Raw genomic sequence first — 288,358 nt, forward strand, 5'->3', positions numbered from 1 at the left:
AGAAGATTAAAGAAAGATTGTTCAGTCACTGTGCTACTTTCTCCTTGTGTAGAGGATCTAGGAAAGTGTTTCTTTTGTGATTTGTGTGCTAATAAAGTTTGCCTTTCGATGAGAGTAAGTCTTTGCCCTGACTTTTGTTTATCCTCTAATGCTTGTATGGTGACTTCCTCAGCTGGTGTTGTATTTCCTAAAGAGTCTGCTCCTGATGATAGGTTAGTTTTTGGATGGGGGGTTTTTATGAATCTACCTTGATTATCCCTAGATCTAGGCATAAGTGAACATGATTTCTAAATCTATGTTTTTGCTTGTTTTTGTTTATAATTTTTTTTCAAATCCTTTAACTACACCTCCCCGGCAACGGCGCCAAAATGTAGTGTCCCATCTAGGGTGCTAGATTAGTCTATATTTATTATCGACCAAGATAAGTAAACTTCGAGGCATGCGTCTACAATCTATAGACATAAAGGATTCCTAACTAAGTGTTCATGATGGTAGGTTATAAAACTTCTTTACGGAAGGTTGAGGTATGCTCCCTATCACCTGGACACTCAGGTCACTCAATTGATCTACCTATTCTTAAAACATTGTGTATTACTTAAACCAAGATTTCAATCCCCTTACGAGGATGCTGTGCATGAAACCTCTGTTCAGTGAACACTCAGCATTCAATGTTTAACATTCATGAAAGATTGAAACATACTAAAATCATAAGCATACTTAAAATTCAAATACATGAGAGACAGGGTTCATGAAGATGCTTTTAAAAATAACGAAAGATCAGATCCCTTACAGGATACAGTTCAACGATCTCAGCGATGAATCCTTCAAGCCACCATCATAAAATTCACTCATATGAATTGCTAATTAAATCAATGAAAGCATAAACCAAACTCTAATCACTGTGCATACAGAAGTTCCTAATAAAATAAAATGGCAGCATACCCGTTTCACGTAGGGCCCATCCGCGTTTCAAAGGTATACTGGACTGCGCTCAAGCAACTATAAAATCAATGCAATAACGAAATCGTGACTGCAACTGAGTTCTGGTATTAAGTTCAAAAGCTCTGTTTTTCAAAATGATACACAGATAACCGCTAACCAACCACACATAACTGTGTTTACATATGTCTTTTAAAAAAACTAACACTGTTTACATTTCGGAACAATTGTACATTCATTATGTGGCTATTGCCACTTTTGTTATGGAATAGTTTTAATTTGTTTCCATTCTGAACCGATTTCAAAAAGGAACAAAACTAAATCGGTTTAGAACCCTATGCTATTGCTGCTTTTGTCGCCAACATGCTGTGCTTTGACCATTATTGACCGCGCATTCAGGAGTGTTAGTTCTGATGTAGGATAGGTGTTCGTCCATGCTTGTACATTCTATTTTTCATCCCTACCCTTTGCTTTAGCTTAGCTGTCATGCCATATGTCAAACAATAAACCAATTACAGGATGTTGTAACTTCCTGTAGTCTTTTTATCAAAAATCCCTAATTCTTTAACATAAAACTCATAAATCAATTTTAATGCATCTAACAACTATAATATTGTTAACTAATCAATTTCAAGGGGTCTAAGAGATGTATGAAGGAAAAAGATAGGCAAACGATGTGTTTCAAGAGGAAAAAGGAGGTCATGGAATGGTACCAACAGCCCAATAACTTATAAGGCCTAAGTATTAAAACCCCTTCATCAACATTCACCCCCTCCATGATTCATTCATTTCCCTCAAAAAACCCTTTTCACTATTTGCCTAGGAAAAGTAATCACCCCCATATAAAAACCAACAAATATACTTAATGCCTAAGCTGTGATGTTCGAATGAGGAAATGTCAATATATTTCAAAACACGTTTTACTAAGTGCATCTTTCTTTTCATTTTCCATTTCATGTTAACATCTAACATTAATTTATTATATATAACTCCTTGAAAATACACCCCTTTTTCCCGTATATATTATTAAAATTCCCTGTCTTAATATCCCGCCCTAATGGTTTAAAATATAAACCTTAATAATGAAATAATTAGATGGATTAATTAATCAATAGATTAATTAATCTATTTGCAATTACTTAAGACCTATAACCCTTCGATGCATTAAAAAAGAATTAATTAATCAACTTGTGATTAATTAATAACGTCCTCTAATCAAATCATCCCCGACATCAATAAATATCCTTAATCCACAATTATTATCCCAATGGGCCCCTCCATTAACTCCCGATCAAATCACTACCCTGATCACCATACGATCTAACCCCTTCAGATCTAATGGTTGACGCTCATATCGGGCACCTCCAATGCTGAACTTTACCCACCCGATGTGAGCGGTTTTAGTATTCACCCCGCCGCTATGTGTCACCCAATGAATGGCATCAGGCGAACCTCTCCCAATACCGCCAAGCCCTCAAAAGCGGTGCAATAGATTCTGCTTACCGCCTCTACTTACCACCCTCGCTAAACGACAAAACGTCACCTCCGTTAGCTAGCACCAACTGTCGCTTTCCAATTATACCCGCCAAAAGCATTGACTTTGCAAATAAAACCAAAAATACTAATTTTTTTTTTTTTACCAAGAAAAGAACCTCCTGTTCCCCATGCACATGCAGAGTATGTTCAAACTGTCAACTTGTTTCCAACCATCAACCTCTAGAAGCCGCTTAACTCCAGATTACCATTGTAGACCCTTGCGCTCCCTGCGAACAATACACCAGTGCCATTTATCCCTTCATACAACCATGACTAGGTATTTACCCATTTTCAATAGAGAAACCCTATCTTTCATACTGAACCTGAACTAAAAATTAAGTAATTTAGTGAAATTAAGCTGTTCGATAGTCTTGAGACTCTCTGAGACAACCCATTTTTCCATAGTTCCCTGAAATTCTCTGCCCTCGTCCTTGAATCCACAATAACCAAGGATGGACACCCCAGTCACCTTAAATATCATACCAGTTTACCACTCTCCACAGATATTTGAACCATCTTCCCTTGGCTGACAAAGATTTTCAGATAAAGGACCTCACCTTTGATGAAACCCCTTTGAAATTGCATTGCAAATACTGAGATAACTACTTGAACCATGCAGATAATATAGGCCTCTGGGAATCAAAATTTCCAAAGTATCAATTTCCCAGTGTTCGTGTCTTCCCGGAAATCATTCACTACTGCCATGCAAACTATGACCCTATTATGAGAGCTGTAATGTCCCTAGACTAGAAAATCCTATTCACCATTACAGCTAAATCCATAAACGTTATGTTACAGCTACAGCCCGGTCAAAACCTCACCCCCCTTTCCATTGCTGATTTGCTTGAAAGATCCTCTAAGCTATCTAGTTCCAGAAGTACCCAAATCCTCCAGACTTTCATTGTTGAAGAAAAGTACATGCCAAAAGACCCCCCTCCTTATTTGTTAACCCTCTTTTCTGACCTGGGAAAAGATATCATCACAATGATAACATGTATTTTAGGTTTTTCTACTAATGAGTATGTAGATGAGATGACTTTTGCCTACATGTCTATTTTTACCCCTGGTCAACCCCCTGCAGTCAAGTTTGACTATGCCAAGTTCATTGTAGATAAAATGCATGATCAGTTTATGAGACTTGAAAATGAGAGAGTGTTCAAGTATTCATCAGTCTTGTATCATTTGTTTCTCTACTACCAAACTGATAATTTTCCCTTCTCTATCCAAAAGCTTGATCCTAGAGTGAATCCTAGATCTGTCATCTTCTGGACCCCTCTATTCCACAAGTCTAGTTCTTCTCCCTATCCATATACAGATTTTATTGACCTATTTGTACATCCAGTGACTACAAATTTATTAGGAAGTCCCCCTCCCAGGATCAGTGCAGACATTAAGAGGGTTCTACAACTATCCAAACAATATAAAGTAGGGGATTCGTACTTGTACCAAAACCATACTGAAATCAGGATTTATGGGTGTGAGCTGCCTCCTTACAAATCACTTAGATATATCCCCATGCGATTATTTTCTCTGGAATACTACAGGCAAATGATCAATTCTTATGAGATTCACTTTGTCAAAACCAAGAATAAGGCCCAGCTAAGAATAAAAGATCATCTAGGCCCATTTATTTGCAATAATAGAGAAGCAAGAAAGGAGGCTGATCAAATCCTCCAAAGATTGAAATTAAAACAAAGTTTCATCTGGGCCTATGATCCTCATAGCTTCATTTGTAGCCGAAAGCAAAAACATAAGGTATCTCCTTATATCCACCATAGGATCCCAGAAATTGAACAATATGCCAATCAATATGAATGGGTGGAAGGCACTCTAATAGATCAAGATAATGCACAAGTGGAAGTTGAAAATGTTTTGGTGGATTTAGAAAGAAGGCTTGATGAAGACTCATTTGTACAGGTGCCAGGAGAAGCTTCATCACAAAGGCAGTCATAGGAACCTAGTACACAGCCATCAGAACAAGCAGAATATTCAGAGCAACAAAATTCCTCAAAACAGGCAGAGCCATCAAAACAACAGGAGCATTCAGGACAACAAGAAGAATCCAAGCAACCTGAAATCTCAGAGGAGCTTGCTCGACCTGAACAAATCATGAGCAACCCTCCTGTTTTATAGACTCCTCTCAATGAAGAAAGAAATCTTAAAAGAGATAGAGAAGAGGCCACTCCTTCTAGCAGGCCTATTGATCAAACCTTTGCTAAAAGGCAAAGGTTAAATCCCTATGCAAAAGAAGAGTATACTGAGGAGACCACAGGAAAAACAATGGCAGAAAGAACAGATAGTATGCAGACTATTCCAATTGGTGGGACACCATCTACTTCACATATATATGCATTGGAAAGACAGCAAATCACAGAGGTGTCTTATTTTAGGGCTACCTCTAAATAGAACCTAGACATTGAAGGAAATTGTAAAGAGATTAAAGCGAGGAATGAGAAACTAAAATCTAAAACCTATGCTCACTACCTCAAAATGGCTCCAACGAACTAGACTAGGCTTATGTCATCTTTTGACATAAAGGAAGGAAAAATGCAGATGAGATTCCTCAAGCCAATTGTGCAATAGCCAAGATCCATGGATGATTAATTAAATATTGATTTTGAAGTTTTGGCAAAGGATACCCATCCTATTGACCAAATAGAACTGCACAAACAAACTAGTGCGATGGTCTATTCCACCTTGACTAATAAGGCCATCACAAAACATCAATTGCAAAACTCATTGCACAAAACCATGACATAACTGCAATTGGAAAAGGCCTCCTCTCAGGCTAAAGACACCAGGATAAAAACTCTAGAAGACTTGGTGATAGAATTGGGACATGATCCCAAAGATGTCAAAGTAGCTAAACAATTGATTAAAAAGAAAAATGATGATATAGTTGCGCTGAAGAAGCAACTCAAGATCCCTCCTCTCCACCATCCTCAAACTAGAGAAGTCACAAAGAGACAAAAGGAGGAAGAACTTATGTACCTAGTCCTTAAGTTAAATGATCAGTTAAAAGAAACAAAGAAGGAATTGGAGAATGCTATACAGTCTAAGAATAGTGAGCTGGCCATCGCTCCAGAGACTGTCATACCCATAGTTTCTACAGTAGTACCCTCCTCTCTGGCAGCTTCTTTGGCACCAACACTTCCACCAGTGACAACATTGCCAGTAGTAGGGACTACTTCAACTACAGGTACATCAACCATTGCAGGGATAAGAGCAGAAAAAATAGATGAAGTGATCAAAGCCATGGAACAAATGAGTATCCAGGCTACAGAAATGAAAAATCTCAAGGAACAAATGTCAAGTTTGGAAACAAACTATGAGCTAGCACAGATTCAAAATAAAGAAGAAGAAAGAAAAAAAAAAGGATGGAGGAAAGAATCAGAGTCCCAGAGAAGGATTTGACATTAGAAAGACCATTGAGAGATATGAAAGATATTCTGTGGGCCAATATCATTGATTCCATCAATGATATTTGGCCTTCAATTTAGGTTATTTTTGAACAGACAGAATTGATCAAAGTAGCTATGGAAGCTATACATATAACTAAAGAAGAACTTTGAGATAAGCCTGAAGAGGCAAATCAGTTGATTGATTTCTTGAATAGCAGGAACAGGTACCAGCTAGATGAGTTAGAGATTGAGGATAGAACAACCACTATTATTGAAATAAAGAAAGTTCTTACTAAAAGTAACTTAATGATTAATCTAGAGAAAAGGTGTCAAATTATTCAGGCAGACATAGATAGCTTCATGTTGAAATATGGCATTTTGAGAGAAAAAGGCCTTCCTAGCCCACTAGTTATCCATGACAAGTTAATGACACAGGAAGACTACATTGACAGATTGCACAAACAGTCCAAGAGCCAAGCAAGTTCTTTAGGAGTGAAAGCATTACCTACAGGAAAGGTACTTTATGATGGCTTGGAAAATCTATTTTACATAGAACATGAAGTAAAACATCTATTCACCAGCAAACCCAATTTTGCTAAGTACATAGAAGCTGATGAAGTATAAAAGAAGATGATCAGGATGAAATTACCAGATAAAAAATGGTGGACCAGTTTGACTGATTTACTATAATTTTACTGTAGTAAATCTGTGGAGTAAAAGATGTTTACCATGATAAATCTGGTAATACAGGATGAAAGGATGAAACAACATAGGTAAAGAGTATCAGTAGGTGAAGATAAGAGTGAAGTCCAGCACATAAATACCAAGGCAACTACAAGAACCTAATCTGAGTTCCAGTATCCAACACACTCACAAATAAAGGGACAAAAAACAAACTGTTTTCCATCTATCTCTATATTCATGTGGAAGATAACTTTTGTTTCCTAGAATAAATCTCATATAGTTATGAGATAATTTCTATTAATTTTTGTATAAATACTTCACAAAATGAAACTGTAATTATGGGAGACAAAAAAGCATTTCTGTAGACTTGTTTTGAGCTAAAGGAGTTGTTGCAATCAAGGCTGGACTGGTTTGCTGGATTAAATAAAGATGAGGACATTTCACTCGATTCATGTGCACTGTGGGAAACAAATAAGTATCACTTCTCTGAGTTTGAATATTGTTTTCCTTTATGTTATGAAATATCATATGTGTTTCTTATAATTCTTAAAAGCAAACAAGGAGTAATATCATCAGAATTAGCTTAAGTGCTCTCTATTTTAACTGTTTGCATATTTAATGTTTTCTACTAAATTGCTTGAGTTTGGGAATTCTTAGTTGCTCTCTTACTTATGTAATTCATTCCCTCTATTGGCCCTTAGTACAGGATTTTTAATTTCCCTTGCTATTTTCCAAATCTCCCTTCTTGATCTTAATCCCTGTTAAGGATTCTTCATTGCTCTTGGCCCTGGTTAAGATTTTCATCCATTGAAACCTTTCAGATTTGTCCTTGCTATGCTATCTTGCCTTGTGAACTCTTACCTCGGTGATTAATCAAATCCTAATAAACCTTCCTACTTGACTCCATAGCTCAATGGCCTAAATACCTACTCTACCCATCTGTTTCCTTAATTCCACCAAACAAATCAAAACAAATTCCTTAAGCATTAATAACTAGCCTAATATCATATCAAAACAATGCTAAATCATAAAGAGAGAGCCCTCTCTGAGTGTAGATTGGCTAGGATCTATACTTAAAAGATTGGTTTGTAGTTACCTTGTATCCTTTCCTTATTTTAAATAACTTCTAAGGAAAATCTGAGCGATAACATAGTGGTGACCATACTAGGGAATGAACAAATCCTCAGTTGAAGTAAACCTTTGAGAAATATAAAGTCTAATTTTGAAGCATCTTAAAGGATTATTAGAAGTTATTTTGAACATCCATAAAAGAAAGCATTTATAAAACTCTAAATCTGGCTTCAAGGAGAACTCATTACACTAGGGCTAACCCTGATCCAAATCCTCCCCTTATGTTTGAAAATCCCAACCTGATTTCGAGAATCATCAGAAGACAAGAATGTTTAGTCAGCCCTAGACCTTTGTTTAGATCACATTCATGACCTGTTGAGTGGTGTTTCTTAGAAGACCTTACTTTTGACGAATACTTTGAAACTTCTCTGTTTAGAACCACATCTGATAGTGAACTATTGGACTTAGTCCAAGATCCAGAGTTCATCAGAGAACTTGAAATCCAACGAGCCAACTTGTCAATTGATCGACATCTATTGAACTCCCCTCAGTCATCCCTTACCACTGATAGAGTCCCTGAAATTTTTGAAACAACGTCACTTTCTTTTAGTTCATCATTATTCCCTCCCCTTTCTAAAGACCAATCTACCCCTCCATTCATTCCTTCACTTCCTCTTCAGCCAATCACTACTCAACACCCCACCACCACCTCTAATTCTTCCTCCATAACCCAAACACCCCCTGTTACCCCAACTCCACTTCTCACCCCTACCCAACCTAGAATCATGGCCAATAGATATGCTCCCATTGTGATGTTTTCTCCCCAAGGTGCCATGCCATAGGACTATCAGAGTAAAATTGTTACTTTTGATGGCACTAGAACATACATAGCACAACAGCACACTAGGAAAATGATAGACTACTTTGAACTTCATGAGATTGACATAGTAGATGTCCAAATGAGAATTTTCATCCAATGTCTGGCTGGGGAAGTGAGAACATGGTTTAAATCTTTAACCCCTTAGAGCATAGATAGTCTAAGAGTCCTTTGCCAACAATTCTTGAATAGGTGGGAGAAGAATAAGGACCCCCTCCAAATTTTATCTGAATATGAAAACCTTAAAAGGGGGCCAAATGAAACTGTTCAGGAATATTGCACCAGGTTTAGTAATGTATATAATGCCATTCCACTTGAACTTAGACCTCCACCTGGCTTAGCACTAACAAAATTTCTGGATGGATTTGATACATATATGGCCTTTTAATTAAGAGAAAGAAATCCCCCTAGTCTAGAAGAAATGCAGAGTGTAGTAGTAAGCGTTGAAGCCAACCTGGTTGCTAAAAGAGTCAGAGATGGAAGTGAGAGAAGAATACCTTTGAAAGAGGAAACTTCACCCTTTGACCTAAAAATGGATGCTTTAGCCAAAGGAATGGAGAGATTGATGGATAGAATCGAAAACATTGAAAGAAAGCCTCATTGGGATAACTAGTAGGCTCCTCCAACAATAAATCTGAACTTTAGGAAAAACTAGATCCAAAATGCTGGAAAGAATATTCTTGATCAGAATATCAAACCACCTTTCCAAGAAAACTATGCAGAGGCCTCGCATTTAGAAGATCCCTAACAAGACACTCAGATTAATTTGATGGGTCTAGATGATGAGGAAAACATTTTCCTAACTTAGGATGACCAAGAATCACATATGCTCCAACAATTCCAAACCCAAACAGGAGAATCATTTGATTTCAAGCAGGGGTATGACTCTGCTATTTTTGAGGTACATAAACAGTACAATTTAAGAAGCAGAAGAAATACTGATGCCCCAGAACAAAACCAAAAAACAGTTCCTAATCAGTCTAAGAAAATCAAAACAACTCCAGTGACAAAAACTCTTCAAATCCTTTCTAGATCAAATCAAAACCCCCCCAGCCCCACCATTGAAGATGTAACCGATAACCATCCTTCTAATGAACAACCTTCCACTTCATCTCCCCCCAAGGAAACAGTGGAAAAGTCTCCAAATATTATATTAGAAAACCCAACAAAAAATGCTCCAAACCTTGAAAAAGAAGAAAACACTGCTGCCAAAGTTTCAAACGCTCCAACAAATAAAGCAACTTTGTCTTTTAATCTGGGGGCAGAGGTGGCCAAGCTCAAAATCTCAGTTCCTTTTGTGAATCTATTTGATGATCAACCTAAGTTAATTTTTGGCCTAGATGTAAATGGGAAACCAATGGAAGGAGGGGTACCACCCTTCTATATCAGCCTCAACATTCATGAAAAAATCCTACATAACGCCATGCTTGACTCCCGTGCTTCACATAATCTCATGCCCAAGTCTGTTATGGAGAAACTTAACTTAGACATCACTAGGCCTTATAGAGATTTATTTTCCTTTGATTCAAGTCTGCTTAGGTGCTTAGGGCTTATAAAAGATTTGTGTGTTTCTATGGTTCAGTACCCTGCCAAAACTATACTCATGGATATTGTTGTTGTTGATATACCACCCAAGTATGGCACGACGTTATCTAGATCCTAGGGTGCTAAACTCCAAGTATCTCTGCAATTGGATATGTCTTATGCTACCATTTCAGCCTTTGGACATCCCAAGAAATTGTATAGAGAAACTTTGATGAAGTATGTAGTGAGTGGTCAAGAAAAGCCTCAAAACTTTCCTATATATTCAGTACATTTTGACATGGATTCTTTTATTCTTTACAATGCTGAAACTAGTCGAGAAGATACTTCAAGTGGCATAATAGCAAAACCAAAAGAAATTGCAATATTAAAGGGAAATCAAAATATCCAAATTCATGAAACATCAGATAACAAAGAAAATATAGATACCTTGGTCAAGAATGATTCCACTACCCCAGATGAAAATTATGAACATGAAATCTTATAGCATTTGGAATTTGATGGTTCGGTAAACACGCTAGGTGCAAGAGCAGGCATATGGATTTATAACTTAGAAAATGATCATGCAGAAGGTCATGCCTATAGGTTAAACTTCAAATAGACAAACAATATGGTAGAATATGAAGCGCTCTTGTTAGGTATTAAACTGGTTAAAGGATTAGGAGGTATAAGGGTATCAATTATGGGAGATTCTTAATTGATAGTTAAACAAATTAATGGTGTTTACTTGACTAGAGATCCTAGACTAGGATTTTATAAAAGTACAGTTGTAGAAATCCTTAACAATTTTTTAGAAACCAAGCTTGTTGCTATCCCCAGAAAACATAACATGCAAGCTCACAGTTTGGCTATGTTTGCTAGTACTTATAAGTTTCCCTTTCAGCCCAACCATCAGTACACTGCTGAGGTTAGGCACATACCAACTATTACTGATAACTTAAAGAACTTGCAAGTATTTGAAAATGATAAACAGATTAATTTTTTTTTAACTTTAGATAACGAATTTGTAAATACCAACATACACACTGACATAACAATAGATTTTGATTTCTCTAATGAAGTAGAAATTAACAAACTAGAAAAAAATCAAATAGACAGACTTCATCCTACAGAATTCACTAAATCAGATATTCGAGATTTAAAACAAATGGAAATTGATGATGAAATTGAAGTCATAAACCTCAAAGATAATTTCTTACCCAAGGGATTAACTCCTTTGGAGGACTTATTCGACTCCAATGATATTCCTAAAAAACCTAAAATGGAACCTTTGAAATCAGACATTGAGGAATGTAATATAGGATCTGAAGAGAATCCCAAACTAATAAAACTATCCAAATCATTACCTCGCAATGAAAAACTGAAATATATTGAACTTATGAAGGAATTCCAGGATGTTTTTTCCTGGAGTTATGAGGACTTAAAATCCTATGATACTAGAATTATACAACACACTATCCCTTTAAAAGAAGATCAGAAGCCCTTTAGATAGAAGCTTAGAAGAATTAACCTTGTTTTACTACCTTCTATCGAAAAGGAAATCAAACGAATGTATGGAGCTAAGATCATTGCACCCATTAGGTCTTCAGATTGGGTATCCAATATTGTCCCTACAAGAAAGAAAACTGGAGAAATAAGACTATGTGTGGATCTTAGGAATTTAAACAAAGTTTCACTCAAAGATAACTATCCCTTACCTAAAATTGATCACGTATTGCAAAGGGTAGTAGTTTTCAAAAGGATATCACTATTAGATGGCTTCTCTGGTTACAACCAAATACTAGTCCATCCAGATGATCAAGAAAATACTGTTGTCACTACCGCATGGGTACCTTTATGTATGTTAAAATGCCTTTTGGACTGAAAAATGCAGGGGTTACCTTTCAAAGAGCAATGGATATTGCCTTTTCTAAGGAAATCCATGATTTCCTAGTTATATACCTTGATGATATCACAGTGTTTTCCAAATCAGATCAACAACACCTGGATCATCTTAGGCAGGTCTTTATTAAATGCAGGAAATATGGCATCTCTCTGAATCCAAAAAAGTCTTTATTTGGTTTGGAAGAAGGCAAATTACTAGGCCACATTATCTCTAAAGATGGGATCCGGATTGACCTAGACAGGATTGAAGTTATTTTACAAATACCCCACCCCAGAAACATCAAAGAAGTTCAAGCATTTTTAGGAAAAATAAACTTTTAAGAAGATTTATATCTAACCTAGCTGAACTAATTAGACTATTAAATAACGTGTTGAAGAAAGATTCAGATATTAAATGGACCATGGAGGCTAAAAATTCATTCGAAGATATAAAATTAGCCTTGACTCGAACACCAGTCCTCATAAGTCCAATGTTTGACAGAGAATTTATCATTTTTTCCTTTGCATCAGAACATACCATTGTTGTCGTTTTACTACAGAAGAATGATCAGGGATTTGAACAACCAATAGCCTTCTTTAGTAAATCTCTAAGGGATGCACCATTAAAGTATACCATAATGGAAAAACAGGCTTTTGCTTTGGTAAAAGCTATCAAATATTTCAGAGTCTATATCTTGTACTCTCACATAGTAGCTTATGTTCCCAATGCTGTAGTCAAAGACATTCTTACACAGAATGGAGTTGATGGCAAAAGGGGAAAGTGGATAGCTACCATATTAGAGTATGACATAGAGATTAAACCTAAAAAATTAATCAAAGGTTAGGGGTTGGCCAAACTTATGATTGAAGAAAATTCCCTAGATATAAACTTCATTGCAGAACTAGATAACGAAGAGGAGATGGTGACTCCACAGTTCAACGAGGCCTTTTGAGATTCACCTTGGTATGCTGATATAATCTACATTCTACAAAATTTACAAGCTCCTCCAGGGTTGTCCAGAACCAAGAGCGGGTTTTTGAAAATGAAATCTTTGAAATTCTGCATAATTGATGATACTTTATTTTGGAAAAATCATGAAGGAATTCTATTGAATTGTTTATTAAAGGAAGAATCTAACAAAGTACTCCAAGAATTTCATGCAGGCAATTGTGAAGGACACCTCTATTGGAAGACAACAGCTGATAAAATCCTCAGAGCTGGATTTTACTGGAAAACCTTGTTTTCTGATGTAAACAAGTTTGTAACCTCTTGCCACAAGTTTCAGATCTTTGAAGGGAAAAGAAAACTTCTACCTTTACCTTTGAAACTCATTTCTACTAAAAAACCCTTTCAACAGTGGGGTCTAGACTTCATTGGTGAAATTCACCCCCCTTATTCTGCTCAACATAGGTGGATCTTAACTGCCAAAGATTACTTTACAAAATGGATAGAAGCCATTCCCTCTAGACAAGCCACTGATACTATCATCATAGGTTTTCTGGAGGCCAATATTCTGTCTAGATTTGGTTGTCCCAACAAAATTATCATAGACAATGCTGCAGCCTTTAAATCAAAGAGGATGACTGATTTCTGCCATAAATACCATATAACCCTTGGTCACTCTATAGCTTACTATCCCCAAGGGAATGGACTTGCAAAATCCTCCAACAAAAGCCTAATGAATATTATTAAAAAATTGTTGGAAGACAATAAGAAAACATGGAACAAGAAACTGATCAATGCTTTGTGGGCAGACAGAATTACAACTAAGAAATCTATTGGTACCAGTCCCTATCAGTTAGTCTATGGGATGGAAGCAGTTTTCCCTTCATCATTAGGAATCCTAGTGATGAAACTACTCCAGGAATCCCAAGTTGAGCCAAATGATATTCAGAGGAGAATCAATCAGACCATTCATTTGCAGCAAACCAAGGAGGAAGTATACATCAGAGCCCAAGTACTGCAGGAAAAACTCAAGAAAGTTTTCAATAAAAGAACCAAGGCGGAAGACTTCTATCTTGGTGATAAAGTTTTGAAGTGGGACTCCAGAAGAGAAGACAAAGGGAAACATGGGAAGTTTGATTTCCTATGGAAAGGTCCATACATTATATATGCCTTTAGAGGTAATAATGCTTACTTTCTCAAAGAATTGAATGGTGCAGAGGTAGAAGGAGGACCAGTCAATGGTCGAATGTTGAAGCACTATATTGATCCAAGTTACTAATTTTACTAGTTTCAATTGTACATACTATATCCTTCAGAAAGTTTAGTTTGGATTGGATGGTAAAGTTTTGGAGTTGAAGCCCGAAGAGAAGGCCCTAAGCTTCAAAAGTGTCACTATCATAAATATCAATAAAGCAGCAAAATTAAGGAAAAATTGCAGAATAAAATCACAGTCTTTCAGAAGGCCATTGATCTATAGTTCTTGACTTTCCACCAGGGAAAGCCATCCCCAAGTGGAGCCACCATTATGTTCCTATACCAATAGGTGTCATAATTTATGATTGACTTAGTTTATCTATGTAATATGTACATACCTTTGCTTTCTGCAAATGTTTTCCATAAAGAGGGTATGTCGTAAAAAAAAAATAAAAGGACAAAAAGAATAAAAAGGTCAAAAAAGATGAAAGAATATGAACCCCAAAAACAAAAAGACCGTGAAAGTGTGCAAGCCCAAATGCCAGTACTATTTACTTTTCTGCATAATAATGATTGTGTGAAACTTGTTATTCATGCCACAATCCATGGTAATCAAATAGTTTAATCTTGGTTATTCCATGTTTTGAACTTCATGTTTATAGATAGAGAATGAAAATCTGACCAAACTGTTTAACCTTGGCAGATAATTAGATTAGGTAGAGTGAATAAAAGGAGCTCAATTGTTTAATCTGAGCCCTTGGATGTAATAAGGTTAGACTTAGTTAGAATACCATTGTAAAAGAAAAGAAAAATGTTTTGATAAGGGTTTGCCAGCTTAAGTGCACCCTAATAAAAAGTAGAAAAAATGGTAGGATGACTAGATGGGTAAGTAGTTGAATGGTTGCAGAATTGTGATGATTGTTTAGATAAGATCATATCATTTACTTTCATCATCAAGTTGCTAAAGTATGGATAACAAGAAAAAAGTTACAAATTCAAGTGTTTAATTCCCTCATTCATTTTACACCTTATTTCACTAATTTACCACAAATAACGATCAAAATACCTAAAACCTTAAGTTAAAGGGGATCATAGCATTTCTCTGACTTCTAGAGGGATCGGACCCTCGACCCAATAACTTATAAGGTCTAAGTACTAAAACCCCTTCATCAACATTCACCCCCTCCATGATTCCTTCATTTCCCTCAAAAAACCCCTTTTCCTAAGGTAAAATCACTATTTGCCTAGGAAAAGTAATCACCCCCATATAAAAACCCACAAATATACTTAAAGCCTAAGTTGTGATGTTCGAATGCGAAAATGTCAATATATTTCAAAAAACATTTTACTTAGCACATCTTTCATTTCCTTTTCCATTTCATATTAACATCTAACATTAGTTTATTATATTTAACTCCTTGAAAATACACCCCTTTTTCCCGTATATATTATTAAAATTTCATGTGTTAATATCTCGCCCAAATGGTTTGAAATATAAACCTTAATAATGAAACAATTAAATGGATTGATTAATCGATAGATTAATTAATCTATTTGTGTTTAATTAAGACCTATAACCCTCTGCCGCATTAAAAAGGAATTAATTAATCAACTTGTGATTAATTAATAACTGTCCTCCAATCAAATCATCCCCGACATCATTAAATATCCTTAATCCGCAATTATTATCTCGTTGGGCCCCTCCATTAACTCCCGATCAAATCACTGCCCCAATCACCGTACGATCTGACCCCTTCAGATCTAACGACTAACGCTCATATCGGGCGGCCTCCGATGCCGAACTTTACCTGCCCGATGTGAGTAGTTTTACTGTTCACCTCGCTGCTACGTGTTGCCTGATGAATGGCATCGGGCGAACCTCTCCCAATACCGCCAAGCCCTCAAAAGTGGTGCAATAGATTCCGCTTACCACCTCCACTTACCACCCTCACTAAATGACAAAATGTCACCTCTGTTAGTTGGCATCAACTGTCACTTTCCCATTATACCCGCCAAAAGAATTGACTTTGCAAATAAAACCAAAAATGCTCATTATTTTTGTTTTACCAAGAAAAGAACCTCATGTTCCCCATGCACACGTAGAGTACGTTCGAATTATCAACCTGTTTCCAACCATCAACCTCCAGAAGCCATTGAACTCCAGATTACCGTTGCAGACCCTTGCGCTCCCTATGAATAGTACACCAGTTCCATTTATCCCTTCATACAACCATAACCAAGTATTTACCCATTTTCAACAGAGAAACCCTGTCTTTCATACTAAACCTGAACTAAATTGTTGTAGAAATTAAGTAATTTAGTGAAATGAAGTTGTTTGATAGTCTTGAGACTCTCTGAGACAACCAATTTTTCCATAGTTCCCTAAAATTCTCTGCCCTCATCCTTGAATCCACAAGAACCAAGGATGGATTCCCCAGTTGCCTCAAATATCATACTAGTTACCACTCCGCACAGAGATTTGGGCCATCTTCCCCTGGCTGACAAAGATTTTCAGATAAAGGAGCTCACCTTTAATGAAACCCCTTTGAAATTGCACTGCAAATACTAAGATAACTACTTGAACCATGCAGATAAGATAGGTCTCTCGGAATCAAACCTACCCAAGTATCAATTTCCAAATGTTCATGTCTTCCTGAAAATCATTCACTACTGCCATGCAAACTATGACCCTATTATGAGAGCTATAATGTCCCCAGACCAGAAAATCCTATTCACCATTACATCTGAATCCGTAAATGAGATGTTACAGTTGCAGCCCGGTCAAAACCTCACCCCCCTTTCTATTGTTGATTTGCTTGAAAGATCCTCTAAGCTATCTAGTTCTAGAAGTACCCAAATCCTCCAGACTTTCATTGTTGAAGAAAAGTACATGCCAAAAGACCCCACTCCTTATGTGTCAGTCATCTTTTCTGACCTGGGAAAAGATATCACCACAATGATAACATGTATTTTAGGTTTTTCTACTAATCAGTATGTAGATGAGATGACTTTTTCCTACATGTCTATTTTTACTTAAGAGGGTTCTCCAGCTGTCCAAACAATACAACGTAGGGGATTGATACTTGTACCAAAACCATACTGAAATCAGGATTTATGGGTGTGAGCTGCCTCCTTACAAATTACCTAGATATCTCCCCATGCGATTATTTTCTCTGGAGTACTACAGGCAAATGATCAATTCTTATGAGATTCACTTTGTCAAAATAAAGAAGAAGGCCCAGCTAAGAATAAATGATCATCTAGGCCCATTTATTGCAATAATAGAGAAGAAGGAAAGGAGGCCGATCAAATCCTCCAAAGATTGAAATTAAAATAGAGTTTCATCTGGGCCTGTGACCCTCATAGCTTAATTTGTAGCAGAAGGCAGAAACATAAGCTATCTCCTTATATCCACCATAGGATCCCAGAAATTGAACAATATGCCAATCAATATGAATGGGTGGAAGGCACTCTAATAGATCAAGATAGCACACAAGTGGAAGTTGACAATGTTTTGGTTGATTTAGAAAGAAGGCTTGATGAAGACTCATTTGTACAGGTTCCAGGAGAAGCTTCATCACAAAGGCAGTCACAGGAACCCAGTACATAGCCATCAGAACAAGAAGAAGATTCAGAGCAACAAAAGTCCTCAGAACAGGCAGAGCCATCAAAACGACATGAGAATTCAGGACAACAAGAAGAATTCGAGCAGCGTGAAATCTCAGAGGAGCTTGCTCGACTTGAACAAATCATGAGCAACCCTCATGTTTTGTAGACTCCTCTCAATGAAGAAAGAAATCTTAAAAGAGACAGAGAAGAGGCCACTCCTTCTAGCATGCCTATTGATCAAACCTTTGCTAAAAGGCAAAGGTTAAACCCCTATGCAGAAGAAGAGTATACTGAGGAGACCACAGGCAACACAATGGCAGAAAGGACAGATAGTATGCAGACTATTCCAACTGGTGGGACACCATCTACTTCACATATATAGGCATTGGAAAGATAGCAAAGCATAAAGGTGTCTTCTTTTAGGGCTCCCTCTGAACAGAGCCTGGACATTAAAGGAAAGTATAAAGAGATTAAAGTAAGGAATGAGAAACTAAAAGCTCAAACCTATGCTCACTACCTCAAAATGGCTCCAACTAACCAGACCAGGCTTATGTCAGCTTTTGACATAAAGGAAGGAAAAATGCAGATGAGCTTCCTCAAGCCAACTGTGCAATAGCCAAGATCCATGGCTGATTATTTAAAGACTGATTTTGAAGTTTTGGCAAAGGATATCCATCCTATTGACCAAATAGAACTGCACAAACAAACTGGTGAGATGGTCTATTCCACCTTGACTAATAAGGCCATAAAATCACATCAATTGCAAAACTTATTGCACAACACCACGACATAGCTGCAATTGGAAAAGGCATCCTCTCAGGCTAAAGAAACCAGGATAAAAACTCTAGAAGACTTGGTGATAGAATTGGGACATGATCCCAAAGATGTCAAAGCAGCTGAAAAATTGATTAAAAAGAAAAATGATGATCTAGCTACACTGAAGAAGCAGCTCAAGATCCCTCCTCTCCACCATCCTCAAATTGTAGAAGTCATAGAGAGACAAAAGGAGGGAGAACTTATGGAACTATTCCTTAAGTTAAATGATTAGTTAAAAGAAACTGAGAAGGAATTGGAGAATGCTATATAGTCTAAGCAGAGTGAGCTGGCCACCACTCCTCAGACTGTCATACCCATAGTTTCTACAGCAGTACCCTCCACTCTGGCAGCTTCTTTGGCACCAACACTTCCACCAGTGACAACATTTCTAGTAGCAGGGACTACTTCAACTATAGGTACATCAACCAGTGCAGGGAAAACAACAGAAAAAATAGATGAAGTGATCAAAGCCATGGAACAAATGAGTATCCAGGCTACAAAACTGAAAAAGCTCAAGGAACAAATGTCAAGTTTGGAAACAAACTATGAGCTAGCACGAATTCAAAATAAAGAAGAAGAAAGAAAAAAAAAAGGATGGAGGAAAGAATCAGAGTCCCAAAGAAGGATTTGACATTAGAAAGACCATTGAGAGATATGAAAGATATTCTGTGGGCCAATGTCATTGATTCCATCAATGATATTTGGCCTTCAATTCAGGTTATTTTTGAACGGACAGAATTGATCAAGCTATGGAATCTATACAGAAAACTAAAGAATAACTTGGAGATAAGCCTGAAGAGGCAAATCAGATGATTGATTTCTTGAATAGCAGGAACAGGTACCAGCTAGACAAGTTAGAGATTAAGGATAGAACAACCACTATTATTGAAATAAATAAAGTTCTTAATAAAAGGAACTTAATTCTTAATCTAGAGAAAAGGTGTCAAAGTATTCAGGAGCACATAAATAGCTTCATGTTGAAATATGGCATTTTGAGAGAAAAAGGCCTTCCTAGCCCATTGGTTATCCATGACAAGTTAATGACACGGGAAGACTACATTGATAGATTGCACAAATGGTCCAAGAGCCAAGCAAATTCTTCAAGAGTGAAAGCATTACCTATAAGAAAGGTACTTTATGATGGCATGGAAAATCTATTTTACATAGAACATGAAGTAGAACATCTATTCACTAGCAAATTCAATTTTTCTAAGTACACAGAAGCTGATGAAGTATACAGGAAGATGATCAGGATGAAATTACTGGATAACGAATGGTGGAACAGTTTGACTGATTTGTTAGAGTCGGTCTGGTCAGCCCTCCATCAGAGATCAAAACTCTTTGCGCATTTCAATTTTAGGTGTCCCACTCCATTCACTCAGCTGCATTTCGCTAGGAACATGCCATGATCTGACGGAGAAAGTCATGCTAGTCATTTTCCCTCATCTCTGGCTCCTGCTGGCTCAGGTCTTTGTCCATAACCACCGAAGTTCATGACAGTCAAGGTCTGGTCCTTTACAGGACAGACTCATTTTCTATGTTTGGGTCTAGGAATTCATCAATTTGGTCTTTGAAACATGTCCAGAACAAGCCATGCAGGCCAGAGGGAGGCCTTATATAGCTATGGTTCAGAAAGCTTCATCCTCACCTGGAGAGACTTCGACTCTTCTTCAAAAATCTGTTTTGAAGAAAAGTCAAACAAGGTCATTTATGACAAAATGTTCCAAAAATCACCAGTTGACTTTTCAGATGCAGTTATGTTTTACATGGCCAAATGCTCTGTCATACAGTCCTTGCAAAGAGGTGCCGAAAATTTCATCGTTTGAGCCAAAATGTCAAAGGAAAAGTGAAAATCAGTTTGTTTAAAAGTCAATGAAAAAGTGCAAAACACAACATTAGGAAAATGGGTTTTCAAAGAGGCAAAATTCAAACCCATCTCCTCCAAGGCTATAAATACATGTTTTGACCCAAACCAAAAGCATTGTGCTCTTGCAAGCTTTGGAGAGACATTGCAAAAGTGAGAAAGCGAAATTGTGAGCGTTTGAGTGAGGGAGAGTTGGATTTCGAGGGCGTGGCGCATACACCAAGGAGTTCGGCGCACACGCAACCAGCCGATGGTGGGAAATTTACAAGGGTAGGACGCACACCCAGTGCACAGCGCACTGGGCTTGGCGCGCTATACACACAGCTAGGGGCATAAAAAATTGCCAAACCACTTCAAGTCTTGGTGAAGGCTATAATAACAAGAGGTAGGCCCTGTGGACACCTCTTCTCCATCAATTTTGTCATTGATATGGTGTTTATGAGATGTTTAAATGTCACCCAAAAGCATAAGGTCAACCATAAAAAAAAATCACCAAGAAAACGATGGCTGGGGTTGCAAAAATGTGATGATAGCACCAAGGTTTCACTCCACTCCCCCTGTCCCCTCACCTATCATCTTTCTTATCTCCCCTTGACCATTTTTCCTAATAACCCCACCCTAAAACCACTACATAACCCTTTCCCTATCCCTGCAAGCAATTCATGGTGAAATTCTGAGCACGCGGCAGACACACTGTTGGCATTATGGTTCAAGTGTTGTCCTTGATGGCAACTCACTCAGTGGATGGTACAGGTGCTCAAAGGTTAGTACAGGTGATGGCAACTCAATCAGAAGACAGATCTCAGTACAGCATGGCAAGAAAGCTCATACACGCTCTTTCGTTAAGCCCAAGTCGCGTGTACACGCAAGTTAGATTCAGAAAAAGCGCGTGTATGTGGAAAGGTTCCTTTGGTTCATGGTGGTTAGACCTTGGAAGTTGTGCCTATGATTTCGGACCATTATGTCTCGACGGGCGTGTCGATCCCTAGTTTTAAAGTTGATGGTATTGTGTTACTATGGTTTTGGCTCTTGGTATTGAGAAAGGCCTAAGGCTATATAAGGAGAAGAAGATCATTATGCAAACATCTTTTTCGACAAGGCATGAATATCTAAGAGAGAAAGAGATCTGATATGCAGGTTCTGAGTTGGTTGATCTGAGCTAAGGAGAGATCTCATCGGGTGATGGTGAACTAGATCTAAGGAGAGATCGGGATCAAATGGTTTGAAATGCACTATCATGTTGATTATGCGTATTTCTAGATCTGCATATTGTCGCAATGTTACGTTCTGAGTCTAACTAATATCTGGTACAGCTGCAAGTTGAGAAAGTTTATTTTTAGATCTGTACGCAGGTTGGCTTCGGTAAAAGCGCGTGTATACGCGGTTTCTGCTCATTAAAGTAGCGTATATCTTTTGAAGCTTGATTTGGGTTTACAGTGGGATCTGACTGTTATTACAGAGTTCTGTAGTCTGCTCTGTGTTCTGGTAACTGGTGATTGACAGGGTTCAGTGGTTCAGTGATTCAAAGTTGGTTGTTTTATGCTTCAATGATCTGTTGTGAAAATTGAATGAATTGTGGTCTTCAGATTGTAATGTTGTGCTTCAGGAATATCCAAGTCTGAAAATGTATGAAAAGTGATACCTGGAAGAAGTAAGATTGTAGGTCAGCACCTACATACTAGTATTTTGGCTAGTACAAAAGAAAAGGGGGTTGGAGCTCCCTTCCAAGGAAGTTTGGAGAACGAGAGAAGGTTGAAGCCTTCTGCAGGTTGTAGCCTGCGTACTGGTATAAGGCTGCACCAGTACAAAAGATTGTAAACTGAAGTTTCATATTAAGAAAGATAGAGACAACTTGCAGCAGGTGGTTTTCACCCACATTGGGTTTCCACCTTATATCTTGGTGTTCATGTGTGTGGCTTTTTATCTGTTCTGTTATACTGCACATGTTTACTGTTAATATGATGAATAATGTCCTGATGCACTTAATTGAAGAATAAGCCAACTAAATTGTGAGTTTTCTGCTTATACGCTGTTTTACTTCGTCACAGTAGCGTGTACACGCTGGTTCACTTAGCTGAAGTAGCGTATATGTTTTGGGCATTTGAAAAGTTTGATTAATCTGATAATACTGATTCACCCCCCCCTCTCAGTATTATTTCCAACAATTGGTATCAGAGCAGGTCCTTCAGAGAAGCTTGATCGCTTGAAGGAAGATCATTCATCATGAGCAACTACGAGAAAGAAGCATCAATCAGGCCACCGGTTTTTGATGGAACAAATTTCAATTATTGGAAGGTAAGAGTTACTGCATATCTTCAATCTCTTGGTACAGAAGTTTGGGACATTGTAGAAAAAGGTTATGCTTTTCCTTCATCTACTCCTACAGATCCAGATGGAAAAAAGGCATATGAAACAAATGCAAAAGCAGTTGCTACCCTATTAGGAAGTATATCTCAAACAGAATTCATGAAGGTCATGCACTTCAAATCAGCAAAAGAAATATGGGACAAAATGATCACTAGCTATGAAGGAGATGAACAGGTAAAGGAAGCTAAACTTCAAACACTCAGGATTCAATATGAGACTCTCAGGATGTATAATGATGAAAGTGTGGCTAATTATTTTCTCCGGGTAGATGAGATTGTTAATTGTATGAAAAACTTGGGTGAAGAAATAAGAGAAACTATAGTAGTTCAAAAGGTTCTAAGATCTTTATCCCCCAAGTTTGAATCTAAAGTATCTGCAATAGAAGAAAAAGAAAATCTCCGTGTTCTCACTATGTCTCAGCTACATGGAATTCTAACCGCTTATGAAATGAGAAAGGGAGGTCCATCTGACAGAAGGGAAGCTGCTTTTAAGGCATCAGGAAAAGAAGATTACTATGAAGCAAGCCATGTTCCAGAAGAAGAGGAAGAAGAATCAAATTTTGTCAGAAATCTTCAAAGGGGTTCTGGAAGGTTCAGAGGTAAGCTCCCTTTCAAATGTTTTGCTTGTGGGAAAGTAGGTCATTATGCTGCAAAATGTCCTTATAAGGATAAAGGAAAAGAACCTGCTAGATGGAACAAGAAACAAAGTGCAAATAGGAAAAGCTACTACACCCATGAAGACAGTGATGGCTTATCAAACAGTGATGAAGATGAACAAGGTAATAAATATAAGCTGTTAATGGCATTTGAAGATGATGATTATGAGGATGCTATAGATGTGGATAATCTCTATAATGAAATCACTAGACTCAAGAGAAGCATAGAAGAAAGGAATGTGATTATTGATACTTTGCAATTTCAAATTGATGAAAAGGAAAAACATCTTGAAAAACTAGAAGGTGAAATTGTTGGTCTCAGAAAAGAAATTGAGAAAACAAAAACTATTAATCTTAAATTTGTCAAAGGATCTGAAACCTTGGATGAGATTATTAGTGTGCAGCGGTCTCCTCTAAACAAAACAGGTTTGGGCTATAATGGAGAAACCTCTCAAGCATCCACCTCAAAAAGTTATCTTGATGCAGCAAAAGGAAATGAGCGGAAGAACAATGAAGATAATCAGGTAAAGCAGGGACGAGTTACAAACAGAAACTATCAGGGACAATCCTCCTTAAGGATGAACAAAAGCTACAACCAACCACAGGTAAAATCTTCTCAGTTTGGCTCAAGAATAGATGAAAATAGAAATTACAATCAGTTGGCTGGTAGATTCAATAACCGCAGAAGCTTCTTCAATGGACAATGCTTTTCTTGCCACAACTTTGGTCACAGAGCAGCTCAATGTGTTGCATATAAAACAATCATGACTAGGGAAGCTCAAAAACAAAGAAGTATGACAGGGATTACAAAAAGGACCTATAACAACTTTTCGGTGCTTGAAAATGAAGTTGAATGTTCTATTTGCAATAATTTTGGTCATAAAGACTCTGAATGCAGGAGCAGGTTTCAGGAGAAAAAGGAACAAGCCACAAGCACCAAAACATGGAGAATAAAGGAACCTCAAACAGAAAGATGTGGGATAGCATTTTATGCAGAAGGACAGGAAAATCTATGGTACATTGACAGTGGATGTTCGAAACATATGACAGGTGATAAAGAAAAACTTGAATCTTATTCTACTTTAGAAAAGGGAAAGAAAGTCTCTTTTGGAAATGATACTCCTGCTACTATAAAAGGAAAAGGTATTGCTCCTTTAAAAGAAAAGGTCAAGGCTGGAAATGTTTTGTATGTTGATGGATTGAAACATAATCTTCTAAGTGTCAGCCAGATGTGTGATCAAAAAACAGAGGTTATTTTCAGATCGAATGGATGTCTTGTTCGTGATCTTGATACAGGTAAAACAGTTCTCAAAGGCAAAAGAACTCCAAATAATCTGTACATATTTGAAGAAGAACAACAACAATGCTATCTTAGCAAGGATGAAGAGCACTGGTTATGGCATCGAAGGTTGGGACATCTAAGCTTCTCACAAATAAGGAAAGCATGCAAATATCAGGCAGTTCGCGATCTTCCAGATATCAAAATTCCAGACAACACCATATGCAAATCTTGTCAGTTTGGAAAACAGACCAGAACTAACTTTCCAGAGAAGGAAGGGTCAGCTAGCTTGCCTCTTGAGCTAGTCCATACAGATGTATGTGGTCCATTTAGGAAAAGGTCACCTCGAGGAGAAGAATATCTGATATTATTCATTGATGATTTCTCAAGGTTTGTTTGGTTAGGGCTTATGAAGCACAAAGATGAAGCATTCAAAAAATTCAAATCCTTCAAAGCATTGGCCGAAAATGAATCAGGACACAAAATCAAGTGCCTCAGATCTGACAGAGGTGGGGAGTTCACATCAAATGAATTTTTTGATTTCTGCGATGAACATGGGATAAGAAGAGAATTCTCTACAGCTAGAACTCCTCAGCAAAATGGGGTTGTGGAAAGAATGAACAGAACTATCCAACAAATGGCTCGTGCTATGCTCGATGAATCAGGTACTCCTGCAACCTTCTGGGGAGAAGCCGCACATGCTGCTGTTATCATTCTTAACAAAACAAATGTCCGAGTAAATAGCACTCAAACACCTCATGAGCTTTGGAGTGGTAAAACTCCTTCCGTGAAGCATTTCAAAATCTTTGGGAGCAAATGTTATATTAAGAACACTGATGAGCAACTTGGCAAACTTGAACCTAGAGCAGATGAGGGCATTCTTCTTGGTTATTCTCCACATAGCAAAGCATACAAGTGCTACAATAAAAGACTTGGCAGAATTGTTGACAGTATTGATATAGTGGTTGATGAGAAGGGATATATTCCTAGGCAAGTTCATCATGAAGAAGATGAAGGTTACTCTCAAAGGCGAAATGATGAAGAAGAAGAACCTCAAGAAGGAGAAGAATCTCAAGAAGAACCAGAGGAGCAGACAAGAATATAAGAGAAGACTCCATCCAGATATGTCCAAAAGAATCATCCAGAAACTCAGATTGTGGGGCAGAAAGAAGCAGGAGTACAAACAAGAAGGACACTTGCAGAAGCTTCAAGCTACTTGGCTCTACTTTCCTCCATTGAACCACAAAATGTGAAAGAAGCATGCAAAGATGAATGTTGGGTCAAAGCAATGGATGAAGAACTTGAGCAAATCGAAAGGAACAACACTTGGGAATTGGTTCCTAGACCAAAAGATAAGAATGTAATAGGAACAAAATGGGTCTTCAAGAATAAGTTAAATGAAAATGGAGAAGTAATTAGAAACAAGGACAGACTTGTTTGTAAAGGGTATGCACAGCAAGAAGGAATAGATTTTGAAGAGACCTTTGCTCCTGTGGCAAGACTAGAGGCCATCCGAATGTTCCTTGCTCTCTCAAGCTTTCAAAACTTCAAGGTATTTCAAATGGACGTGAAATCAGCCTTCCTGAATGGAGACTTAAAAGAAGAAGTATATATTGAGCAGCCAGATGGGTTCATTCTTGGGAATGATCCAAACCTTGTATGCAGACTGAAAAAGGCTCTTTATGGGCTCAAACAAGCCCCAAGGGCTTGGTACTATCGGTTGGACAAATATCTTCACCAACAAGGCTTTTCAAAAGGATCAGCAGATAGCAATCTCTATATAAAAATTGAAAATAACAAATTGCTAATTCTTGTTGTTTATGTAGATGATATTATTTTTGGCAGCAATGAAGAGACTATGAGTCAAAACTTTGCCTTGGTTATGCAGAAAGAATTCGAAATGTCACTTCTTGGAGAATTGACATATTTTCTTGGATTGCAAATCCAACAAAATGAAGGAGGTATCTTCTTGTCTCAAACCAAATACCTCAAGCAGATCTTGAAGAAGTATGGCATGGAAGAGTCAAAACCAGTATGTACACCCATGGTTACAGGATGCAGCCTCAGTGCAAATGATGAATCAGCAGCAGTCCACCAACCCACTTATAGATCCATGATTGGGAGTTTGCTTTATTTGACAGGTACTCGACCAGATATTACACATGCAGTAGGAATGGTTGGAAGATTTCAAGCCAACCCAAAGGAAACTCATCTTCAGGCAGTCAAAAGAATCTTCAAATATCTTCAAGGGACCCAAAACTATGGCTTATGGTATCCTAGAAATACTGATCTCACTCTTCATGCTTACACAGATGCAGATTGGGCTGGAAGTGTGGATGATAGGAAAAGCACAAGTGGAGGTGCTTTCTTCATGGGTTCCAGATTAGTATCTTGGTTCAGCAAGAAACAAAGTTCGATTGCCTTATCTACAGCTGAAGCAGAATATGTAGCTGCAGCATCTTGTTGTACACAACTTCTTTGGATGATGCAGACCTTGCAGGACTTTCAAATCACTTGCACTCCACCTGTCTCTATCTTATGTGATAATACAAGTGCAATCAGCATTTCAAAGAATCCAGTCATGCACTCAAAGACCAAGCACATACCAATCAAGTACCATTTTCTTCGGGAACAAGTGCTTGAACAGAAGGTCAAGTTGGAGTATGTTCCTTCTAAGGAACAAGTTGCTGATATTCTCACAAAACCACTGCCCAGGGAAACTTTTGAATATCTCAGACAAAAGCTGGGAGTAGTTAATGCTTCATCCTGTTGTTGAAATTTGTTTGTTCTACAGAAAAGTTGGTATACGCAGGTTACGGGAGTAATAGGAGCGTATACACGCGGATTCATGGTGGGAAAGTCGCGTGTATGCTGGACGCTTGTTGCAGAAAGAATATCCGCGTACATACGCTGTTTTATACAGGAGAAAACGCGTATGTAAAGTTCTGAACAGCAAGGGAAAACTCTGAAGTTCTGAACAGTAATAGGAATGTCAGAATTATTCAGGCACAGTTTCAGGGAGTGCAACAGGCACAGGTTCAGGGGGAGCAGCTCAAAAGTCTCATAAAGCATTGTTGGCATTCAGATGTTTTTGGTTGTTGGTTTCAGGAGAAGGAGCTCAGAAAGAAATTCTAGTTGCTGATCTAACAAGATGTTTATCAGATGCTGCTGATGTCTTTCCTAAGTCTTGGTCTAGATCTGTTGTCTCTATGTCATGTATCTCTCTTGTCTCTTTTATGGTGTCAAGGTCATGTAACGGCCTTTGTTGGTTTCCCCACTATGCCTGGGATGAATGATGAAATGTTCATGTATTATCATGGTTAGGTGGATGAGTCAATATTGATGTATCCCCACTTGGTTGGGTGGATGAGTCATTTTTTTTGTATATCCTCACTTAGTTGAGAAATGGATGTATGTATGAGTCTTTGGTGATAGGAAGGTCTTTTATGATGTATAGAGTCATGTTCTTCTTGAAGAACATCTTTTGCAGATCTTGCCTACAGCCAAGGGGAGCATGAACAGCACTTGGTGAGCAGGATGGATAGATTGGTACTCTTTGGCATTCACAAAGGGGGAGCACACTTGGAGATTTCAGCATGTACTCAGGGGGAGTATGGACAGCAGTATGGACAGCAGAAGGATTACCAAGGAAGAGAATATCTTGGTCCTCCCTTTGCCCTTGATGTCAAAGGGGGAGAGTGACACTTGGTGTGGTGTGTGGTGGTTGCCATCAAGTCCAAAGGGGGAGATTGTTGGCATTATGGTTCAAGTGTTGTCCTTGATGGCAACTCACTCAGTGGATGGTACAGGTGCTCAAAGGTTAGTACAGGTGATGGCAACTCAATCAGAAGACAGATCTCAGTACAGCATGGCAAGAAAGCTCATACACGCTCTTTCGTTAAGCCCAAGTCGCGTGTACACGCAAGTTAGATTCAGAAAAAGCGCGTGTATGTGGAAAGGTTCCTTTGGTTCATGGTGGTTAGACCTTGGAAGTTGTGCCTATGATTTCGGACCATTATGTCTCGACGGGCGTGTCGATCCCTAGTTTTAAAGTTGATGGTATTGTGTTACTATGGTTTTGGCTCTTGGTATTGAGAAAGGCCTAAGGCTATATAAGGAGAAGAAGATCATTAGGCAAACATCTTTTTCGACAAGGCATGAATATCTAAGAGAGAAAGAGATCTGATATGCAGGTTCTGAGTTGGTTGATCTGAGCTAAGGAGAGATCTCATCGGGTGATGGTGAACTAGATCTAAGGAGAGATCAGGATCAAATGGTTTGAAATGCACTATCATGTTGATTATGCGTATTTCTAGATCTGCATATTGTCGCAATGTTACGTTCTGAGTCTAACTAATATCTGGTACAGCTGCAAGTTGAGAAAGTTTATTTTTAGATCTGTACGCAGGTTGGCTTCGGTAAAAGCGCGTGTATACGCGGTTTCTGCTCATTAAAGTAGCGTATATCTTTTGAAGCTTGATTTGGGTTTACAGTGGGATCTGACTGTTATTACAGAGTTCTGTAGTCTGCTCTGTGTTCTGGTAACTGGTGATTGACAGGGTTCAGTGGTTCAGTGATTCAAAGTTGGTTGTTTTATGCTTCAATGATCTGTTGTGAAAATTGAATGAATTGTGGTCTTCAGATTGTAATGTTGTGCTTCAGGAATATCCAAGTCTGAAAATGTATGAAAAGTGATACCTGGAAGAAGTAAGATTGTAGGTCAGCACCTACATACTAGTATTTTGGCTAGTACAAAAGAAAAGGGGGTTGGAGCTCCCTTCCAAGGAAGTTTGGAGAACGAGAGAAGGTTGAAGCCTTCTGCAGGTTGTAGCCTGCGTACTGGTATAAGGCTGCACCAGTACAAAAGATTGTAAACTGAAGTTTCATATTAAGAAAGATAGAGACAACTTGCAGCAGGTGGTTTTCACCCACATTGGGTTTCCACCTTATATCTTGGTGTTCATGTGTGTGGCTTTTTATCTGTTCTGTTATACTGCACATGTTTACTGTTAATATGATGAATAATGTCCTGATGCACTTAATTGAAGAATAAGCCAACTAAATTGTGAGTTTTCTGCTTATACGCTGTTTTACTTCGTCACAGTAGCGTGTACACGCTGGTTCACTTAGCTGAAGTAGCGTATATGTTTTGGGCATTTGAAAAGTTTGATTAATCTGATAATACTGATTCACCCCCCCCTCTCAGTATTATTTCCAACACACACAAGGAGGCGCGGCGCACTAGGAGCCGGTTCACAGTGTAAAAATGCCACTGGCGCGGCGCACTCAGAGCACGCGGCACACTGGGCAGTGCGCGTGGTGCACAAAGATATAAGCCCAGAAAACCACCAATTTGCCTAAAAATTTTGTGAATGCCTATCAAACTTGAGAGGTAGACCAACTACCTTCACTCTTGGCATTAAACTTGAGAAGAATACCATGATTTTGATGAGTATAAATCTAATGCCAAAATTTTAGTAAAGCAAACAAAGGGGGAACAAAGAAATCATTGATCCTAGGGTTTATGCTACAGTGACAAGGTTGCCAATATGTTTCAAACCCTACCCCATCAACCCTACCCAAACTACTCCCAAATCCATGTTAAATCTCTCCCTTTAAACCCCTATCCTTATTTCATCATTCCAATCTTAATACTCCCTGTTTTATTGTCCCCTTGGTGGCAGATTTTCAGGACAACTACCAACTTCATTGGAATTCAAGGGTAACATAAAATTCAGGGTACAAACAGCAATAATGGCATCAGAAGTTTCATCAGAGTATGAGGAGGAGACCCACAGTGACACAGCTTCGGGAGAAAGGGCCCAAAGGAGACATCACCGGAGTGGCAGACATCTTAGAGACGAGCCAAACACACTCACCGAGTTGCAGGCATGCCCTCTTGCTATGTCTTGTTTCTAGCACTTAGCATGTTTCGAATTTTGTCAGAGGGTGGAGAATGTCAGAGTTCATCATGAGTTGGCCCGACTTTTTGCACTTCACCTACATGGAGGACAGTCTATCTTGGCTGGGGTCACTTTCACATTGACACCCGAGACCATATCAGTGGCAACAGGCATACCAAACATTGGAGAGCAGTGGCACAAGAAAAAGAAGGTAGAGAGACATCATTATTAGCCTTACATCAAAGATAGTTGTTTGAGCCACCTCACGAGAGTTTTTCCATTCAGATTTCTGAAAGATGAGTATGCCCCGGTTATGAAATTGATCACGAAGTACTTCAGTTGCGAGGGGAGGTTTTCTCGCCTTTATGCCTATCACATCAGGTTTCTCATGCACTTTACCAGGGTGCGGATGATGAACCTACCATTTTTCATCTGCGAGAACATAGAGAGGATGAGGAATTTCATGCAGCACAAGACCCCTCGACAGCAACGCAATAGTGTGTATCACTTTGCCCTTATCTGGATTTTGGTGGACCATCAGTTGGAATTGCAGGGTATTTCTTGGGAGGACTTCATCTCCCATGACTTCTTCAGCACTCCATAGGTGGTTTCAGAGGTAGAGCACAAGATAGGTGGTCCTTCTCATCAGCATGAGCACCATGAGACCACTATGGTGCCAGTTTTCATCACATATCAGAGAGGCTATCCAAAAGGCACCAGACCTTTCTTTGCAGTAGCAAAGCGAGTGTTATCTCCACCCAAGGTGGAAGGGGCCTCGCTTCCTCCATCAGCATCACAGGAACAGGATAGAGGCAAGGAGCCAATGCAGGATGAGGGGCCTTCAGGTGAGCCATCAGGTGAACGAGAGACCGAATTCGTTCTCCTCCAGGATGATGAGACAGATGCAGAACCAACAAATGTAGAGCTTATAGAGATCACCCATCAGCAGCAATCAGAGATTGAAGACTTTTCCATTGATTTAGAAAGGGCCAAGTGGAACATGGGGTACCTGGAGCAAAGAAACAAGCATATTGAGGACCAACAAACGATTATGGAGCTTCAAAACATTCGTGACCATCGCCAAGCTGCTCAAAGGAGAAGAGTTCAGCCCACATCACTGGAACAAGTGATCAATGAGGATCGGGAGGCCTATCTCGAGATCAGTAACATGCAGTTGGAGAGGATGATGGACAAAGCCGATCAGAAGCTTGGTCTACTGAGACACATGACTTTCCGTTACAGGGTGCGATACATGAGTGCACAAGCCTGGATAAGGAACTTGAAAGCAAAATTGAGGAAAGCAACAAGAAGGGAAAAATGGGAAAAAGAGCAAGATAGGCTTAGAATCTTGGCTGAGGCTTCCTTGCCTCAACATGGTACCCCATAGAGAAACTCCAGCCCAAATTTCAAGAAATTTGGGGAATTTTTGGTCACATGGAAATTTTTTTGGGTAAAAAACAGGGATTTTCTCCGTGTGCGCCGCGCCACTGGCGCAACCCTAAAATTCTAGGGCTCCAATTGAGAAATGGCTTGCAGATTTGGATTCAAAATTGAAAATTATGACTACTGGTGTCTGGGCAAGAGATTTGGGCAAGATCTGGGTCTCCTAAAGGTCAAAAAACACCCAAAAATGGCCTCTCTGCCACTTTTTTGACACATAAAAAGCAGTCTTTGGAGAATGGAGATTTGGAGGGGCAAATGAGCACCAAATTTGAAAATTTTAGTTGGGTTAGAAAGTAGATAGGATAGGCTTTCCAACAAGCCCACTTGGACACATTTTGGACACCTACAAGTGCCCAAAAACAGGCCCCAAATTAGCACGATGCACAGAGAAAATGGCACGACGCACAAAGGAAAAAATTGCCAGTTTGCTTTCGTTTCGCGAAATTTCGGTTCGCGACTTCTCCAAGTGGGCCTGCTCATCTACACTTCAGTTTTTTGGCACCAAAGGTGGCATTTAAAGAGTTTTCTCTCCAGATTGGCTTCTATCCAAGTGGCGAAGGAAGGAAAATGGTCACCCAAGCCAAATGTCATGTTTGTGGTGCTGCACCTGTAGCGGATGGTTGGCTCTTCATCTCCATTTTGTAATGATTCGAGTAACTCCCCAACCCCTGGGTGTTCTATCTCTTCCTCACACATTCTATATATTGTATGAAAGTTATTTGCAAAGGGTTGGTTAGCTTGTAACTTCTTGGAGACTGTGGGAAAGAAACTTTGTTTCTTCACTGTGTATTTTTGATAGAGAATTAATGAAAGGCAGTGGCTCTGTTTCATGAGATTCTTGTGGTTGTGAGTGTAGCAAATGTGTCTCTTATGTTTTCATATGTATTCTGTTATGTTTCACAATTTGATTAATGTTCATTTCCAGTGAAATTTTCTGAGTGAGATTAGGTAGAATTCAATTTTATTGCTCTGCCTGTGGGAAAATTTCATGTTCAGTGTTATTCTTCTGTTGAAAAGGATTCATGTCACTATGCCCTTTTCACTTTCTTTAGCAATCTCTTCATGCTGCGGCACCTTGTTATAGGGAAACGTATCCGACTCGGATGACCCTAACCCACTCTAAGGGTGACAGTTCCTTAGCAACAACTGTAAGACAAACTACTTAAGGTTTACTTCTTTATGAAAGCAAAAGAGAATGGAGGAAGCACTAACCGTTGCCTTGCACTTAATGTCAAATCCAAACTCTTCTCTTTGGCCGCTTGCTCCTAGCTCTTTGTCCTTCTGCTCGCCCAGCTACAATGAGATCCTGCAAAACAACAAAGAAGGAAACTACAAGAGGCATGCAATCATAACTGGTTTATGGATTAGTGTAAACCAAACATGTAATCATCACAATATATAATTGAAACAAGAGCACATAGAAGAACCTCAATAGCTTTTATTAATGCAGAAGAAAAGGTTCTGAGAGTATTACAACCATTGCAGGCTCCAACCCAGCAACACCTCCCAGCAGAAAGAATTGCTCTTCTTCACCTCTCTCAAACAATCACCCAATAACTCAAGAATGAAACCAACAGCATATCATTACTTTGCACAAAATTCCAGCCTCCTGAGCTCATAGGAGAGAGCTCAATATATAGATGAATTGAGAAAGGATGAGTCAGCTTGCAACTGATGTGTAGCTGCCTTGTGTCCTCTCTCTCTTCAGTTAATCTTTAGTTGATCTTCAGTTCTTGAGTCCACTTGGTGAACCTTGCTTCCACTTGGAGAAACAAAGCCTCTGACTCATCACAAGGCGAAATACCTGATCCAAGTGTCATTTTTGGAAGATTCCAAAGCAATGACTCACTGTGCCACATGTCCAAACTCGCCCAACGTAGGTGGGCTTTGTTCTACCTGCTTTGCAACGCAGGTACACCATGGAGCAGTTGTGTTTCAGCGCAGAAGCCTAGTGGAGCACCTGCTTTGATTTCAGGATTGCTTGTTTTTGAGTGTTTTTAGGTGGAGAACTGATCTGAGAGCTGTTGGTTTGCTGACCTTGTTCCTCTAGGGGTAGGAACATCATGTTTAGGGAACTTTGGATCCCTTGGATTATTGACAATTCATGCTTGTTGCTGTAAGGCACAAAATTGTCTATAACAGATGCCCCCTAAAGTATGAGGTCGTTTATCGGGTGAAATGCTTTATTGAGAGGATCCGAAGTTCATTCAATCTGCTGAGAAGTGTCCTGTAATAAGATACAATACAATACATTATTTTTCATACATTTTTCATGATCTGGCTGAGGCGGGCATTCCCATGCTCAGCTTTATAAATACATTTTGGTACATAGAACAGACGATCGTCTGATATAGACTGATAATTCTCTGCCAACATTATCATCCTTTGAGAAGGATGATCATCTGTTGTAATGATGTACATATCAAATGTATTTATGTCCTGAATATATATCGCAGCCCGGATGGATGAAACTAGATCCGGGGTCTTCAATCTCTTCCGATCTTCACTCGATGTACAAGTCGATCCATGTGAGAATTTCTTGAAGTCGAACATGGAAAGACATCGCTTGATTACCGGTCAATGATGTAAACCGTTAACAAGCGCGAGAGGAATCACCGATAAGGATGATGACCCTCAAGGTACGGCAGTACAATCCACATGGTGGGAATAAAGGACTTGGCGTCGACCACCATGCAAAATCTTCTGGTCGAAGGTCATTGATGTATACCTGTCGCCGGAAGTGAGAAACTTGCCATTGAGGCATGCAAGCTTCAAAGTACTGAGGGGGGTGTTCCTAGATCAACTCCTTGGATAATGAGCTGATGTCGACAAGGAGCGATCCGTCAAAGGAGGGCCTTAATGAATCCCACATCAGTGACACGGAACGGAGCTAGTGATTGTGATGAGGTGAAAACAAACTGTGATGTATGATTCAGGGTGGCGGTCATGAAGTGGATGAAGGATAATGTATGGCAGTGGGTGGAACATGGTTGACTCTTTACAGAACCACATCTCTTGAACATATAATGACACTAATGCGATGGATTGGTAGCATTACCCCAATTGTGGATGGTGTGGCGAGGACCATGATTCTGCGACCGGTGAATGAAACAACCCAACCCGATGCGGTACGGAGGACAAAGTGTCATGTTCAAGAGCGACTTGCTACCATTAATGCTGTGAGGTTCTCCCAATTTTTCCCCAGTCATTGCTGACCAGTACCTCTTTATTTTTGTCAAGCTTGAGGAGGATAACATATCCTTGTTCTATAACCTGCCCTTCGGGCAAGCCCATCGCTATGTTTTAACGATCCTAGCGATAGGGAAACTCGTTCTCGTCTAAAGACAAGTTTATCGCTATTTAATCATTTTAACGAGTCTAACGACAAAGAAAACTCGGTTCTTTTCATTTTTAGAGAGTCTGAAAAGGTACGAAAAGTTAACTCCACAATTCTTTTTTCGTCTTCTAATCCCTTAAGTCCGAAAAAGTATAAAACAATACAGAAGGGATGAATTTTCGATTGATTTAACGAGCCGAAAAAAACAAGCGCTCGATCTTTTTGTGCAATAATCCCTCAGGTCCAAAAAGATTAAAATCTAGAGGAGGGATAGCTTTCCGGTCGCTTTAACGAGCTGGAAGGCCAAAACTCGGCAAAATTTTCATATTTTATGAGTCAGTGAAAAGAGCTCAAAGAAGACTCGTCTTTTGAGGAACGAGTGATGAACAGGGATAGCAGCAGATTCCAGGTACAGGTTGGAATTCTCCAATCACGGCAGTGTCACAAGGATGGCTAAGTGAAATCACTCTTCGCAGCTGTTCCTCAAAATGGGTAAACACACATATGGAGGTGAACGATTGGCCAAATGAACGGATGGAGGTGATGGCATATAAACACGACCAAGGGTTTTTTAATATGGCTTTCAAAGGTTACATTTCTCGAGGTTGTTTACCGGTTCATTTTTCTGGGTGAGCTTGAACTGTTAGGGAAAGATTGCTCACAATTTATGTTTATTTTTTAACGAGCATGAACTCAACACAAAAACTGCTCGATTCTTGCGTTTATTTTTTAACGAGCATGAACACTGCTAAAACTGCTCGATTTATACCAGTCTTAATACAAGGAATGCTTTAGGTGAGGTAATCTTATTTAAGGAGCGATACCTCACTAATTACTCCAATTTGGCAGGTTTTAACTTTTGCCCTTCATCCTTTCTTTATGCAAGCTGGAAACAGCTAATCCTACGAGTTTAACGGGTTAGACCTACAGGTTTAAAGGGAGGACCTAAAAATTTAAAAAATAAATAGTCGTCTCGTGCTTGCACTCCAAAAGGTTTGCATGCCCCCAAGTATAAAGTATAATTTCTAGAGACTGCCCTCTTACTTATTATCCAAAAAATGGTTTTGTTTTCTGCCACAAACTAAACTCTCTTTTCGACGATGTCTATCATTAGGTTGCTAAGGATGGTGACTACTTGTTACAGCAATTTCCTCTCTTTCTTTGAAGACTGCCCCTACTTCTCCTTTAAAACATGTTGTTTTAATGGGTGAGGCTTGAAATTCAAAGATGGTGCCTTCTTGCTGTCACAAATAGACCCCCTCCTTAGGAGAGCCCACTTCTTTAGACAAAGGGAGCGATTCTTCCGCTTCAACATAACTTTGACAAAAGAATTTTATCCTAGAACAACCCTCTCTTCCTCTGCCGGACGGGGTACGGACTAGTCCATCCTTCTGCGGAAATTAACTTTATACCTAAGGTTTTCTCTGCCCGAGGCAGGCCAGGGTGCATGCTCCCTGGGTCCCCATTCTTTTCTTCTCGAATTACTCGCATTCATCGGGAAGTAGAACCGGGGGAGGTGGCATTCCTTGAGTGAATAAACCGTTAAGGGATGGTATTTGACTATTTGCAATGCGTGATCCTGGAAATGAAAGTTGGTCTATGAGCTTGACCATTCTTCCTTCGTGCGGAAAACACATGACTCTAAAGAGCGAGGACACTATTACCTCCATGCAATATATATATAGTCTCGTCCAAGGAGTAAGTTATATGCCAAGGGTCCCTGGACGACCATGATGTTCATGCGAATTGTCTTCCCTTTCAATGTAACTGGAACATTGGGGAGAATCCCTAACGGGTGACTGGTTCCTTTATCAAAACCTGATAGATTTCTCATCTCAGGTAAAAGCGCCGGGCAACCCAGTGCTTTCCAAGCAACAGAGGAAAGGATACTCACAGATGCCCCTTCATCAATGATAGTTCCAGCCATCACCATTCTGTAGATTTGGACTATGATTCTGAATGGGATACTGGCTGGTAACCGGGGTCTGCCTAGTTGATTCCAATCAAAGGATACAACTAGGTTGCTTGGTGGTGGGACCGAATATACGGCCGGATACGACTCTGACGATGTTCCTTCCTGCGATAAAGGAGTGGGCGCATTGCCCTGATGCTCATCAGAGTCTGTGTTGATGAAAAGAATATGGACGGTGTCATCCTTATCCTCTTCAGTGAGGGTGTCATTTGAAGATGGGTCTTCAATGACGGAGTCATTGGACGATGATACCTCTGAAGGAAGAACCGGGTCAACTGCTGTTTCGACCCTTAGACTTTTGTCTGGTCTGGATTCAGCAGGTTCATTCTCAATGACCGACACTTCAGCTGACCACTTGAGCAGGTCAGCTGGATTTTCAACTATCGAGGGATTAGGCGCGAGTTTTTGGTATCCAGGAGGAAGTCGTAACGGTGAAACCAGGCGATCTTCCAAAACTTTCTTTGCCTCATCTAAGAATGGACATCGGTGGATGGCATGCTCGCCTTCACACAATGTACAGGGTGATCTTGGTCTCCCTCTTCGTCCTTCACTCTCGCTAGTTGACGGACTGCAATCAACATGACTACCAGAGGTTGATGCTACCGGATTGTGCAACCTTGGGGACCAGTCCCTTAGTATCCGGGGAATACAAGGACAATCACGATGGAAGTGGGTCCCTTTGCAAATGACACATGTCGATTTAGGCCCGGTCGGTGCAGTGTGTGGGTTTTTGTCAGCTGTCTTTTGCTTGCCCCCAGTTGCCTTCGCCATAGGCTCCTTCTGCTTCTTTTCTCTCTTCTTCTTTTCCTTCTTCTCCATGGGAGGCTGACTTTTGCCGGCTCTACCTTGTGAAGATGAAGGATGAGAGGAAGAATTGTAAGAAGTGGAAGGCTGGTGGGTAGCTCTAGGTTGGTCTGACTGTTGATTCGACTGCTCAGGATTAGTGGCGATCTGGACTACATTAGTTGAAAAGAGCCATACAGGTAGGCCAATTGTCAATCCTGGAAGTGACAATGTTGCCATATGAGGCGCACCAACATCTCCCCAAGAGGAGAAGGGATTTGGACTTCCTCCAAGGTTGCTTCCTTGGTTGGTGGGCTCCATACTTTTCAACTGGAAGATCAACGTGGGAATAACAGGTGATTATGTTCCGCTTAAAATAAATTTTATTAACGACGCTTTTAGACACAAACTTGCTTTTTCATGTTTTAAGAGTCGAGAAAAAGCTAAAGATGACTCTAGTCGCCTTCGATGTTTTAACGAGCCCGAAGTGACAAATGCTCGGATGGACTTTTTCAGTTATAGAGTTTGAAAAAGGCCAAAAGAAACTGCTCTGGAGTTCTAGGCAGAGGGTGTGCCAAACTTTTCGCGAAACCACAGAATACGTTTTACGGTACGGGTGGTCGATCTTCGTGAATGCTGTGTTCACTGCATCGCGATCAGTAGGGCGGTCGACACGGCTTCCTATGGATAAAGGATAATTGCCTATAGGGGTCTCCCAATATATACGCGACGGTACGTGGGAGCACAAGTCCGTATTAGTGCCACCGACTCTCAGGAGGAATCACCCACCTTCGTAGAGATCGACAGTCACTATGTTTAACGACGCCGGAACACGTCTCTACCTAGACCTCTAGATGTTTGCGTTATGTTACAAAGCGTTGTTATGTAAATTGGATTTATTTTAATGTTGATCTTGCTTAACAGTTTGCCTTTAAGGATCACCACGAGATGTATATGACAAATTCCTGAATGCAATCTAAGATGAGAAGCAAACTTTTCAATCTTTCAACTTTGAAAACCTTAACTACTGAGGGAAAAGAAAGGCAAATCTTTTCACACAGATCATAGAGCACACACTTAATGCAAATTTTTCCTAAATCGTCAAGCACACGGTCAAATGCAAAATGCACAATGCATGTATTTTCTTTTCCCTTTCTTAATGTGGATGGATACAAAAAGAAAGTGGTTATATAACTTTGATTTCGATTTAAAGCGAAAGTAAACAAGTTTGTCCAACAATCAAAAGACACCTTAAGATTCACTTGCTTAATCACTGGAAATACATGAAATCAAACCATGCTAACGAAAGTAAAATGACTAACCAGCTATGGACAACAAACAAGCTAACTCTTTAGACCAGCAAAATGCCTAACACAGGTTCAGATCTAAGAGGCCAAAAGCATGACTAGTTTACTCTTCGTTATGGGAAATTGTAAATGAGTAAGAAATACAAAGAACAAGTACAATTTCGTTATATAACAGAGGCAGAATGATGGCAAGTAATATTGGTTTCAAAACAAGTACAAGACTGACACTTAGCAGCAAATCTAAGTGAAAACAGGCAAGAGAAAGGAGGAAACCCCAAATGCACTAGGCAAATTTGGGCCAACGCAGGCTCTGCACAGCCAAACTGGCTCTCAGCGCAGGTAGCCCCTTCGGGACCTGCGTTGCAAAGCAGGTAGCCTGTGTACTACCTGCTTTGGAAAACGAGAATTGCGTTTTCACAGTTTCCGGGTCATAATTTTCTCAAAAATGCACGGTTTTTGCTCAAATCAGAGACATTCAGTCAAGCACACTCAAAGGGATGATCAAGAAGGTGCAAAGCTATCACTAAGAGCTTACAAGGATCTTTGTAGATCAGCTCTTCAAATCATGAACTTGCTCAGAAATGAGCCAGAGTAGCTGCCCCTCTACTTCGCTTTTGATATAGTCAAAAGCTTTTCGATTTGGTACTCTTTGGTTCAGGAAATGAATAGCAAAAATACTACAAACACAATCAAATGGATACGATCCCCAGTGGAGTCGCCAGTTTGTTGTAGGGAAAAGTATCCGACTCGGATGACCCTAACCAACTCTAAGGGTGACAGTTCCTTAGCAACAACTGTAAGACAAACTACTTAAGGTTTACTTCTTTATGAAAGCAAAAGAGAATGGAGGAAGCACTAACCGTTGCCTTGCGCTTAATGTTGAATCCAAACTCTTCTCTTTGGCCGCTTGCTCCTAGCTCTTTGTCCTTCTGCTCGCCCAGCTACAATGAGATCCTGCAAAACAACAAAGAAGGAAACTACAAGAGGCATGCAATCATAACTGGTTTATGGATTAGTGTAAACCAAACATGCAATCATCACAATATATAATTGAAACAAGAGCACATAGAAGAACCTCAATAGCTTTTATTAATGGAGAAGAAAAGGTTCTGAGAGTATTACAACCATTGCAGGCTCCAACCCAGCAACACCTCCCAGCAGAAAGAATTGCTCTTCTTCACCTCTCTCAAACAATCACCCAATAACTCAAGAATGAAACCAACAGCATATCATTACTTTGCACAAAATTCCAGCCTCCTGAGCTCATAGGAGAGAGCTCAATATATAGATGAATTGAGAAAGGATGAGTCAGCTTGCAACTGATGTGTAGCTGCCTTGTGTCCTCTCTCTCTTCAGTTAATCTTTAGTTGATCTTCAGTTCTTGAGTCCACTTGGTGAACCTTGCTTCCACTTGGAGAAACAAAGCCTCTGACTCATCACAAGGCGAAATACCTGATCCAAGTGTTATTTTTGGAAGATTCCAAAGCAATGGCTCACTGTGCCACATGTCCAAACTCGCCCAATGCAGGTGGGCTTTGTTCTACCTGCTTTGCAACACAGGTACACCATGGAGCAGTTGTGTTTCAGCGCAGAAGCCTAGTGGAGCACCTGCTTTGATTTCAGGATTGCTTGTTTTTGAGTGTTTTCAGGTGGAGAACTGATCTGAGAGCTGTTGGTTTACTGACCTTGTTCCTCTAGGGGTAGGAACATCATGTTTAGGGAACTTTGGATCCCTTGGATTATTGACAATTCATGCTTGTTGCTGTAAGGCACAAAATTGTCTATAACACACCTCTAACTAAATTGTTACATTTTCCGCCTACCTTGCCTCACGGAATAATCTGTGCCTTTGTATTAAATTCTCTGTTCTTTGCTGAGTGTCGGTCCCATAACATCCCAGAAGATCGGTCATTCATGAAAATTGTTTCCAGAATCCCTATTCACTTACTAGCCTAAGGTAAATATTTCATTGTAATTCATCTCAGGCCGTTTTCGACTATCCATTCACTGAGCGTGACACGGAGAGAGCCCTCTCCTGCTCTTGTAGGGCTAGCTACTAGACTGAGCGTGGTTTGTGGTTACCTTAATTTTTGCCTTCCTTCAGCCTAAGGTAGATTTAGGTGCTAACATAGTGGTGACTCCACTGGGGACTAAGTTGAAATCAAATCCCCTTGTTTCATAATAATTCTTAGCTTCCGGATGATGAGCTTAGGATTGGAAAGGCTGAGTAAGTTGGTTGTGTCCTATGATATTTCTCAATAGCACGTTGGCTTCGAGACGATATACCAGAGCAAATCCAGACCCGGATCCTCTTCATATTTACGAAAATCCCAATTTGATTCCAAGACTCCTTCGTCAAGAAATCACCATAACTCCCGTGTTCAAGTCCCATTCATGTCCCGACATTTTTTAGTATCTTGAAGAGCTTGAGTTTGACGAACGGTTTGAGATATCATTGTTTTAGTCTAAATCCAAAAGGGTTGTTGATTATACTGTCCCCAATCCCCAATTTCTTGTGGACCTCGAAACAGAAAGAGCTAATCAGTTAATTGATAATTATATTGCAACACAGCCCCAAACTCCAATTGCTAACCCCTTGCAAACTGTGCACACTCCTCCAACACCTCCAAGGCCAAATCCACCGAGAGTGATGGTTGCCCGTTTCTCACCCCTTGTTCTGCCCCAAGTTCTAGATGATATTCCAATGGATTATCAAAGTAAAATCTTGTTTTTTGATGGCACTCCTAACATTATTACTGCTCAGCAACATGCAGACAAAATGGCAGACTTCTATGAACTCCATGAGATCGATGAGGAGAATGTGGCAATGAGACTCTTTGTACAGACATTTGCAGGTGACGTGAGGAAATGGTTTAGAGGTTTTCCAGCAGCAAGTATAACTACCATGGTTGAACTACAAAGACAATTTTGGAACCGGTGGGAGGTGAAAAAGAATCCTCTTCAAATTCTAGCTGAATATGAACAAATCAAACGAAACGTTGGTGAGTCGGTCCAAGACTATTTTCTTAGATTTAATGCAGTCTATAACGAAATTCCAGATCATATAAAGCCACCTGTGGGACTATCAATGATGAATTTTACAGATGGTTTTGATGCTGACATGGCATACCAATTAAGAGAAAGAGAACTGGCCACAATGGAAGACATGCAGAAAATTGCTGTCAGCGTTGAGGCAAATCTGCTGTCCAAAAGAGCTAGAGCGAAAGAAGAGAAGAAAACCATTGTGAAAGAAGAATCTTATTCAATGGATCAACTTCTCAAAAAGGTAGAGCAGATGCTTGAAAGGGTAAAAGTTGACAAGCCAGAGCCACAAGTTAGGAATCCTAACTTTCGTGGCCAACAACAGCCACAATATAGAATAAGACAGAGGGATCAGCGAAATCTAGAGCAGACAACTCAACAACTGGTACAAACACCTTTGCAGTAGAATTTTGTGCATGGACCGGAGTTAGATGAGGACGGGAATGTAATAGGCGAAGAAAACCATCTCTTTACTCCAGATGAGCTGCCTACTTACATTACCGAAGAGGAAGAATGTGCAGTGAATTCAGCTGCACACCAAGACACTGATTTTATTCTAGCTAGTGACACTGTGTTGGAAGACGAATCAGAAGAATATCAAAGGGGGTATATGAATGCTTTATCCCTACAACAGCAGCGATATTCACTTAGAAACAGAGATGTGCCGGCCAAACCAATTCAGAAAAAGAAGGAGGTTGAAACAGCAAAAAATGATTCATCAGCTACACAAAGAAAGGGAAAGGAGGCGGTTGGTCCGGAGAGCAGCAAATCAAAATCAGCAGAACCGTCACAGCAGCAAGCTACATCAAAGGAAAAGGAAAGGAAAGATATCCCAGTCAAAGAGGTAGAAAAGACTCCCGCTTTTAGCTTAGAGAATGAGATTTCTAAGTTAAAGGTATCCATCCCCTTGACTGAAATAATGAAGAACAACAGTTATAGAGGATAGATTTCTAAGATGTTGAATTTGGACCCAATGTCCGACATGGTAAATGTAGAAGATGATCAGCCTGAAATGATTTTTGGACCAGCAACGAATGGTGAGTCTCCTGATAGTGATGTGCCACCCTTCTATATCAGTTTACGGTTGCATGATTTTGTGTTACACAATGCCATGTTCGATTCCGGAGCTTCTCACAATCTCATGCCCAAGGCTATCATGGATAAGCTTGGTCTAGACATCACCCGGCAATATCATGATCTCTATTCATTCGATTCCAGCAGAGTAAGACGTATAGGACTCATCAAAGACTTGGTTGTGAGTTTGGATCAGCTTCCTATGAAAAATGTTTTGATGGATGTGGTGGTAACAGATATTCCTCCAAGGTTTGGCATGCTTCTTTCCAGGTCTTGGGTAGCGAAATTGAAAGGGACACTACAACTGGATTTCTCCTATGCAACAATCCCGATGTTTGGACAAATGAGGAAGTTATATTGGGAACAAAAAATGAAATATATGATCACAAGCAAGGAGAAACCTATAAATCATCCTATTAACTATGTACATACAGATTTAGAGTCTTTTGTTTTGTTTTCAGATAGTTTAAATGAGATAGATAGCCAAATAGAAGAAGCAGATGAAATTCTGGAAATAATAGAAAATTTCAGAGAAATTTTGAAGAGAGAAAGACAAGAAAGGCAAGAAAATGTTGGGCAATCAGTTGAAAGTAATGGACAACAAGCAGACAAGGCATGACAAACAGATTTCCAGCACTTACAAGAGGAAGAAGAAGGCCCAAAGGAGACATCACCGAAGTGGCAGACATCGTAGAGACGAGCCAAACACACTCACCGAGTTGCAGGCATGCCCTCTTGCTATGTCTTGTTTCCAGCACTTAGCATGTTTCGAATTTTGTCAGAGGGTGGCGAATGTCAGAGTTCATCATGAGTTGGCCCAAATTTTTGCACTTCACCTACATGGAGGACAGTCTATCTTGGCTAGGGTCACTTTCACATTGACACCCGAGACCATATCAGTGGCAACAGGCATACCAAACATTGGAGAGCAGCGACACAAAAAAAAGAAGGTAGAGAGACATCATTATGAGCCTTACATCAAAGGTAGCTGTTTGAGCCACCTCACAAGAGTTTTTCCATTCAGATTTATGAAAGATGAGTATGCCCCACTCATAAAATTGATCATGAAGTACTTCAGTTATGAGGGGAAGTTTTCTTGCCTTTAGGCCTATCACATCAGGTTGCTCATGCACTTTACTAGGGTGCGGATGATGAACCTACCATTTTTCATCTGCGGGAACATAGAGAGGATGAGGAATTTCATGCAGCACAAGACCCCTCGATAGCAGCGCAACAGTGCGTATCACTTTGCCCTTATCCGGATTTTGGTGGACCATCAGTTGGAATTGCATGGTATTGCTTGGGAGGACTTCATCTCCCATGACTTATTCAGCTCTCCACAGGTGGTCCTTCTCATCAGCATGAGCACCATGAGACCACTACGGTGTCAGATTTCATCACATATCAGAGAGGCTATCCGAAAGGCACCATACCTTTGTTTGCAGCACCAAAGAGAGTGTTATCTCCACCCAAGGTGGAAGGGGCCTCGCTTCCTCCATCAACATCATAGGAATAGGACAGAGGCAAGGAGCCAATGCAGGATGAGGGGCCTTCAAGTGAGCCATCAGGTGAATGAGAGACTGAATTCTTTCTCCTCCAGGATGATGAGACAAATGTAGAACCAACAAATGCAGAGCTTATAGAGATCATCCGTGAGCAGCAATCATAGATTGAAGACTTGTCCATTGATTTAGAAAGGGCCAAGTGGAACATGAGGTACCTGGAGTAGAGAAACAAGTAGTTTGAGGACAAACAAATGATTATGGAGCTTCGAAACATTTGTGAGCATCGCCAAGCTGCTCAAAGGAGAAGAGTTCAGCCCACATCACTGGAACAAGCGATCAATGAGGATCGGGAGGCCTATCTCGAGATCAGTAACATGCAATTGGAGAGGATGCTGGACAAAGTCGATCAGAACCTTGGTCTACTGAGACACATGACTTTCTGTTACAGGGTGTCAAACATGAGTGCACAAGCCCGGATAAGGAACTTGAAAGCAAAATTGAGGAAAGCAACAAGAAGGGCAAAACGGGCAAAAGAGAAAGATAGGCTTAGAATCTTGGTTGAGGCTTCCTTGGCTCAGCATGGTACCCCATAGAGAAAATCCAGCCCAAATTTCAAGAAATTTGGGGAATTTTTGGTCACATGGAAATTTTTTGGGTAAAAAACAGGGATTTTCTCCCTGTGCGACATGCCACTGGCGCGACCCTAAAATTGTAGGGCTCCAATTGAGAAATGGCTTGAAACTTTGGATTCAGCATTGAATATTATGACTACTGGTGTCTGGGCAAGAGATTTGGGCAAGATCTGGGTCTCCTAAAGGTCAAAAAACACCCAAAAATGGCCTCTCTGCCACTTTTGTGACACACAGAAAGAAGTCTTGGGAGAATGGAGATTTGGAGGGGCAAACAAGCACCAAATTTGAAAATTATAGTTGGGTTAGAAAGTAGACAAGACAGGATTTCCAGCAAGCCCACTAGGGCACATTTTGGACACCTGCAAGTGCCCCAAAACAAGCCCCAAAGTAGCACGATGCACAGAGAAAATGGTGCGGCGCACAGAGGAAAAAATTGCCAGTTTGCTTCCATTTCACGAAATTTTGGTTCGCGACTTCTCCAAGTGGGCCCGCTCATCTACAGTTTAGTTTTTTGGCACCAAAGGTGGCATTTAAAGAGTTTTTTCTCCAGATTGGCTTCTATCCAAGTGGCCAAGGAAGGCAAACAGTTACCCAAGCCAAATGTCATGTTTGTGGCGCTGCACCTATAGCTGATGGTTGACTCTTCATCTCCATTTTGTAATGATTCGAGTAACTCCCCAACCCCTGGGTGTTCTATCTGTTCCTCACACATTCTATATATTGTATGAAAGTTATTTGCAAAGGGTTGGTTGGCTTGTAACTTCTAGGTGATTGTGGGAAAGAAACTTTGTTTCTTCACTATGTATTTTTGACAGAGAATTAATGAAAGGCAGCGGCTCTGTTTCATGAGATTCTTGTGGTTGTGAGTGTAGCAAATGTGTCTCTTATGTTTTCATATGTATTCTGTTATGTTTCATAATTTGATTCATGTTCATTTCCAATGAAATTTTTTGAGTGAGATTAGGTAGAATTCAATTTTATTGCTCTGCCTGTGGGAAAATTTCATGTTCAGTGTTATTATTCTGTTGAAAAGGATTCATGTCACTATGCCCTTTTCACTTTCTTCAGCAATCTCTTCATGCCGCGGTACCTCTAACTAAATTGTTACATTTTCCGCCTACCTTTCCTCACGGAATAATCTGTTCCTTTGTACTAAATTCTCTATTCTTTGCTGAGCGCCGGTCCCATAACATCCCAGAAGCTCGGTCATTCATGAAAATTGTTTCCAGAATCCCTATTCACTTACTAGCCTAAGGTAAATATTTCATTGTAAGTCATCTCAGACAGTTTTCGACTATCCATTCACTGAGCGTGACACGGAGAGAGCCCTCTGTTATAGACATTTTTGTGCCTTACAGCATGAAGCATGAAATGTCCATAATCTAAGGGATCCAAAGTCCCTAAACATGTTTTTCCTACCCTTAGAGGAACAAGGTCAGCAAACCACAGCAATTCAAATCAGTTCTCCACTGAAAATTACTCAAAAACAAGTCAATTCTGGATCATGTCAACTGCTCCACTGAGCATCTGCGTTGAATGTCAACTGCTCCATGGTCTACCTGCATTGAATGTCAACTCCAACAAAGGCTACCTGCGCTGAGCGAGTTTTGACATGTGGAGGTCTCATTCCTCAATGTGTCAGTGCCCAGGAAGCTTCCAAAGTGACACTTGGACCAGGGAATTCGCCTAGTGATGAGTAAGAGGTTCTAAAACTCCAAGTGGAAGCAAGGATCTCCAATTGGACTCAAGAACTGAAGAAGAACTGGAGTAGGAGAGGACACTAGTCATACATCAGGCTGACTCATCTTCTCTCCAAAACTCTATATAAGTATCTCTCTCCCATGAGATCTGGAGGCTGGAATTTCGTGCAAAGAATTGCTGTTGGTTTTAGTATAGAATTATTGAGGTGATTTGCTTTGAAGGAGGTGAAGAGGAGATTTCTTTCCGCCGGGAAGGTGATGCTGGATTGGGCCTCTTATGGTTGTATCACTTCCTGAACCTTACTTTCTTCCATTAATAAAGCATTTGAGGTTCTTCTATATGCATGTGTTTCAATGATGTATTGTTGTACTTGTGTATTTGATTTATTCTAATCCTTGAATCAATTATGAATGTATGCTTCTTGTAGTTTCCCTCTCTTGTCATTTTGCAGGATCTTGATGTAGCTGGGCCCGTGAGAGAGCAAGGAGCTGGGAGCAAGCAGCAAGGAGAGAAGATTGAATCAACCATTAGCGGAAGACATCAGTTAGTGGATCTCTTTCTTCCCCCTTTTACATCTCATAAAGAAGTAATCTTAGATAGCTTTGCTTTGATTGTTGCTAAGGGACTATCACCCTTAGAGTGGGATAGGGTCATTCCGTATTGGATACTTTTCCCAAGAACAAATTGGCGACTCCGCTGGGGATCGTATCTTGTTGGTTGTTTGTGTTTCTTGCTATTAATTTTATAAACACAAGGAGTACCGAATCGAACTGCATTTGGATCTTTCCAATGCAAAGTAGAGGGCAGCTACTCTAGCTCAGTTTCTGGGCATGTTTATGATTTGAAGAGCTAATCCACAAGGACTCTGAATAGCTCTTAGTGATAGTCTTCATCTTCCTTTGAATCATCCTCTAGTGTGTACTTGATTGATAGCCTTGATTTGGCCAAAAACTGTTGATTTTTGAGCAATCTGTGACCCAGAACCTGAGAGAAACGAGAGTTTCTTCTTCAGCGCAACTGCTGTGAAGGCAGTCTGCATTTCAACGCAGGTCCCGTGAAGGCTACCTATGCTGAATGTCAAACTAACAGTGTTGAGGTTGCGCTGAACCAGTTAGGCCTTGTGCAACTGGGGTTCTCTGCTTTCTGTTGCCTGGTTTTCAGTCTTGTTTTTGCAGTCTGTTACCAGTCAATGTACCTACCTGGAACCACCTTTCTTTGCCACTATTCCACCTCCGTTGTATAAAGAAACTGTATTTTTTCTTTTTGTATTTATTACATCATTTGCAGTTTCCCATAAAGAAAGTGAACCAGTCTTGCTGTGGCCTCTTAGATCTAGACCTGTTGTAAGTGTCATTTTGATCCTAAGAGTTAGTTTGTTTGCTGTTCATAGCTGATTGAGCTTTTTCTTTCGTCAAATGGTTTGAATTTATGTATTTCTAGTGTTGAAACAAGTAAATCTTAAGGTGTCTTTTGATTTTGGACAAAAGCTTGTTTGCTTTCACTTGAAATTGAATTCAAAGTTATACAACAGCTTTCTTTTTGTAATACATCAACATTAAGAAAGAGAAAAGAAATACCTGCATTATGCATGTGCATTTTGACAGCTTGCATGTTGATTTAGGAAAAAGTGCATCAGTGTGTGCTCTATGATCTGTGTGAAAAGATGATGTCTTTCTTTTCCCTCAGTAGTTAAGATTTTCATAAGTTGAAAAGATTGAAAAAGCTTGCTTCTCATCTTTAGACTGCATTTAGGAGTTGTACCATACATCTCGTGGTGATCCATAAAGGCAAACTGCTAAACAAGATCAACCTAAAATAAATTAAATTTACATAACAATGCTTTGAAACATAACGCAAACACATAGAGGTCTAAGCTAGAGACGTGTTCTGGCGTCGTTAAACGTGATATCTTAGCGTTGAGTGGTTGGGTGATTCCTCCACGGTGAAGCGATAAGTATCAATACGGACTTGTGCTCCCACGTACCGTCGTGTATATATTGGGAGACCCCTATAGGAATAAAGCCTATATCCATAGGAAGCCGTGTCGGCCGCCCTACTGATCGCAATGCAGTGAACACAGCATTCACGAAGATCGACCACCCGTACCGTAAAACGTATTCTGTGGTTTTGCGAAAAGTTTGGCACACCCTCTGCCTAGAACTCCAGAGAAGTTTCTTTTGGCCTTTTTCAAACTCTATAACTGAAAAATTCCATCCGAGCATTTTTCACTTCGGGCTCGTTAAAACATCGAAGGAGACTAGAGTCATCTTTAGCTTTTTCTCGACTCTTAAAAAGTGAAAAATCAAGTTGTGTCTAAAGCGTCGTTATAAAATTTATTTTAAAACGGAACATAATCACCTCCTATTCCTGTGTTGATCTTTAGGTTGAGAACATGGAACACACCAACCAAGGAATTCCCCATGATGGAAATCCTAGTCCCTTCTCCTCTTGGGGAGAAGTTGGTGCGCCCCACATGGCCACATTGTCGCTTCCAGGACTGACAATTGGCCTGCCAGTCTGGCTATTCTCAACCAGTGTAGTTCAGAACACCACGGTTCCTGAACAGTCGAGTCAATAGTTAGATCGGTCTAGAGCTGCCCTCTAGCCTTCTACTTCCTATAACTCTTCATCCAATCCTTCCTCTTCACAAGGTAGAGCCGGCAAAAGCCAAGCTCCTAAGGAGAAGAAGGAGAAGAAGAAGAGAGAGAAGAAGAAGAAGGAGCCTAAGGCGACTGGGGGCAAGCAAAAGACATCTGACAAAAATCCACACACAGCACAGACCGAGCCTAAGTCGCCATGTGTCATATGTAGAGGAGACCACTTCCATAGAGATTGTCCCTGTATTCCCCGGATACTAAGGGACTGGTCCCCTCGTTTGCACAGTTCGGGAGCATCAACCTCTAATAGCCATGTTGAATGCTTACCGTCAACCAGCGAAAGTGAAGGTTCAAGACAAAGAGGGGGAGCAAGATCCCCCTGCAGACTGTGTGAAGGCGATCACGGCATCCACCGTTGTCCCTTCTTAGACGAAGCGAAGAGAGTTTTGGAAGATCGTCTGGTGTCACCGTTACAACTTCCTCCTGGATACAAAAAACTCGTGCCAAGTCCTTCGTTGGTTGAAAATACAGCTGGCCCACTCAAGTGGTCAGCTGAAGCGTCAGTCATTGAAAATGAACCTACTGAATCCAGACCGGACGAAAGTCCAAAGGTCGAAACGGCAGTTGACCCGGTTCTCCCTTCAGAAGTTTCATCTTCAAATGACACCGTCATTGAAGATTCATCTTCAAATGACACCCTCACTGAAGAGAATAAGGATGACACCATCCAGATTCTTTTCATCAACACCGAATTTGATGAGCATCAGGGCAATGCGCCCATTCCTTTATCGCAGGAAGGAACATCGTCAAGGTCATATCCGGTGGTGTATTCGGTCCCACCACCAAGCAACGTGGTTGTGTCCTTTGATTGGAACCAACTAGGCAGACCCCGGTTACCAGCCAGTATACCATTCAGAATTATAGTCCAAATATACAGAATGGTAATGGCTGGAACTATCATTGATGAAGGGGCATCTGTGAGTATCCTTTCCTCTATTGCTTGGAAAGCACTGGATTCCCCGGCGCTTTTGCCTAAGATAAGAAATCTCTCGGGTTTTGATAAAGGAACCAGTCGACCATTAGGGATCCTCCCCAATGTGCCCATTACATTGAAAGGGAAGGCCATTCAAATGAACGTGATGGTCGTCCAAGGACCCTTGGATTATAACCTACTCCTCGGACGAGACTATATATATTGCATGGGAGCAGTAGTCTCCTCACTCTTTAGAGTAATGTGTTTTCCACACGAAGGAAGAATGGTCAAGCTCGTAGACCAACTTTCATTTCCGGGATCACGCATCGCAAATAGTCACATACCAACCCTGAATGGTCTATTCAATCAAGAAATGTCTCCACCCCCGGTTCTTCTTCCTGATGAGTGCGAGTGATTCGGGAAAATAGGACTGGAACCCAGGGGGCATGCATCCTGGTCTGCTTCGGGCAAAAAAAACCCTGGGTATAAGGTAGAATTTCCGCGGGAGAATATGACTAGTCTGTACCCCGTCCGAAGGAAGGAAGAGGGGTTGTTCTGGAATAAGATTCTTTTGTCAAAGTTATGTGAGTGAGATAATCTGTTTTTCACCCACCTTTGTCTATTTCAGTAGACATTGCCGAAGAAATGTTTTGTTTGAAAGATTAACGAGACAATCTTCGGGTAACCTGAAAGAGGTATGCTTTTGGTAAGACAAATGTTTTGTCTTTGAGGAGTGTTCTTCTCTTGTCGCAAGTAGCTGTTCTCTTGTCGCAAGTAGCTGTTCTCTTGCGATCTTGCAAAGATTCATCAAAGTTAGACTAGCGAGGAAAAACAAGTAGCTGCTCTCTTGTGATCTCGTATAGTCCCAGTAAAACTAGACTAGCAAGGAGACAAGTAGCTGTGAACACCCAAAGAAAAGAAGATGTGGAAACCGGAGGGATAACCTTGAAATTGTACTTTATACCTGGGGGCATGCAAACCTTTTGGAATGCAAGCAAGGGCGGCTATTGATTTTTTTAAATTTTTAGGTCCTCCCTTTAAACCTGTAGGTCTAACCCTTTAAACTCGTAGGATTAGTCGTTACCAAACTTGCATAAAGAAAGGATGTGGAGCAAAGCGTAGAGAGATGAAGCTCCTTAAAAAATAGCGATCTCTAGGAGACATTCTTATCCTATGACTGGTATAAACGAGCAGTTTTAGCAAAGTTCATGCTCGTTAAAAAATAAATGCAAATTGAGCAGTTTTAGCACGAGTTCATGCTCATTAAAAAATAAATGCACCTGTGAGCAAGCTTCCCCTAGAGTTCAAGCTCATCCAGAAAAAATGAACCAGTAAACAACCATTTGAGACCGTAGATTCATCAGCCATAAAAGCCTTGGTCGTGTTTGCACCGTCACCTCCACTTTTCATTTGGCTGATCATTCACCTCCACTTGATTGTTTACCTATTTTGAGGAACAGCTGCAAAGAGTGATTTCACCTAGCCATCCTTGTGACATCGCCGTGATTGGAAAATTCCAACCTGTACCTGGAATCTGCTGCTATCCCTGTTTATCACTCGTTCCTCAAAATACGAGTCTTCTTTGAGCTCTTTTCATCTGACTCGTAAAATATGAAAAGTTTGTCGAGTTTTGGCCTTCTAGCTCGTTAAAGCGACCGGAAGAGCTATCCCTCTTCTAGATTTTAATCTTTTTGGATGTGAGAGATTATTGCACAAAAAGATCGAGCGCTTGTCTAGTTCGGCTCATTTAAACTATCGAACATTCATCCCTTCTGTATTGTTTTATACTTTTTCCGACTTAAGGGATTAGATGACGAAAAAGGACCTTTGGAGTTAACTTTACGTACCTTTTCAGACTCTCTAAAAATGAAAAGGACCGAGTTGTCTTTGTTGCTAGACTCATTAAATGCATTAAATAGCGACAAACTTGTCTTTAGACGAGAACGAGTTTCCCTAGGCTCGTTAAAACATAGCGATGGGCTTGCCCGAAGGGCAGGTTATAGAACAAGCATATGTTATCCTCCTCAAGCTTGAAAAAAATAAAGAGGTACTGGTCAGAAATGATTGGGGAAAAATTGGGAGAATCTCAAAGCTTTAATGTTAGCAAGTCGCTCTTGAACATGACACTTTTCCTCCGTACCACATCGGGTTGGGTTGTTTCATTCACCGGTCTCATCGCCATGGTCTCGCCATACCATCCACATTTGGGGTAATGCTACCGATCCATCGCATCAGTGTCGTTATATGTTCAAGAGATGTTGTTCAGAAAGAGTGAACCATGTCCCATCCACTGCCATACATCATCTTTCATCCTTTCATGACCACCACCCTGAATCATATTTCACAGATTGTTTTCACCTTCATCGCAATCATTAGCTCCGTTCTGTGTCACTAATGTGGGATTCATTAAGGCCCTCCTTTGACGGATCACTTCTCGTCGACATCAGCTCATTATCCAAGAAGTTGATCTAGGAACACCCCCCTCAGTACTTTGAAGCTTGCATGCCTCAATGGCAAGTTTCTCACTTCCGGCGACAGGTATACATCAATGACCTTCGACCGAAAGATTTTGCGTGGTGTTTGATGCCAAGTCCTCTATTCACACCACGTAAATTGTACTGCAGTACCTTGAGGGTCATCATCATTATCGGTGATTCCTCTCGTGCTTGTTAACAATTTACATTATTGACTGGTAATCAAGCGATGTCTTTCCATGTTCGACTCCAAGAAATTCTCACATGGATCGACTTGTACTTAGAGTGAAGATCGGACGAGTTTGAAGACCCCGGATCTAGTTTCATCCATCCGGGCTGCGACATATATTCAGGAAATAAAGACATTGACATGTGCAGCAGATGATCATCCTACTCAAAGGATGATAATTTCATCAGAAAATTATCAGTCTACCTTCAGACGATTGTCTGTTCTATGTACAGAAAAATGTATTTATAAAGCTGAGCATGGGAATGCCCGCCTCAGCTAGATCATGAAAGCAGTATGAAAAATAATGTATTGTATTGTATCTAATTACAGGTCACCTCCTAGCGATTGAATGAACTTCGGATCCTCCTGATAAAGCATTTCACCCGATAAACGACCTCATACTTTAGGGGGCAACTGTTATAGACATTTTTGTGCCTTACAGCATGAAGCATGAAATGTCCATAATCTAAGGGATCCAAAGTCCCTAAACATGTTGTTCCTACCCTTAGAGGAACAAGGTCAGCAAACCACAGCAATTCAAATCAGTTCTCCACTGAAAATTACTCAAAAACAAGTCAATTCTGGATCATGTCAACTGCTCCACTGAGCATCTGCGCTGAATGTCAACTGCTCCATGGTCTACCTGCGTTGAATGTCAAATCCAACAAAGGCTACCTGCGCTGAGCGAGTTTTGACATGTGGAGGTCTCATTCCTCAATGTGTCAGTGCCCAGGAAGCTTCCAAAGTGACACTTGGATCAGGGAATTCGCCTAGTGATGAGTAAGAGGTTCTAAATCTCCAAGTGGAAGCAAGGATCTCCAAGTGGACTCAAGAACTGAAGAAGAACTGGAGTAGGAGAGGACACTAGTCACACATTAGGCTGACTCATCTTCTCTCCAAAACTCTATATAAGGATCTCTCTCCCATGAGATCTAGAGGCTGGAATTTTGTGCAAAGAATTGCTGTTGGTTTTAGTATAGAATTATTGAGGTGATTTGCTTTGAAGGAGGTGAAGAGGAGATTTCTTTCCGCCGGGAAGGTGATGCTGGATTGGGCCTCTTATGGTTGTATCACTTCCTGAACCTTACTTTCTTCCATTAATAAAGCATTTGAGGTTCTTCTATATGCATGTGTTTCAATGATGTATTGTTGTACTTGTGTATTTGATTTATTCTAATCCTTGAATCAATTATGAATGTATGCTTCTTGTAGTTTCCCTCTCTTGTCATTTTGCAGGATCTTGGTGTAGCTGGGCCCGTGAGAGAGCAAGGAGTTGGGAGCAAGCAGCAAGGAGAGAAGATTGGATCAACCATTAGCGGAAGACATCAGTTATTGGATCTCTTTCTTCCCCCTTTTACATCTCATAAAGAAGTAATCTTATATAGCTTTGCTTTGATTGTTGCTAAGGAACTATCACCCTTAGAGTGGGATAGGGTCATTCTGTATTGGATACTTTTCCCAACAACACCCTCTTCTGCTCTGGTAGGGCTAGCTACCAGACTGAGTGTGGTTTGTGGTTACCCTAATTTTTGCCTTCCTTCAGCCTAAGGCAGATTTAGGTGCTAACATGATTTACTATAAGTTTACTGTAGTTAATCTGTGGAGTAAAAGATGTTTACCATGATAAATTTGGTAATACTGGATGAAAGGATGAAACAACATAGGTAAAGAATATCAACACTGGTAAAGAGTATCAGTAGGTGAAGATAAGATTGAAGCTCAACACATAAATACCAAGGCAACTGCAAGAGCCTAATCCGAGTTCCAATATCTAGCACACTCACAAATAAAAGGACAACAAACAAATTGTTTTCCATCTGTCTCTATTTTCGTGTGGAAGATAACTTTTGTTTCCTAGAATAAATATCATATAGTCACGAGATATTTTCTATTAATATTTGTATAAATACTTCAAAAAATGAAGTAATTAGGGGGGATTAGAAAGCATTTCTGTATATTTTTGTTTTGAACTAAAGGAGTTGTTGTAATCAAGGCTGGACTGGTTTACTGGATTAAATAAAGCTGAGGACATTTCACTCGATTCATGTGCACTGCAGGAAACAAATAAGTATCACTTCTCCGAGTTTGAATATTGTTTTCCTTTATGTTATGAAATATCATATGTGTTTCTTATAATTCTTAAAAGCAAACAAGGAGTAATATCATCAGAATTAGCTTAAGTGCTCTCTGTTTTAATTGTTTGCTTATTTAATTTTTTTTACTAAATTGCTTAAGTTTGGGAATTCTTAATTGCTCTCTTAATTCTGTAATTTATTCCCTCTATTGGCCCTTAGTACAGGATTCTTAATTTCCATTACTATTTTCCAAACCTCCCTTCTTGATCTTAATCCCTGTTAAGGATTCTTCATTGCCCTTGGCCCTGGTTAAGATTTTCATCCATTGAAACCTTTCAGATTTGTCCTTGCTATGCTAGCTTGCCTTGTGAACTCTTACCTCAGTGATTAATCAAATCCTGATAAACCTTTCCTACTTGACTCCATAGCCCAATGGCCTAAATACCTGCTCTACCCATCTGTTTCCTTAATTCCACCAAACAAATCAAAACAAATTCCTTAAGCATTAATAACTAGCCTAATATCATATCAAAACAACGCTAAATCATAAAGAGAGAGCCCTCTCTGAGTGTAGATTGGCTAGGATCTATACTTAAAAGATTGGTTTGTAGTTACCTCGGATCCTTTCCTTCTTTTAAATAACTTCTAAGGAAAATCAGAGTGATAACAGGTCGAACTTGAGATGTTTCCTTGGTTTTTTGAGTAGATTTAGGAGGGAATATAGAGATATTTATTAGTCAATTCGCTCCTTTGACCTCTGGATGGTCATTAGGATCCACTAACGCTATTCCTGAACTAACAACTAGAGTTAGTAGGGTCACTAATTCTCGCTTAGGATGACAGAGAAGCTTTATAAAGCATGTTGTCAGTGTTTAGCCAGTGTTAGTGTGGAAACAAGGATTGTGATATTGGTCTTTTCTTAAGCTATCATGTTTTTCCCCTCTGAGATAATGAGGGGGTCATTTTGTTGTATAACATGGGCCTGTTGATGCCCCGAAAATCGTTGCAACAACATTGGGGAAACCACCCGGTCCGGACCTTAGTGCAGCTCCTTTTCCGTTTGGAATAGTGGCTCCGACTGGGGATAATGGGACCAGTTTCCAAAGAATTATAAGTAAACGGGATGGATGAGTGACTTATGATATAGGATGGCGATAAGCGAACAACTAAAACTATCGGCGAAATATACTAACTATAATCTAATCCCGGGACTTATCAATTTCTAAAGCGTAGCGTTTGATAATCTGTGCTTTAAGGCATGCATATAGATGACTCTAACGCTGAAGCATAGATGTTTAAACCATTTAAGATTGCTCTGCATAATTAGTTATGCAGAGTGATAATAGCGAATTACTACACTTTGTCATTCATATCATTGCTACATGCATGATTAAAAGAGAGAGCATATCACAAAACATCCAATAGTGGAACGAAATGAAGATTTGCTGTTATAGCGCATACATGTATTCAACAATAGCAAAAATAATAACACAGCAATTCATATAAGAGGAAAGAACACAGATGCAGATAAAAGTACCATGTAAGCTGCTTAACAATCCAGTATATCAATCGCTATGTCGCAGTCCTTCCTTCAAACCAGAAAGCATTCCAAACAAGAGACAATCGTGCGCAATTGTATAAAACAGCCTTCTAGTTAAATTAAGAACCATCGGTCGAGTTTCACAAAAGAATATAGGCTGAAGCACAGTAGTGCAAACTTCAACCTTTAAGTCTATTACAAAATTTTACGACCCTTTCCAAAACAATGAAAGGGTCTATAAATACTAAGCTAATCTAAATATCTAAGAAACTGAAAAGCTATTAAATTGGCATCAATAAATATTTCTTCCATCTTCCTTGGCGATCTGGCAGTCGGCGGCAATGCTTCATTAGGTGGCCTCTTTGCCTTTAAACCTTAGCTGACATATCTCCAGCATTGGCTCTACTTCTGGTGGAGTGTTGAGACGCGAAGTGAGCTTGGCATCATATGTGGCATCCTGAATGTCGGGGATCAGGCATCCGAGGGCATCTGTTAAACACTTGAGAGCCGACCTTTGAGTTTGTGGCTTCATTAGAAAGAGCCAATATGCCTCGGAGGTTAAAGTATTTACTCCAGCGATTAACCTTCCCTGTTCTTCCAAGTCATGATAACTTGTTTGTTCAATCATGTTTGCTGTTGTTATGCTTCCAGGTGTGCACTGGGAGATCATGTTTTCCAAATAAAGTGTGTCGTTGACTAGATCGATCATATTGCTGGCAATCATTTTACACCTTGATGCTGCCCTTTCCGCTTTCATCACCTGAGTGTTCCATTCCGTGAAGAGTATGTCCTTGTACGTTTCATAGATTCGGGGCAAATTCGCCGCTTTCCCCTCATCAGAATCTTGCCACTCAAGATATTCGGATATGGTTTCTTCGGCCTGATCTAGCTCATTTCTTGCTTTCTCTATCTGCTAACATACTGCTGTAGATATTTCGCATAATGGCTCAGCCTCAGTAAGTTGTCGGCATAAGAGTCTGATCTGAGATATTAATGCGCTATTTATTTGAGCTGCCTCTACTCTGAAATCCTTCACATTCTGGGTGCCCTCGATATCTTCGAGCTGTGCTGATAGTTGAGCTATTCGCTCATCTTTTGATTTCATCATCAGCTCATTTTCCGTTTTCAACTGTGACAATGCCTCCGACAATTCTTTCTGCTTTTGGATTGCGCTCTGGTCTATCCTCTGCTTTTCGGCCTGCAGTTGCTGGGTTAATACATTGTTTTCTTGCTGTTGTGCCAGCAACTGCTCTTCTACCTGCGCTGCCTTGTTTTTCGCCTCGGTTACTTCTGCCTGTAATGCATAAATCTCCTGGTCCTTAGTCTTCAATAGAAGACTTACCTCCGATGCCTTGTCAATAGTCGCTGCAGAATAAGCTCCCGCAAACTGCGACAGCTTTGTTAGATCATCGGAGGGGTCCAATTCCTCCTTCCAGACTACATTGCCCGTGACTGTTTGCTCAGGAAAGATAGAAGGTTGATCAAGCCTTCGTCTCTTCTTAGAGCGCTTAACAACGGCTTTATGCTTTGGGCTGTAGAAAACATCCAGGGGAGGAATTTCTTCCACCTGGAGAACAATTTGATCGGAAGGGTCTTTAGTAATTACCTCGACATCCTTTGAAATGGGTGGGCCGCTGGTTCCGCTTAGAACCTGAGAAGAAGTGGTATCTGGTGCATCGCTTGTTTTAGAGGTGTTTGTGTCTTTGGAGCCTTCCTTACCACTGATAATGGAATCGAATTGGTTCCATTGTTTAATCAATTCAGGATCAATGGAGGTCTGTTTATGTTGCTCTGTGTGGGATTTGCTCCACTCTTTTTCTTGTTCTAACCTCCGCTGCTCCTCTAACTCTTTTCTTTGTTTCTCTTCTTGCTCCCTTTTCTGCCTATCTGCCAATTCTTTCTTTTGTTTCTCCTCTTCTCCCTTCTTCCTCTGTTCCTCTATCTCTTTCTGCTTTCTCTGTTCTTGATCCTTCTGCGCCTTCTTCTGCCTGTCAGCTTGCTCTTTTCTTTGCTTTTCTGCTCGCAGCTTCTCTTGCCTTTCCTCCTGTTGTTTCTTTTGTTCCTTAGTTGTAACGGGAGGTTGGCTCGTCTGTTGCCGACCAGGCTCGCTTGAGGAAGAGGCTGGGGTTGTGGATAATAAATCTAGAGGCAGAGTTTGCAACCTCTGCTCTCTAATTTTATTGAACTCGGTTAACGTCTCATCATTGTATCTCATTCTAGCAAGCTCTTTGGCATGGCCTATTGTATCAGCGGCGATGAACATGTCATCAAACATATCCTCTTGATGGTCAACTTTTGTTAATTTGGCCTGTTCTAGGGCAGTGTAGGCAGTTTTCTTTGGATCATAGAGTCTGCTTGGGATAGTGGCTAGGGATAAAGCTTGCATCTTTATTGCCTCTTTTTCTGCATGCTTGAGATTATACAGAGCAAAAATGCCAATTCTTAAGGGAAAAGAGGGCCAGCCCCTCTTCTTTTCTTCCTTGAGAGTTTGTGTGACACTCTCGGCCATAATCTGGTAGGAGATTTCTCGGGCCAACAATTTGTCTGGGACATATAAAGGGAGAACATGCGGCCTGGCCTAGCTCCCAAAAACTCTGATATAGGTGAAATTTTCTTCCCCGAACCAACTTGCTACAGCTGGTAAGTCAAAAGAAGCTTCATAGGAAATTCTTGGGATGGGTTTGTCATAGATGGAATAGTAAATGGGCACCATGAAACCATTGCAAATTTGATACAAATGGTCCTTGTAAGAGGACTTCCACAATTTCTGATGGTACAAATGAATGGGTGAAGGGTCTTGGGTGGTCCACCTCCAACCGAGGATAGGAAACTCAGAATTAAAGCACAAGGTATCCATAATGTAAGCAGTATAATAAAATGGTGGGATTTTCCTTTCGGTGACTACGGATTTAGCTCTAAAGTCACGAACAGCTACGATGAACTTATCGGAAAGAATGGTGGCCCAATCCATGATTATACTATTAACAGCTGCTTCCATTAGGGGAACCATTTCAATGTTGAAATTAGCAGAGTCATGTAACCCCCATAGTCTACACATCATAATCCCGCATAGCAATAGGGAGAAGCCAAAGAATCGACAGAGTACTTACCCGAACTTTCGTGCTTGTGTTTGGCCGGATTCTGCCTCCAATCCCGGATGGGTTCAGATGGTACTTTATTTTCGGCTGCAAATTTCTCCACGAAGGCTCTGTTATAGATTTGCTCTGGTTCGGGCAAATGATACATTTGCCTTAGGTTATCAGGCTTGAACGACCCGAAAATCCTTCCATCTCTTGTGTGAAACGTTCTATCAGTGATTGGAATTTCCTTGATTTCCCAACGCACCACATCAGTGTAGGGAAGGATCTGCTCTCTCGCTGCTATCCTGTGCACAAAGGAGTCGGCCAAGTCTTTGAGAGTAGCATCGGACTTCCTTAGTACATCCACACTAGCCTCTGTTACTGTCACTTTCGGTTGCTCAGCCTCTAATAGATTATATGTGCCATGCCATGAAGTCCTAGTGAGACCAGTGCACGTAGTGTCTGAAATTAGGCCTTTCTTCTTATCTGTGGCAGCTTGTCCTGCAACAGATGTAGCAGCGGAGCCCGCAGTCCTCTTGGATTTCTTCCCCATCATGCTCAGGCTTCTCTCAACAGATGAATTCTACACAAATGCAAGAGAAATCGTAACAAGGAAATAACAATGACAATTCATAACGGGAAAGATATATCATTTGAAGCGTGGTGAGATTAATTCTCAAAAGTGGCTGCGGATCCAATCACTGATAAGATATTGCAGATGCATTAATGGTGATTTAAGGCCTGCTACCCATTAAATGACTATTACACCGTTATCCGGCTGAATGACCCCCTTAAGCGTGCAACAGATATTTTGGTGGTTAAACGCAAGTGTTCGTTAATCGAAGGGGCAAAGTTTTAAATACGCATGCATTACCTTTATCCCTGCATTTAACGGCATTTTGAAATTTGCGCTTTATCAACCGGATTTCAACATAACTTTAAGGCTTCAAGCGATGACTTTTTGAAAATGCCGATTGCCGATGAGCGATATCGCATCGCATCGGCGAATAGATGGTACACAATTATTAGAAAAAGATCCTGCCAAGTTGTTGTGGGGAAAAGTATCCGACTCGGTATGACTCTATCCCTACTCTAAGGGTGATAGTTCCTTAGCAACAACTAAAAGTAAAGCTTTGATATTTTCCTTTATGAAAGTACAGAGAAGGAAGAAAAGATTGACCAACCGATATCTTTCGCTTTTGTCGATCCTGTCTTCTCTCGTTGCCTCTCGTTCCCAACTCCTTGCTCCTTTTGCCGGCCCAGCTACACAAAGATCCTGCAAAAACAAGAGAGGGAAACTACAAGAAACATGTACTCATAACTGATGCGTGGATTAGAGTGAATCAGATATACAAGTAAATACAATACATCAATGCAATACAAGTATATAGGAGAACATTCAAAGCTTTATTGATAGAAGTAAAAGGTTCTGAGAAGGTTACAACCATAAATGGCTCCAATCCAGCAGCACCTCCCCAGCAGCAAGAAATCTCCTCTTCCCCTCTATAAAAGCAATCACCCAATAGCTCTAACTGTAAACCAACAGCACTTCCTTGCTTTGCCCAAAATTCCAGCCTCCTGAGCTCATAGGAGAGAGCTCAATATATAGATGAATTGAGAAAGGATGATTCAGCTTGCAACTGATGTGTAGCTGCCTTGTGTCCTCCCTCTCTTCAGTTAATCTTTAGTTAGTCTTCAGTTCTTGAGTCCACTTGGTGAACCTTGCTTCCACTTGGAGAAACAAAGCCTCTGACTCATCACAAGGCGAAATACCTGATCCAAGTGTCATTTTTGGAAGTTTCCAAGGTAATGACTCACTGTGCCACATGTCCAATCTCGCCCAGCGCAGGTAGCCTTCATTGATTTTGACTTTCAGCGCAGGTACAAGGAGGAGCAGTTGACTTCCAGCACAGATGCTCAGTGGAGCAGCTGACATGATCCAAAAATAGCCTGTTTTTGAGTGTTTTCAGGTGGAGAACTGATAGGGAGTGCTGTGGTTTGCTGACCTTGTTCCTCTAGGGGTAAGAACAACATGTTTAGGGACTGAGGATCCCTGTAATTATTGACATTTCATGCTCCGTGCTGCGAGGCACAAAAATGTCTATAACAGTTGCCCCCTAAAGTATGAGGTCGTTTATCGGGTGAAATGCTTTATCCAGAGGGTCCGAAGTTCATTCAAGTGCCGAGAGGTGCCCTGTAATACAATACAATACAATACATTATTTTTCATTCTGCTTTCATGATCTAGCTGAGGCGGGCATTCCCATGCTCAGCTTTATAAATACATTTTGGTACATAGAACAGACGATCGTCTGACGGTAGACTGATAATTCTCTGCTGAAATTATCATCCTTTGAATAGGATGATCATCTGCTGCAATGATGTACATGACAAATGCTTTTATATTTCCTGAATATATATCGCAGCCCGGATGGATGAAATTAGATCCGGGGTCTTCAAACTCGTTCGATCTTCACTCTAAGTACAAGTCGATCCATGTGAGAATTTCGCTGAAGTCGAACATGGAAAGACATCGCTTGATTACCGGTCAATGATGAAAACCATTAACAAGCGCGAGAGGAATCACCGATAATGATAATGACCCTCAAGGTACTCCAGTACAATTCACGTGGCGTGAATAAAGGACTTGGCGTCGAACGCCACGCAAAATCTTCTGGTCAAAGGTCATTGATGTATACCTGTCGCCGGAAGTGAGAAACTTGCCATTGAGGCATGCAAGCTTCAAAGTACTGATGGGGTTGTTCCTAGATCAACTTCTTGGATAATGAGCTGAAGTCGACAAGAAGCGATCCGTCAAAGGAGGGCCTTAATGAATCCCACATCAATGACACGGAACGGAGCTAATGATTTCAATGGAGGTGAAAACAAACTGTGACATATGATTCAGGGTGGCGATCATGAATGGATGAAGGATAATGTATGGCAGTGGATGGGACACGGTTGACACTTTCAGAATGACCTCTCTTGAACATATAACGACACTGATGCGATGGATCGGTAGCATTACCCCAAAATGTGGATGGTTTGGCGAAGACCATGGTGATGAGACCGGTGAATGAGACAACCCAACCCGATGTGGTACGGAAGAAAAGTGTCATGTTCAAGAGCGACTTGCTACCATTAAGCTCTGATGTTCTCCCAATTTTTCCCCAGTCATTTCTGACCAGTACCTCTTTATTTTTGTCAAGCTTGAGGAGGATAACATATGCTTGTTCTATAACCTGCCCTTCGGGCAAGCCCATCGCTATGATTTAACGAGCTTAGCGATAGGGAAACTCGTTCTCGTCTAAAGACAAGTTTGTTGCTATTTAATCATTTTAACGAGTCTAACGACAAAGAAAACTCGGCCCTTTTCATTTTTAGAGAGTCTGAAAAGGTACAGAAAGTTAACTCCATAATTCCTTTTTCGTCATCTAATCCCTTAAGTCCGAAAAAGTATAAAACAATACAGAAGGGATGGGTGTTCGGTACTTTTAACGAGCCGAACAAGACAAGCGCTCGATCTTTTTGTGTAATAATCCCTCAGGTCCAAAAAGATTAAAATCTAGAGGAGGGATAGCTCTTTCGGTCGTTTAACGAGCTGGAAGGCCAAAACTCGGCAAACTTTTCATATTTTACGAGTCAGGAGAAAAGAGCTCAAAGAAGACTCATCTTTTGAGGAACGAGTGATAAACAGGGATAGCAGCAGATTCCAGGTACAGGTTGGAATTTTCCAATCACGGCAGTGTCACAAGGATGGCTAGGTGAAATCACTCTTCGCAGATGTTCCTCAAAATGGGTAAACACACAAATGGAAGTGAATGATCGGCCAAATGAAAAGTGGAGGTGACGGTGCACAAACACGACCAAGGCTTTTATGGCTGATGAATTTTACGATCACAGTGGTTATTTACCGAGATGGGTTCATTTTTTAATGAGCTTGAATGCGCCAAAACACTGCTCAATGCTTATGTTTATTTTTTAACGAGCATGAATTCCGCGTTAAAACTGCTCGGATCTTGCGTTTATTTTTTAACGAGCATGAACTATGTGCTAAAACTGCTCGATATACCAGTCAGAAAATCAGAAATGCCTCCTGTGAGATAGCTATTTTTTAAGGAGCTTTATCTCACGAAGCTATGCTCCAAATTTGGCAAGTTTTTCTTTTGCCCCACAGGCTTTCTTCATGCAAGGTCGGAATCGGCTAATCCTACGAGTTTAAAGGGTTAGACCTACAGGTTTAAAGGGAGGACCTAAAAATTTAAAAAATAAATAGTCGTCCCTCGCTCACATTCCAAAAGGTTTGCATGCCCCCAGGTATAGGATAGAATTTCAGGCTGCCCCTCCTCTCCCCCACTTCTGCTTTTCTTTGGGTGTTCACAGTTACTTGTCATCTTGCTAATCTAATGTTAACAATACTAGTCTTCTCGTTATTTTAAGGGGTCTTACGCGGTACTCAGGCTTCCCGTCGGCCCAACTTTTAACGAACAGCTGTTCATGACAAGAGAAGAACACTTCTCAAAGACAAAACATTGGTGTTATTGAAGGAGGCTTGCCTCTTTCTTATTATCCAAAGATGGTTCTATCTGCTGCCGCAAATCAATCTCTTTCTTCGGCGATGTCTATCATTAGGTTACTCAAAGATGGTTACCCTATGTCACAACAATAGAATCTCTTTCTTTGGAGGCTGCCCCTACTTATCCTTCAAAACATTTGTTTTAATGGGTGAGGCTTGCTTTCCCCAAAGATGGTTACTACTTGTCGCAATAAGGGAATTCCTACTTGGGCATTGCCCACATCTTTAGACAAAGGTGAATGACATGCTTGTCAAACACATAACTTTAACAAAAGAATACTATTCCAGAACAACCCCTCTTCCATCCACGGACGGGGTACGGACTAGTCATATTCTTCTGCGGAAATTCTACCTTATACCCAGGGTTTCTTCTGCCCGAAGCAGACCAGGGTGCATGCCCCCTGGGTTCCAGTCTTTCTTTCCGAATCACTCGCACTCATCGGGAAGGAGGACTGGGGGTGGAGGCGAATCTTGAGTGAACAGACCATTTAGGATTGGTATTTGACTATTTGCTATGCGAGATCCCGGAAATGAAAGTTGGTCTACGAGCTTGACCATCCTTCCTTCTTGTGGAAAACACATTACTCTAAAGAGTGAGGAGACTATCGCTCCCATGCAATAAATATAGTCACGTCCAAGGAGTAGGTTATAATCCAAGGGTCCTTGGACGACCATCACGTTCAAATTAACGGTCTTCCCTTTCAATGTAATAGGCACATTGGGGAGGATTCCTAATGGTCGACTGGTTCCTTTATCAAAACCTGAGAGATTTCTTAACTCAGGCAAAAGCGCCGGGGAACCCAGTGCTTTCCAAGCAACAGAGGAAAGGATACTCACAGACGCCCCTTCATCAATGATAGTACCAGCCATAATCATTCTATAGATCTGGACAATGATTCTGAATGGTATATTGGCTGGTAACTGGGGTCTACCTAGTTGATTCCAATCAAAGGATACAACCAGGTTGCTTGGTGGTGGGACCGAATATACGGCCGGGTATGACCCTGATGATGTTCCTTCCTGCGATAAAGGAATGGGCGCATTGCCCTGACGCTCATCAGAGTCGGTGCTAATGAAAAGAACCTGGATGGTGTCATCCTTATTCTCTTCAGTGAGGGTGTCGCTTGAAGATGACTCTTCGGCGACGGTGTCATTCGAAGATGAAACTTCTGAAGGTAGAACCGGGTCAACTGCCGTATCGACCTTTGGACTTTCGTCCGGTCTGGATTCAGTAGGTTCATTTTCAGTGACCGACACTTCAGCTGACCACTTGAGCGGGTCAACTGGATTTTCAACTATCGAGGGATTAGGCGCGAGTTTTTGGTATCCAGGAGGAAGTCGTAACGGTGAAACCGGGCGATCTTCCAAAAATCTCTTTGCCTCATCTAAGAATGGACATCGGTGGATGGCATGCTTGCCTTCACACAACATACAGGGTGATCTTGGTCTCCCTCTTCGTCCTTCACTCTCGCTAGTTGACGGACTGCAATCAACATGACTACCAGAGGTTGATGCTACCGGATTGTGCAACCTTGGGGACCAGTCCCTTAGTATCCAGGGAATACAAGGACAATCACGATGGAAGTGGGTCCCTTTGCAAATTACACATGGCGATTTAGGCCCGGTCGGTGCAGTGTGTGGGTTTTTGTCAGCTGTCTTTTGTTTGCCCCCAGTCGCCTTCGCCATAGGCTCCTTTTGCTTCTTTTCTTTCTTCTTCTTTTCCTTCTTCTCCATGGGAGGCTGACTTTTGCCGGCTCTACCTCGTGAAGATGAAGGATGAGAGGAAGAATTGTAAGAAGTGGAAGGCTGGTGGGTAACTCTAGATTGGTCTGACTGTTGATTCGACTGCTCAGGATTAGGGGCGATATGGACTACATTAGTTGAAAAGAGCCATACAGGTAGGCCAATTGTCAATCCTGGAAGTGACAATGTTGCCATATGAGGCGCACCAACATCTCCCCAAGAGGAGAAGGGATTTGGACTTCCTCCAAGGTTGTTTCCTTGGTTGGTGGGCTCCATACTTTTCAACTGGAAGATCAACGTGGGAATAATAGGTGATTATGTTCCGCTTAAAATAAATTTTATTAACGACGCTTTTAGACACAAACTTGCTTTTTCATGTTTTAAGAGTCGAGAAAAAGCTAAAGATGACTCTAGTCGCCTTCGATGTATTAACGAGCCCGAAGTGACAAATGCTCGGTTGGACCTTTTCAGTTATAGAGTTTGAAAAGGGCCAAAAGAAACTGCTCTGGAGATCTAGGTAGAGGGTGTGCCAAACCTTTCGCGAAACCACAGAATACGTTTTACGGTACGGGTGGTCGATCTTCGTGAATGCTGTGTTCACTACATCGCGATCAGTAGGGCGGCCGACACGGTTTCCTATGGATAAAGGATAATTGCCTATAGGGGTCTCCCAATATATACGCGACGGTACGTGGGATCACAAGTCCGTATTAGTGCCACCGACTCTCAGGAGGAATCACCCACCTTCGTAGAGATCGACAGTCACTATGTTTAACGACGCCGGAACACGTCTCTACCTAGACCTCTAGATGTTTGCGTTATGTTACAAAGCGTTGTTATGTAAATTGGATTTATTTTAATGTTGATCTTGCTTAACAGTTTTCCTTTGAGGATCACCACGAGATGTATATATACAACTTCCTAAATGCAATCTAAGATGAGAAGCAAAACTTTTCAATCTTTCAACTTTGAAAACCTTAATCTACTGAGGGAAAAGAAAGACATCAACTTTTCACACAGATCATAGAACACACACTAAAATGCAAATTTTCCTAAATCGTCAAGCACATAGTCAATGCAAAATGCACAATGCATGTATTTTCTTTTCTTTTTCCTTAATGTTGATGTAAGACAAAAAGGAAACTGTTGTATAACTTCGAATCTAATTTCAAGCGAAAGTAAACAAGCTTGTCCAAAATCAAAAGACACCTTAAGATCGACTTGTTTCGACACTGGAAATGTATAGATTCAAACCATAAAATGAAAAACAAACTAACTCAAACAGCCATGAATAGTAACAAAACTAGCTCTTAAGATCACAAAGACACTTTTACAGTTCGAAATCTAAGAGGTCACAGCTATACTGGTTTGCTTTTCACAATGGGAAACTGTAACTGAAACAAGAAATACTGAAAGAACAATCACAGTTTCATCACACAACTGAGGCGGAATAATGTCAAGGAAAGTTGGTTTACAGCAAGTACAAATGACAAGCAATCAGCAGCAAAATAACAGTGAAAACAGGGCCAAGACTCAGTGGGAAACCTCAGGAAGACATAGCCTAACTGGTTCAGCGCAGGCTCTGGTCTGTCAAACTGACTCTTAGCGCAGTTCCCGAAGGGAGTAACTGCGCTGAAATGTAGACTGCCTGTGGACAGCCTGCACTGAGACACGAGAGTTGCGTTTACAAGGATTTCCGGGTCATAAAAAGCTCAAAAATTCACTGTTTTTGCTGAAATAAAAAGCTATAGGTCAAGTACAAGCTAAGGGATGATCAAGAGGATGAAAAGCTATCACAAAGAGCACAAAAGGATCTTTGTAGATCAGCTCTTCAAATCATGAACTTGCTCAGAAATGAGCCAGAGTAGCTGTCCCTCTACTTCGCTTTTGATATAGTCAAAAGCTTTTCGATTCGGTACTCTTTGGTTCAGGAAATGAATAGCAAAGATACTACAAACACAATCAAATGGATACGCTCCCCAGCGAAGTCGCCAGTTTGTTGTGGGGAAAAGTATCCGACTCGGTATGACTCTATCCCTACTCTAAGGGTGATAGTTCCTTAGCAACAACTGAAAGTAAAGCTTTGATATTTTCCTTTATGAAAGTACAGAGAAGGAAGAAAAGATTGACCAACCGATATCTTTCGCTTTTGTCGATCCTGTCTTCTCTCGTTGCCTCTCGTTCCCAGCTCCTTGCTCCTTTTGCCGGCCCAGCTACACAAAGATCCTGCAAAAACAAGAGAGGGAAACTACAAGAAACATGTACTCATAACTGATGCATGGATTAGAGTGAATCAGATATACAAGTAAATACAATACATCAATGCAATACAAGTATATAGGAGAACATTCAAAGCTTTATTGATAGAAGTAAAAGGTTCTGAGAAGGTTACAACCATAAATGGCTCCAATCCAGCAGCACCTCCCCAGCAGCAAGAAATCTCCTCTTCCCCTCTATAAAAGCAATCACCCAATAGCTCTAACTCTAAACCAACAACACTTCCTTACTTTGCCCAAAATTCCAGCCTGCTGAGCTCATAGGAGAGAGCTCAATATATAGATGAATTGAGAAAGGATGAGTCAGCTTGCAACTGATGTGTAGCTGCCTTGTGTCCTCCCTCTCTTAAGTTAATCTTTAGTTAGTCTTCAATTCTTGAGTCGACTTGGTGAACCTTGCTTCCACTTGGAGAAACAAAGCCTCTGACTCATCACAAGGCGAAATACCTGATCCAAGTGTCATTTTTGGAAGTTTCCAAGGTAATGACTCACTGTGCCACATGTCCAATCTCGCCCAGCGCAGGTAGCCTTCATTGATTTTGACTTTCAGCGCAGGTACAAGGAGGAGCAGTTGACTTCCAGCGCAGATGCTCAGTGGAGCAGCTGACATGATCCAAAAATAGCCTGTTTTTGAGTGTTTTCAGGTGGAGAACTGATAGGGAGTGCTGTGGTTTGCTGACCTTGTTCCTCTAGGGGTAAGAACAACATGTTTAGGGACTGAGGATCCCTGTAATTATTGACATTTCATGCTCCGTGCTGCGAGGCACAAAAATGTCTATAACACAAGTGCCGATTGCGACATTGCATCGGACTAGCGCGTGGAAACATAACAAAGTGCATATAAAGTGATTTGCCGATTTCCGATTGCGATATCGCATCGCATCGAGGGTAAGGCCCAAGCGCCTTATCAAAGTGCATGGGATTCTGCCGACGGCCGATAGCGATATCGCATCGGGTCGGGGTTTATAACTTAAAGCGTTTTTCCCACAAGAGGCAGCACCGATAGCCGATCTCCGATATCGCATCGCGTCGGGGCGTGAGTTATGTGCCCTTATTAGGTGTGCATGTAATATCGCCGATCGCCGACAGCGATATCGCATCGGCGGAGAACAAGGTGTCATTCTAATGCATTTCTCATGTCATTGCGATATGCGATCTTGCGATCGCTTTATCGCAATAACAAAAGATAGGTTTATTATTGGAACACTATTATTCAAAAAGGCTTAAATACATAAACTCATTTGATTGTCATACCCTTTTGAACACAAAAGCATTGATGCCAATTAAATTTTAAAAGGGACCCATTCCATATGTTAATTTTTTGTGAATGAAAATGTTATGAAATGGCGGGTTGTTGTAGAGCACAACAATTAGCGATTTGCTGGAAGAACCAGTTATCTCTGAAACTAATACAAACACTTAAGCTTTTTCAAAATAGAAACTCAATCAGAAGGGGAAACTTCTAATATAACTGGATATTCATGCGTTCTGACCAAAGTGAACTTATTCTGTTAACTTCTTCCCATTTAGTTTCAAGAAAATAAATACATTCTAAGTTTTTAAAATAGGCCTTTATTGGTTTATAATGATAAAACAAAAAACTTTTCCCAAATCAGCTTTTATAATTAACCCCTCTGTCATAGGTAGAGCCTCTGTTGCCAGCAAACGTTTATAGTCTCGACAGGGATACCTTTTAACCATAGTATTGTCCACTTTTCCATTCACATAAGAGTGTGATTAATAGAATGAATCCAAAATATGTTCTCATATTTTATTTTTCATCTGTTATTGATAAGATAAAAAGCCATTGTCCTGGTTTGGTGGCCAGCTGTTGACAATGCCATTCACTGGTAATAATTTAACTGAGCAAGATGGCTCGTGATGAGACCTCTTGTCTTGAAATTTCAAGCCATTACCCTGTTTTGGTAGGCAGTATTGGTAATGTCAATCAACCTATTTTCCTATGAACATGGTAAGCAGGCTTGTAATAAGACCTCTTATCTTTAATCTTTTATATTTTAGAATTACACTTTGAGTAACCATAAACTTTAGTGAATGGGGTGAACAATCTTCTCCTTAAGAGCAAATGGATGACAGGTGAAGAGTTGAAGATACTGAAAATGGATTAGTTTCTATCTTAAAATGGATAACCTTTGGAGACCAGTTTTGAAAACAGAAAATGATTCACAGAATTTTTACCTCTTGAGAAGAGTCATCAAAAGTTAGATTGTAGTTTCAGAACACAAGGATATCTAATTTCCTAAAAATTATTCCTTTTGATTGAGGGTTCTGCTATCTAAAAGCAAATATTCATATTATTTTCGTGAGACAGCTACTTGAAACACAGCAAAAGTGGTTGAAGGGAAAATACCCCTAGGGTCCTTTGGGCTAAGACTCTACCAGACTGAAAATTGCTTATTCAAAGAAACACACACACACAGCCATCATTTTACTTTTAAGCAAATGCTAACGTTAAGGGCACTTACCTAAGGTCCTACGTTCGAGAAGACCTTAAGGGTCCAAACCCTTCTTGGAGTTCCCGTCTTCTTTCTTTGACCTGCAAGACAAACAAATCAAGGAACACAACAGTACAAGTGCAAATACTTATATATAAATCATCTTCATGCTATAAAGTTAGTTATAAAAAATCTTTATGTAACCACTTTCATAAGAATTCAACACAAGAATCTCATAAGCATAAAGAAAGATTATTCGGGAACAAAGACGTGTTTCTTTATATATAAAGGCAAATAAAGTACATATATCGGAAAGATATCACCTGAACACCTTCAGCAGGCTCCAAGCAAGCTTCCTCCCGGATTCGTTCCAGCCTCAAGCCTCCCAACAAGAGCTCCTTCCAAGTCTTACTCAATGATGATGTCAAGGATGAATGATCACCAATACACATGGAAACAAGGGTTTCCTATGCAAAATGGGGGAAGTGCAGAATGCACCAAGGACTTCAGACCTGGTCTAAGGGAAAAATCTCAGCATAATAATCTTGCTCTCCTTTCTCTCTCCCCTTGGCCTTCCCTTTGATGTCTTTTTATACCCTCTCCAAAGTAGTTTTTTAGTTAGGAGTTGGTTGGGAACAGTTGGGCCACGGGCACTAACAGGTGATCCAGCAGGTAAACCCGCGATCACCGCCCGAAAAAGAGGAAATTATATTTTTTTTAAGTGTTTTAATAGATACACGCGGGTTGGGTATGACAGACCCGCGTGTACACGCGTTTAACACAGGGCAAAGTCGCGTATAGGGAATAAAACACTGTTTTTTAAATTTTTGGACCAGGTCTGGAAGGAGGGGTTGCTCTAGGCCATAAGTGCAGCATCACAAACCATAAGAGTGAGATTTGGAGCTATAACAAAAAGGTCAATGGAGATACTCTACAATTTTATTTCCTACCGATCCTACAAACTACGCAAATCTACAAAGAGGAGAAGGGATTACCTTCTCAATTAAAGAATTTCTTCAGGATCAGGCCATTAACAGGGAGAGAATCTCTCAACCCTGATAAGTCTTGCAATATAAAGGTTGAATGGCCTATCTTCTCACAGATCTGAAATGGTCCAAGCCACATTTTCTGAAATTTGGTATGCTTACCTTTATCTTCATGGACCTTGTCCCATTTGAGAACTAAGTCACCCACTTGAAGCTGTTTGGAACTGGATGATGCTAAGTCAAAGGATGCTTTGATGATTTGTTGATGTTTGGCATGAGTGATTCTGGCTTTTTCCCTTTCTTCTTCTAATTTGAGAATTTGATCATGTCTAAGTTGGATAGAAGAAGAAGGAGTCTCTTCAATGTACTGTACTAGGGCTAAAGATGGAAGAACAAGATTCGTAGGCAATACGGCTTCTTTTCCATACACCAGATTGAAAGGAGAGGTTCCTATAGAAGCCTTTTGTGTTATTCTATCAGCCCATAATGCAAAGACTAAAGATTTGTGCCAGTTTCTATGATTCTGTTCAACAGTTCGCTTAATGATTTTGATGAGATTCTTATTAGTAGATTCGGCTAAACCATTTCCCTGGGGATAATAATTAGCAGAATACTTCAGTTTAAACCCCCTCTTAATAGCGAAATCATATATAGCGTTTCCTGAGAAATAGGAAGCATTATCAAAAACGAGAGCGTTTGGAACACCAAACCTGGTAATGATGAATTGGTCTATGAACTCGATGATTGCCTCTGAATTCGCTGCCTTCAAAGGAATAGCCTCTACCCATTTAGTGAAATAATCGGTAGCAGTGAGGATATACCTATGTTGTTTGGAAGATGGTGGAGTAATTTCCCCGATGATATCTAATCCCCATTGTTCAAATGGCTGTTCAATGTTGACAGGTTGCAGAGGGAAAGCTGATTTCCGTTGTCTTCCACTAGATGTTTGGCAATTAAGGAATTTCCTTACATACTCATGGAAATCTCTAAATAGAGTGGGCCAATAATATCCAGCATGAATAATCTTGTGAGCTATTGTGTCAGCTCCAAAATGTCCTCCAGCTGGTCCATCATGTAGCTCCTGTAAAACCTTTTGAGCTTCAGGTTTCTCAAGACATCTTAACAGGATAGAATCATAATTTTGTTTAAAAAGCACATCGTCAATGAGAGTGAAATTCTTTGCTTTTAACCTAATGGCCCTTTTATTTTTGTAAGATAAATTCGGAGGAGCATAACCGTTCTTCAAATAAAATATTAAATCTGCATATTGAGATTCAGAATCAGTGACACTTATCTGATTGATTGATTCAGTCTGATCCATATCGCTTAATTCAGGGATGTTTGATGCTCCTGCCAATATCCTGCAAAAACCTTGGCCCCTAACAATCTTTGCTGGCTTTATTTCTAAGTCATACTCTTGAAGCGCTGTAACCCAATTGGCCCTTCTTTCACCCAGTTCTTTCTGAATTAATAGTTGCCTTACCGCTGGGAAAGGGACTATAACTTTTGTGTGAGTTTTCAAAAGGAAGGGTCTGTAATGTTTGACTGCTTTGAACACAGCAAAGGCTTGTTTCTCCACATCGGAATAATTCAATTCGGCACCTTGAAGATTTGAGCTAAAAAATGATATGGGTGCTTCTAAGTTGTTATCATTCAGTTGTGTGAGTACTGCAGCATATGAATAGTTGGATGAATAGTTGGATGCAATAGTATACAATGTAAAATGATTAGAAAAATTTGGAGTATTCAAAGCTGGGGCATTGATTATTGATTGTTTGATAACATCAAAAGCTTGCTTTTATTCTGATCCCCATTTGAAGACTGAATTCTTCTTGATCATTGTCTGAAGTGGTAATACAATTTGAGAAAAATCTGGAACAAATCGTTTGACAAAATTAATCTGACCCAAAAATGACTGCATTGATTTTTTATTATGTGGGAAAGGGATTTCAGAAATTTCCTTAATCCGATCACGATCAATATAAATGCCATCTTTGGATACTATAAAGCCTAAGAGTTTTCCTTGATCAAGAGCAAAGAAAGACTTCTTTGGGTTCAGAGAAATACCATATCTTTTGCATCGCTGAAAGATTTGATTTAAGTCATGCAAATGATTATATCTCTTCTTAGAATACACGGTAATATCTTCTAGATAGACGACTACTGATTGATTAATCAACCCTTTAAAGGCTATATCCATGGCTCTCTGGAATGTCGCTCCGGCATTTATGAGTCCAAAAGGCATTTTCTGATATGCATAGGTTCCCCATTTTGTTCTGAATGTAGTTTTAAGCTGGTCATCACGATGAACTAGAACTTGATTGTACCTTGAAAAACCATCTAGAAAGGACATCAATTCAGAGCCTGCCACTGATTGGAGAATTTGCTCCATAGTAGGCAATGGGAAATTGTCTTTTAAGCTTGCTTTATTCAAGTTCCTGAAATCAATACAGATTCGAATGTCACCATTTTTCTTTCTGACTGGCACCATATTAGAGACCCAGTTTGAATGTCGGACCGGGAAAATAATCTTGGCTTTCAAGAGCTTGTTAAGCTCCGACTTAATCTGGCTCTCCAAATTTGGATGTATTTTTCTTAACTTTTGCTGGATCAGTTTCTGATCAGGAAGCATAGGAATGGTATGCTAGATAATAGATGTATCATATGTCTTTAAGTAACTTCCTATCTGCCAATTCTTTCTTTTGTTTCTCCTCTTCTCCCTTCTTCCTCTGTTCCTCTATCTCTTTCTGCTTTCTCTGTTCTTGATCCTTCTGCGCCTTCTTCTGCCTGTCAGCTTGCTCTTTTCTTTGCTTTTCTGCTCGCAGCTTCTCTTGCCTTTCCTCCTATTGTTTCTTTTGTTCCTTAGTTGTAACGGGAGGTTGGCTCGTCTGTTGCCGACCAGGCTCGCTTGAGGAAGACACTGGGGTTGTGGATAATAAATCTAGAGGCAGAGTTTGCAACCTCTGCTCTCTAAGTTTATTGAACTCGGTTAACGTCTCATCATTGTATCTCATTCTAGCAAGCTCTTTGGCATGGCCTATTGTATCAGCGGCGATGAACATGTCATCAAACATATCCTCTTGATGGTCAACTTTTGTTAATTTGGCCTATTCTAGGGCAGTGTAGGCAGTTTTCTTTGGATCATAGAGTCTGCTTGGGATAGTGGCTAGGGATAAAGCTTGCATCTTTATTGCCTCTTTTTCTGCATGCTTGAGATTATGCAGAGTAAAAACACCAATTCTCAAGGGAAAAGAGGGCCAACCCCTCTTCTTTTCTTCCTTGAGAGTTTGTGTGACACTCTCGGCCATAATCTGGTAGGAGATTTCTCGGGCCAACAATTTGTCTGGGACATATAAAGGGAGAACATGCGGCCTGGCCTAGCTCCCAAAAACTCTGATATAGGTGAAATGTTCTTCCCCGAACCAACTTGCTACAGCTGGTAAGTCAAAAGAAGCTTCATAGGAAATTCTTGGGATGGGTTTGTCATAGATGGAATAGTAAATGGGCACCATGAAACCATTGCAAATTTGATACAAATGGTCCTTGTAAGAGGACTTCCACAATTTCTGATGGTACAAATGAATGGGTGAAGGGTCTTGGGTGGTCCACCTCCAACCGAGGATAGGAAACTCAGAATTAAAGCACAAGGTATCCATAATGTAAGCAGTATAATAAAATGGTGGGATTTTCCTTTCGGTGACTACGGATTTAGCTCTAAAGTCACGAACAGCTACGACCAACTTATCAGAAAGAATGGTGGCCCAATCCATGATTATACTATTAACAGCTGCTTCCATTAGGGGAACCATTTCAATGTTGAAATTAGCAGAGTCATGTAACCCCCATAGTATACACATCATAATCCCCGCATAGCAATAGGGAGAAGCCAAAGAATCGACAGAGTACTTACCCGAACGTTCGTGCTTGTGTTTGGCCGGATTCTGCCTCCAATCCCGGATGGGTTCAGATGGTACTTCATTTTCGGCTGCAAATTTCTCCACGAAGGCTCTGTTATAGATTTGCTCTGGTTCGAGCAAATGATACATTTGCCTTAGGTTATCAGGCTTGAACGACCCGAAAATCCTTCCATCTCTTGTGTGAAACGTTCTATCAGTGATTAGAATTTCCTCGATTGCCCAGCGCACCACATCAGTGTAGGGAAGGACCTGCTCTTTGGCTGCTATCCTGTGCACAAAGGAGTCGGCCAAGTCTTTGAGAGTAGCATCGGACTTCCTTAGTACATCCACACTTGCCTCTGTTACTGTCACTTTCGGTTGCTCAGCCTCTAATAGATTATATGTGCCCTGCCATGAAGTCCTAGTGAGACCAGTGCACGTAGTGTCTGAAATTAGGCCTTTCTTCTTATCTGTGGCAGCTTGTCCTGCAACAGATGTAGCAGCGGAGCCCGCAGTCCTCTTGGATTTCTTCCCCATCATGCTCAGGCTTCTCTCAACAGATGAATTCTACACAAATGCAAGAGAAATCGTAACAAGGAAATAACAATGACAATTCATAACGGCAAAGATATATCATTTGAAGCGTGGTGAGATTAATTCTCAAAAGTGGCTGCGGATCCAATCACTGATAAGATATTGCAGATGCATTAATGGTGATTTAAGGCCTGCTACCCATTAAATGACTATTACACCGTTATACGGCTGAATGACCCCCTTAAGCGTGCAACAGATATTTTGGTGGTTAAACGCAAGTGTTCGTTAATCGAAGGGGCAAAGTTTTAAATACGCATGCATTACCTTTATCCCTACATTTAACGGCATTTTGAAATTTGCGCTTTATCAACCGGATTTCAATATAACTTTAAGGCTTCAAGCGATGACTTTTTGAAAATGCCAATTGCCGATGAGCGATATCGCATCGCATCGGCGAATAGATGGTACACAATTATTAGAAAAAGATCCTGCCGAGTGCCGATTGCGACATTGCATCGGACTAGCGCGTGGAAACATAACAAAGTGCATATAAAGTGATTTGCCGATTTCCGATTGCGATATCGCATCGTATCGAGGGTAAGGCCCGAGCGCCTTATCAAAGTGCATGGGATTCTGCCGACGGCCGATAGCGATATCGCATCGGGTCGGGGTTTATAACTTAAAGCGTTTTTCCCACAAGAGGCAGCACCGATAGCCGATCGCCGATATCGCGTCGCGTCGGGGCGTGAGTTATGTGCCCTTATTAGGTGTGCATGTAATATCGCCGATCGCCGACAGCGATATCGCATCGGCGGAGAACAAGGTGTCATTCTAATGCATTTCTCATGTCATTGCGATATGCGATCTTGCGATCGCTTTATCACAATAACAAAAGATAGGTTTATTATTGGAACACTATTATTCAAAAAGGCTTAAATACATAAACTCATTTGATTGTCATACCCTTTTGAACACAAAAGCATTGATGCCAATTAAATTTTAAAAGGGACCCATTCCATATGTTAATTTTTTGTGAATGAAAATGTTATGAAATGGCGGGTTGTTGTAGAGCACAACAATTGGCGATTTGTTGGAAGAACCAGTTATCTCTGAAACTAATACAAACACTTAAGCTTTTTCAAAATAGAAACTCAATCAGAAGGGGAAACTTCTAATATAACTGGATATTCATGCGTTCTGACCAAAGTGAACTTATTCTGTTAACTTCTTCCCATTTAGTTTCAAGAAAATAAATACATTCTAAGTTTTTAAAATAGGCCTTTATTGGTTTATAATGATAAAACAGAAAACTTTTCCCAAATCAGCTTTTATAATTAACCCCTCTGTCATAGGTAGAGCCTCTGTTGCCAGCAAACGTTTATAGTCTCGACAGGGATACCTTTTAACCATAGTATTGTCCACTTTTCCATTCACATAAGAGTGTGATTAATAGAATGAATCCAAAATATGTTCTCATATTTTATTTTTCATCTGTTATTGATAAGATAAAAAGCCATTGTCCTGGTTTGGTGGCCAGCTGTTGACAATGCCATTCACTGGTAATAATTTAACTGAGCAAGATGGCTCGTGATGAGACCTCTTGTCTTGAAATTTCAAGCCATTACCCTGTTTTGGTAGGCAGTATTGGTAATGTCAGTCAACCTATTTTCCTATGAACATGGTAAGCAGGCTTGTAATAAGACCTCTTATCTTTAATCTTTTATATTTTAGAATTACACTTTGAGTAACCATAAACTTTAGTGAATGGGGTGAGCAATCTTCTCCTTAAGAGAAAATGGATGACAGGTGAAGAGTTGAAGATACTGAAAATGGATTAGTTTCTATCTTAAAATGGATAACCTTTGGAGACCAGTTTTGAAAACAGAAAATGATTCACAGAATTTTTACCTCTTGAGAAGAGTCATCAAAAGTTAGATTGTAGTTTCAAAACACAAGGATATCTAATTTCCTAAAAATTATTCCTTTTGATTGAGGGTTCTACTATCTAAAAGAAAATATTCATATTATTTTTGTGAGACAGCTACTTCAAACACAACAAAAGGTCAATGGAGATACTCTACAGTTTTATTTCCTACCTGTTGTGGGGAAAAGTATCCGACTTGGTATGACTCTATCCCTACTCTAAGGGTGATAGTTCCTTAGCAACAACTGAAAGTAAAGCTTTGATATTTTCCTTTATAAAAGTACAGAGAAGGAAGAAAAGATTGACCAACCGATATCTTTCGCTTTTGTCGATCCTGTCTTCTCTCGTTGCCTCTCGTTCCCAGCTCCTTGCTCCTTTTGCCGGCCCAACTACACAAAGATCCTGCAAAAACAAGAGAGGGAAACTACAAGAAACATGTACTCATAACTGATGCGTGGATTAGAGTGAATCAGATATACAAGTAAATACAATACATCAATGCAATACAAGTATATAGGAGAACATTCAAAGCTTTATTGATAGAAGTAAAAGGTTCTGAGAAGGTTACAACCATAAATGGCTCCAATCCAGCAGCACCTCCCCAGCAGCAAGAAATCTCCTCTTCCCCTCTATAAAAGAAATCACCCAATAGCTCTAACTGTAAACCAACAGCACTTCCTTGCTTTGCCCAAAATTCCAGCCTCCTGAGCTCATAGGAGAGAGCTCAATATATAGATGAATTGAGAAAGGATGAGTCAGCTTGCAACTGATGTGTAGCTGCCTTGTGTCCTCTCTCTCTTCAGTTAATCTTTAGTTAGTCTTCAGTTCTTGAGTCCACTTGGTGAACCTTGCTTCCACTTGGAGAAACAAAGCCTCTGACTCATCACAAGGCGAAATACCTGATCCAAGTGTCATTTTTGGAAGTTTCCAAGGTAATGACTCACTGTGCCACATGTCCAATCTCGCCCAGCGCAGGTAGCCTTCATTGATTTTGACTTTCAGCGCAGGTACAAGGAGGAGCAGTTGACTTCCAGCGCAGATGCTCAGTGGAGCAGCTGACATGATCCAAAAATAGCCTGTTTTTGAGTGTTTTCAGGTGGAGAACTGATAGGGAGTGCTGTGGTTTGCTGACCTTGGTCCTCTAGGGGTAAGAACAACATGTTTAGGGACTGAGGATCCCTGTAATTATTGACATTTCATGCTCCGTGCTGCGAGGCACAAAAATGTCTATAACAGTTGCCCCCTAAAGTATGAGGTCATTTATCGGGTGAAATGCTTTATCCAGAGGGTCCGAAGTTCATTCAAGTGCCGAGAGGTGCCCTGTAATACAATACAATACAATACATTATTTTTCATTCTGCTTTCATGATCTAGCTGAGGCGGGCATTCCCATGCTCAGCTTTATAAATACATTTTGGTACATAGAACAGACGATCGTCTGGCGGTAGACTGATAATTCTCTGCTGAAATTATCATCCTTTGAATAGGATGATCATCTGCTGCAATGATGTACATGACAAATGCTTTTATATTTCCTGAATATATATCGCAGCCCGGATGGATGAAACTAGATCCGGGGTCTTCAAACTCGTTCGATCTTCACTCTAAGTACAAGTCGATCCATGTGAGAATTTCGCTGAAGTCGAACATGGAAAGACATCGCTTGATTACCGGTCAATGATGAAAACCGTTAACAAGCGCGAGAGGAATCACCGATAATGATAATGACCCTCAAGGTACTCCAGTACAATTCACGTGGCGTGAATAAAGGACTTGGCGTCGAACGCCACGCAAAATCTTCTGGTCGAAGGTCATTGATGTATACCTGTCGCCGGAAGTGAGAAACTTGCCATTGAGGCATGCAAGCTTCAGAGTACTGATGGGGTTGTTCCTAGATCAACTTCTTGGATAATGAGCTGAAGTCGACAAGAAGCGATCCGTCAAAGGAGGGCCTTAATGAATCCCACATCAATGACACGGAACGGAGCTAATGATTTCAATGGAGGTGAAAACAAACTGTGACATATGATTCAGGGTGGCGATCATGAATGGATGAAGGATAATGTATGGCAGTGGATGGGACACGGTTGACACTTTCAGAATGACCTCTCTTGAACATATAACGACACTGATGCGATGGATCGGTAGCATTACCCCAAAATGTGGATGGTTTGGCGAAGACCATGGTGATGAGACCGGTGAATGAGACAACCCAACCCGATGTGGTACGGAAGAAAAGTGTCATGTTCAAGAGCGACTTGCTACCATTAAGCTCTGATGTTCTCCCAATTTTTCCCCAGTCATTTCTGACCAGTACCTCTTTATTTTTGTCAAGCTTGAGGAGGATAACATATGCTTGTTCTATAACCTGCCCTTCGGGCAAGCCCATCGCTATGATTTAATGAGCTTAGCGATAGGGAAACTCGTTCTCGTCTAAAGACAAGTTTGTCGCTATTTAATCATTTTAACGAGTCTAACGACAAAGAAAACTCGGCCCTTTTCATTTTTAGAGAGTCTGAAAAGGTACAGAAAGTTAACTCTATAATTCCTTTTTCGTCATCTAATCCCTTAAGTCCGAAAAAGTATAAAACAATACAGAAGGGATGGGTGTTCGGTACTTTTAACGAGCCGAACAAGACAAGCGCTCGATCTTTTTGTGCAATAATCCCTCAGGTCCAAAAAGATTAAAATCTAGAGGAGGGATAGCTCTTCCGGTCGTTTAACGAGCTGGAAGGCCAAAACTCGGCAAACTTTTCATATTTTACGAGTCAGTAGAAAAGAGCTCAAAGAAGACTCGTCTTTTGAGGAACGAGTGATAAACAGGGATAGCAGCAGATTCCAGGTACAGGTTGGAATTTTCCAATCACGGCAGTGTCACAAGGATGGCTAGGTGAAATCACTCTTCGCAGATGTTCCTCAAAATGGGTAAACACACAAATGGAAGTGAATGATCGGCCAAATGAAAAGTGGAGGTGACGGTGCACAAACACGACCAAGGCTTTTATGGCTGATGAATTTTACGATCACAGTGGTTATTTACCGAGATGGGTTCATTTTTTAATGAGCTTGAATGCACCAAAACACTACTCAATGCTTATGTTTATTTTTTAACGAGCATGAATTCCGCGTTAAAACTACTCGGATCTTGCGTTTATTTTTTAACAAGCATGAACTATGTGTTAAAACGGCTCGATATACCAGTCATAAAATCAGAAATGCCTCCTGTGAGATAGCTATTTTTTAAGGAGCTTTATCTCACGAAGCTATGCTCCAAATTTGGCAAGTTTTTCTTTTGCCCCACAGGCTTTCTTCATGCAAGGTCGGAATCGGCTAATCCTACGAGTTTAAAGGGTTAGACCTACAGGTTTAAAGGGAGGACCTAAAAATTTAAAAAATAAATAGTCGTCCCTCGCTCACATTCCAAAAGGTTTGCATGCCCCCAGGTATAGGATAGAATTTCAGGCTGCCCCTCCTCTCCCCCACTTCTGCTTTTCTTTGGGTGTTCACAGTTACTTGTCATCTTGCTAATCTAATGTTAACGATACTAGTCTTCTCGTTATTTTAAGGGGTCTTACGCGGTACTCAGGCTTCCCGTCGGCCCAACTTTTAACGAACAGCTATTCGTGACAAGAGAAGAACACTTCTCAAAGACAAAACATTGGTGTTATTGAAGGAGGCTTGCCTCTTTCTTATTATCCAAAGACGGTTCTATCTGCTGCCGCAAATCAATCTCTTTCTTCGGCAATGTCTATCATTAGGTTACTCAAAGATGGTTACCCTATGTCACAACAATAGAATCTCTTTCTTTGGAGGCTGCCCCTACTTATCCTTCAAAACATTTGTTTTAATGGGTGAGGCTTGCTTTCCCCAAAGATGGTTACTACTTGTCGCAATAAGGGAATTCCTACTTGGGCATTGCCCACTTCTTTAGACAAAGGTGAATGACATGCTTGTCAAACACATAACTTTAACAAAAGAATACTATTCCAGAACAACCCCTCTTCCATCCACGGATGGGGTACGGACTAGTCATATTTTTCTGCGGAAATTCTACCTTATACCCAGGGTTTCTTCTGCCCGAAGCAGACCAGGGTGCATGCCCCCTGGGTTCCAGTCTTTCTTTCCGAATCACTCGTACTCATCGGGAAGGAGGACTGGGGGTGGAGGCGAATCTTGAGTGAACAGACCATTTAGGATTGGTATTTGACTATTTGCTATGCGAGATCCCGGAAATGAAAGTTGGTCTACGAGCTTGACCATCCTTCCTTCGTGTGGAAAACACATTACTCTAAAGAGTGAGGAGACTATCGCTCCCATGCAATAAATATAGTCACGTCCAAGGAGTAGGTTATAATCCAAGGGTCCTTGGACAACCATCACGTTCAAATTAACGGTCTTCCCTTTCAATGTAATAGGCACATTGGGGAGGATTCCTAATGGTCGACTGGTTCCTTTATCAAAACCTGAGAGATTTCTTAACTCAGGTAAAAGCGCCGAGGAACCCAGTGCTTTCCAAGCAACAGAGGAAAGGATACTCACAGATGCCCCTTCATCAATGATAGTACCAGCCATAATCATTCTATAGATCTGGACAATGATTCTGAATGGTATACTGGCTGGTAACTGGGGTCTGCCTAGTTGATTCCAATCAAAGGATACAACCAGGTTGCTTGGTGCTGGGACCGAATATACGGCCGGGTATGACCCTGATGATGTTCCTTCCCGCGATAAAGGAATGGGCGCATTGCCCTGACGCTCATCAGAGTCGGTGCTGATGAAAAGAACCTGGATAGTGTCATCCTTATTCTCTTCAGTGAGGGTGTCGCTTGAAGATGACTCTTCGGCGACAGTGTCATTCGAAGATGAAACTTCTGAAGGTAGAACCGGGTCAACTGCCGTATCGACCTTTGGACTTTCGTCCGGTCTAGATTCAGTAGGTTCATTTTCAGTGACCGACACTTCAGCTGACCACTTGAGCGGGTCAACTGGATTTTCAACTATCGAGGGATTAGGCGCGAGTTTTTGGTATCCAGGAGGAAGTCGTAACGGTGAAACCGGGCGATCTTCCAAAACTCTCTTTGCCTCATCTAAGAATGGACATCGGTGGATGGCATGCTTGCCTTCACACAACATACAGGGTGATCTTGGTCTCCCTCTTCGTCCTTCACTCTCGCTAGTTGACGGACTGCAATCAACATGACTACCAGAGGTTGATGCTACCGGATTGTGCAACCTTGGGGACCAGTCCCTTAGTATCCGGGGAATACAAGGACAATCACGATGGAAGTGGGTCCCTTTGCAAATGACACATGGCGATTTAGGCCCGGTCGGTGCAGTGTGTGGGTTTTTGTCAGCTGTCTTTTGTTTGCCCCCAGTCGCCTTCGCCATAGGCTCCTTCTGCTTCTTTTCTTTCTTCTTCTTTTCCTTCTTCTCCATGGGAGGCTGACTTTTGCCGGCTCTACCTCATGAAGATGAAGGATGAGAGGAAGAATTGTAAGAAGTGGAAGGCTGGTGGGTAACTCTAGATTGGTCTGACTGTTGATTCGACTGCTCAGGATTAGTGGCGATCTGGACTACATTAGTTGAAAAGAGCCATACAGGTAGGCCAATTGTCAATCCTGGAAGTGACAATGTTGCCATATGAGGCGCACCAACATCTCCCCAAGAGGAGAAGGGATTTGGACTTCCTCCAAGGTTGTTTCCTTGGTTGGTGGGCTCCATACTTTTCAACTGGAAGATCAACGTGGGAATAATAGGTGATTATGTTCCGCTTAAAATAAATTTTATTAACGACGCTTTTAGACACAAACTTGCTTTTTCATGTTTTAAGAGTCGAGAAAAAGCTAAATATGACTCTAGTCGCCTTCGATGTATTAACGAGCCCGAAGTGACAAATGCTCAGTTGGACCTTTTCAGTTATAGAGTTTGAAAAAGGCCAAAAGAAACTGCTCTGGAGATCTAGGTAGAGGGTGTGCCAAACCTTTCGCGAAACCACAGAATACGTTTTACGATACGGGTGGTCGATCTTCGTGAATGCTGTGTTCACTGCATCGCGATCAGTAGGGCGGCCGACACGGTTTCCTATGGATAAAGGATAATTTCCTATAGGGGTCTCCCAATATATACGCGACGGTACGTGGGAGCACAAGTCCGTATTAGTGCCACCGACTCTCAGGAGGAATCACCCACATTCGTAGAGATCGACAGTCACTATGTTTAACGACGCTGGAACACGTCTCTACCTAGACCTCTAGATGTTTGCGTTATGTTACAAAGCATTGTTATGTAAATTGGGTTTATTTTAATGTTGATCTTGCTTAACAGTTTGCCTTTGAGGATCACCACGATATGTATATATACAACTTCCTAAATCCAATCTAAGATGAGAAGCAAAACTTTTCAATCTTTCAACTTTGAAAACCTTAATCTACTGAGGGAAAAGAAAGACATCAACTTTTCACACAGATCATAGAACACACACTAAAATGCAAATTTTCCTAAATCGTCAAGCACACAGTCAAATGCAAAATGCATAATGCATGTATTTTCTTTTCTTTTTCCTTAATGTTGATGTAAGACAAAAAGGAAACTGTTGTATAACTTCGAATCTAATTTCAAGCGAAAGTAAACAAGCTTGTCCAAAATCAAAAGACACCTTAAGATCGACTTGTTTCGACACTGGAAATGTATAGATTCAAACCATAAAATGAAAAACAAACTAACTCAAACAGCCATGAACAGTAACAAAACTAGCTCTTAAGATCACAAAGACACTTTTACAGTTCGAGATCTAAGAGGTCACAGCTATACTGGTTTGCTTTTCACAATGGGAAACTGTAACTGAAACAAGAAATACTGAAAGAACAATCACAGTTTCATCACACAACTGAGGTGGAATAATGTCAAGGAAAGTTGGTTTACAGCAAGTACAAATGACAAGCAATCAGCAGCAAAATAACAGTGAAAACAGGGCCAAGACTCAGTGGGAAACCTCAGGAAGACATAGCCTAACTGGTTCAGCGCAGGCTCTGGTCTGTCAAACTGACTCTCAGTGCAGTTCCCGAAGGGAGTACCTGCGCTGAAATGCAGACTGCCTGTGGACAGCCTGCACTGAGACACGAGAGTTGCGTTTACAAGGATTTCCGGGTCATAAAAAGCTCAAAAATTCATTGTTTTTGGTGAAATAAAAAGCTATAGGTAAAGTACAAGCTAAGGGATGATCAAGAGGATGAAAAGCTATCACAAAGAGCACAAAAGGATCTTTGTAGATCAGCTCTTCAAATCATGAACTTGCTCAGAAATGAGCCAGAGTAGTTGTCCCTCTACTTCGCTTTTGATATAGTCAAAAGCTTTTCGATTCAGTACTCTTTGGTTCAGGAAATGAATAGCAAAGATACTACAAACACAATCAAACGGATACGCTCCCCAGCGGAGTCGCCAGTTTGTTGTGGGGAAAAGTATCCGACTCGGTATGACTCTATCCCTACTCTAAGGGTGATAGTTCCTTAGCAACAACTGAAAGTAAATCTTTGATATTTTCCTTTATGAAAGTACAGAGAAGGAAGAAAAGATTGACCAACCGATATCTTTCGCTTTTGTCGATCCTGTCTTCTCTCGTTGCCTCTCGTTCCCAGCTCCTTGCTCCTTTTGCCGGCCCAGCTACACAAAGATCCTGCAAAAACAAGAGAGGGAAACTACAAGAAACATGTACTCATAACTGATGCGTGGATTAGAGTGAATCAAATATACAAGTAAATACAATACATCAATGCAATACAAGTATATAGGGGAACATTCAAAGCTTTATTGATAGAAGTAAAAGGTTCTGAGAAGGTTACAACCATAAATGGCTCCAATCCAGCAGCACCTCCCCAGCAGCAAGAAATCTCCTCTTCCCCTCTATAAAAGCAATCACCCAATAGCTCTAACTGTAAACCAACAGCACTTCCTTGCTTTGCCCAAAATCCCAGCCTCCTGAGCTCATAGGAGAGAGCTCAATATATAGATGAATTGAGAAAGGATGAGTCAGCTTGCAACTGATGTGTAGCTGCCTTGTGTCCTCTCTCTCTTCAGTTAATCTTTAGTTAGTCTTCAGTTCTTGAGTCCACTTGGTGAACCTTGCTTCCACTTGGAGAAACAAAGCCTCTGACTCATCACAAGGCGAAATACCTGATCCAAGTGTCATTTTTGGAAGTTTCCAAGGTAATGACTCACTGTGCCACATGTCCAATCTCGCCCAGCGCAGGTAGCCTTCATTGATTTTGACTTTCAGCGCGGGTACAAGGAGGAGCAGTTGACTTCCAGCGCAGATGCTCAGTGGAGCAGCTGCCATGATCCAAAAATAGCCTGTTTTTGAGTGTTTTCAGGTGGAGAACTGATAGGGAGTGCTGTGGTTTGCTGACCTTGTTCCTCTAGGGGTAAGAACAACATGTTTAGGGACTGAGGATCCCTGTAATTATTGACATTTCATGCTCCGTGCTGCGAGGCACAAAAATGTCTATAACACTACCGATCCTACAAACTACGCAAATCTACAAAGAGGAGAAGGGATTACCTTCTCAATTAAAGAATTTCTTCAGGATCAGGCCATTAACAGGGAGAGAATCTCTCAACCCTGATAAGTCTTGCAATATAAAGGTTGAATGGCCTATCTTCTCACAGATCTGAAATGGTCCAAGCCACATTTTCTGAAATTTGGTATGCTTACCTTTATCTTCATGGGCCTTGTCCCATTTGAGAACTAAGTCACCCACTTGAAGCTGTTTGGAACTGGATGATGCTAAGTCAAAGGATGCTTTGATGATTTGTTGATGTTTGGCATGAGTGATTCTGGCTTTTTCCCTTTCTTCTTCTAATTTGAGAATTTGGTCATGTCTAAGTTGGATAGAAGAAGAAGGAGTCTCTTCAATGTACTGTACTAGGGCTAAAGATGGAAGAACAAGATTCGTAGGCAATACGGCTTCTTTTCCATACACTAGATTGAAAGGAGAGGTTCCTATAGAAGCCTTTTGTGTTATTCTATCAGCCCATAATGCAAAGACTAAAGATTTGTGCCAGTTTCTATGATTCTGTTCAACAGTTCGCTTAATGATTTTGATGAGATTCTTATTAGTAGATTCGGCTAAACCATTTCCCTGGGGATAATAATTAGCAGAATACTTCAGTTTAAACCCCCTCTTAATAGCGAAATCATATATAGCGTTTCCTGAGAAATAGGAAGCATTATCAAAAACGAGAGCGTTTGGAACACCAAACCTGGTAATGATGAATTGGTCTATGAACTCGATGATTGCCTCTGAATTCGCTGCCTTCAAAGGAATAGCCTCTACCCATTTAGTGAAATAATCGGTAGCAGTGAGGATATACCTATGTTGTTTGGAAGATGGTGGAGTGATTTCCCCGATGATATCTAATCCCCATTGTTCAAATGGTTGTTCAATGTTGACAGGTTGCAGAGGGAAAGCTGATTTCCATTGTCTTCCACTAGATGTTTGGCAATTAAGGAATTTCCTTACATACTCGTGGAAATCTCTAAATAGAGTGGGCCAATAATATCCAGCATGAATAATCTTGTGAGCTGTTGTGTCAGCTCCAAAATGTCCTCCAACTGGTCCATCATGTAGCTCCTGCAAAACCTTTTGAGCTTCAGGTTTCTCAAGACATCTTAACAGGATAGAATCATAATTTTGTTTAAAAAGAACATCATCAATGAGAATGAAATTATTTGCTTTTAACCTAATGGCCCTTTTATTTTTGTAAGATAAATTCGGAGGAGCATAACCGTTCTTCAAATAAAATATTAAATCTGCATATTGAGATTCAGAATCAGTGACACTTATATGATTGATTGATTCAGTCTGATCCATATCGCTTAATTCAGGGATGTTTGATGCTCCTGCCAATATCCTTCAAAAACCTTGGCCCCTAACAATCTTTGCTGGCTTTATTTCTAAGTCATACTCTTGAAGCGCTGTAACCCAATTGGCCCTTCTTTCACCCAGTTCTTTCTGAATTAATAGTTGCCTTACCGCTGGGAAAGGGACTATAACTTTTGTGCGAGTTTTCAAAAGGAAGGGTCTGTAATGTTTGACTGCTTTGAACACAGCAAAGGCTTGTTTCTCCACATCGGAATAATTCAATTCGGCACCTTGATGATTTGAGCTAAAAAATGATATGGGTGCTTCTAAGTTGTTGTCATTCAGTTGTGTGAGTACTGCAGCATATGAATAGTTGGATGCAATAGTATACAATGTAAAATGATTAGAAAAATTTGGAGTATTCAAAGCTGGGGCATTGATTATTGATTGTTTGATAACATCAAAAGCTTGCTTTTCTTCTGATCCCCATTTGAAGACTGAATTCTTCTTGATCATTGTCTGAAGTGGTAATACAATTTGACAAAAATCTGGAACAAATCGTTTGACAAAATTAATCTGACCCAAAAATGACTGCATTGATTTTTTATTATGTGGGAAAGGGATTTCAGAAATTTCCTTAATCCGATCAGGATCAATATAAATGCCATCTTTGGATACTATAAAGCCTAAGAGTTTTCCTTGATCAAGAGCAAAGAAAGACTTCTTTGGGTTCAGAGAAATACCATATCTTTTGCATCGCTGAAAGATTTGATTTAAGTCATGCAAATGATTATATCTCTTCTTAGAATACACGGTAATATCGTCTAGATAGACGACTACTGATCGATTAATCAACCCTTTAAAGGCTATATCCATGGCTCTCTGGAATGTCGCTCCGGCATTTATGAGTCCAAAAGGCATTTTCTGATATGCATAGGTTCCCCATTTTGTTATGAATGTAGTTTTAAGCTGGTCATCACGATGAACTAGAACTTGATTGTACCTTGAAAAACCATCTAGAAAGGACATCAATTCAGAGCCTGCCACTGATTGGAGAATTTGCTCCATAGTAGGCAATGGGAAATTGTCTTTTAAGCTTGCTTTATTCAAGTTCCTGAAATCAATACAGATTCGAATGTCGCCATTTTTCTTTCTGACTGGCACCATATTAGAGACCCAGTTTGAATGTCAGACCGGAAAAATAATCTTGGCTTTCAAGAGCTTGTTAAGCTCCGACTTAATCTGGCTCTCCAAATTTGGATGTATTTTTCTTAACTTTTGCTGGATCGGTTTCTGATCAGGAAGCATCGGAATGGTATGCTGGATAATAGATGTATCATATGTCTTTAAGTCATCATATTTCCACGCAAAGACCTGTTTGTTTTTTCTTAACAGATTAATAAATGCTTCCTTTTCTTCCTGGGAAAGTCATATTCCTAAGTTGATGTTTTGAGGAGCATCATTGGTGCCTAGATTTATTAATTCAAACCTAAGGGTAGAACTTTGAAGCTTTGCATTAATTACAGGTTTAAACCTGTCTTTGATATCATAAAGATCTTCTAGCTTTACCACTGGTTTAGGAATCGAATTTTCTTGGGGTGTTTCTTTCATTTGGGAATCATGATCATCTTCCTCAATAACTTGATTATCATAAGACTTCTTAGAAGTTAAAAATTGAAAAATATCATCATCATGATTAAATACTCTCCAATTAGTGACATTGTCAGGAATTGAAGGCCTAAAAAGTAATTCTACAGAAAATCTATCAGGGCTGTAGTCTTCAGAAGGTAGAAGCTTAGAAGCTACATTGGCTAGTAAATCTGCAGCTGAATTTTGAGATCGAGGTATGGAGGAAATGTTGAATGCCAAAAAGTGTGAGGTAAGCTCTTGGACTAGCGATTGGTAATGTTTAAGGTGAGTCGAAAGGCAATGAATTGCATTTCTAACTTGCTTGACAATGATTTCCGAATCGCCGAATACTTTTAGATATCGCACCTCAAGGCCGATTGCTTTATATAATCCCTAGATTAAAGCTTCATATTCGGCTGTATTATTAGTGCACTCAAATTCTAACCTACAAGACAGCATTGTCTTTTCTCCTTGCGGACTAACCAAAATGCAACCTGCTCCTGAGCCTTCAGTGGACTTAGAGCCATCAAAATATAAAGACCAAAATAAAGGAGTATTAACAAAAATATCTACATTTTTCTCAGCATCATTAAAACATCTGGACTTATCAGTTTGTGAAAAAATTTGGATTTGAGATGTAAAATGATTGACTGAAAAAGGAGATGGTTGGGCAACAAAGTTTCCAAAGAATGATTCTGACGAATAGTTCCCCAAAATGTTGTTGTTGAATGCCACAGGTTGGTTTTCTTGCTCAAATTCAGTAACTGTGTGGGTCATATGCTTCTCTCGATCGATCCTTATTTGATTTGGCTTTCCCTTGTAGGGAAGCCACATATGTGACCAATCTGTGGAAATATACCCATGCAGTTTTTCGGACCAATATCTGCTCAAAATTAAACCATAAAATTCAGGTATGTCGGCAATTAAAATGTCAATTCTCTGTACAACCCTAGAGTCGGAAGACAACCTGATGGTTACAGAATTAATTTCTCCCACAACCTGCACTTTAGTCCTATCCAACTGTACAATATGAGTGGCAGACTTCTGGGGTTCAATGTTCAGCTTAGAGCAAACTGAAGCTGGCATTATATTGGATGAAGCCCCTGAATCAATTAAACAGTTGTGTAGGTTTCTATTATAAATCTCATAAGTCAGCAGGAAGGGTGGAGTGTGAGAATTTGATTTATCTCCAATTAGAACTGAATCGGTAGCTTCAACCATACCTGCAGGAGGCTGGCCTGAATCGTTGGCAGCTCTTGCACTGGGAAGGGGAGTAGAGGGAACAACATTCAATTCTTTAAGAAGTAATTTTTGTTGATGCTTTAATTTGCTAAGCTCAAACATAGTTATATTTGCCTTAGTTTTCTTCATGTCATCAACAATGCTATACTCCATTGAATCAGATATCACTAATGTCTTGGATGTTGAAGGAGAATTAGAAGTTGAAGGCTGGTTTTGGGGAGCTACTACAGGTGACTTCTTAGGGGGGACTTTTTCCTTTGCTGTAGCAGCACCTGCGCTCCTCTTCTTTGAAGTTGCCTGGGCAGGTTCAGAAGTACTTTTACTTCTTGTAGTAACCGGAAAGGCTTCTTCTTCATTCTCGGTATCGGAGCTTGGGAGTATAAAATCCCACATTCCATGGCATTCAGCTACTTCTTCTTCATCATCAGTTTGTGAAGTTGTTTCCTCTTCCTCTTCTTCTTGCTTTGAATCTGCGTTAGATATAACATTGGGCAGCTTTGATTCAGTTTTCTTATAAGTTCTAAATGGTCTTTTGTTTGAGGTTTCGGCCACCTGCTTCTTTATCTCAACCATTTCGTTAGACAATGTTTTAAGGACCTTTTGCAAACCTTCCATGTCATACGGGTCCTTTGGGGTTTTCTTCTTGGAATCTTCTTTAAACGAGACTTTTTTAGCTTTTCTATCTTCCAGAGCAGCTTTATTTTCTAGAGCATTGATGCGCTTTTCAACAGCAAGTGCTTCTCTCATGTTTTCAGCTAAGGTAGGTTTTCCAGCCCTGTGTACAAAAATAGCTATGTTGGCAGGTAGGGCAGTAATATACCATTCGCTTCGGATTTGTTCACTTGGTTTAGAAGCGGTAGGGATTTTATTCAGGAGTTTATTAAATCTAGCATTAAACTCCTTTATTGGTTCCATGTGCTCTATCCTTAGATTGGAGAGGTCGTTTATTAAAGTAGCTAAGGACCTATCATCTCCATACTTGGTAAGAAACTGCTCTTGGCATGTGTTCCAACTGGTAATTGAACCAGAAGGTAAGGAAAAATACCAGGATCCTGCTGATCCTTGTAAGGTATATGGGAAGAGTCTTACAACAACATCTTGCTCTGTCACTCCTTTTAAGTTAACTGCTAACATAAAATTGTTAATGTGTTCTTCAGCTTGGGTTCCGTCATCTAGATTAAATTTAGGCAGCCATTTTTCAGGAGCATCTGGTAGATCATGCAATGGTCCAGGCATGTTGACTGCACCTGGCCTAGTCCATGGGTCTGCCATTATGATAGCAACAGTGGTTGACACTACTGTTGGAATTCCAGATGTTTGGGGAGGTAAAGAAGTCGAGGAGTAGGTAGGTTGGGATGTTGAGGGTCCTAATCCCTGATGAACAACAATATGTAATGGAGGAGTGGATGGTTGACTTTGCAGATGGGGAGATGAAATGGAGGATGTGGAATAAAGTTCTCCACTATCAGATCCTTCAGTATTTTTCTTTGGCTTTTTCCTTTTGGGTAAAGGAAACTCAGTGGGTTCAATACCGAGTTTTTCGCTCTGAATTCTGGTGAGAGGATGTGATAAATCTAACTGCGAAGTCACACTGCTTTGTGATACCTCAGATTTCTGTGGCGAAATCAAGAAGCTCTGAAGTTTATGGATCAGAGACTGAACTTCAGGAGACTCAAGACTTAATTGTTCTGGGGTATGATGGGATTGAGCAGTGGTAGTTGATTCCTCTTCTTCTTGATTATGGGCTGGCGAACCAGCATGCAATTGAGAAGGACGAGGAGATTTGGAGGGAGAATTACTCTTAGAATGACTTGCCGGTTTGGGTTTGCTTGCCATTCACAGTCAAGCCCTCCTTCTAGCACCAAAAATGTTGATGCCCTAAAAATCGTTGCAACAACATTGGGGAAAACACCCGGTCCGGACCTTAGTGCAGCTCCTTTTCCGTTTGGAATAGTGGCTCCGACTGGGGATAATGGGACCAGGTTCCCAAGAATTATAAGTAAACGGGATGGATGACTGACTTATGATATAGGATGGTGATAAGCAAACAACTAAAACTATCGGCGAAATATACTAACTATAATCTAATCCCGGGACTTATCAATTTCTAAAGCGTAGCGTTTGATAATCTGGGCTTTAAGGCAGGCATATAGATGACTCTAACACTGAAGCATAGATGTTTAAACCATTTAAGATTGCTCTGCATAATTAGTTATGCACAGCGATAATAGCGAATTACTACACTTTGTCATTTATATCATTGCTACATGCATGATTAAAAGAGAGAGAGCATATCACAAAACATCCAATAGTGGAACGAAATGAATATTTGCTGTTATAGCGCATACATGTATTCAACAATAGAAAAAATAATAACATAGCAATTCATATAAGAGGAAAGAACACAGATGCAGATAAAAGTACCATGTAAGCTGCTTAACAATCCAGTATATCAATTGCTATGTCGCAGTCCTTCCTTCAAACCGGAAAGCATTCCAAACAAGAGACAATCGTGCGCAATTGTATAAAACAACCTTCTAGTTAAATTAAGAACCATCGGTCGAGTTTCACAAAAGAATATAGGCTGAAGCACAGTAGTGCAAAATTCAACCTTTAAGTCTATTACAAAATTTTACGACCCTTTCCCAAACAATGAAAGGGTCTATAAATACTAAGCTAATCTAAATATCTAAGAAACTTAAAAGCTATTAAATTGGCATCAATAAATATTTCTTCCATCTTCCTTGGCGATTTGGCAGTCGGTGGCAATGCTTCATTAAGTGGCCTCTTTGCCTTTAAACCTTAGCTGACATATCGCCAGCATTGGCTCTACTTCTGGTGGAGTGTTGAGACGCGAAGTGAGCTTGGCATCATATGTGGCATCCTGAATGTCGGGGATCAGGCATCCGAGGGCATCTGCTAAACACTTGAGAGCCGACCTTTGAGTGTGTGGCTTGATTAGAAAGAGCCAATATGCCTCGGAGGTTAAAGTATTTACTCCGGCGATTAACCTTCCCTATTCTTCCAAGTCATGATAACTTGTTTGTTCAATCATGTTTGCTGTTGTTATGCTTCCAGGTGTGCACTGGGAGATCATGTTTGCCAAATAAAGTGTGTCGTTGACTAGATCGATCATATTGCTGGCAATCATTTTACACCTTGAGGCTGCCCTTTCCGCTTTCATCACCTGAGTGTTCCATTCCGTGAAGAGTATGTCCTTGTACGTTTCATAGATTCTGGGCAAATTCGCCGCTTTCCCCTCATCAGAATCTTGCCACTCAAGATATTCGAATATGGTTTCTTCGGCCTGATCTAGCTCATTTCTTGCTTTCTCTATCTGCTGACATACTGCTGTAGATATTTCGCATAATGGCTCAGCCTCAGTAAGTTGTCGGCATAAGAGTCTGATCTGAGATATTAATGCGCTATTTATTTGAGCTGCCTCTGCTCTGAAATCCTTCACATTCTGGGTGCCCTTGATATCTTCGAGTTGTGCTGATAGTTGAGCTATTCGCTCATCTTTTGATTTCATCATCAGCTCATTTGCCGTTTTCAACTATGACAATGCCTCCGACAATTCTTTCTGCTTCTGGATTGTGCTCTGGTCTATCCTCTGCTTTTCGGCCTGCAGTTGTTGGGTTAATACATTGTTTTCTTGCTGTTGTGCCAGCAACTGCTCTTCTACCTGTGCTGCCTTGTTTTTCGCCTCGGTTACTTCTGCCTGTAATGCATAAATCTCCTGGTCCTTAGTCTTCAATAGAAGACTTACCTCCGATGCCTTGTCAATAGTCGCTGCAGAATAAGCTCCCGCAAACTGCGACAGCTTTGTTAGATCATCGGAGGGGTCCAATTCCTCCTTCCAGACTACATTGCCCGTGACTGTTTGCTCAGGAAATATAGAAGGATGATCAAGCCTTCGTCTCTTCTTAGAGCGCTTAACAACGGCTTTATGCTTTGGGCTATAGAAAACATCCAGGGGAGGAATTTCTTCCACCTGGAGAACAATTTGATCGGAAGGGTCTTTAGTAATTACCTCGACATCCTTTGAAATGGGTGGGCCGCTAGTTCCGCTTAGAACCTGAGAAGAAGTGGTATCTGGTGCATCGCTTGTTTTAGAGGTGTCTGTGTCTTTGGAGCCTTCCTTACCACTGATAATGGAATCGAATTGGTTCCATTGTTTAATAAATTCAGGATCAATGGAGGTCTGTTTATGTTGCTCTGTGTGGGATTTGCTCCGCTCTTTTTCTTGTTCTAACCTCTGCTGCTCCTCTAACTCTTTTCTTTGTTTCTCTTCTTGCTCCCTTTTCTGCCTATCTGCCAATTCTTTCTTTTGTTTCTCCTCTTCTCCCTTCTTCCTCTGTTCCTCTATCTCTTTCTGCTTTCTCTGTTCTTGATCCTTCTGCGCCTTCTTCTGCCTGTCAGCTTGCTCTTTTCTTTGATTTTCTGCTCGCAGCTTCTCTTGCCTTTCCTCCTGTTGTTTCTTTTGTTCCTTAGTTGTAACGGGAGGTTGGCTCGTCTGTTGCCGACCAGGCTCGCTTGAGGAAGACGCTGGGGTTGTGGATAATAAATCTAGAGGCAGAGTTTGCAACCTCTGCTCTCTAAGTTTATTGAACTTGGTTAACGTCTCATCATTGTATCTCATTCTAGCAAGCTCTTTGGCATGGCCTATTGTATCAGCGGCGATGAACATGTCATCAAACATATCCTCTTGATGGTCAACTTCTGTTAATTTGGCCTGTTCTAGGGCAGTGTAGGCAGTTTTCTTTGGATCATAGAGTCTGCTTGGGATAGTGGCTAGGGATAAAGCTTGCATCTTTATTGCCTCTTTTTCTGCATGCTTGAGATTATGCAGAGCAAAAATACCAATTCTTAAGGGAAAAGAGGGCCAGCCCCTCTTCTTTTCTTCCTTGAGAGTTTGTGTGACACTCTCGGCCATAATCTGGTAGGAGATTTCTCGGGCCAACAATTTGTCTGGGACATATAAAGGGAGAACATGCGGCCTGGCCTGGCTCCCAAAAACTCTGATATAGGTGAAATGTTCTTCCCCGAACCAACTTGCTACAGCTGGTAAGTCAAAAGAAGCTTCATAGGAAATTCTTGGGATGGGTTTGTCATAGATGGAATAGTAAATGGGCACCATGAAACCATTGCAAATTTGATACAAATGGTCCTTGTAAGAGGACTTCCACAATTTCTGATGGTACAAATGAATGGGTGAAGGGTCTTGGGTGGTCCACCTCCAACCGAGGATAGGAAACTCAGAATTAAAGCACAAGGTATCCATAATGTAAGCAGTATAATAAAATGGTGGGATTTTCCTTTCGGTGACTACGGATTTAGTTCTAAAGTCACGAACAGCTACGACCAACTTATCAGAAAGAATGGTGGCCCAATCCATGATTATACTATTAACAGCTGCTTCCATTAGGGGAACCATTTCAATGTTGAAATTAGCAGAGTCATGTAACCCCCATAGTCTACACATCATAATCCCCGCATAGCAATAGGGAGAAGCCAAAGAATCGACAGAGTACTTACCCAAACGTTCGTGCTTGTGTTTGGCCGGATTCTGCCTCCAATCCCGGATGGGTTCAGATGGTACTTCATTTTCGGCTGCAAATTTCTCCACGAAGGCTCTGTTATAGATTTGCTCTGGTTCGGGAAAATGATACATTTGCCTTAGGTTATCAGGCTTGAACGACCCAAAAATCCTTCCATCTCTTGTGTGAAACGTTCTATCAGTGATTGGAATTTCCTCAATTGCCCAGCGCACCACATCAGTGTAGGGAAGGACCTGCTCTCTGGCTGCTATCCTGTGCACAAAGGAGTCGGCCAAGTCTTTGAGAGTAGCATCGGACTTCCTTAGTACATCCACACTAGCCTCTGTTACTGTCACTTTCAGTTGCTCAGCCTCTAATAGATTATATGTGCCCTGCCATGAAGTCCTAGTGAGACCAGTGCACGTAGTGTCTGAAATTAGGCCTTTCTTCTTATCTGTGGCAGCTTGTCCTGTAACAGATGTAGCAGCGGAGCCCGCAGTCCTCTTGGATTTCTTCCCCATCATGCTCAGGATTCTCTCAACAGATGAATTCTACACAAATGCAAGAGAAATCGTAACAAGGAAATAACAATGACAATTCATAACGGGAAAGATATATCATTTGAAGCGTGGTGAGATTAATTCTCAAAAGTGGCTGCGGATCCAATCACTGATAAGATATTGCAGATGCATTAATGGTGATTTAAGGCCTGCTACCCATTAAATGACTATTACAACGTTATCCGGCTGAATGACCCCCTTAAGCATGCAACAGATATTTTGGTGGTTAAACGCAAGTGTTCGTTAATCGAAGGGGCAAAGTTTTAAATACGCATGCATTACCTTTATCCCTGCATTTAACGGCATTTTGAAATTTGCGCTTTATCAACCGGATTTCAATATAACTTTAAGGCTTCAAGCGATGACTTTTTGAAAATGCCAATCGCCGATGAGCGATATCGCATCGCATCGGGGAATAGATGGTACACAAATATTAGAAAAAGATCCTGCCGAGTGCTGATTCCGACATCGCATCAGACTAGCGCGTGGAAACATAACAAAGTGCATATAAAGTGATTTGCCGATTTCCGATTGCGATATCGCATCGCATCGGGGGTAAGGCCCGAGCGCCTTATGAAAGTGCATGAGATTCTGCCGACGGCCGATAGCGATATCGCATCGGGTCGGGGTTTATAACTTAAAGCGTTTTTCCCACAAGAGGCAGCGCCGATAGCCGATCGCCGATATCGCGTCGCGCCGGGGCGTGAGTTATGTGCCCTTATTAGGTGTGCATGTAATATCGCCGATCGCCAACAGTGATATCGCATCGGCGGAGAACAAGGTGTCATTCTAATGCATTTCTCATGTCATTGCGATATGCGATCTTGCGATCGCTTTATCGCAATAACAAAAGATAGGTTTATTATTGGAACACTATTATTCAAAAAGGCTTAAATACATAAACTCATTTGATTGTCATACCCTTTTGAACACAAAAGCATTGATGCCAATTAAATTTTAAAAGGGACCCATTCCATATGTTAATTTTTTGTGAATGAAAATGTTATGAAATGGGGGGTTGTTGTAGAGCACAACAATTGGCGATTTGCTAGAAGAACCAGTTATCTCTGAAACTAATACAAACACTTAAGCTTTTTCAAAATAGAAACTCAATCAGAAGGGGAAACTTCTAATATAACTGGATATTCATGCGTTCTGACCAAAGTGAACTTATTCTGTTAACTTCTTCCCATTTAGTTTCAAGAAAATAAATACATTCTAAGTTTTTAAAATAGGCCTTTATTGGTTTATAATGATAAAACAGAAAACTTTTCCCAAATCAGCTTTTATAATTAACCCCTCTGTCATAGGTAGAGCCTCTGTTGCCAGCAAACGTTTATAGTCTCGACAGGGATACCTTTTAACCATAGTATTGTCCACTTTTCCATTCACATAAGAGTGTGATTAACAGAATGAATCCAAAATATGTTCTCATATTTTATTTTTCATCTATTATTGATAAGATAAAAAGCCATTGTCCTGGTTTGGTGGCCAGCTGTTGACAATGCCATTCACTGGTAATAATTTAACTGAGCAAGATGGCTCGTGATGAGACCTCTTGTCTTGAAATTTCAAGCCATTACCCTGTTTTGGTAGGCAGTATTGGTAATGTCAGTCAACCTATTTTCCTATGAACATGGTAAGCAGGCTTGTAATAAGACCTCTTATCTTTAATCTTTTATATTTTAGAATTACACTCTGAGTAACCATAAACTTTAGTGAATGGGGTGAACAATCTTCTCCTTAAGAGCAATTGGATGACAGGTGAAGAGTTGAAGATACTGAAAATGGATTAGTTTCTATCTTAAAATGGATAACCTTTGGAGACCAGTTTTGAAAACAGAAAATGATTCACAGAATTTTTACCTCTTGAGAAGAGTCATCAAAAGTTAGATTGTAGTTTCAGAACACAAGGATATCTAATTTCCTAAAAATTATTCCTTTTGATTGAGGGTTCTACTATCTAAAAGAAAATATTCATATTATTTTTGTGAGACGGCTACTTCAAACACAGCAAAAGGTCAATGGAGATACTCTACAGTTTTATTTCCTACCGATCCTACAAACTACGCAAATCTACAAAGAGGAGAAGGGATTACCTTCTCAATTAAAGAATTTCTTCAGGATCAGGCCATTAACAGGGAGAGAATCTCTCAACCCTGATAAGTCTTGCAATATAAAGGTTGAATGGCCTATCTTCTCACAGATCTGAAATGGTCCAAGCCACATTTTCTGAAATTTGGTATGCTTACCTTTATCTTCATGGGTCTTGTCCCATTTGAGAACTAAGTCACCCACTTGAAGCTGTTTGGAACCGGATGATGCTAAGTCAAAGGATGCTTTGATGATTTGTTGATGTTTGGCATGAGTGATTCTGGCTTTTTCCCTTTCTTCTTCTAATTTGAGAATTTGGTCATGTCTAAGTTGGATAGAAGAAGAAGGAGTCTCTTCAATGTACTGTACTAGGGCTAAATATGGAAGAACAAGATTCGTAGGCAATACGGCTTCTTTTCCATACACCAGATTGAAAGGAGAGGTTCCTATAGAAGCCTTTTGTGTTATTCTATCAGCCCATAATGCAAAGACTAAAGATTTGTGCCAGTTTCTATGATTCTGTTCAACAGTTCGCTTAATGATTTTGATGAGATTCTTATTAGTAGATTCGGCTAAACCATTTCCTTGGGGATAATAATTAGCAGAATACTTCAGTTTAAATGCCCTCTTAATAGCGAAATCATATATAGCGTTTCCTGAGAAATAGGAAGCATTATAAAAAACGAGAGCGTTTGGAACACCAAACCTGGTAATGATGAATTGGTTTATGAACTCGATGATTGCCTCTGAATTCGCTGCCTTCAAAGGAATAGCCTCTACCCATTTAGTGAAATAATCGGTAGCAGTGAGGATATACCTATGTTGTTTGGAAGATGGTGGAGTAATTTCCCCGATGATATCTAATCCCCATTGTTCAAATGGCTGTTCAATGTTGACAGGTTGCAGAGGGAAAGTTGATTTCTGTTGTCTTCCACTAGATGTTTGGCAATTAAGGCATTTCCTTACATACTCGTGGCAATCTCTAAATAGAGTGGGCCAATAATATCCAGCATGAATAATCTTGTGAGCTGTTGTGTCAGCTCCAAAATGTCCTCCAGCTGGTCCATCATGTAGCTCCTGCAAAACCTTTTGAGCTTCAGGTTTCTCAAGACATCTTAACAGGATAGAATCATAATTTTGTTTAAAAAGCACATCATCAATGAGAGTGAAATTCTTTGCTTTTAACCTAATGGCCCTTTTATTTTTGTAAGATAAATTCGGAGGAGCATAACTGTTCTTCAAATAAAATATTAAATCTGCATATTGAGATTCAGAATCAGTGACACTTAGCTGATTGATTGATTCAGTCTGATCCATATCGCTTGATTCAGGGATGTTTGATGCTCCTGCCAATATCCTGCAAAAACCTTGGCCCCTAACAACCTTTGCTGGCTTTATTTCTAAGTCATACTCTTGAAGCGCTGTAACCCAATTGGCCCTTCTTTCACCCAGTTCTTTCTGAATTAATAGTTGCCTTACCGCTGGGAAAGGGACTATAACTTTTGTGTGAGTTTTCAAAAGGAAGGGTCTGTAATGTTTGACTGCTTTGAACACAGCAAAGGCTTGTTTCTCCACATCAGAATAATTCAATTCGGCACCTTGAAGATTTGAGCTAAAAAATGATATGGGTGCTTCTAAGTTGTTATCATTCAGTTGTGTGAGTACTGCAGCATATGAAGAGTTGGATGCAATAGTATACAATGTAAAATGATTAGAAAAATTTGGAGTATTCAAAGCTGGGGCATTGATTATTGATTGTTTGATAACATCAAAAGCTTGCTTTTCTTCTGATCCCCATTTGAAGACTGAATTCTTCTTGATCATTGTCTGAAGTGGTAATACAATTTGACAAAAATCTGGAACAAATCGTTTGACAAAATTAATCTGACCCAAAAATGACTGCATTGATTTTTTATTATGTGGGAAAGGGATTTCAGAAATTTCCTTAATCCGATCAGGATCAATATAAATGCCATCTTTGGATACTATAAAGCCTAAGAGTTTTCCTTGATCAAGAGCAAAGAAAGACTTCTCTGGGTTCAGAGAAATACCATATCTTTTGCATCGCTGAAAGATTTGATTTAAGTCATGCAAATGATTATATCTCTTCTTAGAATACACGGTAATATCGTCTAGATAGACAACTACTGATCAATTAATCAACCCTTTAAAGGCTATATCCATGGCTCTCTGGATTGTCGCTCCGGCATTTATGAGTCCAAAAGGCATTTTCTGATATGCATAGGTTCCCCATTTTGTTCTGAATGTAGTTTTAAGCTGGTCATCAGGATGAACTAGTACTTGATTGTACCCTGAAAAACCATCTAGAAAGGACATCAATTCAGAGCCTGCCACTGATTGGAGAATTTGCTCCATAGTAGGCAATGGGAAATTGTCTTTTAAGCTTGCTTTATTCAAGTTCCTGAAATCAATACAGATTCGAATGTCGCCATTTTTCTTTCTGACTGGCACCATATTAGAGACCCAGTTTGAATGTCGGACCGGAAAAATAATCTTGGCTTTCAAGAGCTTGTTAAGCTCCGACTTAATCTGGCTCTCCAAATTTGGATGTATTTTTCTTAACTTTTGCTGGATTGGTTTCTGATCAGGAAGCATAGGAATGGTATGCTGGATAATAGATGTATCATATGTCTTTAAGTCATCATATTTCCATGCAAAGACCTGTTTGTTTTTTCTTAACAGTTTAATAAATGCTTCCTTTTCTTCCTGGGAAAGTCCTATTCCTAAGTTGATGTTTTGAGGAGCATCGTTGGTGCCTAGATTTATTAATTCAAACCTAAGGGTAGAACTTTGAAGCTTTGCATTAATTACAGGTTTAAACCTGTCTTTGATATCATAAAGATCTTCTAGCTTTACCACTGGTTTAGGGATCGAATTTTCTTGGGGCGTTTCTTTCATTTGGGAATCATGATCATCTTCCTCAATAACTTGATTATCATAAGACTTCTCAGAAGTTAAAAATTGCAAAATATCATCATCATGATAACAATGGATTACATCAACAACTGCACAAGTCTTGCAACTCGAAAATAGAGTAAAGTTTTACAATCAAAAGTCTGAATCCTACTGAGGTCCTAGGCCTCTCTACTTATACGACTGAAGTCTATAATGAATTTCTTAAAATTAGGAAGGCTCGGCTCCCAAACTCAAGATAATTGGTGCTTTGACTTTCACTTGCTCGGTTGCCTTCTAGTCCTCATGATTTGGCTGGTTGCACTCTGAGCTGATGAAGGAATATTCAAATGGAGGGGTAGTAAATGACGAGGATTTACCTCCTATAATTCCTCTCCCTTGTCCCATTTGAGTTTTGACCAAGGTCTTTGCCAAAATTCCTTGCTTTTATCCTTTAATCCTGGGTTAAATGCACATTAGACCACAAAGCAAAATATCCAACTCTAACTCGTCTCATAAACAAAATATAATCAAAAGTATGCAATAAATTGTGAGAATAGTTTGTTTGACTAAGCCAGGAGTTGAATTAAGGCCCATATAAATACACAATGATGAGGCTCATCATAGTGCATAGGGTGAGTCGAGTCTATAATCATCTGGAAGTATTAATAAAGAAAAGTTTCTATTATTTCTGTGCATTGATTTCCTGTTTATGCATCTGTTATATCGGATATGAATTTCACTTCTAATGCTTATATGATGCGCGAATGAGTATAACTGTATTGGTTAAGTGAATGCAAGTAAGACATCTATCTAAGTGAAGCTAACTAAGATCAGTAAATAAGATAAGTAAGATACTTAGTCTAATTTTGGAAATAGCGCAGCTCGCTGCCTTAGCAGCATGAAAGGACTTCAGCCCCTGGTTAGCGATGCATGGAAGTTGAGTTTAACAGATCGCAAAGGTACTGAAAGTTAGGACAGAGTGTGAAGTGCCCTCCATGAATGCAAGTATAGTTGGAATAAACCGACATCACAACCATCTCAATGGTGCAAAAACTTGGTTCCAGCATCCCCCCATACTGCTTCGGGTGAGACTTCAGTCCGCACTCTACGCGTTGATCAAAGGGCCAGTAGTGTAGGGATTTGTTTGGCTAACTAACTATGAACCTGGGTCAGGCCCCCAGAAGCCAACAAATGGTTCCGTTGCCAAGACCGGAATTTGCATGAGAAATGTGTGATGTCATATCATTGGAATACAACTAAGAAAGAAACCGAGGTCTAGTTTGATAGAAAGATTCACTAGTTCGTGGTTTAGGAGAACAGAAACCCATGACTGTCAAAAGAAGAGTGGCTAGACAACTACCTTTATATAGAGATCCATGAAATATTTCTCACTTCCTTCCCTACTGAGCTATACGAGTGGATTACGAAGCTCACAGATAGCCAAGGAAGGTGGAAACTTGACAATCCTATTGTGTGGACACCAGAGCTACTGCGAAGGTTGGAAGCATTAGAAGATAAGATCATGCACACAATCGATCATTGGCTCGATTATATTATAAGAGGATTTGTTACCGAGTTCACGGTTGACACCTCAGTTAGCTATAGCAAGGCAGAAAGACGCTTTCTCAAAGGACCGCGAGGTAAGTATGTAAAGTCTTTGAATACTTGGATTAAAATATTGTTGTGTGAAAACCAGGTTACGCAGTTACCTTGATGTTCAGGGCTATGCGAAGTAGAAAGATTTACAAGAATGAAGGAAATAAGGGTCAAGAAAACAACCCCTTGATTTCACCTCCGTGAGGGGACGAGGAAGAGCTCGCGAAGATATCTTCGTGAAGTTCTATTCATCTAATAAGACAAATAATTCCACAAATACCACCCCTACCCACACCACCACCAGCTACATCGCCATCACCTCCATCTTCACCTGTACCATCTCCACCACCACCGCAATTTAGTATGGAAAACACAGTGAAGTTGCTTGTGTTCAAAGGTTTGGGAAATGAGGATCCGGAACAATTTTGGTTTGTTGTAAGGGTTGTATGGGAAGCACAAGGTGTTACAGATGACCATATAAAGAAACTGATGTTGGTTAGCACCCTGCAGGATCACGCGCTGACCTGGTATATTAAGTACTCCAACGATAACCTGAATGTGAGAGTTGCGGATATCCAAACAATGCTAAATAGAGAATTTAGCAGGCCTAAATCTAAAGCACAGTTGATTATGGGATTCAAAGAGATCACGATGCTACCAGGTGAGATGCCTTGGGAACTAGATCAGAGGCTAAAATGTACGATCTGTGAAGCCAATATGAATATGACAGATGGACAACATCGCGAGTGGTTTGTAGCTTCACTACTACCACACTTAAGGAGTGTGTTGTTGCAACAGAAGATAGCAACTCAGGCAGAGGCCTTAGAGATTGCTATGAGACTACATGATACCCCGATGAAAGATCCTAACCTAGGAGTTCAGCAGATCCAGGTGCAGCTGATGAATCTATGCCTTGAGATGCAGAGTCTAAAACAGGATAGGACGGTTCGACCAGAGGTGCGCGAACAAGTGTGGTGCGTGAAATGCAAGAGTCAGGGTCATGACAAAGACCATTGCCCGGTCTTTACAAATTACCTTGCAGGAGGAGGACCGATGCCTTTAAGGCCAGAAGCTCAATAAGGACATAGCGCGACTCCTATTTTGTGGTGCACTATCTGTCAAATAGCCAAAAAACATGCCATGGATAACTGCCACTTGTTACAGAAGTATACGCAAACTTCACAACAATTGTTCTGCAACTTTTGTAGGTCGGTGGGACATGACAAGCGTACTTGCAGAAGCTATGAATTGATGATGGATAGAACTCCCACCTACAGGGTTCAGGCCAAAATATGACCCCTTGACCAGAATGCAGGAATGGCATGGACAAGATTTCAGGGGCGCGAATGAGGCCAAGGTAGAGGAGGACCTAGTAGAGACCGCAGATAGTTGATTTGCTACAATTGCAGAGGGCCAGGACACTATGCCCACGATTGCACTAATCCAACATGCCCGTCATGAAAGTATTGCACGTTGTTTGATCATGAGACAGAAGATTTTCCTATGATGATAGCTAGGATATGCAACAAAGGAGCACTACTGCCTCCCTTGACTTAGAACCTGTAGATGATGAGGTCTGAGCTGCACGAGGAAGATCAGAACGTAAACACTGTGCTCCGAAGTGGAATCGCGATGGGAGATGACAAATGGAAACAACTAGAAGATAGTACTTGGGTTTGCAAAGCCCCAGTGAAAGAAGCTGAGTTTGATTTGGAGCGCGCTCAGGAAACCTTCATGGAAGCTAAGAAGAGCTTCGCTGAGGCCTCCACTTCAGGAAGCAAAGATAAACCAGAGCCAAAGACGACCCATCCATGCTCATAACTTTCTTGGAAACCTGTATGAAGTTACTGCGTGACAGTAAGGTTGTGAAAGGGTTACAGGAGCTCATCAACAGATGTGCTGGGACCACGCTAGGTGAACCACACGTAGCCCACAAGATTAGAAAACATAAGACAAGAACAGGATGAGAAATGAGACTTACTGCACAGATCAAAGAATATGAAATGGATCAATTCATTTTGGATTTAGGATTAGATGTGAATGTTTTACTCAAACAGACATGGAAGCTAATGGGGCGACCTACATTGCAATGGTCTCCAATTTAGCTAAGGATGGCGAATCAACAGAAAATAATACCCATGGGGCAGTTGCAGGGAAGAACAGTGGATATTGAGGGAGCGAGCGCGCTGGAAGATTTTGAAGTCATAGAGATTGTTGATGACAGCAATCCCTACCCCGCACTCTTGGGAATTGGCTGGGCCACTGATATGAACAGGGTAATTAATCTGAAGAAGAAAAAAATGATTTTTGATAAGAAGTCACTGCGCATAATTATACCCCTGGACCCTACTAAAGGATCGCGCTATACGGAGCCGGTCCGCGACTATGAAAGTGATGATGATCTAGACTGTATCTATAAGATAACATCATGAGACCAAGATTCGGTGAATCCCACCACGGATGGGCGGATTACATGGGAGCGCAAAATCTCTTGCACTTTGAATTCTAATGAAGAAATAAAAGAATGGTAGAATCGGTTACATGAGGTAACTACCTGAATTTCAATATGATGACTAAGTCGTTGCACTGCATGTCAATAGAAGTAAGAGATATACCTACTTATGATGGTCTAAATGAGGTAGATACCTTCTTGGATGCATTTGAAAGGGAGGTGCTAGAAAAGCAATGCTTCTAGGCCTTGGACTGGGTAGTGTGCACTACGCTTGCGAGATGGTGGGGTACGCACAAAGGGAGTTTTGATGATTGGAGCAAATGTAGGAGAATGATGAAAGTATGATTTGGGAAGCCTAATATGCCACTGAAAAGCAAGTATGATGCACAGGATGACCCAAGCACGCATCTGGCCTGGTGGACGCAGACCTATGGATAAAAGCCACAACCTGAGTGGGTGCACCTATTCTGACATACGCTAGATGTTATACCAATGAACTGGTATATAGAAACAAAGCTCTACCATGGGACAGGTGAATGGGATATCTTGTATGAAGGATTCATGATGACCTTCAGTTTTGAGGATGGGTGGGACAGTATTGATGAAGCACTACAAGAGGTAAAAGCAGCCATCTTTAGGATACCACAGGAGCCTTTAAACCTGAGTCAGCCGGAATGGGCTACTCAGCAGAGTCGCGTGCTGGAATGTTATAATGTAACTGCTGAAGAGGAGGATGAGGATCCACAGAATATTAACAACCCAGAAACAGAAGGCCACCGTGACGTTCAAGGACCACAGATTGAGAACCTTGATATAACTGCGCCGGTGAGGACTAGACAGGTGAACATTGGTATGGAGGAAGAACCCAAATTTTCAAAGATCAAAGACTACTAGGTCAACGTGGTGATGGATAAGATCACTGAGTTACTCCACGAGTATGAGGACTTATTCCTAACCAAGGTTATAGATTTGAAAGGAATAATCAGAGATCTAGGATTGATGAAGATCACGTTAAAGCGCAACACGAAGCCAATTAAGCAGAGGCCTTACTACTTGTTGGACCTTAGAATTACTCTCTCTTTGACAACTTTTATCACTTCTTTCTATTGTTTTTCCATGAAAGACAGATCCCCATCACTGATAAATGATAGATTTTGTCTCAAGGAAGACATTAAATGATTAACATGTTATACTTTTATGTTTTTTCTATTTGAAATAAGTTTTTGCAAATTAGCTATGGAACGTATCCCATTCTGTAGCTAACCGTGTGTTCCATAGCTACTTCCATGGTTGAACAGGTTACAGGTGTCAAGAGAGGAAACCGACCACATGGGCATATCTAGAATGGTCACAACATGGATCCTATCCTAGTCACCCAGCCCAGACTGACAAAAAAGCCAGCTCAAAGGTGGAGTCAAATGAAGAAACTCGAGAGCAATAGGACTCTGTATCCACTCTTCGTGGCTAATAATAAATCCGATAGTTTTGTTGTAGCATTAACTCGAACCAGCCACCGGTGATAATAGTTTCATGCAAACATCTTGCTGACTTAAAGTCACCTGTAGCTGATCAACTGTTTACGCAAATCCGTTGTAGTACATGGAGACCACATGTAGCTTAATTCTCTCAAAAGACAGTTAGGAATGTTTCTTTAAATATCAGTTCTACAGAACTAAGAAGGAGTTCAAATTTCTATATGTATTAAGCTCAGACTTACATCTCTATAATTTTGAAATTTATTTTCCTATTAATAATATGAAGTCGTGTTTGACCAAGTGATCATTTGAAAGAGTATCTTCAGCTAGTTAGCAGCTCAACTCAGTCAGTTGTAGAGGGCCCCTGCATTGAAGGAGGTTTTTCTTTTGTTATTTTGTTTACTGTTCAGTTTAGTTTCATTATTTACTTTTAGCAGTAATTGTAGTTTAGGTTGATTTCCTGTAGTTTGTTTTATTTTAATTCTGTTCAGTAGCATAATGTTAGAATTTGATGGTGCAGTCTTGTTTCTCCTATCTATTTCATAAATGAAACTTGTTTTGTTTTAATAGGGTAAGGTGGAAAAATAACAAGGATGCATTGTTGATTAGTTTACTTACTTTTTGTTTCATTTGTTATTTATTTCCTAGTTCAGATTGCCAATACACTGTGTGGATAAATGTTTTTGTTCACCATTTCATGCTGATATCCATCCTAAACTAAATGGTTAAACATTCATTTCACATAAGGATTGTAATCAATTAGTTACTCTCTGCATATTTGATTTAGTTCTTTAAAACTATAAAGTACAGTAAGTTGCTTGTTTGCCATCTCAAGAAAGTTATCTTTCAAAATTGGAGGCTTGGACAACTAAAAGTTCTTTAGTCAGTTTCATTCTCTGTAATTATTTCAATTTTCCTTACAAAATCACCTCTCAATTTTTGACTTAGGATTAAATGAAAAAATAGGATAGATGCTCTATTTTTCCTTCCTTTAACTTAGATTTTGATTAGTTCACCTTTAGGAAATTTAGAGTCAGTTTCTCATCATTTAGACTATACATCATTAGGAATCAAGGAAACCCCCAAAACAAAACAATATAAAAATACAAAACAATGAAGTAGGAAGGGTTAACTAGCACATACAGTGCACTATACTTCATCAGCTTACAAGCCTCGGTTGATAATTTATGCAAAGTAATTTATGAAACTAAATTGACTAAACATTTTGGCGTCGTTGTCGGGGAAGTGTAGCTAGGTAACTTTATCTCTTACATTAAAAAAAAATGATACGCATAGAGAAAGACACTCTAAGTGTAGATTTATAACTAGAGGCAGGAGTTCAATTCCTACAACACCACCTACTCCACCAAGAACAAGAAAAGATACACCTCCATCCCAAACTCATACTCCCAGTCATAGAACTCATGAAATTCTAGGGGCATAAATCCAATCAAAAGAATCTCCTACTTCATCTACCAAGTGAGTCCTAGAGGAGAAAATTCTTGAATCTACAATAGCAAGAGTAGCCTTTTTCACCTCCACAAGGGAGCACATTTTAGCTGAAGAATTAGGAATATATGGTGAGGAAGAAGTAGAACCTCTCTCCCATATCCCATTAATAGGAGAACCAGAGGAGGAGAAAGTAACCTTACAGGTTGAACCCTATACTGAACATGAAGAAACTATAATGGTAGAAGAAGGAGAAGATGGAGAATTCACAATGTTTGGAGGAGGGGGTAGAGGAAGAGGTAGAGAAAATAATGGAGGAGGCAAAGGAAATAATGGAGTAGTCAGAGGAAATAGGGAAATAGATAATTCTTTTGGATTCCCTATAGTGGATGAAGAAAGAAATTCCACAATGAAAAATATCTCACCTTCTATCCTCCCAAAATTCCATGGGTTAAAAAGTGAGGATCCTGAAACATTTTTATTTGAGTTTGAATTCTTGTGCAAAACCTATGATTATCTAGAAGACTCTCAAAAACTTAAGTTGTTCCCTTCAACACTGAAAGGAGTTTCTTTGAAGTGGTTCATGGGGTTAGTCACTCAGTCCATTAGAACATGGAATGACATGAAAAAAACATTTTTGGATAGGTGTTTGGATTGTTGTATGCCTACCAATCACAAAGATGAAGTGTTCAAAATGATGCAAAGAGAGGATGAAAACTTAGAGGATTTGATTGAGAGATTCAACTATAATTTGAAAAGAATAAAGATGGAAAATTTAGATGAAGATACCTTAAAAGCTCTTTTATTAAAAGCCATTAGAGATGAGTGGATAGATATCCTTAACATGATGGGGAAGGGAGATATCAATCAACTCCCATTAAGTGATATAGGAGAATTATGTGTTCATCTCTCAAGAGGGAAATCCAAAATTGGGAAAGGTCCAAGAGATCCTTCACTTGTTAGAGTAAATAAGTCTGCAACTGGATCAGTGAGTAGGGCAAAAATTGGTAATATTCTTGATGAATTCAAAACAGATATCCTAGGGAGTCTCAGTGAGCAAATAGACACCCCTAAGTTGCAAAACAAGCAGAAAACTGAGGCTGATGCTTTAGCTATTTTCTGTCCAAAATGCAGAAAAAAAACATGCTCTAAGAGAATGCCCTTTAGATGCAAAAATTATAGAAAATTGTATGATTTGCTTAGAGAATCATGAAACCAAGGGTTGTCCTTCGATTCCAGGCCTTAAGGCTATTTTTTAAGAAGAAACAATTCCAAATTCAGCAGAACCTCTTTGCTTTGTATCTAGAAAACCTTGGCAGGGGCCACAAAATCATGGATTTAACAATCAAATGTATCTTCAGCCCCCACCAAATTGGAATTCTTGGTAGCATCCTTGGCCTCAACCTCAATCTCATTCTCAACCTTGGCCTCAACCTCAATCTCAATCACAACCATGGGCACAAGGAGTACAAAATCCTTATGGGAGATTTTCTCAATATTACCAATATCCTCCATCATATCAGAATTATCCCCCCCCACACATTCCACAACAAAATCAGCAGCCACAACTTCAAAATCAGAACCCTCAACTTTCTTTACCATTTCCACAACAAATTCCACAACAAAACCAAAATCCTCAATGCTTACTGCCATTTCAACAGAAACCAAATCAGCTACCTACCCAACCGTTACCAAACCCCAACACTAAAAATCCTTAGAGTGCTTACATGGTGGAAGGACAACAATTTCCAACTTATATGATCACTCCTCTAGATCTTAATGATGTTCAACTGAGATCTGGTCGGATATTAGAAAAGGAAAGACCTTCTGTAGTTATTCAGGAACAAGACAATTCTAAGGAAGATTCTCTACAGCCCAATAAAATTTTTGAGGGAACATCTCTCCAAAACCAAAATACTGAAAATGAAAAATAGAAAGAACCAGTGAACTCAACTCCTATCATTGAGCAACCAGTGTCTACTTCTGAACCTCCTTTTCCTAAAAGACTACAAGTTGACAGAGGAGTAGAAAAGCAGAACATGTTGCCCAATTATGATTTTCTAGATGAATTGAAAAATGTTTGTATCAAAATTCATTTGTTACAAGCCATTAAGGAGATTCCAATTCTAGCTAAAACAATAAAGGAGTTGAGCATAAAGAAACCAGGAAGAAAAGCAAAAGAAACAAAAATAATTCACCGGGTAGGAAAAATAACAGATATAATGATGGGAAAAATTGTCATACAAAAATATGTAGATCCAGGAAGTCCAATTGTGAAAACACATATCAATGCAGTTGAAATTCCAAATACATTGATTGATTTAGGGGTAGCAATAAACATCATGAGAAAACAAACCATGGAACAGCTCAAGCTTCCTAATATTCTTTACACACCTACATTACTGCAATTAGCAGACAAATCTGTAATCAAACCAGATGGAGTGTTAGAAGATATTTCATTATCCTTAGATTCTTTGGAATATCCTGTTGATTTACGATCTTAACCCCCAAGAACAATCTATGAGGACATCCACTCATATTAGGAAGACCTTGGCTGGCCACAGTTGATGCTTTCATTAGTTGTAGATCTGGTGATATGTATATTTTTTATGGGAATTCAACAAAGAAATTCACTCTATATCCTCCAGCAAGAACAATAACAGAAATAGATGACAAAGAATGGATTGATGATGAAAATGACATTCAGCCTCTCTTTACTATTTTAGATATTAGTGAAGATAGCCAAATCTTAAATACAATGGAAAATTTTGAATCATCTCAAGAATATGAACATGATCAATTTCAAGAAAAATCCAATATTGAATATTTTTCATCTAGGCAGATGTATCTTTATTCTATGGAAGAATTTGGTAGCTCTATAATTGAAATCTTTCCAGGGAGAACATTGAGCATAAACAATAACTTGGAGAAATTACAACAGGAAAATCTAATCAAGACATTATAACAACATTTTGTTGCATATGCATGGGAATATACTGACATGAAAGGAATTAGTCCTAAGACTTATATTCATCACATCTATATTTAGGAAAATTGCAGACCTATTAGACAACCTCAGAGAAGAATGAATCCAAATCTTAGGGAAATTGTGAAAGAAAAGCTACAAAAACTGTTGAATGTAAACTTCATTTACCCAATTTTAGATAGCCAATGGGTTTTCCCTTTAGTGATTGTTCCTAAAAAGAATGGCAAATGGAGGGTGTGCATTGATTACCAAGAATTGAATAAAGCTACCCTTAAATATAATTTTCCTTTTCCCTTTATAGATCAAGTGTTAGATACATTAGCAGGTAAGAAGTATTTCTCATTCTTGGATGGTTTTAGTGGTTATAATCAGATTTAGGTGGCACCTGAAGATCAAGATAAAACCACATTTACTTGTCCATGGGGAACTTATTCCTACCGAGTACTTCCTTTTAGGTTATGTAATGCACCCGCAACATTCCAAAGAGCAGTGCTAGGAATTTTTTTTGATCTAATACATGATTGTGTAGAGGTATATATGGATGATTTTACAGCCTATGGGAATACATTTGAAGAAGCTTTGGAAAATTTGGAAAGAGTTCTTAAAATATATAAGGAAACAGACCTTTCACTAAGCCATGAAAAATGTTTTATGATGTTTATAGAAGGTATTGTTTTAGGGCATCACATTTCAGGAGATGTGATTAAAGTTGATAAATCTAAAGTAGAAGTCATCTCTAAATTATCAATTCCAAATTACCAAAAGGAAGTTCGAATTTTTCTAGGATTCATATGATATTATAGATGATTTATATAAAATTTCACTAAAATAGTATCCCCACTCTTCAAGTTACTCACAAAGGATTGTGAATTCACTTGGAATCCTGACTACCAATTAGCATTTGAGACTTTAAAAACAAAAATTTCTGAAGCACCCATCTTGAGAGGTCCAAATTGGAAACTACCTTTTCACATTTCAACATATGCTTCAGATACAGCTCTGGGAGCTGTAGTAGGACAAAAAGACTTGATTCCATATGCCATCTACTATACAATTAAGAATTTGACTCCCACTGAGTTGAACTATACTGTAACTAAAAAGGAATTTTTAGCTATTGTTCATGAAATCAACAAGTTCAGACATTATATAACAGGGTATGAAACCTTTGTTCATACAGATCACTCTACAATTAGATATTTAATGAATAAACCTATTACTAATGGCAGAGTTACAATATGGCTTTTACTCTTGCAAGAATTCAATATTACTGTGCTAGATAGACCTGGAAAACAAAACATAGTTGTTGATTTCTTGTCCAGAATTCAGAATATCAAAGATGACACTCCGGTTGAAGATAAGTTTCCTTATGAATATCTTTTTGCAGTGACTACTCAAACTCCTTGGTTTGTAGATATTGCTAATTACTTAGTCACAGGGAAATTGCCTTCACATTTGTTTCCTAGAGAAAAAAGAAAAATCATTCAGATAAGTGCAAGATACTCATGGATCACTAATGAATTGTATAAAACAGGCCCAGATCTTATGATCAAAAGATGTGTTAGGGAAGATGAAATGCCTGAGATTCTTAAGGCATGTCATGATGAGCCGTGTGGTGGACACTTTGCTGACAAGAGGACAGCCTATAAAATCCTTTCTTTCAGATATTATTGGCCATCCATCTTCAAAGATGCCAAAGAATATGTCAGGAGGTGTGACAACTGCCAGAGGGTAGGGACACCTGCTCCTTCAAATGAAATGCCACGACAAATTCAAGTACATATTGAACCTTTTGAAAAATGGGCCTTAGATTTTGTTGGGCCAATTAGTCCTTCATCTAAGAAAAATAAATATATATTGGTATGTACTAATTATGTCACTAAATGGGTAGAGGCCAAAGCATTACCTTTTGCTAATGAAAAATCTATAGTTAAATTTATTTTTGAGGACATCTTCACTCGTTTTGGTGTTCCAAGAGAAATTGTGATAGATCAGGGATCTCAATTTACATCTAAAATGGTGAAGGATCTTGTGGAAAATTACAAGATCAAACATAGGAAATCTACTCCCAATCATCCACAAGCAAATGGTCAAGTTGAATTTACAAATAAGGTGATTGAAGGAATTCTCACTAAGACTGTGCATCTACATAGAAGAGATTGGGCAAAAAGGCTTCCTGAAGCCTTATGGGCCTATAGAACTACATGGAGGAACACAACAGGACATACACCCTATGAACTTGTTTATGGGAAACAAGCCCTGTTCCCTATAGAGTTTCAAATTAAAACTTTCAAGATGGCAGTCCAATTGGGATTGGATTTATCAGAGGCACAGAAACATAGATTGGAGCAACTCAATTAACTTGATGAAATCAAGCAAGATGCAGTCCAAAGAACCAATATAGTCCAATAGTAGAGGGCTAAATGGCATGATAAATATATTGAGGAGAAGAAATTTCAAGCAGGAGATTCGGAACTATTGTTTGATTCAAAGTTCAAAGATTTTCAAGGGAAGTTTCAAACTCATTGGCTTGGGCCATATGAGATTGAAAATGTCTTTAACAATGGAGCGGTGAGAATAAGAACAATAGATGAGGAAAAGGTACCTCTTCTTGTGAATGGTCATCGGTTGAAGATATATCAAAAACCAGTTTCAAGAGAGGAGTTCATTAGGATTTTCCAGGATAACTCTAAAATGAAGCTAGTGAAGAAGAATCCTTCTTCTCCACTAACTTAGTCTTTATTTTTCCCAAGAAATGACTGATAAAAAATAATAATAATAAATTGTATAAGGTTGAAAACCAATCATTGATTGTCATACTTATATAGAAAATACAGGGTGAAAATCAGAGATTTTTGACATCCTATATTTTCCATTTCCTTTCTGTAATAAGTAGTGACAAAAAGCTACATTTATTTGCAGTATAGAGTTTGCAATTTCATAGTCTCATTCCATCTCATTCAGTTTTCATTCTATTTTATAGTTCCACTTCATCTCACTTTCATTTTTCATTTACATTTTATTTTTACAATTTTACTCCATTTCACCCTATTTTTCATTTTATCTTACATCTCATTCGATCTCACTGTCATAACTCATTTCCATTTTATTTCTACATCCATATTTCATTGGTCATATTTCATTTTTCCTTCTTTTCACATTTTGCAGTTGGTTCCATTCCGCAACTAATCTAATTCTACAGCTACAACTTACTTATCAGCTCTGGCACAATTGTACATCTTACAAATAAATCATGAATGTAGGGAAATTGAAGAATAAAGTTTTGGAGATCAACCATGCTCAAAGTACCTACGGATCGACACCAAAAGAATTATCAAGAAAAAGGTTAAGTTCTAAGGTAAAATGCAAATTTATTTCAAACAGCAAGTCATAAACATAAGTTATGTATAATATGAATGATCATATGTCTCCTTAACAAGTCATCATTTGATTTGACTACCACTTCTCCGCCACATCTTCCACATTTGATAACCAACGGTCTATAATGATTTCCTCATTCCACAGCTCCACTACAGTCTCCATACTCTATACCTAAAACGGTCTCTAATAACTCCATCTGCTAACGGTCACAACCATGATATGACCAAAGTATTCACGTCTCTCCAAACCCTCATTGTCTACTTATTCCACACAAACTCATAGTTCTTTTTCACCATACCCGCAGTCAGTCCATTTCATAGACCAGGAGAGTAATTCTGAAGGTTAGAAAATTCTACGAAACAGAGACCATGGGACTCATTGTCAGGGCAAAGCCCATAGGGGAAAAGTTTATGTAAGGGTACCCACAACTCAAGGAGATGCTGCATAAGATCGGATGGCTCAAATTCATTGAAAAATTCGATGGATATCACAAGGAGATCACAAAATCTTTTGCTAGATCATTCGATGGTACAGAAGTAGAGATTAGAGACATTGAGTTTGCAGTAACAGAATATTACATAGCAAAGGCTATAGATCAGCCAAGACTTGGTGAGGTATGGTTCAAAAACAAAGAATTTCACAGTGAATCTTGGAAGGTAATCCTCAGGAACCCAGGTATGGATGTCATTGTGTTTAGAAAAGGAATTCCTATTTCAGCACTCAAAGATAAATGGAGAAGCAAGCTTTTGATATTACAAAATTTTATTACCTATGAGGGAAGATTCATATGTATGTATGTTTATCATATAATTTTATTGATGAACTTTCTAGAAAATGGAAACATCAACCTCCCTTTCTTCCTTCTAAACAGTCTAAGGAGGATGGATTCAAATGTACAAAAGAAAATAGAATACCTAGAAACAACCATGTACCATCATGGGTTGGTCAAAATACTGGTTGAGTATCATCTGAAAAGAATAAGAGATACATGGAAAAACTTTCTGATAAGAAACCATTTCCAAGAGGCACCAAAATCTCCTGAAAAAGATAGTATCAGAAAGAGTAGAAGAGAGAAGACTAATCCAACCATTCAAAGAAACCCTGAGCCCTCAGTAAAGAAAAATGATGAAGAGCCAATCTCTGAAAAATTAACAAAGATCAGAGAGAAAATCAAGCAGAAGAAGAAGATGAAAAAGAAAGCTGGTGGGATTACTCAGAACAAACCTGAATCTCCATTACAAGAAGATGATGAACAACCAATCTCTGAAAGGTTGACAGAGATTAGGAAACAAATCAAGAGGAAGGAAAAGATAGGAAAGGAAAAAAAGGGTATAAAGGAGGAGAATATAAAACCCATACAACTTAGCAGGAGCTCTAGGCTCTGATGGATGGTAAAGAAGGTATCATCAAAGGAAACAGAGTTCATAAATCTAGAAGAAGAAACCCCATTCTCCCACTTGTTGTTTTCTTTCCACAGGGGGCCACAGGAGAGCTTAGTCATTTTTCCAGCCCTGAAATGCCCATTGTTTCTCTACACCAGGAGAACTTCTCAAAGCTCACAGATTTTGTCAATGCATCTACAATATTCTTCAAAGTTTCCATCTTTACCAGCAACACCTTTTTGTCTTCTATCATATCCCTCACAAAGTGATATTGAACATCAATGTGCTCTGTATTTGAATGATAAGCAGGGTTCTTTGCGAACAAAATTGCACTTTGGCTATCACAGTCTATCCTTATAGCTCCCTGTACTAACCCCATACTTGCACACAATCTTTGCAACCAAACTGCTTCCTTTCTTGCATGAGTGGCTACCATGTATTTTGCCTCTGTAGTTGATAGTGCCACTACAAATTGTTTCTTACTCATCCAACTAATTTCACCTCCAAATAGGTTAAACAAATACCCACTTGTAGATCTTCTCTTATCCAAATCTCTAGCCCAGTCTACATCAACAAAGCCACAAATATCCAAAACTTTATCCAATCCTGGTCTTCCTTGGTAGCACAAACCATAATCACTAGTGCCACGCAAATACCTGAAAACCTGCTTCACTGTTGTCCAATGCTCCTTCCCTGTTTTTCACATAAACCTGCTCAATACACCCATTGCATGTGCAATGTCTGGTCTAGTATATATGATTGCATACATCAGGCTACCGACTGCGCTTGCATATGAAACATAGGACATATCTTCTTCCTCTTCTTGTGTCTTGGGACACTGTTCAGCAGATAAATTTACACCTACAGGAATAGGAACCTTCATCAGTTTACTATCCTGCGTATTAAACCTCTATAGTATTGTCTCGACATACTTCCTCTGGTTTAACTAGAGCTTCCTCTTTGCCCAATATCTTTTAATTTCCATGCCCAAAATATAGTTTGTAGCACCAAGATCTTTCATGTTGAATTTGGAGGACAATTGTGTCTTCAAATCCTAGATAATTTCTTTGTCATTTCCAACCAACAACATATCATCCACATACAAGACCAGATAAATAACACGGTCACCAATTAATTTAAAATACACATAGTGATCTGCTTGGTTCTGGTGAAGCTAAGTCCCAGTATAAATGTATCAAATTTCTGATACCACATCCTTGGTGACTATTTTAACCCATACAGAGACTTCTTTAACTTTCATACTAGTTCTTTCTTACCCTTCACCATAAAGCCTTCAGGTTGCTTCATGTAGATATCCTCTTCTAGATCCCCATGAAGAAATGTTGTCTTCACATCCATCTATTCTACCTCAAAATCAAAAGCAGCAACAACAGATAAAAGTAATGTAATAGAAGTTACCTTGGCAAAAGGAGAAAAAATATCACCAAAATCAATTCCCGACACCTGGGAATAACCTTTTGCTACCAACCGAGCTTTGTATTTATACACCTTTCCTTCTGCATTTGTCTTCTTCTTGAACATCCATTTGTTGCCAATGGGTTTCCTTCCAGCTGAAAACTCCACCAGATCCCAAGCCTCATTTTTGTGCAAAGATGCCATTTCATCAACCAAATCCTCTTTCCAAAGTTTTTCATCCTCTGAATCTACTGCTTCCTTCACAGTTTTGGGATCATCATTAGTAATAGATAAAGAAAAATTGGAATAGAAAGCATATGGATTATACCTTTCTGGCTTCCTCGTTTCTCGAACTGATCTTCTTGCACCCGTAGTTTGTGGCTCTTCAGCGTCTGATTCCTCCTCTACTGTAGAGTCTGATTCTTCCTCCTTTAGCTCAAACTCTATCTTCTCAGATTCCTTTGGTTGGAATTCATGTTTAATAACATCTTTCACCTCTCTAACAGCACATCTCGGTTGTACACAACCTTCCTTGTTGCTGGGTTCCAAAGCTTATAACCCTTTAAACTATCCTTATACCCAATAAAGATGCACTTTTCATATTTACTATCCAACTTGGTTCATTTCTCCTTTGGAACATGTACATATGCATCACATCCAAATACCCTTAGATGTGAAAGAGAGGGTTTCTTACCAGTCCATACCTCTTGTGGAGTCTTATCCTCAAACACTGATGAAGGTGATCTGTTGACTAGGTAACATGATATCTCCTTCGCCTCTTCCCAAAATTCTTGTCCTAACTCGACACCACTGAGCATGCTTCTTTCCCTTTCCATCAACGTCTTGTTCATTCTTTCTGCAACTCCATTTCGTTGAGGTGTATATGGAGTAGTCTTCTTCCATGCTATACCACACTTCTTACAGAATTCTTCAAATTCCTTACTGCAAAACTCTCCACCGTTATCTGTCCTCAACACCTTTATTTTCTTCTCTGTCTGGTTTCCATCAGAGCCTTAAATTCTTTAAACCTATCAAAGACTTCAGATTTCTTCTTAAGGAAATATATCCGTGTATTCCTTAAGAAGTTTCTATAAATGATACATAGTACATAGACTTACCCAGTGATGGAACCTTCACAGGTCCAAACACATCGCTATGCACAAGCTCTAATATATGTTTTTCCCTCTTATCACCAAAGGGGAAAATCACCTGATTCTGCTTCCCATATACACAATTTTCACAGGAATCAAAATCCAAAGAGCTATTACTCATAACTTCTACCTTACCTTTACCATGAAGTATTCGAAGGCCCTTCTCTCCAATATGTCCAAGCCTTTGATGCCACAACATGGTCTTCTCTCCAAAGACCACTAGATTTTCTGCTCCACTTTTAGGAACCACAGAATTGTTGCACCCAACAACAACAATGCTACCTTGCAGCTTGTACATAGTTCTAGTCTAAACTCCCCGCATCAATACCAGTGTTCCTCGAACCATCCTGCAAGTATCCTTCTCGAACACTATTTTTACACCTGCATCATCCAACTTGCTTACAGAAATCAGATTTCTGGCCAATGTAGGAATATGCAGAACACCTGGAAGTGTTCTAACCCTTCCACCTTGCAACTTCAACTTTACTTTTCCATGACCAATGATTCTAGCCTTCCTATCATACCCTAAGAAGACATCACCACCATCGTATTTCTCATACTCGTAGAACAACTCTCTATGGGGAGTGAAGTGAAAGGATGCACCTGAGTCAATCAACCATGCCTCATGATCCACATGTGTACTTGAAGAAGCCAAGTACACATCCCCACCTTCATCTAAGGTGGTTTTCTCCTCTATAGAAGGAGCATCATCAGATCCCTTTCCTTTATCAGGAGCTTTAGATTTATAGTCCCTTTTGTAGTGCCCTTCCTTTCCGCATTTCCAGCACACCAGCTTTATAGGTTTTCCTAGAGATTTAAATCTCCCTCTAGATTTAGATCTCCCACTCAATGACTTATTTTTGTTTCTGTTCTGGGACCGTCCTCATACAAACAAGGCATCACCATTCTGGCTCTCCATATTTTTCCAACTCATCTCCTCCGTTACCAAGAATGAGACTATTTCATCAAACTGCAAGGCAGTTGCATTGCTACCTATTACAATAACCAAACTATCCCATGAATCTGGTAGAGAACACAACAAATTAATGCACTTATCTTCATCTAAAATTTTAATATCAACAGATAATAACTGACTTACCACTGTATTAAATGCGTTCATATGCTCTGTCATCGAGTCTCCATCTTTCATCCTCAGGTTATACAACTTTTTCCGTAGGAATAGTTTATTCACCGAAGACTTAGATTGGTACAAAGTCCCTAACTTGTCCAACAAATCCTTCACCGTAGCTTCCCCTGATACATTCAACAATACTGAATCTAAGACACATAATCGTATTATGCTCTTAGCCTTCCGATCCAACTTCTTCCATTCTTCATCGGACACTCCCGTTGGTTTAGTACCTGGATCTACCGCGATCTACTAATCTTTATCCACCAACAGATCCTCCATCTTGAGTTTCCACAACTCAAAACTCTGACCATTAAATTTCTCGATCTATATCATTCCACTACTCACCATCTTCTTTCACCACTAGAATCGATCCCGCAAATCTCCCACGGAATAGGTTCTACCACAGGCTCGAGCGAAACCCCTCAGCAACAAAGGCGTCCCCTTGAAGCCAAAACAGCTTCGATACCAAATGTAGGTTTTAATCTCGTATAGAAATTACCTTCATACGAATTCTAAAACATAGAAAATAAATAATGAGAGAGCATAACACATAAAACACATATACACAGAGATTTTCCCCTGGATCCCAAAACCAGGACTACCAGCTTGATTTTTCATTATATTCCTTTCAAGGTTACAATACTTATTTATACATGCTGAAGCATCCAATACCATGGACCAAAAACCATAGGTACATCTGCCCAACCTAATATAGGGTCCAAATTTTTTTTCATGAGGCACCGCCTCAGACCCCGTAGAGGGGGGCTACCTGGCCCCCTCAAACCCCCCGGATAGGCGGGCTGCCGCCCCCCCTGTGACCCCCCCGCTACGCAATTGGTGCAACGAAGGGGGGGCTCTGCCCCCCCTCTAACCCCCCAGTTCACTATGTAGGTTAATCATGGAAATAATATAACATAACCCAACAAAAGAAGGCATCATCAAAGGAAGTAGAGTTCATAAATCTAGAAGAAGAAACCCCAGTAGCAGCTCCTGAAAATGTTTCATTTACATACAGTCCTCAAAACTCTCCTAGACAGTATTTTGAAGGCAGCCCCAGCAAAGGATCCCTAGGTATAGACCCAGTACAAAAACAAATTTATGATTACATAGAATCACTCGACAATAAAAGTGCCTCAATGGATCCAGGATCCTCAGCGAATCCATAACAACCTGTCAATCCACAAGAACCTCTGTCTGACTCTCTCAAATAGTAAATCTATGAGTTAGAGATATTGAACAGGCATATCAAGAAAGAAAATGAATCCCTGAAGGAACAAAGCAAATTGGATAAAGCCATTCATGATAATACAATATTGCACCTAGGGCTATGGTACAAGAAGAATAGGAAGATGAAGGGGAAGAATAGAAACTTGAACAAAACAATCATCAACCTCAAATAAAAACTTCTCATGAAGAAACCCAGGATGGCAGTCACTTCAAAAAGGAGCAAGGAAAGAAAGTTAGATGTACTGGCAGAGGTATCTCAGCATATGCAATAGGAAAGAAGAGTTCATAGTTTTGGCAAAATTGCATGGGGACATTCAATGATTTTGCAGTGGGGGTATGTTGGACCTCAGAATTACTCTCTCTTTGACAACTTTTCTCACTTGTTTCTCTTGTTTTTTCATGAAAGATAGATCCCCATCACTCATAAATGATATATTTTGTCTCAAGGAAGACATCAAATGATTGACATGTTATACTTTTATGTTTTTTCTATTTGAAATAAGTTTTTGCAAATTAGCTATGGAACATAGCCCATTCTGCAACTAATTGTGTGTTCCATAGCTACTTCCATGGTTGAACAGGTAGCAGGTGTCAAGCGAGGAAACCAACCACATGAGCATCTCTGGAATGGTCACAATATGGATCCTATCCTAGTCACCCAGCCTAGACTGACAAAAAAGTCATCTCAAGACCATAATCAAAGGTGGAGTCAAATGAAGAAACCCGAGAGAAATAAGACTCTGTGTCCACTCTTTGTGGTTAATTAATAAATCAGACAGTTTTGTTGTAGCATTAACTCGAACCAGCCACCGGTGATAATAGTTTCATGCAACCATCTTGCTGACTTAAAGTCACTTGTAACTGATCAACCGTTTATGTAGATCTGTTGTAATATGTGGAGACCACCTGTAGCTTAATTCTCTCAAAAGACAGTTAGGAATGTTTCTTTAAATATCAGTTGTACAGAACTGAGAAGGAGTTCGAATTTCTATATGTATTAAGCTCAGACTTACATCTCTGTAATTTTGAAACTTATTTTCCTGTTAATAATATGAAGCCATGTTTGACCAAGTGATCATTTGAAAGAGTATCTTCAACTAGTTAGCAGCTCAACTCAGTTAGTTGCAGAGGGCCCCTGCACTGAAGGAGGTTTTTATTTTGTTATTTTGTTTACTGTTCAGTTTAGTTTCATTATTTACTTTTAGCAGTAATTGTAGTTTAGGTTGATTTCCTGTAGTTTGTTTTATTTTAATTCTGTTCAGTAGCATAATGTTAGAATTCGATGTTGCTGTCTTGTTTCTCCTATCTATTTCATAAATGAAACTTGTTTTGTTTTAACAAGGTAAGGTGGAAGAGTAACAAGGATGCATTGTTGATTAGTTTACTCACTGTATGTTTCCTCTGTTATTTATTTCCTAGTTCAGATTGCCAATGCATTGTGTGGATAAATGTTTTTGGTCACCATTTCAAGCTGATATCCATCCTAAACTAAATAGTTAAGCATTCATTTCACACAAGGATTGTAATCAATTAGTTACTCTCTGCATATTTGATTTAGTTATTTAAAACTATAAAGTACAATAAGTTGCTTGTTTTCCATCTCAAGAAATTTATCTTTCAAAATTGGAGGCTTGGACAACTAAAAGTGCTTTAGTCAGTTTCATTCTCTGTAATTATTTCAATTTGCTTTACAAATTCACCTCTTAATTTTTGACTTAGGATTAAATGAAAAAATAGGATAGATGCTCTATTTTTCCTTCCTTTAACTTAGATTTTGATTAGTTCACCTTTAGGAAATTTAGACTCAGTTTCTCATAATTCAGACTGTACATCATTAGGAATCAAGGAAACCTCCCCCCAAAAAATATAAAAATACAAAACAATGAAGTAAGAAGGGTTAACTAGCACATACAGTGCCATACACTTCATCAGATTACGAGCCTCAATTGATCATTTATGCAAAGGAATTTAGGAAACTAAATTGACTAAACGTCGCTTAAATCCGAAATACAAGGAGAAGGTCTACATAGAACAAGACAAAATGCTTGTAGCAGGTATCATTGAACCTGTGGAAGAATCCAATTGGGTAAGCCCAATAGTGGTGCAAGAGAAGAAGAAGAAGGATGAGTTAAGGATATGCGTGGATCTTAGAAAATTGAATGATGCTTGTGTGCATGATCCATTCCCAACTCTGTTCACGGATGAAGTGTTGGACAATGTAGGTGGTCGGGAAGCATATTATTTCACTGATGGGTTCTTGGGGTACCACCATATCAAAATTGTGCCAGAGGATAGGAGCAAGACAACCTTCGAGATGGAGTGGGGTTGATTTCAATATACTGTGATGTTGTTTGGGTTGAAGAATGCGTCGGCCATCTTTCCGCGCGTGGTTGTTACAACATTTAAGGAATATATTCATAAGTTCTTGGAGGTCTATTTTGATGACTGGACTGTATTTGGGTTGGTTAAGCGCCATGTAGTGAGCTTGTGCTTGATGCTGGACACCTGTCGAAGATACCAAATCATGCTTAACCTCAAGAAGTGTCTGTTTCTCGTTCCTTTTGGGAACCTACTAGGGCATGTGGTTTGTTGACAAGGGCTGATGGTAGACCCCACGAAGATCCTGGTGATTCTGAACTTGGAGGTGCCAAGAAGTGTGAAATAGTTGTGCCTACTCTTAGACATATGGGATATTACAAAAATTTTATCAAAGGCTATGCCCAGATCACCGCACCGATGGAAAAATTGTTGAAGAAGGATGTCATGTTCTGTTGGAACAATGGTTGTCAGAAAAGCCTGGATATATTGAAAGAAAAAAATGGTTATTGCGCCGATTCTTATCTTCCTGAACTGGAAGAAAGAGTTTCATGTACATGTTGATGCGTCGTGTATAGCGCCGGGGGCAGTACTAGCATAGGATGGAGGAGAAGGCTTGGACCACCCTATTGCGTTCGCAAGTCATAGATTATCGAAAGCAGAAAATAATTATTCCACCATTGAACGAGAGGGACTAGCTATGGTGTATGCACTCCAGAAGTATCAGCACTACTTGCTAGGAGGCCACTTTAAGATGTATACGGATCACTCCGCACTGAAGTACTTGGTCAATAAGCCTATGTTGGGGGGGCACATCTTCAAATGGCTTTTATTTTTCCAAGAATACAATTTTGAAGTCATTGTGAAGCTTGAACGATTGAACGCGGGACCAAATCACCTGTTGCGCATCGAGATAGGGGATGAATCTAGTATTTTGGAGGAAGGATTACCTGACGCGTAGCTCTTTGTTGTGCGCATAGCGGATGGACATTTTGAAGATATAATACACTTTCTAACAACTGGAACTGTGCCGGAAGGATACTCTGTCCAACAAAAGAAGGAATTAGTGGTGTGCGCGACAGATTTCTCTGTCATTGCTTTGTGTCTATACAAGATGGGGAATGATGAAATACTATGAAGGTATGTACTTGAATTTGAATGAAGTAGCAATTGAATGTGGGACCAAATCACCTATCATGCATCGGGACAGGGGATGAACCTAGTAGTTTGGAGGAAGGATTACCTGACGCGCAGCTCTTTGTTCTGTGCATAACGGATGGACATTTTGAAGATATAATACACTTTCTAACAATTGGAACTGTGCCAGAAGGATACTCTGTCCAACAAAAGAAGGACTTAGTGGTGCACGTGAAAAATTTCTCTGTCATTGCTGGGTGTCTATACAAGATGGGGAATGATGAAATGCTTCAAAGGTATGTACTTGAATTTTAATGAAGTAGCATCCTCGTGGATGCTAATGGGGATGTCGCAGGAGGACATTACATAGGGAGAACAATCGCGTAGAAGATTCTACGTGTAGGGTTGTGGTGGCCAACCCTTCTTCAGGATCCAAAATCATATTGCAAATTGTACGATGTATGTCAAAGAATAGGCAAACCATTGTAGAGGGAAAAGATGCATTTGAATCCACAAATGGCATTGCAACCTTTCAAAAATGGGCAATATATTTTGTAGGACCCATCAAACCTCAAGGAAAGATACACGCGAGGTATATTATCTTGCGACGGAGTATCTGAATCGTTAGGCAGAAGCGCAGCCTGTGAAGGATTGTACAGGCATGACAGCCGTGAAGTTTCTATTTGAACATGTACTGACGTGATTTGGATGTCAAAGGATCTTGATGAACGATCACAATACACACTTCCTGAACGAGATGATCAGTGTACTAATGGAGGAATTTCAGGTGTATCATCAAAAGAGCACACCTTATCACCCACAAGCTAACGGGACGGTAGAAGAGTCCAACAAAGTGCTTGAAAACGTACTGACCAAGGTATGCAATGCGCAGTGAAGTGACTGGGACCTACGCATACCTGTAGTGTTATGGGCTTATCAAACGACATGCAAGAAGCTGACGGGATAGACACCTTTTAGACTTGTCTATGGAGTGGAAGCCATAATGCTTATGGAATACATTGTGCCTAGTCTATGCATAGTAACTCTCATAGATATGATAGATCACAGAGCCCTAGAGGAGAGGCTCGCGCAGCTGGATGAGCTCGAAGGAGAACGATTTTTGGCTAGATTTCACCAGTAGGTCCAAAACCAATGTGAAAAGGAATGGCACGACCGACACATCAAGCTATGCACATTCAAGTTAAATGATTTGGTTTTGTTGTATGATAGTAAGTTTTATAAATTCCCTGGAAAGTTCAGAATGCACTGGTTAGGGCCGTATATTATTAAGGAAATTACTGATGGAGGTGCGGTGCAGCTGGTTAATTTGGATGGAGATCCATTCCCAGGAAAGGTCAATGGCAGTAGAATGAATCCATACACTAGCGATCCATCGATGTGACTATATGAAGGTGGCACAGTCTTAGAGCTCCAGGCAGCTGAAAGGAGGTGCAGGACTATAAAATACTCTACCTAGGAACTGCGCGATGTTAGGACTGCGCGTAGTAGCGAAGTGTCACAAGGTCTGCGATAGTGCGAGGACGGTTCTGCTGGTGCGAGGGTCAGTCGGAAAGTGACCGTTAAAGTCACTATTCATGATTTGATGCTTGGTTTGATGCCAAATGGAGCAGGAAGCAAGCATTTAAGGCGAACTTTATGGGCTATATTCTTAAAAATCTGCCACCAATCTAGCATTAATGGACTTAATTTGGGGGGAACAGTCGAATTCAAATTCAAAAGGCATTATAAATTACAAGTGGTTGTCCAGCGAACAACACTTTCCATTTTTAGAACTGAGTTGTTGTGCTATTAACTGTGTATGGACCTTTCGAGATTTGAGGCTTTGAGAGCAATTTCAGTGTTTGAAACACTACCGAAGGAGATGCAGGACCTCCATGGACACAAAAGTAGTGAAAACCAAGGGAGCCACACAGGAAATTGCGGAAGTGGAAGCCCCAGAGAGTGCCAGAATTAGAGTTGCGGTCCCTAAATCACCGTGAACACCAAGACCCAAGAAGGATAAACAGGCCATGATACCGGTGCACGTTTCGCCCCAAAATCCACTGAGGACCAAGTTCACATCAGAGGAAAAGAGGAAGGCCATTAACCTATAGGCCGATGAGGAGAAAGAGTTTGAAGAAATCCTGGTGGAGGAGGAGGATGTAGATATGGAAGTCGAAACCCAGGGTGCGGAACCTATCACCAGGCTACTGGAATATGTTCCTCCATGAAAGGGTAAAGCCAAGGTTCTAAAGGATATAGATGAGAGCAAGAGCTCTCTACAATCCTCGCTGCTCCCTTACAATATTATTTTTGAGGGACCGCACTTGGGACGGGTTCCTGTGTTGAAATTTGAAGATTGGGACCTCGCAAACCATGAGAAGTTCCCACATTTAGTGACTACGAAGCTAATGTGCCAAAAGATATATACGCTAGCTGGAATGATTGAATTGGAGCCATGCAAATGGCTCAGAGGTGTTGAGAAAGCAGGGTTGCTAAACCTGCTTTGGGTGTCGCATTACCACCGCGCCCCAATGACCATTTTTGTCATCAGGAAAATTCTCTGCTTGGTGCTTGATGGGTGCTTGTGGCTGGAGAAGCCCATCCCCATCACAGACCATATAATTCACCAGATTACATGGCTCCCTTACTCAAGGGAGGATCCTACAAACATTTCAGAGGGAAAAAGTGACAAGTTGGCCGTTGCGGAGTTAATGAAAAAGAAGTTTAAGTTGGAGAAGAAGAAGCGAGGGTATGCCATCTCTAGCATCAACAACCTTGTATTCAAGGTCGTGACATAGATATTGGCAGGGAAGGTGATGCAGAAGTGCCATATGGATGAGGTGCCTACACCAGTGGTTGCACTAATGGCGCAATGTGCAAAAGTGGTCTAGTTCAACTCGGTGAACTATCTATGCAGTGAGTTCCTTGCGAACTACCGTTAGGCATAGCAACAAGGAAAAACGTTTCATTATGCATGGCTCCTGTTATCGATCGCACTGGTGGCATGGGAACTTCCTGAAGATAACCAGTTCCCTTTAGTTGTGTCAGACCTTCTAGAGGCATTGAAGTATGCTTTGTTGTGGGAAACTAGGGACGCACAGCAAATGAGAGAGAGCAAGCTATTTTGGGTGCTAATGGAGATGAACATCAGGATGGGGATCAATTGCAAGCTGTGGTTATCGCCCATAGTCTACAACAATTTGTAGATATTTACAAAGTTCAAAGAAGACTTCCACCATGTCTTCATTAGGGTGCAGAAGGACCCTATAAAGATGTGGAATGAGTTACCATACTTGGTGACCGACGATGTAATCTTTATGGTCCTTTAGTCTTGGCTGCCAGAGTGGCTCGCTCTCGCTTACTCCATGGTGGAGGCAGAGAGGTCCGCCGCACAGTGGAAGAAGGAAGAAACAAAACTTCAAATGGTGCAGCTGGCAGAAAAGTGCAGGAAAGAAGAAGCAACGGCTAAGGCCCAGGTGGTGTGCGACACTGCGAAGTTGGAAGAGTAGCAAAAAACAACAGACAAAGAGCACGTAGGACAGAAGTCACCTTCACCCAAACCCAAGATAGACATAGAACAAGGTGGCGCGGACCCGTAGGCGAAGTCCACCCAACTCAAACATCTGCAAACATGAGAGCAGGTAGGGCTGCAAAAGAAAGCAAAGGCCTCGAAGACATCTTTCAACCCTATCACCCTCACTGAAGGGGATCTGCATGAAATCAACGAAACGGTGATGGATATCACCATAGAGGCCCTCCAGCAGTTTGAGGAACAACACCAATTAGTATTGGGGGCTCTCCAGGCAAAAATACAAGAGTTGTAGGTGCTCACTCCACAAGCTAGCATAGCGTCCACTAGCCTCGCAGTCAACACCTCAGCTGCCGAGGAAATGTTGCGCGCTAGGACGAGCAAGACAATAGTGCTACCAGATGGAGTATTCATTACAGAGAATGAGGCCGAGAAGCCTATGGGAAGCAGTTTGAAAGGGGTCAGATTAAACATGGCTATACTCCCTTGGGAGATGCTCTATCTTTTGTAGGATGGAGTCACCGCAAAACTTCAGGCCAGGGAGAGTCACACTCTATAGGTAATGAGCGAGCAACACATCAACATTAAGCAGTTAAGATTGCAGCACAACGAGGGATTAGAGCAGAACAAACAGATAATGCAAGTTGTGGAGGAAGCTTGCAAAATGGTCTTGGAGTTGGCCATTCAGGCATAGGAACCGGTGGAGGTACGCGTCCGTAAGTTAGCCACAGGGGTGCATGACGCAAGAGTAGAAATGGCTAGGGTTCAGCTGGAGCTGAACCTGTAGATCGCAGAACTAGAGTTGAAGGCTCAACCTTCAACTCCGCCGAAGGTTAAGGAACAGTGTACCACCACGGTTACGGTAGCAATGGCAGTGGTTGACAATGCAGTGACAGACTGCATGAAGTTGTTCAAGCAATCATTTGAGGTCCTAATCATCCTACAAGAGGACCCAAACATAGAGTGCCTAGAGACAAAGGGATGTGAGCTACAATAGAAATACGATGAGGTAAAAGGGATTGCACAGACAGTTTCCCTTACGCAGAGGCTTGTAAGGATGTAGCAGGCAAAGGTGCTCAAGGAGTAGGTAGATGCCGCTCAGAACAAAGAAGGTATCTTGAAAGCGCACCTACAACCATGGATCGATGAGCCGTATAAAATTGCAACATCCATTGAAGAAAACCTCACACAATTTCAAGCAACTCAGGAGAGGATTCACAACAGCAGTAAAATAGTAGCGATCACCAAACAGCGCATCGAGAAAGTCCAGCAGGTAGCCGCTCAGTATGATGCTGAACTTGCAATGATTCAAACAGAGTTGGGAGGTCTTCGCGATATTCACACCTGCAGAGTGACTCAAGGGCTAGTCATGATGTTTGTGTTGGGGGACTGTTGGGCGCGGTATCCTCCAAGGGCAATTTTGGGGCTTAGAGCCCAGATTTTGGTCCAATTTTGTAATTCCAATGTAAAGACTCCACATTTTGTGGGCGTAGAGCATGTAATTGTTAAAGAGTCGTGGGGTTGTCCACCCTTATTTTAATAATGTAATGTCGGTTGTACAAGATCTACTAAATAGAGCGAAGCTCTAAGTAGTTAAAAAAACAACACAATGTCTAAGGAATGAAGATGTATGTGAGATAGCTCTAAAGTGTAAGTCTAAGTTTTGGGTCATAGCATAGGTAGAGGCTCTACAAATGAGTGCGCAGAGGCCTAGAAGTTCGTAGCTGAGTGCGCGGACCCCTACAGCTGAGTGCACAGGGTGAGTTGAGTCTGTAATCAACTGGAAGTATTAATAAAGAGAAGTTTCTATCATTTCTGTGTATTTATTTCCTGTTTATGCATCTGTTATATCGGGTATGAATTTCACTTTTAATTCTTATATGATGCACAAATGAGTATAATTGTATTGGTTAAGTGAACACAAGTAATACATTTGTCTATGCGAAGCTAACTAAGATCTATTAATAAGATAAGTAAGATAGTTGGTCTAATTTGGGAAATAGCGTAGCTCGCTGCCTTAACAGTGCGAAAGGACTTCAACCCTTGGTTAGGGCTACGTAGAAGCTGAGTGTAATAGATCATGAAGGTACTGAAGGTTAGGGTAGAGCATGAAGAGCCCTGCACAAAGGCAGGTATAGTTAGAATAAATCGACATCACAACCATTTCAAGGGTGCAGAAACTTGGTTCCAGCATCCCCCCATACTGCTTCGGGTGAGACCTCAGTCCACGCTCCATGGGCTGATGCCGAAATGGCTAGTAGTGTAGGGATTTGTTTGGCTAACTAACTCTGAACCTCGGTCAGGCCTCCATAATCCAACAAAAGATGAGAACTAGAACTTCAATAAAACAAAATTATGTATTTCATGTAGAAAAATAAGATTCAAGTGGTGTAAATGATATGGACGTTTTATATTATTGTGAATTGAATTTATCTACTGACTTCAAACCAAATTACTTTAAAGAATTGGTTTCTCATTATGAGTTGAGATATGTTATGTATAAGGAGGAGGATTATTTCATCAATAATGGGACATGGAAGTTGGTGAATCCTCCATTTGTAACAAAATTAATTGGCTACAAGTCATTGGTATACAATAGTAAGTATCGATTAGATGGCTCACTTGACAAGAAAAAGGAAAGGCTTGTGGTAAAAAGGATATATAAAGGAAAAATCATTGATTATGGGGATACTTTTTCCCTTACAAAAAAATAGGCTATCATTCATGTTTTGTTGGCTCTAGAAGCTTATAATAGGTGGAAGATTTTGTTAGAGTCGGTATTGTCATCCCTCCGTCAGAGATCAAATCCTCTTGTTACATTTCATATTAGGTGTCCCACCCAGTCATTTGCATTCCATTAGGCACATAGATCATTTGATGGTAGTGGCATTCCTCCAGTTTCCCTCATGTTATCTACCTGCTGGCACATATTTGCTCATAAGAAAACATATACAGTCTCCTTTTTATCCTGAAAATTGCAAAGATTGTCTTTAGGGTTTCATGGTCAATTAGGTCTAGGGTTTCATTAGGGTTTCTTCAAAAAATGTGTCAAAATGTCCAATAATTACCAGCAGGCCATGAGGAGGTTGCAACATCAATAAATTTCATCACCAAGTGTTCGAAAATGTGTTTTTCCTCAAAACTCTGTTTTGAGGAAAAAAACAAAGTATTTAGCTTTTATTGTAAAAAATCATGAAAATTTTGTTTCCCTCATTGTAAATTCCTTCATTTGCACTCTGGTTTCTTTCCTTAGCCCAAAAGCTCCAACACCTGCAAAAACAAGCAAAGCTCAGGCCATTTAGTTCATCACAAAGCCAAAAAGGTGAAAAAGGTCCAAAAAACAGGGTTTGAAATAAAGTCATTTGCAAAACATTATGAAAGTGAGTTTGGCAAAATTAAATTTGAAGAGCTCATGCATAAATCATTTCTCCAAGTGTCTGAAGTTCATTTCTATTCCAAGAGCAAAGAGAACCAAAGCAAGACAGTTTGGGTGAGTGAGTGTGAAGTTTGGGTAAAAAACTGTTGTAAGTTTCTGGCACGGTGCATTGGACAGGAGGTGCGGCACACTCACCGGGTGAGGTGCATTGGGCCTCAGGATCCAGTGTAAAATAACGTGGGCACAACGCATATGGAGGGCGCAGAGTATTGGGCTGGATGCACGGCGCATATAGCTAGAGGGCCCGAAAATCGCCAGAACGACCTCCAATCGCCAAAAATCACACGGATTTGCCAGGTAGAGCCTCCATCATTGTGTTTCATCCAAGTTTGTGCTTATATTATGGTGGTTGATGAATGGTAATGATTTTAAAAAAAAAACAAAACATCAAACCCTACCATTTGAAATTCCAAGAAACTTGCTGCCTAGGGTTTGATTTTGCTACCAAGTCTATCATCCCTCCATCACTTCCTTATCCCATTTTTCCCTTGATTTCATTGTTCCCTAAGTTCCCCTACCCCCTAAAATCTCTAATCCCCTATTTCAAGTTCCCTTTCCCAAAACCCTAAATGTAAAACCCCAAACCCTAATCCTATACAAAAACTCCCAAAACATCCCATATTTCCCTAACCAAATCTCTCCCAATAGTCCCTAAATTCCCATTATTTTTCCCTCCCCTTACAGTCCCTAGTTTTTATGTTTTCCCTTGGTGGAAGAGGTCAAACAATCATCAAAGGCATTCCAACACAGTTTGACACATCAGCACCTATTTCTCCAAGGCAATTTGTCTACCAACAGCTATGGAATCTGATCCTTCATATGATTATGAAGAGGAGACCCAAAGTGACTCACCCACGGAGGGACATGCACCCAGGAGGCCTCATAGAGGTGGCAGACATATCAAAGAATAACCAACCACTCTTGCCAAGTTACAAGCCTACCCTCTTTCCATCTTTTGTTTCCAGCGTCAGTCATGTTATGAATTTTGCAAGAAGGTTGCTAATATTCAGTTTCATCACGAGTTGGCCCGCTTATTTGTGTTGCATTTACATGGTGATCAAGCCACTCTTGCTGGTGTCACTTTCACATTAACACCAGAAACCATTTCATTGGCAACCGGCATACCAAACATTGGAGAACCATGGAACAAGAGGCAAAAAATTGACCGGCAGCACTATGAACCATACATCAAACCCATTTTTTTGAGACAGCTCAAGAGAGTGTTTCCTTTTCGGTTCCTCAAGGATGAATATGCTCCTTTAATGAAACTCATCATGAAGTATTTCACCTGTGAGGGCCGGTTCTCCCGCTTGTATGCTTATCACATCAGGCTACTGATGCATTTTACTCGGGTACGGATGATGAACATTCCTTATTTCATATGCTGAAACATAGAGAAGATGACCACTCTTGTGCAGCACAAGACCCCTCAGCAACAGTTCAACAATATTTATCATTTTGCTCTCATCAAAATTGTGGTCGTTCATCAGTTTGGTTTACAAGGCATCACTTGGGATGACTTCATCTCTCGTGAGTTTTTCAGAGCTTCACAAGGACCATCAGAGGCTAGGCATGAGATAGGTGGACCTTCTTATCAGCATGAGGGCCATGAGACCGCTAGTATGCCGGTGTTCATCTCCTATTAGAGAGGCACCAGACGGTTATTTGCAGTAGCAAAGCGAGTGTTATCTCCACCTGCGGTGGAAGGGGCCTCACTTCCTTCATCAACACAGTAGGTTCAAGACTGAGGCAAGAGGCCACTACAGGAAGAAGGACCATCAAGTGAGTGGGAGACTGATTTCATCCTCATTGAGGGTGATGATACTGACATGGGCCCACAAAGTGCAAACCTTAGAGAGATCATTAAGGAGCAGTAGGCGGACATTTATGCCTTTTCTACCAATTTGGATAGAGCCCAATGGACTATACAGTACTTGGAGCAGAGGAATAAGCTGCTTGAGGATCAGCAGGTGGTGATGGAGTTGCAAAACATTCGGCAAAACCGCCAAGCTTCCCGAAGGAGGAGGGTGGAGTTCACTTCATTGGAGCAAGAGATCAATGCAGATAGGGAGTCATGGCTTGAAAGAGCCAATATCCACTTGGAGAGACAACTAGAGAAGGCAATAAATGAGAAAAATATGCTTAGAAACTTGTCATATCATTACTTGTCCTGGAACTTGGTCTGCCAAGCGAGAATCAGGAATTTGAAAGCAAAGTTGAAGAGAGCATCAAGGAGGCAAAAAGAGGATGAAGGACTTCAGATCTTGGCTGACGATTCCTTGGCCCATCACAGCACTTGATAGGGAAGACTCAACCAAAATTTCAAGAAATTTGGAGCAATTTTTGAATTTTTGCAAATTTTTGGCACAAAAAACAGGTTTTTCTGCCCTATGCGTCGTGCCACATGGCGCTCGATTTTTATAAAGGCCTCCAAATCTCAAAAACTGAGCATTTTTGGATTTTTCATGCAAAATAACACTTTTCTACTGATGGCCAAGAAATTTGGGCAGGTTTTGAGCCCTCAAAAGCTCAAAAAACACTCAAAAAATGACCTCACTGCCCCTATTTTGACACACAAGAAGCCGTGTTGGGAGAATGGACTTTTGAGGGGGAAAATGGAGGCCAAATTGAAAAATTCCACTTGGGTTGGAAATTAGACAGGCAGACCTTTCTAACACGCACACCTGGAGCCCATTTGGACATCAGGAAGGCCTCCAAAAGTGGGTCCAAACAGTCGCTATGCATAGAGAATCAGGCGCAGCGCATAGAGGAAAAATTGCCAGTTTTACCAAGGTTTGCTCTGTTTTTCACCCAGCTTCGCCTAGTTTGACTTTTTCACTTTCCTAATGGAAAATTTATGATGTAATTTGATGAAAATTGATGGATTATGATGTAAATATGTTGGATTTTCACTTTTATAGGTAGATTCATCAGTGTAGAGGTTGTTTGAAACTGAATGAATTAGTTCCCCTATTTCTAGAGGCATGATGTTATGTTGCCTAGTTTCTAGTTCTCAGTTTAGAATCAGTTGGATCAGCCCCTAAACTTGTGATCTCGACCCCTAGAGGAAAGGATGAGCTATGTTTTTATATATTATGTTATTTTTCAGTCATTAGCATGGTTGGACTATTGAGAAAGCCTTGAGCTTCATTGTACATTCATTTTCAGTATTTTGGCTAAGGAATTGAGACTAGGATTTGCAGCACTCTTTGGGATTCATGTGGAAATTTGTCTTGGTATAGTGCTTCTCTTTGTGATTGTGAATTTGTTTATGTGATTGCATTATCTATCTTATTTCTTCTGAACTAAACAAACAAGAGTGTAAGTAGAATTCATTGAAAGTGCAATGCTCTACTTGATGTTTGCTTTAGTTATTTGATGTTTTCAGCTGTTTGGGGAGGATTCATGATTTCCTTTGCCCTCTTCAACACCTCACCTTTCTTTTCCTTCCATCTCACTAAAATTTAAGTGCCAAAATGATTGCCTACCTCGCCCCATTGAGATCTCTGCAGAACTGAGCCTCAATCCCCACACCCCAAAATCTGCCTTTCCCTCTGAGCCAGCAAAACTCCATTTTATCAAAACAAACTCTCTTGCACTCATACCTAGCCTAAGATCAGAAGATATTTCAGTCACCTCAAGCCCCCATAGATCATAATTTGTTGAGATCGACCCGAAGAGAGCCCTCTCCTAACCTGGTAGGGCTAGCTACTAGGTTGAGCGTCGTTTGATGTTGGCCCTGGATCCTACCTTTTTAGCTTAAGGTAAATCTAGGCTCTAACAGATTCATCAGTGATCACATGGATGTGAAGAAAATTTTCTTTAATGGAAATTTGAATCAAAATGTCTACATGTATCACCTAGAAGGATTTGTTGTAAAGAGTCAAGAACATAAGGTATGAAAACAACTAGCATATGTATGCAAATTTTACATGAGAAATGAGTATATTTATATGGGTTTTGATAAGGAAGCAACATATACAATTTAGTTATGCCAAAAATTTGAAGACATTACTTTAAAAACACTTATTTTCAAAAGTATACAAAGGACATAAATGACTAAAAATGGAGGAAGAAAAGTCCTAAGATCCTACATGTGATGGAAGAAAACCTTAGGAGACAAAAGCACTAAGATATCCTCAATGGAGTCACCAATTATGTTACATAATTGTCTATCATATAATGAGGCTAAAAGTCACAATAATAACAAAAATGAGAGAAAACAATCTTGATCCCAAAGTAGCAAGACATCCATGTAACTACCAAGTTGGTTATGGAGTGCTTACCAAAAGCATTGAAGGCTAAAGAATATCCTAGCTGGAAGGTCCTCTCTCTAGTTTCCTTATCCAAATTCCTCCTTGCAAAATTACGCACAAAAGAAAACAAGATGAAAGTAAAATAGATACATAAAATAAACCTTAACTACTATAACTAATTAGGATTATGAAATTAGCTTCCTACTAATTCTTTATGAATAAACATGATAATATGCATGAAATATACTATATTGGGAGATGTAAAGAAGATAATTCTCTATTTATTAAATTGAACAACAATACATAGAATGAGTTTACCTAATACTTGCTACCAACACTACCTAGATCCTCCATCTGGGTTTCTCTTCCTGAGCCACTGAAGGTTTGTTTCTCCTCATGGTCCCAACTAAAAAATATTAGAGAAAGTGGAGTCTCTTTCTCCAAATGTTATGGAATGGGAAAGGAATTTGGAAACAATGGTTTCCCAAGAGGGGATATCCTTAAAACCTCAAGGATGGATTGCTTTCAAATTGAAACATAAGTTTGTTAATATAATGGTGTTTCCCATTCTCCTTCACCTTAAGCCTCTACTTATATCGATATGTGATGGTTGGATTAGTTATCCACAACAATAGGAGATGAATAACTTGGAAAATACACATAAACCATAACTCAAAATGTGTTTTTTAGTGCAGACTTATATTCTTTTGGTGTATTTTAGAAGCATGTGCTTGTTTTCATTGGGAAGTTTGTGTGTGCATGTGAGTTTCTTGAAGGAAACCCACATGTGTGTACATCAATTTATATAATAAAGGTAATTTATATATGGAAAGCATGTTTTTTTGAAGAGTTTGAAGGAGAATTGAAATCCACAATTACAAGGGATTTAGGGATTAGGGCTAATGAATGCATCTTAAGCACACGGATGGAAAAAGATGCTATAACAATTCAACTATATAATAGCTACTCGATAACAGTAAGCTAGAATGTTGAACAAATTTCGACTTCATGAATTTTGTTGAGAGTATTACTTGCAAAACCCTATGAATGTGTTATATCTGATTGGAAATTTGGATTTCCAATAGTACCTAGAAACATGTCCTTTAAGCTTTGTAATTTTCCCATACTATCCATCATAATAGTTAGTATTTCAAGGGATTCGTTTGTCCAAATAAAACCCACACATATGAGCTCATTATATTCTATAGTGCTCATAATTTTCCTCCTCAATAGACTCTTGCTGACCAATTCTCTTGCTCAGTTCAAGAAAACTACTACCCATCGATTTTTGTAAGTTCATCCCTTCCATAAAAAAAATTTTAACTCAAACTATTTCTAGTCAACATCTCCAATAACATTATTCCATAGATATAAACATCACCTTTTTCATGACATTTCCACCCAATCCATATTTTGCATTGAGATATTCTCATCGTAAGGTTTGTGATTTACTAATATTGATTAAAGGAAGGAAACATTGTTTAGTATGCTATCTAGTTAATATAATATCGTAGAAGTTTTTTTGATATGCTATTTAGTTCAAATAATACATGGAGTAAAGTAGTCATTGGATATTTGAGTGAATGTATTGTAGTGAGCATTGAATCCTTAGAATTTGTAAAACATATAATAGTGATGCCAAATGCTATTAAATATGTTGTTGTATATTTTCCTAGAATCAAATCACGAGGTTTTAGATCACAAGAGAACACTTACATGAAACAATGGTGATAGAGATATGTCATTCCTTTCATAATAACTATTGGTGTATTCAACCTTTGAAACAAACTCAATCCACTTTCTTCCTCACCATCAATATATAACCACTTCTCTAGGCTTCTGTTTGGCATTAATGGGAATATCAAAGATTTAATTTGGAAGTTTGAATAAGAGGTTATGATTTTAATCATATTTTTGTGCCCGAATTCACCCAAAACTTTGCATTCCTTATTAAAACCCTTTTGAGCCCCCTCATTTTTTAAATTAATAGCCTTGATAGAAACTTGTACCATCATTCTAAATTCCTTTGTACATTTTCTTGAAATGACCAACCCCTAACAAGTTGGCCCCAATAAATTTAGTTTTCACAATGAATATCTCTCCATGGGGAATTCTTCAATGCCCCATGGTGAAGGATGCCTTAATGTCTATTTGAATATGTCTCTTGTGATTTTCAATCTGTAAGATTCGTAGAATCAAACAAAATACAATAATCTCTACAACAATAATAATAGGCATGATAACTCTTTTTTATATGTGAATCACTTTTATGTTTGTGAATATATCATGGTGACATAACTACCTAAGTGTCGAACCGTAAAAAGGGTCTTTTTCACCTCTATTTACCACACATTAACTTATTAATCCGGGAATGATTTGTTATCTCAAAGAGTGTACTCAGTTTAAAGCGGTCATTTGTCAGAGTAATTCTATTAGCATAGTGCTCAAGAAAATACAAGAGTAAACGGATGCTTGAAATAAGATCTACTTACAGCAAAGCACTTTAAGACTTAAATCATGCATTCAGAAGACTAAGTAAATTATCAGTCAAGGGTACAGTAACAATAACTCATCCCTCTGTAAACTGATGTAACTAAAGACAATCAAGGAACAGATCATCAACCTGGGAACTAGACAATGAATGGCAATGCTCACTACAGTTTTAGATCATTCAACGCAGTGGCAATGCAAATAACAGGAAATGGAACAACAATTAGGAAATGGAACAGCAACTAGTCTTGATAACAGTGAAACATTACTCTAAGGAAATATAGGCAGCAATTGTATCCTACAAAAATCAGAGAGCAATCCTTACTTCTAAGAATAAATCGGACAGCAAATGTAAATAGAATGGCAACCAATTAGCAATAAAATATAGAACAGCACTTAGAGCCAATTGTGAATATACAGTAAACCGAAATAAATAACACACACAACACACCTTGATATTGAGAGAAACATTAATCTGGCTCCGATACCACAAATATTAATCTATGTTATAAAGGATAACGATCGCAATTCGTAATGGAACAATAATTTCAATTGAACAACAATCATAATTAAGTATAAACCATAGATGAATACAGTAATACCAACTTAAGAATGTTATAGCCCGGTTACTCTGTAATTGAACAGCAATAGCATTCTGTAAAGAACAGTAATGTTACATCAATGACTTAAAGGAACAACAATGCGTTACAAAGTCAGAATGAACAAAACAACATTCCTGTTACAGAGAGCGATATTGCAAATATAACAGAGCTGTGATCTAAAATAACAAAACACACCAGATTACCGAACAAAGCTGATAATGAAAACCACACACGAATTAAAGATAATGGTACAGGAGCAAGTGTTACACTAGGGCTGGGCCCTTAGCCTCTAGTGTTATAGACATTTTTGTGCCTTACAGCTATAAGCATGAAATGTCCATAATCCAAGGGATCCAAAGTCCCTAAACATGTTGTTCTAACCCCTAGAGGAACAAGGCTAACAAACCACAGCAATTCACAGAAGTTCTCCACCAGAAACTGCTCAGAAACAAGTCAATTCAGGATCAATTCAGAGGCTCCACTAGCTACCTGAGTTGAAATGCAGAGGCTACACTGGCTAGTTGCATTGCAATGCAGGTGGAAGCACTACCAGGGTGCGCTCAGCGGGAAATGACAAATGGCAGGGTCCTTTGTGCGAGGTGTAAAGACTGTGGAAGCTTCCAGAATCTTCCTCCATGACACTTGCCTTGCTGAGTTTGTTGTTGGGAAAAGTGTCCAATACGGAATGCCCCTATCCCACTCTAAGGAGTGATAGTGCCTTAGCAACAAACAATACAAAACTATCTGAGTATTCTTCTTTACGAAATGAAAATAGAGGAGAAGGATGTAACTAACCGATGTCTTCCGCTAGTTTGTAGATCCGATCTCACTCCCTTCTGCTTGCTTCCCACTGCTTGTTCCTTCACTAGCCCAGCTACACCAAGTTTCCTGCAAAATCACAAGAGAGTGAAACTACAAAAATCATACATTCATAACTAGTTTAGGATTAGAATAAACTAAATATGCAAATACAACAAAACATCATTGATATACATGCATATAGGAGAAACTCAAATGGTTTTATTGATGAAGAAATAAAGTTCAGGAAGAGATACAACCAAGTGAGGCCCAATCCAGCATCACCTTCCCAGCAAAAGGAATCTCTTCTTCACCTCCTTCAAAGCAAATCACCCAATAGCTCTAGTCTCAAACCAACAACAATTCTTTGGAATAACAAAATTCCAGCCTCTAGATCTCATGGAGGAGAGATCCATATATAGATTTGTGGAGAGAGGATGAGTCAGCTTGAGATCTGACTAGTGTCCTCTCCCTCTATCAGTTATTGATTCCACTTGGAGGTTCTTGCTTCCACTTGGAGATTTGGAACCTCTTACTCATCACCAGTCGAATTCCCTGAGGCAAGTGTCATTTTGGAAGCTTCCTGGGTTCTGACACCTTGAGAAATGAACTTGCCACATGTCCTCTCTCGCTCAGCGCAGGTAGCCAGTGTTGCCTTTGACATTCAGTGCAGGTAGCCAGTGTTGGCTTTGACATTCAGCGCAGACAGCTAGTGGAGCCACTGAAATGATCCCGAATTGACTTGTTTTTGAGCAGTTTCTGGTGGAGAACTTCTGTGAATTGCTGTGGTTTGTTAGCCTTGTTCCTCTAGGGGTAGGAACAACATGTTTAGGGACTTTGGATCCCTTAGATTATGGACATTTCATGCTCAATGCTGTAAGGCACAAAAATGTCTATAACAGTTGCCCCCTAAAGTATGAGGCCGTTTATCGGGTGAAATGCTTTATCAGGAGGATCCGAAGTTCATCCAATGCTGGGAGGAGACCTGTAATAAGATACAATACAATACATTATTTTTCATACTGCTTTCATGATATAGCTGAGGCGGGCATTCCCATGCTCAGCTTTATAAATTCATTTTTCTATACATAGAACAGACAATCGTCTGATGGTAGACTGATAATTTTTGATGAAATTATCATCCTTTGGATATGATGATTATCTGCTGCAATGATGTACATGTCAATGTCTTTATCTTTCCTGAATATATATCGCAGCTCGGATGGATGAAACTAGATCCGGGGTCTTCAATCTCGTCCGATCTTCACTCTAAGTACAAGTCGATCCATGTGAGAATTTCTCTGAAGTCGAACATGGAAAGACATCGCTTAATTACTAGTCAATGATGTAAACTGTTAACAAGCACGAGAGGAATCATCGATAATGATAATGACCCTCAAGGTACTGCAGTACAATTCACGTGGTGTGAATAAAGGACTTGGCGTCGAACACCACGCAAAATCTTTCGGTCAAAGGTCATTGATGTATACCTGTCACCAGAAGTGAGAAACTTGCCATTGAGGCATGCAAGCTTCAAAGTACTGAAGGGGTTGTTCCTAGATCAACTTCTTGGATAATGAGCTGATGTCGACAAGAAGTAATCCGTCAAAGGAGGGCCTTAATGTATCCCACATCAGTGACACGGAACGGAGCTAATGATTTTGATGGAGGTGAAAACAATCTGAGGCATATGATTCAGGGTGGCGGTCATGAAAGGATGAAGGATAATGTATGGCGGTGGATGGGACACGGTTGACTCTTTCTGAACGACTTCTCTTGAACATATGGCGACACTGATGCGATGGATCGGTAGCATTACCCCAAATATGGATGGTATGGCGAGACCATGGTGATGTGACCGGTGAATGGAACAACCCAACCCGATTGTGGTACGGAGGAAAAGTGTCATGTTCAAGAGTGACTTGCTACCATCAAAGTTTCTTTGAGTTTCTCCCAATTTTTCCCCAGTCATTGCTGACCAGTACCTCTTTATTTTTGTCAAGCTTGAGGAGGATAACATATGCTTGTTCTATAACCTGCCCTTCGGGCAAGCCCATCGCTATGTTTTAACGAGCCTAGCGATAGTGAAACTCGTTCTCGTCTAAAGACAAGTTTGTCGCTATTTAATGCTTTTAACGAGTCTAACGACAAAGATAACTCGGTCCTTTTCAATTTTAGAGAGTCTGAAAAGGTACGTAAAGATAACTCCAAAGTTCCTTTTTCGTCATCTAATCCCTTAAGTCCGAAAAAGTATAAAACAATACAGAAGGGATGAATTTTCGATAGTTTTAACGAGCCGAACTAAACAAGCGCTTGATCTTTTTGTGTAATAATCCCTCAGGTCCAAAAAGATTAAAATCTAGAGGAGGGATAGCTCTTCCGGTCGCTTTAACGAGCTGGAAGGCCAAAACTCGGCAACCTTTTCATATTTTACGAGTCAGTTGAAAAGAGCTTAAAGAAGACTCGTCTTTTGAGGAACGAGTGATAAACAAGGTAGCAGCTGATTCCAGGTACAGGTTGGAATTTTCCAATCACGGCAGTGTCACAATAATGGCTAGGTGAAATCACTCTTCACAGCTGTTCCTCAAAATGGGTAAACAATCAGATGGAGGTGAATGATCAGCCAAATGAAAAGTGGAGGTGACGGTGCAAACACGACCAAGGCTTTTATGGCTGATAAATTTACGATCGCAATGGTTATTTACCGGATAGTTCATTTTTTAACGAGCTTAAACACGAATTGAAACACTTGCTCGATCTTATGTTTATTTTTTAATGAGCATGAACTATGCGCTAAAAATGCTCGGATCTTGCGTTTATTTTTTAACGAGCATGAACTGTGTGCTAAAACTGCTCGATATAAGTTTGCATGCCCCCAGCATAATAACGCAAATCACGGTGCATGCCCCCCAAGCTTCATTGCATTCAACTTGGTGGTTGGAATGAAGGTTTACCTTTGAGAAAGGGGATTTGTTTCATTTTTTAATGAGGTTGACACAGTAAAAGAACTATCCTCATGACTCCTTGTTTCATTTTGTAACGAGGTTGACGCGAGATAAGAACCGTCCTCGGAGCCCACTGTATTTACAGTATTTCTATTAGGGCGATGATCCACACTGACAAAATGTTTAGGAATCTTCCGAATCCATTAGATATAGAAGATTTCATATTGTAGGTTTCCACTGTGGCCACTTCCGCCAGATTACTTGCAGGCGGTAGGGAAAAAGTACCCATTAAGGCAGGGTCTTTTAGGAGACCTACTCCAATATTTTGAAGCGAATGATTGCTTCCATGGATCATTGGAATGCTTCCCGTAACTTGTGAACTGTCGGGGAATAAAGTTTGTTGGTCGATGACTGTAATTCCTCCTTGAAATGGAAATGCAATCTTCCTGAAGTAGGTCGACACAACTGCGGCCATGGCATATATCCAGGGCCTTCCCAGTAGGATGTTGTAATCGAGGTTTCTGTCGATTACTTCAACATCAACTTCTACTGTTTTGCCCCCCAGTTCAACTTGCAAGTTACTTAAAATACCGTATGGAGTGTATGATCGTCCATCAAATGCTTTTAATATCGTTGACAATTTCGACAAGGGTGGTGAGCCTAAATTTTTCCAGCAACTCATCGACATAAGACATGTAGATGCCCCCTCATCAATAATTGTTCGATGAACAGTTTTGTTGAGGGCTTTCACTTGAATAAGGAAAGCTAGTTGAGCTGGTAACTGAGGGTCATATCCTTTATGATTAAAGGCCACAATATTGGAATCCATTGGGTCAATCCCACCTATTGCTGATAATAAAGCTTGCTCTTGGGAGAGGCAATTTTGCGATACCTCAAGTGTTGACATAGCGGACGACGATTGGGTCAGGTCCTCTATTATATTATAGTTCTGTGCTGTTTTCGCACGAGGATTAAATGTCGATTTGTGTACTACTCCCTTTGGCGACTTTATCATTTGTTCAGGAATGATGGGTGGCACAACTTTGGTCAAAGTTGTCGTCGAACTACTAGGTTGTTCATTAGCCTTGTTATTCGACAGCTGTGGATTCCCGTAATCTTTATTCCTTGTCAAAGCATCATTTTGCTGCTTTGAGATAGACAACATAAGCACTTGGGATCGGGAAGCATTTTGACTAGCAACCAGTTTGGTTCCCGGGTTTGGAAACGGATCAGTCAATACTGCTGAGGTTTTTGAACTCTTAAAGAGTTTCTTAACTTCAGGTATATGTGGACAATATCTCGTCCAATGATCATCATCGCATATATGACACCCCGCAGGTGATTTCCTTTTTCTCCCTTTCTTTTTCTTCTTGCCCCCTGATTGCTTCAGTTGTTTGCCCTTGTCGGTCGACATGGCATTTACTTCCAAGGCAAGAAGTTCTTCATTTGCATTTTGATCTGAAATCTTACGGGCTTTCTTGGAAGTAGCCTTTGTCGATTTCGCGTTTGTCGTGCCAATCACGCCATCGCCGGCGTGAGAGTCATTGTTTGATTTAGGAGGAGGAGGAATTGAGAATTCCGGTCTAGGGGCGTCAGGTATTTTGTCGTAGAGCGTGCTAGACTGGGTATAGACCAAGTCCAGATATTGGGCACGAGCAATAACTTGCTCTTCCGTTACGACTCCCCCCTTTGCCACATCTTCTGTGATGGTAGGAAGTAATGACTTGATAAACCATTCAGCTAATAGCTGATCGGGGACGTATGTTTTTACCATCCTACGACGACATCGCCATTCATGTATATGATCAGATATGTGGGTGGCGGTCGTCTGTTTGAAGTTTGTAAGGAGTTCTATTCCCGTTTCATACCTTATCGGTAATTGAAAATGGGTTAAAAAGGTTGTGGCTAAGGTACTGAAGTTGTCGAACGAAGCTCTAGGCAATTCAATGTACCATTTTGCCGCTGGACCCGTTAACATCCTCTGAAAGAGGCAAAGTCTTATCGAATCATCATTCAAGGTGTTTGATGAACACCACAGATGAAATGTCATCACATGATTCAACGGATCTTCACCCGGATTTCCATTAAATTTAGGAATATCTGACGGAAGTTTATGCGGAATTGCTGGCCACCAAGGGGCATAAGCAATTGGATCATTCGTCAGCCGGTTTAGATCTGGTAATTCTAGAGTTGCTACAAAGGGCAACTGTTGATTCAGGTTAGGCGAAGCATAACCAGGATAAGATGGGATCGCCTGAGCAATGGGTCTTTGCAAACCAGCATAATGCTGGCAACTTTGACAAGGTTGATGGGCATAACCATTATAGTATGGTTGCCCATTACTTACAAAGACTTGTTGCTCAGGTCCTTGATATGATTGCTGGAATGGCGGTTGTTGAGATTGAACCAGCTCTAGTTGCTGGACCGTTTGATGTTGACCAATACTGGATGATTGACCAAGATGAGGAGTCACAGTACTTGTTTGAGCCTGAGTCGCTCCAGATAAGGAGGTACTAACCTGAGGTTGTGATTGAGTCGTTGAGACAAGAGGCTGTTGTATTGCAACCTGAGAAACTTGAGATTGACATACAACAGGTGGAGCTTGTACTTGCGACGCATTCACTATAGCAGGTATGGTGGGAATATTCGACACAGGGTGTACTGGTTGCATTGAATATACAACCCCTGGTTGTTGAGGCAGTATTGGTACCCAAACGTTGGATGTAATTCCGGTTTGACCTGAACCTTGTTGTAAACTCCCATATGGTTGTTCTCTAGGAGGGAATAATGAAAGAGCATACTGCCCTCCATATGCTGGAAATCCAGTACTTAAAGGGTAAATTGGCCTTTGAAGACACATTGGATCAATTTGGTGAGTTTCAACATAAGAAATACCAGATGATAATCTGGATGAAGAAATAGGAACTAACCATGTCATCGTCTCTGATTGGACCCCGGCTTGTTGTTGATAACTTGCCAGGACAGATGGTATACTGGCGTACATTGTTGGAGTAGCAGCAGGAGGTTCTGCTGCTGCTGTGTCGGATGACACAGTCCTAGATGTCAACGGTTGTTCAGACATATCTAGTCTATCCAAAAGATTTCTTAGCGATTCCACAAGAACTTGTGATGAAGGGAGACTAACTTTGAATATCAACGAGGGAAAGGTGATGATTATTCCGTTTAAAATAAATTTTAATGACGCTTTAGACAAAACTTGCTTTTTCAGTTTTAAAGAGTCGAGAAAAAGCTAAAGATGACTCTAGTTGCCTTTGATGTTTTAACGAGCCCGAAGTGACAAATGCTCGGATGGAATTTTTCCGTTATAGAGTCTGAAAAAGGCCAAAAGGAACTGCTCTGGAGTTCTAGGTAGAGGGTGTGCCAAACTTTTCGCAAAACCGCAGAATACTTTTTAAGGTACGGGCGGTCGATCTTCCTGAATGCTGTGTTCAGTGCATTGCGATCAGTAGGGCGGCCGACACGGCTTCCTATGGATAAAGGCTTTATTCCTATAGGGGTCTCCCAATATATACGCGACGGTACGTGGGAGCACAATCCGTACTGATACTTATCGCTTCACCGTGGAGGAATCACCCAACCACTCGATGGTAAGATATCAGGCTTTATGGAACACGTCTCTAGCCTAGACCTCTATGTTGTGCATTATGTTACAAAGCGTTGTTAAGTTCATTCAATTTATTTTAGGTTGATCGTTTTTAGAAGTTTGCCTTTTTGGATCACCACGAGATGTATGATACAACTCCTAAATGCAGTCTAAAGATGATAAGAAAGCTTTTTATATCTTTTCAACAGATGAAAATCCTAGCTACAAGGGGAAAAGAAAGACATCATCTTTTCTCACAGAGCATAGAGCACACAGTAATGCACTTTTTCCTAAATCAACATGCAAACTGTCAAAATGCAAATGCACAAATGCATGTATTTCTTTTCTCTTTCTTAATATTGATGTTTATATAAAGAAAGATGTCGTATAACTTTGAATTCGATTTCAAGTGAAAACATAAACAAGTTCCTTTTTCAAAATCAAAAGATACCTTATGATTTACTTGTTTTGACACTAGAAATGCATAAATTCAAACCAAACGACGAGAGTAAAAGCTAAATCAACTGTGAACATCAAACAAACTCACTCCTAAGATCAAAACGACACTTATGACAGGTCTAGATCTAAGGGCCACAGTAAGACTAGTTTACTTTCGTAATGGGAAACTGCAAATGATGTAAGAAATACACAAAGAACAAATACAGTTTCTTTATACAACTGAGGCGGAATTGAGGCAAAGAAAGGTGGTTTCAGATAGGAACACTGACTGATAACAGGCTGCAAAAAACAGGGATAAAACTGAGCAAAAGGACACAGGGAACCACAGCTGCACAAGGCAAAGACTGTTCAGTGCGGAGTCGCCAATTTGTTATTGGGAAAAGTATCCAATACGGAATGCCCCTATCCCACTCTAAGGAGTGATAGTGCCTTAGCAACAAACAATACAAAACTATCTGAGTATTCTTCTTTATGAAATGCAAATAGAGGAGAAGGATGTAACTAACCGATGTCTTCCGCTAGTTTGTAGATCCGATCTCACTCCCTTCTGCTTGCTTCCCGCTGCTTGTTCCTTCACTGGCCCAGCTCCACCAAGTTTCCTGCAAAATCACAAGAGAGGGAAACTACAGAAAGCATACATTCATAACTAGTTTAGGATTAGAATAAACTAAATATGCAAATACAACAAAACATCATTGATATACATGCATATAGGAGAAACTCAAATGGTTTTATTGATGAAGAAATAAAGTTCAGGAAGAGATACAAGCAAGTGAGGCCCAATCCAGCATCACCTTCCCAGCAAAAGGAATCTCTTCTTCACCTCCTTCAAAGCAAATCACCCAATAGCTCTAGTCTCAAACCAACAGCAATTCTTTGCAATAACAAAATTCCAGCCTCTAGATCTCATGGAGGAGAGATCCATATATATATGTTTGGAGAGAGGATGAGTCAGCTTGAGATCTGACTAGTGTCCTCTCCCTCTATCAGTTCTTGATTCCACTTGGAGGTTCTTGCTTCCACTTGGAGATTTGGAACCTCTTACTCATCACCAGTCGAATTCCCTGAGGCAAGTGTCATTTTGGAAGCTTCCTGGGTTCTGACACCTTGAGAAATGAACTTGCCACATGTCCTCTCTCGCTCAGCGCAGGTAGCCAGTGTTGCCTTTGACATTCAGTGTAGGTAGCCAGTGTTGGCTTTGACATTCAGTGCAGACAGCTAGTGGAGCCACTGAAATGATCCCGAATTGACTTGTTTTTGAGCAGTTTCTGGTGGAGAACTTCTGTGAATTGCTGTGGTTTGTTAGCCTTGTTCCTCTAGGGGTAGGAACAACATGTTTAGGGACTTTGGATCCCTTAGATTATGGACATTTCATGCTCAATGCTGTAAGGCACAAAAATGTCTATAACAGAGTTCGACTAGATGATGAGTAAGAGGCTCTTAGTCTCCAAGTGGAAGCAAGAACTGACAGAGAGAGAGGACACTAGTCAGATCTCAAGCTTACTCATCCTCTCTCCAAACATCTATATATAGATCTCTACTCCATGAGATCTAGGAGGCTGGAATTTGGTTATTGCAAATAATTGTTGTTGGTTTGAGATTGGAATCATTGGGTGCTTAATGCTTTGAAGGGAGGTGAAGAAAGGATTTCATTCGCTGGGAGGTAGATGCTGGATTGGAACTCTCTTGGTTGTATATCCTCCTGAACCTTGTTATTTCATCAATAAAGCTATCTTGGTTTCTCCTATATGTTGATGTGTCTTTGATGTATGATTGCATTAGTATGTTTAGTTTATTTCTAATCCTGAACTAGTTATGAATATGAATCTATGTCTTTGTGTAGTGTTCCCTTCTTGTGATCTTGCAGGAACCTGTTGAAGCTGGGCGAGCGAGAAGGAAAGTAGTTGGGAACTCTCAAAGAGAAGAGAAACCAGATCGAGGGACAAACGGAAGACACCGGTTAGTCCATCCATCTCTCTTCATTCTTATTTCATAAAGGAAGAATACTAGAATAGTTGTCTCTGTTTGTTGCTAAGGCACTGTCACACCTTAGGTGGATAGGATCGTCCTGCATAGGCATTTTTCCCCACAACAAATTGGCGACTCCGCTGGGGATATCTATTTAGTCATTTTATTTGTGTTTCTATCATTGTTTGTTTCATAGACTCAAGAGCAGCAATCGAACTGCATCTGCTATTCTCAGATGCAAAGTAGAGAGCTGCTGCTTTGATCTAATCACTAGATTTGTCTATGATCTGGACAATGGACTCACAAATGATTTGATGATCCTTTGTGATAGATCTTAGCCCTCCTTCAAATCATCCCTTTGATTGTACCTTGCTTGTTGCTTTTATTTGGCTTGAAACCGTAGATTAATCAGCAAACCGTGACCCAGAACCCAAAGAAGAACTCTCGTTTCTGCTCCAGCACAGGCTCTGTGAAGAGACTCTGCATTTCAACGCAGTTCCCGTGAAGGCTACCTGCGTTGCAATTCAGTTTCTCTGTTATACAGGTGCGCTGATCCAGCTTAGGCCTTGTGCAGCTGGGGTTCTCTGCTCTGTTTTGCCTTGTTTTGATCTCTGATTTTTGCAGCCTGTAACCAGCATAGGTACCTGTCTGATAACCCCTTTTCTCTGCCTTAATTCCGCCTCTTTTTGTACAAAAAGACTGTGAGTGTTTTTATGTGTTTGTGGCATCATTTACAGTTTTCCTTTGCAAGAGTGAAATAGTCGACCTGTAGCCCTTGATTCAGATCTGTTGTTTGATCTTAGGAGAGAGTTCATTGGCTGATTGACAGTTGATTATACGTTTACTTTTGCTTTTGGTTTGAGTTTGTCTTTTTTAAGTGTCGAAACAAGTGTTCATTTCGAAAAATCGTAAAGTGTTGTATTCTCTTCTACCCTTTTTGATTTTGAAAAAGTAAAGTTGTTTGTATTTGTCATTTAAAAGCAAATTCAAAGTTGTACAAAAAGCTTTCTTTTTAGGCATCAATATTAAGAAAGCGGAAAACAAACACTTGCATTGTGCATTTGCATCTTGATAGTTTGCATGCTTGATTTAGGAAAAGTGCATTTAGAGTGTGCTGATTACTCTCTGAGAAAATATGGTGTCTTTCTTTTCCCTTTGTAGCTAGGATTTTCATTGTTGAAAAAAAGATAAAATTTGCTTATCATCTTTTAGATTGCATTTAGGAAGTTGTATCTACATCTCGTGGTGAACCTCAAAAGGCAAACTTCTAAGAAAGATCAACATAAAATAAACTGAATGAACTTAATAACGCTTTGTAACATAACGCACAACATAGAGGTGTAGGCTAGAGACGTGTTCCGGCGTCGTAAAACCTGGTATCTGTTGGCCTCGCTGATGGTTGGGTGATTCCTCCTGAGGGACCAAAAGTGCCAGTACGGATTGTGCTCCCACGTACCGTCACGTATATATTGGGAGACCCCTATAGGCTTAAAACCTTTATCCTTAGGAAGTCATGTCGACCGCCCTACTGATCGCAATGCACCGAACACAGCATTCGGGAAGATTGACTGCCATACCGTAAAACGTATTCTGCAGTTTTGTGATTGGTTTGGCACACCCTCTACCTAGATCTCCAGAGCAGTTCCTTTTGGCCTTTTTCAGACTCTATAACGGAAAAAGTCCATCCGAGCATTTGTCACTTCGGGCTCGTTAAAACATCGAAGGCGACTAGAGTCATCTTTTGTTTTTTCTCGACTCTTTAAAATTGAAAAAACAAGTTGTGTCTAAAGCGTCATTAAAATTTATTTTAACTAAGTAATAAATCACCCTTATTCCCGCGTTGATCTTTCAGTTGAGAAAATGGAGCCCTCCAACCAAGGAATTCCCCTTGGTGGAAGTCCTAGTCCCTTCTCCTCTTGGGGAGATGTTGGAGCACCCCATATGGCCACATTGTCGCTTCCAGGACTGACAATCAGCTTGCCTGTCTGGCTCTTCTCAACTAATGTTGTTCAAAACACCACTATTCCTGAACAATCGAATCAGCAGTTAGACCAGTCCAGAGCTGCCCACCAGCCTTCCACTTCCTCTAACTCTTCCTCTCCTCCTTCCTCTTCGCATGATGGAGCTGGAAAAACCAAAAGCCAAGCTCCTAAGGAGAAGAAGGAGAAGAAGAAGAAAGAGAAGAAGAAGAAGGAGCCAAAGGCGACTGGGGGCAAATGAATGGCATCTAACGAAAATCCACACACTGCACTGACCAGGCCTAAATCGCCATGTGTCAAACGCAAGGGAGACCACTTTCACAGAGATTGTCCTTGTATCCCTCAGATACTAAGGGACTGGTCTCCCCGCTTGCACAATTCGGTGGCGTCAACCTCTGATAGCCATGTTGACAGCACACCGTCAACTAGTGAAAGTGAAGCCACAGGACAGAGAGGGAAAGCTAGATTTCCCTGCAAACTGTGTGAAGGCGACCATGCCATCCACCGTTGTCCCTTCTTAGACGAGGCTAAAAGAGTTTTGGAAGATCGCCCGATTTTACTAGCGCGACTTCCTCCTGGATATCAAAAACTCCTGCCAAGTCCTTCACCAGTTGAGAACCCGGCTGGCACGCTCAGGTGGTCAGCCGAAGCACCTATCATTGAGGGTGAACCATCTGAATCCATACCTGACAAAAGTCAAAAGGTCGAGGCGGAAGTTGACCCGGTCTTGCCTTCAAAGGTTCTATCTTCGAATGATACCATCGCAGAGGAGAATAAAGACGACACCGTCCAAATTCTCTTCATCAACACAGACTCCGACGAACAAGGGGGCAATTTGCCCATTCCTTTATCGCAGGAAGGAAGTTCGTCAGAGCGATATCCGGTCGTTTATTCGGTCCCACCACCAAGCAACCTAGTTGTATCCTTCGACTGGAACCAACTAGGCAGACCCCGGTTGCCAGCAAGCATACCATTCAGAATTCTCGTTCAAATATACAGAATGGTAATGGCTGACACCATCATTGATGAGGGGGCATCTGTGAGTATCCTTTCCTCTATTGCTTGGAAAGCGCTTGGTTCGCCAGTGCTTTTTGCCTGAAATGAGAAATCTGACAGGCTTCGATAAAGGAACCAGTCGACCTTTAGGGATCCTCCCCAATGTGCCTATCACATTGAAAGGGAAGACCGTTCAAATGAATGTGATGGTCGTTCAAGGACCCTTGGATTATAACCTACTCCTTGGACGGGACTATATATATTGCATGGGAGCCATCGTCTCCTCACTCTTTAGAGTAATGTGTTTTCCGCATGAAGGGAGAATGGTCAAGCTCGTGGACCAGCTTTCATTCCCCGGATCACGCATCGCAAATAGTCATATACCATCCCTAAATGGTCTCTTCACTCAAGAAATGTCTCAACCCACGGTCCGTCCTCCCGATGAGCGCGAGTAATCCGGAAGGATATGACTGGAACCCAGGGAGCATGCATCCTGGTCTGCTTCGGCAGGAAAACTTTGGGTATGGAGTAGGTTTCCGCGGGAGAATATGACTAGTTTGTACCCCATCCGTGGTTGGAAGAGGGGTTATTCTAGAATAGGATTCTTTTTTCAAAGTCATGTGAGTTGGCGGGCATCGTCACTCACCTCTGTTTATGTCGGTAAACATCGCCGAAGAAGTGTTTTGTTTGAAAGATTAATGGAACAATATTTGGGTGACCTGAAAGAGGTAGGTCTCTCTCGGTAAAACAATTGTTTTGGCGGAAGATGAAGTATGGGTAACCTTGAAACTCTATTTTATACCTGGGGGCATGCAAACCTTTTGGAGTGCAAGCAAAGAGCGGTTATTTATCTATTTTTTGGATTAGTCGTTTCCTAACTTGCATGAAGAAAGGATGCAGAGCAAAACTTTGTAAGATGAAGCTCCATAAAAAATAGAATCTTAATGAGACATTCTTATCATATGACTGGATTAATCGAGCAGTTTTAGCACACAGTTCATGCTCGTTAAAAAATAAACGCAAGAATCGAGCAGTTTTAGCACACAGTTCATGCTCGTTAAAAAATAAACATAAGATCAAGCAAATGTTTCCACCCACGTTTTAAGCTCGTTAAAAAATGAACTATTCCGGTAAATAACCACCGTGAATGTAGCACCATCAGCCATTAAATCCTTGGTCGTGTTTTCCCATCACCTCCACTTTTCCATTGGCCGATCATTCACCTCCATATGATTGTTTACCCATTTTGAGGAACAGCTGCGAAGAGTGATTTCACTAGCCATCCTTGTGACACTGCCGTGATTTGGAAATTCCAATCCTTCCCCGGAATCAGCTGCTACCCCTTTTTACCACTCGTTCCTCAAAAGACGAGTCTTCTTTAAGCTCTTTTCATCTGACTCGTAAAATATGAAAAGATTGCCGAGTTTTGGCCTTCCAGCTCATTAAAGTTACCGGAAGAGCTATCCCTCCTCTATATTTTAATCTTTTTGGACCTGAGGGATTATTGCACAAAAAGATCGAGCGCTTGTTTTATTTGGCTCGTTAAAGAGATCAAAAATTCATCCCTTCTGTATTGTTTTATACTTTTTCAGACTTAAGGGATTAGATGACGAAAAAGGACTTTTAGAGTTAACTTTATGTACCTTTTCAGACTCTCTAAAAATGAAAAGGACCGAGTTATCCTTGTCATTAGACTCGTTAAATGCATGAAATAGCAACAAACTTGTCTTTAGACGAGAACGAGTTTCACCATCGCTAGGCTCGTTAAAACATAGCGATGGGCTTTCCCGAAGGGAAAGTTATATAACAAGCATATGTTATCCTCCTCAAGCTTGAAAAAAATAAAGAGGTACTGGTCAGTAATGACTGGGGAAAAATTGGGAGAAACTCAAAGAAACTTTGATGGTAGCAAGTCGCTCTTGAACATGACACTTTTCCTCCGTACCACAATCGGGTTGGGTTGTTTCATTCACCGGCCACATCACCATGGTCTTGCCATACCATCCATATTTGGGGTAATGCTACCGATCCATCGCATAAGTGTCACCATATGTTCAAGAGAAGTCGTTCAGAGAAGTCACCTTTGTCCCATCCACTACCATACATTATACTCTTTCATGACCGCCACCTTGAATCATATGTCGTCAGATCGTTTTCACCTCCATCAAAATCATTAGCTCCGTTCCGTGTCATCGATGTGGGATTCATTAAGGCCCTCCTTTGACGGATCGCTTCTTGTCGACATCAGCTCATTATCCAAGAAGTTGATCTAGGAACAACCCCTTCAGTGCTTTGAAGCTTGCATGCCTCAATGGCAAGTTTCTCACTTCCGGCGACAGGTATACATCAATGACCTTCGACCGAAAGATTTTGCGTGGTGTTCGATTCCAAGTCCTCTATTCACACCACGTGAATTGTACTGCAGTACCTTGAGGGTCATCATTATTATCGGTGATTCCTCTCGCGCTTGTTAACAGTTTACATCAATGACTGGTAATCAAGCGATGTCTTTCCATGTTCGACTTCAGAGCAATTCTCACATGGATCAACTTGTACTTAGAGTGAAGATCGGACGAGATTGAAGACCCCGGATCTAGTTTCATCCATCCGGGCTGCAATATATATTCAGAAAATAAAGACATGGAAATGTACATCTTTGCAGCACAGATAATAATCCTACCAAAAGGATGATGGCTCTATCAGAATCATCAGTCTATCATCAGACGATTGTCTGTTATATGTACATGAAAATGAATTTATAAAGCTGAGCATGGGAATGCTCGCCTCAGCTAGATCATGAAAAAAGTATGAAAATAATGTATTGTATTGTATTGTATTACAGGTCTCCTCCCAGCATTGAAAGAACTTCGGATCCTCCTAATAAAGCATTTCACCCGATAAACGGCCTCATACTTTAGGGGGCAATTGTTATAGACATTTTTGTGCCTTACAGCTATAAGCATGAAATGTCCATAATCCAAGGGATCCAAAGTCCCTAAACATGTTGTTCCTACCCCTAGAGGAACAAGGCTAACAAACCACAATAATTCACAGAAGTTCTCCACCAGAAACTGCTCAAAAACAAGTCAATTCAGGATCAATTCAGAGGCTCCACTAGCTGCCTGCGTTGAAATGCAGAGGCTACACTGGCTAGTTGCATTGCAACGCAGGTGGAAGCACTACCAGGGTGCGCTGAGCGGGAAATGACAAATGGCAGGGTCCTTTGTGCGAGGTGTAAAGACTGTGGAAGCTTCCAGAATCTTCCTCCATGACACTTGCCTTGTTGAGTTCGACTAGGTGATGAGTAAGAGGCTCTTAGTCTCCAAGTGGAAGCAAGAACTGACAGAGAGAGAGGACACTAGTCAGATCTCAAGCTGACTCATCCTCTCTCCAAACATCTATATATAGATCTCTACTCCATGAGATCTAGGAGGCTGGAATTTGGTTATTGCAAAGAATTGTTGTTGGTTTGAGATTGGAATCATTGGGTGCTTAATGCTTTGAAGGGAGGTGAAGAAAGGATTTCATTCGCTGGGAGGTAGATGCTGGATTGGAACTCTCTTGGTTGTATCTCCTCCTGAACCTTGTTATTTCATCAATAAAGCTATATTGGTTTCTCCTATATGCTGATGTGTCTTTGATGTATGATTGCATTAGTATGTTTAATTTATTTCTAATCCTGAACTAGTTATGAATATGAATCTATGTCTTTGTGTAGTGTTCCCTTCTTGTGATCTTGCAGGAACCTGTTGAAGCTGGGCGAGCGAGAAGGCAAGTAGCTGGGAACTCTCAAAGAGAAGAGAAACCAGATCGAGGGACAAACGGAAGACACCGGTTAGTCCATCCATCTCTCTTCATTCTTATTTCATAAAGGAAGAATACTAGAATAGCTGCTCTGTTTGTTGCTAAGGCACTGTCACACCTTAGGTGGATAGGATCGTCCTACATAGGCATTTTTCCCCACAACATCTAGGGATACACTGCTTGAGATTATTCCAGGATCAAAGATGGAACAACAACCAGATTTATATTAAAGCATCCAAACAAAGTTACAGTGGATCACTTCTCAATGAGAGTCGATGATCAAAGTTTTAAATACAAAGAGAAATTACATAAGAGTAACAACAACCGTCCCCTAGGCTAGCAGTGTTGCCCCTTTTTATAACAGTCGAGCGGAGATATCAATGATGCAAAAATAGTTAAGATTGTGATCCCTCAGGATCAAAGGATCCTGAGGGATTCGCCAAACTGTTAATTCCAGTGATCCCTTTGTTCTCTTGTGCCGATTCGATAACTCCTTTTCCTTTCCTTGGCTGATACACTTCAGTTTGGATCGCCTTGTTTGCATATGGTTTCCTGCCACAAGGACAGAATTAACTCTGCCCTGACTTTTTCCTTGGGACGGTAATCTTTCGTTTTTCCATTTTTCTGCATAAGAAAATGGCGATTATTAGTTGTTTTGCGTTACATACAAATCTCATAGATTTTTCCATAATTTCTTATTATTTACCTAGTTCATGATGCAAAGGGATTATGAGTTTTTAAAGAAAATATGACAAAATAATCAATAAAACATACCTTGTTCAGTACTCCACACACCCCCCTGCTTACCCTTTTTCATGCCCTCATGAAAACATTGTAGTTGACATGTAAGGCAGTGAGGGAGTAGGCCAAAGATGGGATCTCATGTGGTGGTCTACAACCATGATGCCTAACTAGGTGTTCAAAAAGATGGCTTGTCTGGCCCTCAGGCATCTCATACAGGGCTTGGTACCCAGGTGCAGGGTGCCAAATAATCAGACTCCTGAACCTATATCCTAACCAAGATGGCCCTGCCCTCAAGATAAGTTCACCATAGAGGCTCAAGCGATCAGTGGCTAAATTAAAGTTTTCATAATTAAATGGTTCCTTGAGTTGGATATTCGAATTAGAGGTCTGATAGCGAAATTTAGCAGCTGCAATGGCAAGGTCCTTGATGGTAAAGAAGTACTATATCCCTTGCCGATTGATCGTTGTATGAATGGGTCCTAATGCTTCAATCACGCCCGGAGTCCTCATGAGACTCCTGTGTTTATTCCATAATTGTATTGGATCTCTAGGCTCAGCTCTTACCCATAAGTCTAATCCGTTTTCTTATCTTTGGAAGTCATTATAGGCTTTAAGCCATTTGATTTGATTAACTCCAAATGAAACAAATGCCTGCAGTTGGATATCCCCAACAAAAGGGCCGGGGTTCTGTTCTGTCTCTTGATTTAACACGAGGTTATGCAGATAGAATTCACACAGTAGTCTTTGAACCTTTACTCCATAGTGCTTACAACAATTTAGAAAATCATCAATAGTATTAATTTGTATGGGGGCTCCTGCTTTGACAGCCTTAATTTTCAATTGCAAATATCGTTCCATTAGAAACAAGGCATAATTCTTAGCAGGGGCTCTACATGCTAGGACGTTAGTGTAAAAAGATCATAAGGTATCCATCTGCTTGATAACTATATCTAACCTATGAGTTACCTTTGCAACTTTCTCTTCTTCCTTTCGCCATCCTTCAAAAGCCTGGCTTTCGGATAGATTGACATTCCCTAGCTGTTGTTGTAATTCTTCATACTTTTCTCGAGAAACCATTTATTCTGTGAGTTTTTATACTGCTTGTTGAGCTTGCATCAAACCCTCTCATAGGGTTACTATCCTCGGATCACTATCCCACATAGTAGTGGCAAGTGGAAGATTTACTTGAATCTTCTTATTGCGTCGCCTCGCATTTATAGTCTGCATTTCTTCAGAGGATTGTGCCTCTGTCTGAACTTCTTTGTCACAGGCCGATATATCATATGTGTTATAGGCGTTTTTGGGCACTGCAACCCCAAGAATAAAATGTCCATAAACCAAGGGCTCCTAAGTCCCTAAAAGTGTTATTCTAACCCCTAAAGGAACAAGGTCAACTGATTACAGCTTCTCCCAGAAGTTCTCCATGAAAAACTGCTCAGAACTGGTCAAAACATGATCATTTCAGCTGCTCCATAGGAAAAGTGCATTGAATTTCAAAAACCCCTTCTATGGGGTGCGTTGGGTGAGAAGTGACAAATGGCAGTGTCAATCCGCGAGGTGGATAGGCATGGAATCTTCCAGAAACTTCTCCTGTGACACTTGCCTCTCTGAATTCGACCAAGGATGAGTAAGAGATCATCAATCTCCAAGTGGAAGCAAGAACTATTAGAGGGAAGACACTAATCAAATCACAAGCTGACTCATCTCCCTTACAAATATCTATATATGGATCCCTCATCCCAGAGATCCAGAGGCTGGAATTTTGCATCTTGTAAGGAATTGTTGTTGGTTTCTTGAGACAACATCATAGTGTTGGGTGATCTAAGCTTTGTATGAGGTGAAGAAGGGCTTACTTGCTGAGAGGATGATGCTGGGTCAGAACAACTGGTTGTAACTCCCTTGGCTCTTTCTTGATTATCAATAAAAGCTATTCAAGTTTTCCTCCATACTCTTGTGTCATTTATGTTTTATGCATTTGTATGGTCAATTTACATCTGATCCTAGATTGTTTATGATTATAGATCCATGTTCTGGTATAGTGTTATGCTACTTTGATCCTACAGGTACTCTGTGAAGCTGGGCATACAAGGAAGCAAGTAGTGAAGGACTATCAGGAGAGAGAGGTATCGAACTAGGAGATAAGCGCAAGACAGAGATTGGTATCCTTTGTTCTTCTCTCATCTATATTTCATAAAGGAAAAACAAAAGTAGCTTTACTTTGTTTGTTTCTAAGGTAGCTACCACACCTTAGTGGGATAAGCAATTCTGTGTAGACACTTTTCCCTGTAACAAAATGGCGACTCCACTGGGGAGCGACTAGGTTGTTTGTTTATCTTCCTTGTTGTTTATTTTATAAACTTACAGACAGAGCCTGAATTCGAGCCAGGTAGCTTTCGAACTGCATTTTCTATGCAAATTCAAAGTAGATAAATGCCGCTTCAGACAATCTCCAGGATTTGTTTATGAATTAAAAAACTGATTTACAAACTCTCTAATTTCCCCTGTGGTAGCTCCAGTAACCTCCTTAGATCTACCCCTGATTTTTGGTTTACTGATTACCATTTGCTCAGCCAAAACCCCTGAACTGAACTGCAAACTGTGACCCGGAACCCAAGAAAAGTGTCGTCTCTGGCCCAGTGTAGGCTCTGTTCTATGAATCTGAAATTCAGCGCACTTCCCGAGTGTAGTAGGTGCGCTGCATTTCAAGTTCACTGTGTTACAGGTGCACTGATCAGACTAGGCATTGTTCCTTAGTTTTGGTTCCTGTGTTCACTCTTTTCAGTTCTATTCATGAGTTTTGCTGTTTGTAATCAGTATATCTCTGTTTGAAACCCCTTTCCTTGCTGATATTCCGCCTCCATTGTGCAAAAGAACTGTAAATGTTTTTGTGTATTTGTTGAGTCATTTTCAGTTCTCCTTTGCATAAAGGTAACGTAATTGTGCTGTCGTTTCTTCATTTGAAAGTGTCGCAAGTGTCGTTTTCAGTCATAGGAGAGAGTTTGGTTGCTCTTGATAGTCGATTAACCTGTTACTATTGTATTTGGTCTGAATTTGTAGTTTTTCTAGTGTCAAAAGCAAGTATTCATTTCCGAATCATAAAGTGTTGTGATTGTCTTCATTTTTTATTTTGAAAAGAAACTTGTTAGTAATTGTGACTTGAAAAGTAATTCAGATTTGTGCATTAGCTTTCTTTTTATCATTCACATATTGAGAAAGCTGAAAACAAATACATGCATGTGCATTTGCATTTAGACTGTTTGATTGGTTTGATTTAGGACAGTGCATTTAGTGTGTGCTCTTTGCTCTTTGTGAAAGAATACTGTCTCTCTTTCCTTAGTAGCTAGGATTTTCATTGCACAAAGAAGATAAAAGACTGTTTATCATCTTAGATTGCATTTTAGGAATTGTACATCTACATCTCGCGGTGAACCTGAAAGGCAAATTTCTTAAGCAAGATCAACTATAAAATAAATTTAATGAATCTAACAACGCTTTGGAACCTAACGCACAACATCTAGAAGTCTAGGCTAGAGACGTATTCTGGTGTCGTAAAGCCTGGTAACTGTTGTTCTCACTAATGGTTGGGTGATTCCTCCACTTTGATACAATAAGTGCCAGTACGGACTTGTGCTCCCACGTACTGTCGAGTATATTTTGGGAGACCACAATAGGCTTAATCCTTTATCCATAGGAAGCCGTGTCTACCACCCTATCGATCGCAATGCACTGAACACAGCACTCGGGAAGATTAACTGCCGTACCGTAAAAAGTATTCCGCAGTTTTGCGATTGGTTCGGTAATCCCTCTGCCTAGATTTCCAGAGCAGTCCCTTTCGTTCCTTTTCAAACTCCTTAACGGAAAAGGTCCATCTGAGCACTTGTCACTTCAGGCTCATTAAAAATCGAAGGCAACTAGAGTCATCTTTTGTTTTTTCTCGACTCTTTAAAATTGAAAAAACAAGTTGTGTCAAAGCGTCTAAAATTTATTTTAAACGGAATAATCATCACCCTTTCCTACGTTGATCTTAGGTTGAGAAAATGGAATCCACCAACCAAGGAATTCCCCTTGGAGGAAATCCTAGTCCCTTCTCCTCTTGGGGAGATTTTGGTGCACCCCATATGGCCACATTGTCGCTTCCAGGATTGACAATCGGCTTGCCTGTATGGCTCTTCTCAACCTCTGTGGTTCAGAACTCCGCAATTCCTGAACAATCGAGTCAGCGACTAGACGATTCCAGAGTTACCCACCAACCTTCTACTTCCTCCAATTCTTCCTCTCCTCCTTCCTCTTCACTTGATGGGGCTGGCAAAGCCAAAAATCAAGTACCTGAGAAGAAGAAGGAAAAGAAGAAGAAAGAGAAGAAGAAGAAGGAGCCAAAAGCGAAAGGGGGCAACCAAGCGCCGTCTAGCAAAAATCCACACACTGCACCAACCAGGCCTAAGTCGCCATGTGTCATTTGCAAAGGAGACCACTATCATCGAGATTGTCCCTGCATCCCTCGGATCTTAAGGGACTGGTCTCCTTGTTTGCACAACCCGGTGTCGTCAACCTCTGATGATCATGTTGAAAACACATCGTCGACTAGTGAAAGTGAAGCCCCGGGACAAAAAGGAAAATATAGATTTCCTTGTAAATTGTGCGAAGGCAATCATGCCATCCACAGTTGTCCCTTCTTAGATGAGGCTAAAAGAGTTTTGGACGATCGTCTGGTTTCACCGTTACGACTCCCTCCTGGATATAAAAAACTCTTGCCGAGTCCGTCACTAGTTGAAAATCCGGTTGACCCGCTCAGGTGGTCAGCCGAAGCATCTATCATTGAAGACAAACCATCTGAACCCATACCAGACGAAAGTCAAAAGGTCGAGGCGGTAGTTGACCCGGTCTTGCCTTCAGAGGTTCCATCTTCAGATGATACAGTCACAGAAGAGAATAAGGATGACACCGTCAAAATTCCTTTTGTAAGCACAGACTCCGATGAACATGGGGGCAATTTACCCATTCCTTTACCGCAGGAAGGAAGTTTGTCAGAGTCGTACCCGACCGTCTATTCGTTCCCACCTCCAAGCAACCTAGTTGTTTCCTTCGACTAGAATCAACTAGGCAGACCCCGTTTACCGGCTAGTGTACCATTCCGAATTATTGCTCAAATATATAGAATAGTTATGGCTGGTACCATCATGGAAGAAGGGGCTTCTGTGGGTATCCTTTCCTCGACTGCTTGGAAAGCGCTTGGTTCACCATCGCTTTTGCCTGAGATGAGAAATCTAACAGGATTTGACAAAGGAACCAGTCGACCGTTAGGGATTGTTAGGCCCCTATACTACTAGTGTAACCCCTTATTGTTATTAGTATAACCCACTTATTATATTGATGTACCCATGTAGTGCCCATATTGTTACTATTATGCCACATAGAAGCCCACCATTGTTACTGTTGTGCCCTACAATATTATTGTTATGTAGGCTTTGATTGTATTGGGACCACTTAGACTCCTATATATAGAAAGGAGGTATTTTCATTTGTATCATCCAAGAATTGTTCATTTATGTAATGTAAAGGAGGTTGCCCCCTCGTAGAGGCTGAATTCTAAGGCGTGGATCTCTCTTTTCTATCTTTTTGTGAGCTGGTTCCATAACATTTGGTATCAGAGCTTTGGATTCTAGGGTTTCGCTGCTCCAAACAGGTCATCGTGGCATTTTCGCTATAACTTTTTTTATGTGACGTTTCCGAAGTCGCAAAAAAACCCCATTTGAGAAGAATTGGCGCTGAACCTTGGGTCCGAATTTCAGATCTTTTCGCGCGATATTGTCGGAGATATGATCTGCGGAAGTTGGTCTTTTTGCAGACTCCTGAATTACACTCAAAACAGGTGACCTGGGGAAAATCGTCATAACTTGCTTTCTGAGCATCGGATTGAAATTTCGTAAGAAGGTACAGAAAGAGAACGGACTGTAGTTTCTGTTTATATATTTTTCAGAGCCAAAGGTTGAAACATTGACACGTGGCACTTCATACAAGTTTGCTCTACTGAACCAGTCTATAATCAGGTCACTTCGGGAGATTGTCCATAACGTTTTCTTGGAGAATCCAATTTGGATCAGACTTGTGGCATTGGAAAGAGGACACAGAGGGCTACTACAGGTCACAACTTCAGAACTTAAAGATTTGAAAGTACAGAGTTACAGTCGTTTCAAGGTAGACCTCCTAAAATCAAGAAAAAGCAAGATGAGGAAGTTTGATGGCAAGGATCCGGTAAATTGGATACTTCAGATGGAGCAATATTTTGATATACATGGTGTACAACTGTTACAAAAGGTATGTATTGCATCTTCATATTTAGAGCCAGATCAATTTTTATGGTACAAAGGGCTTTGTTCTCGTAAAAAACTTGTTACGTGGTCAATTTTCACGGAGGAAATGATAGCACATTATGAGGATATAAAGAGCAACACCTTCTTTAGAGCAACAACACAACAATTGGAAAGAGTAAAAGGGATTTGTGACATAATGGAAAGCAAAATTATGGAAACCAGGAAGCATACCCCTCACAACTATAAAGATGGAAGTGTTGTTTCTCTCAGCCTTCCACAACCTACAAGGGTTACACCACAACAATTGGAAGAAAAAAGAGAAAAAGGGCTTTGTTACAATTGTGATAGCAAATGCACTAAAGGTCATAGGTGTGCTGAGAATAAATTATTTTACATAGAATATGAAGAGGAGGAAGAAAAGGATCAAGAAACATCAAAAGAAGAGGATATACGTCAAGACACCACCCCAGAGAAAGAAGAAATGAATCAGGCCATATCTTGTAAAGCCTTGGCAAGAATTACCACTCCTCAAACTCTCAAGATAGAAGGACATATCAAGAAGAAAAAGGTGCAAGAAGTGAAAGATCACATCGAGAAAGAAGAAATGAATCCAACCATATCTTGTAATTCAATGGATGAAATTACCACTCCTCAAACTATCAAGATAGAAGGACACATCAAGAAGAAAAATGTTCAAGAAGTGAAAGATCACATCGAGCATCAAGAAATGAATCCGACCATATCTTGTAAAGGACTGGAAGAAATTACCACTCCTCAAAAGATAGAAGGACATATCAAGAAGAAAAAGGTTCAAGTAGAGAAAGATCATATCGAGCATCAACAGCAAGTTCTCCAACGTTTAAAGGATAACGCCACTTCGGTGCAAAATCAAATGAAACAACAGGTAGATCAACATCGTAGTGAAAAATGTTTTGATGTGAGTGATTGGGTATTTTTGCTGATACATCTCAGGCAAGATATTTATGAGAAGGAAATTTTGGCAATACTACATGCACTTAAAAAATGGCGACCTTACCGAATGGGAAGACGCTTCAAGGATGAGGATGTGGAAGCATTGTTTTGTGCTATTTATATTATCCAACCAAATTGGATAAACGAAGCAACGGATGAATGGAAGAAGAACGAAGAAGTATGGCGACTTATTCAAAAGTTGCAAAAGATCCCAATTCAAGCAATATTGCCAAAAATTGAAGAGGAAGGAAAAATCATATTGGAACCTGGAGCAGTCATAGAAACAAGAACCCGACAGCTACGAAATCGATCAATTTCAAAGTATCTCATCAAGTGGAAGAACTTACCCGCTGAATATTCCACATGGGAGGACAAGAATTTTATATAGAAGCATCAAGAACTACTCAAGCGTTGAGGACAACGCTTTTTGAAGGAGAGGGGCATGTTAGGCCCCTATACTACTAGTGTAACCCCTTATTGTTATTAGTATAACCCACTTATTATATTGATGTACCCATGTAGTGCCCATATTGTTACTATTATGCCACATAGAAGCCCACCATAGTTACTGTTGTGCCCTACAATATTATTGTTATGTAGGCTTTGATTGTATTGGGACCACTTAGACTCCTATATATAGAAAGGAGGTATTTTCATTTGTATCATCCAAGAATTGTTCATTTATGTAATGTAAAGGAGGTTGCCCCCTCGAAGAGGCTGAATTCTAAGGCGTTGATCTCTTTTTTCTATCTTTTCTTGAGCTGGTTTCATAACAGGGATCCTTTACTAATGTGCCCATAACATTGAGAGGGAAAACCATTCATATGAACGTAATGGTAGTCCAAGGACCCCTGGATTATAATCTACTCCTTGGACGAGACTATATTTATTGCATGGGAGCCATTGTCTCATCACTCTTTAGAGTAATGTATTTTCCGCACGAAGGAAGAGTGGTCAAGCTCGTATACCAGCTTTCATTTCCCAGATCACGCATAGAAAATAGTCATATACCATCCCTAAATGGTATTTTCACATAAGGAATGTCTCATCAATCTCTAGTCCGTCCACCTGATGAGCGCGAGTGATTCGGGGGACATGACTGAAACTCAGGGGGCATGCACCCTGGTCTGCTTCGGCAGGAAAACTTTGGGTATAGGGTAGGTTTCTGTGAGAGATATATGACTAGTCTGTACTCCCGTCCGTGATTGGAAAAGGGGATTAGACTGGAATAAGATTCCCTCATCAAAGTTATGTGAGTGGATTGTCTCACCTTTGTCTATTTCGGTAGACATTGCCGAGGAAGTGTTTTGTTTGCGGTGTGAATAGAACAATCTTTGGTAACCTGAAAGAGGTAGACCTTTCTTGATAAAACAAATGTTTTGTCGGTGGAATGAAAGGTGACCTTGAAGCTTTATTTTATACCTGGGGGCATGAAAACCTTTTGCGTGCAAGCGAAGAGCGACTATTTATTTTTTAAATTTGTAGGTCCTCTAACCCTTTAAACTCGTAGGATTGATCGTTTCCTAACTTGCATAAAGAAACGATGTGGTGAAAAACTCAAAAAATTGTCATTTTCATATATGATACATTCTTATTATACGACTGGATTAATCGAGCAGTTTTAGCACATAGTTCAAGCTCGTTAAAAAATAAACATAAGTCATGAGCAAATGTTTATGCCCGCGTTTAAGCTCATTAAAAAATGAACTATTTCCCGGTAAATAACCATCGTGAATGTAGTACTTCAGCCTTTAAAGCCTTGGTCGTGTTCTCATCGTCACCTCCACTCCGTATTGGCCGATCATTCACCTCCATCTGATTGTTTACCCCTTTTGAAGAACAGCTGCGAAGAGTGATCCAACTAGCCATCCTTGTAACACTGTCATGATTGGAAAATTCCAAACCTTACCTGGAATCAGCTGCTACCCAATTTTATCACTTGTTCCTCAAAAGACGAGTCTCCTTTAAGCTCTTTTCAACTGACTCGTTAAATATGAAAAGATTGCCGAGCCATTGGCCTCTCCAGCTCGTTAAAGGGACCGTAAGTGTTATCCCTCCTTTAGATTTTAATCTTTTTGGACCTGAGGGATTATTACACAAAAAGATCGAGCGCTTGTTTTATTCAGCTCGTTAAAAGTATCGAAAATTCATCCCTTTTGTATTGTTTTACACTTTTTCGGACATAAGGGATTAGATGACGAAAAAGGAATTTTGGAGTTTCCTTTACGTCCCTTTTCAGACTCTCTAAAATTTAAAAGGACCGAGTTATCTTTGTCGTTAAACTCGTTAAAACTTAATAGCGACAAACTTGTCCATAGCAGACAAGAACGAGTTTCACTATTGCTAGGCTCGTTAAAACATAGCGATGGGTTTGCTCGAAGGGAAAATTATAGAACAAGCATATGTTATCCTCCTCAAGCTTGACAAAAGTAAAAAGGTACCGGTCAGCAATGACTAGGGAAAAATTGGGAAGAAGACTTGAAGAAACTTTGTTGGTAGCAAGTCGCTCTTGAACATGACACTTTCACTCCGCATCCAAGTCAGGTTGGGTTGTTTCATTCACCGGTCACATCACCATGGTCCCATCACACCATCCACATTTGGGGTTAATGCTACCAATCCATCACGTCAGTGTTGCCGATATGTTCAAGAGAATTCATTCAGAGAATTCACCTGTGTCTCACCCGCTGCAATACATTTACACTCCATTCTTTCATGACCGCCACCCTGAACCTTATATCACCAGACCATTTTCACCTCCATTAAAATCATTTGCTCCATTTCGTGTCATTGATGTGGGATTCATTAAGGCCCTCCTATGACGGATCGCTTCTTGTTGACTTTAGCTCATTATCCAAGAAGTTGATCTAGGAACACCCTGTTCAGTACTTTGAAGCTTGCATGCCTCAATGGCAAGTTTCTCACTTCCGGTGACAGGTTTACATCAATGACCTTCGACCGAAAGATTTTGTGTGGTGTTCGACGCCAAGTCCTTTATTCACACCACATGAATTGTACCGCAGTACCTTGAGGGTCATTATCATTATCGGTGATTCCTCTCGCGCTTGTTAACAGCTTACATCATTGGCTGGTAATCAGGCGATGTCTTTCCATGTTCGACTCCAGAACATCTCTCACATGGATAGACTTGTACTTCGAGTGAAGATCGAATGAGATTGAAGACCCCGGATATAGTTTCATCCATCTAGGCTGCGATATATATTCAGGGAAATAAAGACATCAAATGTACATCATTGCTGCACAGATAATCATCCAATCAAAGAGATGATGACTCTACCAGAATCATCAGTCTACACTCAGACGATTATCTGTCCTATGTACATGAAAATGAATTTATAAAGTTGAGCATGGGAATGCCCGCCTCAGCTAGATCATGAAAATATTATGAAGATAATGTATTGTATTGTATCTTATTACAAGTCTCCTCCCAGCTTGAAAGAACTTCGGATCCTCATAATAAAGCATTGGGCAAATGTTATAGGAATTTTTGGGCACTGCAACCCCAAGCATAAAATGTCCATAAACCAAGGGCTCCTAAGTCCCTAAAAGTGTTGTTCTAACCCCTAAAGGAACAAGGTCAACTGATTACAGCTTCTCCCAGAAGTTATCCATGAAAAACTGCTCAGAACTGGTCAAAACAGGATCATTTCAGCTACTCCATAGGCAAAGTGCATTGCATCTCACCTAAGTACACTTTGTGGCTGCGTTGCATTTCAAAAAGCCCTTCTATGGGGTGCGATGGGTGAGAAGTGACAAATGGCAGTGTCAATCCGCGAGGTGGAGAGGCATGGAATCTTCCAGAAACTTCTCCTGTGACACTTGCCTCTCTGAATTCGACCAAGGATGAGTAAGAGATCATCAATCTCCAAGTGGAAGCAAGAACTATCAGAGGGAAGACACTAATTAACTCACAAGCTGACTCATCTCCCTTACAGATATCTATATATGGATCCCTCATCCCAGAGATCCAGAGGCTGGAATTTTGCATCTTGTAAGGAATTGATGTTGGTTTCTTGAGACAACATCATAGTGTTGGGTGATCTAAGCTTTGTATGAGGTGAAGAAGGGCTTACTTGCTGAGAGGATGATGCTGGGTCAGAACAACTGGTTGTAACTCCCTTGGCTCTTTCTTGATTATCAATAAAAGCTATTCAAGTTTTCCTCCATACTCTTGTGTCATTTACTTTTTATGCATTTGTATGGTCAATTTACATCTGATCCTAGATTATTTATGATTATAGATCCATGTTCTGGTATAGTGTAATGCTACTTTGATCCTACAGGTACTCTATGAAGCTGGGCGTACAAGGAAGCAAGTAGCGAAGGACTATTAGGAGAGAGAGTGTCGAACTAGGAGATAAGCGCAAGAAAGAGGTTGGTCTCCTTTGTTCTTCTCTCATCTATACTTCATAAAGGAAAAATGAAAGTAGCTTTACTTTGTTTGTTTCTAAGGTAGCTACCACACCTTAGTGGGATAAGCAGTTCTGTGTAGACACTTTTCCCTGCAACAATATGTTTGCACTTCAACATGTGCAACAGTTGAATGTTGTTCCTTTTGCTTTTGAACAGTAGTCTGCACTTCAACAGGGTTTTGAATGGTAGACTGTTCTTAAACGGTGTTTTGAACAACAGACTATTCTTCAACAGGGTTTTGAACAGCAGGTTGTACATGGGTCCTCCGAACATTTTTTTTGGGGGGTCTCACTGGAGTGGTTGCATGCCTTACCCCCGAAGTCCTTTTTGCTCTCTTTCTCATTTTCAAAACCCTGATTTGTTGTTGAAGTCGTGCTATCACATTCAACAATCTTTGCTGTTCTTTTCGTAGTCTTCTAATTTCTTCTATTTTCTTAGAAAGAACAGTTGTCTGTTTAGTCGAGCCTGGGTTGTCACCTTGGCCAATTCCCTGGTTTTCTTCTTGGGGTGCTCCTTCGCTGTTTTGTTTAGGTTGCTCAGGAGTAAAAACCCTAGCTGGCTCTGTTATTTCCTAGGTGACTTCCTTTTCCACCCCTTCTTCTTCCTAGAATTCTTCTGGTGTAGTCTGGCTGGGAACGGATTGTTCCTCCTCTGTATCACTTTTTTCTCCTATCATACTTTCATCATGAACAGGATGATTCTCTTCTCCTACTTGCTTGTCACGTAATTCCTCGGGTGCATTTTTGTCCTGAGCAGAATGCTCTTTTGTTTCTTCTTCAATATGGAGGCCTAGCGGGCTGAGAGGTTGGGCATATTCGCCCATATTGGCCAGAATTTTGGTCAATTCATTCTCTTGCAATGAATTTTGCATTGGGATATCTTCGCGTTGCTCCGTCTCTTCCTCCTCCTGCCCAGGCTACTCGGCCTCTTCCTTCATTTCTCCTTCCTTATTTCCTTCCAATCATTTCTCATTCTCTTCTCCTTCCAATTGCAGGGGTTGCTTATCCCCTGAATCATCTATCTCCACTGGTTGGCTAGTATCCCCTTGGGAATTTTCCATCCTCCCTTTAATCCATGCCAATCTGACTGATTTCCTCCGTTTCAATGGTCTGTCTGGTGTACTGGTAGCATGCTTACATTTTGGGGCCGGTATAGTCAGTCCCCCTTCTATCATGGAAATTAGCTCTTCCCAGCTGCTCTATTGCTGAGCAAGACTATGGCTAACTATTAGCCGTATCAGCCCATGGTGACTTACTACCCATTCTACATGTTGTGATTTCCTCATACTTCGGGTGACATCATGAAGTAATGAATTTAAAAATGCAGGTAAGTTCAAAGAGCATTTCTGTTTTAATACACTAAGAGTTTAAGGTGTTGTGGTATTACCATGTCTTTCCTGCCTTCACAGGTGATGTAGCTCTGGATGATTTGCCAATTCTGCCCACGGCTCACCCAATGCTGCCAGTAGGACTCCCTTTCCTTTGACTGTCAGGTTCTGGCCTTCATCTCGGAAGATCTTCATGATATTTCGCAGTCTCTCCTTCTTTAGTGTCCACACAGGTCAAGTGGCTAGCAGTCCCGAGACATCTGCAATTATGTCAACGGTGATTGCTATGTATCTCCCCCTCACTGTGGAGTGATATTCTTGCAAGTTCTGCAAGAATTCTATTGCTACGCTCTCGTTGGATTCTTGTAAATGATTAAGATAAACTAGCCATCCTGCCCTTGCCAGGATTTCTCGTGCAGCATCAGAAACTATCAATACCTGTGGTTCTCTCTGAATTGATCTTCCTCCCATGTTTTAGGTCACTGTAAAAATGTAGAGATGGCAATGGAACAGAAGGCTATTCAAACTGTTAGAAATACAGAGAAAATAATGAAACAGCAGGGCTCGTCCTAGGTTACTTACTAATTGCTACAGAGCATAATACGGAAATGGCTTAGGAACAGCAAGCCATGCAGATTGAAAAACAATATACCGTTGAGCCTTGCTAATTCCAAGTAAACAGTTTTCTGAATAATAGTCTGACACGTATACCAGTAAATTATGAGGTCACCTACCTCCCCCCTGCAATGTGATAGGCTGCACTCGGCCGTCAAATGAGGGAGCAGCGTACCGACTTGACATAGTACAGAGTCATAAAGGAACAGCGTATGCCAAAATTCCATGTTTTACAAAAGGAGTTGATTGTCGAAATCGAGGTGTATAGTAGGATCGCTTAACAAATAAGAGAATGCTATGATATGATGCGAGGCTGGGAGGATAGGACAGCTGACGTGCACAAAAAGTCCGATGCGTTATCAAATTTTTCCGTCATGATTGGCTGTAATAGATTTTCATGTGTTTAATGGTTCGGGGAAATGATATACATAATCTTATGTGACATATTACAAAGGCATAAGACAAAGAAGGGTGTTAATGATTACTATTGGTGTATAAGGAATGTGACTTCAATACCATTAACAGAGCTCTGCTGCCAACAGGTGTCCATAACCTTGACAGAGTTGTTTGTTTCACCCATGGAACCGTGATCCTTTGTGTATGCTTAGGAAGTGATGTACAATGTCAAAATGGAGGCCATTATACTGGCTTGGTAACCAGTTAAACCATAATGCCATTCACCAGGAAGGAGTGAAAGGTGGGCAGGTCGGCTCGTGATGAGACCTCCTGTTCCAAGGACTCTTTATTTTTTCTGATGTGCCTCTTGGATCATATCCCTGGTGTGGTGGCCATAGTGGGAATGCCACTTCACTTTCTTCCTTAGGATCATGGTAGGCTGGCTCTTGATGAGACCCCCTATCCTGCATTTGACAACTCATAGGTTATATAAACATTTTTCTCTTTTTTTTTCTCTTATAAAGTACTTTCCTATGTATACACAAAGGGTGGTTCAGCACTCCTTAAGAGTAGGAATGGTGGAAGAAGTCTTAACATCTCAATAGAAATATATACCCTTTGTTATTATTCCTTAATAATGATGAAAAAATATTATGGGAATTTTTTTATTTTTTATTTTTAAAGAACCACCATGATAAAGATAAGCAATCATATCAGTATTAGTAGGATAATGACAGCAAAAGTGATGGATGATTGTGTCCTTTCCTCTTTCCTCTTATCAATTCAAAGCAATTTCTTTTAAAAATAGTGATTTCATATGATTTACTGATTTTGGTATGCTCTAGTTTTGTATCCATTGCATAACTGTATAGTTGTGCTCCAAAAAGACTCAAAATTATCATACATTGAGAAGAAAGGTAGTTGTCCTTTAATTGGAATAGCAAGGAGAACAAGCATCAATAAAAAGAATACGAGAATTTTGTTATTTCAAGAAGGAAGAGCAAAACGTACAAGTGTTGTTCCTTTGGAAAAGGAACAGCAGAAAATGTAATGGTCATTCCTTTGGAGAAGGAACAGCAAAAAAACGCAAGTGTTGTTCCTTTGGAAAAGGAACAACAAAAACCAAAAGTGTTGTTCCTTTGGAAAAGGAGCAATAAAAAACACAAGTGTCGTTCCTTTGGAAAAGGAACAGCAAAAACCAAAAGTGTTGTTCCTTTGGAAAAGGAACAACAAAAATGCAAGTGCCGTTCCTTTGGAAAAGGAACAGCAGAAACCAAAAGTGTTGTTCCTTTGGAAAAAGAACAAAAAAGACCAAAAGTGTTGTTCCTTTGGAAAAGGAACAGAAAAATGAAAAAGGAACAGCTAATATGAAAAGTGTTGTTCTTTCGGAAGAGGAACAGAAAGACAAAAGTGCACACAAATGCTGTTCCTTTGGAAAAGGAACAGCAAAAACAATAGTGTTGTCCCTTTTGAAGAAGGAACAGTAGAAAAATGCAAACTAAAAGAAAGGAATAACCAAGATAGTGAAGGTGTTGTTCCTTCTAAAAAGAACAACAAAAACAATAGAATTGCTGATTCCTCGAAAAGGAACAACAAAGTGCAAAAAAAATATGTACAGAGAATAATTTATGCTAACAAAGCAAAAGAATTATGTACAAAATGTAAAAATAGTTAAATCACTTTAATGAACCAGAGGTGAGGAAGATTTCTCTTCCTCCACCAAAATTTTCATGTCGGAGTCTTCGCGGAGTTGCTGGTAGAAGGATTCCCGAGTAAGTGGTTTGCGGTATAGTCAAACTCGGTGGCCGTTTGCCTTGAAGGTATGTCCAGATCCATCAATGGTGATTAGGGTAAAGGTTCCATTATCATGTACCTTTTGGATTTCGTATGGCCCCAGCCAACAAGTTTGAAGCTTTCCGGGAAAATCTTGGAACCTGGAATCATATAGGAGCACCCAATCTTCTTCGTGGAAGACTTTCTTTTTACTGAGAGCGTCATGCCATTTAGCTCACTGCTATTGGATTAATGCAATGTGTTGAAGGGCAGAGATCCTGATCTCATCTAGCTCATTGATCTGCTGTAATCTATTAATCTGTGCCTCGTTTAGATCTAGACCAAATTCTTGTGTTGTTCGCAATGTTTGGATTTCGAATTCTATGGGAAAAATGGGTTCCTTTCCAAATACCAATTGGTATGGTGAATAGCTAGTAGTGCTTCTCCATGTTGTTCTATAATCCCACAAGGCTTTTGGTAATCTTGCAGCCCAATCACGTCTATGTGACGTAAGGGTTTTTGTTAAGATTACTTCTATTATTTTATTGTTGCTTTCTACTTGACCATTTGCCTATGGGTGGTATGGAGTAGTAATTTTATGCTGGATATGATAGTTTTTTAGTGTTGCATCAATCTTGTTACCAGCAAAATATGGTCCACCATCTGTAATTATATCTCTTGGAAGCCCATATCACACAAATATATGGAACAGGAACTATATGATGGAATCCTCTGTAGCTCTCGGCAATGCCTCTGCTTCAACCCATTTGGTGACATATTTTGTTGCTACCAGAATATATGTTTTCTAGTTCGAGGATGGGTTAATTGGACCAACAAAATCGAGTGCCCATCGCTCGAATGGTTCAATAACCAGTTGTGGATTCAGGGGCATTTTGTTAGACTGAACAAGGCGTCCTGTTCTTTGGCAACTGTCACAAGCTTGAACAAACTTCTTTTCATATTTGAAGATCGTGGGCCAATAATACCCTGTTTGCAGCACCTTATGTCCAGTTCTCTGATCGACAAAGTGTCTGCCACATGGTCTGTCGTGACAAGCTTTCAAAATGTCAAAAATTTCATCCTCCCGGATGCATCTCCTGATGTGCATATCTGCTCCTGTATGGAACAGGTGGCCCCCAATCCAGGAAAATCAAGCACTTCACTGGACAATCTGCTTTCGTTCATTTGGGGTTAGATGTTTCGGTAATTCACCTATTGCTAAGTAATTCACAACATCAGCATACCAAGGTGTCTTAACAGTGACAGCAAATAGATGCTCATCTGGAAATTGATCTTCAACTGCTGCTGCATCCACAAGTTTGGGCATCCACAAGAGAAAGTCAGCTACAGGATTTTCTCTTCCAGGGCGGTCCTTGATTGTGATATCAAATTCCTGCAATAAAAACAGCCATCTGGTTATTCTACCATTTGTGATTGGTTTATTTGCTAAATACTTTATGGCAGAGTGATCTATATACAAGATAACAAGATATCTAGTAATGTAATGCCTAAACTTATTGACAACATGTATTACAGCTAGACATTCCTTTTCAGTAACAGTATAATTCAATTCAGTAGGGGATAAATTCTTTTTAATATAATAAATTGCATATGTTTTTTTATCTTCTTCCTGCCCAAGGACTGCTCCAATAGCTATATCTGAGGCATCTGATGAAATTTGAAATGGCAGGTCCCAATTTGGTCCTCTAAGGACTGGGGTTGTTGACACAAGCCTCTTCAGATCCTGGAAAGCACAATCACATTTTTCTGTCCAAAGAAAGTCAACATTACCTGTCAATGCATATAGAGGTGCAGAAATATGCGAAAAATGTTCTATAAATCTTCTATAGTAACCAGAAAATCCAAGAAAACTGCATACCTTTGTTTGAGTGGTGGGAGTGGGAATTAGTAAAATTATTTGAATTTTGGCTGGGTCTACCTGTATGCCAACTATTGAGATATAATGGCCTAAAATAAGTCCTTCAATCATCATCATATATCATTTTTCATGGCTCAAACAGAGCCTAGTGGCAATGCAGCGCTAGAGAACTTTTTCCATTGTGTCCAATGCTGGATCAAAATCGTCTCTGTATGGTGTAAAATCATCCATGTATACTTCGAGTCCTTCATTTATTAAGTCTGAGAAGATGCTGAGGATAGCCCTTTGAAATGTGGCAGGAGCATTGCATAAGCCAAAAGGTAGAACTCTGTAGGATAATGTTCCCCAAGGACAAGTAAAAGTGGTTTTGTCTTGGTCTTTAGGAGCAATATAAATCTAATTGTATCCACTGAAGCCATCTAAGAAAGAAAAGAATTTCTTTCCTACCAGAGTGTCTAATACTTGGTCAATGAATGGAAGGGGAAAATGGTCTTTTTGTTTTGCTTTATTTAATTCTCTATAATCTATAAAAATCCTCCACTTCCCATTCTTCTTTGGTACCACAAAAAGTGGAGAGACCCATTTACTATCGGAGATAGGATAGATGAAGTTCACATCTAAAAGTTTTTGAAGTTCAGCTTTTACAATGTCTTTTAGGTGAGGATTAAGTCTCCTTTTTGGTTGGCGAACAGGTCTCACATCTTTTTCTATGTAAACGTGGTGTGTACATAACTGGGGATCAATTCCTTTCATATCAGGATAGTCCCATGCAAATGCTTCTTCGTATCTCCTCAGTAGTTGGATGAGCTTCTCTTCTTGTTCGGGAGTCAAGTTGGCATTAATGTTTAAAGTCTTTCCTGGGTCAGTTTCTACAATTTTACTATTTGAGACAGAGGTAGTAGGTATTTTTTGATCGTGCGTATCTTTAAGAGGATATTCTTCTAATTCATTATCAAATGCTGCTTCTATCATGTGACATTGTATGCGGGATCTGGTTTCAATTTGGCTAATAAAATTGTTAATGGCATCATCTTCTGTTTGGTCTTTGAAATCAAGGGCCTCTTCTATGGTTAATGGAGATCTAATATTTTCGGTAAGGTATGATACAGGATGCTTGTTAGTTTTTATTATTGTGACACTTGGCTGCGGTGGGGGATATAAAGCTAGATTCTTGATATTTTCCCCCCTAGCTATGGTCATACTGCCTTGTTGACAGCCAATATAAGCATCGGCAGTTGCAAGCCAAGGTCTGCCTAAAATCAATGGATGTCCATCAAGTCGTTTTTTGGGGTTTATTATCAAAAAATCAGTCGGATACTCCTAGGAATCAACGGATACCATGACATCATGTAATGTGCCTTTTGGCCGAACCACAGATCAGTCAGCCATTTCTAATATAGTGGAGGTCGGTTCTACCTATGTAATGCCCAATTTTTGGCAAGTGGTGGTTGTTAAGATATTAATTGCAGCTCCTAGATCAACTAAGGCATTTGAGAAGGTTTGTCCATTGATTTGTACGGTTACTATTGGATTTCCTGGGTCTTCGTATTTAACGGGTGTTTCTTTCCATGATAATAAATCGAATAGAGTGCCGACTACTTGGACTTTTGGGTTGCTTGTTATTTTCCTCCTTGGTTTCTTTATACATAGCTCTTTGATAGTCTTTACATATATCGGAATGTCTTGAATGGCTTGGAGGAGTGGGATTTTTATGTACAAGTTTTGTAGTTCTCCCAGAATGTCAAAATCAGAGTATTGTATAGGTCGAGGTATAATTAAGCGTTCTGGGAATGGAGGAGAGGATGTGGTTGCTGGATTATGAATTTGTTGTATGGTCACTTCCTCTTCTTGTGGCGGTTGTTCCATAGGTAATTGATTTTCAACTTGAGCTATTTTATCTCTCTCTGTTTCAATGATACGCCCAGATCTTAAGTGAAGATCCTTACACTCCCTTAGATCGGTTCCTATCTCTGGTGTCTCAATTATTTGAATGGATTGGACCGGTCTATTATTTGGGTTGGGGTTGGGTTGGGCTGGGAGTTGCGGTCTTAAGTTAGGCTGGGGGTTTTGTTGTAATGTTGGCAGTGTAGGTTGAGGGAGTGGGATGGTTCCTACTGGTCGATTCATTGGTCTTTCCTAGTTTGTCTGCGAGGCTTGACTCTGTGAAGTAGGAGGAGCCCATTGTGCTGGATATGCATTGTTTTGCCAATATGGTGGGGTATGGGGAAAATTTGGCCAATTGGGTTGGCTTGCTTGATTCGACCATGGAGATGATGAAGGAAATGATTTCTGTGACCAATTCGGGAAGGAAGGTTGATTTTGCCACAGTGTATTATATTGTTGAGAATGATATTGTGGAGGCTAAAAAGAAGAAGCTGGGTCTGAAAACATACCTAATTGTCGTTGCTGCCACTGACGACACTAATTAAGTATATACACCGATTCTAGCTCTTCTTCTGCTTCCTTGTGTACTGCTTTCAATCTAGGGAGTGAGGGGCAGCTCTCTGTGGAGTGGTCTTTTGTACAAATGGCGCAAACTTGGACTGCATCTAATGGGAACTCGTTATGGTTGTGTTTCTTCCTGCATCTGGGACAGAAGATTGCCAAATTCTGTTCTGCTTCTGCTTGCTTTTGTTTGGCCTGCATAATATCAAGTTGTGTTGTTAGTGTCCCCAATATGTCGGTTTTAAAATTTTCTAATAAATTTCCAATTTCTGCACGAGTTACTCCTTCTGCCGAAGTTCTGTTATCTCTTGTAAACCGATCATGTTCTGTTGGTTTTAGTCTTGTGCTGCCTCTCGAGCTCCTGATACATAGATTAATAATTTCAGCAAAATTTTCTTCATAAATATCTCCTTTTCCCATAATATTTAGTGTTTCAATCCATTTTTCCTTCATTCCCTAATTAATGATGTTTTTAATACATTATCAGGTAAGGGTAATGATGCATAAGGAGATATTTGAAGATTGTACTGGAAAGGCTCTACATATTCTTCTAATGTTTCATTTGGTCTAGATACCATCTGAAATATTTCATCTTTTAACTCTCTAGACCTGCAATAGTCCTGATATTTTAATAGAAAATACTCTTTCATTTGGTCCCAGTTATTTATAACACCACCACCTAATCCCATAAACCATCTTAGAGCAGCCCCTTTTAATGTGGAGAGAAATAATTTCAGTTTCTAGGGGTCGGTGGTATAGTCATATCCTCTACACAGCACGTCAAATTCAAATAAAAATGCATCCAAATCTTCTGATGTAAGGCCATGGAATGTAGGGATATGCTAGAGAGGAATTGCTTTCATAGGTGCATTAGCTGCAGTATCCACAATGGGGTATTGCAGTGTAGAGATTTGGGTGTTTGGCTGGTTCTGGGCCATTTGGTCAAATATATGCAAATAACCTTCTGGGATGTCTAGGAGGGTATTCCTAGGTTGTTGAGGGGGAATGGCTCTAACGGGAATGGCCTTAACAGCACTTCCTTTATCTGGGATGATGAGAGTGTCTAATGTCTGGGAGGGTTCGAGTTCTTGAATTTCTTCAACTTCGTTATAAATGATTTTCGCGGCACTTCCCTTATCTGAGCTGCTTAATGGCTGTATTACCCAGGAGGAGATTTTGGTTCTTTAGTTTCTCCTGTTTCTCCTCTTCCTTCACAAAGATTGCTAAGGTTCCCTTCCTGCAATGATTTTGGGCTAGAATTTTCAATTTCTTGAAAATCTTGCTCTTCAGTTTGACTATGCACCTCAGCAAAGGCTACAGATGGTGATCCTATGGCCTGAAGGGAACTAGTAGGTTGTCTAAAAGCAACTTTTCTAGGTCCTACTGAAGGCTGAGATTCTGCTTTTTTAAGGATTTCATCTATAAAGGTCGATCGGCCAAGGGTCAAGGCCCCTTAGCTTTATCGGGCCTGGTTAGAGGTTTGGGATTCTTTTCAAGCTTTTTCTGCTTAGTCATGCACTCAAATCAACTGCTAAGTTCCACCAAAAATAGCAACAAATCTGCGGGAAAGCGGGCAGGGGAGTAGGGCTATTACATACTCCACACGTGGGTTCTTACCTTTTGTTTTTAAAACCCAGTTCTTTCCTAACAGGTTCTTACACTACTCTGAAAAAGAAACAAATGGCTACCCTCTTCCCCGGCAACGGCACCAAAATGTCGAACCGTAAAATGGGTCTTTTTCACCTCTATTTACCTCACATTAACTTATCAATCCAGGAACAACTTGTTATCTCAAAGAGTGTACTCAGTTTGAGGTGGTCATTTCTCAGAGTAATGCTAGTAGTATAGTGCTCAAGAAAATCCAAGAGTAAATGGAGGCTTGAAATAAGATCTACTTACAGCAAAGAACTTTAAGATTTGAATCATGCATTCCGAAGACTAAGTAAATTATCATTCAAGGGTACAGTAACAATAACTCATCCCTCTATAAACTGATGTAACTAAAGACAATCAAGGAACAAATCATCAACCTGGGAACTAGACAACAAATGTCAATGCTCACTACAGTTTCAGATCGTTCAACGCAAAGGCAATGCAAATAACAAGAAATGGAACAACAACTATAATTGAAACAACAATTAGGAATGGAACAACAACTAGTCTTGATAACAGCAAAACCTTACTCTAAGGAAATAAAGGCAGAAATCGTATCCTACACAAATCAGAGAGCAATCCTTACTTCTAAGAATAAATCAGACAGCAAATGGAAATAGAACGGCAACCAATTAGCAATCAAATATAGAACAGCACTTAGAGCCAATTGTGAATATACAGTAAACCGAAATAAATAACACACACAGCACACCTTGATATTGAGAGAAACAGTAATCTAGCTCCGATACCACAAATATTAATCTCAGTTATAAAGGATAACGATCGCAATTCGTAATGGAACAACAATGTCAATTGAACAACAATCGTAATTAAGTATAAACCATATATGAATACAGTAATACAAACTTAAGAATGTTACAGCCCGGTTACTCTATAATTGAATAGCATTAGCATTCTGTAAAGAACAGTAATGTTACATCAATGACTTAAAGGAACAACAATGCGTTACAAAGTCAGAATGAACATTACAACATTCTTGTTACAGAGAGCGATATCGCAAATATAACAGAGCTGTGATCTAAAATAACAAAACACACCAGATTACCGAACAACGCTGATAATGAAAACCACGCACGAATTAAAGATAATGGTACAGGAGCAAGTGTTCCACCAGGGCCGGGCCCTTAGCCTCTAAGGATACACCGCTTGAGATTATTCCAGGATCAAAGATGGAACAACAACTAGATTTATATTAAAGCATCCAAACAAATTTACAGTGGATCACTTCTCAATGAGAGTCGATGATCAAAGTTTTAAATACAAAGAGAAATTACATAAGAGTAACAACAATCGTCCCCTATGCTAGTAGTGCTGCCCCTCTTTATAACAGCCGAGCAGAGATATCAATGATGCAAAAATAGTTAAGATTGTGATCCCTTAGGATCAAAGGATCCTAAGGGATTCGCGAAACTATTAATTCCAGTTATCCCTTTGTTCTCTTGCACTGATTCGATAACTCCTTTTCCTTTCCTTGGCTGATACAGTTCAATTTGGATCACCTTGTCTGCATATGTTTTCCTGCCACAGGGACAGTAGTTAACTCTACCCTGTCTTTTTCCTTGGGACGACAGTCTTTCATTTTTCCCTTTTTCTGCATAAGAAAATGGTGATTATTAGTTGTTTTTGTGTTACATACAAATCTCATAGATTTTTCCATAATTTCTTATTATTTACCTAGTTCATGATGCAAACGGATTATGAGATTTTAAAGAAAATATGACAAAATAATCAATAAAACATACCTTCTTCAGTACTCCACACTAAGGTCCATGGAGTCCAAGATTTCCCATAAATGTAATGGCACTAATATTTTTTAAAATCCCTAGTTTAGTAATTTCTCCTAACAACTTGTTAAAATAAAAATCACAATGGTGTCATACTTTGGTATATTTTAATTTCAAGGGTATTACACCTAAAAAATGTTGTAGGAGAAATATGTGTCCTCAATACTTTAAATTTCTTTGTGTAACTCGAATCAAGCCTTCAAGTGCACTGTGAAAAATAATAAGGCATCCAAGTTCTTTACAACTTTGAAATGCACTTGGAATATAGCTAGTTCACTGACTTTCTAAAACATATATAGCTTGAATCATATTCATCTTTCTTATCCCCAATGGAATAGTCCCATGTAATAAATTATTTATAGGGTTAAAAGGAAAACTAAATTTTCAAGCCCTACAACCTGTGGAGGTATTTTCGTAGTGATTTTTGTTGTATTATGGGTATATTTGTAGTAAATTCATACATTTCCCTATATTTGTAGGTATATTACCAAATAATTGGTTATGGTAAGGAATGGCTATTAGAGGTTGGCAATAGAACTAGGGTTTCTTCCAAGGAAATTATTTTTAAAGAGATCTAACAACCCTAATATTTTGACTTGCCTAATATTTGAAGAGATGTTACCTTGACAACAGTTGAATCCCATATCTAACTATTGTAATTCTTTAAGAATATTAATTGATGAAGGGATAGCCTCTAAAAAATTATTAAATTCTAAAAAAAAGACTTTTTAAAGTAGTTAATTTCCAATGTGTGGAGGTATTTATCCTATTAATTCATTCCATTCTGAGTTTATGTAATCTATTTTTGTATAGAGATGGGTTATAGAAAAGGGAAGAATCCCTTTAAATTATTACTAAATACATATATTTTTTATAATTTAGATCAATTAGTAAGATAAATAAGAATGGGAAATCCAATGGTGTTATCACTAACCAATTGATAACCACCTAAATTAAGCAATTCATGCTATGCCAACTTATCAAATTCTATGGGAACTACTCGACTATGTTGATTATGCAATAAGAAGATATTTTTAAGCTTTATATAACTGAAGAGGGAAGCATGAATTCTACCACTTAACTAATTATCACACATATAAAGTTCCACCAACTAGGAGTTCTTACTAAACAACTTGAGGGGAATGTGATTAATAAACTAGTTAAGAGTGATATCCAATGCTAAAATATTGATGTAGTTAGACAAGGAACATGAAATTTGTCATGTGATAATGTTAATATATAAATTATATAATTCACCTAACTTATCATGTCCAATCTAGAGGGAACACTCTCGTGAATGATGTTGCTACCCAATTATCTAGTCCGAATATGATACATTTCCAAACCAAGTTGGTATTGTATCATGAGACTATTAGTGTCCATAAAAATATCTATAAATTATGACACCCACCAAGAGTGGGTGGAATAGAACCTTGGATTTCATTCAAAAATAGGTCAATTATGTTTAAGAAAATCAAATTTCCCAATTGATAGCGAATGTGACCATGAAAGTATTATTGCTAAATTTGAGTATCCTAAGAACATAGAGACTAACAAGAATAAGAGATATTGTACCTTGTAATCTCGTGCTTGAAAGGTTCAGATAAACTACTCTCTATCTCTCACAACCACATATGAAAAATTTCCACTCACAAAATGAAAAATTTGGTTTCCAATAAGTGTGTAATGATTGGTATATACCATATGTGATTATAGACATGAATCCAATTAGAAAACCTTCTTGATGAAAACCACTACCATAATGAGGGTTCCCATAATCACATAATTGAATGATGGAAAAACAAGAGGAACAACAAAGAGAATGAAATAAAATAATAAAGGCATTCTCATAATAAAGAAGAGAAGTGAAGGAATGGATCTCCATCTCCTCCTTAGAGAGAATGGTTTCTAAAGTATAAAAGGAAGAAATAATGGATTGCTTGGAGTTTCATCATTTACTTATATATCACTTAATCTAACTTCAAATGACTAGGATGTATCCATCTTATATTAAGATCTATCATGAGTAAAGAAGGATCAAATTTTTAGGAAAGGTTTGCACCTTTAATTATTTGATCCCTCTCCATGTAGATAGATCAGATGGAAGGATTCTTGATAAAATCCATTATCATGGTGAGGATTCCCACAGCCAAATAATTGAATTATGGGAAAATAAATGAGGTCTAAGGGATCAATTTTAACTTCAAATATATCATGAATAGAGAGGGATCAAATTTTGAGGAAAGGTTTGCACCTTTAAGTATTTGGTCCCTCTCCATTCAAGATAGATCTAGAGTTAAGATGGATACTCCCACCCCATGTGTGTGTGTGTAATTATAATGAAGTGGATATTAAAACATTTTAATTAAAGCAGACATCGAAATATTTTATTTATGGTCCACATTGAATTTTATTTGTTATTAATATTTTTTTAGTTGTTACGTATCAACTCCATACTAAGTATTGAATTACAAATCTCCCTTGGATTATACAACTGTTAAAATATCAATCTTAACTACAGATGTTTCAAGTACCTGAAGGGATCAATCACTTGAGGAGAAAACCTCTTTTAGAGTGAAAAACATGAAAAAAAAGGTTTTTGCCTCAAGATATTTGATCTCCATGGTTAAGATGGATCTATATTGGTTGTGTGTGTGTGTGTATCTATGTATGTGTGTATGTATCATTTTTTAATGCATAAATATATTCAATGCCTTGAAAATACCCTTGGGAACTTAAATTTTGTAGACTACACAACTTAAACTTGCAATTCCAACAAATATTTACTAGATATTAGACAAAATTGACCCATATAAATGGTCTTAAAAGGTCTCTATTTGAAATCATCCCATAAAAATGGAACCCCTTGCTTTAGCAAATTTATGAAAACTTTCTTCGCATCATCATAATTTATGAACAAATGTTGCAAGAAGCTATTATTTCCTTGTGAGTTATGTAACTAGTGTATTAGTAGATCAACCATCATCCCCTTATTGGATATTATGAGTCCTAAAATTCCTCCCAACATGACACAAAATATGCATTGATGAGTATTTGGTGAATTAAATAGTAATGACATCTACGAAACATAGAATGAAGTTGAGTGAGATGATTTTCCCTCTTGTGAGAGTGTGCATCCAAATCAACAAGGTATGCTTCAGTGATTTGTTTGAACTGGTGGAACATATATGACATAGCCCGATGTAAGATAACCTTAGTATTTTTTTAAGGCTAATAGGAATTTTTGGTACAAAAATAATACCCCAAGGACAAACATATATAGTCTTATGTTGATCCTTGGGTTAGATTTGGATATGGTTATAGCAAGAAAATCCATCCATTAATGAAAATCTCTCACTTATAGCATATTTATAAATAATATTATTGATGAAGGGCATAAGATAATTGTACATATTGTTCTTATTCAAATAAGCTAAATTCATACATACATGGTGTTATCACCTAGATTGACCTCGGGCTGAAGGGAGGCAATGCCAGGGTAACCACAAACCAAGCTTAGCCAAGTAGCTAGCCTTACTAGGCCAGGAGAGGGCTCTCTCCGTAAGGATCTCAGTCAAGATGATTGGATCAGGTAAAGGATTTTAGGCTAGGTATAGTAGCTCGAAATTTTTGATTGGATTTTGTAGAGGTTTTGCTAGATCAGGAGGAGCTGGGCAGTTTAGGTTTAGGAAATTAGGTCAGAAATGTAGGGTGTTCTATGGGGAAAGGTAGGCAAAGGCTTTAGCACTCTTGAGCTTTATGGGGTGAGATGTTTTAGACTGGTGAGGAGCTAAGAAGGACATGTGACAATCATGGATCCTTCTTGGACTGTTGAAAACATGAAATGGTGAATAATTTCCCAAGGCAGAGCACTGATACAATGGATTCTACCTATAAAACTTGAAAACATTCAACTAGAAGCAATGAAATGATATATGGCATACATAATGTTAGAGCCTAGATTGACCGCAGGCTGAAAGAAGGCAATCCTAGGATAACGACAAACTAAGCTTACCCTGGTAGCTAGCCCTACCAGGTTAGGAGAGGGCTCTCTCCTTGCAAATCTCAGTCAATATGACTGACTTTGGTTAAAATTTTAGGCTAGGTATAGTAGCTCAAGGTTTTTTGATTGATTTTGGTTGGTTTTGTGGTGGATCAGATGGAAGGCAATTTGGGTCTGGTAAATTAAGTCAAAATGCAGGGTTTTCTATGGGGCAGGGTATGTATAGGCTTCAACACTTGAAATCTAGTGAGGTGGGATGTCTAAGACTGGTGAGGAGCTGAGGAGGGCATGTAAAGATCATGTATCCTTCTCAAACAGTGGAAAACATAGAATACTGAATGGTTTCCCAATGTAGAGCACTGTAAACAATGAATTCTACCTTTCTATCTTGATATCATTTAGTTAGAAGCAGTGAAATAGATTGTGGCATACATAAAACATGTGAAAAACTGATAACAGAAGAAGAAACCATGAAAAATCACCATACCACAAGTATCCCATAAAAATAGCTACAACTCCTTTTAATTTCCTTACCAAACTGCTTACAATGATGTACAATATTGTTAAGGGCATCCGAGTGAATCCAACCTCACCAAATGAGCAAGAAAACACATAATATAGACATCTAATCTACTCATCCTAACCTTCAGGGGTCGAATTCATGAGAAGAGTGGTTGTTTCAACCATTTCCACACATAGAACTGGAATATAGGCAGTGAAACAACTTGCCTCTAAAAAAGGGGAAACTGATTCATTTACCTCAAAACCACTTCTAACTAATGAATCTACCCTATAACACTATTTTACAATTATATTTACATGCCATGTCATCAATTACATCAATGAAATCATCCATGAGGAGAGAGAAAACAAATTTACAGTCGAAACAGGTGAAATTTTGAATTTTTGGACAAATTGGTCAAAAGCGCAGCGCCACTAGCCAAAAGCACAGTGCCGCTTTCCACCTGCTTTTGGAGGCCTTCCCCTTAACCAAATTGATCCCAAGATAGCTCATTGGAAAGGTCTTCAAGTCTCGTTTCTGGAACAACTTGAATTTTTGAATTTGGGGGTCATTTCCCCCCTCAAAACATGAGTCTTCCTTCTGTGTGTCCAAAATGAGGCAGAGAGGTCATTTTTTAGTAGTTTTTGGACCTTTTGGTGACCCAGATTTGCTTCAAAAGTTCTGAAAATTTCCAGGGTGCATGCTCTCATCCTCTTGAATCCAAATATGCAAGCCTTTTGTTCATCTTATGCTCCAGGGAAAAGCGCAGTGCCGACAGTTTCCTGTGTTGAAAATTTCAAAATTTGAAAAATGCAAAAAATCTTCAAAACTTTCCCAAATTTGGCATAGGACACCACCATCAGCTACTTTGATGGGCTAGGGAGGATTCAACCAATAACCTCAAGCTATCTTGCTCCTTTTTTCTTTCTAAAGCTCGCCTTAGCCTAGCCTTGAACTTCCTGATCCTTATGTTACATATCCTGTTGCCAGTCATATAATGATATGCCATGTGCAGAGCATCTTCTTGTCCCTGTTGGCCTTCTCAATAAGTTTCTCAAGGTGTATGTTGACCCTCTCAAGACAAATTTCCCTATCATGTTTAATCTCTTGCTCAATAGGGGAAAATGTGCCATGAGTCTCTTTAGCCTTTTGCGTTTTTGATTTACCTCTTTGCTTCTTGGTGACTTGACTTCTTTGCATCTTTGCCTTCAGCACTTCAAGCTCCATGAGAACTTGTTTGTCACTCAACTATTTGTTTTCCTGTTCCAAGTATTTGATGACAAACTTGGCTCTCTCTAGGTTATCTGACAAAGCTTGTATTTGAGCTTCCCTATCTTTTATGATGATGTCCTTGACAATTTCTTCATCCTGGGCCTCCAAGTCAATGAAATAATCTCCATGATGAGTATAGTGCTGTTGTGGCTCCTCATTCTCAATCAGGTCAAAATCTCTTTCCTCCTCATCACCAAGATCTTCCTCATGCACTTTTTCCTTGCCTTTGCTCAGCTGCTCAACCTATACCTGTTTTGTTGATGTAGAAGGAAAAGCCCCTTCCACACCTTGTGGAGATAACATTTGCCTGTAGCCTGATGACGAAGGCAAGGCCCTTTCCACACCTTGTGGAGCAAGCACTTGCCTAGTAGCTGCAAAAAATCTCCTTGTGCCTCTCTGATATGTCAAATACACTGACACCCCAGCAGTTTCGGTTTCCTTGACCTCTTCCCTTATTTCTCCATGGCTAGAAGGCCCACCTTCTTCTTAATGCATTGATGAAGGGATCTGTGGACCTTTGAAAATCTCATGAGCAATAAAAGTCTCCCAAGGAATGTTAAGAAGACTGAGCTGGTGAAGAACAATGATTTTGATCAAAGAGTAATGATAAATACTGTTCAACTGCTGAGGGTATGGTTTCCTCTGCACAATGTGTGCCATTTTCTCAATGTTTCTAAACATGAAGTAAGGAAGATTCAACATCTTTACTCTAGTGAAATGAATGAGTCTAATATGGTAGGCATACAACTGGGAGAACCTACCTTCACAAGTGAAGTATTTGATAATAATCCTCATCAAAGAAACATACCCTTTTTCCAAAAACTTAAAGGGGAATAACCTTTTCACTTGATTTCTGTATTTAGCCTTGATATAGGGCACATAGTAATCCATCAAGGTCATGACCCTTGTACCATTTTTCACCCACATTGGGAATTCTAGTGGCCTCTGAAATAGCAGTTGATGATATAGTGAAAATTACTCCGGCAAGTGTGACCTCATTGTTATGTAAATAAGCCGCAAACAGTCTGGACAACTAAAGGTGAAACTAAACTCTTTCCACCATTTCACAAAATTCAAAGCATGCTTGATGCCTGAAGCAAGAAACTGCAAGTGAACAAGCCTATAACTCTGTCAAATTAGTGGGCTCCTCTCTGATGATTTTTCCTCCTTTATGAGGCTTCCTTTGTTGTATGTTTCTCTCCCTGGAGTTGTCACTAAATGTATCTTCCTCATACTCATAATCATTGTCTCTTTCCATTTTTTTCCCTTGGTTTTGAACAATGTGGTTGTATATGAATAATTATGGATAATAGTGTGGAAATAGGGTGGAGGAATGGAATGAGAAGAGTGTATGGAGGAGGGAGTGTGAAAATGTATGTGTGAACAAGGTTTAGGGATGTGAGTAGGGTTTAGGGATGTGAGTAGGGGAGAGAGTGTAGGGTTTGGGAAATTGTATGTGGGAATGGGATTTAGGGAAAAATATATGTGGGAGTGGAGTTTAGGGAGAGAGTGAGTGGAGTGTAATAGGATAGAGGGAATGAGGGTTTGATATCAATAATGAGTGATAGCACTAAGAAAACTAGTGTTTACAACAACAATTAGGGTTTCAATTTAAAGGGGGAAATACCAATCAAATTCTCATGAAAGCATACTAAACAACAATAAAATGATAGTACTTACCTTCAAGAGGAAATTTGGAGGTTATTTGGCAATTTTGGAGGAAGTTTGGGGTGATTTTAAGCCTTACTGGTGAAAGCGTAGTGCCACCTACAGGAGTGCAGCGCCAGCCTGAAAGTGCAGTGCTTGTGTATTTTTGCACTAGGAAATGTTGCTAGAAGTGTAGCGCCACCTTGAAAGTGCAATGCCTTCCTCAGAAGCACAACGCCAGCCAAAATCTTGAAGAAACACAACAACTTCACTGTATTTGCTCAATGACACTTGAAACTCAACCTTTGATTTCCTTAAGGTACTTTGGTCTTCAACAATAACACAACGGGATGAAATATAGGAGGATGTATTTATATAGCTTCACCTTTTTGATTTTTTATTTGTGAAAACCCACTTTTGTTATGTCTATCTCTTCTTTAAAATGCTCTGTTTTTTCTTTATGCTTGTCTTCTTGTTTTCTTTTGCTTGGCAAGTGATCTAAAGCTCAAAATCATTTGATTTTTGTAGTGGTAGGAACTGGGCAGCATCACCAGCTTTAGGAGAAGCTTGGGAACAAATATTACATATAGAAACAATAAAATTACATCAAAAAAAGATGAAAAACAATAATGCTCTGTTTTCACCTCAAAACTAGTTTTGAGGTGAGAACTACATTTAGCTTCTCAACTGATAAATTATGATTTTACCAATCATTATTGACCTCCTCATGTCCTTGCTGATCATTATTGGCATATAATCACTTAATTTGACCATGATGGGACCGTAAAGCCTAATGAGACCAAACCCTAAGACCTAATGAAATAAATTGTAGAGTGAACATGAGCCATGACTAAAATATACGAAAGAGGATCAGCAAGTACAGATCATGAGGGAAAATTTTGAAGGAAACCCTACCATTAGTGAATGCATGACCTAATGGAATGCAAACTCATCAGTATGGAACTCCTACTATGAAATCCAGAAGAGCAGATTTTGATCACTGATGGCAGTGTGAAGACACTGACACTAACACATAAAACATATAAACATATAATCACAGTAGAAGAAACTATACTAGAACTCCATACCACAGGGATCTCATAAAAATATCTGCAATTCTTATTAATTTCCTGCCAAACTACTTACATAGGTGTACAACCAAGCTCTGAGCATCCACACTGAGTCCAACCAACAAAATGACTAAGAAAATGCATGATATAGGCCTCAAAACAACTAATCCTAGCCTCAGGGGTCGAATCCATGAGAGGAGGAACAGTTGCACAAAAGACTGAACTGATAGCTAAAGACTAGGGAGGTCAAACTGAATCATTCCTAATATGAAGCAAACTGATTCATTACATGCCACTTATCTACCCTAGGTAACAAAAATACACTTTAATTACATCATCACCATGAATTACATCAGTGAAAAATCAAAATCCCACAGGTGAAAAGTGTTTTCTGAGAGAAACAGTGAAAAATTTGGCTGCATGTCAAGTGCGCAACACCAACGTCAAACATGCAGTGCCTGAAGGAAGTGCGCAGCACCATCTTCAAGGTGAGTTTTGACTACCTTCCTGGTGTCCAAATCTAGCTCAAGATAGCTCATTGGAAAGCTTATCCTGTCTAGTTTCCAAAAATGCCCCTAGCTTCAAAATCGAGCTTGCTTTACCCCTCCAAAACTGCAATCTCCCATGACTGTTCAAATGCACAGCGCTTGGCTCTGAAAATAGGCAGAGACATGATTTTTAGGTGGTTTTTTGCCTTTTCCACCTAGTAGTTTTGACTTTAAAACCTAGAAAAATGGTTTTCTTGAGTGTAAATGGTCTTCTGAATCTAATGGTTGTGGCCATTCCTCCAAAACATTCCCCAAAAAAGTACACAATGTCGTAGGCACTATGCGTTTGACCAATGCACTGATATAAAAATTACCTCAAGATAACAGGAAACGCCCAAAGCAAAAAACTAAGTTCAGGGTCTTCAAACATGGTTGATAGATGATGCTAAAGGTGCCTAAGCATGGAGAGAAGCCTCCACCAATAGGTCAAGCTTGTCCTTCTCCTTCTGATGAGTTAAGGCCTCAATTTTTGCATGAGCCCTTTTGAGCTTGGCTCTAGCAATTTTGTTTCTCATGGCATAGTATTTGGCCATTCTTCTTTCAATCTCTGTATCTCTATTAGATTTATCTAACAGGTCCTCAACATGAGTGTTAGCCCTCTCAAGCCAATATTCCCAGTTCTCATTCATCATTATGCCAAATTGTTCATTTAAGGTGAGTTGGTTGGCAAGTTGAGCTTATTTTTCTCTTTCAAGCTCCAAGGCTCATTTTATGCCTCTATTCCTAGGCCTCCTCCTGGGCATTTCTTCCTCCATGGGCTCACCATAGTCACCATAGGTTTCCTCAAGTTGGACTTTAGTCTTTTCAACTTCCCTTTTAGCTTTGATGATCTAAAATTCCATAAGCTCATGCTTGGTCTCCATTTGCCTATTTTCCTGTTCATAATAAGATATGATGTATTTTTCTCTTTGTAGATTCACCTGCAACTCACCTATCAATGCTTCTTGCTCTTTGAAGATCATTCTGGTGTTTTCCTTTTCATCTTCCTCATCTAAGTCCACTAAGTCAAAATCTTGCTCAGTTTCATGGGGGTCTTCTTCCTGTTTTTTCATTTCTGTTTCAACCATTTTTTCCTTTCCTTTTTGTACCTGCTTTGCTAATGAAGAGAGCAAGGCCCCTCCCACAATCTATGGGGAAAACACTTGCCTATTTCCTCTCTGATAGGTGTGCACCACAGTACCTAAATTAGTCCTTCCGGGCTTGCTGCTTTGACCCTGATCACTTTGTTCTTTGTCACTGTCCTCTTTCCTATCAGATGAAAGAATAGGTCCATGGAATGGTGATAATGGGGGTGATGGTGGATGAGATGAATAGTGCATGGGCTAAGATGGAGGGATGGAGGTTGGTGGATGAGATGATGATGGAATGTCTTGAACATTTTGAGTGGAAACTTGAGTGAAAATGGGGTTAGCTATAAATGTACTCCATGCAATGTTAAGTTCTTTAAGGTGATAAAGAACTATGATCTTTATGAGGGAATGGTGAAATAAGCTTTTCATTTGATCTTTGTATTCTCTTCTTTGGGCAATGTAAGCCATCTTCTCAACACTCTTGAAAAGATAGTAGGGTATATTGAGCATTTTAACCCTAGTGAAATGCATAAGTAACTGGATGTGGTAAGAATAGACCCTAGAGAACCTACCCTCACATGAAAAATACTTCATTATAATCTTCATCATAGGTGCATATCTATCAAGGAGGTATGAGAAATGGAAATAGCCTTTTCTTTCACTTCTGTACCTAGGTTTGATGTATGGTTCATAAAAATGTGGTTCTATTTCACCCTGCTTGAACCATTTTTCCCCAACTTCTAGAATCTCGATGTGTTATGCTCTTAACCTGCAAAATGATACCCAATACAGAATATGCGAAGAAAAGATACCCAGAACATAGAATAACAATGATTTTATTATTCAGAGAGTAATGTTCACTTTCCTCTTCGAGGGGGAAACCTCCAATAGAGCAGAGCTCGACTACAAAATAAGACACGATACTCCTCGCAGGGAGTCTCTATCCTTTATATATGACTCATACATGCAATACCACGGGACAATACCGTGGGTTTTATTAATACCATCTATCTAATACTACGGCCCATTTGCAACTAACTGTGGTTCCGTCATTAATTGCGGATTAACCACTTACAATTATTAATATGGGCTTTATTAACTCTTGACTATGACGTGATCCCATTACATAAATAAGGGGGTTAGGGTGGGACCCTAACATGCCCTCCCCCTTAAGACGAGCCTTGTCCTCAAGGCTGAAGCTGCGGAAACTGCTGAAGAATAGTGGCTGGTTCCCAAGTTGCATCTTCCGGAGAGGTGTCTTTCCATTTGACGAGGACTTCCTTAATCATGCGGCCACGCAGTTGCTTGTCTTGTGTGTTTAGGACCTGTTCGGGTTGAAGCCAGATGGACCCTTCTTCGTCCAATTCAGGTAGACTGGTCTGAATTCTGCAATTGTTCCCAATCACTTTCTTGAGGCATGAGACATGAAAAACTGGATGGATTTTTGCAGTAGGTGGCAAGGCCAACTTGTAGACCACTTCTCCAATGCGCTGAAGTACTTGATATGGTCCGTAGAATTTGCGAGAGAGTTTCTGACACCCCTTGTCCTTGAGTGATGTTTGCTTATATGGTTGTAGCTGTAAAAAGACCTGATCCCCTTCTTGAAATTGGCGCTCTGAGCGATGTTGGTCTACCTGTTGCTTCATGCGGTTCTGAGCTTTATGAAGATTCTCTCGAAGATGGGCGAGCATGGTTGTGCGGTGTTGTAGGAGTTGATCCACTGCTTGTACTTTTGAGCATCCCTTGAGATACGAAGTAGGTGAAGGTGGGAGTTGACCATTTACTGCTTCATAGGGAGTCATTTTGGTGGTGGCATGATAGTTGGTGTTATACCACCATTCAGCCAGAGGTAACCACTGTACCCAAAGGTGTTGCTTTTTTGAAGTGAAACACCTAAGGTAGGTTTCTAGACATTTGTTGACGGCTTCGGTTTGACCATCTGTTTGCGGATGATAGGAAGTACTGAGTTTGAGTTGAGTGCCTTGTATTCTAAAGAGTTCTTGCCAAAAATTATTGGTGAAGATCGGGTCGCGTTCGGACACAATAGAAGTGGGCATGCCATGCAATTTGAAGATCTGATCCATGAAAGGTTGAGCAAACAAAGTTGGTGTAAACGGGTGGGGTAGGGTGCAGAAATGAGCATACTTCGATAGTCGGTCCACAACCACCATGATGACTGACTTGTTCCCTGACTTTGGAAGACCTGTAATGAAATCCATAGAAACCTCCGTCCAAATTGATGCCGAAATGGGCAATGGTTGTAATGTGCCTGGTGTGTGACGGTTTCCCCCTTGTGGTGTTGACAGACCTCACATTCTGCTACGAAAGTAAGGATGTCCTTTTTCATGCCTGTCCAAAAAAATGATCTTTTGGTGCGAGCATATGTCTTCTGAAAGCCCAAATGTCCTGCAATGGGAGATGAGTGCAATTCTGCCAAAATGCGACTTTTGAGGGTGGATGTTGGTGATATTACGACTCTGTCCTTGTAGCGAAGAATATCATCCTGCCATGAGTAGCCCTTGGTGGAATTTGGATCTACCTGCAATTGAGAAATGAGTTGGGAGAGCTCGGGGTGTGAAAACCATTCCCTGCGAACCTCTTCAATCCACTCTGGAATGGGGAGGGAAATTGCTAGCAGAGTACTTTCCTCCTCAAATTGGCGAGATAATGCATCTGCTACACTATTGTCTTTCCCTTTCTTGTAAATGATATCATAATCATATCACAGCATTTTGGCTAGCCATTTATTTTGTTGTGGGGAGGATAGGCGTTGCTCCAAAAAATATTTAAGACTCTGATGATCTGTGCAGATTTGGAAACATCGCCCCAATAAGTAAGGTCGCCAGGTCTCGACTGCATGTAAGATGGCCATCATTTCCTTCTCGTAGGTAGATTGGCCCAGATTCCTCCCACTGAGTTGTTGGCTTGTGAAGGCCAACATTCGCCCTTCCTGCATTAAGACCGCCCCAATACCTGTACTCGAAGCATCACATTCAATGACAAAATATTTGGTGAAGTCAGGGAGTGCTAAGACTGGAGTGGAACACATGGCATTTTTTAGAGCTGTAAAGGCCTGTTGTGCTTCCTTATTCCAGAAGAATGGATTTTTCTTTAGGATTTGGGTGAGGGGCTTCGCTATGCGACCATAGTTGCGGACAAATTTACGATAATAGCCTGTGAGACCCAAAAATCCTCTCAAGCTCTTCAAGGTCTTAGCTTGAGGCCATTCCTGTATTGCCTGGATCTTTTTGGGGTCCACCTTGACACCTTCACGCCCCACAATGTGGCCCAAATACTCTACTTCTTCCATGCTAAACGAACACTTGGACATCTTGACAAATAATTTATGCTTGCAGAGCAATTGCAAGAGTAGATCTACATGCTGAAGATGTGCGGCCCAAGTGCAACTATAGATGAGGATGTCATCGAAGAAGACAAGGACAAATTTCCTGAGATATGGTTTGCGAATGTGGTTCATAAGGCTCTAAAAAGTAGAGGGGGCATTACAAAGACCAAATGGCATGACCAGGAATTCATAATGGCCTTCATGAGTTCTGAAAGCAGTCTTGGGGATGTCGACTTCCTTCATGCGAATTTGGTGGTAGCCTGAGCGAAGATCCAGCTTAGTGAAGAATTGAGCCCCATTGAGTTCATCCAGCAAATCATCAACCACCGGGATGGGAAATTTATCTTTGACTGTCAACTTATTGAGGGCCCTGAAGTCGGGACACATCCGCCACTCCCCATCTTTCTTGAGCACCATGACCACTGGGGATGAATAAGGACTAATGCTGGGACGAATGACACCTGCTTCCAAAAGTTCCTTGATGATTTTTTCTATTTCATTCTTTTGGGTGAATGGATATCTGTATGGGCGCACATTTGGGGGTTGGGCCCCTAGAACCAAGGTGATGCTATGATCATGTTCCCCTCGCGAGGGTGGAAGCTCATGAGGCTTGTCAAAGATTGGCAGATGGTTATTTAAAATATGTTGCATCTCAGGATGAATTGGCAGAGGCTTTGTTTCGACTGCCTGGATGGCATTAAATTGAGCTACAACTCCATGATTGCCCTTTTTTAACAATTTTTCCATTCTATGCGAGCTGATGATAGAGGGGGCTCCCGCCTGGAGTCCACGGAGGGTATGTGTGTAGTTGTTCTGCTTAAAACTCATATATAATTCCTGGAAATCCATTGTGATTGGCCCAAGAGTGCAGATCCATTTAGCGCCGAGGACAATGTCGCAACCCCCCATGTGTATGGAAAACATGTGGGTTTTCAACTAATAATCCCCCATTTGAAGTTTGACATTTTCACAGCGGCCTTCACATTTCATTGTGCCTCCATCCGCAATTTGAACTTGGAAGTTAGAAACTGTGCATACAAAACAATCCACTGCTTCTGCGACTTTTTGATGGATGAAATTATGTGTACTTCCACTATCAATCAAAACTACTACTGGGCGATGTTTAATAAAACCTCTGATTTTGAGAGTTTGAGGGGAAGAAATCCCTTCCAACGCATGCAGCAAAATAACTGGTTCGTCAGGGACATTGTCCTGTTGGTTGTCTTCTTCTAGTGCCTCATGGCCTCAAGTGGTGGATCTTCCTCTGTTGAGCTGTAGTTAGTGGCATCTATTTGAAAAAATTTGGGCTCCTTGCATTTATGACCTGGGGAGTATTTTTCATCACAGTAATAACATAGTCCTTGCTTTCTTCTTTCGGCCATTTCCGCAGGTGACACCTTTTGGACCTTAAGTGTTTGAGTCGTGTTGTGAGCCTGTGGGGGGCGACCTTTAGCAAAGAAATTTGGGCGACTGTATTGGGCTGCTAATGCACGTTACACGTTACGAGCTACCTTGCAAGCCTCCGTCCATGTGGGAGGGTGGTGCAGTAGGACTTGAGCTTTGATGGCTTATTTAAGACCATTGATAAAACATTCCGTGTAGAACGCATCTGAGAGACCCCAAGTGTGGAAGGCTAAGGCTTCAAAAGCTGTAATATATTCATCCATTGTACCTGTCTGTCGGAGCTTAGTAAGATGACCCAAAAAAGAGTCCTCCTGTTCAAAGCGGCCTTGAAGAGCTTTTGTAAATTGGGTCCAAGTCCTAAAAGGTCCATTGCAACGTTGATGCCATTCCCACCATTGCCACCTTTCATTGTCCAAGTACATGCTCCCCAACATAAGCTGAGTCGCATCAATCTAAGATACGATTCAATTTGAAATACTGGTCCATTTGTGCTATCCATGCCGACGGGTGAGAACCGTCAAATTTATGCATATCCGACTTGGGAGGTCGCTGACTGGGTGGTTGGTGGGTGTGCCAGACGTGAGGAGAGTGGCTAGGCTCACCCTCATTGTATCCATTGCCATTATACGCCTCCTCGTGGGCTTACTCCTTGTCCTTCAGGATGAGTTGCATGACCTGGCTACTTAGTCCGTTAAGCTGAAAGCTGAGGGTGTGCATGGGTTCTTCAAGTTTGTCTATCCTTTCATTGGCCATCGCTTGAGCTCTAGTTTCTACCATACACCAACCTGATGAAAATTTGGGACCGCCTAAAAATTTTCACTAATAATTGAATGGTACCACCGTGCTTAGCTCATCGTCCTGATTCTGATGGGCTACATCACCAATAAGCGCCCTGGAAGATCTCAAATTATTTTTTTTTTTTTTTGAAAACTCCTAATGGAGTTTTACTCCTTCCTTATCAATACTGCAGTGGCCAAATCCTCAAAATGTCAATGCGGCCAAAAGTCCTGCGAAAATTATACCCCGGTATAGGAACCCTTCACAACGACTCCGATCTGGTGGATTTGAGAGATTTGAATGGCAGATCTGATGGCGGAACAGACTACTTCTACGGATCTGATGGATCTAATAGATCGGAATGGCTAATCTACGAACTCGAGACTGCGGGACTGATGTCTACTGCTACTGCACCCTTTTGCACAAGCGGTTCTGAAAGAGATGTTGTGTGATCCCCTGATAGGAAAAGGGAACTATGGTCTTGAGGAGTGTCAGGTGCTACAGATCGCAATATACATAAGGGTCTGGCAGTAGTACTCGGCCCAATGTTTCAGGGCTCTAACTAAGGAGGATCGACCATACCCTTAGCCATACAACCCGACTACCCTATCGTACAGGTGAGTAATCTCCCCGAGTGCTGTTCTCGGTGTACTGTAGCCGCAAGACGGCCGACGGTTTATCTATGGCGAGGTTTCAAGGGAGCCTAGGGGGCTTCCAATATACCCAGAGGGTACGTGGAAGACAATCCGTGCGCGGTTCTGTCTAATGCGCTACTACTCGAAGGGGTACCCACAGGGGTTACAAGGGAGTCCAACAGACGTGACCACCTCTTGTATTTCCTGCATGCATGCCTCCCCAAATCCACAGGTTTATGCGCTCAACGACAGATCCCGTGGTTTAAAGACGCCAGAACACATCTCTAGCCAAAAAAAAAATTTGCTAAGAAATGGAGATCCCACCGGCCCTGGAAAGTGCTCTGATACCACTTGTTATGCTCTTAACCTGCAAAATGATACCCAATACAGAATATGCAAAGAAAAGATACCCAGAACACAGAATAGCAATGATTTTATTATTCAGAGAGTAATGTTCACTTGCCTCTTCGAGGGGGCAACCTCCAATAGAGCAGAGCTCGACTACAAAATAAGACACGATACTCCTCGCAGGAAGTCTCTATCCTTTATATATGACTCATACATGCAATACCACGGGCCAATACCGTGGGTTTTATTAATACCATCTATCTAATACTACGGCCCATTTGCAACTAACTGTGGTTCCGTCATTAATTGTGGATTAACCACTTACAATTATTAATATGGCATTTATTGACTCTTGACTATGACGTGATCCCATTACATAAATAAGGGGGTTAGGGTGGGACCCTAACACGATGGCAGCTGATATGATGGCAGTAGAAAATGTGAAGGTTATGCTTGCAAGATTGACTCGGTTATCTTGAATTTTAGTTACGAAAAGCCTAGTCAACTCATGGTAGTACTAGACTGCTTGGACCTACTCAAAAAACTCAAAACACCCTAACCATTTGAAGGATGTCACTGTCATAGGAGAAGCTATGAGCTCTTTGAGATCTGTGGGCTCAAACCTATGGATTTTCCCTGCTTTATGTGGCCTTCTTTGCTCTATGTTTCCCTCTATGACTGATCTCTCTTCTTCACTATGTGGACTACATCCTTCATCAGCCATGGTGTCTCTGTTATAAAACCCTAAGTAAATGGTAGGGGAATGCAAGTGTTTAGGAAGGACAAAGGAGAAGGGAAAATTATGTTTTGAAGAAGACACTTACTTGTTTTAAGGTTGAGGAGGTATAAGGACCACCGAAGAACGAATAGGGGCAAAACTAGCCAAATGCGAAGCGCCTAAAGGGAGTGAGCAGCACCAAGAGGAAACGCGCAGCGCCTCAACTCTTTCTGCTGATTCGACCTCAAATTGTAAAAAAAACACTATTGGGGTTTGCTCAATGCGTGGTAAGAGGGAAATAAAGAAGATATGAAGGCAAGAAGATATTTATACACCCTTGAATTTAATCTTTAGCTCCTCAAACCCCCTTTGCTAATGTTTTTTTGTCACTTTCACCTTTTCATTAATTGCTCTTGATTTTCTGACCCTTTCCTTTTTGATAGGTGCATGAATGTTCAATTGGACTTCAATTTTGCAGTGTTTGTTTGTCTTGCAGCAAGGAGAAATGCTTCGGTGTAGATGAGATCCATTATTACATATAGGAACTTTAAAATTACATATGAAATACAAATAAACTTAAAATACTCTGTTTTCACTTCAAAAACATGTTTTTGAGGTGAAAATTACATTAGGTTAAAACAAATAATAACTCAGTAGATTATGACTTACAAATCATCATTCTTGTTTTATCAGTCATCCTCATACCCTTGCTGACCTTTATTTGCCTTTTAACATCAAACTTTTGATCTCGGTGGTGGAACCCTAAGACCTAATGAAGTCATGCCCTATGACCTAATGAAATCATGACTACAGATTAATTATGAAACCATAACTGAAGACAATCTGAAGGAGAATCAAAAAATATACTCTATGAGGGAAAAAATTAGATTTTCTTAAGAGAAAACAACCATCAATGGATCAGTATATCATGACCTAATGGAAAGATGCAAAATTTTTAGTATGGGACCCCTAAAATGAAAATGGAAAGAGTGAATTTTGATCCCTGATGGAAGTATGCAGATACTGACACTAACATTGGCCTTATTGAGGATGGCAGCTCCTTGGAGGTGCCAAGAACACTGTAGACCAAGTGCCTCATCCATTGGGCAATACGATCAAAACCAAAAAAGTGGAAAAATGACTCAATACAACTGAACGCTGACTCTCAACCAAACTAACTCAAAACTTGACTATAAACCAAATTGACCAAAATTGACACTAATCATTTAAACTTTATAGCCTTCACTTCAGGCCCCAAGCTCAAATGACAGTGTACTTAAAAAATTCCAAGGAAAATAAAATTGTTATATACAATGAAGGTGTAGTAACTTCAGGAAACAACCTCAGAAGTAGTAATGCTTCAAGAGCCTACCATTCATTGGCCCTCCTGAACAATCCTGACCATCCATTTCCTTCAACAAAAAGGCATTTTGTCCTCGATAGGCTGAGATTTTGTATGGTCCTTTCCATAGATTTTCGAACTTACCATGCTTTCCTTTCTCCTCATTTCATGCATCCCACTGCAGCACTACATCCTCCAGCTAAAACTTTTCTACTTTGGTTTTGCGGTCATAGATCTTCTTTATCTTTTCTTGCAACCAGAAAGTGTTTTGAGAAACCTCTTCTCTTGTTTGCTAAAGGTGAATCATTTGATTAATTCTTCGTTGAATATCATCCTCTTCACTACCAACTTCCTATAGTAGTCTCATGACCGGTACTGCAAGTGATGTAAGAAATATTGTATCAGTACCATAAACCAACTCAAAAGGTGACATACCTATGGATTTCTTACTGCTCACTCTGTTAGCCCACAAGGAATTAACAAGCTTTCGATGCCAATTCTTCTTATTTGCCTCCAACATTTTCTTGATTATATTCACCAAGGACTTATTTGACGAATCAGCCAATCCATTTCCCTATGGGTAGTATGCGGTGGAATGACCCAATGTAATATTGTACTTGTTGCAAAACTCCACCATCCTCTTGGACTTAAATGCAACTACATTATCTATTATAATCTTGTGAGGGAAACCAAAACGAGACAAGATATTAGATTATAAAATTTGGATAATTACCGTATCTGTGGCCTGCCTTGTCGAAATGGCCTCAATCCACATGGTGAAATAAACGGTAGCTGTCAAGATCCATCGGTGCTATGCTGATGATATAGGATGGATTTCCCCTATGAAATCAAGTCCCCACTGCTGGAAAGGTGCATTTACTTCAACTGGTTTCAAAGGAAGAGGAAGCAGCTTCCTTTTTCCTTGAAAAACTTGGCATTCATGGCAACTCATCACTGTCTTATACAAATCTGAAAATAAAGTCGGCCAATAATATCCTACTCTCAACACTTTTTTAGCTATTTTTTTCCAAAACAAATGACCGCCACAATCACCTTTATGAAAATCATGCATCACTTGCTGAGCTTCGTCTTCAACCAAACAATTAAGAAGAACCCCTCTCGGATCTTTCCAATAAAGAGCACTGTTTAAAATGTAGAATTTTGATGATTTGAGTTTTAGTGATCTACCTTTGCTTCTTGAAATTCCAAGAGGTGGAAAAATACGTTGAAGAACATAAACTATATTAGAATACCACAGTGATTCAAGAAACATTTCCGAGACTTGAATGAGAGAGCCACCATCTTCATCCTTCGACATTGTTGCAATGATATTTATGTCTAGAGCATGTAGATTTGATTCTGCCATCAGTTTTTCCAAGCCTTGTCCCTTGATCAGTTTAGTGGGCTTAATCTCCAAATCATATTCCAACATTGCTGCTATCCAATTACCTCTTCTTCCCTCCAGATCAGTTTGCATCAGAACATCCTTTATTGTTGCATTAGAAACATATGCTATGGTATGTGAATGCAGAATGTACACTCTGAAATCCTTCAATGATTTTATGAGATCCAACACTTTCTTTTCAATGATATTATACTGCAAGGTAGCATCTCAAATAGTCCTACTGAAAAAGCAAATGGGTTGCTCAATCTGATCTCTTTTTTTCATCAATACCGCAACCATGGTATGCTCATATGCAAATGAAAATATAATGAAATATTGAGTGTAATCAGGACTAATCAAGATTGGGGTTGTGGTCAAAGAAAACTTTACCAAATTGAATGACTTCATTGCATCCTCGGTCCATTTCACAGTGCGGTCCTTTTTCAACATATTAGTCATTTCACGTAAATGTTCCGCCAAATTGGGTATAAATCTGCGTAAGAAATTCATCTTACCATTGGAAGCCTAAATCTCCTTTTTGTTGCACGGAAAGTCTATATGTTGAATTGCCTCCACCCTTGAAGGATCAATGTGGATATCATCTTTAGAAATGATATGACCAAGGAGCTTACCCTCATCCATGGCAAAAAGACTTTTCTTGGGGTTGAGAGAAATCCCGAACTTTCTACATCTTTGAAAGACAATCCTTAAGTGGTGCAAGTGTTCATCATCAGAACCATAAAATATCGTCAAATCATCTAAATAAAAAACCAAGAAAACATACTTCTCATTAGCAAAAGTGATGTCCATCGCTCGCTGAAAAGTGGCTCCAACATTATTAAATCTGAATGGAATTTTGGCATACTGAAAAGTTCCCCAAGGTGTTGTGAAGGCAGTTTTGTCTTGGTCTTTTTCATGCACCAAGACCTGATTATAGCCTGAGTAACCATCGAGTAACGACATTCATGATGCTCCAACTACTCTTTGTAGAATATGGTCCATCTTTGGAAGTGGGTAATTATCCTTTAGGGATACTTTGTTGAGGTTCCGGAAATCTATGCACAACCTTATTTCTCCAGTCCTCTTTTTTATCAGGACCAAATTCGAATTCCAATCAAAAAATTTGATTGGAACAATGATGCCAACTTTGAAAAATCTATTCACCTCTTTCTTGATGCATGGCAGCAGCTTTGGATTAATCCTTCTCAACTTTTGTCTAAAAGGCTTTTGATCCAGCTTGATAGGAATAGTATGCTGAATTATATCCTTGTCATACACCTCAAATCTGAATAATCCAAGGAAAACACATCAGAAAATTCAGAAAGTAATCTAACATACTGGGCCTTTACCTCGGGAGAAAATGTTTTTGATAGCTTTACCAGCTTGGTCTTGTTAACTGTTCCGAGATTGACATCTCCAACTCCTTTGTCGGTAGGAACCAAGCTCGGCTTTCTTGCAACATCATCCTTATCAGAAAGCTCCTCTAAAGGTATGAGACCTCTAGGAATAATGTTATCCTTCAGCTGTAATACTTCCATTTGATTCACCTCAATCTCTTGTTCATCGGTATTACAATCATCATCAATGGAAGAATTCTTGAACTTTCTTTCATTCTGAAAAAAGGCATTGATTTCATTATCATCCCAAAACACTTTCCAATACCTTAAATTATCCGAAGCAGCAGGCCGATGTTTGACATGAATTTCAAACTTGTTGCTGGAGTTCATTGGGATCTTCAAATTGCTTGCTGCAGTGGCGAGTGAATCTATAATAATGTTTTGAGTCTGGGGTATGGATTTCAAGGTATAGTCAGGAAACATTCTCAAAATATATAGAACTACAATTTTGTAGGCTCTCATCTGCAGATGCTTTACTTGATACTCTCAGTTTACCTGTTTGATCACCAGCTTTGAATCACCATAGATAGAAATCCTTTTTGCATTTGGTTTCTTCAAAATTTTAAGACTTGTAATCAAAACCTCATACTCCGCTTCATTTTTAGAGCAATCAAAAGCCAACTTGTAAGAACATACTCTAACATTACTTGGGACTTTGGTAGGCTGGAAAGTAGGGTTGCGAATCCAAATTCCTATACCAGCACCGTCCTTACCCATAGCGCCATCGAAATCCATGCTCCAAAGGCTGGATTCATCTTCTAGATGCTGAAATTTTGTTTCCTTCTCTACCTTACCTTGACTGATTACTTCATTTTTCTGCTCCTCACTGACCTTATGTTGCTCAGTAGGCTGCTCAGAAGAACTTGCTATTTTCTCCTTTTCCTGATTAAGGACTGCCCTAAAATTTTCAGAAATTTTTGGTACATCATCTACTTCTACAATCTAAATATCTACATCATTTAATCCGCCATCAGAGTACAAAACAAATGATTCTAAATTAGTATGTACAACATTTATTGGATGATTCACTAGCTTCTCTTTACTAGTGATCATGTATTTCATTTTCTTCTCCCGGTATAATTTCCTCAATTGACCGAAAACGGGAATGGTAGCATAAGAGAAATCAAGTTGTAAAGTGCCCTTGAGTTTAGCACCCCACGATCTAGACAAGAGCATATCGAATCGAGGTGGAATATCAGCAACAACCACATCCATCAAAACATTTTTGGCTGGGATTTGATCTAAAGACACTACCATATCTTTGATAAGACCAATGCAACAAACTCTACCGAAGTCAAAGGAGTACAAATCATGATATTTCCGGGTAATATCTAGGCCCAAATTCTCCATAATGGAATTATGAAGAAGGTACTCATGCAATCTAAGACTCAGATAAAAGGGAGGAACTTCACTATCTTCTGGCTGACCTTCTATGGCTGGACCAAAAATGAGTTTAGGATGATCATCTTCGACATTTACAATGTCTGACAAAGGGTCTATTTGCAAAATTCTAGATACATGGTGTTTATAATTATTATTCTTTACCAGTTCAGTCAAAGTAATGGACACCTTCAATTTAGCAATTTCACTTTCTAAATTAAAGGTTGAAACTTTTTATACCTCTTTGACAGTAATGTCCTTCTTCTCCACTTGCTCTTTTGCTGCATTTTGCTGATTGTTCTTCTCATTTGCAATGATATTTGTTGATGGTACTTTGCTGGAACTCAGATCAGCAAGCTCTTTCCCTTTCTTCTGAATGTTTGAGGAGTCATTCTTTGATTGCAGATCCTTTCTTTTTTGAATGTGATTAATCGGTACATCTCTACTCCTCAAAGAATACTACTTCTGCTAGGCTGTTAAAGCATTCATATAACCTCGTTGATAATCATCAGACTCAGCCTCTAGAACTGCATCGTTTGATAATATGTAATCTTCATCCCTTTGAATGTCTAGAACCTCTGCATATTCTTCATCTTCCATCAGAAAAATGGGCATACCATTGGCAATGAAAAAATGGTTTGCTTCAATTACCGGATCATTATCATCTTCTTCTTCCATTCCCTAAACATAATTCTGCTGCAAAGGAGTTCTGATCTGTTGTTGTTGTGCTGGTTGGTCCAATGCCTTTTGTTCCCTCTACTTGATCCAGAATTGGGGCTGCTGTTGTCCTCTAAAATTTGGATTCCTGATTGGTGGTTCAGGTCTATCTGTGATGGTCAGCCGGTCAACCATCTTCTCCACTGTTCGGATCAAAGTATCCATCTTGACATCTGAGGTAGATGCTTCCTCCTTTATGGTCACTCTCTTTTCAGATCTCATTCTTGCTCTTTTGGCCAGTAGATTTGCTTCTACACTTACAGTGTTCTTCTCCATGTCTTCTAGTGTGGTGGGATCACATTCCCGTAACTAATATGCCATATCATTATCAAAACCATCTGGAAACTTGAGCAAGGATAACCCCTCTGGTGGTTTAATATTGGCCGGAATAGCATTATAGACTGCATTAAACCTCACACAATAATCTTATACACTTTCACCGACATTCCTTTTGATAGAGTGGTTGATGGAGTAGTAGGGGTAATAGGTGTTTGATAGGATATGATAGGTTGAAGGGGAAGGGTAGGTATAAACTGAGGTTGGGAATGAACTTCAGTGGTTGATGGGAATAATGATGAATTGAGGGTAGTGGATGATGTTTCAGAAAACTTAGGGATCTTAGTAGTAGTAAGGCATGATTGAGGAGAATTTAGGATATACTCATCAATTGACCGGTTTGCCTTTTTAATTTTGAGATATACAATATAATCCGCGTCTAGAACTATATCGTCAAGTGCACTTTCGGATTTGGTTCTAAATAGAGAAAGGTCAAATGACAAATCAAAAGAGAGATCTTCTAAGAACAACCACTCATCCGGGCAAGAATCTACTTTTATTGAAGGTGTCAAGTTGATTGAACTATCTTGTCTTTTGAGTCTTCTTGAAATCAAGTTAGGATCAACTACTAGGGCGGGATTTGGATCAGGGTTGGCCCTAGTGTACTTTCTCGAAGCCAGTGTGCTCAAATTTCGAAGTTTTTTATATTGCTTTACAACTTTCTATTTCAGCCTAGTAAATTCTAAAACTCATCATCCAAAGTTCAAGAATTTAAATGAAAGATATTACCGAGGTGATTAGTCTTTCATTCCCCAGTATGGTCGCCACTATGTTATCACCTAGATTGACCTCAGGCTGAAGGGAGGCAATGCTAGGGTAACCACAAACCACGCTTAGCCAAGTAGCTAGCCCTACTAGGTCGGGAGAGGGCTCTCTTTGTAAGGATCTCAGTCAAGATGACTGGATCAGGTAAAGGATTTTAGGCTAGGTATAGTAGCTCGAAAGTTTTGATTGGATTTTGTAGAGGTTTTGCTGGCTCAGGAGGAGTTGGGCAGTTTAGGTCTGGGAAATTAGGTCAAAAATGCAGGGTGTTCTATGGGGCAAGGTAGGCAGAGGCTTTAGCACTCTTGAGCTTGATGGGGTGAGATGTTTTAGACTGGTGAGAATCTAAGAAGGGAATGTGACAATCATGGATCCTTATTGGACTGTTGAAAACATGAAATGGTGAATGATTTCCCAAGGCAGAGCACTGATACAATGGATTCTACCTATCAAACTTGAAAACATTCGACTAGAAGCAATGAAATGATAGATGGAATACATAAAACATATAATCACGGAAGAAGAAACTGTACTAGAAATCCATACCATATGGATCCCATAAAAATAGTTGAAATTCTTATTAATTTCTTGCCAAACTATATTCCTAACCTGCAATATATTCCCTGCAACCTGCAATTATTCCACAGATATTAGGCCTGTTTTTCTTTTCTTTTTTTCTCTTTTTTTTTCTCTTTTTTTTTTGTTTTTGAAAGACAGTTGGGGCGCCTCCATGAGGTTTTCACCCTCACTATCTGCCCCGTGCACCTCTAAGAATTTTTCACCCAGGGATCTTCTTATTTCACTTCTCTTTTTTTTTTCTTTTTCTTGATGCTCAAGGTTTGGGTGGAGTAGAGACAGGGCCCTGCTCCACTACTAGCACTAATTTGTCCAAATTTTCAATGAACTCCTGCCTCAAAAGGGGTTTCCTGTAGATTTTCAATCGATGCCCATTGATGAGCATGGGGATGGCTTCTTCATCAATGGTCCTGATAAGGACTGAACCATTGTCGGTGCATTTCTCCACTATATATGGTCCTAACCACCTTGTCCTCAACTTCCCTTTGAAATCCTTGTATCTTGAGTCATACAGCAGCGCCCAATCTCCTGGCTGGAATTGCTTTTCATTAAGGTGTGAGAATGATATACAACATCGGATCAGTCAAATGATTCACCTACAGTAGACAAAAGATGAGATATTTCAGAACACCTCTAAGCTCCATGACAAGATAAAGAAAATATATGACCAAAAGACAAAGGAGGATGACTTAAAAATTGGAGATGTGGTACTCCGTTGGGATGCTAGAAATGAGGACAAGGGTAAGCACGGTAAATTTGAAAATTTGTGGAAAGGGAAAAATTCTTTCATGCTATATGAGATGAATGGAGAACCATGCTTAGGAAGACTAGTGAATGGTAGGCTCCTTAAGCACTATCTTTTTTGAAAACATGCTTCTCAAAAATCTCCCGATTTCATTGTAAATAACAGTTTAACTTTCTGCAAGTGTGAAGTAGATAATCACTGGAATTTGGAGCCCAAAGTGAAGGCCATGGAGCTTCATTAATTTTCTGACATTTTCAAAGTTCAGTTGTCGGTTAAGTGAGTCAGCATTAAGTCTTTTTTTAGTAAATTACAAGTCAGTTTTGAATCAATTTGTGTTATTTGAGTTGTCAACATTCAGTTTTGCATTTCAGCTTAATTGACCGTATTGGCCCACATGGATAGGCACTTGGTCTACGGTGTTCTTGACACCTCCAAGGAGTAGCCATCCCCAATAAGGCCGATGTTAGAGTTAGTATTTGCATACTACCATCAGTGATCAAAACTCCTATTTTCATATCATATTACGATCCCATTATGAATTTTTTGTCATTCCACCTAGGTCCTCATTCAAATATTTACTCATTGATGGTAGCCCTAGTCAAAAAACCTCACTCTCCCTCAAAAATCAATACTTGTTGGCCCACCTTCATGTCTTACTAAGCATACTTCAATCATAAAAGCTCAGTTTATCATGTCTTTATGTCAGTCAAGTCACCATGAAGTCTGCTCACTCAAGGTTTTCATTAGGTCTCTAGGTTCCACTGTTCCAAGGTCCAATAAAACGTCATTTCACTACATAAGGCCAGAAAAAAATATGAGAGTGAATGAAATAATATCCATTTTTCATTTAAAGAGGATTTGAAAACATGTAACCATGGTTGCCCAAGTTCTAATTTTCACTTCAAGTATGAGTTTTTTTTTTTTTAGATTGTAATTTTATTCCAAAAATAGAGATGTAATTCTATTTTAATTCTATTTATGTAATTTTATGTCATTATATGTAATAAGTAAATTTTCTCAAGCTGCTAACTCAATTCCACATGCAAAATGGACAATAATGTCAAAATAAAAAGTGTCAACTCCAGCAATTGATCAATCTACAAAGAAAAAACACAAGGTAAAGGGGTATTAGTGCAATGTTTCAAAATCACTTTCACACATTAGAAAATGGGTTTTAAATCAACAAAATCAAATTCTATTAAGTATTTAAAATCCTCAAGACATCCTTTTTCCGCTCATTTTCTCTTGTCATGGCTGAACAACTTCAACAAAGGAGAAATTTTCAAGTTTGATAGGTGAAATCAACAAAACGGAGTTGTCGTTGTGCATTTGGAAACTGGAGGGTGCGTTTGTGTATTATGTTACACGTTTCAGTGTCACGCTTCACATTTGACAAGGAGGGCTCATTTGTGTGTCATTTTGCGTGTTTGACCAATGAAGGGCATGTTTTAGTTGTGCGCTGCGAGTTTGACAAGATTTTCTCTCCAGCCTCTAAAAAAGTGTCATTTCCTCAGAAGCTTCAATTTGGTTGTTTTCTTCCTCCAAGAAAGTAAGTAACACTAAATATACCCTCCTTACATTTCACAAGTCATAAATTCATGGTGTGAAGTCTCTTGGGTGAAATTTGGAGTTTTCAAACCTGCAAACCCTAGCTTCATTCCCACACCTCCAATTTCACACCCTAGTACTTATATTCCCTTCCTATATCCCTATTAACCCCTTTCCCAATCCCCATATCATTTTGCTAACTCCCAAATCCCTTTATTCCCAAAACCCTAAGACCTAGGTGTTCTATTTACCTAGGCTCCCAAAACCCCTAACCTGTAATAAAATTACCTATGCCAAATCCCTTTACATTCTCACTCCCTATCACTTCCCTTACATTATAAACCCCTTCCCTCATCTCCATGAATTTTCTTACATCATTCCTAACTCCCTATACCTATATTCCACTATCATTTCATCTCCCTAAGGTTTTAAAATCAAGACAACATGTCAAAAGAAGAAAACATAACTTCCAGTGAGGAGGAAAGGAATGGGAGGAAGTCAAAAAAAGTAGGGAGAATCCTTAGATTTGAGCCCAGAGATACCAAGGAACTCATGGCATCTCCCATGACTGTGACATCTTTTAAACATCTAGGATGTTTTGAATTTTATGAGAAAGAACAAAGGGCCCAACATCATCTTATTTTGAGTAGACTATTCATCTCTAATCTCCATGACAACCAGGTAACCCTTGCTGGTGTCACTTTCACTGTATCTACTGCCATCATATCAGCTGCCACTGGAATCCTAGATGTTGCGGAAAAATGGTTTAAGCAAACAGATTTGGAGCAGCATTATTATGAGCCATATATCAAACCTAGATACAGAAATGATAGAAAGAGGCTTTTTCCTTTCTCTTAACTCCTGGATAGATATGTTCCCATGATGAAAATCATCATGAGATACTTTACTTGTGAAGGAAGGTTTTTCTGTTATACCTATCATATCTGACTACTCATGCATTTCACAAGCGTTAAGATGCTCAACATACCTTATTATCTCTTCTGTAGCATTGACAAGCTAGCATATATTGTCCAAAAAAGAGAATATGAGCATCAAATGAGAAGTATTTTCCACCACTCCCTCATAAAAATCATTGTCCTCGATCACCTTAAACAATTGAACATTGCATGGAGTACCTTCATAGCCAATGACATATTCACTGATCCATCTATTCAGAATGTTAAAATGTGCCTTCTTCATCTCATCCTTCCATATCCATTCCTCCATCTCAGCCCACAAATCATGCATCATCATTAGACCAGTCTCCTTCACCATCACCATTTCATGAGCACATTGAGTCACCTAGTCGAGATGAGATCGGAGAGCCGAAGCAGACTAAGTAGGTTGAGGTCATCAAGCCTAAAAAGGCATATTTGGGCACATTGGCACATACATATCAGAGGGGTCATAGGCAGGTGTTTTCCCCACAGATTGTGGGAGGGGCCCTGCTTTCGTCACCAACAAAACGGGTACACAAATGCAATGAAAATATGACAGAAGCGGAGGTTCAGGCAGAGATCAAATATGAGGAGGAGGACCTCCACAAGACAAAACATGATTTTGACCTTGTTGACCTAGACGAGCATGATGAAAATGAGGACATTAGCATTTTCATCAAGGAAAAATATTCACTCATCAGGGAGCTCCAGACGAACTTAGAGAGGTCCAAATATATTATGTCATATTATGAGGAAGAAAACCAACAGCTTCAAGCCAAACATGATGTTATGGAGATTCAGCTCATTAAGGAAAAAAAGAACAAATGAAAGCTAAAGCATTACTTGATGAAGCCTATGACATGTATGGTGAACCTGAACAAGAACCAAAAATCAGACCTAAGACTAGACGGATGGAAAGAGCTCTAGAGCTAGAAAGAGAAAAGGAGGCTGAGCTTGGAAATCAGCTCACATGGAATGAACAATTTTCCATCATGATTAATGAGAACCGGGAGCATTGGATTGACAAGGTAAATCAACATTTATATAAGCTCCTAGTCAAGGCCAATCAATAGAATGACATTCAGAGAAAGATGGAAAATCATTATGCCATGAGGAACAAGATTGCAAGGGAAAATCTTAAAAGAGCTAATGCAAAGATTGAAGCCCCAAAAAATCAAGAGGAGGAAGGAAGACTTGACATCCTTGCTAAAGCCTCACTTCATGCACAAAACTCATGATCAGCAATAATTTCACAAATTTTGAGAAGTTATGGGGTACTTTTGAATTTTTTGTGCTTTTCAAGTAATAATACACTGTTTTTTTATAGCTAGAATGCCAAGGGCGTAGCGCCCTTGGCGTTGCGCTTTTTTTGGGGGCACTTTTCAGAAAAAATAATACCACCATTGGATTCAAAGTAGGGAATACATGTAGGAAAATAACTTTAAAAGCCTTGGTTTTCACAGCTGGCAGGTGAAACGGTGAAAAAACACCTAAAAAATCAATGTTTTGCCTCCTTTTTCATCTTGGCACTGCACATTTGACCAGTCTTGGGAGAACCACTTTTTGGAGGGTTAAATAAAGTCCATTTTGGAAACTGAAGGCATAATTGTAAACTAGACAGGACAAGATTTCCAATGAGCTATCCTAGGCTCAATTTGGACACCGAGAAGGTAGTCAAACGCAGCCTACAAGATGGAGGGCACGTTTGACAAAGAGAGGGCGTGTTTGACCAGTTGACTAATTTTTCACTGTTTTTCTCCATATTTGATTTTCATCCTTCGAAATCAAATTTTTACTGAAGGAATTGATGTTTGAAATGTAATTATGGTATTTTTACTATTACCTAGGGTAAATACATTAGGTAATCCATGAGGTGTAATGAATCGGTTTCACTGCAATTAGGGATGAGTCATTTTGACCACCCTACACTCTAGCTATCAATTTAGATTTTGGTGGAACTGCTCCTACTCTCATGGATTCAACCCCTGATGTTTGCAGGCTTCTTTTTTTAGGCCTATATCTTGTATTTTTCATTCTTTTCAAAGGTTGGACTCAGTTGGATGTTGTTAGATTGATCAGAGACATTATTGTATCAGAAATTTGGCCAGTTTTAAGAGATGAGTTGCAGCGATTTCCTTGGGATACCTGTGGTATGGTTGTTTAGCATTATTTTTTTCTTCAGTTTCAATTGTATGTATTACTGGTCCATATTCCATTTCATGTCTATTGTATGATCTCTTTCAAGTTGATAAACAGAAATCATCTCACATGCTCTATTTTGGGGAAGCTTTCATAGTTTTTTCATCTTTCTTCAGTTTTGGAAGAATACATCATTCATGCTCTTCCTTGATCCTCACCTATCTAAATCATCTCATCCCAAGAAACACTAATGTGTTAGCCTACCTACCTACCTTTCCCCTTTGAATGTCTGCAATCATATCTTATTTTTCGTGACCTAGCTTCTTTTACCTAATCCTCATCCAGCAACCCAATTTCAAACAAACACAACCCTCTACACTTTATACCTAGCATAAAACCCTAATTCATCCAGCCCTCTTGGCTGTGATTTTGTGTAGAGAGCCCTCTCCAGCTTGGTAGGGCTAGCTACCAAGTCAAAAGGTTGGTATGTGGTTACCTCAGCTAGACTCTTCCTCAGCCTTGGAGATCCGGAGGAGTGATAACAGGGTACGCATAAAGATAGCTTTGAAGAATGGCGCGATTACAAGAGGATAATGAGGATGTGATTTGGTCACCCTAAAGTACAGTTAACTGAGAAATATGATGGGAGGAATGATCCACGCAATCACCTAGCAAAATGGACTAAAGAATATTGAATGGAGTTGCAGCCAGAATGGGTGCATTTATTCTGTCACACTCTGGAAATAATCCCTATGAACTGGTATTTAGAAACAGAGCTCTGGCACAGCACCACGGAATGGGATATCTTAAGAGAAGAGTTCGTGAGGACATTCAACTTTGAAGACGGGTTTGAAATCATTAATGAGGCATTGCAGGAGGTTCAAGCAGTAATCTTCCAAATTCTGCAAAATCCTTTGGAATTGGTTCAACCGAATTGGAGCACCCAGTTGCGCCATGTGCTAGAATGTTATAATATGACCGCTGAAGTGGAGGATGAGGATCCAAGGAATATCAATGTCCCAGAGACAGAAAGTCACCACAAGATTGAAGGTCCACAGATAGAGAACCCAGATATCACCGCGCCATTGAAAACTATGCAAGTAAATGTTGGCACAGAAGCGAAACTGAAGTTTATGAAGATTAGGGATTATTGAGACGATGCTACAGCAGATAAATTAACTAAGTTGCTTTGCGAATATCAGTATTTATTTCCTACCAAATTTTTGGACTTGAAAGGCATCATAGGCAATTTGGGAGTGATGAAAATAACTTTGAAACCGGAAGCGAAGCCTGTTAAGCAGAGGCCATATCACCTTAATCCCAAATGCAAAGAAAAGGTCCACTTGGAGTTGGAAAAGATGATTGAGGAAAATATTATTAAACCAATGGAGGAATCTGATTGGGTGATCCCAATGGTAGTTCAGGAAAAGAAGCAGAAAGACGAGATATGGATTTTCATAGATATAAGAAAGCTTAACGATTTCTGCGTTCATGATAATTTCCCAACACCGTTTACTAACAAAGTCCTAGACAATCTTGGCAGACAAGAGGCCTAATTGTTTACTGATGGGTCTCTGGGTACCATCAAATTAATATTGCGCCAAAAGATAGGAGTAAAAAAACCTTTGCGACAAAATGGGGGTGTTTCCAGTATACGGTGATGCCCTTCAGACTTAAGAATGCACCATCAATCTTCTCTCACGTAGCCATCAAAGAGTTTATTCACAAAATTTTGGAGGTCTATTTTGATGATTGGATAGTGTTTGGGCTAGTCTAGCACCATGTAGAGAGTCTACGCTTAATGTTGGATACGTTTCGAAGGTATCAGATTGTGTTAAACTTGAGGAAATGTTTGTTCTGTGTCCCTTTTGGGATTTTGCTGGGTGATGTGGTGTGTAGGCAAGGACTTATGGTGGACCCTGCCAAGATCACGGTAATAATCAATTTGAAAGCCCCAAGGAGTGTTAAACAGTTGCGCACAATGCTGGGCCATACCGGGTATTATCGAAAATTCATCAAAGCTTATGCTCAGATTACTGTGCCCATGGAGAAGTTGATAAAGAAGGATGCTACATTCTGTTGGAATGAAGAATGTCAGTGCAGTATGGATGTCTTGAAGGAGAAAATGGTTACCGCATCAATCTTTGTCTTTCCAAACCGAAAGAAAGAATTCCATGTGCACGTTGATGCCTTATGTATTGCATTGGGAGTAGTGCTGACACAAGCTAGCGAAGGAGATTGGATCACCCTATAGCATTTGCAAGAAAAAAAAATCAAAGACTAAAAAGAATTATTCGAATACAGAGCACGAGGGACTGGATATGGTGTACACGGTCCATAAATTTATACATTACCTACTAGGCGAACATTTCAAGATGTATACAGACCATTCTGCATTGAAGTATCTAGTCAGTAACCCTGTGTTGGGGGGGGAATATACAGATGGTTGCTCTTGTTTCAAGAATATGATTTTGAAGTGATTTTGAAGCCTGAAAGGTTGAACGTAGGACCTAACCATCTGTCACGCATTGAGACAAGAGAGGAGCCTACTAATTTGGAGGAAGGGTTGCCTGACGTGCAGCTCTTTGTGGTACCCATAGCGGATAATCACTTTCTAGATATTATCCACTTCTTGGCTACAGGAATGACCCCAGAGGGATATACCAGTCAGCAAAAGAAAGAATTGGTGGTGCGCGTGGTAGATTTTTTAGTAATTGTAGGTCATTTGTATAAAATGGGATTGGACAAGATACTTCGACATTATGTGCCTAATTTTGAACAAAACAGTATCCTCGTTGAAGCTCATGGAGGAGCTACGGGAGGGCATTATGCAGGAAATGCGACAGCGCAGAAGGTCTTGCATGCTGGGTTGTGGTGGTCGATGCTACATAAAGACTCTAAAGCATACTATAAGGTGTGCAATGCATGTCAGAGAATGAAAGACTATCGCGGAGGGATGAGCTGCCTCTAAACCCATAGGTCATTGCAGCCATTTGAGAAATGTGCCATTGATTTTGTAGGACTGATTTAGCCCCAGGCAAGAAAACTGGTGTGCGCTACATCACCACGATAAAATATTTGACCATATGGGTGGAGGCATGGCCTTTGAAGGACTATACATGGGCAATGACAACAAAGTTTTTGTTTAGGTATGTGTTGACCAGGTTTGGTTGCCTGAAGGTTTTGACGAGTGATCGCGGTACGCATTTCCTCAATGAAATGATCAATTCGCTGACAGAAGAGTTCCAGGTTTACCATCAGAAAAGTAAACCATATCATCCTCAGGCCAATGGAACAGTTGAGGCTTTGAATAAGATTTTTTATAATGCACTGACAAAGATTTAAAATGTGTAGCAGAATGATTGTGATGTGCACGTACCAATAGTATTATGGGCATACATAACTACTTGCAAAAAGCTCACAGGTCAGACACCTTTTCAGTTGGTTTATGGTGTAGAGGTTGTGATGCCTATGGAGTATATCGTGCCTAGTCTATGCATAGTGGCTTTCATAGGAATGGTGAACCCAAAGCCTTAGAAGAATAGCTCGCGCAACTAATGGAGCTCAAGGAAGATAGGTTTTTGGCTGGATTCCATCAGCAGGTTCAGAAGGAACATGAAAAAGCTTGGCACGATTGGCACATCAAACTGCGCACCTTCAAGGTAAATGATTTGGTTTTATTATATGATAGTAAGTTCGCTAAATTCCCAGGAAAGTTTCAGATGCACTGGCTAGGGCCATATGTCATCAAGGAAATTACAAATGGTGCCACAGTTCATCTCGCAAATTTGAATGGAGAACCATTTTCAGGAAAAGTAAATGGAAGCTGGTTGAAGCCATACACTGTGGATCCAGCCCAATGACTACATAACGTCAGGACAGTCTTAGCACTCCAGGTAGCTGTGAGGAAGCATGGGACTATAAAATACATTACCCAGTTGGTGGAACTACACAATAGAGGGGCCGCGCGAAAAAGGGTAATGTCAGTATCAGGAGGCGCATGAAGGGAGCTGCACTATGAGGGGAGAGATTGCACAACACAACCAAAAAATGACCGTTATAGTCACTCTTCATGATTTGACAGCCAGGATATGGTTAAGAGGAGCGGGGGGGCAGAATTTAAGGCAATTAAGGCTGAAATATTTAAAGATATGCAGCCAAATCAGCATTTATGGACATATTTTTGGGGGAACGGTCGAATTTTAATTCAAATTTGCCTATAACTTACACTTGGTCATCCAGCAAAGAACATTTTGCATCATTAGAATTTTTGTGTTGTGTTTTCCATGGTTTATGAATACTCAGGTTTTCGCAAATTTGGTCACTAGCTCTGTATTTGATAAATTACCCAAGGATACCCAACGATTTATTCTCAGCATGATGTCCGAACCAGGCGAAACTACTAGCACTGGAGGAACTGTCACTGCTGAGGGAGATTGTCCACAGGTTGTGAGCATGGAGGCTCCAGCTAGTGTGCCTACGACACTGAGGTTGCCCAGGCCGAAACCTACACCAGTGTGGGAAGTCCCCAAACCCAAGAAAGAAAAATAGAAGAGGTCGATGCTGGTGCGCGAGTCACCGAGGAAGCATTTTGCTACCCAAGTGTAGAAGAATGAGGTAGTCCTTAAGGCGAGGTTGGGGCCTTGGTTGGATGAAGCCTACATAGTCTCAACCAACATACAGGAAAATTTGGCAAACTTGCATAGTACGTAGCAGAAGATTAAGCAGGATATCACAGGACTAGCCACAGAGCAGCTAGTAGAATAAGTGAAGCAGGAAGCCATGCAGAGCTTAGTTGAAGTAGCGGTTGCACAAGTGGAGCTTGGGGATCTTTGCCACAAGATCTCCATGCCAGCCAAGTGACTCGAGGGTGAGTCACGATATTTGTGTTGGGGGCATTTTGGGATGGGGTCTCGTGGGTCAATTTTGGGGGAAAAGCCCAATTTTTATGTAAAAAGATGGAAAGTCTCTGCAAATTGTGGTCGCAGAGTGCGTAGTTAAGTAAAGAGTCAAAAAGGGTTTTGCCCTCTTTTATGTAAGTTGAGTCAGCTTTTGAAGATCTACCCATGGTCCGCGCACCATGGGATTGTATAAATAGGTGTGTCTTAAAGAGTCTAAGAGGATAACGATAACAGAGATGAATGTAATGGGTCAATAGAAGGAAGATCGTATAAGTCTTAGAGGAGGAAAAGGCTCTGCAGCTGAGTGTGTAGAGGCCTAGAGTAGAGTCCGCAACTGAGTGCATGGACCCCTGCAACTGAGTGCGTAGGGAATTCTTGAGTTTGTAATCTTAATTGAACATTAATAAAGAAGACTATTCTAGAAATTCATGTGTTTTATCTCTTTACTTCTATTACGAATGAATGTGCTTTATGATATGGCAAATGATGGTTTTGTGAAATAATGATGTATTGATGCACAAATTTAATGGATCTATATTGTTATCTGAACACAATTGATATTGAGTGCTTACATGAAGATTATATTTTTGTATGTTAAAAATACCGAACACTTAAGTAGATTTGAGTAAATGCTAAGTTAAGAGTAATCTATGATGTGCGTAAGTAGCTAATTCACCTATTTATTGTACGCAAAAGCCAGTTGTAGACCTTCGCGGAGGTCTAGAGGCTGATTAAAGGAAGTTACATCGATAAGTCATAAGGGCTTATCGATCCGCATGAAGGCAAATCTAGGGTACAAAAAGGACATCACACTAATCTATGGGTGCGAAAATTTGGTTCCAGCATCCCCCCATACTGCTTCAGGTGAGACTTCAGTCCACGCTCCACGGATTGATTCCAAAAGGGCTAGTAGTGTAGGGATTGTTTTGGCACAACTAACTCTGAACTTGGGTCAGGACCCACTAAGCCAAAATAGTGCCTCGATATCTTCAACACATGAATGATCACTTCCAACTCAAGATAATTTGTCAAATAGTTCTACCCGTGTTCATATAGTTTCTGTAACTCATAAAATACTACATTTCCCTTCTGCATAAGGACCCACCAAGTCCTCTCTTGCAAACATTTGTACACACTACAAACTCTTTTTCCAGGTATGCAATCTTTAACACTGGAGAATTTGTCAACAACTTCTTTAACTACTCAAAACTTGTTGCACATTCCTCCATCCATTCAAATTTCTTACCTTTCATCTGCAATGACGTAATATGATATGCAATCTAGGAGAAATTCTGGATGAACCTCCTATAATAGCATGCTAGTCCCATCAATGATCTTTACTCATCCACATTTCTAGGAGTTTCCTACTCAATGATATCTCTTATCTTCTTTGGATCTATTGTTATGCCTTCTTTGGAGACCACATGCCCCAAGTAATGTACTTTTGTCTTAAATAAACTACATTTAATGAGCTTAACATACAACTGATTCTCTCTCAATAGTCTCAACACTGATGCTAAATTCTTGGCATGCTCTTCCTCATTCTTATAATATATAAAAATTTCATCAATGAATACAATAACAAACTTTTCCAGATAAGGAAGCAACACATTATTCATCAAGCACATAAAATTAGTTGGAGCATTAGTCAAACCACATTTAGCTACAAAAAAATCATAATTCCCATACCTGGTTCAGAAATTTGTCTTGTAAATGTCCTCTTCCTTGATGTGTACCTGATGATATCTGGATCTCAAATCAATCTTTGAGAACACTATTTTTCCCTTTAAATAATCAAATAAGTCATCAATCCTTGGAAACTTGTACTTGTTCTTGATGGTCACCTTGTTCAATTGCTTGTAATCAATGCATAACCTGAGAGTACGATATTTCTTCTTCATAAAAAAGACCACTACATGCCACGGTGACACACTTGGCCTAATATATCCCTTGTCAAGTATTTCCTTCAACTGCAACCTCAACTCTACTAACTCTGGAGTGCTCATTCAGTATGGTGCCTTTAATGGTGGTGTTGCCCTTGGTACCAACTCAATGGAGAAGTCCACTTCTTTGTGAGTCAGAAACTTTGAGATCTCTACTGAAAACACGTCCTGAAACTATTGTAAGATCAGGTACCTACTCAATATCTTTGCATCCTCATCCTCCTTACCTTTATCACTAGAAATTTGTACAAATGACACACACCCTTTTTTGTGACTTCATTTTGCATGCATAGATATCACCATCGTAACTGATGTTGCTTTCTTCTTACCCTACAAGATTCTCTGGTCCCCATTTTCATCCAAGCACTCAATGGATTTTTCATAACAATCCGCTTTGGTCATATGAATATATAGCCAGTCCATACCCAAAAGTGTACTATATGACCCCAACGGTAATAAGTTCAAATGTGCTAAAGTAGGCATACCATTCAACTCAAATGCACAAGCTATTACCCAATGATGAACTATCTTCTTGGTACATGTAGCCAAGTGCACTAACCAAGATTCTACATACACTTCTTTATTTAAACCACACTTATCCACCAAGTCAGGGTTAACATAACTATAATTAGATCCAGGGTCAATCAAAATGCAAACAACTTGATCACAATGCTTACCGTCCACCTCAATGATAGATGCTTGATGATATGCATTCCTATTATCCAGTGTTGTGTAGATACGAGGAATGCTCTACCCAACTTCCCCAATAGTTTGCAACTCTTGTGCGCTATAGATCTGATGCATGCACCCTGACATAATATGCTCCATAACATATGTCCAACACTCCAACTATCATGTACCATCACCTTTATTCTGTTGTTGCATCCCATGTCCCTTCCTTATGCAGTGTAACATTCTCTTTATCTTTTGCATTATGAGGCCTTGTTCTTTTCGGCTACCCTTTACCTTTACTTTTATCTTTCCCTTTCCATCCTTGCTAAGATTTTGTCTTACTGTTTGACCGTTCATAGAAATGCTTTAATTTCCCAATAGCTTCCTAACCGAAGCTCATCATACTCAATCCAGTCACTAAATGATAATGGAAATCCACTGAAAAATATCTGAAATTTAGCCTTTTCATCTTTAAGATACGGTACATACCTAAATAGATCCAAGAATTGGTCGTATACTCCTCATCTATCATTGATCCCATGTTGAGCTCATAGAATCCCTTGGCTTTGTTGTTGTAGTACCTTTCCAACAAGTACTTATTTTGGACAAGAGGTCGAATATTTGGATCATATTGTATCTCATCAAGGAATCCCACTACTCACAACTATAAATATGGAAATGTTGTTTCTCCTAGTGTTCCACAACCTACAATGTTGACACCACAACAATCGGAAGAAAAAAAAGAGAAAAAGGGCTTTGTGACAATTGTGATAACAAATACATTAAAGGTCACAAGTGTGCTAAGAAGAAATTATTTTACATTGACTATGAAGAGGAGGAAGAAAAAGATCAAGAAACATCAAAAGAAGAGGATATACACCAGGAACCAACCCTAAACAAAGAGGAAATGAATCTCACCATATCTTGTAAAGCATTGGCAAGAATTACCACTCCACAAACTCTCAAGATAGAAGGACATATTAAGAACAAAAATGTTCAAGAAGTGAAAGATCGCATTGAGCATTAAGAAATGAATCTGATCATATCTTGTAATGCATTGGCAGAAATTACCATTCCTCAAACTTTCAAGATAGAAGGACATATCAAGAAGAAAAAGGTTCTAGCAGTGAAAGATCACATCGAGCATCAACAACAAGTTCTCCAACTTTTAAAGGATAACGCCACTTTGGTGCAAAATCAAATGAAACAATAGGTAGATCAACATTGTAGTGAAAGAAGTTTTGATGTAGGTGATTGGGTATTTTTACGGATACATCCATACAAACAAATGTCCCTCAAGCAAGCTATTTATGAGAAGGAAATGTTGGGAATACTACATGCACTTAAGAAATGGCGACCTTACCTAATGGGAAGACACTTCAAGGTGAAAGAGGATCATGATAGTCTTAAATACTTTTTAGAACAAAAATTATCTTCATAAGAATAGAAAAAATGGGTCACAAATATGTTGGGTCATGACTTTGAAATGATCTACAAAAAAGGGAAGCAAAATGTTGTTGCAAATGCACTCTCAAGAAAGGATGAGGTTGTGGATGCATTGTTTTGTGATATTACTCTTATCTAACCAGATTGGATCAATGAAGTAAGGGATGAATAAAAGAATGAAGAAGAAGTGTGGACACTCATTCAAAAGTTACAGAAGATCTGAATTCAACAATATTGTGAGAACTTGACAAGGAAGGAGAAATCATATTGGAACCTAAAGTAGTCACAGAACCAAGAAATTGACAACTACGTAATCAATCAATTTCAAAGTATCTCATCAAGTGGAATAACTTACCCACTGAAGATTCCACATGGAAAGATGATATTTTATACAAAAGCATCCATAACTACTCAAGCATTGAGGACAACACTTTTTGAAGGAGAGCGGCATGTTAGGTCCCTATACTACTATTGTTATTAGTGCAACCCCCTTATTATAGTGTTGTGCTTATGTAGTACCCATATTGTTATTATTGTGCCCCATAGAAGCCCACTATTTTTATTGTTGTGACCTTACATTATTAATGTTATGTCAGCCCTAATTATATTATGACCCCTTAGACTCCTATAAATAGAAAGGAGGTCTTGTCATTTGTATCATCCAAGAATTGTTCATTTGTATAATGTAAAGGAGGTTTCCCCCTTGAAGAGGCTGATTTCTAAGGCATTGATCTTTCTTTTCTATCTTTTTGTGAGCTAGTTTCATAAAATTCTCATCCTCCCATGTGGAATCTTCAGCAGGTAAGTTCTTCCACTTGATGAGATACTCTGAAATTGATCGATTTCGTAGCTGTCGAGTTCTTGTTTCTGTGACTGCTTTCAGTTCCAATATGATTTTTCCTTCCTCGTCAAGTTCTGGCAATATTGTTTGAGTTGGGAGCTTGTCACCTATAACCTTCTTTAAGCATGAAACATGGAAAACTGGGTGCACTCCGGAAGTTGTAGGAAGCTCCAATTTGTATGCCATAGTACCAATCTTTTGTAGCACCTTGTATGGACCATAATACTTTGGCGATAATTTATTATCCTTCTTGGCTTTCTTGAGGGACATTTTTTTGTATGGTTGTAGCCATAGAAATACCCAGCCACCTACATCAAAACTTCTTTCTTTGCAATGTTGATATGCTTGTTGTTTCATTCTATTCTGTGCCAAATTAAGGTTATTATTTAAGAGTTGGAGAACTTGTTGTTGATGTTCGATGTGATCTTCCACTGCTTTAACCTTATAATTTTCTCCTAAATATGATGTGATGGACGGTGGTTGATATCCATAAAGTGTCATAAATGGGGTCATTTTTGCTGCAGTATGGAAGGAAGTGTTATACCACCATTGAGCCAAAGGCAACCACTTGACACATTGTGTTTGTTTATCAGATACAATGCAACGAAGATATCCTTCCAAACATTTTTTCACTATCTCAGTTTTCCCATCAGATTGAGGATGATATGATGAGCTATGAGCTAACTGAGTACTTAGATAAGAAAATAATTCTGTCAAAAAATTTCCAGTGCAAATGGGATCTCTAACACTTACAATAATATTTGGTTTCCATGTAGCTTTAGAATTGTTTCCGTAAATGTAGTAGAAAATTATTGGCTTTAAAGGGATGAGTTAATGCACAAAAGTGTGCATACTTGGTAAGTCTATCAACTACCTGTTACACTAAAAAATGTCACCATGACTATTTGCAGTTAGTATGGCTCCATCCACTGTCATACTATCCTCCTTGGCAAGTCTTATGCCTCTGCTCTTCATGTCAAACCCCAAAAAAGAAGAGAAAAGTCATTTAAAGTCAATTATCTCTGGTACGCAGTTTCTCTTAGCCTTACCTGCGTGTACGCAACCCAAGTTCACAATACCTGCGTACTTGTACGCTCTGTATGTAAAGGGGTGGGTGCATACCCCTGTAAAGGTCAAAAGGCGCGAGTTTCATCTTAAAAAAGTTACTTGTGGTCATTTCTAGAGCATTCTAGAAGCTTGTTTGACGTGTATGAAGCGCCTCCAGATGGTTCATTTACCCAAAGAAAGAGGAACTTATCCCATGAAGAGGGGAACCTATCCCATTGAAAGAGGGGCTTATCCCATCCATGGTGGAGCTAATTAACTTCCTCTATAGCACTATAAATACAGGCATTGGGCCAGAGGGAGGGAGGCTGAAAGCTGAACATTCCTAAGGGTAGATGCTGCTGGAATTAGGACTTCCTTGTGAGAGCTTGTGAGGAGAGATTACCATCTTTGCTTGTTTCCATTGGGAGGTGGGTGAGCTGATCAGAGTAAAGGAGAACTCTTGTGGACCCTAGGAGGAGCTTGCACAACACCAAGGCTCAGGTTGTAATGGTTCCTTTTGTTACCTTTAATACAAATTAGTCCATTCTTCTCAACAATTTGTCATTTATGAGTTGTTTCATATAGTCCTTGGTCTATATGTTAAATATGTTTTATTTTATGTCATAATCAGGTGCTATTTAATTGTTTGACTGTTGGTGAATGCAGGTTTCGAAGAGAAGGAGGAGCTCATCCGGATCAACGAAGCTGGACTACGACAACAGCGTTGGGTTAGAGGTAAGAGCTAAACATTTGATTTCTCATATTGTAATGCATATTTAGAGAAGGATTGCTCTTATTTGTCTTGTTTGTCATTAGAAAGTCTTAGGCTTCTAGGAAGGTCGGTTGTGTCCGCGCCGTCGACTCTTTCCGTGTGACAAAATGGCGACACCACTGGGGAAACCATGGATGTGTTTGAGTTCTTTTTGATTTCATATTTTGATCTAAGAAAAATCGCTTGTTTTCTGGTTTTTGGTTGTTTAACTATGTATTTGGGTGGGTTAGCTTAGGGTCAAATTAGTTTTTTATTTTTCTTAGCTTTGCCAACAGTACGCAGCCTCTGAGTTAGGCACAGTGCATACTTGTATGCACTGCGGCTTTGCGCACAGAGCGTACCCGCACCTGTGTGAACAGATGATCTGCGTACCCCTGTCAATTTTGAGAAAATTTTAATTTTTGCTTTTTTGCTCTTTAGATTTTGTTTTTACTACCCAGATCCATTAGTTTACTGTCAGAGATCTTCACCTGAACTTGTTCCGTTAGTGTCGAGAGTTTTGGTGGAATTCATAGAGATTTTGCCTTAGGGTTTGATTTTTAACTGGTCCTGTAGTGACTTTGGCATTAGAGGTTGTCAAACTTTGGATCTCCCTGTTTTTGTTCATCCCTCTTAGGAGTCGGGCCTGTTATAGAATTCACCCTTGTGAGAGACCTACCTTTGTGTCTTCTCTTTGCAAATCTCGAAAAAGTTTGTTGATTAAAGCTTTGAATTTCATTTTTGTGAAAAAGAACAAAAAGATTTCGATTTTGTTTTTCGATTAGTTTATGATTCTGCATGGGCTGATCCTTAGTTGCATCTTGACTAAGTAAAACATCCGGGAATTATCCTTGTAGGCTTTTGTCCTCATTATTTTTTTCTTTTAGGAAAATTTCCCTTTAGTTTGCTTTTGAGTGATTTTGATTTGATTGCCTTAGATTTGTTAAATTTGATTTTTGATAAATATTTTTATATGCTTGATTAATATAGGAAAAATACAAAAATTCTTTTGGAAACAAGTTTGCTTTGGTAGCATTTGTAGTCTTTTGAAGAAAAAGGAAATTTCGTGAATAATTAGTGGTCATGAGTTGCATGTTTTGAAAAGATAAAGAGAATTGTTTCTTTGATTGTCTTTGTTAAGAAAGTTGTTTTCTATAAAATTTGCATTCTCTCAACTCTCTTAGCTAGGAGATTCATTGAAAAAGAAAAATAGTGTAAATCATCTTAGGTGCATCTTTGTAGTGGTTGCGAGTCGAGTCTACACACCACTAGTTTCATCTCCACTACCTTTTGTCTTAAGGAAGCCATAAAATTAACGCTTAAAGTAAAATCAACTTAGTAACTTTTTATTTACTAGGGCTCTGAAACACCAATATAGATCAAGCTAGTGTCTTGGAGTAGGGGAGTAATAAACTCTCCAAGACAACAAAACCAAACAAGTAGCTTATCTTGAGATAGATTAAATCCAGTTGTTTCATTTATACTCTGGGAAAGCTCCTCTTAAAGGAGAAGCACGAGCTCGTGTCCGAACCAGTGAGGGGATCAATCCTCCCTCATTGGGAACAACGCCAGACACGCACGTATTACAAACGGTAAACCTCGAATTAACCATTTTCGAGGAGCCAGGGGTCACTTGTCGGTAAACCTTGGATTATTGTCAAGGAGCCGGCAAGGGGATTGAGCTTGATACTCTGCCCTTGCGTGCTGTCGGAGTGTAGACTGTTCCCCCAGGTGTATTTGTTGCTGTTGGTAACCTTAGTGACCATAATCTTTAGGATTCTACCGAGGTGACGGTGGAGGGAAGATCCCACTGTACCTGGAGCAGACGTCGGCTAGACTCACTTGGATTTTCCCGGGGGTTCACTTCACTCGAGACGGTTAAAGTGGAGGAACTTGTGCCGGTCTATTCATTAAGCAGGTTGTCGGGGTAATTGTTCCACCCGCCACTTCTGTACTGAATCCGGCGATGTTGGGTTTCATCTCCAACTAGCGCTTTCGGTCCGGAAGGCTACTGTTTGTGCTTGGTTTGACGCCCTAGATTCTTTAGGCGTGTGCTTCAAATTTGTTTGGTTCTTTAGAGACTTTAGGCAGTTTTCTTTGAGATTTTACTTTGTTTGTGTGTGCAGTAGTTAAAAGTCTTTAGCTGTGGCGGAATTACAGAGACAGTCCCGTAGACTTCGGGGCCAGTCTCCTGAGATTGTTTCCGTAGCCGAATTGTTGAGGACATCCTGTAGAATTCGGGGTGAACCTCCCGAAGAGGTTCTGACTCATTACGAAGGTTTGAAAGTCCTTGTAACTCCTCCTAGTGGCAGTAGAGTAGGTTCACCTGAAGAAGGAGAGTCTTCGTTGGTAGTCCATCAAGATTACCAAAGTCTAGAGACAGGTTATAATCCTGAAGCTGTTGCAATTTCTGAGCTTGCTGGTAGTTTTTCATCTGCTAGTGACATAGGCGAAGAACCTGAAATATCTGAACCTGTTACTCCAACTTCTAGTGTTCCTGATTCACCTAGGGTAGAAAGAGTCATAACCGAAAATCTTCCTTCTGGTTTGATAGCTATTGAAGAACTTGCTCCAAAAGAAGAAGTAGGCCCTTTTCTTGAAGATCAACCTACTATTGATCTAAGAGAGCGTGAATCTATCTTTTACAGTCCTCCTAGAAGTACTACTTGGTATCTTTCGTTAACTAATTATTTAGACAACTCAGGTACAAGTTTTTCTCCACCTCGTACTCCTTTTCCACCTAGAGGTATTTATACTCCTGTAAATATGTCTGGTCAGTCGTCCATGTTCACTCAATCACCTGAATCATTTTTGTATGGCGGTCCTTCTGTTCCTACTGGGTATCAGTCACTTGCTGGTACTTTTGCAGGAGCATCTCCTCAACCCATTGAACATGGGTTATTAGCTGGAAACAATGGTAATAAGCCGTTGGGTGTAGGAGACATCTACATGATGTCAGGTTCAACTCCTAGTTCTCAACCTCAAGGTGGGCAGTTACCGCCTGGGGGGCAACCTCAAGTAACGCCTGGGGGGCAACCTCAAGGTACAAAAATTGTGTCTGGGGGGCAACCTCAAGGACAGTATATACCCGTGGTACAATACATTCCTCAAGGTCAACCCCAGCCTCAATATGTACCCCAAGGTCAACCCCAGTATCAGTACTTACCTCAAGGGTATCAACCCCAAGGTCAGTACTCGAGTCAAGGTCAACCCCAGTATCAGTATATGCCTCAAGGGTATCAACCCCAGGGTCAGTACTCGACTCAAGGTTATCTACCACCTCAAGGTCAAACTTATGTTCAAAGTATAGGAAATGTACCTGTCAATTATCAATCCTACCCTCAACCTGGTTACGGATCTCAGTATCCTCAACCTGTTACAGGTCAATACCCCGAAATGATAGTGTGGGATCCATCACAAGGTCAACAGGTGATGCAGCCGAGTATACAGTTGTTACCTCAAACTGGAAAACCCGTAGTTTCTGGTACACCCCAGCAACCACAACCTGTCCAGTCATCTATTCAAACTTCTGTAGCTTCGGTAGTTACTCAGTCGCCAATTACGCCCAGTACTCCATCTCAAACGACTGCTGCAACTACCGCACCATCTGTCCAGTCTACCGCACTTACTTCTGGAGTATCGACAGCTCCGGTTTCTACTGTCTCTGCAACCACTCCTCAGACATCTTTACCATTGTCCGGATCTACAATTCAAACCACGGTTCAGATGCCTGTAGGGCAGCCTGGTTTAAGTACTGTTGTAACAAGTCAACCTCAATTTATGTATCAACAGTACCAGGGACAGTATCAATTCGGTCCTGTTGTCCAACAACCGGTTTACCAGTATCAACAGTATCCTGGGTATACTTATCAACAACCTCAACAGCCCCAGTACGGTCCGGTTAATCCTGGTTTTCCAGGAGGATATAATATCCCGAATGCGATTCCTATCCCTAGTTATCCTGGATATCCTCCTCCTAGAACTGGTATTGTGACCCAGAGTTTTAGAGATCCTAACCGGCAATTGTCGTTTATCGCAACTTTGGATTTACCCGACTTGACGCGCCTGACGAACGATCCAATAAATTATCTTCTGTTCTGGCCGCCAATGCCAAATAAGTTGCCCAGTGATATACCTAAGTTCGAAGGTAAGTCTGGAGAGGATCCGTCAAATCATGTGATGACTTACCACCTCTGGTGTGCTTCAAATTCTATCTCGGATGATTCGACCCGTTTACGTCTTTTCCAGCGTACGCTCATTGGTCTCGCGGCCAAGTGGTACATTGAGTTACCACGGTCCTCTTTTTATAATTTCAGCCAGTTAGCTACCTCGTTCCTTACTCATTTTCAGTTGCCGGTCAGATACGATAACGGTACTGAGTTATTAACTTCATTAAAACAATCGACGTCCACTTATATTTCCGATCATATTCATGAATGGCGACGTCAAAGACGTTTAGTGAAAGTTTTTATCCCGGACCAAATCTTAGCTGAATGGTTTGTAAAATCATTGTTACCGAAGATTACTAAAGATGTAGCTAAGGCCGGAGTAGTTACTGAGGAGCAAGCCATTGCTCAAGCCCAGTACCTTGACTTAGTTTATACTCAGTCGGGTACGTTTCATGAGAAGATCCCAGATCTTCCTAAGTCGAATCAAATCGCTGCTGCTCCTTCGGGATCTCATGCTGCTGATGGCATGATTGGTACGGTAAATACTAAAAGTAAGAAGAAATCCTCAAAGAATTCTTCTCCAATAATAACTTTACCAGACTCCCCGATAGGAGAGTCTTCTCCTGAAATTACCGCCGACGTTCACGCTGTAGAGTCATCTACGGCTAAATCAAAAAACGGTGGTAAGAAGAAAGGTAAGAAGAAGGAAAAAGCAGATAAGGCTCCAAAGGAGAAAAAAGAGAAGTCAGAATCTAACGACGAGAAGCGCAAACCTCGTTATCCTTGTTTAATTTGTGAAGAAGATCATTTCACAAGAGATTGCCCTCATCGAGCTGAGGTTGTGAAAATCCTTAAAGGTTCCCCAACTCCTGCTGTTTTGACAAATCCATTTCCAAAGCAGGAGAGTAAGATGATAGGTTCTTCCTCGAGTGCCAGTGAAGAACCCATATTGATGATGTCTCATGTACGGATTGCGACTCGATCGCAAGATTATGGTAGTAAGAGTCCTGTTGATGGCAAAGAAGTAGAATCTTCTCATTCTAATCCATCAACCTCAGCTCCCGGTTCCAATCCACTACAGATCGAGAAACCTAACCCGGACTTAGTAATCAAACCGCCCGCCAAGGGTATACTTCAAAAGTCTACTTTCAATCCACATGCGAGAGCAGCTCAGAATTATAACATTGTTGAGGACTTAGCTGTTTCACCCTCAGCAATGTCGGCTTTAGAAGTGCTGCAATCATGTCCAGCACAACGAAAAATTACTTTTGTCGGCTATAGGAGCTGTTGATATTCAGGACCTGAACCTGATAATCTTTGATCTAGAAAATAGTACACCGCGTCTCCCTCATCAAATGGCTTTCCAGATCCCAGTGATAGTCAAAAACAGGCCTATTCATCGGACTGTAATTGATGAAGGAGCTTCTACGTGTATTATGTCGATTTAGTGTTGGAGATCGCTTGGTTCTCCTGCACTGAACCAATCCCCGACGATTCTTAAGGCCTTTGATGGCCGTGGGTTCCATCCGTTTGGCATTCTACAGGATTTGCCTATAGGGGTTGAAGGAAAAACCGTTAGTCTAGATGTGGAAGTGGTTGATGCCCCTCTGGACTACAACCTTCTTTTGGGTCGCAGTTGGTCTTACGCTATGACAGTGGTCGTGTCATCGGTCTTCAGAGTTATAGAGTTTCCACACAATGGCAAGATCATGACCATAGACCAGCTGGCTTACTTTTCATCCGACCCAGCCTCTTCAGAGAGTATCCAGCATGTCAGTAAAACGACTATCCCTTACAAGGATGTTGGTGTAGGATTAGTTAAAGATTTCGGTTTACTGGGAACTTTTCCTTTCCCTCCACTCAACGCAGACCCTTCATTTGCTTTCATTCATATGATTACTTCAGACACTATTATTTACGATGATCCTTGGATTGTCCCATCTGAATCTGAGATAGACTCATTCGGTGATGCTATGCCTTTGAGTCCATATGAAATTGCTTATGAAGCCGTGCAGTCTTTTTCCGACCCTAGTTCAACCCAAATTGACCAAATGAATGTGGTCGGTGAAGAATCACTTTTCACATCAACCTCATAATGGATAACGTTTCCTGAATTCGTGTCATCTGACGAACAACTTCGCGAAATCCTAAGTGTAGACGATCTACCATGGGAAGATCTCCATCATAGATCTTCGTTTTTACCTGAGCGTGATGACTTTGAAAATGATTTTTCATCCATCTTTACAGCTGAATATGTCAAGGACGCTCAGAATCCCATGAAACATCCTGATTCAGAGTTAAATTTGGGAAACATTTCTCAAACTATTGCCATTGACATTTCAGTCAAAACCGGAATTATTGAGAACATTCATATAGGTGCCTCGTGTACAGATGATGAAATTCAAAAATACAAGGCCCTATTTCAAGAATTCCGTGACGTGTTTGCCTGGTCTTATGAGGAAATGCTAGGAATTGATCCCTCCATTGTTGTTCATGAAATCAAGACTTACCCGGACGCTAAACCCGTTCGGCAACGTCTGCATCAGATACACCCTAGGAAAGCGGCTGCGATTAAAGCAGAAGTCGAGAAGCTGTTGGAAGCAGGCTTCATTTATCTGATCCCATTAACGGATTGGGTATCGAATATTGTTCCGGTTAACAAAAAACAAGGAACAATAAGAATATGTATCGATTATAGGGATATAAATCGTGCTTGTCCAAAAGACAACCATCCCACACCCTATATCGATCAAATAATTGATGATTGTGCCGACAGTGAAATATTTTCCTTTATGGACGGTTTTTCCGGTTACAACCAAATCAATATTCTACCTGCCGATCAACCAAAAACGGCTTTCATTTGTCCTTGGGGGACATTTTCTTATTGCAAATTACCTTTTGGACTTAATAATGTCAGCGCCACTTTCCAACGGGCAATGTCTTACGCGTTTCACGACATCAAGCACATTGTGCAACTGTATCTCGATGATTTGCCTGCTCACTCTTTACATCAAGCTGAACACCTTGTCCACCTACGAGCTATCTTTATGAGGTGTTGACATTATCGAATTCGGTTGAACCCACACAAATGTGTCTTCTGCATAGAAGTGGGACGATTACTAGGATTTGTCGTTTCAAAAGCCGGTATCCGCGTCGATCCCTCGAAGGTAGAAGCTATCATCAAATTGCTTCCTCCTTCGAGTTTGTGCCAACTCCAAAGTTTGCAAGGGAAAGCAAACTTTTTACGTCGATTCATTCCTAACTACACCGAGGTTACAAAGGGTTTCACCCGGTTGTTAAAACAAAATGCTCAATTCTCTTGGGATGAGATAGCTCAGAAATCTTTTGATGCACTTAAGCACGCGTTGACCCATGCACCGTTGTTGCATCCTCCCAACTACAACCAGGATTACTTTTTGTATCTCGCCGCCTCCCACCCCACTATTGGAATGGTCTTAGTTCAGGAAGATGAATTCGGAACGGAACATGTGATATATTACCTTAGTCGGACCTTAAATCCAACCGAGTTAAAATACTCACATGTGGAAAAGTTGGCCCTGGCAGCCGTTCAAGCTGTCCAGCGTTTTCGTCACTACATTCTTCTCCGCAAAACTACAGTGATTTCGGATTGCAACCCTATGATCTATATTCTGACTAAACAATTGCTAGGGGGCAAGTACTCCAAATGGATCGTTATCCTGCAGGAGTTCGATTTGGAGTTCGAGAAATCCAAGTCTAAGAAATCCTTAGTCTTTGCCGAGTTAATGTGTGATTTCTCGCGTGCTGACATAGAAATAGTGGCAGAGGAGCCCATTGCGGACGAATCTTTGTTTCTTGTCAGCACTTTAGATCCGTGGTATGGGGATATAATCGTCTATCTCCAGACCCAATCCTTTCGGCCCAAAATCTCAAAGTCGGAGCGTCGGAAAATCCGATTCCAGTCCCAACAATACAAAATTATTGGAGATACTCTTTATTGTCGTGGGGCGGACTTGATTTTTTCGACGTTGCTTAACTCATGAGGAAGCTGAAAGGGTTTTGAATGACTGTCACTCTAGAGTGTGTGGCGGTCATATGTCTGGGTATGCCACTGCCCAAAAGATATTGCGCCCTGGCTATTTCTGGTCGTCCTTATTTAAAGACTGTATTATTGCGGTCCGAAAATGCCACAACTGTCAGGTGTTTGATCGAAAGATGTGCGCGCCACCTGCTCCTCTCCACCCTATAATTGTCGTTGGTCCTTTCGCCAAATGGGGTATCGACTTTATTACTTGTAACCCTCACTCGGCCGGGGGGAATGCGTATATCATCCTTGCGGTTGATTATTTTACTAAGTGGGCCGAGGCAATGCCTACATTCGAGGCAGACGGCAAGACAGCAGCAATTTTTGTATTCAATCACACTATAGCTAGGTTTGGTGTCCCACAAGCGATAATCACTGACCATGGGTGCCATTTTCGAAAAATTATGATGACAGAACTTACAGGCCAGCTTGGTTTACGTCATGATAGCTCTACTCCTTATTATCCCCAAGCGAACGGCCTGGTTGAGTCTATCAACAAAGTTCTCGTCATCATGATCCGATGGATCATTGGTATTCATCGGTCAAATTGGCACAACATGTTATTTTCGGCGTTGTGGGCATACCGAACCTCAGTGAAAACATCAACAGGGTTCACTCCTTTCCAACTATTTTATGGTTTGGAAGTCGTGCTGCCCATTGAATGCAAAATCCCGTCACTGCAAATGGCCATCGAATTTCTCCCAGCTACTTCCGAAGAGGAGAAGCGTCTGTTATACTTAGCTAAATTAGATGAGACTCGACGTGAAGCTGCTTTAGCAATCGAGACTCACGCAAAACGAATGAAAGCTCAGTATGACCGAAATGTGAACCCTCGAAATTTTTCGGAAGGAGACCTAGTGTTGTTATATGATCAAGCTAATGATAAGTTAGGTGCTGGAAAATTCGTTCCTATGTGGCATGGGCCCTACATTGTCAAGCGAAAGCTAGCAAAAGGGGCGTATGAGCTGGTAGACTTTGACGGGGACTCTTTGGGTAAACCCAGAAATGGACTTTACCTAAAGAGGTATTATGCTTAAATGATGGGTATGGAGATTTTAGTTAGGATTAGTTTTCTCTTTCTAGTTGCTATGTGTGCTTAGTTTAGACTGTGTGTTTAGTTTAAGACAGTGTGCTTAGTTTAGAGAGTGTGGTTTTTGTCGTTATTCTAGCTTATCTTGGTTTTACTCTTGATATTGCAGATGTCGACGCCTCTCCAAACGTACAATGGATTTGCTGATGGTGCTTGTCGTAGTACACGGAATATCTCTTCCGCAGCTTGGGTTATCTATTCGCCCTCTGACGAGTTAGTTTCTATGCATGGGGTGAGCCTCGGTCAAACAAAAAACAACATTGCAGAATACAGTGCAGTGATTGAGTTATTATCTGAATCTATTTCATTTGGGATTCGGATTTTGATAGTGAGGTTAGATTCTGAACTCGTTGTATTACAGCTTAATAGAGTCTATGCCATTAGAAATCCAATGTTACTGAGATTGTTTTTGAGGGTGCGTCTCTTGGAACGTGAATTTGATTACATTGAATATCAACATATTCCAAGGTCTTTAAATACATTAGCAGATGCAATGGCGTCTCGAATGTTAAATAGACATTTGTAACAATCATAAATGTAAATTTATAAACATTTCATCACACATGTTTAACAAAATAAGCCGGTAATAATGATATATATAGATAGGAGTGTGTCAAAAAATATACATCGTCTTCGATCATAGGTTTAAAACACCTTATGATCGGCAAAAATGATAAGTACAAAAGTCAAAATGTCACATGTGTCTACAAAAATGACCATCCGATCATTGGTGGTGCTCTCTATACGACACCACTGCGCGGGCCACTCTACACAGAAATCTCCTGAAAGGTCCCGGGACTGTGACTACATAGCACTGCAGTCTGATAGGAATATCATCTATCATCGTCTCCGGTATATCCGCCGTCAGACGCTCTAGATCCTGCTCCAACTCAGCTAGTGTCTCTGCGGCCGCGTCCTGTGGGGCCGGTGCTGGTGCAGCTGGATGTCTCCTCTCAAAAGCCCAGAGATTGGCTAGACGCCGTGGGCCTACATCTGCATTTTGAACATTTTTACTGTCAGTTTGAGACGATATATATAAAAAAACAAAAAAAATAGATAATTTAAAAAACTTGTGAAAAATGAAGTACCTATGTCATCCCATTGATCTCCCTGTGGAAGAACCATGTCCGGATCATTCCGAAAATCCATTCCGGCATAAGGAAAATCCTGAATAGCAAAGACCTGGTTCTCTAACCAGTGAAAGTAACCATCAGGAAATCGAACAACGGCCGCTCCCTCATCAAGATGCCGGGCCATTACTGCAACCCACTGCATCAACTTAGGCTCCCGAGGAGGCCCAACTGGAACTGTAAGATGCTGGGGGATCAGCATTGGAACTCTCTCTAAGGCAAAGCTCACAACTAAAGGCCCATATCCAAAGGTCTTCAGTTGTCCGTTCTTTGCCCTAGTTAGTTGGCCCTTCATATTGGCCAACACAGCATCGCACCAGTTGAAAATGGTGCCTTGGAAGCAATCTATAGCCATCTGCATTTGGGAACCAGTGGCTATGTGCAAAGCGATAGCACCACAAAGTCTGGTAACAGTAAAGGCTATCACCATAAGTTCAGGATGGGATATGTATTTGATTTCTATCCCCTTCTCCTAGTTTTGATTGTTGCACCACTCTAGCCGGAGACTAGCAAGGGATTGGCCACCCGGCCTAGTCCCGTATAGAGAGAGTTGCTCGCCCCTGTTAGGCAAGCCAGTGAGAAAATATATGTCGGAGGGCTCTATCTCGAGCTGGTGCTCTCCGATGTAGAAGCACTGATCCTGAACGTTCCACCTTTCAACCAGCCACTCTAAGAATGGCACCTGGGCCCTCATGCCAGGTATGGCCCAGTACTTGTACAGACCGCATGCCTTTAACGCATCAATAGAAGGTTGATGACCTATTGCGGCCAAATCAACGTCTTCGTGTTCTCTTTCACGCCAATCTAGCATGGTGGGCAATCTACACACCAAAAAACACTGATTAGAATTCATAAAATAAAATTTTGATGGTTGATTTTTGTGGTTGGGGTTTGAAAATCTGCTTTGCGCGGAGTACGCACCCCGCGTTCAGAAAACAGAGCGTGGGTATGCAGCTGTTCTGAAGGTGGGCTGCGTACTCCGACCTTTTTCCCATATACGAAAAAGTCGGGGTACGCAGGTCACCCATGGGGCACCTGCGTACCCCGAAAAGCGGACCCTAAAACCCAAAACCCTCTAAAAAATCAAAGTAGGGCTTAAAATGAAATTCTAAACGGATGAAATTGAAGAGGAGGATGTTGTGAAATACCTGAAAGAGACGGCGCTCGATTCTGACGGTCGGATTCTCCGCAATGTCCACGGGAAGTTTCTTGCCAAAAGCCCTTTTCTCAACCTCAACAGTAAAATGGTAAAAATGACATGGTAAAAAGTCTTTTTATAGGTTTTTTGGATAAATGAATGCTAAGTTTGTTTATTTTTCACCATGAAAGGATATTTTTCAATGTATTTTTGCCCATCTTAAACAGGTATGAGTAATGTGTTGTTTTTGTGCAGGACAAAGGGACTTTAGGGTAAAATCATCATTTTTCACGAACCAAGAAATCAGAGTCATCTTTTAAGCCCTTTTCTGACTCCTAAAACATGAAAAGATTGCCGAGTGTTTCTTTTACACTTGTTAAAATGGAATTAAAAGACGGTCCTCTTATAGCCCTTTTCTGACCGTAAAAACAAGAAAAGATTGCCGGGTTTTTGTCGTTTCAAACTCGATATTGGAAATAAAACGACGTGTCCTTGATCGCTTTTTACTTTTCAGGTCAAAGGCACTAATCATGAAAGTACTCCTTGGTCGCAAGATCAAGCGGTTCTCTCAGGTATAATTTTATACTTTTTCGGGCTTGAGAGACACAAACTTATGAAAAGTTCACCTTGGATTCTTCTTTAGTTTTCTCAGACTCTCTAAAATTGAAAAACGCCGAGTTTCTCCTATATTGGACTCGTTAAAATTTCACAGTAAAGGACATGTTCGATTACAAACAGGAACGGACCACTCCTTCTTAGGGTCCGAATCTAAACTAAGTTTGACTCATCCGAAGGATGAGCTTATAATCAAGCATATGTTATCCTCCTCAAGCTTGTAAAAAATAAAGAGGTACTTGCCAGAAATGGTGGGGGAAAAGAGAGAATAATGAACCTATTTGTTATCCTTTGCTACAGAAGAACCTTATCACCGCTCTTGAACACGACACTTTTCATTCACCTGGGTTGGGAAATTCTTTGCCTTAAAGTTGATCAAACCTCTTTGAAAGTCTTCAACGATTTCCGGGTATTAACTTTGGGTCAATCGTCACCAAGCCATCGTCATGTCGTTATGTGTTCAAGAGGTCTCTGCAAATAAACCATTCATATGCAAAATACATGTCATCCATTTTGACCATCACTGAGTCAGTCCTTACAACAACATTTCTTCAACTTGAACAATTATTTCGTGTTGTGGGCTTGCCTGCAACGGGTCGCTTTCTATCGACATCAGCACATTATCTAGAAAGATGACTTAGACATTGTCAGTACCTTGAGGTCTGCATGCATCAATGGCAGGTTTCTCGCCTTTGACGACAGTTTACATCATTGACTTTCGATCAAAGGATTCCGTGACGTGTTCGACATCAACCCATTCATTCACATTTCATGGATTGTACTGGGTACTTTGAGAACCATTGACATCACTGGTGGTCTCTCTCACACTTGTTAACAGTTTACATCATCGACTAGTAATCAAGTGGTTTCTACCATGTTCGACATTAGCTAATTTATTCCCATGGATAGAATCGTACCAATTCAAGAAGTAGAGATGAAGACCCTGGATCTAGTTTCCACCATCCAGGCTGCGAGGAGTTTTGTATTCATTATATAGTAGACTTATCTTAAACAGATGGCTACGTCCATACTGTGTCTACAAAAGTCTATGATTGTGATGTACTGCAAAATCATTCTTGTATCAGAGTAGTAGTTAGATTGTTAGTTAAAGTTTTCAATCTGAGTATGGGAATGCCTACCTCAGCGATGATATCATTTTATATATGTATTTTGTGTTGAATAATTGCAGGTTCTGACCGGGCTCTCCGCAAGATACTCCTTGAAATGATAAAGTACTCCACCCTTCCTAGATCATATGAAACCCTAATCTACTACAGGCTTCGCACTTTAGGGGGAAATCTGTTACACTAAAAAATGTCACCATGACTATTTGCAGTTAGTATGGCTCCATCCACTGTCATACTATCCTCCTTGGCAAGTCTTATGCCTCTGCTCTTCATGTCAAACTCCAAAAAAGAAGAGAAAAGTCATTTAAAGTCAATTATCTCTGGTACGTAGTTTCTCTTAGTCTTACCTGCGCGTACGCAACCCAAGTTCACAATACCTGCGTGCTTGTACACTCTGTATGTAAAGGGGTGGGTGCGTACCCCTGTAAAGGTCAAAAGGCGCGAGTTTCATCTTAAAAAAGTTACTTGTGGTCATTTCTAGAGCATTCTAGAAGCTTGTTTGGCGTGTATGAAGCGCCTCCAGATGGTTCATGTACCCAAAGAAAGAGGAACTTATCCCATGAAGAGGGGAGCCTATCCCATTGAAAGAGGGGCTTATCCCATCCATGGTGGAGCTAATTAACTTCCTCTAGAGCACTATAAATACAGGCATTGGGCCAGAGGGAGGGAGGCTGAAAGCTGAACATTCCTAAGGGTAGATGCTGCTGGAATTAGGACTTCCTTGTGAGAGCTTGTGAGGAGAGATTACCATCTTTGCTTGTTTCCATTGGGAGGTGGGTGAGCTGATCAGAGTAAAGGAGAACTCTTGTGGACCCTGGGAGGAGCTTGCACAACACCAAGGCTCAGGTTGTAATGGTTCCTTTTGTTACCTTTAATACAAATTAGTCCATTCTTCTCAACAATTTGTCATTTATGAGTTGTTTCATATACTCCTTGGTCTATATGTTAAATATGTTTTATTTTATGTCATAATCAGGTGCTATTTAATTATTTGACTGTTGGTGAATGCAGGTTTCGAAGAGAAGGAGGAGCTCATCCGGATCAACGAAGCTGGACTACGACAACAGCGTTGGGTTAGAGGTAAGAGCTAAACAATTGATTTCTCATATTGTAATGCATATTTAGAGAAGGATTGCTCTTATTTGTCTTGTTTGTCATTAGAAAGTCTTAGGCTTCTAGGAAGGTCGGTTGTGTCCGCACCGTCGACTCTTTCCGTGTGACACTACCACCATGATGACACTATTTCCTTTAGACTTGGGTAAACCTGTGATAAAATCCATTGAAACCTCGTCCCAATGTTGACTTGGAATGGATAAAGGTTGTAATAGACCTAAGGTCTTAACTGTTTCAACTTTTTTTTTTTTGAAAACCAAACATTCCGCCACAAACTTTTGAATATCATATTTAAGGCCATCCCAAAAAAATTCCTTCTTAACCCTGTGGTAAGTTTTTAAAAATCCGGAGTGCCCTCCTAAGGGAGAGGTGTGCAATTCCATAATAATATTTTGTTTGAGTTTGGAATTCTTACAGAGGTATAAGCGATCTTTGTACCATAGCAAATCCTTTTTCCAATTAAATGTATCATATGTACTCGTGTCTTGTTGTAACTTTTGAATGTGTGCCCACACTTCTTTGTCATTCTTCCATTCATCCCTTTCTTATTTATCCAATCTAGTTGGATAATAGAAATGGCGCAAATAAATGCTTCCATATCCTCATCCTTTCTTGAGACTGAATTTGCAACAACATTTTGCTTCCCTTTTTGTACATGATTTCAAGGTCATAAACCAACATCTTTGTGACCCATTTTTCCTGCTCTTCTGAAGATAATCTTTGTTCTAAAAATTATTTAAGGCTATCATGATCTGTTTTTACCTTCATGTGTCTTCCCATTAGGTAAGGTCACCATTTCTTAAGTGCATGTATTATTTCCAACATTTACTTCTCATAAATAGCTTTGTGTCAATACTTTCCTTTGATTGGACGACTTTTGAAAGAAATGGGTTTTTCGTCTTGCATTAAAATAGTACCAATTCCATTTCCTGAGGCATCACATTCCACAATAAATGTTTTTGTGAAGTCTGGCATAGCTAAGGCTGGTGCTTGGCACATTGCCTCTTTAAGATGTTCAAAGGCTTTTGTTGCTTCTAGAGTCCAAGAAAATGCATCTTCCTTTAGTAATGTTGTTAGAGGTGTTGTTATTCTCCCATAATTATTAAAAAACTTGCGATAATACCCTATCAACTCGAGAAATCCTCAGAGATGCTTTATGGATGTGGGGATTTTCCATTCCTTAATGGCTTTAATTTTTCTAGGGTCTACCTTAACACCTTCATGAGATACAATATGATCCAAATATTCGACCTCTTGTACTCCAAAGAAATATTTGGAGGTTTTTGCATATAATTGTTTCTTATTCAATATTTTGAGCACTCTATCAACATGTTGAACATGATCCTTCCAAGACTTGTTGTAGATTAGTATATCATCAAAAAATACTAACACAAATTTTCTAAGGGTGGGTTTGAAAATGGAATTCATCAAAACTTGAAATGTAATGGTAAGGCCAAAAGGCATGACCAAAATTTCATAATGACCCTCATGAGTTCTAAATGTTGTTTTCGGAATGTCTTTAGTCTTCATTATGATTTGATGATATCCTAAATGAAGGTCCAACTTGGTGAAGTAAATTGCTCCATGCAATTCATCCAATAATTCATCAATGATAGGAATGGGAAATCTATCTTTAATAGTGAGCTTGTTGAGCTCCGTATAATCCAAACACATGCCCCATGATCCATCCTTCTTGTGCACCAATACTATTGGAGTAGAGAAAGAACTTTGACTAATTTGAATTATACCAACCTCTAGCATTTCTGCAACCATACGTTCAATTTCACTCTTTTGCGCATAGGGATATCTGTAAGGCCTGATGTTTGGAGGAACACTTCCTGGAATAAAATGAATAGCACGATCATGATCACGAATAGGTGGGAGGCCTTTGGCAGTCTACAATACCTTGGAACGATTTTACAAGACTTTTTGGAGATCTAGATAAATAGATGATTTCGACATGGGAACCTCTACCGAACATAATTGTGCAATTACGCCATGTTGTTCTTTCTTTAGAAGCTTTTTCATGTCGTTAGAGCTTATTATCTTTCTTGGTTTCCCTACGATACCCCTTAATTCAACTTCCTTTCCTTCTAAAAAAAAATTCAAGAAAAGTTCTTGAAAACTAAAAGCTATCGTACCCAAAGATATTATCCATTGGACTCCTAGTACATCAGCACCACCCATTTGAATAGAAAGCATTGGACTATTCAACACATATTCTCCCATGGATAGCTTGATATTATGGCACTTTTTAGAGAGATTTATGGTTCTTCCATTTGAAACCATTACTTGACACTCTCATTCTAGATATAGGAAGAAATTTAATTGCTTCGCTATCTTACAATGAACAAAATTATGGGTACTACCCGAATCAATCAATGTTATTACCGTTTTCTTCTTGATATGTCCTTTTACCTTGATAGTTTAAGGAGTGGTTATTCCGGCCAATGCATTACAAGATATCGTTAGATTCATTTATTCTTTCTTTACGCTTTGTTCGTGGTGTGTATCCTCTTCATTTGATGTTTCTTGTTCTTTTTCTTCTTCCTCTTCACAATCTATGTAAAATAATTTATTCTCAGCACACATATGACTTTTAGTGTATTTTCTATCACAACTGTAACAAATCCCTTTTGCTCTTTTTTATTCCAATTATTGTGGTGTCAACCTTTTAGGTTATGGAAGGCTAGGGGCAACAACACTTCCATATTTATAGTTGTGATTGGTAGGCTTCGCCATAATTTTGCTTTCAATTTTTCTTGCCAACCTGAATGCCTTCTCCATTGAATCAGGTTCCCAAAAGCGAACCTCATGTTGGATGTTATCATTTAATGTCCCTATGAACACATCAACCCTATGCTCCTCTGGAATGTCTTTCACCCTTATATTCAATTTTTTGAAGTCCTCAATGTGCTCCACCATTGAACCTTTTTGTTTGAGATTTATCAATTGGCTGAAAAAGGTGTTGATTTTTGTATACTCATAATGTGCTATTCTTTCTTCTATAAAAATTTCCCAAGTGACAATTTGTTTAGGAGAGCAAAGCCATCTATACCATACAAACTGATTGGTTTCCAAATATAAAGTTGTAATGTGTACCTTTTGTGTGTTTTCCACATTATGGAGATCGAAATATTGCTCCATATGTAGTATCCATGTTACCTAATTCTTGCCATAAACTTCCTCATATTGATCTATGCAACATCTTGGGTCTTCAATCCAACATTAGAGTCTATGAAATCGTGATTAACATTTATTTTGTTCTCATCATGAGTTTCCTTTACTACCCTTTTGCCATTAGTAAGCATTTCTTATAGAATCTTTGTCAAATCTATCTACAAATCGTCCATGTTTCCTTTAAGTTTTGCTTCTTACCATCCATCTTAGCTTCCATGCCATCCATCTTAGCTTCCATGCCACCCATCTTAGATTCCATGCCATTCATATTAGCTTCCACACCATTCTTTAAACCATCCATCTTAGCTTCGACGCCTTTCTTTAAACCATCCATATTAGCTTCTGTTACTTTTTGTGAGAGTGAAATTTGTTGCACTTGGTCTCGTAACTTTGATATATCATGTTGCATTTCTTCCTCTTCTTCATGAGTCATGCTAGAGATTTAAGGTTTCTTATTAGGTGTTTCCATTTTCTTTATTCGGGGCATCAATTAATGATAATTATGCTTCACTATGTCCTTTTAATTCCTTCAAACTAATTTTTCAAACCAAAATTATGCAAAATCTTAAAAAGACTACACACTTTTTTTGGCTTTGTAGGAGCTTGATATTGAATCAGTTGTATCTCTGTAAATTTGGATCTCTAGGGTTTGTAATTTCTTCTTGTGGTAACACTCTGAGTTCTCATTCCAACCCCACAAGATTAATCAAGATTGGATTCTCCAAGAAAGAGTTATTCGAAATCTCCCATGATGACCTGATTATAGACTCGTTAAGTAGAGCGAACTTGTACGAAGTTCCACGTGTCACTGTTTCGACCTTATGACCTGAAACCAATATAAAGAAAACTACAATCTGACCTCTTTCTGTACCTTCTTATGAAATTTTAATCTAATGCTCAGAGAGAAGTTATGACGATTTTCCCAGGTCGTCTGTTTGAGATATAATTCGGGAGCATGTTTGAAGTAGCGAAACCCTAGAATCCAAAGCTCTGATACCAATTGTTATGCAACCAGCTCACAAAATAGAAGAAATGATAGAGAAATGACTTCAAATCAGCCTCTTCAAGGGGTAAAACTCCTTTACATTACACAAATGAACAATTCTTGGATGATACAAATGACAAGACCTCGTTTCTATATATAGGATTCTAAGGGGTCACAATATACTCAAAGCCGACATAACAATAATAATGTAAGGGAATAACAATAACAACAGTGGGATTCTATGGGGCACAATAATAATAATATGGGGACAACATGGGCACACCAATAACAATAAGGAGCTACAATGACAATAATAATAAGGTGATACACTAGTATTATAGGGGCCTAACACTATTTCTTCCTTCAAACTCATTAATGTGTCTGTTAAGTCAGAAAAGTTCCCAACACTACGTTGTTCATCTGATTCATAGGGAGAATCTTTGTATTCTACCATCTTGATAGTCATCTTGATCTCTTCCTACAAGGAAAACTATGTCAGCTAAACCAAATCATAAACAAACCAACGTACCTTAGTATAATGAGGAGGATATCTCATCTACAAGACCGACCATATTAGCACAATACATATATAAACATAATCATATTAACATTTAATCATCATCTCAACCATCATCTGATCATCAATGCATGACAATACCCACCACACATCATGACCTCATGCATGGCAACTATAACCATATCAATGTATGCATAACAACATATGTATGACATGCACGCATACACATTGCGAAAAAACATTTACATGAAATCCAATGCATAACTGACATAAACTCATGACAAACAAATCCAACAATAATTCCATTAACTGTTCACATGGAAACACCATTGCAACCATAACCAAAACCATGCATACATAGCCAGCTTATATACCAAAAACATGAAAACACATATGCAACCGATATGAATGCATGACCAACACACAACCCATCCAGTCCAAGGGGTGAACCATGCTTTGATACCACTATGTAACACCCTTCTACCACATCTACCCAAGCAACTAGCCAACCGAGGTAAACATGTGACGGGAGGCTAATATGGTCTTATTCAACCTCCTAGATCAACTTAAGGAAGTGGAACTGACAAAACAAAACCATATTGGCCATCCATACATCCTACAAAACCTCCAGGAGCTACCCCACCTTTCCAGGTGACCAAACCGTGAGGAAAATCAGTAGCTGAAGCACCTAGAGCCCTAGTCGCTACCTTGTGAAGCCCTCCAAGTGAATGAGGGTCCCAATCACTCCCATGAGCCTGCCTGAGTGTGGCTATAGACTTTTTTTTCCAGTGTTATGCCAACGACCGTGAGATTTAAAGCTAAATTCCAAGGCTAGCACATAGTCACTGCAAAAAACTTCATGGTATTTACAGAAATGAAAACAAACATAGAGACAACGATGCCAATGAAAATTATTGAACAAAGACTTGACTAGACCCCTACTAGCGATGACACAAATTTCATCAAACATGTCACAAATATGCATTCTACAAGTCATAATAACATATCTAAGCATAGGGGTCTTATACTGAGAATCACTAAGAAGCATTGATGCCTTATCACATTAGTTGCATTATCATCTATTGGGTCATAGATTCATTTCTCAATCATTTACAAATCAAAACATGATGAGAACCATACGTTTTCACTGTCATAAAATATATTCATAACCAGCATATAGAAAACATAAATACTGAGGATACAATAGCCATAAATGCCACATATAATCCAGTACTTTTACACAAAAAATACCAAGGAAAGCAACTCTTATTAATGAATGCAAAATCCAACCTCATACGGGACTACCACGTTCCACCTGACCATAGATTGGCTGAGCCAAATCTCTCTTCAGCCAATCACCCCCCTGCCATATTCCAAGCCTGAATATGGGACTCAAACTAAAAAAAGCCAACCAGATCTTCCCAAGGGTAAACCACCTCACCCTCATTAATAGAATCAGGCTTTACCGCAATCCTCACCAGATCACTAGGCCATAAGAAAACATGGATGCCACCGGATTTATCCACCTACCTTGTGAGGAATTCTCCTATCTCCTATTCACTAGGATTTATCACAATCCATAGTCTAATTCAGGGATCACTAGGCCATGATCAAGACACCACCCTCCACGCTTTACTGTATATCTTGCTATTCATGGGCAAGGATTCCTAGGCCTAATAATGGCAACCACCTCTAGGCTTTACTGCATATTCCACCATTCACTGGTCGAGGATTCCTAAGCCAACCAAGGCACACAATAGTTGGCTTTACCATAACCCACAATCCGATTGAGGGGTCACTAGGCCAGTGGCTTTACCGTAATCCAAAGTCTGGTTCATGGATCACTAGGCCATGTGTTCCTTCATTCAGAGTTCCACCTCACTTAGCTTTGAATCCATCCGAAAATCCACCTCAACCAAAACATGAGAACCCCATCACACCATGGCTATCTGGAAATGGAAATTCAAGGCTAAAGAACACTGTCACACCTAGCAAAACCCATACCCATTATAGCAATAGAACCAAGAACACACATGCATAACCACGCATGCCAAATCTATCAAGGAAATCGCACATGCAAATCAATACCTACAAGTAAACCCATTATAGTTGCTTGATCCTACTCTATCTTGCTTGATCCTTTTCTTCCTCTTTGCCTCCTTTTCCATTCTTGATCCAATACTAAAGTGCTCCAAGAAAACTCTAGGTGTCCAAGAGTGTGAGAGAGAGAGAATAGAGAGAGAACTCCAAAATTGAACTAAACAGAAGCCATGAACTGATCCTCAGAAATCGTTTTATTAATGTGGCCTCTATTTTCTTCATTTTCCATTATGTTTCCTTCATTTTCCTCCTCAGATGTAACCTATGACCTTTTGCCTTCCTTTTCTCCTAATTTCCATTATTTTCATAAATAAATCTCCAAAAATTCCATTTTTCCTTTCCAAATCCTTTGTCATTGCCTTTGCCAATTTTCTTAGCCATAATAACCGAAATGAACACCCACACTAGGATGTTTTTCTCAACATTCATCTTTGAATAAGTGTCCCATAACTGTGGTTATTATTTTTCCTTTATTATCTTTTATTACATGGAATTTTCACCAAGGTTGTTACACCATTTGTGGACTTCAATATACCATTGGAAAGCTCTTTCTTAGCACTATCCAACTATTCCATCTCCAATATCATATGAGCTAAACTCCTAATGTAGAAATTCCTTCAAATCATGGGCCAACAAACCATCATAGCTATAAGATTTTAGCTTCTTACCACATCCTGCTACTATTATGATTCTCTACCAAGGGTTGCAGTAAACATAGGACTCCCCCTGAGTTTGACATACCATGCTCATTAATACTAGGTTAATTGGCATCAATGCTAGCTTTGTTGACATCAATGCCAACATACTGGATGCCTGTAATCATTCAAACAAGCCAACTACCCAACAACCTATGGGTGATTCCTTTGTATTTCAAAAGGTGTTGATATCTCTTCCCACCATATTCAATGTCAAAGTATCATCCATTAAGGAGATGCAATATCTCAACACATTAACATTGGATCAATTGCAGTGAACATCAATAGCCTATGAAATGGGAACCTTAAAATAAAAATCTACCTCAAAGGAGGAAACCTTCAAAGCTGGTAAGAAGATCAAAGAAGATTAAGAAGACTTGAGCTAAGGATCTGATGAAAAAGAAGAAAATTTTGTTATAATATTGAAGTGAGGATCTAGAAAGTGCAAAATTAAGTTACATTTCAAATGCTTTAATTGTGGAAAAGTAGGTCATTATGTATCTAAATGTCCACATAAGGAAGAAAACAATGAATATGATCATCAAGAGAAGAATAAATATACGAAAGTAAAGAAGGAAAAGAAGTTGAATAAGAATAGTTTCTATACCCAAGAAGGGAATAATTCCTTAGAATATGAAGAGAAACAATCCTCTAATGAATAAAGAACCAAAGAAACAATAAAGGACTTCATGTTCATGGCCTTCAAAACTATAGATGAGAGACAAGTTGAGTTTGATGAACAAGAGGCTGAAGTAGATTTCGGGGGTATATTGTTCAATGCCTCAGAATAAATTCAAAGGCTCTGGAAAAAGAATAAGAAGCATAAAAAGATGTTGGAAACTTTTGAAAAATAAAAGAATAAATTTGAAGATTTATCACTTATTATTTTAAAAGTTAGGTTGGAAGAAGTAAATAATATTGAAGGAACTTTGTTACAATGGCTAAAAGAGAAGGGAAAGAAGTGTGAAAATATAGAAGACGAGTTAGACTCTCTTAGAAAGGAATTAGAGGAAACCAAGATTTAGTTGAACCAAAACTAAATGTTATTAAAGGAACTGGCAAGTTAAATTAGATCTTGAGAATTCAAAGATATCCTCTCATCAAAATTTTTATAATCTATGAAGGAGAATCAAGCACCAATAAAGCTAAATAAAAAGAACCAGTCAAAGGACCATACAACAATGCATCCAAAGGAAGTGAAAAGAATCAATAGAAGCAAAGAAAAGAAAAGGACAACAATACAACTCACCAGTAGCATAAGAAAGGTTATAACAAAAATTCGAAGAGCCACCAAGATCAAGTAATAAATCAGCGAATACCTCATCCCCCTCAAGGAGAAATTAATAAAAAAAACAAAAAATCATATCCAGGGAAAATTTTAATGATGGAAAATTATCTTGAAGTTTAAAAACATTGGTGAATCTCACTAGTCCCTAATATGTAAACTATAAAATGTTTATTGATATATTTTTAAAATTATTCAAATTTATAAAGATTTTACATATACTTTCTATATAATGTTGGTGATTTTTAAGGTAAAATAATTTTTATATTGTAAAATATGGGCGAATCATTTTTATAAAAGATGGAAATTGGCAGATTTTTTTTTTTTTGAAAAATCATGGAAAATTAGCCCATGTGCGAATATTAGCCCCTACAATTTTCCATGATCATATACTCAAATATAAATTTCTCCCAAGTACCAAAACATTTTCAATGGATACTATTATTCATGTATGAATTTTTGACATAAGGCTATAAACCGTAGAGCATACCCTCGAAATAATTAGATAAGAAATAAGCCTTATCAATCAAACATAGATAGCAGATTTGTAAATCCACACAGGAATAATCCTAGGGATAGCAATTCAGTTTCTCCTCTATTATATTATATTGAATGTTATTTATCATAACTATTATCATAAAATAGTTGATTGTTGAATATTAAAATTCAAATAATCTCCTCAGATTAAGCGCTTAAGAGGAAACCAATACATGGAAGAAGAAAAATAAAATAAAAGATTGAAGAATGTGGCATTGTCTTATATGCCTAATACCAAGGCATTTATTGGTATGCGGAAGATAAATGTTATAAACATATGATTTGTGATTGTAACAAATTCTTGTCATTAAGAGAAGATAAGACAAACAATGTTAAGTTTAGAAATGCTGCTCTAGGAAAGATCATGGGAAAGGAAACAATAACTTTCTCAATGGAAGATGTAAGGCTTAATACATTATTTTATGGATGGACTCAAGAACAACTTATTGAGTGTGATTCAAATGTGTGATAAGGGGTATGATGTCGCTTTTCATCATAAAGGATATGAAATAAAGACTACAAATATAGGGAAAGTAGTGGCAAGAGCTATAAGAGCGTCAAGTCATGTATACATATTAAATGAAGACAATGAAAAATGTTTTATGGGAAAGTATGATGAGAGATAGTTATGGAATAGGAGGTTGAGACACTTGCATTTTACCATATTATAGATCTCAACAAAAAGAAAGTTGTGGGGGTGATCCGAGTTGACTCAACTCCCGGATTTAACCAAGATATTTTATTTCCCTAATGTTGTTAGAATTGCATTTAAAAGAAAATAAAGGAACATATATGCATGTTGTAAAGAAGAGGGAACATGACAAGAATCAACAACATAAAACACAAGACATTGATAACAGAGTTCATCTAGGAGGGACTACATCTCCGGGCCCCAGTTTCAAGATGGTGTAGGCTACTGCATTAAGTGCTAGAGTGATGATGTACATGAATGTCTTTTCTCTATCATGCAAGGAATATGCTGTCATGCAAGAGTGACTTCACGAGATGTTTCGCTGCAAGAACTCTCATTCACAAAAGGACTCCTATCAGCATGACATAATTTCACGTATGATAATAATGAGCATCCCGCCAACATGGCATCAAAGGGATCTCAATTCAAACATACATGGCAACACATGAGTATCCCATCAACATGGCAACAAAGGGATCTCAATCAAAACATGACAATAAGTACATCTCACATCAAGAACAAAACAAGATCCCACATCAAACATCAAACAGGGATCTATACAACACAATGCATCTCAAGCAAAGAGACAAAGAAGTACATGATCACACTGCATATACCTCACATCAAGGAGTTATCTAAAGAAAAGGATGATAAACTGTTGGATATGGATGTATCATCAATCTCATGGCGTCAAATATCATGGAAATGACTACTCACATATTGAATGTTGACACCTACACTCCACTTTGAAAAGTGGCCAAAAAATGGAATGATCAAATGGAAAATTTGATTACACCATCAGATTCGTGGTGTTGAATAGTGTAAAATCAACCGTCAAATTTCTAAATTATGACAAAGTGAAAATCTGGAGCTACATGAATCTTTTAGATTCCTCAAAGATTCCCTCCTCCAGGTCATCTAAAGATCTGTTGCTCAAATCAAAATTCTATCTACGCCATCAGGTTCGTGTCGCTGAGAAGTGTAGGATTGACATAAAGTTTGTCAAATTTGGACATTGGAAAAAAATTTCCCTCATGAAAGTTGGGCTCAATCATGGTTCCACCTGCCTCTGCTCCACACTCATGGTTCCACCTGTAATTCATTAAAAATTTGTCTCAAAAATCATGTCAAGGTTCTGCTCTAGGTTCCATTGCTCATGGCTCTACAATAAAATATTAATATATCGGTTTCCACGTTGGCTTCTTCGCTCTCAAATCTACTCCTCCTTCCGCTGTTGCACTTAGGGCGCGTTTATATGGTGGGAGGGTGGCAAACCTTACAAAGCCGCCACCCATGGAACGATAGTTAGGCGGAAGAATGGAGGCGGAGAGGTCGAGGGATCAAATCCCGCCTCTCCCAAAATTTCCACACGGTTTATTTTACTGAACCGTTTTGTAACATTTTACATAATCGTTATATGTATATATATATATATATATATATATATATATATATATATATATATATATATATATATATATATATATATATATATATATATATATATATATATATATATATATATATATATATATATATATATATATATATATATATATATATATATATATATATGAGCGCGGTTTTTATGGGTTTTTTATTAATTTGGGGTCGCCCGCTTGGGGGACGGCCACGTGGGCTGGGCGGGTTCGACCCCCACCGGCTCCCTTACATGGTGACGATTATGATATGTGAGGTTTTCTCCATGCGGCCCCATCCCAATCCTTAGTGTGGCATACACCATATTTTTATATGGTTTTCATATGTTAACCATGTTTCAAATTTTAACAATATTCATTATAATGAGTTATATATAGGGTGATCTTTTTTTATGAAAATAAGGGTCATTGGACATTTTAGAAATGCAACAATTTCTCCCACCCAGTGGCCGAATTTCGGTAACCGCTGCCGGTGCAATTTGTAGGACCATTAACCCTGCCACTTGGCCAAGTCAAACCTGAAATTTGACTAGCCCTATCTCCCTCATATGAGCTCAGATTTGAGTTTCGTTTGCGATGTTGGAATCAGGGTGATGAGAAATTTGATCTGGTGCTAGTTTGAGAGAAATCTGATCACTTTAAATTTTGACCCTTTCTAAGTCCTCTGGGACTTCTGCATGTGTCTGGAGCTACCTGGAACAATCCTCACCACTGAGGAGCCTTTGGTCCTCCAAAAGCATGAAAAATAATCTGCAACTTATTTGTAGCCTGTCTACACTTACAAGTATCTGATATGTCACCCTTCCTTCTCCTTCACCTTTGTCCTTCGGAGCCATAAGTGATGAGCCGACACTTGCAACCTCTGCAAACCTGTAGTACATTGTTTTGCAAATCACATGCTTGATTTACAAGACCAACTAATGACCCAAGCATCCCATACTCCATGAGTTTATAACACATACTTGGTGGTCAAGTTTACATCAAAATGGAAACAATACCCCAGCTACAAAAACAAGGCCAAAATATCATTGTTGCTTCAACAAGTGATGGAAAACACATCATCACTGCAACACATGATTTAAAAAAATAAGTCCACTCACTATTGGTGCTTTAACAAGCAATGGAAACACAAGATCACTTTCACAGGTTAAAATACAACACAAAATAATACCATACATCATTGTTGCTTAACAGGTGATGGAAAACACATCATCACTTTTACATTTTAAAATGCAACAAATGATTTACAAAAGCACGACCATGACAAGCTAACATATCTAGAAACCATTTTTCACTTATCAATGTGAATGGATCATCCCCCTGTGGTGGTTTTTCTTGTCGAACGTCTTTTTCAACTGGTTCATGCACCAATGTTTTGTCTTTAAGGCGCTGCTCTGGATGGAGCCTCCAACATGTGGCCCTTTGGTGACCACTTCTGTTGCAATGACTACAATACGTCTTCTTCCTCCAGATCTACTTAACATGTTTCTTTACCTGCTGTTGAGAGGGTCTTTCATGCCTCATCCTTTTTCGTGTTGCCATTCTCTTCTAGAACTCAACAAATGTATGGCTATGTAATCCACAAAAAGTACATGTTTTTCGATTCCATGTTTTACGTTCATCATTAACAACATGATTATAATTGAAATGGACATTTGAATATCGAGACTATTTATACCTTTCCTTGTTGTCTCTGGTGTCATTATGGTGATGAGAGCTTGCCTCAGCTCTTTCCCTGCAATGGGCACTGCCATGGGATGATGGGGATGTGTTCCCATCATTCTCTTTCCTTGATGATTTCAACGATGTCTCAGAAGCATCTAACACCTTTGAGAATTCTCATTTGGTGCATCCCAAGCTTGCATATCGAGGTCTTTGTACATCCTCCAATGGTTGAGTTATGCCTTGGCTATTAACACCAAGCTTTTCTTCCTTGTTCCTTATCCTAGTAAGGAGTCTCATGTTTGTCCCTATAATTGGTATGTGAAGATGAAATTGAAGGGAAATCAACATCTTTTACCTCCATTATCGAGTTGGAAAGAACTGATGATGGCTTCTCATCATTTGTTGTTGGTGGTTCATTGTCTGTCCTGGCGCATTCCCCAACTTCCTTTCTGACATATCCAAGTCTTGTTCAATAGGGTAATTCCTCTACTTTGATGGGGTTGACAATGCCTTGGCCATTAATGCCCAAGCCTTTTCCTTCACACCCCATTTTCTTCAACAGATTGGAGCCAATTCCTGTGGTATGATTTTCAAAAATAGCGAAATCATCATGAGGAAACATACATGAAGATGGAGAATTACTTTTTTCCTCACATGGGTCATGCTACATATTTTCCAAGGCCTCTTCCTTAGCTTGTAGCTATCGTATCAAGCTATGTTTCTCCTTTTTATCTTCTTGTATAAGCATCTTCAATTCAGCGTTATCTGCATGAAGACTCTGGCTGTTGTGCTTTAGTTCTTCTAGGGCCTCTTCCGTGGCTCGTAACTAAAGCTACAATCGTTGCTTTTCCTCTATCTCTTCTTGCTTTTCCTCTATCTCTGTCTTTTCCTCTATCATGGTCTCGTACATCGCTTTTTCATCCTCCATCACTGCATGTTCCATTTTTCATGCTCGCAATTCACATTCACGCAAAAACCGCTCTAATACCAAACTTGATCCGAGTTGACTCAACTCCTGGATTTAACCAAGATCTTTTACTTCTGTGATGTTGTTAGAATTTTATTTAAAAGAGCATAAAGGAACATATATGCATGTTGTAAAGAAGAGGGAACATGACAAGAATCAACAACATAAAACACAAGACATTGATAACAGAGTTCATCTAGGAGGGACTATGTCTCCAGGCCCCGGTGTCAAGATGGTGTAGGCCGCTGCATTAAGTTCTGGAAAGAGTGATGATGTACATGAATGTGTTTTCTCTATCATGCAAGGAATATTCCCTCACGCAAGAGTGGCTCCACGAGATGTTCCACTCCAAGAACTCTCATTCACAAAAGGACTCCTATCAGCATGACATAATTTCACATACGATAATAATGAGCATCTGGCCAAAATGGCATCAAAGGATATAAATTCAAACATACATGGAGACACATGAGTATCCCATCAACATGGCGACAAAGGGATCTCAATCAAAACATGACAATAAGTACATCTCACATCAAGAAAAAAACAAGATCCCACATCAAACATCAAACAAGGATCTATACAGCACACTGCATCTCAAGAAAAGAGACAAAGAAGTGCATGATCACACTACATATACCTCACATCAAGGAGTTAGCTAAAGAAGAGGATGATAAACTGTTGGATCTGGATGTACCATCAATCTCGTGGTGTCAAATATCATGGAAATTATTGCTCGCACATTGAATGCTGACACCTGCACTCCACTTTGAAAAGTGGCCAAAAAATGGAATGATCAAATGGAAAATCTAATTACACCATCAGATTCGTGGCGTTGAATAATGTAAAATCGACTATCAAATTTTTGAATTCTGACAAAGTGAAAATTAGAGCTACATGAATCTTTTAGATTCCTCCTAGATTCCTCAAAGATTCCCTCCTCTAGGTCGTTTGAAGATCTGTTGCTCAGATCAGAATTTTTTCAGTGCCATCAAGTTCATGTCGCTGAGAAGTCTAGGATTGACATAAACTTTGTCCAATTTGGACACTGGAAAAATTTCGCCCTCCTGAAAGTTAGGCTCAATCATGGTTTCTCCTGCCTCTGTTCCATGCTCATGGTTCCACCTGCAATTCATTAAAAATTGTCCTGAAAAGCATGTCAAGGTTCCATCGCTCATGGCTCTGCAATAAAATATTAATATATCAATTTCTGTGCTGGCTTCTCCGCTCTCAAATCCACTCCTCCTTTTGGCGTTGCATTGAGGGCGCATTTATATGGTGTTAGGGTGATGCACTGTATAAATCCGCCACCCGTGGTGCAGTGGTTAGGCGGAATAATGGAGGTGGAGAGGTTGGGATCAGATCCCGCCTCTCCCAAAATGGGCACACGGTTTATTTTACTGAACCATTTTGTAGCATTTTACATAATTGTTATATATAAATGAGCACGGTTTTTATGGGTTTTGTATTAATTTGGGGCCTCCCACTTGGGGGACAGCCACGTGGGCTGGGCGGGTTTGACCCCCTCCGACTCCCTTACATGGTGACGGTTATGATATGTGGGGTCTGCTCCATGCGGCCCCATCCCAATCCTTAATGTGACATACACCATATTTTTTATATGGTTTTCATATGTTAACCATGTTTCAAATTTTAACAATATTCGTTATAATGAGTTATATATAGGGTGACCATATTTTTACATGGTTTTCATATGTTAACCATGTTTCAAATTTTAACAATATTCTTTATAATGAGTTATATATAGGGTGATTTTTTTAAGTAAATAAGGGTCATTGGGCGTTTTAAAGAGGCAACAATTTCGCCTGCCCAATGGCCGGATTCTGGTGACCGCTGCTGATGCAATTTGTAGGACCATTAACCCTGCCACTTGGTTAAGTTAACCCTGAACTTTGACTGGCCCTATCTCCCTCATACAAGCTCGAATTTGAGTGTTGTTCACACTGTTGGAATCAGGGTGACAAGAACTTCGATCTGGTGCTAGTTTAAGAGCTATCTGACCACTTTGAATTTTGACCTTTTCTATGTCCTCTGGGACTTTTGCATGTGTCTAGAGCCACCTGGATCAGAGGGACTTGCCAAAAATATCAAATCCAAGTAATACAATTCGTAAATCATGCCAAATTTATAAGCAAGTTCGAGTGCCTTACAAGTCAAAAGAAAACTTATCTACTGGTCCCTTATAACTAGTTCATGGAGACTTATGTGGGCCCTCAAGAACTAAGACCCCGAGTGGTGAATGGTACTTTATGCTAATCATTGATGATTATAACAGGCTTACGTGGATCACATTTTCAAGGATTATTTTGAAGAGTTTAAAAGGTTCAAAATTTTGAAATCCATGGTTGAAAACCAAATTGATTACAAACTGAAGTGTTTAAGGTTAGATAGCGGTGAAGAGTTTACTCTGAATGATTTTGATAAATTTTGTGAAGAACATGGCATAAGAAGACAATTCAGAATTGAAAATACTCCACAACAAAATTAGACCAATGCATCAAATGGCTAGAGCTACTTTGGATGAAATAAATCTACCAAATACTTTTTGGGTTGAAGTTGTTCATACAACAATCCATATTTTAAACAAATCCCATCATAGGAAAAATAGTGACAAGACTCTTTATAAATTGTGGAATGGAAAACCAGCCTCAAGAAATCACTTGAAATTCTTTGGCTACAAGTGCTACATCAAGAACAATGACAATTTGGGTAATTTCAATGCAAGAGAATATGAAGGATGTTTTTAGGATATTCAACTCAGAGTGAAGGCTATAGAAATTATAATAATATATTATGAAAATTTGTTAACAATATTGATGTGAGAGTGGATTATGAGTTGCCTCTCAAAGAAAACAGCCAATATTTATCAGTCCACCTAACTAGATCAACAATGAAGATGAAGTAGTGTAACTTGAAGAAAAAAGAGAAGAAGAAGAGGAAAAGTGATCTCGCCCAAATACCCCCTCTGGGTACGTTAAAAAACATCATCTTATAAATCTCATTGTTGGTAATAAGGAAACAGGAGTCCAAACTTGAAGGAGATTAATAAATAACTCCATCAATCTCATATTTCTATGTTGTCCATGATTGAGCCAAAATATCTTTCTCAAGAAATCTAAGATAAGCTTTGGATAAAATCCATGAATGAAGAGTTAGATCAAATTGAGAAAAATCAAACTCATGAATTAGTTCCAAGACCATTAACCAAAGTTGTTATTGGCGCAAAGTGGTTCTTTACGAACAAATTAAATGAGGATGGACAAGTTGTGAGAGAAAAATGCTAGATTAGTATGTAAAGGTTAGGTTGAAGTTGAAGGAATGGATTTTGATGAAATTTTTTCTCCTTTAGCAAGGTTAGAGAAAATTAGAATGTTTCTATCATTTTCCTCGCAATAATTTCAAAGTTTATCATATGGATGTAAAATAATCATTCTTGAATGTTGAACTTGAATGAGAGGTTTATATAGAACATCCTAAATTTTTCTAGTTGTCAGAAAATACAGAGGTAGTGTGTAACCTAAAAAGCATCGTATGGACTATAACAAGCACCTAGGACATGGTATTCAAAATTAGGCGAACAACTATAGCATCCGGGCTTCAAAAGAGGGACATATGACAGTAATTTGTATATCAAATATGAAAATGAAAATATTTTAGTTAGTGTTGTTTATGTTGATGTCATCATTTTTGGTAGTGATGGACATTTACTTGGCCAAAAGTTTGCAACTAATATGCACGATGAATTTGAGATTTTTATGCTTGCGGAACTCTCATGTTTCCTTGGATTATAGATTACTTAATCAACAAAAGGTATATTAATTTATCAAGTAAAATAGCTCAAAGAAATGTTGAAGATGTTTTGGATGGAAGAACGTTCACTTGTCAATAATCATATGGTCATTGGATGAAAACTAATCAAATATGATAAGTCACCAAAATTAAATGAAACAATGTACAAATCAAAAATTGGTAGCGTTTTGTACCTAATAACATTAAGGCCAAACATTATGAAAGTTATTGGTGTAGTTTCAAGGTATCAATCAATCCCCAAGCAAAGGAATCCCTCAATTGCAAAGAGGAATTTTAAATATTTAAGAGCCACAATGGACTATTGGATATTGTATCCCAAGGGGGAAAATTCTTTTACTACATCGACAAATGTTGATTGGCTTGGAAATCTAGATGATAGTAAAAACACAAGTGGTGGTGCTTTCTTCCTAGGGAAGTGTTTGGTGGCTTGGCTAAGCAAAAAGTATACGTCTATATCACTTTCTACTGTTAATTTCAAGTACATAGTAGCTACAACAAGTTGTACTCATGTTTTGTGGATGAAGCAAACGTTACAAGACATGAACGTAACTTATGATGAACCCATTCCCATTATATGTGACAACACATTTACTGCTATAAGTATATCCAAGAACTATATTATTCACTCAAAGATCAAGAATATTCCCATAAAGTATCACTTTCATAGAGAATGGGTGGATAATTAGATTGGAAAGTCAAAGTATATATCCATAGAGGAGCAAGTTGCTGGTAATTTCACCAAGCCTCTTGCCTGAGAGCCTTTTGATTATTTAAGGAAAAATTTTGGAGTGATGTCTCATTCATCTCTTTGCTAGTGTTCTTCGTTAGCAAATATGCTAGTTGTCTAAATATTTCTTGAGCATGGCTATATGGTTGGAATGAAGAAAATAGACCAAGTTTTAAGATCAACATGAGAAATATAAGTTTAGGGGGAGTACAATGCACTATGATATGGAAATTTTGATGTTTCCTAAGCCTCCCTTTGTTTTTTTTCAATTGGTATCGCTTTATTTATGTGGCAACAACTTCAAATCAACAACTTGTTATATCTAGGGTTAAACCTCAAGCTCTTTAGGGGGAGAATAATCACACAAGGAGTAACTAAATTCATTTTCTATTGATGTTAAAGGGAGAGAGTGATCAACCATTCACTCTTCAGAAGTAGAGGGGGAGAGTGAGAAGACAATGGTATATAGTGGAAAGTTATTCAACCTAACAAGGGGAAGTGTTGCAAGGTGGTGGTGTTCCCATCAATGACTAGAAATGTGAGGAGGTGTTTCCCTCAATGTCAAAGGGGGATAGTGTTGAGTATGTTGGCATTTTTTGGTAGTAGTTATCATTGACGTCAAGTATAGTCATTGATTTCAAGTGATGTCAAGTTCAGGGGAATCTTGTTGAGTTTCCATGCATGATGCTTATGTTGTTATTAATGTCTTGGTTGTTTATGTTAAGTTGATGATGACTAGGTTGTTTATTGAGTAGCCTATATCTGAATGAATTTTTTCTTCAGGTAAGTTGATCAAAATCACATGAAAAGTGTTTGGTTGGATGATCCTCTCAAAGAGCCTTCCAAATATATATGGAACTTAGCCTAAGTAACAAGGGATTAGGAGAAATTAGGGTTTGATGTTTAGCATGGCTCCATGGTTCATGGTTCCAACAAACATTTGGCCATCTACGGTTGGAGTAGGATGGATGATAGTTGACAGGTCAAATCAATAGATAATAAGATCCCTGATTACATAACGCCCAACACTAGGTGGACCCCAAATTACATGGCAAGATGACTTGGCAGAGATAGGTGGTAGACTAATGATGTGGCCCAATCAGACAATGACATATGGAAGTGACATGTATATGAGGACATGTGGTGTTGAAATGTGGCAACAAGAATATTCCAATTTTAATTTGGCCTTGAATTAAAATTGAGAATTAAAATTCGAATTTAGTCTAACCAGCTGTTTGAAAAATAATTAATTAATTCATCTTGAGTTATTCAGTTGGAGAAATTCAAACATGAAGTCTTTGTGAAGTCATGCAACAGTTATCCCTTTGATTGAGGAAGTTATCCCTTAATTAAGGAGATAAGGATGAGTTGTATTTGAGTTGTAATTAGTTAGCTCAGTTAACTGAGTTAAGTCCAGTTAAATTAGTTCCAAACAGTTGGAGGAACTAATTGTGACTTCAGTCAGTTAATGCATGCATGCATAAAACTAGTGTACTCCAGATAACTAAATATTCTCTCATAAATAATTCATGCATGTCAGTTCATACAAAGGCTCAGTTGAGATTAAAGGCAGGGACAGTGTACTATCAGTTGCAAGAATTTTCCTATAAGAAAATCGCTTGCATGCAGAAGGAATTCATTCCTTGAGATTTGTGCAGTGTTATAGTGTGTTGGAGCAGTGTGTGAGATCAGTGTCACACAAGGTTACAGCTGGAACACCCAGGGAAAATAGCGCAAGGAAATAGGAGGCTTGGAGGGAAGAAAGAAAGGCATATGAGTTGTCTAGTCTGTCTATGAGTAGTGAGAGGGATTGTACTGAGAGCTGGATAGCTGTGAGAGCTAAAGCTTTGTGTAATCCTGAGATATTTCCACTTGTATGATAATACAAATAGTGGGGTTTTTAGCTGAGGCATTCCCCGGAGTATTCTTATGTGTTTCATGTGTGATTGATTCTTCTTCTCTATTATATGTGTTCTGTTTGATCTTGCTCAAATTGATTCAACTTCCACAAGTTTGATTGTAGAAGTAGATTAAGTATTTTGCTTTAGTACATTACATAATCAAATTAATCTACAGTGAGAATTTCTACATGGAATCAGAGCAAAGGTGATCAGAGTTGTGAACAGCATACTGAGAAGGGAACAAATTCGAAGTTTGAAGTTCTTGGTTGCAGGTACAAAATCAAATTCTTATCACATCTCAAAGTTCACCAATGGAGTTCAATGGCTTGAGACTCGAGTATGCACTGGATGGCAGCTCAAATTACATAGCATGGAAGGATCGCATGGAAGTGGTATTAGAAGACAATGGTTTGAAGGATTTAATTGATAAATAAATCCCCAAACCAGCTACAGCTAATACACAAGAATTGGCTGAATGGAAGAAGTGTGTGGTGAAGGCGAGAAGGATTCTTCTAGAGGGAGTTCAAGACCATATTGTCTTGAGTCTCCATGGCAAGGAGACTCTGTTTTCAATGTGGAAGACATTGAAGGACCTATATCAGAACAATAGTGACCAAAGGAAACTGGCGCTCAAGGACAAGCTTCGGAAAATCAAGTGTGAAAAGGGCGACACTATTTCTACATATCTGAACAAGCTCACCACCTGTAGAGATGAGCTTGGTAGTGTGGGAATAATGACAGTCGATGATGATATGGTGAGTCTTGCTCTCCTCGGTCTTCCTAAGAGCTAGCATAGCTACCAGGACTCAGTGAATGGAAGAGAGAAACTATTGGATTGGGAATGACTGTGGTCGAATCTGATGCAGGACGATATCAGGAGGAGCACCAGAGATGGTTCCTCATCTAAGCATGATGATGAAGAAAATCTAGCCTTATCAAGTAAGGCAAGGAAAGGGAAAGGGAAGGCTTCCCATTCCAAATCGATTTCTTCTCATGGTGGGAAGAAAATTGACAAATCTAAAGTGAGATGCTTTAATTGTCATGAGGTGGGCCATTATGCAACTAATTGTCCATTGAAGAAATCGAAGAAGGGATCCTCTAAAGTATTAAAAGGTGAGGCACTAGCCTCTCAGTTCGAATTGGATTTTACCCTCATCGCATGTATGGTTTCATCGATGGTGGGTTGTGTTTGGTATCTCAACAGTGGAACCTCATTCCACATGATTGGCGATAAGAATTTATTCAGTACCTTGGAGGAGAAATACCTCAAGATGCGCATAGAGATGGGCGATGATGGAAAGTATCGTGTTTCAGGTGAAGGTACAGTCATTTTTCAGAGGGAGTATGGAGCTCTTCTCACCCTGACTGATGTAAAGTATGTGCCTGGACTGAAGAAGAACTTGGTATCAGTCGTGATGTTGGAAGACAAAGGCTATGATGTAGTCTTCAGTAAAGGAAAGGCGTTCCTGAGACACATAGCCATGGTTCAGACCAAGAGGATTGGGATTCGAGTAAAGAATCTCTACAAGCTGGAGGTAGATGGTTGTAGCTCATTAAGTTCGAAAGCAGAATTGGTGCAAAGCCAAGACATTGGCGAGTTATGGCATAGGCGGTTGGGCCACTTGCATCATGGGGCCTTGAAGATAATGCAGCAGATTTCTACCGGACTTCCCAAAGGTAAACTTGAGCAAGTGGACACATGCAAAGGTTGTACCTTGGGAAAGTACACCAAGTCTTCCTTTCATGATCGAGATAGTCGAGCTAAAGAAATCTTGGAGCGAGTTCATACAAATGTGTGTGGACCATTCTCGACAGCCTCCACCACGAAACAAAGGTATTATGTGATTTTCATTGATGATTTTTCTCGTAAATGCTGGATCTATTTCATGCAGAAGAAGGATCAAACCTTCTCAAAGTTTTGTGAGTTCAAAGCTTTGGTTGAGAAAGAATCAGGGAAGAAGATCAGGGCCTTGAGAAGCGACAATGGTGGAGAGTATGTCTCTCAAGAGTTTAAGGACTTCTGTGCAGCGGAAGGAATTAAACGGGAGTTGACAACACCTCATAACCCACAGCAAAATGGGGTGGCCGAGAGGAAGAATAGAATGATTGTGGGGGTAGCTTGGGCGATGCTGCATGACCAAGGCCTACCACTTCATTTGTGGGGTGAGGTATGCAACACAACGGTCGATTTACAGAATAGAAGCCCATACCACATACTTGGGATGAAGACACCAAAGGAAGCTTTCTCTGGGAAGAGACCAGATGTGGGTCACTTCAGGATAATTGGTTCATCGATATATTTCCATGTGACCAAGGATGCCCGGAAGAAACTTGAGCCGACAGCTGAGTTGGGGATACTTGTGGGGTACACTGATACACCTCACAACTATCAGGTGTACTTGTCTACTAGTCAGAGGACAGTGGTTCACAGAGATCTTAAGTTTGATGAGCAAAAGGCCATGCGAGTTTCCCTTGAGAGGGAGCTCCAACTACAGGCTGTGGAGGAAATTTTGGTTCCTAAGGAGGAGGACCCTCATACTGATGTGAAGCAGCCAGATGCAGAGGTTCCAGGAGTGGAGACATCCACTCAAGCAGAGTCTTTCAGAGATGGGTAGAAGCGCACAAGAGAAGCTGACAGATTGTTGTCAGATGCGAGAGAGAATGTGGGAGAACCATCTTCTCAACACAGATAGAGGAGGTCACTTGATAGGTACACTGGATACATGGCCCTTATTGGGGAATGTGTTGAGACCGATCCATCTTCCTTTGAGGAAGCAATGCAGCAGCCGATTTGGGTTGATGCTATGGTGGAGGAGTATGACTCCATAGTTCAGAACAATGTTTGGGATGTGGTTCCAAGATCGGAGAACAAGTCAGTTGTGAGTTCCCATTGGCTTTACAAGGTAAAGCAAGCTATTGATGGTAGTGTAGAGAAACATAAGGCAAGATTTGTTTCCCATGGTTTCTCACAGGTCGAGGGGATCGACTGTGATGATACTTTTTCTCCTGTAACAAGGTACTCATCTATCAGATCGATGTTGGCACTATCAACACAGATGGGTTGGAAGATCCATCATATGGATGTGAAGACTACATTCCTCAATAGCAAGATTGAGGAGGAGGTGTACATAGAGCAGCCGGAAGGTTTTGAGACCTTCGATTGTGAGTTGCATGTGTGCCGACTCAAGAGAGCTTTGTATGGGCTGAAGCCACCTTGTGCTTGGTACACCAGGATCGACAACTACTTCACCGGGTTGGGCTTCACAAAGAGTGAAGTGGATGTGAACCTGTACCACATCATGGTAAAAGGTAAGCATTTGATCATTGTTCTTTATGTTGGTGATCCCATATTCACAAGTGATGATCAGTTGATCATGTCTTGCAAGGAGGACCATGCAAGAGAATTCGAGATGAAAGACATGGGTATTATGCACTACTTCCTTGGCATGGAAGTGTGTCAGAAGGATGGGGAGTTGTTTGTGTCTCAAGGCAAGTATGCCAATGAGATACTCAGGAGATTCCACATGGAGAAGTACAAGCCCATGCAGACTCCTCTAGCAGGTAACTGGAGGAAGGAGGATGCTACTTTAGGAGAAGTAGTAGAGGCTACTGTGTATCGGTAGCTTGTGGGTTCACTGATGTACTTAGTGAACAATCAACCAGATTTGTGCTATGCGGTGAACCAGCTGAGTCAAGCTATGGTTCATCCTAACAAGATGTTTTGGAAGGTAGCTAAGCATGTTTTGAGATACCTCATAGGCACATCTCAATATGGATTACGGTACAGATGGACAAAGGGAGTGAAGCTACATGGCTTCACAGATGCAGATTGGGCAGGGAGTCCATCAGATCAGAAGAGCACATCAGGAGGAATTTTAAACCTTGGGTCTATTGCAGTTTCTTGGTACAACAGGAAACAGAGGTCAGCTGCACTCAGCTCAGCAGAGGCTAAATACATGGTTGCAAGTCAGGCAACATGTGAGGCCATTTGGATGTGGAAAATTCTAGTTGGTTTGTTTGATCAAAGGATGGATCCAACTGTGATCTATTGTGATAAACAGAGTTGTATCAAACTCTCTAAGAATCCAGTATTTCATGATAGGTCCAAGCACATTGACATTCGGTATCATGATCTCAAAGACTGTGTGCCGAGGAGGATCATGTTGTTGCAGTATGTTTCGACCGAGGAGCAAGATGCTAACATTTTGACTAAGGCATTATCAAAGTGTAAATTTGAGTTCCATAGAGACAGGATCGGGGTGGCAGATAATCTCTTTCTTGTTGAGATGGAGTGTTGAAATGTGGCAACAAGAATATTCCAATTTTAATTTGTCCTTGAATTAAAATTTGAATTTAGTCTCACCAACTGTTTGAAAAATAATTAATTCATTCATCTTGAGTTAATTAGTTGGAGAAATTCAAACATGAAGTCTTTGTGAAGTCATGCAACAGTTATCGCTTTGTCTGAGGAAGTTATCCCTTAATTAAGGAGATAAGGATGAGTTTTATTTGAGTTGTAATTAGTTAGCTCAGGTAATTGAGTTAAGTCCAGTTAAATTAGTTCCAAATAGTTGGAGGAACTAATTGTAAGTTCAATCAGATAATGCAAGCATCCATGAAACTAGTGTACTCTAGATAACTGAATATTCTCTCTTAAATAACTCATGCATGTCAGTTCAAACAAAGGCCCAGTTGAGATTAAAGGCAAGGACAGTGTACTATCAGTTGCAAGAATTTTCCTATAAGAAAATCTCTTGCATGTAGAAGGAATTCATTCCTTGACATTTGGGCAGTTTTACAGTGTGTTGGATTAGTGTGTGAGATCAGTGTCACACAAGGTTACAGCTAGAACACCTAGGGAAAATATCGCAAGGAAATAGGAGCCTTGGAGGGCAGAAAGAAAGGCATATGAGTTGTCTAGTCTATCTATGAGCAGTGAGAGGGATTGTACTGAGAGTTGGATAGCTGTGAGAGCTAAAGCTTTTTGTAATCCTGAGATATTTCCACTTGTATGATAATACAGATAGTAGGGTTTTTAGCTGAGGCTTTCCCTAGAGTATTCTTTTGTGTTTCATGTGTGATTGATTCTTCTTCTCTGTTATATGTGTTCTGTTTGATCTTTCTCAAATTGATTCAGCTTCCGCAAGTTTGATTGTAGAAGTAGATTAAGTATTTTTCTTTAGTACATTGCATAATTAGATTAATCTACAGTGAGAATTTCTACATGTGCCACTTTGTGATCGTGGCATGTGGTAGGTGGATTTGGGGATTTTTGGTGGCTAAGTGGCCCTCTCTGAGTGACACATGGAAATGATGTGGAATGATAAATGGAAGAATGTGATATAGTAGTGACATGGCATATGAGGTGGTAGATCCTAGGGACTCATGCCATGAAGTAGTTTTGTAAGGCTTTGCAGTGTTAGGAATTTTGGCGATTTTTCATCTGAAGACACAAGTTCATCTGTCTATCCAAGATAGCAGAGGTGTAAGCATCGAAGAAAAGGAGTGGAAACTTAGAATATCAAATCCCCACATTAGGGTTGAGCATTCGGTGGCAAGATGATCCATCTAGCATGGTGGCAATGTAAACTTAGCTGTAAAGAGAAAGAGGGACCAAACCATCAAAAATTGGGATGTAGGCCCCAACATAAAAATAATCTGACAGGTGGTGGCACTGTGGAATGGCTGCAGGGTATGGGGACTGGATCCCTAGATCTTGAATTAATATGGATGCATGGATTTGGCCAATGTTTGGTGAAACGACAAACTATTGGTCATAGAGCCTAATCAAGGGGGACCTTGCAAGATGTGACAAGGTGTCTAGTGGACCATCAGGTTAGAAGGTCGTCCATATCAGAAAAAACTTGGCTGACATTTGATTCCAGGTTGATAGTAGTGGCTGGCAGTTGAGGTCGAGCGACAAGTGGTTGGTCGACAAGAGTTAAGGCCCAAGTTCCAGACTCAATCATACGGGGCTAGAGTGTGAATGTTGAGGATCATATCACCAACTGGACCTCAAGTCACAAATCATAATGCATTTAATGATTCATCGGCGCAAACAAGGTTAAGATCCAGGTCCCAACCCATAATCATATGCACCATGAAGCTAAACACCACGGACTACAAGATGAAAATTTGACATTCATGCTCTAAATTCTTTTAAAGAATTAAATTCATAGAGGAACAAAATTGTAGGTGTTTCATATTTATACAAGGAAAATAATTGGCATTGAATGTGTGCTCCCATGCAAAACAATATACGATAGCTACTATTGACATGAATAGAACACACAACTCAAGTGGGTGCTTGCAAAGATAAGGGGGTTGGAGCCTCTTATAGGGTAGTGCCTACATAATTTGATGTAATATGTAATTGGTACTTACATTTACATCATAATGAAAATAATTTGTGGTTTTCACCCCTTATATCAACTTTTGATGTTCAAGCTTCATGTGATTGGTATATTGTTATCTTGTTGAATGTGTTTAATTGATTAATTAATTGTTAACAATGTTCGAATATTGATTTACCCACCTTTTAGTATTTTCCTTCAAATCACCAACAAAGATTTATCTTAACTCCTTATTTATAATGCACCCAAATAAATCAAAATTTGAAAAAAGATTTTTGTCAAGTCCATATTAAATGTGAACATTCAAATATTTTATAGATAACTCACATATAACCCACATTAAAATATTATTCTATTAATATTAAAAAATTATAGATTTTTTCATATTAAAAAATATAAAGAAACTATAATATAAAAAGTTGATATAAAATTATTAAAATTCTATTTTGTTATTAATAATTTTTCAAATATTACTTTACAATTCTATATTATCAAATTGAAAAGAAATTACATATCGTCTCCTATTACAATATACAAAAGCTTAGTTTAAAACAATAAACCATCGTAAAAAAATAAATTGATATATAAAACCAAAAAAAAAAATTAATACAACTCGATAAAAAAACACAAAAACGTATTTAAATTTATGTATTGTTTAAACCGTATAATACAGTGTCTGATATTTGAAAATCTGTGATGACACTTGAAAAACTTTGTTTGTGCGTAAACTCATGCCATCAATCCAAATCATTGACGTCCCTTGTGTTTTCTTTCCAAGACTAAACCCCAGACGTTGTGGTCATGTAATCAATCAACAACAGACGTTATGGTCAAGGAAGGAATCTCCAGGATTGAATATTCAATCAACCACAGAGGTTGTGATCAATATGCAAGGAATTTCCAACTTACCATATCAACAAATTTCGAGAGAACAGTCAATCAGCCACAAACGTCGTCGTCTTCTAATTGCAAGCAATTGCCACAGTTATCCACGTGAATAGTCAATCAACCACAGACGTTAGGTTGTGCTCAAGGAAAGAATTTCCACACTTGTGAAGGAGAATAGTCAATCAACCACAGTCGTTGTGAGCATGCAACGAATTTCCATACTTATCCACATTTGAATGTTCACTCAACAATTCACGTCAAGAAATTTCCACACTTATCACATATTTCCAATTTTCCTCACTCTCGTGGTCCTTGTTAATGCCACATCAACTCAGGCATTGGGCCTTACCAGGGTTTTCCCCTTTGTGTTTTGCAACTTTTTCATGTTTTATCTTACTCGCAACATATCCAGTGTTACAATGTTTTATTAACTCTGTCATCCCTAAACCTAGGATCTACGAATCAAGCCCTCGTGCAATGTATTTGCAATAGGAACCAATGAATGATATATAGGTCATCACAAATCTGGCCCCTCACAAAGGTTTGTGCTCTCATCCACATCCAAATACCACATACATAGATGTTTGACTTATTCACAAAGGTGTCTGACCCTAGATACAAATGGCATGTGGAAAGGATATTCAAACCAATGACATACCTGGACTTACCACAAATCTGGTCCCTCATAAATACAATGTAGGACCCATTGGATGATATCCAACTCATGATAAATCTGGCCCCTTACAAAATTCTATGCCCTCGTCCATTGTTAGGGTGCAACCCTAACCCCTTTATTTATGTAATAAACCCAATGGGGTCGAGTCATAGTCATAGGTAGTTAAAGAATCAATAAGCCCGTATTAATAATTGTAAGTGGTTGACCCGCATTTAAGAAAGGGACCACAGTTAGTTGCAAACGGGCCATAATTAATAAATAAAGTGGTTAACCCATATTATGCAAAGGACCACTAGTCGTTAGGTTGTTGAGGGTCATTTAGCTATAAATAGTCATAGTTATAAGGGAAAGATCATCAAGTCTTATTTTGTAATCGAGCATTGCTCTGTTGGAGGTTCCCCCTCGAAGAGGCAAGTGAACATTGCATTCATCTCTGAATAATAAAATACTTATTTTTTTCTCATTTTATTATGTGTTCTGGGTTGTATTTCTTTGCATATTTGGTATTCTGGAATTTCTCGCAGATCAAGAGCATAACAAGTGGTATCAGAGCACTTTCCAGGGCTGGTGGTACCTCCATTTTTGCATAATGTTTTTTTTAGGCTAGAGACGTGCTCCGACATCTTTAAACCACGAGATTTGTCATTGAGCACATAAACCTGCAGATTTGGGGAGCCATGCATGCAGGAAATACAAGAGGTGGCCACACTTGTTGGACTCCCTTGTAACCCTTGTGGGTACCCCTTTGAGTAGTAGCGCATTAGATAGAACTATGCACGGACTGCACTTCCACTTACCCTTTGGGTATATCGGAAGCCCCCTAAGATAAATTGAAACCTCGACTTAAATAAGTCGTCGACCATCTTGCTGCTACTATACACTAAGAACAGCACTCGGGGAGATTACTCGCGCGTACGATAGGGTAGTCGGGTAGTATGGCTAAGGGTACGGTTGATCCTCCTTAGTTAGTGCCCTGAAAGATTAGGTCGGGTACTATTTTTGGGCGCTTATGTATATTGCAATCTGTAGCACCTGACACTCCTTTGTGACCATAGTTCCCTCTGCTCTCTGAAGATCGCCCATTATCTTCTCTTATAGATCAGATCCAACAGTTGGGATTCTACCGCCGCAGTACAATTCAGATCTAGCAGTTGGGTTTCTGTCACAGCCGCACCAATCAAATCCAACAGTTGGGGTTCTGACACCGCAATGTACATCACATTCAGCAATTGGGGTTTCGTAGCCAAATCTGACTCTTTGCACAATAAGGCTTATTGATGCTATAGTTCAGGCCTGATTTTCACAAGATGCTTACAAGAGACTTAGCCCATAAGATTTAGGACGATGAACTAATCGCATTGTTACCATTCACTTGTTAGCTTCAATTTTCTGGCGGCCCCAAAATTTTTCGAAGTGACATCAAGTGACCAAGATTTGTATATGGTAGAACCAGAGCTCAAGTCATGGCCAATGAGAAGATCGAGTGCCTTGAAACAAGGTTGGATAATTTCAAGGAACAACTAGACCAAATTTCAACATTCATTGAACACCTCACTAAGAGCATGTCAGGGTTGCCATAGTATTGATGAACACCTTGAAGGAGAATCTAGCCATCATATTCACTTCCATAGAAATCATCAACATTCCCACCCCCAACCACCCAAGTTGGACGTTTAAATTTGATGGCTCTAATCTAGCAGTATGGGTAGCACAAATTTAACAATATTTCATACTGAATGATATCTACGATGATCCAACTAAACTACGTGTGGGAGCCCTTTTCTTGGACCAAGAGAGATGGCAATGGTGGCAGTGGCATGTGAAATGTTACCCTGGGAACATAACTTGGCAGGTGTTCTCAAAAGCCCTTTGTGACCGCTTTGACAGAGAATCTAATTTTTTGGGTCGTCTTACTAAGCTTCGACAGACAGGCACAGTAAAAGACTACATTGTAGCCTTTGAGACATTGGCCATCCGAACAAAAGGTCTAGGAGATGAATTCTACTTGGAGTGTTTCATTAGTGTTCTCAAAGAAGTTGTCCAAGCACATGTCTAGATGCACCACCCATCTACATGGATAGGTGCTTGCACAAACGCTGTCGAAGTGGAACTTGCTTTAGTTGCCCAGTCTACTCGTCCAAATTTCATAGCCAAGGGGTGTGCCAACCAAGCTCAAGGCCCTACCCAAACACTTAAGATTCAAAAGGTGTCTCCTGCAGAAATGGTGGTATGACAAAAACAAGGATTGTGCTACTACTTTGATGAAAAATACTCCCCGAGGCATAAATGCAAGGAACCCAAATTCTTTCAAATTGATGTTACTGATCACAGCTCATCTAAAGAAGCCCCACCCTTGGGGGGGTAGAGGACGAAGCTGAGGAAACCCAGCATGACAATGATCTCACAGCTACACCAGATGAACTATTTATCTCGCTACATGCTTTAGCGGGCATTTCTGTGCCCCAAACTCTCAAAATGAGAGGGTTTCTTAAACATCGCCCCGTATTGGTATTGATTGATAGTGGTAGCACTCATAATTTTATCCATAAGCAAGTCGCCGAAGTTGTTCATTGTTTTGTAAGGGCAGTCTCTAATTTCCATGTCCTTATTTCTGATGGGGGGATAATGAAATGTAAATGCCATTGCAAAAATATTAAGATGGGAGACTACCACCTAAAGGCCCACATGTTTGCGATTAATATGGGTGGTTGTGACATTGACTGAAGTGCTAAATGGCTTCGCACACTAGGCCCAATCACAATGGATTTCTAGGAGTTATATATGAGCTTTAAGCAGAATGACCACATTCATACAATACGTGGACTCCAGGCAGGTGCTCCTACTAACATCAGCTCGCATCGAATGAAAAAGTTGTTGAAAAATGACCATCATCGATTCATCGCCCAATTTAATGCCATCCAGCCCATAGAATCCACTACTCTTCATATTCATCCTGAGATGCAACAGGTCTTAGACCGCCACCAGTAGGTATTTGACAAACCTAAAGAGCTTGCACCATCTAGAGGTCAACATGATCATAGCATCCCTTTGGTCCCGGGGGCCCAACCGCCTAATGTGCACCCATATCGATATCCTTTCACCCAAAAGAATGAAATTGAAAAAATAATCAAGGAACTCCTTGAAGCAGGGGTTATTCATCCTCGCATCAGTCCTTATTCATCACGAGTGGTCATGGTGCTAAAGCAAGATGGAGGATGGCACATGTGTCCAAACTTTCTGGCCCTCAACAAGCTCACTGTCAAAGACAAATTCCCTATTCTAGTTGGTGATGATCTGCTTGATGAACTACATGGTGCTCAATTTTTTACCAATCTAGATCTTCACTCTGGCTATCACCAAATACGCATGAAAGAAGAAGGCATTCCCAAGGCTGCTTTCTGAACTCATGAAGGCAATTATGAATTCTTGGTCATGCCATTTGTTTTTGTAATGCTCCATCTACTTTTCAAAGCCTCATGAATCACCTGTTGAAACCATATCTCTGAAAATTTGTCCTTATTTTCATTGATGACATTCTCATCTACAGCCTAAACTGGGAAAACCATCTTCAACATGTAGACCTGATCTTGCAACTACTCTGGAATCACAAATTATTTGTCAAACTGTCCAAGTGCTCTTTTGGTGTGGAAGAAGTCGAGTATTTGGGCACATTGTGGGTCATGAAGGTGTCAGGGTTGATCCCAAAAAGATACAGGCAATGCAAGATTGGCCCCAACCAAAAACCTTGAAGATTCTGAAGGGATTCTTGGGGCTCACTAGCTACTATCGCGAATTTGTTCACAATTATGGTCGCATTGCTAGACCCCTCACTAACCTTATTAAGAAAAATTCAGTCCTCTGGACTGATGCAACACAAAGGGCATTTGTGGCTCTCAAACAGACCATGTGTTTCACTCCCGTATTGCACTACTAGACTTCACGAAATATTTTGTGATTGAATGTGATGCTTCAAGTATTGGTATTGGTGATGTCTTAATGCAAGAAGGTCAGACCTTAGCTTTCACCAGCCAAAAACTGAGTGGGAAACATCTGGGTCAATCTACCTATGAGAAAGAAATGATGTCCATCTTACATGCAGTAGATACCTGATGACCATACTTATTGGGGCGGCATTTCCAAATCCGCATAGACCATCAAAGCGTCAAATATTTTTTGAAGCAACGTCTCTCCTCGCCACAACAAAATAAATGGCTGACCAAAATGTTGGGATATGATTATGAGATAATTTATAAGAAAGGGCGTGACAATGTAGTAGCGGATGCTTTATCGTTCCAATTTGAGGATGAAATCACCCTGCTATCAATCTCTCTTCCCATACCATATTGGATTGAAGAAGCCCACAAGGAATGGTTTTCACACCCCTCTCTCTCCCAACTTATTAATAACTTGAGAGAAGATCCTAATTCCTCAGTCGACTACTCTTGGAAGGATGAGATTCTTCACTACAAGGATCGAGTAGTTATATGCCCGACATCCACCCTCAAAACTCACATTTTGGTAGAGTTTCACTCATCTCCCATTGTAAGGTGTTATCACTTAGAACTAAAATTGATACATGAAATTTTCTATCCTAGCCCGATGATAAAGGTCTGTGTTAGTTTAATTTTGTTTTAATTTTCTTCCCGTAGGATTTGGAGTTTTTAAAAAAAGTTTTTAAACCAAGTTGTTCTCAACTCCCATTGGTTCTTCCCTACCCATCATTGTTCTATAGCCACCTCTTGTCTTATGTGAGTCACCGTGCCTTTCCGTGATTTCGCAGCGCTATTCCAATTCGCCAGTTTCGCAGCGCAATCATAACTAGGCAGTTTCACAGCGCTTCATGATTAGGCAGTTTCGCAGCGCATCATTGAAATTCAAAACTAACAGCGCTGTGAAATCATGGATTCGTACATTCCGCAGCGAATCTTTCCCGAAATGTCAAGTCCGTTAGGTGAGTCGTCATCCATGTCTTCTCATGTCCACTCATATTCCTTTCTTATCACATTTTAACGCTCATTGCCACTACCACCACCACTAGATCTGTTGATATGCACAAATTATTATTCCCAAGAAATTTTACCGTGCATAATCCATAATGATGGCCGTAAGTCCTGCATGAGTGACAAATCTGCTAGATTATATCTGGAAAGGTTTCAAACGGAAGAGTTTAAAATTCAAGCGAGGCTGGTAATCAAGCGAGGCTGATAATCAAGCGAGGCTGAATTCAAAGAGAAGCTGAAATACAATTCCAACCGGAGCTGGTAGTTATTGCTTGCGAGGATTTGGAAGAATCAATGGAGAAAAAGGAGCACAGATCCGGCAAACCTCTAATGACTGAGCCTGAAGGCCTGGATATAACGCTGAGGAATGAAGAGGTGAAGAAAGCGTTTAAAAAGGCTGAGTGTTGGAACTTTTGCAAAAAGTTACAAGGAGGACATGCACAGGTAACTAAGGAATTTGCACTTAACTTCACTGGTTTGAATTCAAAGGTAGCCATGTTAGAAGTTCAGGTTTCTCTAGAAGTGATATCTGCTGTGACAGAGATCCCAAGAGGACAAGAGGAATGGTTCAAAAATTTCAAATTTGACATGAATCCTTGCAAGGAGTTTTTGAAGGATGATTATGTAAATGAATATTTAAGTAGGGGAGTGCCCAGGAATTATGTCAAAGAACATTATGCTCTCTTACTCACCTGCATACAGAAATATTTGACTTGTGAAGGAAGGTATAACAAGGTTTATTCTTACCATTTCAAACTACTTTTGCATTTCACCGGGAAGGTCTCCATAGACTTACCATTTTATCTCTTCCGTAGTTTGATTAAGATGTGTGATAAGGTACAGCTGAGGAAAGAGGATTCTGAAACCTCTTTGTTTCATCACGGTTTGATCAAATTATTGGTTTTAGATGGGCTCCAAAAGATAGACAGAGATTGGAATTCATTCATTTTCATGGCTGGCTTTAAAAGCCAGACTGGCCTCACTCCTCAACCTGTTAGAGAGCCTACAATAGCTGAGCTACAAACAGAAGTAAGAGCTAAAAGAGTCACAAGCAAGAAAACAAGTGAAGCCGCTTGTCATCCGAGATCAACCTCAGCAATCAACTAAGGAAAAAGCTCATGGTGAAAAGACTGTACCTGAAACAAGCACATCTGGAGCAGTCTCGAGGGTAAGAACAAGAAGCCAGATAAATAAAGAAAAGGGTAAAGCTATAGCAGTCGAAGACAGTCCAGTGTCCAAGGCAAGTTTAAAAGATTTGTTACAGGCTATTGAATTCGAGCAGTCTCTCCTAGTTCAAATCGAATTGATGCCAGAAGAAGAAAGCACCAAGAAATCCAAGGCCTCAAAAAGGCTTAAATTTGATGAGCCAGCTGAAGGTTTCGTTTTTAAACCTAGAAGACCTATAACAAGGAGATTCCAGCAAGTACAGGAAGTACTGCCAAGAACAGAGGAAACAGGGGAAAAGACAAAAAAAGACACAGGCAGAGCAGTCATCACATCTCAAGGAGATAATATAGCAGCCATTAAGAGCCAATTAGAAGCAGCCAAGTATGAGATTGCCAAACTAAAGAAAGCCGCTAGAAAACAAGCAGCCATACATGCACAATATTATAAAGCTCTATGGAAAGGGACTGAAACTGTGGAAGCTCAGCTGAACTTAGTGGTGGATGGCCATTCACAATTTCACACATGGACAGTACCAGCAATCAAAGAAGCCAAATACATAAGAAGGATCAATATGAATTAAGGGCTGGGAATAAGGCTATGAGGAAACAAATTGAAGATCTGAAGGCACAGTTAAATCAGCTATCTGCTAAATAAGTTTACATTTCAAGTAAGATTTTGTTTTAAAGTTTTGACAAATTTGCTTGATTTTATCTTTCTGAGGATATATAAATTCCTATTCAACATGCGGAAAGTCTGAAGGAGTTTTGGCAATCAAATACTCGGCTAATAAAGTTCTCGGGATAAAAGCAAGCTGTTTTAAATAATTCAGCAGTTTCGTAGCGCGCTACGAAACTGCTGTAGGTGATGATTTTAACGCAAATCAAACAGTTTGAATTATGAGCGGGAATTTTGAAAGGGAAACGTCTAAAGGGTATGCAAGACATCATCTGGAGCTGCCAACAGTAAATCAGGTCAAGACAGGTGGATGCTTAAAAAGGTTGAATATTCAAATCCAATTTTAAATTTTTGTTGTTGTAAAGCCCCTTTATCACCGTTCAAGATACATCAAACGAGTTGCCTGTAAGAAACTTTTTGCCTGCACACATGTTCATGGACAAAGCTTACAACGCATCAAGAACGTGGCAGTGTTCCACATTTTGGGTAATTAAAGGCTAAAGTACATGCTTCTGTGCATTCGAATATAATGGGGAAAACTGAAGCCGAGAAGCAAGGGTAGTCTCCTGATATTTCTGAGCAGTTAAAAAGATTCAGCATTCAAGGTCAACATGGACCATTAAACATCCAGCTCAGCCAAACTGAAAGAGGACCAGGTGTCAAAGAACGAGGAGAAACCATTATGCATGTAATATGGAGTTAGAGTCATAGTTGATTTAGAACTCTAAAAAACTCCAGTCAGCACTTTGTTGTATTTATTAGTTATTTAAATGGTTGATAGGTGTCATTAGAAGTAGTTTTCGAATTCCCCTCATGCTGGAGGAGGAATCTCGATCACGTAGAATAAGAACTCTATATATAGCTGAAGCAGCAATGTAATGGGGGTTGGAAAACTTTATGACAGAGCATTGTATTTGGCTTATGTAAAGACTCACTTCAGTAATATAATTTTGATTTTACTTCTCAGGATTCATGAAGGATTTCTTATATTCAGAATGTGTGATGTTGTCTTTTTCTTAGTTTTGTTGACAATGGTATGGATGTATAATCACTCAGAATTCACTGAATGTGCTCTGATTTCCTGTATGCATCTATAAACTGTATGTTTCCATATGAGTGTATGTTCTGAATATTCAAATGCTGAATGCCCTGACTTCCATGTAAGGTCAAGATTTTTGTTATATTAAGGTGTTGTTGACTCCATAGGCCCAATGGATACTTGTTTGATGTATTTCCAGCAGTATTATTTGTCACAGTTGTTCTACAAGAGTTAGCCATCTTATTTTAAATCAAATCTTTAATACATCCAGAGAGAGCCCTCTCAGGTTGAGGAGGCTAAGCCTCAGCCTAAAGTAGGTCTGAAATAGTTACTTAAAGTCAACCTGACCAGCAGCCTATCAGGGCATGATTTTGAGATAACATAAGGCATGCAGGTTTTCAAAAGACTTATGTTTGCACTCGTCGTTCTTTCTTTTGGACAGGCATGAAAAATGACATTCTTACTTTTGTAGCTGAGTGTGATGTGTGTCAATGCCACAAAGGAGAAACCGTCAGGTTACCAGGCACCTTACAACCATTGCCACTCCCTGCCTTCGTCTGGATGGATGTTTCCATGGATTTCATTACTGGTCTCCCAAAGTCGAGAAATAAATTAGTCATCATGGTGGTTGTGGACAGACTTTCTAAATATGCTCATTTTTGCGCTCTACCCCACCCATTTACCCCCACTTTGGTGGCTCAAGCTTTCATGGACTAGATCTTCAAACTGCATGGCATTCCAACTTCCATTGTGTCCAATCATGACCCGACTTTCACAAGAAAATTTTGGAAAGAGATTTTCAAGATACAAGGCACCCAACTCCAACTAAGTACTTCCTATCATCCCCAAACTGATGTTCAAACTGAAGCAGTCAACAAATGTTTGGAGACATACCTAAGATGCTTCACTTCAGAAAAGGAACATCAATGGGTACAGTATTTTCCTTTAGCTGAATGGTGGTATAATATTAACTACCATGAAGCGACCAAGATGACTCCATACGAAGTAGTGTATGGCCAACTTCCACCTTCACTTATTTCTTATATCCCTGGGTGCTCTAAGGTGCAAGCAATTGATCAACTCCTATAGAATCGTGTCGTCATGCTAGCTTGTCTAAAAAATAATCTCCATCAAGCTCTGGACATAACGAAGCAACAAGCAGACCAGTATCATTCAGAGCGTACATTTCAAGAAGGCGATCAAGTATTCCCGTGGCTACAACCATATAAGCAAACATCGCTCAAAGAAAAGGGCTGCAAGAAATTGGCTCCAAAATTCTATGGACCTTATCAAATACTTCAGCGCATTGGAGCAGTAGCATAAAAGATGGCCTTGCCACCAAATTCAAAAATCCATCTAGTCTTCCACGTATCATTCCTCAAGAAAGTGGTGGGGAACAATTGCAAAAATAAAACGATTCTACCTGAATTGGATGAGGAAGGTTCACTCTGGCTCCAACCAGAACAGGTCCTCGACACTCATGAAAGACATCTACGTAGTCACACGATTAAATAACTCTTCTCTAAGGTAGGGTTCATATCTACAAGAATCTTGTAAAAAGAGTTGGTTATAAAAATGTGCTTGGTAAGTGTTTCATGTGATTACTCAATGCTTGAAAGAAGAAGTTTGACATGCTTCGATATGGATAAATATCAAGACTCTCACACAATATTGGATGTCATAAATATAATTATATTGATCAACATCAAGCATAGTCTCTGGACAAAAGAAATGGAGTTAATAATGACAAATCAAAGGAAGATATTGAATATTGTTAATCAAGTTCGATCCATGGGAACCTTAATTAAAAGTGTATGCATGGAGAAGGATTATTGTACAATATGGAGATGGATCATGCAAAAGGATCTTGATATCAAACGATTCAAGTAAGAAAATACTTTGATGAAAGGGCCATCATAATAATCTAAATCTAATTTTGATATTTATTGGTATTTCTTATCTGGTTAACATATTATTTTTCTACCTAGAAGGATATTCCAAAACTTCATAATGACCATTGAGGCAAGTTCAACGATTGGTGTTGAACTTGATTCAAAGGAAATGTGAATTGAGTGAATGATTTTAACAATACTTGAAGGATTACGTCATCAAGATGTTTACATCATAATCTTGGACTTGAAAGGTAGCAGTATAAGAGGATGATCTGATGTTCATGAAGATCACTTTCATGTTTAAAAGGAGTGGTGATTGACTCTATTTTTCATTGATGATAACTAGAGGAAAGTGATATGGAAGGTTGATGGCCTGAACCCTGACATAAGAATAAAGGAAGAGGATGGATCCATAATATAAAGAAATAAATAAGCTCGATGTGATGAGATGCAAAATGAAGGAGGACCCATGAAGCCATTGCTTGAAGATCTCCATGAAGAACTTTTAGTTTACACACTTATGAACACAAGTTAGAGAGCCTATGGTTATGAATTCCTAATTGAAAGGAAGTGTAATAATCTCCTCTATGATTTATGGGGATTAATAAGTATCCCTATATGTTGAAAAAGGAGCAAGGATCTATTCCATGATTAAGAGGGAATGGGGATATCCTCCCTCATTGAGAGAGAGTGATGTTAGACAACATATTCTCTTCTTCATGTGTCATGCACTAGGCCACGACTAACAACCATATGTCTAAGTGAAGGCCATGGAGGGAGAATGGAGAATGGAGGATTGGACAAGCATCTAAGATTTATACTACTTGAGGACAAAGAATCCAATATAGGAAGTATTATTGTTGGTCGACACTCTGAGGATTGGAAAAGTATCCAAGACAAGAGTGGTTGAAGTGGATTGATATTATTTGAGGATTAGGAATCCAAGATAAGAATAGTCCAAAAAGGACATACCTAGTGAACATCTAGATGGGGTATGTACTTTGAAGAGGTAGTGTGTATCTCACGTAAAGCCTCCCAGCATTATGCTCTGATATGAGAAGAGATTTCAAGTTAAGGCCCTACTATGTTGACAATGTTGGTCATGATGTTGATGCTTAAAAAATGGCTTATCAATCCAACTCTTCCTATGAGAACTCTTCAATTCGAGAATAGCCTTGTGTCAGTTCTATAATTATGAATACCTCCTTAGTTAAGAAGGAGTGTTGGAAAATGTAACTAGTTTTGTGTAGAAATAACTAGAAATTTGTAGTTCCTAATGAATTATGATTGAAAACAATAGACACAAATTTCTTCTACTCGATCTATGAAAGGGAAAAAGTACAATAAATACACATGAAATCATTCAATCATAATTAACATAATTTTTTTTACTGTGAAAAACCCCTCCTCTGTTTGTATTATATCATATTAGAAAAATGATCTATTATAATGACAACTCCAATCCTTGAAGCTCAACCTGCACTGTAACACTAATCTCTCCTTCCTAAGTTTTCTTTGCCCAATACGTAGGAAAATCAGGAATCCTTCTTCCTCATATTACCTTGCGTAGTTCCAACCCCTAATTAATAGGAAGAGCTCCTATTTTCTTGTGCAATCCCAAGAGAATTTCTCACTTTCTACATGCAAATTTAGTACACTCAATATTATACAATAATAAATACAATTATGCCTTTTCCCTCCACTCAACTAGGCAATTCGAATTGCATGCATGACTAGGGCCATTTTTAGAAAAATTACTAGTTAACTAAGATATCAGTGAGTTAACAACAATTAAAAATACTCAACTAAACTCATATTGACTCTGTTCATGACTAGAGATCAGATAATTGAGTTTCACTAACTATAACTCCACTAGATTTCTAGATCTTAGCAATCAACTCATGCAAAACTCTACTTCTTGCCAACAAACTTGAATTGACTAACTTAACTCAGTAACTTGGCCATGTCACTCCTACTAACTACAACTCAAGTCATCCCGCTGATGTGGAAATTCAAATTTCTCCATTTGACTAAGGCATAAGCCAAATGAAGGCTTTTCTTACTACAATTTAACATTTATGTCTTCATAATTGTCATTGTACTCATGCCATTATGTATATATTATGTAAAAAAAGAAAAAAAGAAAACAAAATATTATTTTTCAAGCATGGGTTTCGTGCTCAAGTTGATTTGTCTTCTAGGTCAAGCATGTTCTTCATGCTTCTATGGTTTTTCAAGTCAAAAGAAAACTCGTTGAGGAAAAATCCCATTTGGGATTCCTAAAAGAAAGAAGAAAAAGGATTTTGTTTGTATTAAAAGGAATAAATTCATCCCCAAGACCATGTCATCCCTTCAAGATGATCAGGTTGGACTACCCAAAGGACATGACCTTTTGGTCACATGAATCATTATAAATAGCCCAACATGCTCCTCCACTTGTAGCACAAGTTTTTCGTGGATCATATATAGCAGATATGCAAAGTTGTAGGGAAGAGGATGTGAAGTCTCCATGAAAATATATGTACCTTCCTAAAGCTAATCTTTGTAATATGATGTGAATTTCAGGAAAAGAGGAGACTATGGTCCTGTAATAACAATTATGGCAGCTCATGGACAAACTGGAGGGAAAACCTGGTGCTTGTAGGGGATAATGGTTTTAGTCTTGGGGTCTTGGATTTATCATTTGAATTGGTTCTATAAGAATATAAAATATTCTTTCTGGGTTTTCCCCTTTGGAAGGGTTTTTCCCTGGCTTAGAGCCTACATTTTGTGTCCATTGTCTTCCTTGATCTTCATGTTTTAGGCTCTTGATAATTGTTTGATGAAAATAAACTAAGAAAGAACAAGAAAAAGATAATATAAAGTCACAAGAAATTATTAAGGATAAGGAGAATTGAATTAATAGTTTCCTTACTAGATTCTCCAACATGTGGAAGAAAGAAATAAAGTAATGGAGGTTGTGTCTAATGAAAAAATTGCAAAATCATCGACACAACAACTAATTACGTAAATTAATGAAATAACTCATAAAAAAGTTGTTTTCACTTATATATTTTGGCTTATTAAGCTACTTATATAGTTTTGGACTCATATATGGTTTTAGTGGAAGTTTTGTGATGGTTTTGGTGATCAACCCTCATGGACATTTTCTATGCACTTTTTTTATGGACATATTACATATATATCTTTTGCAATTATTGAATGAGAGCCAATTTCATAATTGACCATTATATGATGCATGGCTATGTGGAGAGCATATGGGATTATCATGCATGTTTTGAATTTTCTTTATGAAATATGATGGTATGATATGATGACATATGGACATGGATCCTCCCTCTAACTTGAGTCATTGAATGTTCCCTATTTATTAGGAGTCCAACATTAAAATTGTTTTCCTTCTTACATATCCAAGTTATTTTTCTAACCCGGAGTTAAAGTAAAATAAAACAGTTTTGTAGCCATCTCAAATGAAGCTTGACTACAAATACTTGCTCAAAGAAAAAAAATGGGAGCAAACTTTACACAGAGTATGGTATGATCTAGTTTGATTACTTCAGTTTTGGGATAATCTGTTGTGTTATTTTAAGTATTTGGATCTCATAAAACTCTTGTTACAAGGCTTCTTTTAAATAGTAGTGATGCATGGAGGTCTAAAAGTCTCACTTGTTGAGTAAGGTATTTTTTACTTTGATCATTCATGATATTACAACTGTTGTATATTTTTCATATTGATAATTGACATTGTGTGCAGTAGTATACCAATGTCCAGAAGGTCTCACTAAGCTAGCTACAGCAAGGTCAATGTTTATTTATTTTTCTTTGTTACTTGCATTTGACTTATAAGGTTCATAAACATTACCATTTGTAAAGGAGGCTCTTGTCGCAGATTATTTTAATTTGGCTAGTTTTAGTTTATTATATTTGAAAAATATTTTCAAATACACTCAATGAAGGATATATTTCTTATATTTCCATCTCGTGTCATATTTCTATTGCTCATTTTCTTTACTTTCTTAATTGTAGTATTTTTTATTATTATATATAGTATCTATTATGTTGATAAATTTATATTTTAAACATAAAGAATGAATTTTCTGTTGAAGTTTATTCTACATGAGTGTGATTACATGTTTTGACTATTTTTCATCTGTTATGTGTTTGATATTTTCAATTTACCATTTATCAATCAATTTAATTTTTTTTTGTTGTGTGTGTGTGAGTGTATTTTTGTAAGATTTGTGACATATATTTGTGACTAACATAGATAAACTGATAGGACAACCAGATTGATGTTAGTTGTATTCAAATGTTGGGTAGTTACTTCAAACTTGTAACATATTTCAATAAGGCTATAAATTTCAAGTAACTTTCCCATCTTTCTTGGTTTGTCCCACCAAGGAATGGAAAAATGTTGAGTGAATAAAATTTCTATTTTGTCCATAAAAAGAGGCATATTCTAGTTGCCAGTGGGGAATTTTTGTATATATGTTTCTTGAAGGAAACCTACATATGTACACCAACTTCTAGAATAGAAGTAATGTATATATGGAAAACATGTGTTTTGGAAGTGTTTTAAGGAAAATTGAAGTCTGCAACTACAACACAACTGCAAGGGATTTAACTAGTAGGGCCAATGAATGCATCTTAAGCATAAGTATGGAAAAAAATGTTATAACAATTATGTTATACAGTAGCTACTCCCTAACAAAAAAATAGAATGTTGAGGGAATTTAGCCATTCATGAATGTTTTTTAGAGTAATACATACACATCCCTATGAATGTGTTATATCTAATTGGAAATTTGGATTTCCAATAGTTCTTAGAAAATTTCCTTTGGGGATTTCTATTTTTCCCATAATATCCATCATAGTAGTTGGTACTTCAAGGGATTCTTTTGTGCAAAGAAAACCCACACTTACGAGATGACTAAGATAGTTGAGCTCATTATATTCTATATTCCTCATAATTTTCCTCCTCAATAGACTCCCATAGACGACTTTTCTTACTCAGTTCAAGAAAAGCACTACCCACCTGTACAATGTCCCTACACTCTAGTCTCAACTGGGTCTTCCTCTGAACTGACATGCATGAATTATTTGTGAGTGAATCTTCAGTTAACTGGTGTGATACTGGTTGATGCACTTGTGCAATAATCCACTACTAGATCTCTACTAGTTCCTCCAACAATTAGAACTAGTTTAATTGACTGTAACTCAGTTAAACTGAGTTATCTAATTGCAACTCCAATAAACTCAATCTGGACCCCTAAAATTTAGGGATCACACTTACATGACTCCAGATAGACTTCCAACTACAATTTCCTAAGCTAACTAAGTCAACTTAACTTAGTTAACTATTACAAGTTGCTATGAGAATAGAATTACAATTTAATTCAAGGATAAATTAAATTAGAATTTCTAGATGTTATTTTTAATATTTCTTGTTGCTATTCTCAACACTCCCTCTCAACAAGAAAGGAATTCAACTTTATCCTGATCTTGAACCTTTGGAATGTTTTGCATGCAACACTTATGTCTAATTTTGTTGTTACAACAACTCTTGAAACTGAAAAATAAATAAATTAATTAATTAATTAAAAATATAAATAAATATAAATATAAAAAATAAAAATATAAAAATAAATAAATAAATAAATTATTAATTAATTAAAAAAAATAAAAAAATCCAACCTGAATCAGTATGATGCATTTGTCATCAAAGTCTCTGACTGCTACTATCTCTACCTCTGTCGACTGAAAAATCTGCACTTCTGCCGACTCTGCCTTTCTGAAATGTTGTCAACTCTACTCTATGCTCTCTTGTATATGAATGCTCTAGCCTTTGTCACTTTGATCTCCGACTGCATCAACCACCATTGATCCATCCTGCTACTATGTACCTTTGGCTCTCGTAGCAAGGTATGGTCCAAGAGATAAAACCTCTCAATGGACCCTACGCAATTTCTTTCCTCTTGGGACTATCACTTCACATCACCCCACCTCTCACCTGGAGGTATGGTTGCATGTGTTCCCTCTCCCCAATTGGCACGAAATTTCCCCCTACTGGAGGTCTCTACTTGAGTGGATGTCTCGACTCAGTCTCCTCTCTGCTTCTCCAATTGTGGCTTCTCCACAACTTTCTGAGATTGCTTCTGAGGTCATTTCTTCTCTACTTGAGTGGATCTCTCCACTTGGTCTCCTCTCTACTTCTCCAACTGTGACTACTCCACAATTATTTGAGACTGCTTCTGAGACTTCTTCTAGGGATGCATATTGAGAGGTAATACACTCTCCCTCTCAACTACCATGTCTATAACCTTTGCCTTGCTCCTCAAGGCTTTGCATACATCTTCTCCCTAGAGAGCATACAGGTTCTTGACTTGTCCACCAATCTATTTCACCTATCCTGTTGCGATGTGTCTAAGGAAAACCTGTCCCTTACTAAAAATCACATCATAGCGATGGTCTTCCAATACCATGACAGAAACAAGATTCTTCTTTAGTCCTGGAACATACATCACATTTTTTATTCTGAGAGGGGAGTCAGACTCCCTTGAAAGGTAACTGTACCAATTCTAGTAGCGCTATACCTCCCTTGATCTCCAAAATCTATGTTCTGCTTGAGGTCTTTCTCCTCAAAATCACTAGAGAGATCTTTGTTCCCCGTCATATGGAACGAGGCACCACTGTCAAGATACCACATGCCTCCCATTATAGTTCTAGCCATGCATGCAATGAGAGTGAAATTAAGTTCGAATTGTGAAGCTAGAGCTTCACGTGTTGCCGCTACTACTAGCTCCTTCTTGCTTGCTTTCTTCTCTGGGCAATTCGTGGCATAGTGCCCGTGCTATGTTAGGCCCCTATACTACTAGTGTAACCCCTTATTTTTATATGCAACCCCCTTATTGTATTGTTGTTCCCATGTAGTCCCCATATTGTTATTATTTTTCCCCATACACGCCCATTATTGGTATTGTTATGCCCTTACATTATTATTGTTATGTCGGTTATGATTATATTGTGACCCCTTAGACTCCTATATATAGAAAGGACGTCTTGTCATTTTTATCATCAAAGGATTATTCATTTGTGTAATGTAAATGAGTTTTCACCTCGAAGAGGCTAATTTTGAAGTCGTTGATCTATATTGTCTTCTATTTTCTGAGCTAGTTGCATAACATTTGGTATGAGAGCTTTGGATTCTAGGGTTTCGCTGCTTCAAACAGGTCATCAGGGAATGTTTGCTATAATGTTTTATCTATGAAGCTTCAGAAGCTGAAATTGAAACCCATTTAAGATGAAATAATTTTGAACCTCGTGACCGAATGTCAGATCTTTTCTTGCTATATTGTTCAGATATATGAATTGAGGAATTTAGGGTTTTTGTAGGCTTCCGAATTCCATCTCAAACATGTGACCTTGGGAAAATAGTCATAACTTTCTCTTTGAGAATCAGATTCTAATTCTGTAAAGCATGACATAAATATGACGGATGGTAGTTTGTTGGGTATCATTTTTTAGGGCTGAAGATCGAAACAGGGACATGTGGCACGTCGTACAGGTTCACTCTACCGAACTAGTCTATAAGTAGGACATCGTGGGAGATTAGGCATAACTCTTTCTTGGAGAATTGAATCTAGATCAGACATTTCAGGTTGGAAAGCAGACTCAAAGGGCTACCATAGGCCGAAATTTAAGAACTTGGAGATCCATCTCAATCATAAATCTACCCACAACCACCCACTAAAATATATACATGAGAAATAGCCAAAATATAAAATAATAAGGCTAGAAATAAGAATTCAATTTTTTCGTGTGTGTATATATATGGGGTTGACATTGAAATATTATTTAATCTAAGATATTGAAATATTTTATTGTGGTACACACACATATAAAGTTGATATTGAAATAAATTAATTGATATGGGTATTCAAATAATTTTAATTGATATGAATTTTCAAATAATTTATATCTTGTGTTGAGGTATTTTTAAAAATATCAAAATTATACATCTTCCTCTCATATTAAAAAGTAAAGATATAATTTTTTATTTTTTATTTTTATTTATATATATATATATATATATATATATATATATATTATAAATTCATATAAAATAACGTTATTTTATATGGACATTTAAATATGTTATTTATGGTTGAGTGTGAGAGAAATATCTTTACCATGTCTCCTAACTGGTTTGAAATATTAATAATTAATAATAAAAGCAACACAATAAGAATGAGATTATAGATATTTTATAATATTTTTAATTAAAACTAACTAATATATTAATTATATTCTCTGAGAATATTTTATTTTTATTTTTATTTAAAAAAGTAATGTTAATCATACCTTAAATATGAATTAAATCACACATTGCCGTTATATTTGGGTGTAGAATACCCCTCTATATTAATATAGATAGTTTTTTATTTTTTAATAATATATTATTATTTAAAAAATTAAAAATTAAAAAAATAAATATAATAAATTTTTTAATAAAATATTAATATAAAAGTTGAGTCGTAAATCTTTTGAAATCAAAATAAGAAATCAATATAAGTAAGAAAATTGAGCTAGAAGAAATAGTTTATTTAACCTAAATATTAACTTTGGAATAAGTCTTTTATAAAAAATATGACTTTTTTTAATACCAAACTAGACTTTATACATATGTTATAAATTAATTTTTTTTAATACCAAACTAGACTTTACACATATGTTATAAATTAACTTTCTTTTAATACCAAACTAGACTTTATATCTATGTTATAAATTAACTTCCTTTTAATACCAAACTAGACTTTATACCTATGTTATAAATTAATTAAATTTAAATTTAAATAGAAAATAATTAAAGAAATTTTAAATTTAAATAAAGAGTAATTACAATATTACAATCAACTAAAAGTATAAAATCAAAATTTAAATAAAGAGTATTTACACTATACAATCAACTCCTAAAACATAAAATTAGAAAAGTGAAAATAAATTTATGCAAACGATAAATAGAAATTAGAAAAAATAAAATGACTTAAAACGATATGTGCGTGATTGTAAAAGTACAACGATATTTGCGTCATCGTAAAAGTACAAATAAGTGAGTGAGCCATTCTCGATTTGAATTGTAATTAACATGCAACTTAAGTATTGTTGTTACACATGTAAATATCTTCTTAATAAAAATTATCCCTACGCCATTAACTTCATATGCTCTCAAGGCTTTGAAGGGCTCCACCATTCGTACAAGAGACGAAGTGACAGTGCGTCACCTACAATTAATTACACCTCACCTCCTCCCATCTCACCTACAATTAATTACACCTCACCTCCTCCCATCTGCCCAAACTTTCTCTATTATAAATACTCATCATAATCCACATACTCTTTACATATATCACTGCATTTCTCCTCCGCTGCTCTGCCCAATTTCTGCTCTCAGCATTTAAGCACCATGCCATTCCTCTGTTTTCCTTTTCCTTTTCGCATCCTATTTTTCCTATTCATTTGCCCCTTCTCCTTCTCTACGCACTCACTTTATGACGATGGAAAATCACTGTTGGCATTTAAGAACCATATCACCTCTGATCCCCATGCTTCAATGGCCGACTGGAGCCCCACAGTCCCCTTCTGTAACTGGACTGCCGTCACCTGCAGCCACCGTCACTTGCACAAAGTCATCTCCCTCAACCTCAGTTCCAGGGATCTGCACGGCCCCATATCTCCTTCCCTCGCCAATTTGACGTTTCTGCATGCGCTTGATCTCAGTGGCAATCTGCTCCACGGCTATATCCCACCTCAACTCGGATCCCTGTTTCGTTTGAAGGCCCTCTGGCTGCACCGCAATCAAATGGGAGGGAACATCCCAATTGAACTCAGCAATTGCACAAATTTGGTTAGCTTGGCACTCTCCTACAACAATCTTACTGGAAGTATTCCGCCAGAGTTGGGTTCCCTCACACATCTGCAACAGCTTGCCCTGGGGTCGAACATCTTGACAGGTATAATTCGTCTTCCTTTGGAAAGATGTCAGTATTGATTATTTTAGAAATTGCAGAAACAAATATCTTACTCACTAATTTTATTGTGAATTTTCAGGGAACATTCCTATTTCTTTGTCAAATATTTCCATTTTGACTCATTTGGGAATCTATGGGAACAATCTTACCGGAAGTATTCCACAAGAATTTGGCCGGCTCACTAGTCTCCAAACTCTTTATCTTTTTGAGAATGAATTATCAGGGACCATTCCCACTTCTTTGTCAAATCTCTTTAACTTGATTTACCTATATTTATGGGGAAATCAACTTAGTGGAACAATACCAAATTCCATTGGAAATTGTTCAAAACTAAGGGAACTCGTTCTAAGCGACAACAAGTTAAGTGGTAGTGTGCCAATACAACTTGGTAAGCTATACCTCCTTGAAAAATTATACTTGGAAGGTAATGAACTTGGTAGTGACACTGCTACAACCATGCCTTTTATTATAGCCCTTACCAATTGTTCACACCTAAAAGAGCTAGACTTGAGAGCCAATAAACTATCTGGTATCTTGCCCCTTGCCATGGGAAAACTTTCTATCAATTTGTCTTACTTGTCATTAGCAAGCAACATGATAGAAGGAAGCATCCCTCCACATATAGGCAATCTTAGCAGCCTAACCTATCTAAATTTATCTGGAAATATTTTAAATGGTAGCATTCCATCTTTAAGAAATCTTACAAATTTAGAAAGGTTATATTTAGGAAACAACAAATTAGAAGGAAACATACCTGATGATTTTGAACAGTTACAACAACTCGGTCTCTTGGACTTCAGTGGGAACTTACTCTCTGGAAAGGTTCCTAATTCCCTTGCATCCCTTAAACAACTAAGAGATCTCCTCCTTCATAACAACCGGTTATTAGGGAGCATTCCTTCCAACTTAGGGAGTTGTACAAATTTGGAATTGCTTGATTTGTCTCACAATATACTCACTGGAAGCATACCTCGAGAAATCGCTGAACTTCATAATCTGCAATTCTATTTAAATTTGTCATGGAATTTAGTAGAAGGCTCCTTGCCCTTTGAGATTGGTAAAATTACAATGGCTCAAGCTATAGATGTCTCTGCCAACCACTTGACTGGAGCCATCCCATCTACAATTGGAAGTTGTGTTGAACTGTTTTCGTTGAATTTATCTCAAAATTCTTTCCAAGGCTCTATTCCAGATTCACTTGAAAATTTAAAAAGCCTTATGAGTCTAGATCTCTCTTCCAACTCCTTGTCAGGGATAATACCACCTACTTTGAACAAGTTGGAAATGCTTCAGTATTTGAATTTGTCTTTTAACAAACTCACTGGGGAAATTCCAAGAGGAGGACCTTTTGCAAATCTATCAATTTCCATTTCCCTAAATGGAAATCCCAACCTTTGTGGACCACAAGTATTCCAGTTATCTGCTTGTCCAACACCAAGAGGCCATCCTACAATTGTGAAAAGAGTACTATTTCCAGTCAGTGGAGTTGTTGCTTTTATACTATGTTGTTTTCTTTTGATATTCCTATGGCGAAGGAATATGCATATACAAAATATTTATGTCTCAAGAGCTATTTTCCAAAAGTTTGGGCGTCAAAGGATCTCATATCAAGAGCTTCATAGAGCTACAGATGGATTTTCTGAGGCCAATTTGTTGGGAACAGGTAACTTTGGGTTAGTTTATAAAGGAGTTTTGACTGATGGAACTCTTGTCGCCGTGAAGGTTCTTAGCTTGCAAAGTGATCAAGGTGAGAAACTTTTTAAAGGAGAATGCAATGTCTTGAGAAAAATTCAACATCGGAATCTAGTGAAAATCATAACTTCATGTTCAAACCTCCATTTCAAAGGCTTAGTGTTTGAGTTTATGCCTAATGGAAGCTTAGAGAAGCATTTGTATCCTAATATACACAACAACAATTTAGAGGTTGTGTGTGAACTGGGATTGAGAGCACGACTAGACATTGCCATAAATGTAGCCCATGCCATAAAATATCTTCATCATGATTCTTTTGTACAAGTGGTGCATTGTGATATAAAGCCTAGCAATGTGCTTTTGGATGAAGATATGGTAGCCCATGTAACAGATTTTGGTATTGCAAAATTAATTGGTGAAAGCTCCACTGGTTCATTATCTTCTACACTTGCTTTAAGAGGATCTATGGGCTACATTGCCCCAGGTATGACATTTTAAGATATTACTTTCTCTTGTCTTTTTCTCATTAAAAATATTGTATGCATTGCTTTAACAAAATTTGTTGTCTTTATTGTAGAGTATGGATTAGGTGTGGCAGTGTCCTCTCAAGGAGATGTTTACAGTTATGGCATTCTGTTATTGGAGATTCTTACTAGAAAACAACCAACAAGTGGCATGTTTATTGGAGACCTAAACTTGCACAATTGGGTGAACTTGGCATTTCCTGATAGGGTAAAGGAGGTAATTGACAATGACCTTTTTATTGAAGTGGGCAGTGATGACTTTGAAGAAAACAAAGTGTACAAATGCTTAGTTTCTTTGTTGCGTGTTGGTTTGCTTTGTTCAAAGCATTCACCAAATGAAAGACCAACTATGAAATTTGTAGTAATGGCTTTGGAGAGCATCAAAGAAGATTTGG

At 39.6% G+C, this 288,358-nt stretch overlaps 1 protein-coding gene across 1 annotated transcript in view; it reads left to right on the forward strand.

The window, feature by feature from the left end:
- The first annotated feature begins 285,963 nt into the window (after window positions 1-285,963).
- Window positions 285,964-288,358, forward strand: part of LOC149173381 (receptor kinase-like protein Xa21) — a 2,564-nt gene continuing 169 nt past the window's right edge. Inside the window, exons 1-2 of the mRNA XM_089424579.1 lie at window positions 285,964-287,923; window positions 288,017-288,358. The exon at window positions 288,017-288,358 is cut by the window's right edge and continues 169 nt beyond it. Of these exons, the coding sequence (XP_089280705.1) occupies window positions 286,204-287,923; window positions 288,017-288,358 (2,062 nt within the window). The 5' untranslated portion in view covers window positions 285,964-286,203. The remainder of the gene's footprint in view (window positions 287,924-288,016) is intronic.

Source organism: Pinus tabuliformis, chromosome 4_2 (assembly GCF_031772625.1).
Source record: "Pinus tabuliformis cultivar Carrire ecotype Pingquan chromosome 4_2, CPIR1, whole genome shotgun sequence".
Lineage (NCBI taxonomy): Eukaryota > Viridiplantae > Streptophyta > Pinopsida > Pinales > Pinaceae > Pinus > Pinus tabuliformis.